Source organism: Saimiri boliviensis, chromosome 11 (genome assembly GCF_048565385.1).
Source record: "Saimiri boliviensis isolate mSaiBol1 chromosome 11, mSaiBol1.pri, whole genome shotgun sequence".
NCBI lineage: Eukaryota > Metazoa > Chordata > Mammalia > Primates > Cebidae > Saimiri > Saimiri boliviensis.
The window spans coordinates 111,282,129-111,570,486 of NC_133459.1; the positions used below are offsets into that span (position 1 = coordinate 111,282,129).

The window sequence follows — 288,358 nt, forward strand, 5'->3', positions numbered from 1 at the left end:
CAGATTGTACCCTTCAGCAGCTCTGACGATGGAGCTGTAAGAGATCTGTTTTAGGTTCAAGTAAGACAACTGGCTTGGAGTTAATCTGCTGCTGAGGACTAAAGAAAGGACATTTTTATAGATTACAGCAGCAACTAGGTTAATTTTTTTAAAAAAGCAGTGCCTCCATAAACAGTGTTATATTATTCAACTTTGCTCATTTTGAAAGCCCTAAAATTCTAGATAATAAGCATTTACGATCCTTCGTAAGTCTATGGTTCATGGTCCAGCCGAGTTCCTTTTCTGGTCTGAGCTGAAGTTTTCATGCAGCCATGATGAGTTTGGGAGGCTCTCGCTGATCTTCACTGTGCTGCCTCATATATGGGAGTCATCTGGCTGTATGTTGGTCAAGGATGGCTTCTCTTGGGACAACTTAATTTTTCTCTCTGTGGTCTCTCAAACTCCATCAGGCTCGGTAAACTCTTTGACACAATGGGCTGAGAGAATAGAAGCATGTGAGGCAGTAGTACATTGTCACTTGGCCATCTCATTCAATTGGCCAAGCAAAGTCCCAAGGCCAGCCAGATTCAAGAAGTGACTGAGGAGCTACAAAGTCACATTACAAAGAGGTGAACGCAGAGATGGGTGGAGGACAAGGGCCATTTTTACATTCAATGTATCATAAATTTTACTACTGCTAAACTTGTTCAAGCAGTACTCCCCAGTGTTGAGTTCTTAACTTGTTGAGTACCGATTCATTCTGATAAACCTGAGAAACCCACAAATGGCAATAGAAAGCTAAGTAGCTGAAAAAGAATGGCCATACCCCCAATCACCTAGTACGTTCCAAAATGCCATTGTGATGGCTGTCTAGATAACTGTCGGTCCAGCATCTCACAGCAACAGGGAGCTTCCTGAAGTTTTGTTTATAGACAAATTTCCTAGGTCTTCTCCAATAGGCATGAATGAAGGAAGAGAACATAATTTTACAAGCGGAAATAAAATAAAGGAGAAAAACCATCTAGGCAGAAAGAATAGGAAAGTAACTAAAATATAAGATCAGGTTATGACACATTCATTCTATATATGTACATGTGATGTGTATGTGTATGCATGTGTTTGCTTTGTATAATTCTGATTTTTAGAAATTTCAGTTACTATTTAGTTCAATAACACTACTCCCCCCCAAACAGCAAATTTTAGATACAATATAATAACTGAAAGTAACAATCAAATGTACAAACTTTGCTGCCAGTTCTTCCTTCCAGAAATCATTACAAAAATAACGCATGCACATATGATTAGTGACCAGTCATCTCACTTTCCTCAAAATCTTCCAGTGATCTGTCACTGAATATTTGCTATTCTGTTCATGCACAGACAGCAAAGCCTGTATGTGTTGACTCCTTGTCTACCAGTAATAAATCTGCTTGACATCTTACAAAAAATGCATAATTTACAGAGGATTTGGCCAAGAAAAATGGAACTACAGCAAAGACAAAAAGGTGGCAATACTGAAAGTGAAATTTGAATATTTAACATAAATAAACTTATAAAAGACATAGCAAAGTCAACCTTGGAATAGCTGAAACTACCACCACCATCCGAGAGACTCTAGAAATGCAACCAGAGAAACTTAGTGAAAGTGATCTTATTGATATAAATGGTGGAAAAGGTTGTGATGAAAAAGATGAAGATATCATAGAGAAAGTAATTCTGATTCAAAAAAACTCACATTAAAGGAATTCTTGGAGATAGCTAACAACACTCAAAGTACAAAGAATAAAATAGTAATCAGTATTGGATCAAAACTCAGAAAAGGATATGGCAATTAGCATAGACATTGAAAAGATGCTTGCCCTGTATCCTAAGTTACATGACAAGAAGGTGGTGGTAAACACTGTTCAAACTTGTCTTAACTTGGGATGCAGTGACGAACTATCATAGACTGAGTGGCTTAAATATAGTCATGCACCACTTAAGGACAGGACATGTACTGAGAAAAGCATCATTGGGCTATTTTGTCATGTGAACATCACAGAGTGTACTTCCACAAATCTAGATGCCATAGCCTATTATACAACTAGACTATAAGATATATAACCTATTGTTCCTAGGCTGCAAACCTGTACAGCATATTACTGGACTGGATACTCCAGGCAGTTGTAACACAATGGTAAGTATTTGTGTATCAAACATATCTAAACAGAAAAGTTACGGTAAAAATACGGTATTCTAATCTTATGAGACCAGCGTCATAGGTGTGGTCTCTGACTGAAACATCATTAGTATGTGGCACTTGACTGTAATAGACATTTATTTCTCACAGTTCTGGAGGCTAGGAAATCCAAGATCAGAGTGTCAGGTAGGTTCTGGGGAGGGCCCTCTTGCTGGCTGGCAGACAGATACCTTTTCCCCGTGTATTCCCATGGGGAGAGAGAGAGAATGAGCTCCGGTCTCTTCTTCCTTTTGTAATGATACTAATTCCATCATGAAGGACCCACACTAAGGACCTAATCTAAACTTAATGCCTCCCAAAGGCCCCTCCTCCAAATACGATCACATTGGAGATTAAAGCATCGACATTCGAATTTATGGGAAACCCAAACATTCAGTCTGTAACAGAATTACTCGGTAAAATTTTTACGAAGAAATAAGACATTTAATTATCAACATTTCTATTTTAAATAACAGAGTATGGAATAAATATCAACTATTTTTTCTTTATATTTAAAACTGTCAGAGAGTTTTAAATATTTTAACAAAATGTTTAAAGGTAACATTAATAATAATTTTTTTCATTGCTTATTAAAATCACTTTGTGTAATTTCAGCTTGGATGGTCATTTTTTTTTGGTCTCACACTGCTGTACAAAGTAAGAACTGCCTGTTTATATATAGGGATATATAGGTGCTTGTGTGTATATGACTGCCTGCCTATATTTATATACAGGGAGATATAGAAGTGTGTATATGACTGCCTGTCTATATTTATATAGAGGCACATACAGGTGTGTGTATGTGAACTATCTTTCTATATTTATATATAAGAATATATATACAAACACACACACCCACATATATATCCCTATACATAAATATAAATAGGCGGTCCTGTCTATACATATATATGGTGCTCTGTGTGTGTGTATATATGTGTATTTGAAACAGATATGGTTTAATACATATAGATATATACCTATTTTTAATACATACATACATAGACACCTATATACACATATATAAAACCCATATATATAAATAAAATTCCATATATATGCTTTCTTTTTAAAAGAAAGATTGTCTATACTTTATACTAATACACAGAAAAGAATTTTGTAGTCTCCTAACTGTTAATTATTAGATTTAATTCTCTTGGTCACTTATTTTCTTATGGGCAAATTTAAAAATACTGTTCTGATCAATGGACAGAAAAGTATTTGTATTAGAGTATCACTTCAGCTATTCAGAGGAAGGGGGATGAGGAAAAGTGATTTTTTTTTCAAAGCTATTTGTATTCGATTTTTTTTTTTTTTTTTTTTTTGAGAAAGTCTTGCTCTGTTGCTCAGGCTGGAGTATAGGGGCATGATCTCAGCCACTGCAACCTCCACCTCCCAGATTCAAGTGATTCTCCTGTCTCAGCCCCCAGAGTAGCTAGGATTACAGGTGTGTACCACTACACCTGGATAATTTTTTGTATTTTTAATAGAGACCAGTTTTGTCATGTGGGCCAGGCTGGTCTCAAACTCAGGTGATCCACCCACCTCAGACTCCCAAAGTGCTGGGTTTACAGGCATGAGCCACCATGCCTGGCCTGTATTTAATATTTTAACCATCTTTTAAAATTATATTGCTCACGTTCTGGCTTGGTATACATACACATATAATTTAATCCACCACACTTTTTAAACATGAATCATTTTTTGGTGCTCTAATAAATTTCTTGAAAGTTATAAAAAGCTATGTAGGGGAGTTGAGTCCCTTGATCTAAAGCATCTCAGAAACTATGATTTTTTTTCTTTTCCTATTCACTTTTTTTTAATGGCCTTATCTGCCCTCTGCTGTTAATTTTGTTATTTATTGTCCTGAAAACTGTCTTAGAAATTTGCTCACCTACTTTCAGTCTGCTACTGTATTTGTCAGCTCAGGCTGCTATAAAAGAATGTCACAGACTGGGTGACTTAAACAACAGAAATTTATTTTCTCACAGTTCTGGTGGAGACTGGAAGTCCAAGATCAAGGTGCCAGCAGGATTGGTGTCTTGTGAGAGCTCTCTCTGAGAGTTGCAGATGACTTGCCTTCTCTGTACACACATGGGGAGAGAGATCTATGGTGTGTCTTTTTATAAGGACACCAGTTATGTAGGATTTGGGCTCCATCCTTATGTTCTGATTGAACCTGAAAAATTGGCTCCCTAAAGGCCCAATTTCCAAACACAGTTACATTAGGGATTAGGACTTCAACATATGAATCTGGGCAGTAAAACACAATTCAATCCATAACAGCTATTCACTGTCTTGACATTTCGTCTCTAATAGCTGTGCCCTGCAGAAGAACTAAAGGATGCCAATGTAATACAGATAACCATGGTGTTACTGTATGTAAAATTAAGTCAATTTGGCAGAAATGGGCTCTACTTCTGCTGTATAAAATGAAATGGCTGGGCTTTGTGATGGATGTTTTCATGGCTGCTACTCTGACTTACTTGCTGTACTTCTGATTTTAGATGGCCCTTTATTTATGGCTCATATTAAAGTCATCTGATCATCAAAAGTGGTGCTATGATTATATATTTATTGTGGGTAAGTATATCTTTAAGTAGAGTATTTTTTTCTCACTACTAAAAAAAAGTGAAACATGAGGTTTTTGGATGTCATGATAAAGAGTAATCTTCAAGTGCCCAAATAAATTTCAAATAATAATATTTGCTCTCTTAGAGAATGATTCTAGCATATGGTTCAGTATTAAAACAGTTTTATTATAAATGAAATTTAAACCTCTGGGATCCTAAATTGCAGTGATTGAATGTGAAACTTCAATGCTATAAAAATTTCATGTAATCTTAGCTAGCTTGCTTTATTTATGATTCAGTGTTTTGTGTTACAGGAGAACAACTTGTATATTATACTAGATAAGTCAAATGATACAGACTTCATATTTTTAAATGAGAATTTCATAAGACATATGGTGACAGCATCTGGGATCAGATCCATACCATTTCAGATGCCTTTATGTTTATTCTGAGTACTTGGTTCTAATCTTGAAATACTGAAGACATAAAGATGTAACAGCTGGACCACCATCAATTGAAACTCTAACACTGTTCATTTTAACAACATATATTTTTAAAAACAACATTGCTATTTTTCAACTCTTCATTTTTTTCGTTATTGCTTTTTCTTTCTCATTCAACAAATTCTCAGGAACACTGTAAGGACAGCAAAAGCAATAGTAAGCTAAATTCTCTTCTACCCAGGTTAATCTAGATGTTATCAGAGAATTGTTTATATGGTTTACATCCTGAGGTAAACTCATGGCATTTATTTTTAAATTTTGGGGTGTGTGTGTGTGTGTGTGTGTGTGTGTGTATTCTAGCATCAGTAATCAAAGGCTCAAAATAAATTTTGTAACAATTCAGTTATACAACACAGAAAAGATTAAAATGCCTAATTCTGGCAAGAATGTAATGTTACCAATGCAAATATATATTTCCACTGGCAGTGTAAATCCCTTTGGAAAGCACTTTGGCATTACATTTCATGAACCACTAAAATGCGAATAACCTTGACTCAGTAATTTCATTCCTGTGAATCTGTCTCCAAAAGTAATATAATTTAATAATCGCAAAGATGATTGTAGCAGTGTTATTTGCAGTAGCAAAAACAACCTACATACACAGCAATAGGAGAACAGCTGAATTATGGTTTACAATTACATCGAATATTATGTAGGCATTAAAATGATAATTACACATATTCTGTAGCAACAGGAAAAATGTTTATGATAAAATTTTATGTTTGAAAAGGATGCAAATTATACCCTACAATTACTGTTGTGTAAAAATCATAAATGTTAATGTGTGAGATTAAAAGTGAGCATGGAAAAGTGAAATCTGGAATGTGCAAATTTGTTGTCATTTAAAAATATATACTTCTGTCATTTCTTTAGCTTTGTCAAATGCTTAACAAGTAATTCTACAGTACTGTTTATGTAATTACTTCAAAAATATAATTTAAAAGACCACAGAGAACAATGCCTTCCCATTCAACGAATTTGATCTTGTCTGAAATCCTAATGTCTGTGTCTGTAAACTGACTAAACTTTATTCTATACTAATTTATAATTCTAAAATCAGCACTTTTATGATTTTGACTTTAAATTACTGTTGCAAATAGTGCCCTATTTCTTAAATCTGCCATTTAGTGAATGATATAACAAGCTATCGCATATGTATTAGTCCATTTTCACACTGGTATAAAGATGCTACCCAAGACTGGGTAGTTAGTAAAGAAAATGGTTCAATTGACTCACAATACCACATGGCTGGGGAGGCCACAGGGGGTTTGCAATCCTGGCATAAGGCAAAGGGAAAGCAGGGTATGTGTGACATGGGAGCTGAAAAGAGCCGGGGAAACTGCCATTTGGAAACCATCAGATCTTCCGAGAACTCCCTCATTGTGAAGAGAGCAGCATGGGGGAAACAGTACTCATGATCCGATCACCTTCCATCAAAGCCCTCCCTCAACTTCTGGGAATTACAATTCAAAGTGAGATTTGGCGGGGTACTCAGAGACAAACCATATCAACGTACTTCTAAAACATTCTAAAATGTAGATTTAAAATGTTTAGATATTTGATATCTACATTACTGAAGTTTGAAGGCAAGGCATCAGTGCCTTCACTGCTTAAAAGTGGATTATTTATTAAAGCTAGTAGTTCTCTAAAGAGAGCAAGTCTGTTCCCCAGGGGACATCTGGCAATGTCTTGAGATATTTTTGCTGTCAAAACTTGGGGAGGGGAAGTTTGCTCCTGGCATCCAGTGGGTACAGGCCAGGAATGCTGCTAAACATCCTACAACATACAGTACAGCTTCAGGAAAACTCCCACAACAAAGAAAGATCTGGTCTAAAATGTCAGCAGTACCAAGGTTGACAAACCCTGAAGTAGGCAGTGAAAAAAAAAAAAAAAAAAAAAAAAAAAAAAAAAAAAAAAAACAAGCTAGAATAGAGAAACCTAGCTTTTTGCTTTATTTCCACTGCTAAAGGATAGGCTTGTGCTAGCCACTTACATTCTGTCACTGAATTTCCTTATTTGCAAAATGAAAGTATGTAAGATTTATCTTATCTCACAGGATGGTTCTGAGACTAAAATGGGAAACAAAGTGATAGTACTTTGAGAAGCTAAAATGTACCATATAAATATCACCCCTACACATTTGAAAAATCTCCTGAAGTTTCTTACCTGAAAAAGGTAAAGTGAGACAATTATCAGATAGCCTATGTATAATTGCTTTTGACATTTTTAATTTGTCATGTTTTCCCAAAGAATATTAATGAAAACCGTAAGAAAGCTGCTTTGCTTAGGTCTTCCAGATAAAATAATCTAGCTTTCTTAATTGTCTGCCCTGTTCTATGTCTTGAATTTCCCCATTGTTACTAATTTTTGCTTCAAACATGCCCATGATCATTTTGTGACCATCCAGGCTTGATCTCAAGCTCTCACTTCCTCTGTCCCATTTTCTACTTGTTACTGTGAATTTCTCACTTCCCATTAACTCCACTGTCAAGTGGCATATAACCCATCAGTTTCTCCTACAACTGCTGAGATTAACCTCAGTCTCACTCTTGGCTTCCCAGGGGTTAAAGGGAATGGCATAGAAGCACTTATATCTGAGAAGAAATGAGCACACCCAGTGCCTTTATCTTGGTTTTAATACCATTCTCCAATAAAAGTATGTACCTTTTAGGTGGGGCTCCTTGAAGAAATGCTGATTCTAGGACTGGGGCAGAAAGTATAGAAGATGAGCCTGGAGCAGTAAAGAAGTCACACACACACACACACACACACACACACACACACGCACACACACACACAAATACACTTGTCTTTGATAGTACCCAAGCCTTTGATAGTACCCCATATTAAAGCCAGAGGTAATTACAGATTCCCATTCTTCTTAGCGACTGAGACTATTTTAGAAGATACTTTATAAAGTCTATATGTATATACATACATCGTATACAAATATATGCACATTTTACAAAAGGCATTCATAAAGACCAGAGAATCTATGGTATAATTTAATGTTGAAGAGAAAGAAAGGGGCAAAGGAAAAGCTGCCTTTTTAGACCCTCAGTAAAATTTGGCCACTTGATAATTTTGCCTTAGCCTACTTAATTTAATGCAATTGGGATCCTCTTTTCTAAGTGCCAGGCTTCATGCTGATGATATTTCTCAAAACTTCTCATTATGTCTTTCAAAATAAGTAATTCCAACTTCTTTACTCATTCCTTAAGTGTCCTATTGTTTCTTCTCTGTTGGATCCAGTTATGAAATGCTCTGGCACTTGAGATTTTGCCTACACCTTAAATCAGAGACTGAAAGCAAATGCTTGCAAGACCAGGAAGATAACGATAATGAGTGATCCCTCAGTCTTTTTGTGAATATGTTTTTCATTGTATGAATGAGCGGTGTGTGCCCAGACAGAGGGCAGGGGGTTGTTATGTACAGCTCCTGCCAATTGTTGTGATACCAGAATTGAGACCATCAGCCACTGAATCATCTAGTATTTCAAGGGAATCTAGAAATCTGGATTTTATGAGAAAATGTATAATTTTTAGTTGGATTGATTTTCATAAACCACTTGAGGCTACATAAGTTAGGTCTGTGTATCCAATGCAACATGCTATCCGTCGTTTTCCAATTCTAAAATAATGATACTCTGGTTATTTTTCTCAAGACATATGCAGTCTTTGGCTCTTTTAAACCTTTGACTAGCTGTGTTAGGATACATTAGTCTAGCAGACTGTGTGGGGCATGCAACATATCATACGGCACCCTCGTTTAATAGAGATTACAGCAGTTTCACCCAGCTCATGCAAATGCCTAAGCAGTCCTGACTATTGGCAATACTGCAGAACGTTAGAATAGCCTTGCCTACCTTCTGGGTCATACGTTCATTACATATATAATGTGTGGGTTCCTTATTACAAACCTTGTTTCCTTTTCAGCTTGTTGGCATTTAGGCCAACGTTATAGCCCAGTTGTGTTGTAAGATAATAATGATTCCCAGTTACCTAGTATGTGGAGTGTTGAATACTTCTTCCCTTAAGGGTTTTTAGTAATCTAATACACTATGTTTAATTTGGCTCATTCTTTGTATTTGAAGAGGATGATACATATTTCATACCTGAACTATTGATTATTCATTAAAATTCAGCCCTCCCTCTGCCCCTGATCAATTCCTTTCAGTTTAATTTCTCTTCTTCTATTACAATAAGCTTTCAATTGTTTCCTGACCAAAGTCTCATGCTTATTTTTGCCAATCATTCCAACTGATGCCCAAATAACTGTTTTAAATGTATGGTTCTATTATAATAAGATAATACTCATAGTTACTTATCTGTAGGATAACGTCTATGCATCAAAGCATGTGATATTATCAGAAACAAATATATATTTAAAATGGCATCTTTTGCCATTTTCTCAAATAATCTAATATTAAGTCCCAATTCTGCAGAGACCACTTGCTTTCACACCTCTCTGGCTTTGCCATGTTTACACTATTCTTTTCAGCTGTCCAGACCCATCGTATCTTTTGAACACTGACCAAACAGCGGTTATACTTGACCATTTACTCAACAATCCCGGATAGTAAATATTTGCCTTACCTGTGCTATTTACCTTTATTATAGCATTCAACATACCTTTTTAGATTTTCTATTTTTCCTTTTGTTTGCCTGGGATCTTAAGGTAGGTAGGGACCAGGTGCTGTTCATTTATATAGATCTACTACTCAAGTGCTGAAATGACAAAATAGGAGGCATTTATTAAAATAGTTTAGTATAAATACATAATTTCACGATTCTTTAGCAATACAGCATAAGAACTAGGAGGTAGATTTGGAAAACAAAAAGAGTTGAGTTCACATTCCATATCTGATATTTTTAGCTGGGAAATTTTAAGCAAGTCAAATCACCTGTCTTGGCCTCAGTTTCTTCTTTGAAAGATACCATTAAGAACATGAAGATGAAATCCAGAACCTGAAAGAAAATATATGGAACACATAAGTGGAAACTCCTCAATTTATGATGGGGTTACATCCCAATAAACTCATAGTAACTTAAAAATACCGTAAGTCAAAAATGCACTTTAGTACACTCAACTCTTCTAACATGATAGCTTGGCCTAGCCTATCCAAAATGAGCTCAGAACATTAGGCTCTGGTTGGGCAAAATCATCTAACACAAAGCCTATTTTATAATAGTCACTATCTCAGGAAATCATTAAATACTATAAACTCATGGTTTGATATATGCAAATCAATTCATGTGATTCATGAAATAAAAAAATTAAGGAAAAAATTATATTATATGGTTTGGCTGAGTCCCCACTCAAATCTCATCTTGAATTGTAGCTCCCATACTTCTGACATGTTATGGGAGGAACCCAGTGGGAGATAATTAAATCATAGATCAGTTTCCCCCATACTGTTCTCAGAGTAATGAATAAATCTCACAAGATCCGATGATTTTATAAGGAGTTTCCCCTTTTTGCTTAGCTCTCATTCTCTCTTGTCTGCTTCCATGCAAGTCATGCCTTTTGCCCTTCTACAATGATCGTGAGGCCTCCCCAGCCATGTGGAACTGTAAGTCCATTAAACCTCTTTTTCTTTATAAATTACCCAGTCTTAGATATGTCTTTATCAGCAGCATGAAAACAGACTAAGACAGTAAATTGGTACCCGTAAGGTGGAGTACTGCTGTCAAGGTACCCAAAAATACAGAAGTGACTTTGGAACTGGCACACAGGCAGAGCCTGGAAGAGTTTGGAGGGCTCAGAAGTCAGGAAAATGTCGGAAAGTTTGGGACTTCCTAGAGACTTGTTGAATGGCTTTGACCAAAATGCTGATAATGATATGGACAATGAAATCCAAGCTGATATGATCTCAGATGGAGATGAGGAACTTGTTGGGAACTGGAGTACAGGTGACTTTTGCTATGGCAGCATTTTGTCCCTGCCCTAGAGATCTGTTGAACTTTGAACTTGAAGGAGCGGACTTAGGGTATCTCGCAGAAAAAATTTCTAAGCAGCAAAGCATTCGAGAGGTGACTTGCATGCTGTTAAAAGCACTCAGTTTTAAAAGAGTAGCAGCATAAAAGTTCAGAAAATTTGCAGGCTGCCAATATGATAGGGAAAAAGGAAAACATTTTCTGAGGAGAAATTAAGCAGGCTGCAGGAATTTGCGTAAGAGGAGCCAAATGTTAATCCCCAGGACAATGGGGAAAATGTCTCCAGGGCATGTCAGAGGTCCACACAACGCCCTTCCATCACAGGCCTGGATACCTAGGAGAAAAAAGTGGTTGCATGGGCTAGGCCCAGGACCCCTTGCTTTGTGCAGCCTAGGGACTTGGTACTCTACATCCCAGCCGCTCTAGCCTTGGCTAAAAGGTCCAAGGCACAGCTCAGGCCATGGCTTCAGAGAGTGCAAATCCCAAGCCTTGGCAGCTTACACATGGTGTTGAGCCTAGGAGTTCTTAGAAGAATTAGGTTTGGGAACCTCCGCCTAGATTTCAAAGGATGTATGGAAATGCCTGGATGTCCAGGAATATGTCCAGGAATAAGTTTGCTACAGCAGCGATGCCCTCATGGAGAACGTCTGCTAGGGCAGTGCAGAAGGGAAATGTGGGGTTGAAGCTTGCACCTAGATTCCCCACTGGGACACTGCCCAGTGGAGCTGTGAGAGGAGGGCCTCCATCCTCCACATCCTAGAATGGTAGATCTACCAACAGCTTACACTGTACACGTGGAAAAGCCACAGACACTCAATGCCAGGAAGGAGGCTGTACCCTGCAAAGCCACAGGGGCAGAGCAGCCCAAAACCATGGGAACCCACCTCTTCCATCAGCACAATCTGGGTGTGACACACTGAGTCAAATGAGATCATTTTGGAAGTTTAGGGTTTAATGACTCCCTATTGAATTTTGGATTTGCATGGGGCCTGTAGCCCTTTTGTTTTGGACAATTTTTCCCATTTGGAATGGATGTATTTAACCAATGCCTGTACCCCAATTGTATCTAGGAAGTAACTAACTTGCTTTTGATTTTACAGGCTCGTAGTCAGAAGGGACTTTCCTTATCTCAGATGAGACTTCGGACCATGAGCTTTTGAGTTAATGCTGGAATGAGTTAAGACTTTGGGACACGGGTGGGAAGGCATGAATGGTTTTGAAATGTGAGGGACATGAGATTTGGGAGGGGCCAGGGGTAGAATTATATGGTTTGGCTGTGTTCCTACCCAAATTTCATCTTGAATTGTTGGTCCCCTGATTCCAACATGTTGTGAGAGGGACCCGGTGGGAGAGAACTAAATCATGGGGCAGTTGTCCCCATCCTGTTCTCATAGTAATGAGTAAGTCTCATAAGATCTGATGATTTTATAAGGAGTTTCCCCGTTTGCTTAGCTCTCATTCTCTCTTGCCTGATGCCATGTAAGACGTGCCTTTTGCCCTTTCACCATGATTGTGAGGCCTCCCCAGCCACATGAAACTGTGAGTCCATTAAACCTCTTTCTCTTATAAATTACCCAGTCTCTGGTATGTCTTTATTAGCAGCAGACTAATACACTATATGATCATCTCAATAGATGCAGAGAAAGCTTCTGATAAAATTCTGCTTTCTTCATGATTACAAAAAAACACACACACTGAATAAACAGCAGAAAAACATTCCTCAAAATAATAAATGTTGTATACAGTGAACACATGGCTACTATTATATTGAATGGGGAAAAGTTGTAAGCAGTCCCTATAAGAAACGGAACAAGACAAGGAAGCCCACTTTTATCACTCCTATTCAACACAGTAGTGAAAGTTCTAGGCAGAGCAATCAAGCAAGGGAAAGAAATAAAAGGCATCCACATTGGAAAAGGGAAATTCAAGTTATCGCTCTTCTCGGATGATATGATATTACACCAAAAAACTCTTAAGATTCCTTCAAAACCTCTTAAGTTTGATAAATATATTCAGTAAAGTTTTGGGATACAAAATCCATTTGCAAAATCAGTAGCATTTCTACACACCAATAGCAATCAAGCTGAGAAGCAATTTAAGGAGGCAATCCTGTTTACAACAGCTATAAAATAGGTATATACCTAGGGATATATTTAACCAAGGAGGTGACAGATCTCTCTACAAGGGAAACTATAAAGCACTGATGAAAGAAACTGTAGAAAAGACAAACAAACAAAAATATTTTGTGATAAATGATCAGAAGAATTAATATCACTAAAATAACCATACGGCCCAAAGCAATCTACAGATTCAATCCAATCCCTTTCAAAATTGGCTGGGCCTAGTGGCTCACACCTGTAATCCCAGCACTTTGGGAAGCCAAGGTGGGTGGATCACGAGGTCAAGAGATGGAGACCATCCTGGCCAACATGGCGAAACGCTGTCAATAGAAAACTCAGAAATAAAGCCACATATCTATAACCAATTGTTCTTTGATAAAGGTGACAAAAACATATGCTGGGGAAAAACACCCTTTTTAATACACAATGCTGGAAAAGATGGATTGCCACATTCAAAAGAATGAAACTAGACTCCTATTTCTCACCAAACACAAAAATCAACTCAAGATGGGTAAAAAAAACTTAACTATAAAAACAGAAACTATAAAAATACAAGAAGAAATTCTAGAGAAAAGTACTTGATATGGTCTAGGCAAAGAATTCATGACAAAGACCTCAAAAGCACCAGCAGCAACAACAAAAATCGACAAATATAAATTAATTAAGCTAAAAAGTTTCTGCACGGCAAAATAAATAAGCGACGAAGTGAACAGATAATCTGCAGAATGGAAGAAAACACCTACAAACTATGCAACCAATAGAAAAGTGATAACCAGAAGCTACAAGGAACTCAAACAACTCAGCAATAGAAATAAACAAATAGCCCCATTAAAAGATGGGCAAAGGACATGAATAGATATTTTTCAAAAGAAGACATACAAATGGCCAATAAGCATATGAAAGAGTGCTCAATATCACTTACCATCGGAGAAATGCAAATGAAAACTACAGTAATCTATCATCTTATACTAGTCAGAATAGTTATTATTGAAAAGGCAAAACAGAGATTGGCAAGGATGTAGAGAAAAAGGGATCACTGAGACACTGTTGGCAGAAGGTGAACTAGTGCAACCTGTATGGACAACGGTATGAAGATTTCTCAAATAAGTAAAAATAGAACCACCATTTAATCAGGCAATCTCACTACTGGGTAACTATTGTGGTAAAAGTGGGCATCTTTGTCTTGTCTACCAAAGGAAAATAAATCATTTCATCAAAAATATACCTGCACTTGCATGTTTAGCACAGCACTGTTTACAATTACAAAGATATGGAATCAACCTACGTGCCCATTAATGGATGAATGCATAAAGATAATGTGGCAAATATACACAATGGAAGGTTATTCAGCCATAAAAAAGATAGACACATGTCTTTTGTGGTAACATGAATGGAACGAGAGACCATTATCTTAAGTGAAACAGTTCAGAAACAGAAAGCCAAATACCATGTCTCACTTATTAGTGGGAGCTAAATAATGTATGTATTAGTACATGAACATAGAGTGTGGAGTGATAGATACTGGAGACTCAGAAGGGTGGGAAAGTGGGAGGAAGGCAAGGGATGATACATTATTTATTGGGTACCATGCACACTATTCAGGTGATGGTTATACTAAAAGCCCAGACTTCACCACTACACAATGCATTAATGTAACAAAACTGTGATTCTTGAAGGAAGGGAAGCTCATGGTCAATTTCCCTTATTCCAGCTTTCTGTCTGGGAGAGATTTCCAAATCATTTTTCAGAAAATTGAATAAGCAAAAACCTGTACATAACTGGATAGAAAAATGGTAAGTGAGTTACAAAGATGTATGTTAGAGTTTGAGGATTTAATGTCATCTTGGAGTTGTTAGGGCAGGGCTCTGAAGAGAGAAAAACCACATCAAGAAAGTCTGAGAAATTTGCATAGAAGTTTCCTGCCAAGTCATTGACCAAATTCTGTGGTACACGTGTAAGGCATGATTCTGTGAGGATAAGCAAAAGCAGCTGCTGGGGAGGTAAAAGGTGAATAGAGATTTTAAAGGTCTCATGGTGCTGGGGAAACACTGGCATTCCCATCCATCCAGATGAAGGCACCTTTATGAACAAGCTGAGCATTCAGCTGAGAACCTAGGAAGCCCATGCCTTAGGGCTTAGGACCACAGCCTAAGAGTAAAGACCACATGCCAGGACTCAGAGCAAATTATATCAAAGTGATCTGCCACTAATTTGACTGTTGGGCAACATAATGCTCTCTTCAGCTGGAAATGACATAATCAGGAAGTTCCACCATACATAATTTGCGACATTCAGCATACAATAAAATTACTAAATATGTAAGAAGTGAGAAGCTGAAATCCATCAACAAAAAAATGGCTTATAAAAGATCTACACATAATCCAAATTTTAGAGTTAGCATTAAAGGATTTAAAAGGGCTACTGTAAGTATGTTTAAAAGTTTAGTGAACAATACAGATAGGTACAAACTGATGGAGAATTTCAGCAAAAAGCTGAAAGGCTAGAAAAGAACCAAAGGGAAATTTTAAAACTAAAAATAAAATCTCTCCATAACAAAGAATTTATTGAAGTGCTTAACAGCAGACTTGAAAAAGCAGAAAAAGTTTTAGTAATCTCAAAGTCAGGTCAGTAGAAATTATCTAATCTCACATACAGAGAATAAAAATAAAAGAATGAAAAATGCAGGGTAAAGTTTTCATGTCATGTGAGATAATGTCACTTTAACACACATGTAACTAGAATCCAGACAGACAGAGAGAAAACAGAAGACAAATAAAAAAGATTGGAAAAGATAATGGCCAAGACATTTTTAAATTTTATTAAAAATATCAACTCACACCTGTAAGAAGTGCAGTGAATTTCAGGAGACTTAGTAAACATGAAGGCCACAATGGGGCATATCAAACTGAAACAGAAGCATACAAAAAAAAAAAAAAAAAAGTGGGAGGGAAAATCTTAAAACCAGCAAAGGGCAGATAACATTATATGCAGGGATACAAGAATAAGAATGATAGCTGTCTTCTTAGAAGGAAATAGGAGCCAAAAGATAAGATAACATTCTTAATATTTTGAAAAGTCTACTAGCCTAGGATATATGTCTATCTCCAGGAAACATACCGATCCACAAGAAATGTCCATCCAAAAATGAAGGCAAAATAAAGATATTTTGGAAATAATGTTTTTCTCCATACATTTTCATCTGAGCAGGTACAGGTGCAAGAAGGCAGAGATTTCAATTTAACCAGGATTGAGCCCTTGCCTCAATCAAGCATATGAAAGGTAAATGCGTTATTTGAGCAAATGATGATGAAGATTAACGATGGAATTTAAGGAAGGAAGGGGGGGTGGACATAAAGATAAGTAAAAAGCTGGTAGAATCAATGGATTTTAATTCTCAAAGGGGGTTGGAACACTAAATCAAAACAGTAGTAGGAATGAGCAAAAAAGATAACAGATACTTTCAGAGATTAGGATGCTTACGTTTGAGATTATGGAGTGATTTTAGTCATGGTATTGTCAGTGGGAATGGAATGAATGCTAGCGATTGTTTAGAGGAAAATAAATCATTTGAGGAAAAACATTTAAGGAAATGGAAATGTTAGGGGTTTCGAAAAAGAACCTATATGAACCCTGAAATCACACATAGTTATGACAGGAATACTGTGGAAGGATGGAGAGTAAGCAAGGATTTAGCATCTTCAAGGGAAAATGTGACTTTAGTTAGCAGATAGATTGGATGGGCTGTATTTGGATGTAATTTGTTGACATGAGATTAACACACGAGGGGTAGGGCTTGGAAAGGAAACACATGGTGTGGAAGGGACGATAGGAGCAAGAGGGATTCCTGCATCACCTCTAGGCCCTGATGACAAGAGCAGGAGGGGGAAAAGCCACCCCAAAAGAGATTCACAGGAGAGTTTCAAAGACGTTCACAGACATTCAAAAGAGAGCCGGATTTCAAACCTCCTTTTGATCACAACAATCGTGGTCTCTATAAATAGCCCAGGAAAGAATGGCTGCAGTAAATCTGCTTTTCTGGCTGCTGAAGTGTCTGGTCTGTCTTGACACTTCCTATGGTGCCATAAGAAAGTGTTACTGTTACTGCCGCATCTCTGGCAGTCTCAACCAACCCCCGATCCACTAACAACTTTGAAGATTTCACACCTATTGATAACACAATCAGTTTCCATGTGATGAGACAGAGGTTTGTTCTTTCTCTTTCTTTTTCTCTTTGTCTCCCTCCCTTCCTCCTTCCTTCCCTCTCTCTCCTTGCCACAATTTCTGTTGTTTAGAGAGAGAAGACAAGTGAAGAGATGATGAGATATTCAAAACACTTTTGGCTCCTGTTAAAACCAGAACATAAGAAAAATCTATTATGAGAAAATACTACATGCGAAACTGAAGTATGCAATTTGTCAGTATTCTCTAGCACACTGAGTAGAATGTGATGAATTCTGAAAGCAGCCAGGGAGAATTCTGAAAACTGAGCCTTCCAGGCTGGGAAAATGTCGAATTACATTAATGAAGAAAAATTATTGATGACCAGACATCCATTTCCCTTTTGACTTTGCTATGTTTCTTCACCTTAATTCCTCAGCAGAGGGAAAATGTTCTTAGGGATTAATTCGCAGATTATTAGACTACAGTTAGAAATCAATTTCTAACATTTGTGTGATAAAATTATGTGAAATAACGTTCAGTGGGCCATTCGCCAAATTTTCTTTCCTAACATGTCTTGCATTAGAGATAACTAAATTTCAGATCTGGGTTTTGGGACGTCAACCCTGATTCTGCTAATTTACCAACATCTTATTTATCCTACTAATCTTACCTTCAACATCTCTTTCTCCCTGAAAAATTTCCCCCTACATATACTTCTTATTCTGGTCGTAGTCTGCTACTGCACCCTGAAATTCTCTTTTGCAGTCTACTGGAAACATATACACTTTTATTTATTTGCTTAATGTATGTCTTTCCTGTAGAACTCTTTAAACTCTATGAAGCCAGGGAGCTCATATCACCAGTGCCTACATAGAAGGTAATCAATAAATGCTTGTTGTCAGTCTGTCTGACTTGGACAAATAACATATTGAACTTTAGTTTCCTCAGATCCAGACAGTCGACTTCACAGAACCATGGAGTCCAATATACATAAGGGCACTTCAAAACCTTTAAAGTATTAATCAAATAGGAAGGATTTTTTTAATGCATCAAATAGTTTTCTGATACAATAGGATTATCAGCATATATAATTGGCAAAGAATACATTCCAAGATATCTAGTAGCTAACCAAAGTGTATGTATAGTATGTTTTTCCTGTTCATACGTATCTACAATAATCTAATTTATAAACAAGGCATATAAGAGATTAACAACAATAAATGATAATAAAATAGAACAATTACAACAATATGACAACACTACTATTCTTGTGCGGTAGGACCATTACTAAGTAAAATAAGGCTTGCTTGAACACAAGCCAGGCAATAGCACAACAATTGATCTGGTAATGGAAACAGCTACTAGGTGACTACCAGGAGGGTAACATTTACAGCCTAGATGCTCTAGAGAAAGAGATGATTCGCATCCAAGGTGGGATGAGCAGGTTGGCACAAGATTTCATCACACTATTGAAAATGGCATGCAATTTTAAGTCTATACATTGTTTACTTCTGGAATTTTTCATTTAATATTTTCAGAGCATTGTTGACCATGAGTAACTGTAACCTTGGACAGTGAAACCACGCGTAATTCATGATTAATTCACCATTGACTTTTACTACTACTCCTAGTAACAAGTGTTTGTTTTCCATAGGATCTGTTAATTACTTTTTAATAGTGAGCTTCAAGAAACGAAAAAAGCACCAGGAATTTGAGAACCTACTTTACAAGATTTATAAATGTCCCCTGAAAATTTTAAATTACAGAATTCTGAGACAAAACGTTTCTCATGGTTTTGAGGGATGCCTTACTGTCTTCTTTAAGTACTATAACAAATGGATTATCTTACTAGGTTATTTTGTTGTGAGTGACACTTATCATCATGACCTCACCTAATACAAGGTCAGATAAGGTGTATCCTCAATGTTAATCACAAGCTGACTGTTTTACAGGTTGATTCAGGCTTTCTAACAGGGGGACTTAGTACTTTAGCCATTCATTTACACACATAACTGACCATCTGCCCATTCAGTAGATATTTAGTGAGCAAATACCTTGTGTTTAGGATACAAAGAAATGCAGAAAGGGTATTACAAGCCATAGTTTCAGTCTTACAATATTATAATCATACAAAGCCACGGAAGTAAGAAAATTTTTTTAACTGGTGAATTTAAATTTATTTTTTAAGTTGGTGAGTTTTAAAAATTGCCCAGCATTTAATACTGTTAGAGAAAGTAACACGTACTCTGGGAGGGAGGGCTGGAGTGGGCTGGGAGATGAACCTGGGAGGACTGAAGACGCCCGGTCATGAAAGTCTGCATATGTTTAGACTTTATCTTAAATGTGAACGGAAACTAAAACCTGGATGTTGGTCTGTAGAAACCATTTATTCTATATCTCCAGATTAATAGTCCAAAAAAGATAAAACTAGAAACAGCAATTACGTGTAGATCCCACAATATATCATCTGAAGAGGATTTGCTAAGTGTCTTCTACCTGCTGGGCAATGTTGCAGAACCCATCATTTATTTAAAGAAACCTAGACAATCCATCAACGAAGACTAATGAGAATTTGTTACCTAAGAGCTCTCTCTTTAATGTGTAAAACCAGCCATTCCAAAGCCAACAGGAAGTAACATATAATGGGTGGCAGGTCATCTGACCATTCACCATTTTAGCTGTAAGTAGTACCTTAAACAACTGCTATTATCTGTATAATCAATATGTATTCTAATTTTTCTGGAATATTCATAATTTCATGAAATAGTTTTATTTTTGGTAAGTTTCACTTGTTCAATATATAGCTTAATAATTAAATAAATGTAATTTAAATTGGACTTATTCATGATTTAAGAAATAAACACATTTGGGAGTGGTGACTGACACCTGAAATTTCAGCACTTAGGGAGGCTGAGGCAGGTGGATCACGTTAGGTCAGGAGTTTGAGACTAGCCTGACAAATATGGAAAAAACCCATCTCTACTAAAAATACAATATTAGCCAGGCATGGTGGTGCATGCCTGTAATCCCAGCTACTTGGGAGGCTGAGGCAGGAGAATCGCTTGAACCTGAGAGGTGGAGGTCACAGTGAGCCAAGATTGAGCCATTGCACTCCAGCCTCGGCAACAAGAGCAAAACTCCATTTCAAAAAAATAAAATAAAAGAAAGAAATACAAAAATTTAAAACTTTTCTTCTGGAGTATGTAAAGAATTTTGGTTCCCCAAATTTACTTCCCATGCTTCTAAATCTACATTTATGAAAACTGTTAATTGTAATGTTCCCAACACAAAGAAAACATAAATGTTTGATGTGTTGAATACCTGTACACATTATATACAGGTATCAAAATATCACACGTACTCTTAAAATACGTTCTACTACTATATGTCATTTTTTTTTTAAAAAAGAACAATATAGAGGCTTCCTCAGTTAGAAAAGAGGAATATATCTGATATTTTTTTTAGATCAATTGCATAGCATGCTGAAGATAGCTAATAATTGAATTTGTAAATTTCAGTATCACTAGAAGAGTATATTTATAATGTTCTCATCATAAAAAATGTTTAAAAAATTAACAAAGATCAAAAGAGACAAACAAGGACACTACATAATGGTAAAGGGCTTAATTAAACAAGAAGACATAATTATCCTAAATATGATTCACCCAACCAGGAGCACCCGATTCATAAATTAAGTTCTTAGAGACCTACAAAGAGACTTAGAAAACTACACAGTAATAGTGGGAGACTTTAGCATGCCACTGACAGTATTATACATATCATCAAGGCAGAAAACTAAGAGAGATATTTAGAACCTGAACTCAACACTTGACCAATAAACCTAATAGACATCTACAGAACTCTCCACCCAGAAACAACAGAACATACATTTTCTCATCTGCACATGGAACATACTCTAAAATCAACCATATAATTGGATATAAAACCATCAGTAGTAAATTTTTTAAAAACGAAATCACACCAACCACACTCTTGGATCACAGTGAAGAAATCATTACTAAGAAAATCACTTAAAACATACAATTACACGGAAATTAAACAACCAGCTCCTGAATGATTTTTGGGTGAATAATGAAATGAATGCAAAAATCAAGAAGTTGCTTGCAGCTAATAAAAACTAAGATACAACACACCAGAATCTCTGCAACAGAGCTCAGGCAGTGTTAAGAGGAAGTTTATAACACTAAATGCCCACATCAGAAAGTTAAAAAGATCTCAAATTAACAATCTAACATCACAAGTAGAGGAAATGGGGAAATGAGAGCAAACCAACCTCAAAGCTAGCATAAGACAAGAAATAAGCAAAATCAGAGCTGAACTGAAGGAATCTGAGACGGGAACCCCACACAAAAGATCAATGAATCCAGGAGTTTGCTGCTTGAATGAATCAGTAAGATAGATAGATCACTAACTTGACTAATACAGAAAGAGAGAGAGAGAGCGAGCGAGCGAGCGAGCGAGAGAGAGAGAGAGAGAGATACTGAACACAATTTGAAATGACAAAGGGGACTTTACCAGTGACCCCACAGGGGGAGAAAAAAAAACCACCCTCAGAGACTACTATGAACACCTCTATGACACAAGCTAGAAGATCTAGAAGATATGGATAAATCCCTAGAAACATACCACATCTCAAGATTGAACCAGGAAGGAATTTAAGCCCTGAATAGAACAATAATGAGTCCCAAAATTAAATCAGTAATAAAAACACTGCCAATCAATAAAAGCCCAGGACCAGATAGATTTGCAGCCAAATTCTACCAGATGTATAAAGAAGAAGAACTGATACAATTTCTACCAAAACTATCACACAGAATTGAGAGGAAGGACTCCTCCCTAACTTATTCTATGAGGCCAAAACCTGACAGAGACAAAACAAAAAATAAAACTTCACCAGGCGCAGTGGCTCATGCCTGTAATCCCAGTACTTTGTGATACCGAGGCGGTGGATCACGAGGTCAGAAGTTTGAGACCAGCCTGGCCATCCTGGTGAACCCCCCTCTCTACTAAAAATACAAAAATTAGCCTGGGCGTGGTGGTATGTCCCTGCATCCAAGCTACTTAGGAGGCTGAGGCAAGAGAATTGCTTGAATCTGGGAGGTAGAGGTTACAGTGAGCTGAAATCATACCACTGTACTCTAGCCTGGGCAACAGAGCAAGACTCTGTCTCAGAAAATAAATAAATAATAAATAGATAAAATTGAGGTCAATGTTTTTGTTGACCATAGATGCAAAAATTCTCAACAAAACACTAGCAAACTGAGTCCAACAGCACATCAAAAAGCTAATCCACCACAATCAAGTACACTTTATCCCTGGGATGCAAGTTTGGTTCAACCTATGCAAATCAATGAATGCAACACCTCACATAAACAGAATTAAAAACAAAAACTACATGATCAGCTTAATAGATGAAGAAAAGACTTTCAATAAAATTCAACACCACTTCATATTAAAAACCTTCAACTAGGCCAGGCATGGTGGCTCATGCCTGTAATCCCAGCACTTTGGGAGGCCGAGGTGGGTGGATCACAAGGTCAAGAGATCGAGACCATCCTGGTCAACATGGTGAAACCCCGTCTCTACTAAAAATACAAAAAATTAGCTGGGCATGGTGGCACGTGTCTGTAATCCCAGCTACTCAGGAGGTTGAGGCAGGAGAATTGCCTGAACCCAGGAGGCGGAGGTTGCGATGAGCCGAGACTGCGCCATTGCACTCCAGCCTGGGTAACAAGAGCGAAACTCCGTCTCAAAAAAAAAAACAACCTTCAACAAAGTAGGCACTGAAAGACCATACTTCAAAATAATAAGAGCCATCTATGACAAGACCACAGCCAACATCATACTGAATGGGCAAATGCTGGAAGTATTCCTTTTGAAAAGCAGAGCAAGACAAAGATGGCCTTTCTCACCACACTTATTGAACATGATCCTGAAAGTCCTGGCTAGAGCAATCAGGCAAGAAAAAAATAAAAGACATCCAAATAGGAAGGGAGAAAGTCAAACTATCCCTGCGTGCAGATAAGAGGATTCTCTACCTAGAACACCCCACAGTCTCTGCCCAAAAGCTCCTCAAGCTAATAAACAACTTTAGCAACATTTCAGAATATGAAATTAATGTATAAAAATTACTAGCATTCCTATACACCAATGCCATCCAGCTAAGAGCCAAATCAAGAATGCAATGCCATTTGCAACAGCTCCCCAAAAAGAATAAAATACCTAGGAATATAGCTAACCAGGGAGGTGAAAGATATCTACAATGAGAATTACAAAACACTGCTCAAAGAAATCAGAGAAGACACCAGCAAATGGAAAAACATTCTACACTCATGGATAGGAAAAATCAATATCATTAAAATGGCCATACTGCCCAAAGCAACTTGTAGATTCAATCCTATTAGTATCAGACAACCAATGAACTAGAAAAAAAGTATAAAAATTTATATGGAACCAAAAAAGAGCCTGAATAGCCAAGGCTATCCTGAGCAAAAAGAACAAACTGAAGGCATCACTATATTATAAGGCTACAGTAACCAATACAGCACAGTACTGCTACAAAAGCAGACACACAGACAAATGGAACAGAATAGCGAGCCCAGAAATAATGCTGCACACCTACAACTAGCTAATATTCAACAAAGTTGAAGCAAACCAAAACAAGCAATGAGGAAAGGACTCCCTATTCAATAAATGGTGCTAGGTTAACTATCTAGTCACATGCAAAAGACTGAAACTGGAATCCTTCCTTGCACCATACACAAAAATCAACTCAAGGTGGATTAAATATTTAAATGTGAAACTTAACACTAAAAAAAATCCTGGAAGATAAACTAGGAAATACCTTTCTGAACACAGGCCCTGGCAAGGATTTCATGACAAAGACTTCAAAAGCAATTGCAACAAAAACAAAAATTAGCAAGAAGGACCTAATTAAACTAAAGAGCTTCTATACAGTAAAAGAAACTATTGTAAACAGTACTGTTTACAGTATCAGTACTGTTTACAATATCAGTACTGTTTATAGTATCAGTACTGTTTACAATATCAGTACTGTTTACAGTATCAGTACTGTTTATAATATCAGTACTGTTCACAGTACTGTTTACAATAGTTTTTTTTTTTTTTTTACTGTATAGAAGCTCTTTAGTTTAATCAGGTTCCTCTTGCTAATTTTTGTTTTTGTTGAAATTGCTTTTGAAGTCTTTGTGGCACCGTTTACAATAGCAAAGACTTGGAACCAACCCAAATCCCATCAAAGATAGACTGGATTAAAAAAAAATGTGGCACATATACACCATGGAATACTATGCAGCCATAAAAAAATGTAAGTTCATGTCCTTTGCAGGGACATGGATGAATCTGGAAACCATCATTCTCAGCAAACTGAGAATGTGCTACATATACACCATGGAATATGATGCCATAAAAAACAATGAGGTCACATCTTCTGCAGCAACATGGATAGACTGGATTTAAAAAAAATGTGGCACATATACACCATGGAATACTATGCAGCCATAAAAAAGGGTAAGTTCATGTCCTTTGCAGGGACATGGATGAATCTGGAAACCATCATTCTCAGCAAACTGACACAAGAACAGAAAACCAAACACTGCATGTTCTCACTCATAAGTGGGTGTCGAACATTGAGAACACATGGACACAGGGAGGGGAACATCACACACTGGGGTCTGTTGGGGTGGGGAGATTGGGGAAGAATGACACCTAATGTAGGTGACGGGAGAATGGAGGCAGCAAACCATCATGACATGTGTATACCTACATAACAAACCTGCACAATCTGCACATGTACCCCAGAACTTAAAGTAAATTTTTTAAAAAGGGGGGAAAAAGAATACCTTTTAATACAAAATGGAATAGTATGTAACAAAAAATTTTAAATATAAGAAAAGAAACTATTAACAAAGTAAACAGACAACCTTCAGGATGGGAGGAGATATGTGCAAACTATATATCTGACAAAGTCCTACCACCCAGAATCTATAAGGAACTTAAAAAAATTAACAAGCAAAAAAACAAACAACCCCATTAAAAAGTGGGCAAAGGAATGAACAGACACTTATTAAAAGAAGACATACATATGACCAACAAGCACAGGAAAAAATGATCAACATCACTGATCATTAGAGAAATGCAAATCAAAACCACAATGAGGCCAGGCATGGCGGCTCACTCTTGTAATCCCAGCACTTTGGGAGGCTGAGGCCGGTGGATCACTTGAAGTCAGGAATTTGAGATCAGCCTGGCCAACCTGGTGAAATGCTGTCTCTACTAAAAATATAAAAATTAGTGAGGTATGGTGCCAGGCACCTGTAATCCCAGCCACTCAGGAGGCTGAGGCAGGAGAATTGCTTGAACCTGGAAGGAGGAGGTTGCAGTGAGCCAAGCAGTACCGCTGTGCTCCCGCCTGGGCAATAGAGCGAGTCTTTGTCTCAAAAGCAAACAAACACAATGAGATATCCTCTCACACCGGTTAGAATGGCTATTAATAAAAAGTCAAAAAACAACAGAGGCTGGTGAGGTTGCAGAGAAAAAGAAATGCTTATACACTGATGCTAAGAATGTAAATTAGTTCAGCCACAGTGGAAAACACTCTGGCGATTTTTCAAAGAACTCAGCAGATTTACCATTTGGCCCAGCAACCCCATTACTGGCTATATTTCGAAGGAATATATATTATTCTATCTTAAAGACACATGCATGTGCATGTGCATTACAGCAGTATTCACAACAGAAGAAACACGGAATCAACCTAGATGCCCATCAGTGGTAGACTGGATAAAGGAAATGTGCTACATATACACCATGGAATACGATGCCATAAAAAACAATGCGGTCACATCTTCTGCAGCAACATGGATGGAGCTGGAGACCATTATCCTAAGCAAACTAATACGGGTACCAAACACCACAGGTTTCTCATTCATAAGTGGGAGCTAAACATTGAGTACAGATGGGCACAAAGAAGGGAACAAGAGACACCAGGGCCTACTTGGGAGTGCAGGGAAGGAGGAGTGTGAGGATCGAAAAACTTCCTGCAGATTACTGTGCTTATTGCCTGGATGGTGAAATACTCTGTACACCAAATCCCCATGATACGGCATTTACCTATATAACAAACCCACACATGCACTCCTAAACCTGAAATAAAAGATGTTTTTAAAAGTTAGAAATTTGAGGTGATAGATAGGTTAACTATTCAATCTTTACATATTGTATGTTGAAAGCATAACGCCACTTTGTAACCAATAAATATATTCAACTATAATTTGTCAACATAAAATAAAAGACTATACGTGTGACCAGATACATTAATAAAGTTCTGTCTGAGAAAAAGTTCATAATTTTCTTTTGTAATTTATTAAGACCAATTAAAGAGTTTTGTCTCCTTTAATCTCAAATGCGTTTAACACTCAAGCACACCAAAAGGCAAAAGGTACATTTATTTATTTATTTATTTATTGACTCGGACACTCTTGTTGCCCAGGCTGGAGTGCAATGGCGTGATCTCAGTTACCACAGCCTCTACCTCCCAGGCTCAAGCAATTCTCTGGCCTCAGCCTCCCCGAGAAGCTGGGATTACAGGCATGCACCACCATGCCCAGCTAATTTTGTAGTTTTAGTAGAGATGGGGGTTCTCCACTTTGGTCAGACTGGTCTAAAACACCCAATCTCAGGTGATTTATCTGCCTCGGCCTCCCAGAGTGCTGGGATTACAGGTGTGAGCCACCACACCTGGCCAGGCACACTAATTTGTATACATCCATGTATACAACCAAGCTAAAAAATGGCCCCCAAATACTTTTCCCTCTCAGTATTCATGCTGTTGAATAGTCCTCTGAACACTGACTCGTGGCTTGCCTGGGGGATCAACTGGATACTGTGGAACTGATAGTGATGACTTCTAAGGGTAGATCAAAAAACACTGTGGTTTTCACCTTGCCATTCCTTGGATTATTCTCTCAAGGGGAACTCAGCTGCCTTGTAACGAGGATTCTTAGGAAGGCTATGCGGAGGTCCATTCGGTGAAGAACTGAAGCCTCCAGTAATAGCCAGCATCAACTTGCTCTATGTGTGACTGTGTCATTTTGGAATCAGATCTTGCTGTCCAGTGAGACCTTCAGATGACTGCAGCCCTGATGACATCTTGATTGAAACTTCATGAGAACCTGAGCCAGAACCACCCATCTAAGCCATTACTGAATCCCTTACCCAAAGAGACTATGTGAGATAATCAATGTCTGCTGTCATGTCAAGCCACAAACTTTTAATTTGTTTCATAGCAACTAAAGCTATGTAATACAACCTAATTAAGATACCTGATGCAACCCATAAAGGATTACTTATAATCACAGGTAATAGTGAATCTGATGCTTTTAGAAGCATTAGTTCAAAAAGAAAAAAGGTTTTGAGCATTGAAGTAGACAGAATTATGGTCTCCTAAAGCTGTTCATTAGGATTCAAGGAGGTCTAAATCTCTACAACCTGTGAATATGTTACCTTATATTACAAAAGGGAGTGTAGGTGTGATTAAATTTAAAAATGTTGAGATGGGGAGATTCTTCTGGGTTAGACAGGTGGGTTCAAAGTAATCACATGTGTCCTCATGAGGAGAAGGCAAGGCGGTCACAAGATGTCAGGAGATGTGACAATGGAAGGAAGAGGTTGAAATTCTCCAAAACAGAGAGATGATGATCCAGGGAATGCAGGCAGCCTCTAGACATGAAAATAGGCAAGACAATTGATTCCCCAGTGGAGGCCCCAGAAATTACGCAGTGCTGCCAGCATTTTGATTTTAGGTGAACTCCAGATTTGTTATAGAAAAAAGTTCGTGTAGTTTCAAGCCATTAAATGTGTGGTAATTTGTAACAGTAGTAATAGGAAACTAAACAGTCAACAGATACTGTGCCACAAAGAAAAAATAATGATACAAAGAATCAAAAGGGTGGTAGGTTTCATTACTTTCTCTTGCATAAGTTTCTCTGAGCTTAGTGAAGAAAAAACAACAACACTAAGATTCTATTGTGAACAAAAGTCTTCAAAAGGCTGCAATCCAGAAAATGAAAAGAGTCAAATGACTCTCATTATTTAATCAAGAAATGCATTTGACAATGTCAAGCCTCCCGTGCTTTCACTCCAAATGCAATTTTTTTTTTTTGATGCGAGGAAAGAAATTCTATTTCCGTATGAGTTCAGTAAATATTTGTTGATGACAATATACAGGAACATTTACAAAAAGCGTTTTTAGCAAAAAATAATAATAATAAATTTGGGGATCTTTGAGTACTTGTTATTTTCAAAAGTGGATCTGAATCTGATGCAGTCTGACTTATGACATTGTGGTTTTTTTTTTTTAGTGATAAGAACAAAACTAATACTCACATAGCCTGTCACAAACATCTTCACATACATGTCTCAAGTAATTCTCACCCTCTGAAGTAAGACTATTATTGTTATTTATATCTTATTCATAAAGCGCCTAAGTCTCAGCAAGACTGACTTCTCAAGTCTCACCCAACTATGAATGATAGAACAGCAAGAGTAAATGAAAATCCCTATTCATTTCATTACAACTCCACTCTACACTGTGCTTTTCTAGTGTAAGTTAAATATAACAAGATTATTAGAAAAAAAATTGACACAGTGTTTATCATTCTAACTTTTTCTTTTGACAAGTTAACACTGAGCACTTCTATGTTCCAGCTACCAGGTCTGCAACAGTGAAACAGATGCAATCCCCACCTTGAAGTTCTTTGTGTAGTAGAAGAGACAAATGAGCGGGCTGGTGTTTACCCCAAAGGCTGGTGGAGACTGTGGCAGGGGATCAGATAGCAGGGACATTAATCTAGAATTGAGGACTTTAGAGAGAACTTCTCAAAGGTAGTAACAAATTTGTCAACTGAAGCTAAGATTAGCTAGGCAAATAGAAGATAAGGGTGGGTAAGGCAAGGTGTTCCAGAAAGAAGAAACAAACAAGTCTGGGAGTGGGCCAAGCACAGTGGCTCACACCTGTAATCTCAGCACTTTGGGAGGCAGAGGCAAGAGGATCACATGAGGTCAGGAGTTCTAGACCAGCCTGGCCAACATGGTGAAACCCCGTCTCTACTAAAAATACAAAAATTAGCTGCGGGTAGTGGCATGCACCTGTAGTTCCAGCTACTCAGGAAGCCAAGGCAAGAGAATTATTTGAACCCAGGAGGCGGAGGTTCCACTGAGCTGAGATTACACCATTGCACTCTAGTCTTGGTGACAAGAGTGAAACTCTGACTCAAAAAACAAAAGGTCTTGGAAGGGGTTTCCAAGAATCTTTCAACAGAACTGCCCTATATTCAAATGGAGGAACACTCTTATTTTCAACAGATGTCACCTTGATGCCAACAATAGTGAGTGCTGAGCCTTACTGGTCCAAGATAATACTTGAGGATAATTTATTTTTTAATTTTCTTTTCCCAAGAAATTGGCAGACTTTTGTGGCATCAAGTGGTAATTTTTTCACTTGATATTAAAGGCCTGTTTCTGGATTCCTTCTAGGAGAACCTGTAAAATACACATCTTTCCAGAATAACTCCTGCCCGTGTTCATGGGGATCTCCTTCTTTTGAACCCTGCTGAACCTTTTTCCAAGATTCCTTTCCTTTATCTTGTATTTACTTGGAGCTTATTCTTTCCTTCTTTCTTTCTTTCCTTTTTTTCTTTTCTTCTTTCTTTTTCTTTTTCTTTTTTTCTTTCTTTACCTCTCTCTCTCTCTCCTTCCCTCCTTCTTTCTTCTTTTTAAGCTGGAGTGCAATGGCTCGATCTTGGCTTACTGCAACCTCTACCTCTAGGGTTCAAGCAATTCTCCTGCCTCAGCCTCCCCAATAATTGGGATTACTGGCACCCACCACCATGCCCAGCTAATTTTGGTATTTTTCATAGAGATGGGGTTTTGTTATATTGGTCAGGTTGGTATCAAACTCCTGACCTCAGTTGATCTGCCTGCCTCAGCCTCCCAAAGTGCTGAGATTACAGGTGTGAGCCACTGTGCTGACCTCTTTTTTTCTTTTTGAGATGGAGTCTCGCTCTTGTCACCCAGGCTGGAGTGCAATGGCGTGGTCTCAGATCACTGCAACCTCCACCTCCCAGGTTCAATCAATTCTCCTGCCTCAGCCTCCTAAGTAGCTGGGATCACAGGTATGCACCACTACACTGGTTAATTTTGTATTTTTGGTAAAGACGGGGTTTCTCCATTTTGGTCAGGCTGGTCTCGAACTCCTGACCTCAGGTGATCCACCAACCTCGGCCTCCCAAAGTGCTGGGATTACAGGCATGAGCCACTGCACCCGGTCAATATTATTGTCTATATTTTAGGCTCTTGCACTTGGGCAAAGAGCAGATGTGGCAAGAACTTTCTGAAAGGTCATTAGCATATCCTTTTGCAAATTGCTTAACTCCAGAAGTATCAGGCCTGGAGTGTTTAAAGCATTTTAATAATTTAGAAATGCAAGTTTAATACAAAGCAAAAAATAAAAGTTAATTTGCTTACCTTGTTGTATGCTATGTCATTTGATGAACAACTGAAATTAATTCACTAAGTGCCATGCTGGGGCCCAAAAGAAAAAAAAAAAATTTACAAACTTAACTACTAGGTGGAATGAATTCATTTATTTAATATAGCTGAATTATTTATTTGTCTTCCAGGTTTTGAAAGGGCAAATGTGTATCATTTTTCAGCTATTTGAAATATGAGATTAAAATGTCAAAATAATGTAAAGAGAGAATTCATACGGAGTCCAGTGGGGTACAGTGGACAGCACTTTAGACTAGACAGGCACTAGTGAGAACATGTCACGAGGGCAGGAACCTTATCTGTTTTGCTCAATGACTTTCCCGGCATCTAAAACAGTGCCTTGCATATAGCAGGTATTTAGGTATGTAGTGGTTATGTGTTCAATAGCTAAATGAGTGACTGTTATGTTTAAATTGTGTCTCTCTCACACACACACACACACACACACACACACACACATACACACACACATCATATGATGAAGTCCCAACTTCAAGTACCTCAGAATGTGATCTTGTTTGGAGATGGGGTCTTAGAAAGCTCATCAAATTAAAATGAGGCTATTAGGATATGCTCTAATCAGGTAAGTCTTATGAAGTCCTTATGAAAAGAAGAAATTAGGAGACAGGCATGCATACAGGGAGAAGGCCATGTGACGATGAAGGCAGAGATCAGGGTGATGCTTCTACAAGCCAAGGAATGTCAAAGATTCCTGGTAAACCACCAGAAATTGGGCAAGAGGCATGAAACAACAGATTCTCTCTCATAGCCCTCAGAAAAACCAACCCTTCCAACAAATTGATCTTAGATTTCTAGTCGCCAGAACCACGAGACAATATATTTCTGTTGTTTGAGCCACGTCGTTTGTGGTACTTTGTTATGGAAACCCTAGCAAACTAACATAATATCTTTCTAGTCAAGCCTTGCACATCTAAGATACAGGCTATCTTGATTTTAATGTTCTATTATGACTGACTTAAATTCTTCAGTTGCAGTTAGTGTTTGATCACCTAACCACTCCCTAAAAGAGTCAATAAGTCTATTTTCTTTGAATTTCACATATCATTAAGCTGTGTGCAGTGCAAGTGCTCAAAAAATGCTTAATTGCATAAACTCTATAAAATAGTTTTGTCTGTTCTGTAATTGAGTACCTTCTGCTTCTGCTTGTTTGATGATTAAATGGGATGACTTGTGCAAAATAAAAGGTTAGCCTAGAGAAAACTCTTCATAAGTGAAATTTGCAAGGACACAGTTGAGCTTAGTGCAAAAGAAATATGTTTTAAAATTAGGTAACATGGGTTTAAACTCTTATTAGCTGTATGACCTTGAGCAATGTACACAATCTCTCTGTGTTCACAGAGAGATCATATTTCTTCATGTTTCCTTGTAATTATTTTGTAACATGTTTTAAAGATGACTGTGTAATATAAGAAAATCTATTAGCATAGTGATTACCTAATAGCTAGTATTCAATAAGGAACGGGTTTATCCATTTAGTGTGAAAATACTGTGCTAGATACTGAGTGGGAACTGAGCATGTAAGAAATTTCAAAAATGAATGAGTCACTTTTACTTCTTGGAAAACACATAAAAGCATATGAAACTATTATAGTTAGGAAATGCTAGCTGCTGTAACTATTAAACCACAAAATTTCCATGCTCAAACCTAATAGAAATGTATTTCTTGTGCAAAAACCCTAAGGTGATAATCCCTGTTGGACAGGCTTTCCTTGATAGAGTGATTCAGAGGACCAGGCTCCTGTCTTGTGACACTGGATTCCCTTAAAAGTTCTGTGTCCTCTGCTCCAACCAGCCGAAGAGAAAAGGAAGAGAGTGGGAGAGACATTGGAGAAGACATAAATAACTTTAGACACCCTGGTCCAAAAGTGACCAATCCACTCATGTTCTATTGATAAAAATTATTTAACTTAGATATATAAGGGTCAGGACATGTAGTTCCTAACTCAGTAGAACTTCCAGCAACAACTTATTCTATGAAAGGAGATGTAGCTTAGACGTATCTGTTACTGTCACGGTGCTAAACCTATATATAGCAACAAAATGGAGTAAGCTCCAAATGGGGAAGAAGTACCAGATATAGTCTGGGTACAAAACCAGCCATTCTCAAAGCTCCCAGTTGGTACACTGGGGTTCTGGGCTACTTTAAAATCCACTGTCTGCTGTGTAATCAAGAGTAGAAAATCCTTAGTGGTGGTAGAGGAAGGAGAGAAATAAGCAGGGGCAATGCTACTAAACCCCAGTTCAAGAACATGGTTACTACTATAGGATTCCAGAGTGATATTCTAAAGAAAGAATTCAGACATGGGTGAAGAGTTTTCACATGGTTCTACTTCCACTCATCCCTGATGGTTTAAGGCTACAAATCAGATTAGACATAATTACTTGGCACAGCCAGTCTTTAATAATACACGTAGACTCTGTGTGTGATGGGTCTGACCTTATGAAGTATGACTGAGTTTTCTGGTTTGTTTTTTGTTGTTGTTGTTATTTTGCTTGATAGAAGATCATTAGAACAAAGTTAGTATTCAGTGGCAACACTTGGCTTTTGAAAAGACCTTTTCCTCAAATTATCTAAGCCAGCAGCACTACTGTATGATTTGTTAATGCACAATAAGAAACTCTAAATTTCAGTGCTGAGAATGTCACTCATTGAGATGCAATACACGGTGTGCAGACATGCAAGAAATCTGCCAGGTTGTGAAAACATTTTCTAAGAATAATAAACGCAACCAAATAACTTATAGCTGGTTCCAGATGGGGCAGGGGTGGGTGGGTAAAGAGTGTAGACAACTACCTAATGGGAAATATGAGATAGCCAGCATTAATTCATCTATGAGCCAAATGTTCTGTATTAAAGGGAGTCAGTAGAAATTGGTTCGCTAGAGGACTTTTGACTTGGGTTCAATATGAAAATAACTCACCTGATTAATTTTTATTAAAAATTATCCCAACAGAAGAGCAGAGTTTATTATTATTTCCTATGTAATTTTAAATAATCTGTAGTCCCAACTACTCAGGAGGCTGAGGCAGGAGGATTGATTGCTTGAGCCCAGGAGATTGAGGCTTAGTGAGCTATGATCGTGCCACTGAATGATCTAGCCTGGATGTCTCAAATATGTGTGCGTGTGTGTGTGTGTGTGTGTGTGTGTGTGTGTGTGTATACATATATACATGTATCCTTTTGTTTTTAATATCCATTATAAGTTATGAAATCACAGAGTGGCATACACATTTTCTATGGCTGAATAGTTTAAATATGTTCTTTAAAAGGTTTTTTTTTAAGTAATGATAAAAAATTGTTATCTGTAATTTTATCTGCAAATATTATTAAGCCTGGGGGACAAATGATACTCAAGGAAAACATAAAGTTTCTATGTGCTATTTTTATTTATTTATTGTAGAGCCTCCGTAAAATGCAGTATTGATTTAAGTTCAAAATCTCTTTAAAATTTTCATTAAAGTTCATCAAAGAAATGCACTAGCACTACAATTTAGTACAAAAAGGTAGCTAGTAATAGATGAGAACTGGTATACCAGAAATAATTATAGTGTGAGACAATTGCTTATTGAAGATATTGTTTTAGAAGTTGCATCCAATGGCTAGCCATTCTATTTGCTAAGTCAGATGAAATGAGGCCAATTTGTCTAACCCTGTTTGTTATACAACCAAAGCCTTATTATTTATGAAGAAATATGTTCTGGCAGTAAAACAGGAGCCTATGTAAGTGGATCTAAGCATCTAGCGAAAGGCCACCATTTCCATGGCAGGGAAAGGAAGACGTTATACCAATGCAGAAAAATTACATAATAGTTTACAAAATCCAAGGAGGAAAATATATGGTTTATGAATGAATCTTCCAACAAATCATAAGAGGGGAAACAAAATAAGCTGTAGTCTTGTTCTTAAGAGCTATAAACAATAACTTCTCCCAAGAGCTCCAAATATTAGAATTAATAATTAAGGCCCAGAAACTAGAAGTAATACAGAGGTAAGTGTAACGATTTCATTGTTATCACATTTTATATCACTGGCTTTCCAGTTGCTTTAATTTTTAAACAAAAGAAAGGTTCGATGGAAAGGGGATTGGTTGCTGAGTCTGGAGACATACACTGTATGACTTTGGAAAAAACATTTACACACTGTGGACCTCAATTACCTGAGATATAAAACAAATGATTAGGTTGGGTGACTCTATTTTCTCTTTTGCTCTATTATTTTATGTCTCTGTTTCATTATTCCAGTGCTAGGGCTCCCAGTTCAGTTATATGAAGGGGAAAGTGGCACCTTCTTTATGCTAGAGTTAAACCAGCTGTCTGAGATTTCCCAAAGATCCTGCAGTTATTTTCCAGAAATAAAAGAGGAAACATCAGCTGGTGTCAATGCTGCCACTGAAACAAGACCTTTTAAAAATATGTTGTAGCCAAGCTCAACTTCAAAAGCAGTCAAAGTAGTAAGGTGACATTATTATAAGTGGCTGTTAATCCCATATATCATCTGTAGCTTGCATTCAAGAGACACTTTTTAAATCACAGCAAGAAAAATTAACCAAATGTTCAGAGGAAAGCATTCATTACTGAGGACAGACAATCCTTTAAACAGCTGATTGACTTCATGACATCTCATATACTTTTGCACACACTCAAAAAGTAACAGTTTTCCTACACATTGCTAATGTATAAGACATCAGTTTCCAACCAAACTAGGATATTTGTTTGAAAAATGTGTCAGAAAAGAATGATTTGAGGTTATATTAATTTTTCTTGTCCAATAAAGCAATATGACTTCACATGTACTAAATGTATTGTCATGTCAAAGCTGAGAAGATTAAGCAAATAAATAATTATTCCACTCTAAAATTCATTTTCAATGATGGAATCCACGTGGTCATAAATAAAGCATTTTCCAGGTCTCATTCCAAAATCAATAGTGGAGTTCAAGATAAAGACTATGCTTATAGATTTTCCCTTTCCTCTGCCCCTTCCACCATTCAACATGTTCCAAGAGGCCGAAGCAAACAGATTGAATGAAAACTACAGATCCATAGCATTCATTGTCTCTGCTGGCCTTCAGCCCATGCTCTGTTCTGAGATGAAAGAATTTGCAGATTCCAAAGAAAACAGGCAAAAGTGTCAGAAAGCTCAGCATTTTCCTCTTAGGCAAGACAGGTAGGCACTAAATTACTAGACTCTTTGTCCAGTCACCGGCATCATTCATGATAGCCAGCCAGCCTTCCAAGCTTCAAAGCTGGTTTTGTGTGTGTGTGTGTGTGTGTGTGTGTGTGTGTGTGTGTGTGTGTGTGTCTGTGTGTCTGTGTGTTTTGTTCAGTTTGTTTTCCTGCATAAGGGCTTTGATATAAACTGAAATACCCAGAACTAGAATCTGAGTATCTCAATGTAGGCAACTCCTATTGCTCCCTAGAGAAAGGAATGAAAAATGACTGATGAATGAACTCATCCCGAGTATATATATATATATATATAAATGAATTAAAAAGAAACTCCTTAAAGCCTCTGAACTTAAGAAACTTGGATTGGTTCTATGTTTTTACCTAACCCTGCTCCTATCTATATGAAAACTAACAGGCAATTTAGAGCACAATCCCTGAGAAGCAGCCAAGCCAAAAAGGACAGATAATCTCTGACTTAGAGTTTTTTGACTTTATGATGGTGTGAAAGCAATATATATTCAGGAGAAACCATACTTCAAGTGCCCATACAGCCACTCTGTTTTTCACTTTTCATATACTATTCTTTATGCCATCTTTTCTTTCTTGGATTTAATCTTCATATAACATTTAGAAAGCAGAATGAAAATATTTTATCACTGAATATCAAAAGAGTTATATGCTTACTAGCATGTATTTATTTTAACTTATTTTCAAAAATTTGTACATATTTAGTGGAAAAACAAATTTGTAAAAATACATTCTTTTAAGTTAAATTATGAACTTTATCAATATTTAAATTGAGGAAAAATTTACATAGTGATTTCAAGTACAAAATTTCATGAGATCTATCAGTTGGGATACCAATATCACAATGGGGCAATGAAGATATAGAATATTTCTATCACTCCTGAAATTTACCTGTGCCATCACCCATCAAAAGCAACCACTTTTAAAACATAATTTCTATCATCATAGAGATTAATTTTGCTCATTCTAGAATTTCTATACATGGCATTATACTGTCCTTATAACTGCAACTCTGCAGTACATGTTCTTAATAGGGTGATATTGACCTCAAGGGGATGAAAGTTGATTATTGATGATAAGCAAAAAAATCTTGGATATTATAATGATGTGTGGCACTCCAAAACTCAACCTTTTTTGACACTTACTATGTAAGACTTAATTTCTCTCATTAGGGAGACAGTTACTTAAGACTTAATTTCTCTTATCAGGAAGAATTTAAATTTAATTTTTCTCAGGGCAGGGGGTAACAATTTTTAAAATGTTGAGATGCATTAGAAAAAAGTTGGTATGATGCAATTGTCTGCCATAATACTTTATTAATAGTAAATGTGGTCAAGTTGGTTGATAGTGTAAGTCTTTCATATCCTTATTGAAGTTTTAGTCAATTTGTTCCATTAGTTATTTTTAGGAGATAGTTAAATCTCCATTTATCATTGTAAATTTGTTTATTTCTCCCTTCAGTTTGAGTTTTTGTTTCATCTATTTTGAAGCTCTATTATTAAGTTCTCTGAAATTCCAGTTCTTCAGATCAAAAACTTGGAGTCATTCTGGGATATCTTTATCTTACGCCTCACATCCAAATTGTTTTTATTTTGTTTGCTCTAAATTTTAAATATATCCAGGATCTAATTATTTTTCACCACCTTCACTGTTACCGCTATGTCTAAGTCACCAATATCTCTCACGTGCATTGCTGCAAAAACTCCTCTTAGGCCTTGATTTCTGTCCTGGAAAGGCAGAAATGATTAAGCTTACTGAGGAAGGAATATTGAAAGTTGAGAAGGGCTGAAAGCTAGGCCTCTTCTGTCAGTTAGCTAAATTATGAATACAAAAGAAACTGTATTGAATTAAATTAAAAGTGCTACTCCAGCAAGCACATGAATAATACAAAAACAAAACAGTTCTATGGTTAATATGGAGAAAGTCTGAGTCATCGGGAGAGAAAATCAAACCAGCCACACCACTTTCTTAAGGCAAAGCAAAAACCAGAGCAACAAAGCCCAAACTCTCTTCAATTCTGTGAATGTATTTTGCAGTTCTAAGAATTTCATCTGACTTCTTTTTGTAACTCTGGATAGCTCCTGAAATCTCTCAGGACTTTAATAATTATATTACTTTTCATGTACGTTTTAAGAGATATTTGTCATAGTTAAATTCCTTGCATATTTTATCCGTTTTTTTCCATGTTTACAATCTCTTTAAAATATTAGACTACAAACTTTAGGTAATACTCGTGGAGAGTGTGAATTCTGTTATATACTTCTGAGTAGTATTGATATTAGTCTATAAATTATTACCTGATTACCTTGAACTTGTGAAGGCAATTCACTTTACGCTTTGTTAGGAAGGAGATATTTTAGTTGTGCCCTTAATCCTATCATCAATCCTTTAGCTCTGGTCATGTTCTTTTTCTAATCTCCATAGCCCCTCTGGACTTTCAATAAAAACACTAAGGTGTTTAATAAGCTTGTCAGAAATCTGGGTACAGTTTAACAGTTGCATCTCACTCAAAATCTTTGATTAAGGTGGCTGTCAGTCAGGGCTGTGGTCTTATCTGAAGTTTCAGCTGGGTGGGTATATGGGAAGGTATATATAATCTATTTCATAACCATTACATGCTTACTGTCAGAGCTCTTGTTCCCTTGTCACACGGGCCTCTGCAAAGGGCTGACCTCATCACATGGCAGCTGGCTTTTTCTGGGGTGAGAAATAAAAGGGAGAGTGGTAGAAAGAGAACCCCAACCCATGATATAGCATCACTTCTGCTATTTTGTTTCTTCACAACTGAGTAAATAAATCCAGATTATAGAAGAGAGTGAATACAATAGGGAGACTTCTAGGGTCAAATATTAAAAGCTGCTTACCACACCATGTAAGCTTTTATAATTAATAAAACATATAGCAACGTATTGTCATTGTGTGTTAGTCCATCCTTGCATCACTATAAAACATACCTAAAGCTGGGTAATTTATAAGAAAAAAAGGTTTATTTTGGCACATGGTTGTACAGGCTGTGCAGGAAGCATGGTGCCAGCATCTGCATCTAGTGAAGGCCTCAGGAAGCTTTCAATCACAGTAGAAAGAGAAGAGGAACCAGCATGTCACATGACCAGAAAGGGAGCAAGAGAGAGAGGAGGATGAAGTCCTGGACTCTTTTAAATAACGAGATCTCACTTGAACTAACTGAGAAGTCATTTATCACCAAGTAGACAGTGCTAAACCATTCAAGAGAGATCTGTCCCATGATCCAGCCACCCACCACCAAGCCCCATCTCCAACATTGAAAATCACATTTCAACATAAGAGTTGGAGGGAACAAGCCCCCAAACAATATCATTCCACTCCTGGTCTCTGCATATCTCATGTCCTTCTCACATTTCAAAATATAATCATGAATTTGTAATAGTCCCCCAGAGTCTTAACTTGTTCCAGCCTTAACTGAACAATCCCAAGTCCCAAGTCCAACGTCTTATCTGGAGATGAATTCCTTCCACCTATGAGCCTGTGAGATCAAAGACTAAAATGTTATTTACTCCCAAGATTCAATAATAATAAATACTTTTCCATTCCAAAAGGGAGACATTTGCCAAAGGAACAGAGCAATAGGCCTCACACGAGTCTGAAACCTAGTAGGGCAGCCATTAAATCTTAAAGCTCCAAAAGAATGTTCTTTGGCTCCATGCCCCACAACCAAAGCACACTGGTGCAAGGGGTGGGATCCCAAGGCCTTGGGCAGCTCCACCCAAGCAGCTTTGTAGGGTGCCACTCCCCTGGCTGCTCTCATGGGTTGGAGCTGAGTGCCTATGGCTTTTCCATGCTGAGGTGGCAAGCTGCTGGGTAAATCTACTATTTTGGGGTCTAGAGGACAGTGGTCCCCTTCCCACAGCTCCATTAGACAGTGCCCTGGAGGGGATTCTGTGTGGGGGCGCATTTCCCCTAGGTACTGCCCTGGTACACTTTCTCTGTGGGGGTCTGCCCCTACGGCAGGCTACCTAGATGACAAAGTTTTCCTACATATCCTCTGAAATTTAGGTGGGAGATGCTGAGCCTCCTTCACTTTGCATTCTGGGCACCTACCTGTAGGCTTAACACCACATGGAAGCTGCCAAGGCTTATAGTATTTTGTGTTCCCGAAAGTGGAGCCCAAGCTGTATCTGGGGCCCTCTGAGCTACAGTGAGTGGCTGGGATGCAGGGATCAGTGTTCCATGGCTGTGTAGGGCAGCAGTACTTTGTGTCCAGTCCCTAAAATCACTTACTCCTCCTAGTCCTCTGGGCCTGTAATGGGAGGCACTGCCTCAAAGTTTCTGAAATGCTTTTGAGGCCTTTCTCTCATCGTCTTGGATATTAGCACCTGCCTCCTTCTTAGTCATGAAAATCTCTCTAGGAAGTGGTTGTGCCAAAGCCTGCGCAGATTCTTTCTCTAGCACAGGGACAGGCTGCAGATTTTCCAAATGTTTATGTTCTGCTGGTCTTAAAAATAAGAATCCCAACTGTAAGGTGTTTCTTTGCTTCTGTATCTAATGATAGGTTGTTGGAAGCAGCCATGCCACTTCTTGAATGTTTTACTGCCTAGAAATTTCTTCTACCCAGATACCACAGATCATCACTCTTAAGTTCAAACCTCCCTTAGAGCCCTAGGCCACGGGCACAGTGCAGCCCTGCTCTTTGATAGACATAACATGAGTGATCTTTATTCCAGTTTCCAATAACTTTCTCATTTCTCTCAGAGACACCAATAGCCTGGCCTTCACCGTCTATATATCTATCATCACTTTGGTCACAACTATTTAACCAGTGTCTAAAAAGCTGAAATCTTTCCCTCATCTTCCTACCTTCTCTGAGCCCTCCAAATTCTTCCTAACTCTGCCTGTTACCCAGTTCCAAAGCTGCTTTCACATCTTCTGGTATCGTTACAGCAGTACCCCAATTTTCTATGGTAATACATTCTTGAATTGCTATAAAGAAGATAGGTAATTTATAAGGAAAAAAAGTTTCTTTTAGCTCATCATTTCACAGGCTATACAGAAAGCATGGTGCCAGCATCTGCTTCTGGTGAGGGCCTCAGGAAAGTTGCAATCGTGGTCAAAGGTAAAGGAAAACTGGCATTTCACATGTTGAGTCAGGGCACGAGAGAGAGAGCAGGAGGAGGTCTCCGACTCTTTTAAACAATCAGATCTTGCATGAACTAACTGAGGGAGAAATCACTTAACACCAGGGGGATATTATTAAACAGCTCATGAGCAATCCACCACCATGAACCAATCACCTTCAAGGCCCCACCTCGAATATTGGGAGTCACATTATAATATGAGATTTAGAAGGGACAAACATCTAAATAATATCACACCATGTACGCATTTTTAGTTTCCTAATCTCAGATATCCTTATGCTTACAACCTTTGCCAACCTATAAAGTTGGCAAAATTAGTTTCAGAGTAGAGATGATCAAGACACAGAGCTTAAGTGACTTGCCAGCTGAAATCACAACCTTGAACTTCTAAGTTCTTTATTGTATAATCAAAGGGTGACACATCAAGAAGGCAACTCCTACTCCTTTAATTTTTTTTTTTTTTTAAAGAGACAGAATCTTCATCTGTCACCTTGGTTGAAGGTTGGAGTGCAGTGGTATTATCATGGCTCACTGCATCCGGAACTTTTGGGCTCAAGTAATTCTCCTGCGTCAGCCTCCCAAGTAGCTAGGTCTTACAGGCACACACCATCATGCCCAGATAACTTTTTTATTTTAATTTTTTTGTAGAGATGGGGTCTTGCTTTGCTGCCCAGGCTGGTCTCAAACCATGGCATCAAGTGATCCTCCTGCCTCAGCCTCCCGTATCTTACTCTCTTTATGGTCTCAGTTTAATCATCTTTTTTTTTCCAGAAAGATTCTTAAATTCTCTATGACTAAACTTGGTACACATTTATAGGACTACTTAGATCTCTATTGTTGCCTTACTATAGCACTTGGTCCCCTATATTTGCCTGTGTAATAACTATACTGAAAAGTTTTCAAGGGTAGATATGATGCCTTACTCACACTGCATTTCCATATAATGGCAATCAAGCAAGAGGCAGCCTTATCAGGGTCAGAAATACTGATTTCTAAATGCCCCAGAGGGCAGTCTGTCTTTTTTTCAAATATAAAGTTTAAAGGCAATATTGATATTTGATGAAAAGAAAAGAAAAACAATAACTAAAAAGAGATTTTGAAAAAGAAGAACAAAAAAGATGGAAAAAAGGAAACTCTCCTCTTTGTAATATTCTTGTTACCAAATTTCCTCACTCAGTGGCCTAGGGATTGAATTATTTTGTCTTAAAATCTATCTTCCATGCTCTCACTCATAGGTGGGTGTTGAACAATGAGAACACATGGACACAGGAAGGGGAGCATCACACACTGGGGTCTGTTGGGGGGAAATAGGGGAGGGACAGTGTGGGGTAGGGAGTTGGGGAGAGATAGCATGGGGAGAAATGCCAGATATAGGTGATGGGGGGAAGGCAGCATATCACACTGCCATGTGTGTACCTATGCAACAATCTTGCATGTTCTTCACATGTACCCCCAAACCTAAAGTGCAATAAATAAAAATCTATCTCCAAAATGAAACGCCAATAAGAAATTTAAGAACAGGTTGCACATTAGCAGGGCAGTGAGTGAAAGCACTGTGGCCTCTTCTTATTGAGCATTCCTGCTAGGTTAATTTGAGAAGCCACGACAGAATTGTTTGACGCTTCTTGAAGGTCATCTTTGACAGTCAGTAGTTAATTTTCTGACTTATAGCACCTTTTTCTTTTCTAAATTTGGAAATGATGATTCTTTTGTGTACTTTGGCTTTTCACTCATTACATTCTACAGGATTGCCAGGGAGGACTGTAGAAAGTCTTTTGAGTGACAACATTTCAGCAGGTTTTTTTGAGCATTGAGGAATATTGTCACTGGGACTTTTGGAGGATGGATTATTTTCTTGGCAGGTAGTGTGGCCTCCACAGGGCTCATTAGGCTTTCTGTTGGGAAGATCTAAAGTGCACAGTTGAATAGTGTCATAAAAAAAGGAAGTGGCTTGGGCCTAATTCCTAATGGAGCTGCAAAGACTACAGCTCCTTTTTGATCTCTGAATTCCAAATAGGCCTTTTATAGTTGTCATACTATTGACTGTTCATTCCAGAGCCATGATTCTCTTTCTTTCTAAATCTTTTATGCTCAGAATGTTATTCTGATGCTTAGTATTACATGAGCAGATTGGCACCCTAGTGTATTTAATAATATCAATATTTCCTTCTAACTGGCTGTGTAGTGAGAGAGTGTGTGTGTGTGTGTGTGTGTGTGTGTGTGTGTGTGTGCTTTGTAAGAGTTCTTCTTCTTTGCAGGACCTGGTTTCTCCAGGCTAAGCAGTCATACATCAAATTCCATTGGTTTTTCCTCTTTGTTTCTTGTGTAACCTCTTATAATATTCCTCAATTGATCACTGACAGAAGTTTTAATGCATGATGTTATTTGGTGGTGTGAGATAGAAGAAACAATTTCTTATATTTGATATAAAAGTGATTTGCAAATTTTCTTGAGAATGAAAGCTCAGGTTAGTCTCGGGCTGTGGATAATGACGGGACTACAGTATTGCCTAAAATTACAGCTCTCTGTCTGGATAAGAAAGCAGAAAAAAGTGACAAGGCAATTTTACATGTAACACTTGCATTTTTTCCCATGAATAACTATTGCATATTGTTTTAAAGAAATATAACTTTAAGAAAAAGAAGTTTTATTCTATGTGTGAAATAAATCACATATCACTTATTCATCTTTTTTCTGTTGCAAATGCAAAAGACATGAGTTCAAGGTTTATTAACACAATACATTATTATTTATATCTGTCACAAACTGGTAAATATTCCATGAGTAATAACCTTTTAATGTGTAAGATTTAAAAACAAAAATGGTTAAGAATTTTTAAAATAATTTCAAAACATATTTCGGTATTTACTCAGATTAATAGTTGATATGAGTATGACAATTTCTTTTTCTTTTTCATTAATAATTATTTTTATTTTAGTCCTTTCCAGTCTTCTAGTTTATCTGGATACTTATTATCCATAGTCTATTTTTTGCTTAGACTTATTATAAAGTAGACTTGCCAGGACTTAGTAGTTTAGTGACAACATGAATGAAGAAGATCTGGTTTTGAACGAGTGGGCAAAGGTAGCATGAACTAAAAGCCTGTATTAGAAATAACAGAATACTGCCAGGCGCGGTGGCTCAAGCCTGTAATCCCAGCACTTTGGGAGGCCGAGGTGGGTGGATCACGAGGTCGAGAGATCGAGACCATCCTGGTCAACATGGTGAAACCCCGTCTCTACTAAAAATACAAAAAATTAGCTGGGCATAGTGGCGCGTGTCTGTAATCCCAGCTACTCAGGAGGCTGAGGCAGGAGAATTGCCTGAACCCAGGAGGCGGAGGTTGCGGTGAGCCGAGATCGCGCCATTGCACTCCAGCCTGGGTAACAAGAGCGAAACTCCATCTCAAAAAAAAAAAAAAAAAAAAAAAAAAGAAAGAAATAACAGAATACTGTGACAATTCTAAAGACGTCATATCCTTTTTGACAAAGAAATCCCAGACTGTGTGTTGATGTTTATGGAATAATCTTTTTTACTATAATAGTACCAGCTTGTCCTGTTGTATCAATTTAAAAAATAAAAACAACAATGCTCCGACAGTCTTGAATATAATTTTGTGAAAGGAAAAATAATTATAACCCCAAACCTTAACTAGCTATTATAATTTTTGCATGTTAGCTTCCAATCCTTAAGTATTTACATCTACAGTTTTTAATAAAATGTATTCCACTTAATAATATTTACATCTCACAGACTTCATGTTTTTGGTAATCACTGTAGTTATTATTTTCACAGTAAGTACAGCTTTCAAAACAGACTAGCTTACTTTGAGAGCTAATAGATTTGAGTCTTCTATTGTTATACTTAAAGAAAGCTACAAAGTTACTGCCAATTTACTACTGTATTACTGGGGGATTGCTGAGAGCTGCTAGCATGATGAAGATTTAGGCAGACAGAATTTTCAATGCTCAGTTGGCAGTGCTGAATTGGGAACTTTCTTCGATCAGAACCTGTAACTACACATGCCACATTCCTGTCCTCTTAGGTCCCTGAAAGTAAACACTGCAATGCAAGCCCAGACCTTGTGAAAAGCAAAGAAGAATCTATTACCTAAAGTCTCTTTTTAATCTTAAGAAACCAATGTAAATGCTCGATTCATGGAAATAAATTATTATAATGATAATAGGGATTGTTATTTCATTAATAGTTGATGTACAAATCAGTAATAGAAAAAAAGGAGTAACATTTCCTTGAGGATTTTTCCTTAAAATATCAATTGAGCATGTATTTTGAATGATTTAGCATCATTAAACATTTATCGATTCAAAAAGTATAGATATTTTATAACTGACTTTATTAACATTTCAAAATTAAAACAATTATTTCTTGTACTTAATTATAAAACATAGTATTGGCTTTATAAACCTAATCCTAATTAGATTAAGAGCATCATAAAATTAACTATTTCATGTTAGAGTTATCTAGGAAACAAAATATTAAAATAAGATCAATGTAAATCATTAATTCACATATTCATTATATGAATATTTACTGAATACTTTCTTTGTATGTGGCAAGAATACGATAAACACTAATAGATCCTCCTCTTGAAGAAGCTTAAATATTTGAAGTTGAATACTTTGGAAACTGAAGTCTGTTAGGAATATTAGTGGCTACATTGTTCTTTTATTTACTATAGAATTTAGGTGGGAAAAATAAAAGAATGCAATAAATATTTAGTTTCCTTGTTTTCTTATATAAAGCACAGTTCTTATTAGTTAGACCTGTCTGGAAAATTAAGAGCTTAGGGTATAAATATGTAAATTATTTTTCTCCTCAGTGAGATTGGATAATCTTAATTTAACAAGAATCTCAACTCTGTGGTGGTGCTCAGCTCCCACTGAGATGTTCATTTCTTTGCCAAAACAGAGTGATCGGCTTCCACTATGCAAGCACATGTTGGTTCCTTTTTAGGCAAAGGGTGAATGTAACTCACTTGCAGATATGCGTGTAAAAAGGCTGCCTCCTATATGCCACACAAATTTAACAAATACTTTCTTGCATGTGTTTCACTATTGATAATTTATGACCGAGGAAGTTCCATATTTGTGGTAAAGGCGTGGTTAACAATATCTCTCTTCGATGTCGGCACTTTATTCCTTGAATTCTAGGGATCAAATAAATATGTGTCCTCTTTTCCTGTTCACATGAAAAAGACACCGTATTACTTGCAGTGTGTCCTATGACAAATGTGTTTCCTTTACTTTCAAAGATGTGCACTTTTAATCCATCTTCAAAGGATAAAGTAGCTTACTTATTTTGATTATTTTTTCCTCTCCAGATTAGTAAAGAGATAATCACATGCAAACCTTCCTCTAAGCTAAATCACTCCTGAGGGGGGCTCCTTCATCAGCTTAACCCATATTTTGTTTACTTTTATTCTTGCTGGTAAATAAAGACATTCAACTGTAAATATATTTCAGAGCAGCATTGCAAGACCAGGGAATTATTGAAGAAATAAATAATTATTAGATAAACTCTGATTACTTGACAGAGACATTATTTATTATTATAACCACATGTACATGTACACTATAATACTGTAGATTACATCATTGTACATGTGCTTTATAATAATATAATAATATTCACATGTACAAGTGCATTATAAAATAATTATTTCAAGTTGGTTTTATTTTATATATTACACTATATTTGGGTTTTTAATTAGCATTAAAGTATTTATAATAAACCTGGAACTGCAAATAGAAATAAAGTGAGGTATAAAATGTGATCCCCAAATAAACTCAAATTTTAATGAGAGAGGGATAAATACACATCTATCCAGGTGTCCTATTTAAACTCAAACTAAAAGTATGACTATTTACAGTGGGTAAGAAACACCTAATTAGATGTGGTTCCTTTGAGTCAGAAACCCAAATGGATTTTGGTTCTGGATGGAGCAGGTTGAAGATATCTTGAAAACCTGGTGTCTAAACTCATCAGTACCTTTTTTTTTCTTTAGCCTCTTACAGAATACGATATATTCCCATTGAGATTATTATGAGGGTCACCTAACTGGTCTTTCTACCTTTAAATTTAGCCCATTCTAGTCTGAATCTGATCATTGAAGCCAAAATAATCTTTCTAAAATATGTCTCTCTTCTCCCTGCTTAAAACCTTCAGTGAATCCCATTGCTCTTATAATAAAGTAAAAATCGTAAGTGTATTTTCCAGGCTTCTGAATGATTGGCTAGTACTTAAATCTGAGCTCATGCCTGCCCAATCCCCCTTCGCATTACATCCTCCAGTAGAAAAGAGTTTCTAGCCGTTCTCTGAATGTAGTATGTTCACTGTGCACTTGGGCCTTGAATTTCATGCATGCCCTTCCCTTTGCCTTGACGCATGCAGCCTCAGTTTTCCTCCCACCTGGCTGATTCCAATTAATTTCTTAGATTTCAGTTCAGATCTCTTCATTCAGGCAAGATTGAGATTAGGTATTTTTTTGTGTGTGTGGTTACAACATTGGTACTTGCATCATCGATATACTTTTTACACCCTACTTGAATCTCCTATTTACTTTTCCCAGTAGTCTTTAAGCTATGTGAGGCAAAGTGCTTGGATACAACGTTGAACAGTAAAAACTGTACTAAAGTACAGTTAATAAACTATATAGAAGATGTTAGATTTTAAAGTAACATTAAAGTATTTATAATAAACCTAGAACTACAAATAGAAATAAAGTGAGGTATAAAATGTGGTTTTGGGGAACGAAGGTACTTGAGATTCTGTCCTATAAGAAATAATTGAAAGAGAAAATAAAGTATTTGATCAAAGGTTCTGATAAATCTAAGAATTTTTCCAGTTGAAAAAATTAAAAAAGAAAAGAAAAGAAAAACTTCTGGGAGTATCACATAGCAGACAACACATTTAGTGTTGTTTAAATATCCAGGTGCTCTCCTAAGTTTCCCAGGGTCGCTTCCAGTTAAGTTATGGCCACATGACTAGTTCTGGCCAGTGGGCAGAAAGATACATCACTTCAAGGTCTGGCAATTAACAGTTACTCTTCTGCTTCCATCTCTCGTTTCCTCTGGAAAAGTAATGCTGAAGGCCACATGTTCCAGAAACCATAGTACAGGATTCAGAAAGGCATCCTAAACCACATGAGAAATAAATGTCTTTATTGTTCTAAGACCCTGAGATTTCAGGGTTTGTCTGATATGGTCATTAATTACCCAGACCAGTAAAGGGAATAATGACTGTCTTCAAGTATTTTAAGAAGCCAGTCATATATAAGAGTAAGAAGATATGATCTATCAGTTCCTAAGAATTAGAATTAAAACCAAAAGATAAAACGTAACAATCAGAACTATACAAAGATGGTTTGGGGTCTTAAGAAAAAAAAAAAAAAGAGCACTATTGGTCACTGTGAGAACAAGGCATTGGAGTGTTTCATAGGTGATTGGGCTAGGACGTCAACAGAGAGCCTAGAGAAAGTGGTAGTTTTTAGAAGAGGAATGACCCCTAGCAAGGCTGCTTGGGAAGGTCTGTGTTATTACCTCAAGTGGCAGCAAGAATATACCTATTAGCCACCTCTTGTGACCAAGCTGTTTGACCCTCACCTTGCCTCACCACCACCTTTGGGGAACTGGCAAATTTCCTTAGCTTCCCAAATAACCTTCCAATGATCCCTTCACCAGTGCCCATAGCTCTTGACCCTGGCTTTTCTAGCTAGCATTTTTTCTCTTTCAACAATTCTGCTTTCATGTCGACATCACTACCTTCTGGGGCTCTTTACCTATTATTTTGGATTTCACACTTGTGAACCTTGGGCCTTAAGCAATGTGATCATGTACCTCCCAGCCTCAAACTCAGATTAATGTGGGTACAATCTGCTAGAAGAACACATGTATTTTAGCTAGAAATGAGATAGTTTCTTATTTCTAATTTGTTAATTTTTAAAACTCTTTATATGCTACAGTGATTAAAAAAACTGTTCTGAGGCAAATTTGCAGTGACCCTTCCAAGTGATATATTTTTACAAAGGTACACATAGTTCTTGCTTATTTTAATAATTATTAGCACAACACACCTTAAGGTGGATGAGATCAACAGGCAGCAAGATGACATTCACTCAATTATTTAAGATATGCTTATTGAACACCTACTATATACCAGGTATGCTGGATGTGTATCTATATAGAAGAAATTCAGAGTCCCTGTCTTCTTAGAACTTGCTTTCTAATGGGACTATAAAAGATAAACAAGTGGGGAAAATACATAATAAGCAAGCATCGATTAGTAATGTGAAGGAGATGTGCACAGTGCTACAGCAGAATCTCATGGAAGTGTGCAACTTTTTTTCCAAGTGGGTTACTAATATCCAGGTTAGGCTATGTGATTTACACAGAGAAATTCAAAAATTAAACTCTTTTTTCCTCCCATAATCTAACTCACAAGCTTTCACATTTCATCAGATTATTACCACCAAATCCCAAAACATAACATTGCATAATTCTGGCTCATAACCAACAAATACAGCAGTCTAGAAGGAAAGTGAAGATACAGTTTTCTCTTGAAAGAGGAAAGCAGAACTTTTGCCAATTTAATAGCCAAGATACAAAATTCAAGAAATCATCGGAAAAAGACGGACAAAACAGAGCTGTTGAACCATAACATCTTATTCCAGTCAGAGAAAGGGCACAGATGGACGAGGGATTACTGCCATGTGTCGGCCAGTGCCACCACCAGGCTAGTGCCCAGCAGTGCTGTGAGCCTGTGTGCTGAAGAACACCCAAACACCACACGCCACAGGCAGCCCCGTGCAAGCCCCGCTGAAAGGCCGGCTGGTTGCTCCGCACTTTTTAAAGCTGGCATTTCAAATCACTCTGGCAGATGGAAGAAAAGTATGGAATAAAAGTTGACATTTAATTTTACTATGTACGTTTGTGAAGTTAATTCTAGTATCATTTACAGGGAGATCTTCACAGAATGATGATCAGACTGTGGCCGCTTTAAGCTAATGTAAAGACTATACAGTTTCTAAGGGTCAAATAAATACTAAAGGATAGGCAAAAATTAATCATAAGAATGTCATCCTCTTAAGAGGGCCTTTATAAATTAAAGGTAAAGTGATAGAAGGTTAAATCTACTTCAGATTGTAGACATTTTCAACAACATTCTCTTCGATTTGCGCATTCTCAGAAAGAAAGAAGAGAGGAAGAGAATGAATGTTTTTCATTTTGTGCTTTCATTTTATCAGTCATATCTCTCTGCAGTAAGTCAGCATTCTCTTTTTCTAATACCTTTCCTATTTCATTCAAAAAGACAGTTTTGAAGCAGATAACTCAGCTAAAGTCATTATTTTTGACCTAGTAATGTACCCATTTACACAGTCATGTCACATAATTAAATATAAAACTTTTTTGAAGATTTTTTATTTTATTTGACCCCCAGAGTTATAGTAAAAGTAGTTGATTTTACATAATTCTTAGAAGTCATAGGAGTTGATCTTTCCTCCGCAAATGAATTTCCTTCTCTCCTTACTTAATTTCTGTTATTTCATCTTTATAGATTTTCTTTACTTTTTCACTTTATCCAATATATCGCTGCAGTAAATGCTGCCAGAGCCCTGCCTATATACCTGTGTCTGCCAGAAGGCACCTGTGGCTTTATGAGCAGTTCCTGTCCATGCCCATGGCTTCTTATTTCAAGCACTTGCATTACGGAAGGGTAGACATGTCCATAGGTTAGTGATCCTAGGAGTAACACAACCAGTGAGGGGCTACATTGGATGGTCTGGTACTCCAGCTTTCTCATCACTTGATGCAATTATTCTGAGTTTGTTTTTTAAACAACTTTATCAAGAGCCCAAGTGGACTCAGTCCCTCTTGTCCACATGGGTGGCCCAATTTGACATCATCCTCTCTTCCCTGTCTCCTGTTCCCACTACTTCACTCTGCTTGCTGGAATACCTTCGCAAACAAACTCCTAATATCCACCTCCTTCTCCCAGTGCATGCTTTTGGGACATTAGTTTGGGGAGAACCCAAACTAAGATCAATGCTGATGAAAGAGAACTTGGAAGGAAGCTGGTCATTAAACAAGCCCTTACTAGGTTCCAGGCACTGTCTAATTTTTGCACATAAGAAGTATATTTTATTACTTACTCTTGGAAATACTTCCATTTAATATCCTCCCAGAAAGATATTATTCCCTACCCCAAAGCAAGTATAACGTTCTTATTTTAACTTATATGTTATTTATTTTCATATGTGTAATAAAAGCCCAATGGAATTGAATATTCCTATAAATCTTAGCCACAGCACAGTTCAAGCATGTGTTCTGGAGATGCCTATTCCAGTGTAGCCTTGTTAAGAAGCTGCTGGAATCCACATAAAAATAAGTGTTCTCAGAGAAAAATATATATATTGGTGACAGATATGATAGAAAACAGGTTAATATTCTCAATATACGAATCACATATACAAATCAATAAAAAGCCAGAAATGAAGATTTTACAGTAAGCAATGGGTACGAACAGGTAGTTCAGAAATGGCCCATACACAGGACCTTTTTCCATAGTATTCATTGTAGCAGGCTGTTTTTTTCCCAAACATGGTAGTTCCCAGTCTCTCCCATTCCACATATTCTTCAAACAACATGACCTTGAAACTTCTCAATCAATAGATTTCAGCTGAAATGATGTTATGCATCTTCTGAGTCAGGATGACAAAAATGCCACACACTTCCACTTTGCTTTCTTGGAATTCTCAGCCTTGGAACCCAGCTGGGAGGAAGTCCCAGTACCATATGGCGAGACCTACTTGAAGAGCAACTAAGGTTCCTGACCCACAACCCTGGTTGAGCTTGTAGGTGGTAGCCTCCAGTGAGTAAACTCTCGTGGAAATGGCTGTCTTGTTTGACACTGCTTGGAGTAAAAAAAAGTCTTATCTGCTCAAATTACAGAATTGTCAACTAAATAAATGATTATTGTTGTTTTAAGCTTTTATGATTTGGAATGATTTGTTATGTAACAATGAGTACCTAATATGTAACTTGAAACCTGTAAATGGATACTGTCATGACAAATACCTAAAGCACCTAGTGTTGGTTTGAGGGTGCAGTGGTGAATGAGAAACTGGAGGGAACTTGAGAAGACTGTTTTCATGTCTGAAATTGATTTGAGGAGAATTTTAACAGATACAATAAAAGGTCTCAAGCCCAAGGATTTGTTAGGTGAAGGCTTAAAAGAAAAAAAAGAAAACTATTGCAAATACACAAATACAAGAATGTGCCCCTTGTTATGTAGTGACAGAGAGTTTATCAACATCATTGCCCTCCATGTGAAAAACAAAAACAAAAACAAAACAAAACAAAACAAAACAGAAAATCTACCTCAATTGTTTCATGAACATAATGATATAGCTAAGGAGATTTCCAGCATAATATTGCAATTGTCACCTAGCTTCCTTTCCAAGCCTTTGATAAAATATGAAAGGAATAAGTTGAGGAAAAAGAAAAAAAAATCTGTTACATACCAAGGAGTAAGGACTTGCTGGACTTGAAAATAAGACTATTTTTCATTCCCCAGTGTTTCCAAGTTGGAGATGATTTTCAAATTAAGAAAGAACCACACCAAAGATCAAACTCTGAATGGGACCATAAACTCTTTTGTTAAGACTTTAGAAAGTTCTAATACAGTGCCTCATAAATGCTTTCAAACAAAAAGTACTTTCAGGTGCTTAAGAGAGTGTTTTGCAGATTTTCTGCCCAAAATATGAAGCTTGTAAGAATATTAAGTGTTGTGGCATGTAGCTGTCTTCAGTGACCCCAAGATAGACAAGGGCCAGTTTAAGATACTTCTGCTTGTGGCTTTTGTTTAATGGGATGAACTCTAATAAAATCCATAGAAAAGTCACAACATTTAATAAAAGTTGTTCTGGCACAAGTATTGGCCAAATGGAAAAGAGCAGAAATAGTACAAGATGAAAAGAAACCTTTGTACCCACAACATTCTACAGGCAGAAAGCAGGCTGAGAAGGCTCCTCAAGTGAAAGCAAAGATCTGTTCTTATGGAAAATGAGAAACTCAGAAGACACAAACAAGAAATATTAAGAACAACTCCCATGGGATAGGACTGATCAAAGTATTGGCAAAATATGTCCCAATACATATTAGAGCTTCTATGAACCAGTGAATACTATCTATCAGATCCCTCTGTTTTGAGTAGTTATCTTATTCCTGTCTCAGAATTATATGTTGGGGCAGTGAGGAGAAAGGTAGGAAAGAGATCATTTTTCTCTTTTAGTTCAAAAGCGCTTAGATTGAAAGGAACTGAATTCTTTCAAGTACTGAAGAAGCTGTACTTGAGGAACTGCATGGGAGGAATGTAGGCCTGAGCTAAAGAATGAAATACTGGCCTTCGGGCAGATGCTGTAATGCATTACATTTTGGAAGTCTTGGGGCAGGGATGAATGCATTTTACCTGTAAGAGCAATGGGAACTGCTGTGACCAGAGCCTGGATTGTGGCAAACTGTACTGGCAAAGATGCCTATCATCAGCATTTCTCATTCTGTCATCTTACAATGTGATCCTGAGTCTCCTGTGATTGAGCGGTGGTAGCTCTGTCCCCTTCTAGTGAACATAGGTAGGCCTTTGTAACTGCCTCCACTCATTGAGTACTGTGGAAGTGACAACATGTGACTCCCAAGACTGGGTGACAGAAATCTTCATAAAGAAGAAATGTGTTAAGAAAAGTGGAAATAATCTTTATGAGTCATAGAAAAATGGAAAGCAGAGAATGAGTTTGGCAGTAGTTCTTCAGCACTTGCTAAAGAAAACAGACATGAAATCTTACAAACACATTTCTTACTCACTAGAGAGGTGGAATCAGTTGTGAAGCAGGGAAGATTGGAAGAGCCTAACCAGGGGTCGGTAAAACCTACCTCATAACGTTCTCTTTCTCTTACTCTGATTCTGTGCCTATCAAGGAACATCCTAGCAGTCAATTCAACAACCCCAGACTCTATAACTGGGTAGGAGTTTACCTGGGTAGAAGAAGAATATCTTAATGGCAGGAAGTGAAAATCCCTTACTGTGAACCGATGAAATAAAAATCAGTTTACTTAAATTTGGTTAATACAAGTTAGTCTTTATGACCAATGAACTACGATCAAGTCATTGTGTTACTGGATCTACAAATGCGAGAAAGACACCACAATGAGAAAAAAAACAAAAACAAAAAACACTTGGGAAATCCAATCTAGAAGGCTCTTTGTTTTCTCATTTCATCATATCGTTTGAACACTGTTCCATTTCTAAATTCCAGGCAATGGATTTAGAAAATGTAATGTTAATATAACAGGCTAAGTTGAGATAACAGGCAGGTTTAGATACAGGTCAATTTAAAAGGTTTTTGTGATATTAGAGATCTTAAATAGTGGATCAAATCTTTTCTCCAGAGGCTTTTGTAATAAAAATAAGCATCTAAGCATGTAAATTTTACTTGTTATCCGAATAAACTTGTCACCAAAAACGTGTCACAGATTTATCACTGCAGCCTCCTTTTGGTTGGAAATTTCCCACAGCTTTTTGCAAGTAGAAATTTTCTTTGAACATCTGCTGGGGGAAAGGAAAAAAAACATATGATCTGAAACCCCATTTGAAATTTTATTATTTAGAGAATAGCACTTAGAGCTAATAAATATATTCCTATAATTTTTATTTTATCATTTTGTGATTGTATTCTCTCCTTTCTGCCATCCTTATATTTTATATGGACATACCTTAGAAAATGGCCATGAAATATGGTCAAGAACTTCCAGAATGCAAACCTCAGATAAGATAGGCAGTAAAGACATTTGAAAGAAGAAAGCCATGCATTTTCCATATTAACGAATGAGAGATACGTCTCTAGCATCACCTCTACCTCCATCCTGTGCTTCATAGTGGACAACTAGTGCTCACCAAGCACACCACGCTGATTGCCTCCTCTGTGCTTGGGAATAACCTCATACTTCACAGTCTACCTAATAAACATCTGCCAGATAGCTTAGCATGGCATGTACTATTCTTCTAAAAGGGGTAACTTAAAACATATTTTGTCTTCAATTTCTGTTTTCATATGTTGTTTTCATTTTCAAATTTTTCAATTTTTTGTTTTCATATTTTGTTATGTTTTTGAAAAGTTCTCATTTACAGGTTAACACCTGATTTTCTTTTATCTTTTAAGGTGACACAATCATAAACTTCAAGAAATATCTAAAAATATTCATATTTTAAGACTCTTTTAAAGTATTACAAAGATATTTACAAAGTATTTACAAAGATATAATGATGCCACTTTCCAAATTTCAAGATGAAAACAAACCTTTTTCTGTAAAAGCATTGTACCTACCATAACCTCTTAATCAGGGAATTTATAATATTTCAGTAAGCTGTCAATTCCCACTATAATTTGAATACTGAAAAATCCTGAAAAGTAGGTACCTACCTTTGTTTCCATGGCCCGAAACATAGTTGACATCATTAATATTTTGTAAAAGAATGGGAATGAAGAGGAGAGGGAATAAGAATATAGAAAGATAGTGGAAAATAAATTATTTTATTCTGTATCCTATATTCTGGCCACATTTAAGCAGACTTGCCCTAGAATAACATCAGTCTTGCGTGATGAAGAAAGATTTCATCTGCCAGAATATTCCAGAAAAAGAAATGGCATGGTGAATACTGGTTGATTTCTAGGGTCACTCAAAATTGCACTCATTCTGGGTTAATTTATGGTTTATTGTCACGTGGACTACAGAACCAATGATAGAAATTTCCAAATATCTTATTTCAGGTAAACTTAAGGAACACAGTTATTTTATTCATTTAATAAATAATAATTTGGTACCTACTATGTGTGAGGCATTGTGGTAGAGGCTAGACATAACAAAAGGAAATGAGTCCAAGTTCCCTCAGACTCTTAGGTGTGGCCTAAAGTTCTTCGTTTGATGAGCAGATTGAGAAAGTAAGGAGAGAGCCATCATTTCTTTCTTTTTTAAAATTTATTTATTACACTTTAAGTTCTGGGGTACATGTGCAAATCGTGCAGGTTTGTTACATAGGTATACATGTGCCATGGTGGTGGTTTGCTGTATCCATTGCCCCGTCATCTGCATTAGGTATTTCTCCTAATGCTATCCCTCCCCAATCCCCCATCTGCTATCCCTCCCCTATACCTCCACCCACCAGGCCCCAATGTGTGATGTTTCCTTCCCTGTGTCCCTGTGATTTCATTGTTCAACACCCATTTATGTGTGAGAACATGCAGTGTTTCGTTTTCTGTTCTTACGTCAATTTGCTGAGAATGATGGTTTCCAGATTCATCCATGCCCCTGCAAAGGACCTGAACACATTCTTTTTTATGGCTGCATAGTATTCCATAGTGTATATGTGCCATGTTTGCTTTATCCAGTCTATCAATGTTGGACATTCGGGCTGGTTCCAAGTCTTTGCTATTGCAAACAGTACTGCAATAAATACACATGTGCATATGTCTTTATAATAGAATGATTTATAATCCTTTTGGTGTATACCCAGTAATGGGGTTGCTGGGTCAAATGATATTTCTGTTTCTAGATCCTTAAGGAATCACCACACTGTTTTCCCCAATGGTTGAATTAATTTACACTCCCACGAACAGTGTAAAAGCATTCTTATTTCTCCACATCCACTCCAGCATCTGTTGTCTCCTGATTTTTAAATGATCACCATTCTAACTGGTGTGAGGTGGTATCTCAATGTGGTTTTGATTTGCATTTCTCTAATGACTAGTGATGACGGGTTTTTTTTTTTCATATGTTTGTTGGCTGCATAAGTGTCTTCTTTAGAAAAGTGTCTGTTCATATCCTTTGCCCACTTTTTCATGGGATTGTTTTTTTCTTGTAAATTTGTTTAAGTTCTCCACAGATTCTGGATATTAGCCCTTTGTCAGATGGGTAGATTGCAAAAATTTTTTCCCATTCTGTTGGTTGCCAACTCACTCTATTGATAGTTTCTTTTGCTGTGCAGAAGTTCTTAAGTTTGATTAGATCCCATTTGTTTATTTTGGCTTTTGTGGTCATTGCTTTTGGTGTTTTAGTCATGAACTCCTTGCCCATGCCTATGTACTGAATGGTACTGCCTAGGTTTTCTTCTAGAGATTTTATGGTGTTAAGCCTCATGTTTAAATCTTTAATCCATCTTGAGTTAATTTTTGTGTAAGGTGTAAGGAAGAGATCCAGTTTCAGCTTTCTGCATATGGCTAGCCAGTTTTCCCAACACCATTTATTAAATATGGAATCCTTTCCCCATTGCTTTTTTTTTGGTCTGGTTTGTCAAAGATCAGATGGTTGTAGATGTGTGGCATTACTTCTGAGGCCTCTGTTCTGTTCCATGGGTCTATATCTCCATTTTGGTACCAGTACTATGCTGTTTTGAGTATAACAGTCTTGTAATATAGTTTGAAGTCAGGTAGTGTGATGCCTGCAGCTTTTTTTTTTTTTTTTTTTTTTTTTTTTACTTAGGATTGTCTTGGCTATGTGGGCTCTTTCTTAGTTCCATATGAAGATGGTTTTTTCCAATTCTGTGAAGAAAGTCATTGGTAGCTTGATGGGGATAGCATTGAATCCATAAATTACTTTCGTCAGTATTGCCATTTTCACAATATGGTTCTTCCTAACCATGAGCATGGAATGTTTTCCATCTGTTTGTGTCCTCTCTTATTTCCTTGAGCAGTGGTTTGAAGTTCTCCTTGAAGAGGTCTTTTACATCCCTTGTTAGTTGTATATCTAGGAATTTTATTCTCTTTGTAGCAATTGTGAATGGGCATTCACTCATGATTTTGCTCTCTGTTTGTCTATTATTGGTGTATAGGAATGTTTGTGATTTTTGTGCATTGATTTTTTTATCCTGAAACTTTGCTGAAGTTGCTTATCAGCTTAAGGAGATTTTGGACTGAGATGATGAGGTTTTCTAAATATAAAATCATGTCATCTGCAAACAGGGACAATTTGACATCCTTTCTTTCTATTCAAATACTCTTTATTTCTTTCTCTTGCTTGATGGCCCTAGCCAGAACTTCTAATACTATGTTGAATAGAAGTTGTGAGTGTGGGCATCCTTGTCTTGCACCAGTTTTCAAATGGAATGCTTCCAGTTTTTGCCCATTCAGTATAATATTGACTGTGGGTTTGTCATAAATAGCTCTTATTACTTTGAGATACGATACATCAATACTTAGTTTATTGAGAGTTTTTAGCATAAAGTGCTGTTGAATTTTGTCAAAGGCCTTCTCTGCATCTATTGAGATAATCGTGTGGTTTTTGTCTTTGGTTCTGTTTATGTGATGGATTACGTTTATGGATTTGTGGATGTGGAACCAGCCTTGACATCTACAGAACTCTCCACCCCAAAACCACAGAATACACATTCTTCTCAGCACCATATCACACTTATTTTAAACTTGACCACATAATTGGAAGTAAAACACTCCTCAGCAAATGAGAAAGAATGGAAATAAAAACAAACAGTCTCTCAGTGCAATCAAATTAGAATTCAGAATTGAGAAACTCACTCAAAACCACACAACTATGTGGAAACTAAACAACCTGCTCCTGAATGACTACTGGATAAATAATTAAATGATGGCAGAAATAAAGAACTTCTTCAAAACCAATGAGAACGAAGACACAAAGTATCAGAATCTCTGGAACACATTTAAAGCAGTGTCCAGAGGGAAATTTATATCACTAAATGCCCACCAGAGGAGCAAGGAAAGATATAAAATAGACACCCTGATGTCACAATTGAGAAAACTAGAGGAGCAAGATCAAACAAATTCAAAAGCTAGCAGAAGGCAAGAAATAACTAAGATCAAAGCAGAACTGAAGGAGATAGAAACACAAAAAAAAACTTCAAAAATTAATAAACCCAGGAGTTAGTTTTGTGAAAAGATCAACAAAATAGATAGAATCCTAGCCAGACTAATAAAAAATAAAAGAGGGAAGATTCAAATAGACGCAAAGAAGAATGATAAAGGGGATATCACCACTGATCCTACAGCAATACAAACTACCATCAGAGATTACTACAAACCCCTCTATGCAAATAAACCAGTAAGTCTAGAAGAAATGGGTAAATTCCTGTACACTTACACCCTCCCAAGACTAAACCAGGAAGAAGTTGAATCCCTGAATAGACCAATAACAAGGTCTGAAGTTGAGGCAGCAATTAATAGCCTACCAAACAAAAAAGTCCAGGACCAGATGGGTTCACAGCCAAATTCTACCAGAGGTACAAAGAGGAGCTGGTACCATTCCTTCTGAAACTGTTCCAAACAATACAAAAAGAGGAAATCTTTTCTAACTCATTTTATGAGACCAACATAATCATGATACCAAAACCTGGCAGAGACACAACTAAAAAAGAAAATTTCAGGCCAATATCCATGATAAACATTGATGCAAAAATCTTCAATAAAATACTAACAAACCGAATCCAACAGCACATCAAAAGCTTATCCATTATGATCAATTTGACTTCATCCCAGAGACCCATCATTTCATAATCCCTCTCTACTTAGCCTCAAGAGCTCCTCTGTAGAAAACTGATGCACTTAGACAGACAACTGACTTACCAGCAAGCTTGGGGTATTTAGAAATGGTGTTCAGCATCAGTGATTTCTCAAAAAAAGACATACAATTATTTTGTATCTTGAAGCTTTACAGAAGTTATTTTTCAGTTCCAAGAGCCTTTTTGAGGAGTCCTTAGAGTTTCTATGTATAGAATCATATCATCTGCAAAGAGAGATAGTTTGACTTCTTTTCCTATTTGGATGCCTTTTATTTCTTTCTCTTGCCTGATTGTTCTGGCTAGGAATTCTAGTACTATGTTCAATAGAAGTGGGCATCCTTGTCTTCTTCCAATTCTCAAGGGAAATGCTTCCAGTTTTTTCCAACTCAGTGTGATACTGGCTGTGGATTTGTCATAGATGGTTCTTATTATCTTGAAGTATGTTCCTTTGATGCCTAGTTTTTTCAGGGTTTTTATCATGAAGAGATGTTGAATTTATCAAAAGCTTTTTACATGAATATTGAGATGATCACACAGTTTTCGCTTTTAATTCTGTTTATATGGTAAATAACATTTAATGATTTGTATATCTTAAACCAACCTTGTAATCTGGAGTGAAGCCTACTTGATCATAGTGAATGAACTGTTTGATATGTTGTTAGATTGTTTTGCTAGTATTTTGCTAAAGATTTTTTGCGTCTATGTTCATCAATGATATTGGACTGTAATTTTCTTTTTCTTTGTGTCTTTGCTAGGTTTTGGTATCACGGTGATGCTGGCTTCATAGAATGAGTTTGGGAGGAATCCTTCCTCCTCAATTTTTTGGAATAGTTTTAGTAGCATGTGGAAGAGTTTTAGTAGAATTTAGTACTCACTCATCTTTTTATGTCTGATAGAATTTATGAATTCATTCAGTCCAGGGCTTTTTTTGGTTAGTTGATTTTTAATTGCTGACTAAATTTCACAACTCAGTATTTGTCTGTTCAGGGTTTCAATTCCTTCCTGATTCAATCTTGGAAGATTCTGTTTCCAGGAATTTTCCATTTCCTGTAAATTTTCCAGTTTGTGTTTATAATAATCTCTGAGGATCTTTTATATTTCTGTGAGATTGGTTGTAATGTAATCAATAAGGTTTGGCCTTGTTCTCACCAAAATCTCATTGTGAACTGTAGTTTCCATAGCTCCATGTGTCATGGGAAAGACCCATTGGGAGGTAATTGAATCATGAGGGTGGTTACCTCCATGCTGTTCTTGTGATAGTGAGTGAGTTCTAACAAGATCTGATGGCCTTAGAAAAGGCTTTCCCCCTTCTCCTTGTTGCTACCATGTGAAGGGGCATGTTTACTTTCCCTTCCACCATGATTATAAGTTTCCTGAGGCCTCCCCAGCCTTGCAGAACTGTGAGTCAATTAAAACTTTTTCCTTTACAAATTACCCAGTCTTGGGTATGTCCTTATTAGCAGTGTGAAAATGGACTAATACAGTACATTGGCACCAGCAGAGTGCGGTGTTTCTATAAGGATACCCAAAAATGTGGGAGACTTTGGAATGGGGTAACAGGCAGAGGTTGAACAGTTTGGAGGGATCAGAGAAAGATAGGAAAATGTGAGAAAGTTTGGAACTTCCTAGAGACTTGTTCAATGGCTTTGACCAAAATGTTGATAGTAATATGGACAATAAAGTCCAGTCTGAGGTGGTCTCACATGGAGATGAGGAACTTGCTGAGAAGTGGAGTAAAGGTAACTCTTATTACGCTTTAGCAAAAAGATTGGCAGCATTTTGCCCTTGCCCTAGAGATCTCTGGAACTTCGAACTTGAGAGAGATTATTTAGGGTATCTGGCAGAAGAAACTTCTAAGTGACAAAGTATTCATGAGGAAGCAGAGCATAAAAATTTAGAAAATTTGCAGCCTGATGATGCAATAGAAAAGAAAAACCCTTTTCCTGGTGGAAGTTGAAGCTTGCTGCAGAAATTTGCAGGAGTAACAAGGAGCTGAATGTTAATCACCAAGACAATGGGGAAAATGTCTCCAGGGTATGGTCGAGAACTTTGTGGCATCCTCTCCCATCACTGCCCAGATGTCTAAGGAAAAAAATGGCTTCCTGGGCCAGGTCCAGGACCCCCTTCCCTGTGCAACCTAGGAAGTTTGGTGCCCTGCATCCCACCTGCTCTAGCCATGGCTAAAAGGGGCCAAGGTACAACTCAGGCCATGGCTTCAGAGGATACAAGCCCCAAATCTTGGCAAATTTCATGTGGTGTTGAGCCTGCAGGTACACAGAATTAAAGAATTGAGGTTTGGGAACTTCCATCTAGGTTTCAGAGGATGTATAGAAATGCCTGGATGTCTAGGTAGAAATTTGCTGGGTTCTCCTCATGGAGAACCTCTGCTAGGGCAGTGCAGAAGACACATGTGGAGTTGGAGCCCCCACACAGAGTCCCCACTGGGGCACCACTACATAGTGGAGTTTTGAGAAGAGGGCTATTGCTCTCCAGACCCAGAATGGTAGATCCACTGACAGCTTGAACTGTGACCCTGGAAAAGCCACAGACACTCAATGCCAACTCATGAAAGCAGCTAGAAGTTGGGGGCTGTACCTTGCAAAGACACAGTGACAGAGATGCCCAATGCCATGGGAGACCACCTCTTGCATCAGTGTGACCTGGATGTGAGACATGGAGTTAAAGATCATTTTAGTACTTTTAGGTTTAATGGCTGCCATATTGGATTTTGGATTTGCATAGAGCCTGTAACCCCTTTGCTTTGGCCAATTTCTCCCATTTGGAATGGGTGTATTTACCCAATGCCTGTATCCCCATTGTATCTAGGAAGTAACTAACTTGCTTTTTATTTTACAGGTTCATAGGTGGAAGGGACTTGCCTTGTCTCAGATGAGACTTTGAACTTGGACTTTTGGGTTAATGCTGTGATGAGTTAAGATTTTGGAGGGCTGTTGGAAGGGCATGGTTGTGTTTTAATTGTGAGAACATGAGATTTGGAATGGGTCAGGGGTGGAATTATATGATTTGGCTGTGTCTCTACCCAAATCTTATCTTGAACCATAGTTCTCATAATTCCCATGTGTCATGGGAGGGACCTTGTGGGAGGTAACTAAATCATGGAGCAGTTACCACCATGCTGCTCTCATGATAATGAGTGAGTTCCCACAAGATCTGATATTTTATAAGGGGATTTTCTCCTCCTTTGCTCTGCACTTCTCCTTTCTGCCTCCATGTGAAGAAGGAAGTGTTTGCTTCACCTTCCTCCATGATTGTAACTTTTCTGAGTCCTCCCTAGCCCTGCAGAACTGTGAGTCAATAAACTTCTTTCCTTTCAGAATTACCCAGTCTTAAGTATGTCTTTATTAGCAGCATGAGAACAGACAAATACAGTCACCTTTGTCATTTCTGACTGTGCGTATTTGGATCCTCTTTCTTTCTTTTTTTTTTTTTTCTTTTCTTTGTTAATCTAGCTAGCAGTCTATTGATCTTGTTGATCTTTTCAAAAGACCAACTTTTGGTTTCATTGATTCTTTGTATGGAATTTTGAATCTCAATTTTGTTCTGTTCTGCTCTGATTATTATTATTTCCTTTTGTCTGCTAGCTTTGGCATTCATTTGTTGTTCTTTTTCAAATTCCTCTAGGTAATATGCTAAATCATTAACTTAAGATCTTTCTAACTTTTTGAGATAGGTGTTTAGTGTTATAATCCTTTCTCTTCACACTTAGTTTGCTGTATTCCAGTGATTTTAGTATGTTATGTGTCTGTTTTCACTTATTTAATTTTTTTTTAATTTCTGCCTTAATTTCATTATTTACCCAAAAGTCATTCAATAGCAAGTTGTTTAATTTCTATGTAATTTCCAATATAATTGTGTGGATTTGAGAGATCATCTTGGTATTGATGTCTAGTTTTATCCCACTGTGGTCCAACAGTATGTTTGTATAATTTCAATTTTCTGAATTTATTGAGACTTGCTTTATGGCCAAATTTTTGAGCATGAGGTCAGTCTTGGAGTGTTTTCCAAGTGCAGATGATAATGCATATTCTGTGGTTGATGTTTGGAGTAATCTGTAAATGTCCAATAGGTTTGCTTAACGAAATGTCGAGTATAAGTCCAAAATTTTTCTGTTACTTTTCTCCCTTGGTGGTCAGTGGGATCTTAAAGTCCCCCACTATTACTCTGTGGCTAAGTCTAGTAGTATTTGTTTTATGAATCTGGGTGCTTCAATGTTGGGTGCATATATTTTTAGGATAGTTATGTCTTCTTGTTGAGTTGAACCCTTTATCATTATGTAATGCACTATTTGTCCTTTTTCATTATTTTTTATTTAAAGCCTGTTTTATCTGATATAAGAACAGCAATTCCTGCTCTTTTTTGTTTTCTAGTTGCATGGTAGATCTTTCTCCAACCCTTTACTTTGAGTCTATGGGTGTTTTTGTGTGTAATTTAGATCTCTTGAAGACAGTGGACAGATTGACCTTGTTTTCTTTTATTCAACTTGCCACTCTGTGCCTTGCAAGTGGAGAATTTAGACAATTTACAGTCAAGGATAATACTGATATATGAAAATTTGATCCTATAATGAAGTTATTAACTGGTTGCTCTGTAGTTTTATTGTGTGGTTGCTTTCGGGCCTGTAGGGTATGTACTTAAGTGTGTTTTTGTGGGAGGATTTCAGCACACCAACTATGTTCAAGCTGACAGCCAAATCAAGAATGCAATCTCATTTATGATAACCATAAATAAATCTAGGAATACATCTAGTTAAGGAGGTAAAAGAACTCTACAAGGTGAACTACAAAGCACTGATAAAAGAAATCACAGATGATACAAACAAATGGAGAAATAATCCATGCTTATGTATTGAAAGAATCAATATTATTAAAATGGCTATTCTGCCCAAAGCAATCCACAGATTCAACATACTTCCTATCAAACTACCAATGTCATCTTTTGTGGAACCAGAAAAGACTATTCAAAAATTCATATGTAACCAAAAAAAGAGCCTGAATAACTGAAGCAATGCTAAGACCAAAAAAAAAAAAAAAAAGCAAGAGACATCACATTACCCAAATTCAAACTATACTACAGGCTACAGTAACCAAAATAGCATTGTACTGGTACAAAAGCAGACACATTGACCATAGAACAAAATAGAGAACCCAAAGATAAATCTGCAAACCTAAAGCCATCTGATCTTGACAGAGCTGACAAAAACAAGCAATGGGGAAAGGAATCCCTATTCAGTAAATGGCATAGCTGAATGTCCACATGCAGAAGAATGAAACTGAATGCTTACTTTTAACCACATACAAAAATTATCTCAAGATGGATTAAAGGTTTAAGTGTAAGACATCAAACTTTAAGAATCCTAGAAAGAAATGTAGGAAATACCATTCTGGACATCAACTTTGGGAAAGAAATTATGACCAAGTCCCCAAAAACAGTTATACCAAAAATAAAAATTGACAAGTCAAACTTAATTAAACTAAAGAGCTTGTACACAGCAAAAGAAACTATCAACAGAATAAAAGACAATCTAGAGAATGGCAGAAGATATTCACAAGCTGTGCATCTGGCGAAGGTCTAGTACCCAGAATCTATGAGGAATTTAATTGAATAAGTAGAAAACAAATAAGCCCATTTAAAAAATGAGCAAAATACATCAACAGACACTTCTCAAAACGAGACATACAAGCAGCCAGCAAACATATGAAAATATGCTCAACACCACTAATCATCAGAGAAATGCAAATCAAAACCATAATGAGATACCATCTCACCTCAATCAGAACAGCTACTGTTAAAAAGTCAAACAATAACATGCTGGTAAGATTGCAGAGAAAAGGAAACACTTACACACTGCTGGTGAGAATGTAAATTAATTCAACCACTGTGAAAAGCAGTTTGGGGATTTCTCAATGACCGTAAGACAGAACTACCATTTGACCCAACAATCCCATTATTAGGTGTGAATAATATAAAAAAAAAAAAGTTTCATTCTACCAAAAAGACACATGCGCTGACATGTTAACCACAGTACTATTCACAATAGCAAAGACAGGGAATCAACCTAGATGCTCATCAGTGGCGGACTGGATAAAGAAAATGTAATACATGTATACCATGGAATACTATGCAGACATAAATGGATGATATCACATCTTTTGCAACAAAATGAATGGAGCTGGAGGCCATTATCCTAAATGAATTAATATAGGAACAGAAAATTCAATACTGCATGTTCTCGCTTGTAAGAAGAAACTCAATATTGGGTACTCATGGCCATAAAGACGGCAATGATAGAAACTGGGGACTCCTAGAGGTAGGAGGAAGGGAAGCAAGGGTTGGAAAAGTAACTGAGGTACTGTGCTCAGAACCTGGATGATGGGAACATTCGTAACACAAACCTCAGCATCTGTCAGTAATCCAGGTAGCAAACCTGCCCATGTACCCCTTGAATCTTGAATGTAAAATAAAATTTGAAAAAAAAAAAAGAGAGAGAGATGGTCAGCCAGTATTTGAAAAAAACAAAAGCTCAGCATCACTAATCATCAGGGAAATGCAATCACAACTAAAATGCAATGTTAACCTTGCCACAGTTAGAATGGCTACTATCAAAAAGACAAAAAATAAATTCTGATGAGGATGGGGAGGAAGGGGAATGCTTGCATGCTGCTGGTGAGACTGTAAATTCATACACCCATTATAGAAAACAGTATGGAGTTTCTTCAAAAATCTAAAAATAGAACTACCATATGATCCAGAAATCCCACTACTGAATATGTATCCAAAAGAAAGGAAGTTAGTGTATCAACAAGTTATCTGTACGCACATGACTGTTGCACCACTATTCACAATAGCTAAAATATGGAATCAACCTATGTGTACACCAACAGATGAATGAATACAGAAAATTTTTCTACAATGGAACATTATTCAGCCATACAAATAATAAAATCCTGTAATTTGCAACAACATGGATGTCACTAGAGGTCCTTCCATTAAGTGAAATAAGCCAGGCACAGAAAGAACTGAGAATACTGCATGCTCTTACTTCTATGTGGGGACTACAAAAATGGATATCATGGAAGGAGAGAGTAGAATGGTGCTCACTACAGGCTCGGAAGGGAAGGAGAAAGGGATAAAGAGAGGCTGGTTAAGGTTGCAAAAATTTAGTTAGATAGAAAAAATATATTCTAATATTTGACAGTACAATAGGGACATTGTAGTTAATAATAATCTATTGTGAGGGAGAGAGATCCAAGATGGCTGATCACTAGCAGCTCGGGATTGTAGCTCCCAGTGAAAGCGCAAAGAACGAGAGGACGCCATACCTTCACATGAATTCTTGTTGCTCACGCACCAGGAGATTCCCAGCGGAGGAGCCCCACGGGTCGCCAGCACGACTCTTGTGACCGGCGAGGCGGTTTTGCCGGTGCCTCGGAGCGTCGGTTCTTGGTGCAGAGTCAGAAAGGCACCATCCATCTTAACGCCGCTGATTTGTTCGGCACAGTGGGTTGCTCAGATTTCTGCACTGAGAATCAATAAGTTGGACGTCCACTCAGAAACTCAATTACAAAGACGGTAATTATAAAGACCACAGATGGATAAATCTACAATGAAGGGAAGAAAACAGCCAAAAAAGGCTGAGAATACCCAAGATCAGAACGCCTCTCCCTCACCAGGGGATCCCAGTTCCTCATCAGCAACGAAACAAGGCTTGATGGAGAACGAGTGTGTTCCAATTACAGAAGCAGGCTTCAAAACGTGGATAATAAGAAACTCCTGTGAATTAAAAGAACTTATGCTAACACAATCTAAAGAAACTAAGAACTTTGAAAAAAGGTTTGACGAAATGTCAACAAGAATACAAAATTTAGAGAGGAAAATAAGTGAATTGATGGAACTGAAAAACACAATACGAGAACTACGTGAAGTATGCACAAGTTTTAACAGCCGAATTGATCAAGCAGAAGAAAGGATATCAGAGGTCGAAGACCAACTCAATGAAATAAAACAAGAAGACAAGATTAGAGAAAAAAGGATAAAAAGGAATGAGCAAAGTCTCCAAGAAATATGGGACTATGTGAAAAGACCTAATCTACGCTTGATAGGTGTACCTGAATGTGACGAAGAGAATGAATCCAAGCTGGAAAATATGCTTCAGGATATTATTCAAGAAAATTTTCCCAACTTAGTAAGGAAGGATAATATTCAGCTCCAGGTAATACAGAGAACACCACAAAGATATTCCTCAAGAAGAGCAACTCCAAGGCACATAATCGTCAGATTCACCAGGGTTGAAATGAAGGAGAAAATACTAAGGGCAGCCAGAGAGAAAGGTCAGGTTACCCACAAAGGGAAGCCTATCAGACTCACAGCAGATCTCTCAGCAGAAACCCTACAAGCCAAAAGAGAGTGGGGACCAATATTCAACATCCTTAAAGAAAAGAACTTTCAACCAAGAATTTTACATCCAGCCAAACTAAGCTTCATAAGTGAAGGAAAAATAAAGTTTTTTGTGAACAAGCAAGCACTCAGAGAATTCATCACCACCAGGCCTGCTTTACAAGAGCTTCTGAAAGAACCACTACACATAGAAAGGAACAAACAGTATCAGCCTTTCTAAAAAATGCCAAAAAGTAAAAAACATCAATATAATGAAGAATTTACATCAACTAATGGGCAAAATAGCCAGCTAATATTAAATGACAGTATTAAACTCACATATATCATTATCAATTCTAAATTTAAATTGACTAAATTCCTCAATTCAAAGACAGGCAATTTGGACAAAAAACTAAAACTGTATGCTGCATCCAGACCCATCTCACATTCAAGGATACACAAAGACTCAAAACAAAGGATGGAGAGAGACTTACCAACCAACCAGAGAGCAAAAATAAATAAATAAAAAGCAGAAGTTACAATTTTTGCCTCTGATAAAATAGTATTTAAAGCAACAAAGATCAAAAGAAGCAAAGAAGGACATTATATAATGATAAAAGAATTAATGCAACAACAAGAAGAGTTAAAGGTCCTAAATAAACATGCACCCAATACAGGAATACCCAGACATACAAGACTTATAAAGAGACTTGGACTCCCACACAATAATAGTGGGAAACTTCAACATTAATATTAGACAGATCAATGAGACAGAAAATTAATAACGATATCCAGGACTTGAACTCAGATCTGGAACAAGTAAACGTAATTAACATTTATAGAACTCTCCACTTTACACAAAACATACACTCTTATCAGTACCACATCATATCAACTTAGAAGGTTAAACGAAATGTTGGTTGGCTCCTTGTTTGTTACTCTCTTCCCTCATTTTCTTTCATGTCTCCATTATTAAGGACAATTATAGGCATACCCATATTTAGACTGCATTCTAGCCTGGGCAGCAAAGCAATACCCCCATTCTCTCTCCCTCTTCCTCTTTCTCTTTCTTCCTCTTCTTTATTCTTTTTCTTATTATTCTTTTTCTCAAAAAATAATAATAATAATAATTTATTGTATGTTTCAAAATAGTTGGGAGAGAAGAATTGTAGTACTTCCCACATAAAGAAAAGATAAATGTTTGAAATAATGGATATCCCAATTATTCTGATTTGATGGCTATATGTTTTATACATGTATCAAAATATCACATGTACCACCAAAATATGTACAACTATGTTAAATCAATAAAAATACAAAAAAGGAAAGATTTATCATCACGAAAAAGGAAAAACAATTAACTTTGAATATGTTTTATTTATGTTCAATGTTATCTAGTTATCCCCGACTCCAAAGAAAAAGAGAGTCAGAGGCAAACAAGGGCAAGACTCATGTATTTGTAATTCAATACATCAGAAGCAGTTTACTTGAAAGATCTGCTTACTGTTAATCTAAGCAACAAAAGTTACCCTTCAACCTTCAATTAATGTAAAAAATAAATCTGTTTGAATGCCTTTGAATGGATTACAAATCATGCTACATTTTCTCATTAAATGTGGATTTGGGGCATTACATACCAGAAAGCAAAAAGCCCCATATTATCATATGCTACTAGGAAAAAAGTTCCCCAATTCACAAAACCCCTTCTAAGATCAAGTTTATGTTCAGGAAACCAGAAAGGACCTAAAAGTCAGTGCCTTCATTTTTCATCCTTCAGAGTAACAGGATTTTCTTTTGAGTGGGGAAGAACTTGACTACTCCCTAGCTGATATGCTTAAAGAACAATAAAACAGACACAAACAAAAATAAGAAAAACACTGTGTGAAAGAATTTAATATTTCAAAAAATATCACAGTACTGACACACTGATAGACTTTGCCACATAAATTTTAACGATGACTACTGTTCTCATTTTGAATTACCTTGAGTTACCTTTGAATTACCTGAAAGCTCAGAGCCTTCAGATCTCACTCGGATCCTAAATAGTGAAGAAAACAGAGACTTATTTCTTCTTTTGTAAAAGGAATGTATTTTTGACACACTTGGGGTTGAGCGCTCTGCCTACCACAACTTCTCAGCCCCCTGCCTCCCTGCTCATGAGTTACCTTTAAAGAACTTTCACTCATGGCCCCCATGCCTTGCTCAACCTGATCAACACAGGACATTTTACTTTCTCTGCTCTCCACTCCCATCCCATTTATTTCCAGAAACTTGTAATTGGAATACAGAGTTTCCAGTAATTAGTTGTAGATGCTATAAGTAAAAAACATGTGAGAACTGGGGCTGAGGGTGAAACTACGGGTAGCCATGACAAAGTATCTGCAAGTACAGAAGAGAAAGTCAGAGGAGAGGGGAGGGATAGTCAGGTGGGGAAGGGGAGGAAAGAGGGGTGGAGAGGAAGTAGAGAGTCATGCAAATCTTAGAAATCCAAGAATCCAGTGCAAACCAAGAGAGCAGCAGGGAGACACTTGGGTACCCAAAGGCTTTTTTGTGGCATTTCAGTACATTGTAAAACCTAGCTATACTTCTCTCCTTTCGGTGAAAAACTCCTTTCTCCTTGTAATAAATTTCCCTTTACTTAATCTCGCTTAAGTAGATCAGGTCTCTCACTACCAAATGATCCCAAATTAGGGCAGGATAAAAAAAAATCTGCTAAATACATAGTTGTGAAACCCAAATGAAATAATGCTTGGTAAAAGATAAAGTACTATTAAAAATGTTACTAAATATTTTTCTTCTTAATGTTATAGTATAGTTTCATTTTCCTTCTGTCACTTCATCTTAACTAGAGTGATGGATTTCTACTGCCATTATGCCTATTATAATTAGTTGATCTTACATATCAAAAAGAAGAGGATGTATATGCTCTAAATGATACTCCCTTTCTTTAAAAAATAAAGTGTGTGAATTGTAAATAAATACAAGCATGAACACATACACACACAAATATACACTTTTAACGCAGATTATGGCTGGAGTACCCAGATTGGGGCCTCTTACCTAAGTTAACATTGTAAAATCAGAATACTGAGATACTTAATAGGTCATTTATATGCTTTTCTCTTTTTGTTAAGCAAAGCTTCACATAACTTAGCCAGCAAAAAAAACTATACAGTTTCAAGAATATAAGAATTCCACAATTTCATTTGTAAAGGTCTCCAGGGAAGATGAGGTCATAATATATCTGAATATTCTTATATCTGATCAACATTTCTTATCTAGGCTTAAAATACTTTTCTTTTGGCTGGGTGTGGTGGCTCACGCCTGTAATTCCAGCCCTTTGGGAAGCCAAAGCAGGCAGATCGCCTGAGGTCAGGAGTTCAAGACCAGCCTGGCCACCATGGCAAAACCCCATCTCTATCAAAAAATACAAAAATTAACCTGGTGTGGTGGTGGACGCTTGTAATCCCAGCAACTCAGAAGGCTAAGGCAGGGAGAATTGCTTGAACTCAGGAGGTGGAGGTTGCAGTGAGCTGAGGTCGTGTCACTGCACTCCAGCCTGGGCAATAGGGAGAAACTCCATCTCAAAAATAAATAAATAAATAAAACAAAATACTTTTACTTTTATTGTAATAGATGCATCCAGATAATGCCTAAATTTTCAGTCATTTGTAATATGTTTTGAGGGTAAATCAGTAATAGTAACCAGGAAAGAGTTAAAATTCAGATCTTAATGTAGGATTTGTAAATCATGTTCCCTCTTCCTTCTCGTTCTTTCTTCTCCTCTCTACCTTTTTCTTGTCTTTTTTCTCTCTATTAGAGCACTTCACTCTTCATTCTGTCTGTTCAAATAACTCGAGCCCTTTATAATTCTCATTCACCAATTCTGTGTTCATTTTTATGGACTGCAGCACTGAACCAAATCATTAGCTTATCAAATCTGTCTGCCTGTCTTAGGCTCAAGGCCAGAGTATTCTTTCATGTTAGGTCATAAGCAGAGAATGAAAAACAGATGTGCTCAGGAAAGGTAAACTACAACACAATTCACCATACAAGGGGCCAAGAGGTAGAGTGCATACATCCCCCCCCAAAAAAGATTAACTTAACTTAAATGGAACCTAGAAGAAATATGTAGAAGAAGGAAGATACATAGGTGCTCCAGACCCATAGCTAAACCCTTGGGATGATGAATGAACTCAAATGGAGATCTTAGAAGGTGTCAGGATGTTTAAGACCTGTGCTGTTTAGGACCCTGTCCAGCATAGGAAAGGTGTCTCATACATCTGTGTTGGTTAAGAGAAATCTTAAATACTTTCTCTCATTTTCTAAATATAATAAACATGCTTATTTGAAATTCTATCTCTGATCATTCTAGCATTTACAGCTTTTGGGCCTTTCTTTCTGGACTATAATTTTTGCTGTCTTTCACTTGTGGTGGCTTGTTGCCTTTGTTTTTTAAGCGAGCTTTACTGTGACAATACTTTGAGGCTCTTCTCTACAGAGAAAATTTACATTTACCTCTGCTAGGTACCTTGGGCACCAACAAGCATGACCCTTTAAAATGGTGCTTTGCCTTAGTGTTTAAGGAGACATACCAGAAAGTCCCAGACTCTGAATACAGACTTGTGGTTAAGAATTCACAGAGGAAACTTCTCTGCTTCTTTTCCAGGGCACCCAGTTATCAAGCTCGCTGCTGCCTTCAAGTCTTGGTACTAGCCATTTCCTCCATGTCAGATCTTCTTATCCTTCATGGTTTAGCTCAAATGCCACTTCTTCAGAGCACTGATTCTTCACCACCTGATTGAACTTAGTTCTCCACTGCGCTCACTCTGTGAATCTATGGAGCTCAGTGAGTAGGCACTCAAAAAATATGTGTTTAATTGATTAATTCAACCAAATACATAAAATTTCTGTCTTTGATCACACCTCTTAAAAACAGATAAAAGAATTTTCACCAAATATAAAAAATATGTTAGAGATGACGAGTCAATGTTTACAGATTGTGACATAGCAAAATGAACCGTGTCGAGTCGTGTTGCTAACATTTTCACTTAATTTCCCCTTCGTTTGTTTTCCAGGATTAACTCTTAGCATCTCTGTCACTAGATGTATTAGTAGCCTATTTCTTATCAAAGTTAAGAATGAAAGCAGACACAGCTCATCTAACTCTGTAACAGAATGTCTCGTACTCCCTATCAGGGTCACATCTAGGCATATGGATAAATTGGACTAGCTAGCAATTTTATGCACATCTAAACCACTATCTCCAAAATATCCATCCAACAATTATTTATTAAAAAAGAGAGAAAGTACCTTTTTATATTTCTTTCACTGTATTTAAGATAACTAAGATAATCCCATGCACTGCATTTAATGTAATATTCTAACTTAATTTGGAATATTTTCTTTTGTAATTTTCCTAGTGTCAGTTTATATGCATGAATATAGAAGTAACTTATAAGAATACCTTACAAAGTTCTGTTCAAAGTACCATTAAAAGCTTTTTTTTTTTTTTTGTCTTTTATGTTAGCAAAATATTGTTATCTTCTCAGTAGTTTTTCTCTTTTTTTTAGTTTCTTTTACCATTTTCTAAATTAGAAAACACCTTGGCAGGTATATTAAAGCATTTGAAGTTTAGGGGGAAAATTTCCAGTTTTCACTAAATAGCACGATCACATGCATTTTCCAATTTCAGCTCTAACTGCTGACTTCAGGCAGCTGTCAACTGGCTGTTCTCAGAGTGATTGCCACCTGTTGGAAAAATTCTCAACAGAGACCCATCACAGGTGGCAAGGAATGCTTTGTTTTGTTTTAATTTTTACTCCAAAGTGCACTTCAATTTGGCAGAAGCCAAACTATAAAAGAAGCCAGCTACAAAGGGAGTCGTATGTAGCAACTTTAATTAAAGGGCACCATGTCTTCAATGGCTGTCATCGTTACATGGATGCACCACATGTCTTCCTACTTGTTCTGAACTGTCGGCTCCTTCTCCTTGCTCTTTTCCCACCATAATGGTCCATGGATTTCCATCCTAGCCTGACAGCCCCCTAATGTTTGACTTTCTCGAGAATCTAAACAATGCAATCAGTTATTGCTTACTGTTTCCCATCAGCAATGAAAATACCAAAGCTTCAGTGATCGGTACAACTGGTATCAACTTATATTTCCTTACTTAATGGCTGGTAGATTTTGAGGTTGGGTCTAGTGGCATGGAAAGTAATGGAAATAAAAATGGACAAAGGAGAAACATCTATTCCAAAGAAAGGAAGAGAAAGGGTTGTATTAAGAAGCCAAATGAAATGTATGTGAACCCCACTGTCCCTCAACCTGCACCTTCCTCCAGCTATGTGGCTCATTTATTGAGTGAATACCATGTGCCAGGCACTATGCTTTATCCAAATGAGAGTATTTTAAAATACAATGCTATAAATTAGATATTTTTAGTCCCATTTTAAGGATGAGAAAACCAATGTTAAGAGAGGTTCTTTCTCAAAATATCACATCTAACAGGTCTTCAAATCCTGGTATATTAGCTAAAAAGTAAGGCATCTAAGAATGGGAAAATGAACACTGTCTATTCTGATCCAACAGTCTGTGATATTAAAGTGACTGAGGTAGACACGATAAAAATCAAAGTTGTAATTAGTTCAGGGGAAATGGGAAGACCTACTTGTCTTATAAAAAAATTTCTATAATCAGTGGTGTCTGAAATTTTGAAATAAAGTATAATAGAAAGCACAGTTTTTTTTTTAAAGTAAATAAAGTATTGGGAGTGAGAAATAATAATAGTAACAAACATTTATTGAGTGCTACCATGCACCAGATACTATTGAAAACATAGCTCCAAGAGTCATTTCATTGTAATTCTAACAACAACTATGTAATTAAGGTATTATTATTTTATTTATGTAAAGATTATGAAAACTGAGATCTAACAAGATTAAATAACCTTCCCAAGGTCACAGAGTTACTAAGTGTCTGAACCAGGACTCAACTCAGAACTGTATGCCTCTAGACCCTGTGCTTCAAACAACTAGGCTAAACTACTTCTGGAAGGGAACTGATGATAGGTGATCAAGTCATCATCTACCTAGCTGGAATTGAAGCTCTGCAGAAGAGGATTCCCCAAGATAAAGTGAACACCTAAGCATCTGATAATAATAATAATAATAATAATAATAATAATAATAATATAAATTTTATAAGGAAGTACTAACACTGTAGGTAAGTGCTTTACCTGGATTATTTTATTTGTTACTCACAATAACCTAAGGGATAGGTATTAACATTATCTTTATTTCAAAGTTGATGAAACTGAGACTTAGGGAAATTTGGTATTTTGCAGGACTTAAAACCTAGACCCTAGTAACCATATGCTCTTAACCACTATATACTCCTTCAAGTCATATATCTTATGGGCTGAGAGCTCTAATTCCATCTTTTGTAGTACTGACTTTGTAGTACCCTACTACAGTAAAATCTTTTGCTCTTACATCTGGACCAGTGTGTTGCATGTTGAGTGGTGGATGGAGTATCCTCCAGCTCCTCCTAGTGGTTAGAATGGCCACTAACATTTACTACAGATGTCAATCATTGCAAACCAGGAATCACCAGCTTATGGGTTTGTCCAAAGGCCTGACAGGCATTAAACATCTGCAATCAAATTCATCCTAAGTCTCGGAGGCTTCATTAAATATCTGACATCTGGTATACACCAGGGTACTTTAGCAACTGGGGAAGAGCAACATGCAGTTTAAAATGATAAAATTACCTCCAAATTAGTTCAGCAGATGCAGAGTGGAGACACCAGGAGCTTTGTTTTTCAGTTTCTTCCTTGCATTCCACAACAATAAATATCAATGCTTGTTATCTCAGTCAATTACACAGTTCTTCAGCAGTAAGGAAACTCCATTTTCCTTTCATTTCTGACACACAGCATTTGATGCACCCCCTCTAATGGCCTGCTTCCTTGTCTCTTAAGAATGGAGTGCTGCTGCATCCAGCTAGTAATTCAAAACTGAAAGCTGTTCCATCCTCCAACACTTATTCTTTTTAGGGTTAATTTTTAAATCATCCCCTAATTACAGGAATTTACAGTCTTTAAAAAAGTAGCTATTTTCAGACCTGTTTACTAGACCACAATCTGAAACATCAGTCAAAAACAGCTTGAACTGATTGCATCCTTCTCTAGAACAGAACGTCTAGCAGTAGAACATCCAATTGTAGCTGGTCCATCTGCCCTATAATTAAGGTGGCAAGGCAGCCCTGCTCCAATCTTATTTCTGCAGAACAGCTAAGATCCTTAGATAAGATGTCACAATATGTGCTACTGGAATTGCATCCAATTTGTTGGTTAATATTATCAGAGCCAATTCTGTGTTGAATTTAAATCACCAAAAATGTTGGTGATATGGCAACATACATTCAAAAAGCTTTAGTAAAGTCAGTAATGACTGCCTTGCTCTCTGAGGCTCCACTTGAGAATCCTCTTCATAAGACCCAGTCAAAGCTCAGTGAGGGAAACATACTGCTATTAAATGAATAAAAGACTTATTATGTTCATCAACTCAATATTGCACACTTAAAAGCCATAAAAAGCAGCTTTTTGAATCAAATAAAATTTTTAAGCCTAAGTTCACTTTTTTGCAATTATTCATATGAACAGATGAGGTAATGTACATTTTAAAAACAAAATATCAACTTTAGGAGTCAAGTGGGTCAAGGATAAGAACAGTGTGACTCAAAGAACTCAATGCCTCCTTTCAGATTAAAGTGAGAAACTCTAAAAATGAGAAGAATATCAAGGGAAATCTTGATTTTTTTTTTCCTTTCTAAAGCAAATTTCATGTAAACAAAATCAGCAAGTGTTTTCAGAGACTGGTATGTTTATGTTATGCAACCATATCTTGGTAATATAGCTTTATGTGATTTTTCTTCAAAATTAAACTAATTAAACAGACCCAAAGAATTCCGTAAAGCCAAAACCAAAGAATACGATAGCAAACTAACAAAGAGCTGCAGAGAACCTACTATATGCAAAGGACTGTTTTGTTGTGAGTTGCATAGTGATATAGAAAACTTGGCACAGACTGCTTGTCCCTAATGCCTACTTTTTTTAAAAAAATTATTTCCTCTAAAACATGACCCCTTCTGCTGTTCCTTAGCTGACAGCCTCATGCCATCACAAAGCCTTCCAGCCTTAAGATCTAGAGTCCATTTTTGAAGCAGTACAGTGCTACCAAGGAGAGGCAGATAAAATGGATGGATCCCAACTCAGCATGCTAGGCACACAACTCCCCCCTCCCCAGATTTTATGAAATCACCTCAAAAACCCTCACATATAATACTTAGATCAATAAGTCTTTCCATTTAGCTCCCTCTCTTGAGAAATGTTTTAAGAATCTAGCCCCATCCAAATGTTCTTTGTTTTCTTTCAAACACAGAACCTGTGAATGAATGTGATTTTAAGTCAATAGAGACATACATAATTTATAAGGTGATTTTAAAAAAAATAATCATGCATTTCCAAACACAGTTGTTAAGGTTACAGCAAGTAATAAAAATGCAGAGAGCATCTTGCAGTAGAGACAGGCTTTGGGAACCCCCTACTGGCTTAGCCAGAGGAAAACGACCCCACTAGTTCACTTAGCAACAGCTGTGGGATCCAGATTACAAATTCCCCCCAAGGCAATATGAATATGAGCTTGAAATATTCATCTCTCTTCCCAATACAAACTTGCTGATGCATTGTGGCCTCAATATTTCTATAAACCAAAACACCCCACCCTCAGAGCAGAGCTGGCTGATTGCTAAATTCTTAAGACATAAAGTGTATGATGCTCAGAAGGCACATGTGAAAAGATTTTCCTTTGGAATCTCAAAATCAGTTGGCAGTTGGTAGCAAGACCAAACACAGAGATAAAATCAAAGATCTTATCACTATTTTTGGTTTTTGAATCTCAAAAAGTAAACACATTTGTGGTGGGATTAATAGTTTTCAGCGGGGCGCCATCTCCAGCAAAACGCAGGCACATTATCACACAATTTAGAGAATATCTTAAGTGGTTTTTTTTTTTTTTTTTTTTTTTAAAATAAACAGCACTATCGAATTGAATGAAAACACAGACTATATAAAAGCCAAATTCACAGTAACTGGAAAATGTCAAATATGGGTGAAGTTAAAACTCTGAACAGAAGCAGGAAATCTCCCTGACTCCTTTGTGGGCAGGAACTGGAGTGCATGGGCGCTGGACCTAGCTGGGTGCTTCAGTGCCAGCAAGGATGAACTCCACTGGCTGGAACTCACTCCACTCTACCCCTCACGAGATGGGGAGCACAGGTGAGCAGGTGCAGAATCCAGGGCAAGCACTTTTGGGTGCCAGCAGGAATGAATTCCATATTGGCACTATGGCAGCATCAGGGGGATGCCTGCAACCCTTGAAGGCCCAGAAGGAGTGTTACAATCATTGCTCTTTTAGCTTGCCATCTGCAGATGGCTTAAGTGTTAACAGCTCGGTGGAGGGTCAGTGTGACAGCCTTTTACACCTGCACTCAAGTTGGAGATGGTAAATGTGGGGAGTTTTGTTGCTGATGAAAGTGGCTCTCAGCAGGAAGGGGAGATGAAAAGGGGATGGAGTGGGGATGTAATCTTCTCCTGGAGTCCAGCCTTACCCAGAGGGATTACTCTCCAAAGCTCCACTGTCAAGCTGTCTTTCTGATGTCAAGCCGCTTCTCTCTGACATCCAACCATAGTCTCTGACATTCATTTGCTTCCCCTCTTCTCCTCTTTCTGCCAGCAGAGCCTGGGGTTTTCAATGGGCACAGGATGTGGGGCAGAGGTGGTTTTGGAAAAGGCATTATTGGAGTGGGAAAACAGGGATGTATGTTCTAATATTGAGCCACGGTTCCAGGCTTGACGGTAGGGCCCTCATTGGGGACCCACTCCCTTCTGCCCAGAATGTCCTTGCTTCCTGTCCCTATTAGAACTACTGGCCTCACCTGAGATTATGATGAAAGTGAAGTGTGAGTTTAATAATAGTCCAGATTTTTATTCTAATTTCAGTTCAAGTATTGGTTAGAATCTATTTCCCTGATATTACACTGAGTATCAGAAACACAAGGATGAAAGACAAATGTCCTGCCCTTAGGACATACTCTAATGGGAGACTCCCATAGTCTAACGGGACAGACATATTAGGTTGGTGCAAAAGTAAATGCGAAAAGTAAAACTGATTACTTTTGTGTCAACAATGTAAATATGCAACCACCCAAAGCATAATTTATGCCATAATGGTATCTAGGTATCTTGCATCATAAGTGCTCAGTAGATGATAATGAATTCTTATGTTAGAAAGAGACATTTTTTAGGTTACAGATATGCTTAAGTAAATAATTCCAACTCAGGAAACTTTCCCAAGAAAGCAGCTTTACTCAAAAGATGAATACTGCAACATTATTTATAATAGTAGACCATTTAAAACTATGCAAACATACAACAGGAGATTGGTAATAAATTATTGTATGTCTAAATTAATGAATTTATAATGGCTATTAAAATCAATATTTAGTACAAAACTCTCTTCTTTAATATCAAGTGAAAGAAGCAAGATACACAGTTTTACATAGTATTATTATAACATGTATTTGCATATAAAAATGTAGGTAAGTTATGCCAAATACTAATAATAGTTATAACTATATAATAGACCTATAAATATTCTCTCTTTTTGGTAATTTTTTAAAAATTTTACTTTAAGTTTTGGGATACATGTGCAAAATGTACAGGTTTGTTACATAGATATACATGTGCCATGGTGGTTTGCTGCACCCACTGACCCAACCTCTAAGTTCTCTCCCCTTGCCCCCAACCCACCAACAGGCCCTGCTGTGTGTTGTTCTGCTGTGTGTCCATGTGTTCTCATTGTTCAACTCCCACTTGTGAGTGAGACATGCAGTATTTGGTTTTCTGTTCCTGTGTTAGTTTGCTGAGGGTGATGGCTTCCAGCTTCATCCATGTCCCTGCAAAGGATATGATCTCATTCATTTTTGTGGCTTCACAGTATTCCATAGTATGTATATATATATGCCACATTTTCTTTATCCAGGCTATCATTGATGAGCATTTGGATTGGCTCTATGTATTTGCTATTGTAAATAGTGCTCCAATAAACATATGTGTTCATGTGTCTTCATAGTAGAATGATTTATATTCCTTTGAATATATACCCCGTAATGAGATTACTGGGTCAAATCATATTTTTGGTTCTAAATCCTTGAGGAATCACCATACCATTTTCCACAGTAGTTAAACTAATTTACACTCTCACCAACTGTGTAAAAGCATTTCTATTTCTCCACAACCTCACCAGCATCTATTGTTTCTTGGCTTTTTAATAATCACCATTCTGATTGACATGAGATGGTACCTCATGGTTTTGATTTGCATTTCTCTAATAATCAGTGATGTTGAGATTTTTTTCATGTTTGTTGGCCACATAAATGTCTTATTTTGAGAAGTATCTGTTTATAACCTTTTCCCGCTTTTTCATGGGTTTTTTTTTTTTTTTTTTTTCTTGTAAATTTGTTTAAGTTCCTTGTAAATTCTGGGTATTTGACCTTTGTCAGATGGGTAGATTGCAAAAATTTTCTTCCGTTCCATAGGTTGCCTGTTCACTCTGATGATATTTTCTTTTGCTGTGCAAAAGCTCTTTAGTTTAATTAGATCATCACGTCTTTGTCCATGTCTATGTCCTGAATGGTATTGCCTAGATTTTCTTCTAGGGTTTTTATAATTTTGGGTTTTACATTTCAGTCTTTAATTCATCTTGAGTTAATTTTTGTATAAGGTTTAAAAGGGGGTCCAGTTTCAGTTTTATTGCCTAGATTTTTTTCTAGGGTTTTTATAATTTTGGGTTTTACACGTAAGGGTTAATTTTCGTATAAGGTATAAAAGGGGGCCTAGTTTCAGTTTTCTGCATATGGCTAGCCAGTTTTCCCAGCACCATTTACTGAATAGGAGATCCTTTCCCCATCGCTTGTTTTTGTCAGGTTTGTTCAGGATCAGATGGCAGCAGATGTGTGGTATTATGTCTGAGGTCTCTGTTCTGTTCCCTTGGTCTATATGTCTGTTTGGTACCATTATTATGCCATTTTGGCTCTTATGCTTACAGTATGCTTATGCTTATAGTATAGTTTGAAGTCAGGTAGTGCGATGCCTCCAGCTTTCTCTTTTTGCTTAGGATTGTTGTGGCTATATGGGGTCTTCTTTGATTCTGTATGAAATTTAATGTAGTTTTTTCTAGTTCTGTGAAGAAAGTCAATGGTAGCTTAATGGAAATAACATTTAATCTGTAAATCACTTTGGGCAGTATGGCCATTTTTATGATATTGATTCTCCCTATCCATGAGAATGAAATATTTTTCCATTTGCTTGTGTCCTCTCTTATTTCCTTTAGCAGTCCTTTGTAGTTCCCCTTGAAGAGGTCCTTCACATCTCTAGTTAGCTGTATTCCTAGCTATTTTATTCTTTCTGTAGTGATTGTGAATGGCAGTTTATTCATGATTTGGCTCTCTGCTTTATATTGATTTTATATCCTGAGACTTTGCTGAAGTTGCTTATCAGTTTAAGGAATTTTGGGGCTGAGAAGATGGGCTTTTCTAAATATACAATCATGTTGTCTGCAAACAGAGATGATTTGACTTCCTCTTTCCCTTCTTGAATAGGTTTATTTATTTCTTTTGCCTGACAGCCCTGGCCGTAACTTCCAATACTATGCAGAATACGAGTGGTGAGAAAGGGCATTCTTGTCTTGTGCCAGTTTTCAAAGGCAATGCTTTCAGCTTTTGCCCATTCAGTATGATATTGGCTGTGGGTTTGTCATAAATAGCTCTTATTATTTTGAGATATGTTCCATCAATAGTTTATTGAGAGTTTTTAACATGAAGGGATGTTGGATTTTATCAAAGGCCTCTTCTGCATCTATTGAGATAATCATGTGGCTTTTGTCTTTGGTTCTGTTTATGTGATGGATTACATTTATTGATTTGCATATGTTGAACTAGCCTTACATACCAGGGATGGAGCCAACTTGGTTATGTTGGATAAGTTTTTGAAAGTTCTGCTGGATACAGTTTGCCAGTATTTTACTGATTTTTGCATTGCTGTTCATCAGGGATATCGGTCTGAAGTTTTCTCTTTTAGTTGTATCTCTTTCTGATTTTGGTATCAGGATGATGCTGCTCTCATAAAATGAGTTAGGGAGGAGTCCCTCCTTTTCAATTGTTTGGAATAGTTTAAGAAGGAATAATACCAGCTCTTCTTATATTTCTAGTAGAATTCAGCTGTGAATCTGTCTGGTCCTGGGTTTTTTTTGGTTGGTAAGCTATTACTGCCTCAATTTCAGAACTTGCTATTGGTCTACTCAGGGATTCAACTTCTTCCTGGTTTAGTTTTGGGAGGGTGTATGTGTCCACACTGGTTTAGTTTTGGGATGGTGTATATATCTTCTAGATTTTCTAGTTTATTTGCATAGAGGTGTCTATAGTATTCTCTGATGGTAGTTTGCATTTCTGTGGGGTCAGTGGTCATAATTCCTTCGTCATTTTTTTTATTGTGTTTATTTGATTCTTCCCTCTTTTCTTATGAGTCTAGCCCGTAGTCTATCTATTTTGTTATTTTTTTTCAAAAAACCAGCTCCAGATTCCTTGATTTTTTTAAAGGATTTTTCACATCTCCATCTCCTTCAGTTCTTCTCTGATCTTAGTTATTTCTTGTTCTCTTCTAGCTTTTGGATTAGTTTGTTCTTGCCTCTCTAGCTCTTTTAATTGTCATGTTAGGGTGTCAGTTTGAGGTCTTTCAAACTTTCTGATGTGGGCATTTAGTGCTCTAAGTTTCCCTCTTAACACTGCATTAACTGTGTCCTGGAGATTCTGGTTTGACTATATTTAATAAACAAATTGTTTTTCTTCTATTGAGTTTGAGGAGGATATAAATTAAGAATATATTTTTAAATTTTCTTTTTACCATTCGTTTTTACAATTGGATTATAGGCTAGGTTTGGTGGTTCACACCTGTAATCCCAGTGCTTTAGGAGGCTGAGGAGGCAGGATCACCTGAGGCAAGGAGTACAAGATCAGCCTAGTCAACATAGCGACACTGGGTTTATAAAAAAAATTCTTTTTAATTAGGCAGGTGTGATAGCATATGTCTGTAGTCCTAGCTACTTAGTAGGCTGAAGTGGGAGGATTGCTCGAGCCCAGGAGTTTGAGGCAGCAGTGAGCTATGACTGTACCACTGAACTTTTGCCTGGGTGACACAGCAAGATTCTGTCTTTAAATAAATATATTAATTATTTAAAACTTAAAAACCCAATTAGTTGGATTATGATGAACTATGTTGTAATTGTCTTAATGTTTCTTGTATTTGGGGTTCATTGTGCTTCTTGGATCAGTGAGTTTATTGTTTCCATCAAATTTGGAAAATTTCAAACTTACTTTCTTCCCTTTTTTTTCTGTCTGTCTCTCCCTGCTTTGACCACTTCACTTACAAGCATATTAGACCACTTGAAGTTCTCTTATAACTGATAGTCCATTCACTTAAAAAAAAATCCTTTATTTTTATCTTGATAGTTTCCATTTTTATGTCATCACGGTTACCAATGTTTACATCTGCAATGTTGCATTAATGTCATTAATCCCATCTAATATATTGTTCCCTCACACATTTTAGTTTTCATTTCTAGAAATTCGATTTTTGTCTTTCTTATAAACTCCACTTCTTTGCTTAATATTTGAACATATGTAATAGTTATATAACTGTTTTTATGTCTTTATTTGCTAATTGTAATATCTGTGTCAGTTCTGGCTTTCAGTTGACTTTTCCTCTCATTATAAATCATATTTTCATACTATCTTGCCAGTTTTGTAATACTTTATTGAATTCCTGACATTGCAAACTTTAGTTTGTTGGGTGCTAAATGTTTTTGGATTCCTATAAGTATTCTTGAGCTTTGTTCTCGATACTAAAGTAATGTATTTGGATACTGTTGGAGCTTGCTCTTAAGGTTTGTTAGGCATGACTAGAAAGGCATGTTTCAGCCTAATTATTTCCTACTATTGAAGATACATCAATGTGCTTTATCCAGTGTTCCATGAAACATGAGATTTTTCCAGTTTGGCTGGTGGGAATGGGTGCTATGTCCAGCCTTGTGTCACTTCCAGGCATTGTCACCTTTAGTCTGTTTAGGTACTTTTTTCCTTCATCTTTGGGTGGTTTCCTCACACACAGGCACTCAGCAGCACTCTGCTAAAGACATGTAGGGGTTTGCTGTTGATCTCCACAGTTCTCTCTCTGTGAGGCTCTCTCTTCTCCAGCACACTGTCCCATATACTCTCAGCTTTGTCGCTTCAACTCAGATAATTGACCTGGCTCTGCCTGAGTTCTGCCTCCATGTACTATGTCCTGGAAATGCTCTTGAAGGCAATAAGATAGGGAAATAACAGGGCTCATATCATTTCCCCCTGTCTGTCAGGGATCATTGTTCTACATTGCTTGATGCTAGTGTTTTAATAACTTTTATTTCACATATTTTGTCAATTTGTTTATTTTTCAGGTTGTGTGATAATTCTGTTCTCTGTCACTCCCTCATAGTTGCAAGTGGATGTCCCTAAGTGTATTCATTTTGCTTCTGAATGATAACTTTGTAAGCCTCAGAATTCTAAATAATGAATAAAATATTCCCACAGCAACTGTTACGTCTAACCAATCATGGAAATCCATATATTCCTTTGTAAGATACTTCAAATAAAAAACCTACAAACAAAAACAAAAAAAAACTGATGGCTGCAACCAGAATTGGTTTTTTGTTGTTGCTTAAGGAGGATTGCTTTGAGTAAATATTTCTCACTTTGTCTTTTTTAAAATTGCTTTTTAAAATATGTTGTAATACTATTCTTGAGTAGCTGTATTTATTAAAGCACTAGATGTTAACTTTGATTTTTCATTGCCAACTTAAAGCTCTTCTCAATAGACTATAGAGATTAAATTCAGAAACTATTGGTTTTATATTTTATTCTTTTTTAAAATTTAGGATCCTTCTCTATAAATTTAATTTTAGAAAAATATTTGAATATTTTTAAAGCACAATAAAGCAATGGCAATATTTTATAATAACACACAATTTTTGAGTGGAGAAAACACACTAACTTAAAAACTTCAAATCAATTGCTTAGACTATATCTGCAAGTAAAAATGAGCTACTTGGCCTGAATTGACTGCTCAGTTGTTTCAAAATTCCTGAAAACTCAGTTAAATTTGTTGGATCATTACGTAGTATGAAACTTGCAGATTGTTTAATCAAAAACGGTTGAATTGGCTGTACATGGAGCTATAACATGAATCTGGGAATAGCAGTCTCATGTTGGGTACTAAGGGTACTAGAAAGAACTAAGAAAACATTTTTGAATCTTTTTTATTTTATAACTATGCTGTTTTTCAGCAAAGGGCTTTGAAGTTACCATGGTATTAAACTCCTTAAATCTAAGCTATCTGTGTCATCAGAGGAATGATACTGGCTACTTGCAAATTGTCCATGGCATGCATTATACACATAATAGTAAATGAGAGGAAATCCCAACTAGAACTTAGAGTTATCCCACTTACACAATAAATAGAACACCTGTTACAACTGAATTAAACACACACCAGCAAGAAACTGGCCCAATCTTTACTCATGGACCACTGACAAGCTTAAATAGAGACTTCAAATGTCATTCAATAAATAGATTAATATAGCCATGCTAGATTTACAAAGTATACCTCAGCACGTTTTGTCACTGAAAAGTCAGTAAGCATTACAGTACCAATAGACCGGCTTAAAACTTCTTACAGTAAAAGTGGAGGTTTCTGCTTAGGATGTTATTTGGGGAATTAAAAGACTTAGGCAAAGCTCAGCTGGGAAGAATAGTATAGTTTCTTCGAAATCTTGCAGATGAAAGCTGAGTTGACAGTTGCACATTCACTGGCTTAGTTTCTTTCCTAACTCTGAATGGTTTTGCTAAGAAAGAAGAAAGCAGGCCAGACTGAGACTGAGAAAATAAATATCATGATATAAAATGAGGGCTGAGGTAAAGGTGAGAGTAAATGACTGTCCAAATGTGATATCTCATAGATCCAAATAATTTGAAAATTAGAAAATACTTTGGCAGCCAGCTCATACATTCCCTAATTTTACAGATATTCTAGGAAGTGAAGTGACTTCACACAAAGACGGGATAAAAGTCCACCCAAGTAGATCTATTGCTAGTAGTTCTCAAAGACATACCAAGTAGAGGCCGGGTGTGGTGGCTCAAGCCTGTAATCCCAGCACTTTGGGAGGCCAAGGCGGGTGGATCACGAGGTCAAGAGATCGAGACCATCCTGGTCAACATGGTGAAACCCCGTCTCTACTAAAAATACAAAAAATCAGCTGGGCATGGTGGCATGTGCCTGTAATCCAAGCTACTCAGGAGGCTGAGGCAGGAGAATTGCCTGAACCCAGGAGGCGGAGGTTGCGGTGAGCCGAGATCGCGCCATTGCACTCCAGCCTGGGTAACAAGAGTGAAACTCCGCCTCAAAAAAAAAAAATGACTTACCAAGTAGATCATCAAATTTGTGGACACTGATAGATCCTCCTCTCAGAGGCTCAACAGCATTTCTAAAGGTAAGGGAGAGGGGCTGTGGCTGGCAGCAAGCAGTGCTGCTTTCCGCCTCTACATAGGGTGGCTGGCACTCTTTCTCTCTTCCAAGAGACTTTGCTGGGAAAGCTCCCCTGCTTCCCACCACTGTAGACCTAACGTTTCAGAGAAGCACAAAGTGACTGTTGCTTCCAAAAGAACTTCTTGATTTCTTAGACTGGGGAAGGGAACTTAGGAGCATGGTTAAGAGCACTGACTTAGATGTGAATCACACTGATTGTTGTGTGAAATTGTATGAGCTATTTCACTTCTCCAAGGCTTGATTTTCTTATGCGAATAAACATAATAATTATTCCAGTTTCGTAATACTAAATAAGGAATAATCACATGTAAGGTGCACAACCCAGTATCTGTCAAAAAATATTATCCATTGTCACAAGAAAATAGGATTGCCCATCTCCTGTGTTTCGTTTCCTGGAAGAGCACTGTTGTCTGGTAGACCCTTATTTTACTCTAGATTCACAATGGGGGAAAATGATGTTTTTATAGATTACAAATTTATTGAGGCAGCCATGGAAAAAATTGTCATGCATCAAGTGTTAAGTCTTATAAACATATCATGATGGAATCAATACCATGTTATTATAAACTTCTTTCATATTTATCTGGGGTCACATGTTTCTCAAAGGACAGTGGGCTTGGAAATAGAGCGTCAATGGAGCTTCAGTACCAGTGCAGTGGTGATGGCAATGACCCATAAGAATCTGGGATTGGGGCCAGGCATGGTGTCTCCTACCTGTAATCCCAGCACTTTGGGAGGCCAGCGGGCAGTGGGTCAGGCGGGGGTGGATCACCTGAGGTCAGGAGTTCGAGACCAACCTGGCCAACATGGTGAAATCCCGTATCTACTAAAAATACAAAAATTAGCCAGGCATGGTGGCTCACACCTGTAATCCCAGCTACTTGGGAGGCTGAGGCAGAGGAATCACTTGAACCCAGGAGGCGGAGATTGCAGTGAGCCGAGATCAGGCCAGTGCACTCCAGCCTGGGCTACAGGAGTAAAACTCCATCTCAAAAAAAAAAAAAAAAAAAAAAAAAAAAGAATCTGGAATTTGGTAAATGTCTTTCTCCACTGTTTTACCCTCTGCCAGGTCTGTCCCGCAGACCCTGGCCAACCGACGGATGAAATGAGTGCTCAGAAGCAGTTACGCAGTATAAGCAGCTAGAGGATGACCTGGCTGTAGCGGCCAAAGTGCAGCAGCCTTGAGAAGCTGGATCTGCTTGCTTTGATGCAGTGCAGGCAGAATGCGGAAAGCCTGTAGCAAACACAACCTGTAGGTAAGTAATGTTTATTGTTCCCCTTTCAGGGAACAGTCAGGCACACTGATCAAAGGTCAATTCCTGGTCAACAGAAGTAAACAAGCCTCATAAGTAAACAAGCCTGTTTAAGACAAATCCCCCCCTACACTCCCTTGTACCTACTCCTTGCCCTCTGCCACAGTGTTAGAGAACAGCTGCCTTCAGCTATTCTCCTCTGAGGCTTTGCAGGCGCCTTCTGATCTGTCAGAAGGCCTGCTCCTTCCTCTATAGTTTCCCCCACCACTGTGACCAATCTCCTACAACCCTCTTTACATCCTCTTTTTCCTCAAAACAAGCTGGATTCAAAGAAGGACTGGGAGCCATGTGGCTGGTTGATAACAGCTCCTGAAAACTCAGTGTAGCAGTGTAATAGGAGAGAATGAAATGGTGAAAGAGATAAGTTTGAGAATCACTGAATTAATTCAGTCAAGTGTCTCTGATTCCTGTACTAGAACTAGAGTCAACGTATGTTGGAATAGTAATCATTTATATAAATTATGTGTCTCTTATTTATGTTTAAAGATCTTTGGGTGAATGAATAATAAATTTTTGAATGAAGGAAGATGATAGAAACAAATTTATTCTTCTCCATAAGATTTGCTTGGATGTGGTGCAAAGTGAATGGATCTCAGCCTTCAGACAGAGTGTTCCCTGCACCGTGTGCCTCCCTTTTTCTTCCGTGCCACATGTGACAAAAAAACACAATTAGTCTTTCAGTTGGGTTTTGCATTTTTCTGATCTTCTAACAACTGGGTGCCAGATATCTCAATGCATAACCACCCACTCACAACAAGATTATACCTTAGCCTCTTTGTTAGCTACTTTTATGAAGAATTTCTGATAAAAGGAAAAAATTAACTGTGCCAAATCTGTAATAAAGTTGCTCTATCTGATGGTTAATATATTTCCACAATTGTACAGTAATCCCCATCAAAGACAAGACTATTTACATTATCCTAAAAGAAGGGCACTAAAAGTTATATAAAATGCATTTGATTCTTGGAGCTATATATCCATATTTGCTCTAGCCTAAATATCATAATAGTATCTAACAGCCAGGTGTAAAATAAGTATTAGAATAAATCTTTCCAAGTATAATGAGAATACAAACCAGGAATGCAAAATCAAATATAACCATTGTATGTAAATTTCTCAGATTTTAATAATCTGACACCTAGATTTTCCTCTAAGTGCTATCACAGTGTTAACATGCCTGTGCCCACATTCGGTAGAAAAAGTATTTGCTGGTGACTGCTTGTGAACAGAGATGTTCATCTTTTTTAATATTAACTCTATCACCAATGAGTGACTGACTGGTACAAATTCTCAAAAGATACTTGTTTATTATTGAGTCAAATAGTACATAAATCATAAACTGTGAAATATGGAGATTAAATATATTTTAAATAAAAATAATAGCTACGATGTTTGCAATAGTCTCAACAGGTAGGCTGCTTCATGTATATTGTATCTTTTCAAAGTCATACACATACATAATGTTAGCATAGTCATTTTGAAGATAAGCAAATTTTCAAAATATCTTACTTTCAAATTTTCAATTTAAAAATGATTTAACATAATTTGTGCAGAAAGACAGAGGCTATATCACACCATCTGTCACCTCTGACCACTCTGATATAATCCCCAGCACTCTTCCCCTCCCTCATTCACATTGTTCCAATCATCCTGGCTTCCCTATTGTTCTTGAAGACACCAAGTTTAATGTTGGCTTACAGTATTTGGATTTACGGTTCCCTCTTTGCCCTTGATCTTAATCACTTTGGGGTCACCACCTGAGATGTAGGTCCTGCTGCTGCGGAAGTCTGACCTGCAGACTCTGACTCAACGACGGATGAATGAATGCACTCTTACACCATTACAGTGTTTCAAGTGGGCTAGGGCTGGCCATTGGCTGCTTTTAGAGGGTGAAATGCAACCAACTGACCCAGACCCTCTTGTTTGTCCACACTTTTACTTATAATAGAGGTTCTAAGTTAATACACTTGTGTATGATTAACCTGCTTAAGAAAATGGTCTTAAAACTAATAAAGCTTTAGGTTCAGAGGTCCAAAGTAAATGCTATTAGCAGGTAATTCCCCTTAGATCTTCCCTGGAGAGACCATCCAGTACAAAATCTACATTAGTAAATAAAAGTGGAGACAAATGGGTGTGGGGTAAGGCCTTTGATTATCTCTACCTTTCCCTAACTTAATGGACTGGCTGGCCGCCTTTGGCCTGCCCCAATAAAACCTTTTGGCCCTCCAAAAGGCTTGAGACTAATCTATAACTTTCTCTAAGATATCTTTAATATTTTCTGTAATTTTTGCCAACCACCCCAAGTGAATCTCAACATTCCTCTCCGGAGATGCTCCTTCCTCTGTACCCGGAAGACTGGCGTCATCACTACATCAGATCTCTACTTCATCTGCATCTTTGTCTTCTCAAAGAGGCAGTCACTGACTACGCTGTGTCAAATAGCTGCCCCACCCTCTAACCCCTTGCCTTGATATAGTCTTCTTCACTGTACTTGTTGCCATCATATTAAATATTTGTCCACTTGTTTACTCTAGATCTCTCTCCACTAAAATATAAGCTCCAAGAGAGCAGACTTTGTCATTTTCTTCACCACTGGATCCTCCTGTGTATAATAGTGCTTGGCACATAGTAGCAGTCAATAGGTAGAGAAGTATTTCTTAAATAAATGCTCCAATTGGTTACTCTTGTTTACTTAAAAATATATTATACATATGTCATGAATAAATTTGTTTGGACTTTCTTAGTTCATTATAGTTTAGAAACTAAAGTCAAAAAAAAAGGGTCTATTTTGACTTTCTTTAGACATATTTTGAGAATATTTTGCAAAAATAATCACCGGTATTCATTACTGCTATGGAGTTGCCTAAGAAGAAAAGGGATGTCTCAATTTTCTATGTTAACACAACCCAGGATATGTTGAGATACACAGAGCCCTACAGTTCCAACACTCATCAGCCATGCAAATTAAGTTTTTCATAAAAATTTTAGTGAACTAAAAACGTTATTAGTGAAAAAAATTCCAGTGATTATGTTTCTGTTGCTATGCGCCAGGCATTGTATTTAGTACTTGACATGTGCTAACGTATTTACTCCTCACTTTAAAACTCTCTGAGGCACTATTATCACACTATTTGTTATGGGCTGAATTATGTCCCCTTCAAAATTCATATGTTGAAGTCCCAACCCCAGTATCTCAGAATATGACTGTATTTGGAGATAGGGTGTTTAAAGAAATAGGTTAGGTAAAAGGAACTCATAAAGGTAATCTCTAATCCAATATGACCAACATGCTTAGAAGAGGAGATGGGGACCCAGACAATACACAGACTATGAGGCATTGTAGTAGTTAGAGTTCTCCAGAGAAACAGAATGAATAGTATTTACATACACATATGATGCCTGACTTACAGTGATTTGATTTAGGGTTTTTCAAGTTTATGATGGTGTAAAAGCAATAGGTATTCATTAGAAACCATACTTCAAGTAGCCATGCACTATTCTGTTTTTCACTTTCAGTACATAATTTTTAAAAAAGCTCATTCAATAATTTGTATGAGCTATTTAATATTGTATTATATAATAGGCTTTGTGTTAGATGATTTTGCCCAACTGTGGCCTGAGGTAAGTGTTCGCAGCACGTTTATGGTAGGCTACTATGATATCCTGTTCAGTAGGTTAGGTATACTAAAAACGTTTTGACATAGGATATTGCAATGTATGATGGGCTTATCAAGATATAACCCCATTGTAAATCAAGGAGATTTATTTTAAGGCTCTCAAGATTATGAAAGCTGCCAAAAAAACCTTCATGGTGGGCCAGGAGGCTGGAGACCTAGGAAAGAGGCAGTGTGGCAGATGGGTCTAAAGCAATCTGCTGGCAGAATTTCCTCTTACTCAGAGCAAGTCAGTCTTTTGTTCTATCCGGGCCTGCATTACCAAGAACAATATGTTTTATTCAAAGTTCATGGATTTAAATGTAAATGCCATCCAAAAACGTCTTGAAAGAAACATCTTGAATAACATTTGACCAACTATCTGGGCACCATAGCTCAGGCAAGTAGACACATAAAATGGATCATCACAAGCCTATTCCATGTGAACTTCGTGCACACACACATCTTTAACCATACAGTAATCCCTCACAGACCCATTGTTTTGATTTCTCTGGTTTCAGCTACTTGAAGTCAATCATGGTCCAAAAATATCAAATAAAAAATCCAGAAATAATCAATGCCTAAGTTTTACACTGTACACTGTTCCGAGTAGTGTGCTGAAATCTCACACCATCCCACTCTGTCTCCTAAGACGTAAACCTCCCTTTATTCAGCATATCCACTCTCTATTCTCTCTGCCCATTAGTTACTTAGTAGCTAACTTGGTTATCAAATCGACTCTCATGGTTTATGGTGCCTGTGTTCAAGTAGCCTTTATTTTACTTAATAACAGTCCCAAAGTGCAAGAATAGTGTTACTGGAAATTTGGGTATGCTAAAGAGATGTTATAAAGTTCTTCCTTTAAGTGAAAAGTTCTCGACTTAGGAAGGAAAAAAAAAATCATATGCTGAGGTTGTTAAGATCTACAGTGAAAATGAATGTTCTGTGAAATTGTGAAGCAGTAAAAAGAAATTCAGGCATACTATTTTTAGGTTTTGGATTATCCTTGGCTTCAGGCATTTATTGGGGGTGCTGGAACATATCTGCCAGAGATAAGGTGGCTAGTGTACTTCCATCTCCAATAAAGACAATAGCAAGATCATACTTCCACCTAGCATGACACAACTATCCTGTGTACAACTGAAAATGCACTCACTCTTTTTCCAGAAGAGGATATGAAGTCCTTACATGATGTTTACTCTTGATATCATGTAATTTCAATATTATGATATGAAGTCAACATTACTTAATTCTATGACGTGAAGTCAATACATCTTGTATCACATAAGGGGGAAAGATAGGGAAGAAAACAAAGATACTATATATTACATACACTAATGCATACATGCTTATGTATGTACATATATTCACAAAAACATACTGATAACAAAATAAGAAAGAAATACTCATGACAATTACAGTACATATTTCTGTAACTGGTCACGTGGCCATAGCTGGCATCTGTAATTAGCTTCTTTCACCGCCCATTCTGCATTCTCTTTGCCTTCAGCAAGCACCTCAGCTGGTCATAGTTCCTTCCCTGGTGGGGTGACCCAAACCATTCCTGAAGGGTCTGGGCCATTAGCAGTTCTACCTGGATTGGGCTGTTTTATTTTTCCATCAGTCTTAGTCACAGGGTCTGGCAATACTACAAGAAACCCTAAAGGATCTTTTGTATTAGACAAACTCTTCCTTAGCAGCAGTCCAATTTCTCCTTGGTATAATAGTATCAACCACCCCAGCTAACACAGTAACTCCTATATTTGCCTATTGATTCAGAGGCATGAGTAGCCTAAAGTGGTTGGGTGGCAGTCTTAACTCCTGGTTCAATGGGATCATTGCTATCTGTCCTGGTGGAAGAATTCCCCCATTTGAAACTGAGACCTCCAGGAAAGCAAAGCATAAGATCACAGGAACAGAAAGTAAGTATCTTGCTAGTTGGTTACAAATGGTGCGACTCTCATTTCTACCCCTTGATTCCTGGACATCTGAGTGTTTGCTATGGAAGAAAAAGCATGATATACTGCACACTAATTCAGAGTAGGTACAGCCTCTTGCAGAATATTGACCCAGCCCTGCAAGGTATCAGCCTCAGATGTTGCTGTAACTGAGTCTTCAAAAGGCCATTCCACTATTCTATCAAGCAAGCTGCTGCAGGGTGGTGGGGAACAGCTGATCACGTGTGGACACAGTGAAAAAGTGGCAATCCTTAAAAACAAAAACACGGAGGGAGGCCTCAGAAGAAACCAAATCTGCCGACATCTTGATCTTGGACTTCTAGCCTCCAGAATTATGGTCTGTTGTTACGGCAGCCCCAGCAAACTAATGCACTATTTTGATAGACAGACGAACAAAGAGACAGACAGATGACAGATAAAAACGCTGAGACTAAAAAAAAAATTGATAAAGTTGCCGAGAGTAACACAGATAATAAATGATTAATTCAAATCTGGATCTTAACCTCAGGGCCCTCATTCTTGACCATTAGTTAAGAGAGCACGTGGTTGCCTTATCTGCATAACAGTTAATGTCAAGTATTTTTGTGGTTTTGATCATGCTCAGCACATTAGGTGGCCAACAATTAATAACTGGTGATAAATTTGTTCACCAGTCTATTCAAGGATTGTCAAGCAAATTAATGTCTAGGAGGCATGAAGCCGTAAAGAGAAATACTTGTTCTAAGTGTAAACAGGAAGAGAATATAGGGCATTCATTTTTTGAGTGACATAAAATTTAAAGAACATTTTTGAGAACATTTCTACTTTATGAAGAAAATTTAGAAAACTTGCAATGACTTAGCAGCCCAAGCTGGCCTATGTGCTGAGGTTGAGATGTTTCCACCAGTCAACAGTGCAAAAAGCAAACACAAAATCTCTAGGTGCTTCTGAACCATTTCAGGAGTAAGGTGCTCAGATTCTTATCTGAGGTCAAGGCAGCTTCACACATTCGTTCCCTCTGAGAAAAGAGTTCTTTTTAGAAGAGTTGGCAAATGTTTCCTTGGAAAACTCTTCAGTTTAGTTAAAGTTGGGGCTGTAATTTACTCAAAATGGACAGAAAGCAACCAAAGAGGAAGAGAAGCATCTTCATTCAGAATGTAAAATGTAAAACACAATCAATATAAAGTATTAAGGAGGGATAATTTATATCTGAAAAAGTAATTATGTATTATCCCTCGCTAAACAATTATATAACATATATTTATAATGTATAATACATAAAGCTATAAATACGCTATATATATACATATATATCTCTCCCAGATATTGAATATCTTTCATGTATTATTGACTGTTTCCTTCCCATCTTGTAAATGTAGAGCAATGCAGTAAGTCAAAATTGCTTAAAAAATATAAAAAATATTAACTTTTATTTTAAAAAATAAAATTTCATATTTACTATCAGACTAGCAATACTTAATTTTTTTTTTAAGAGACAGTTTCACTCTGTCACCCAGGCTGGAGTACAGTGGCACAATCATAACTCACTGCAGCTGTGACCTCCTAAGCTCAAGCAATCCTCCAGCCACCTGAGTAGCTGGGACTACTGCTGCATACCACCACGCCCAGCTAATTTTTGTATGTTTTTGTACAGACAGGGTCTTGTTATGTGGTTCAGACTGATCTTCAACTGGTCTTAAGTGATCCTCTCACCCAGGCTTCACAAAGTACTGAGATAACGGGTGTGAGCCACCATGCCCAACCTGATCCTTAATTTTAAGAGCTTTTTTTTGGATATGCGCTTTGCACTGAACTTGTGATGATGATGAACAACAACCAAAGGGGCCTCCACAGAATGCCTCCTATAGAGAGCAAGGAAATGATAAAGAAAGCATCTCCCTTTCCACCTCTTTGCCATTTACTCGATGTAATTAAGAAAGATGGCATTAGATGCTTGTAGACTATCTGGAGTAAAGGCAGCCAGACACTGTATATTAGGAAGGAAGTTATTAGGAGAAGTAAGGAGATTCACTTGAAGCCATATTTGGCTACGGAAGTGAGGGTACGAAGAGGAGGGATGAACAGTTCTAATTCTGACTCTGTTTTCAAATACCTGCAACCAAGGCTCACCCTCTAATGTGAGGGGTGGGGCACAGTGCAAGATGAAAACATTAGGCCTTTTGTTCAAAAATGACTGAGACTTTCAAGATGGTGACAGCAGAGCGTTAAACCCAGTGTTGGGCCCTGGTAAGCCTAGGAACGTACGTAACGACACAGGTCATGTGTCCAAAGACCTGGGTTCACAATTTATTTGTAAATTCAGGAACTGATTTGTTAAGTTTTGTTTCCATGGTCCCATCCAGAATTTAGAATTTCCAATCATGATGATTTCTTATACAGAAAACATTATGACATTCACTTGTTATAGCAGAATTTGATGATGTTTTTCTCTAAAAGTGATTTGCTCACCAAAATATCTTCTTGTATTTGTATCATACTTGCCTTAAGGGAAAAATATAATAACATCATAAATGAAATTTTTGATGATTTATATCACATATTTCTAAAGAAATACAAAGTAATCTTGCCTGTTAGAAAGTATTTGCATAAGTCCTTCTAGAAGAAAAAAGAAAATGCAGCTATTATGTATTTTGAATCTTAAAATTTAAAGTTTAAAAGCAGACATTATATTTCTTTGGTTGTATTTAAGCCTTCATTAAAGGATACAAATTATGCCATCGAGCCATTTTGAGTTTTTTTATGTTTTTGTAGTATCATAATTAAATTAAGACGTTTTCTCTCCAGAAAAGTATTGATTTTAGCACAATTGTCCCTCTCTTGAAATATTAGAATCTGAGTTTGTTTCTTTAAAAGGGATGTGCTATATTATGACAGAAATATACAGGAGAATGAAATACGAAGAGAAAGAATGATTATAAAGAAAGGAGAAAATAAAGAGGAAAGAGGAATGAAGAAAGGAAGGGGAAAAGGTTAAGTTATTGTGATGCTATTCTAAGGAAGATTTCTATTTTGTATTAAAGAATATTCAAAAGTAAAATTACATGACTGCAAAGATGATTCAAAAGAAATAAACAGTGGGGAAAGAATCTATCTACAAGACCTTCAAGAGGAGCTCTGGGCAATTGTGACATCTTGGGTCAGGCTGGAAGACATTTCCTAAGACTCAGTCTTCAGGTCTGCAATTCACTGCAGGAGACTGACAGCTGTGAGAAACGGAATTTCTGGACTGTCCACTGCAGGTTGGGAGGTAATACAGACACTGTTAGTTATCCACCTTTTATCTCGACTTCCATTTCACCCTAGCAGTGGAGCTCTAATTTTATTCTGTGGAAGCTGTGTGTAAAAATAAATATTACATTCCCTAGTATCCCTTAAAGGTAGGTGTGCTATGTGACCGGCCATTGACTTTGTGGCGAAATCTGGCCACTGAATTATAAACAAAACTATTCATTATATTTAGCATGGACTTCCTAATTGCTTAGTTCAGTAGGTCCATTTCCTGTAAGTTCTCTTGGAAGCAATTCACTTTACTTTTTTTATGTATCCTAAAACTCTGTCCTTCTTTCACTTTCAAAATAAACTTATGATTTTTCCTCTAATATTTTAGCCACTCCTTTCAAATATCTACTACCACAACTTTAATTAAGATCTCAGTAATCTGTAATGTGGACTAGAGCAATAAATTCCTAATTACTATCTCAGCCTTTGGTTGAAATGTAGCTCTTCGGTTTGTTATGCACTGAACATTTTCATATTTTTCTCTAATGGCATAGAACTAGCACAGTGTGAGGCTGAGAATATGACACAGAATTAGAGAATGATTATTCCTGTGACTGTATTATTCCCAGAATGATCTAAGCAAGTAGAATTCAGCAACAGTGGTACATGTTTCAATAAATAAACGTAGCTATAAAGTGCCGCAGGAGGATGGAGGGAAGAGTGATTCTTGGAGATAATAGGAAAATGCATCAAAGACTGGATGACATTAAGGCGAGTCTTAAATGAGTAGGAGCTTGAAAGGCAGGAAGGAAGAACTCATCAATTGAAGGGAAAACATGAGCAAAATTATAGAAGAATGAAAGACCAACAGTGTTTGGAGAATGCAAAGTCAGTCTATGTTTGGACTTTAGAGAAGATGAAAAGTATGGAAGGTCATTCAGACCAGTAGTCTTCAAACTAGCCTGGGACTACAGAATAAAATTTCCAGAAAGTACTCTGGTATGGGCAGTGTTTTTGGTTATCAGTTTCTAGATATTAAATTCCTAAATATATTCTTTTCTAAAACTGTCTGCTTCAGAGTATTTTTGCTTCATACCTAATTTTCTTTCTTCCTTTCCATTTTATGGTAGATGTTCTCTCACTTTAAAAAAGAGAGGCATAGCTCTTACACGTCTGGAATTTTACTATGGCTAATTGCCTAAGGGTACAAATTCACTAGTCACTAAACAAAGAGAAAATTAAAATATTTCTCATATATATGGTTGTGTGTGTGTGTGTGTGTGTGTGTGTGTGTGTGTGTGCTGTGTCATAAAAAATGCTGTATTCTTGTCAATGTTGCAATGTTCAGAATAATTTTGGGTGAGGCAGGGTTTATTTAATTTTCATTTAGTGACCTCACTTTCATCTGCCTCTGGAGTATCATCAAAGAATGCTTTGCTCCAGTGACTGTGTCTCATGAGAGCAAAGCAACGAGTCTATTAAGAAATGCTGAAAGTTGTGATGCTTTATTTTATGCAAATGACAAGCTAGTAGCAAGGCTGATCTATCTATTTACCTATCTGTGCACCCATCCTTCTATCTATCACCTGTCTGTCCATGTAACAATCTTAAAGTTCAGAAGGGAGACGGCTCTCATGAAAATATGAATTTGTATGTTTGTTTAAATTGAAATATAATGATTGATTTCACAATAAGGGCTGGCTTGATCCATTAGGTTATATGGCAGACATTTTCTATAAATTTAATGGGCTAAGTCTATAAGGCCAAAGTTTTCACAAAAAAATTTACAATACATAAGAATAAAGCACTTTATCAAAAATCGTCATAGCAAAGGTTTATTACAATTAGCAATATTTAAATTTCCCTAACCTTTTCTGTTTAAGAAGGTGTCTCTAAGTGAAAGAGTAAAAGATTAGTCATTGTCATTGAATAAGTTTTGGTAAAATCTATGCTATTTTCCAGAAACTAAAAAGGAAAGGAAGACTCTGTGACAGTCACTTAGCCGCTAAGTCTGTAGCTTAGCTCTTCTTCCAAGAGAAACCCTGCTGTGAGAAGTGTAGTTAGCAGGCAGCCCCCTACCGCTACATCTTCAGATCCACTGCGATTTCCACGCAAACATCCTACTTTCCCTCAGACTCCTCTCAGCCAGTGACAGCCTGGCAGAGCTAACAGAGCTGGGGGCACTTCTTCCAAGCCAGGACTCATAACAGTAAAGTTTTGTTCTGGGAATTGCTTATGGCCTAAGACTTTTTGAGAATTGTGCTGTATTCTGAGGCCCTTCAAACCCACTTTCTTCCTCCACCTCTCCCCTTGTGGATCCAGTGTGCATGACAGTCTGAAGCCTTTCTTTGGCCCTCTCTTCTTTATCTCTTCTATTTATAGTTTCTATCGATCGTTGACATTGCTAATTTTGTCTTGGAGGCTGCCTCCCAAACTGAGACACTCTAATACCAGGGCATCGAATCCTTTTCTGATTCTTTACTTTCAATAAAATCGAGATAATCTAAGCAAAAGATCCTGCTCTAAATAATTTTAAAAACTGGTAATACATCCAGGAATGGGTTAAATAAAGTTATCTCATTGCCCTAATTTGGGATTAGTTTAGCAACTCAGGCCTAGGCCAACTGTTGTGTGACAAAATAGTCACAGGGATTGGTTCAGCATAGGCATAAATTTCAATTTGGAGAAATGAGACCCGAGGAGGATGTTGGGTATTCCGGAAAAGAGTTTTCCTATTCTTAAAAAAATAACGATTGGAAAAGATAACTTCCTGCTTCCTTTCTATACCATGTATATGGATAAAAAATTAAAAGCCACCAAGTCATTTTCATACTGTAAGGAAAGGAAGCCTATAAGCAAAATGCTCACAGACCTGGGCACTGCAGAGAAACCGGGGTGGAGCAATCAGATGAAGCTGATCCTAAGGCACCTCTGCTCAGTGACTTCCTCGTTAAATGAGGATACGTTTTTCTGTTCATTTAAACCTGCTAGAGTCAGTTCCCTATCATGGCCAAACGCATCCCACTTACTTTGAGAGGGTTAGCCTTTGTGCCTCCACTTCCCTTGGAACCTGCTTGGAATTCACCTTGCCCCAGCTCCCTCCCACACAGAGTGAATTCTGTCCTCTCTGTCTCAGCTGCTTTCCTGGAACGGACATGCAGTTGTTTATCTGGACTTTGGCCTTGGCCTCTGCCTTAGCCTCCCACTTCTTATTCTTTCTCTGTGGAATGGGACCAATTTGGATGTGAATACCAGCCTGCATCAAAGTCTACCGGATCATGTATTGGATTTTCTGCTTCTTTGTTTACCCAGCTGTATTCTCCATCTCTAGCCCCTACAACTACCCTGTCAGTTAACGCTTTTGCATCTCTGTGAATGGTTAAGATTTTGGAGACTATGGGCATATAAAGATGGACATATAAAATAATTAACTTTTAAGTTTATTTTGCTAATTTTCACTAATATATGCACATGTACAAATACATTTGCATATATATTTTTGGACACATGTACATGTATATAGACATACAGATATGTCTATATAAAGAGACAAAATGCCTTTCTCTATATTTATGCCTGAATATCACATTTGAAAGTTCTTACTATGACATATGCAGTGTATCACGGGTGAACTAATCTGAATAAAGAATAGCAAGTGATAGAGCTGATGCAGGCGTCTCCCAGGCCCCTGCTGTCTTGTGAGATGTTTTCATTTCTGAAACTTGGCGACAATCTGGGGACAGTTCTAGAATACGAGTCAGTGGGTGATTCGAGGCCTACAGCAGCAGCTATTTAGCAATTATTATCAAAGTATTTAAATGATTTGTTTTTCCTTCTGGCATATGTCTCTAGATAGTATTAAATAATTTAACAAGTATGGCTGTACTAGTTCAAACCACCCTGAATATCAACACTGCTTATGACAATTTGAAGCCTAGTATCTTGAATTTCTGTTAGTTCTACTGATGTTTTTATTTATGCTGTAGGTTTCTAATGCTTCCGATGTTCCTAGCTTTGTATGTGCTCCAATATCCCCACCTTTGTCCTTATAGAGGAGGTCATAAAAACCATATTGATTTGGTCCCTTAGCAGTTCACACTAACCCCAACCAAGTTCTGGTAATTTCTCACAATTTAAAAAAAAAAAAAATTCAGTAAGTTTAAACAATTCATCTTGGAACCTCTTCTCGCTTACTATAGTCCAGACACCCTGGTTTTCTTTCACTTTCCTCAATGCATTAAGCTTTTCCCCACCTTGGGGCCCTTGCCTGTGTTGTTTCACTCAGCCACAATCTACTCCCCTTTGCCTAGTTTGTTCTTATTTTCTGTGTCTTAAGTTGTGCTTCCCTGTCTACTCAATTTACAATAGATGCTCCATATTATTCCCTGTCTCAGTGGTCTGACTACATCACAGCACTTTACACATTGGGAATTATGCATTGTTATGGGTTGAATTGTGTCTCTTTCCCCTCCCCAAAAAACCATATGTTGAAGACCTAACCCTCAATACCTCAGAATGTGATCTTATTTCACTAGGGGGTCCTTACAGAGGCAATCAAATTAAAATGATGTTATTAAGGTGGGCCCTACCAATAAGACATGTGTCCTTGTAAAAAAAAGGAAATCTGGGTACAGAGACAAGACAATGTGAGGACACACAGGGAGATGTCCATGCGATTGAAGTAATGTACCTACAAGCCAAGGAATGCCAAGGATTGCTGGCAAACACAAGAAGCTGGAAGAGGCAAAGGAAGATTCACCCCTAGAATCATCAGGGAGAGCACAGTCCTACAGACACCTTTCCCATTTCTAGCCTCGAGAACTGTGAGACAAGTGTCTATTGTTTGAAGCCACCCAGTTCATGGTACTTTTATAAGGCATTCCTAGGGAATAAGACATGCATTAATTGAGATTTATCATTTATTGTATGACGTCTGTTTCATTAGACTTTCAGCTTTATGAGAGTACGGTATGTTTACCTACCATAATTGTTTACAGCAACACAGAGGATGGTGTCTGGCACCTATTAGTAGTGAAATATTTGTGAAATTAGTGAATTACTGAATAAGAGGATGCATGAATGATATTTTAATGCAAAATCCTTCAAAAGAATTTAGAATTTCAGGTTATTCAAATAAACCACCTAAAAGCAACAATAATTTAATCTTAAAATTGGTAATCATAATGCTTCGCATAGGAAAAGAAAATTTCTGATGCATAATTATCAAACACTTCATTTAACCAGCTCTGATTAGTTATAAAATTGCATGTTGTGGGATGATTCCCCTTAAAATGAGAAAGCATTGTTCTTCTGATCTTACCGAAAGATTACCCTGTCATGTTTTAAGATAAAAAGCACAAACAGTCTCTTCAATCATCATGATTTACATTAAGATAAATATAAACAGGAACTGTGGAAGTACAAATTTTCCCTTTTGAACGTATGTAATTATAGCCTTAAAGAATCACACAAGCAAAAGTGATGGCAAACAAATTTGAATAGCTGTCCCATTTTAAGGGATCTCACTGCACAATAACCTTACAAACAGGCACATAAATACTTTCAAACCTGGGCAAACTGTAATACATGAAGACAGGGAGTTAAGTAACAGCATGCCTGCAGTTGGCTTCCTGCTCCATTTTTATTCCCATCTTTCCACCGATCACTATACGCATTCACACAGCACACATGCATACAAACACACCACATAACACGTCTATCCATCTATATAAATATGAGCTTAAATATGTATCTATATTTATTTCTATTCACACATATGCAAGACATTCTGAACATATCCTACTGTGACATGCCTTGGTAAGTGTGACTATTGTTTATCTCAGGATTCACCTAAAAAGGGATTCAGAGTTTCAAAGATTTAGTAGATAACAAGGGGAAGCTGAGGCAGAACTTAACTTTTTTTTATTCCAAGTAAGTAGTCAAAGTCAGCTGTTTGTAATTTATTCTTATACTTCCCAGCAATGTAGATCTGGCAGATTAATTCCCTTTTTCCACAGATGGGAAATTGGGGCCTAGAATAGTTAACTCACAAGCTCAGAATTTTAAATGCTAAAATGACATTTTTTTTTTTTTTTTACAGTATGTTCAGAATTTAATTCTAGTTCTAACAACTCACGTGTTTCAATGGAATCTTCAGTATTTCTGCATAAGAATATTTCTTACACATTGAACTTCTTATTTAATCAATTCTAATGTAAAGGTTGTTTTTCTTAACTATATGAGTGCACTAACAACTCTAATTTCACAGTCTTGTGCTATTTTTTACCTAATACAATTATGATTGACTTCCTGTGTAATTATATGCGTGGGACTAATGGTTTATTCACACTTGTAATTAGTAATATTCTTTGAAGAGCCATTTTTACATGAGTCCTTGTTTGTTGAAGAATTTTAGGCATGACAGTGTTAATTATATAAATATATAGAATACAATTCTAGATAAAAATATATGTTCATTCAAAATTATAGTGTGGACATGTACTACTCTATCTTCCCCAGTACTCTTCTTTCTTCTGGATAAAGCAGCTCCTTCTTTTAGATAGTGCTTGAGTGTAACATACAACATGGTTGAATTAAAAGTGCCATCTCCTCTTGGTCATAACTACTTTGCCTACCGTAATACGTGTAAAAGTAGGAAATGACCTTGGCTGTGTTAATAATAGCACACTGGCTCCTAGCCGCAAAGACTGACCTAAGACAGGGATTGGGGATGGGGATAAGAGGGAGCTTGGCTATATCCCAAGTCAGTTAGTTCTTCTCTCAAGAGTTTTAACTGAATTGAAGGTGAAAGGGTAGAGCCCTCTCCTTCCTAGTAGCAAAGCTGGGCACTTGTGTTGCCAGGAGCTACTAATAAACATTAAGGTAGTCCAGGACTTCTCAACCTCAGCAGTATTGACATTTGGGGTTAGAACATTCTTTGTAGTTGGAAGCTGTACTGTGCATCGTATTTAGCAACATCTCTTACCTCTACCCACCAGAGACCATTAGCACCCTCCTCCACAAATGTGACAACCAGAATCTTTAGGCTCTGCTAATTGTCACCTGGGGATCACATTGCCCCAGCTGAGAACCACAGAATTGGCTTCATGTAAAGGCAGCAATAGGAGAAAGTGAGGCCAACCATTCAAGAGAAGTGGGGATTAAAGACAGAAAGAAAAAGGTACCTGTTCAGGACCAGTTATGCCCAAATATATCCTTTTCTTTTTGATTATATAAATTTGTCAATTCCTTCTATTTTTTTAAAGTGTTTGATTTGTTCTTTTGCCCAGTTCAATAATAAGAATCCTGAAACAAAGCACAGTCTCTCAACAAACAATGCTGGAACAACCAGATACCTACATGCAAAAGAATAAAATTGGGCCTTTTCCTCGCACCACATACAAACTTTAAATCAAAATTGACTAAAGCCCTAAAATTCTTAGAAGAAAATATAGGAATAAGTCTTCATAACCTCATACTTGGCAACGAATTCTCAGATATGATACCAAAAGCATGAGTAACAAAAGAAAAAAATAGATACTTTGGACTTCATCAAAATGAAAAACTTCTGTGCTTTAAATGGCATGACCAAGAAAGTGAAAAATCATAATTCCATAAGAGATTTATATATTACATATATAAAGAACTCTTACAACTCAATAATAAAAACACACACAACCCAATTTTAAAAGCAGGAAAAATGTGTAAATAGACATTTGTATATAAATGGCCAATAAGCACATGAAAAGATGCATCAGGGAAATAAAATTCAAAAACAATGAGATGCCACTTCATACCCACTAGGGCAGTTATAATAAAAAATCAAATAGTAACAAATATTGGTGAGGATGTGGAGAAATTAGGACCCTTATCCAACTGCTGGAGGGAATGTAAAATGGTGCAGCCACTTTGGAAAACAATCCAGCAGCTCCTCAAATGGCTAAACAGCGTTATAATATAACCCAGCAATCCCACTTTCAGGGCCAAAGAGAAATGAAAACATACATCCACCCAAACTCCTGTATATCAATTTTCATAGCAGCATTATTCATAATAGCCAAAGTCTGAAGCAACCTAAATGCCCATCAGTGAAAGGATAAACAAATATAATAGATGAACAAAATGTGGTCTAACCACACAATGGAGTATTTTTAGCCATAAAAATACTGCAGTATTGACAAATACTACAACACTGATGAACCTGAGTGGAGAAAACCAGTCACAAAAGATCACATATGATTCTATTAATATGAACTATCCAGAATAGGCAAATATATACAGACAGAAAGAAGATTCCTTAGGCCGTGAGAGATGGGGGTTGAAGGCTAACGGAGTGACAGTTAAAAGGGATGGGGATTCTTTTTGATGTGATGAAAAAATGAAAGGAAAGTAAATATAAAGAAAATGGCTGCATCAATTACTGTAGATTCATTTCATGATATACTTTGGAGTCATTTAAAAAGCAGAGCTATTTTTGACTTTAAAGGCTTTCCAGAAGATATTAAGTGAGGAAATAAGAAGCAAAATAACATGTATGGTACGATGTCATTTTTAGATTGAGAAAAACCACTTGTGTAAGTATGTACAGTACATTATGAGCATGGAAAGGTGTAAGGAAGGGTACATGCTCGTTAACATGGGTTACCTGTGTGGCTATGCATGGTGCATATTTGGGATAGTAGTCGCGTGGATGGAAGAGGAGGAGAGGAATGAGGAAAGGCATACAGTGTATTAAAGAGGGGAAAAGGCATTACACTCAAAAACAAAGCACATTTCGTATTATCCCACTGAATCATTAAATAATCTGATTGACTATCATTTCTCTGCCAGGTTTTCTAAGTTTACTGTATCATCTAACAATCTGTGAGTTCAAGATTACTATCTCCATTACCTCCCTATGGAGAAACTGAAGTCCAAAAAGCTTAAAGAGCTTGTGAAACAATACTGTTGGGGCAATTTTGATAAAACAGGAAGGACTCCCACCTAAAATTTGTTTGGGATGTCAAGACTCATGATGACACAAACACACCAAGAGGCTATGAAAAGGGTTATCACTTACACTATGAGGCTTTCGGGGGAGAGCAAGGCTGGCCTCTCAGACTGATTCAAAAATGGTTTGAGACATTTGGAAAACGAGACCAGCTTAAGGATTTTATGATGGTTAGGGGATAGATTCCATATGTAGGGAGGGGCTTGCACGGTTAGAACGTTGTTCCCATCAGTGCCAAAGGAGGGAGCACTTGGGCTTTCAAAGCAGCTTGTCCATAAGATGTGGGGCAGAAGAGGAAGAAGAGAGAGGAGTGAGACTTATAAGCTGTTAGCAGCCACAAGTAAAAAAAAAAATGGAGCCAGCTTTTCATTACAAATGGTTTAAAAATTATATATATATATATATTTTAATTTCATTTTAGGTTTTGGGGTACATGTGAAGAACATGCAAGATTGTTGCATAGGTACACACAAGGAAGTGTGGTTTGCTGCCTTCCTTCCCATCACCTGTATCTGTCATTTCTCCCCATGCTATCTCTTCCCACCTCCCCAACCCCCCGTCCCTCCCCCATTTCCCCCCCAACGGCCACCAGTGTGTAGTGCTCCCCTCCCTGTGTCCATGTGTTCTCATTGTTCAACACCCGCCTATGAGTGAGAACGTGCGGTGTTTGATTTTCTGCTCGTGTCAGTTGCTGATATTTACCAATATTTAAGAAAAATGTTTAGCTTTATATTTACAGCTGTGTGTATATAAGTGAATCCCTTGTTTTAGTTAAAACAATTTAAATGTCTAGTTTTGTGACACTTAATACCCAAAATATAGTCGTATGTGTAAGACAGCATGCATGACCAATTACCTCAAATTTTACTTAGTCCTGAGAAGTATCCATTTCCAAAAAATCAGCAAAAACTAAATAATCAACACATTTAGCTTTTTTATAGTTATAAAATTAATAGAAAAAATCTGTATGATCAATATTACTAGAACGTAAGCTCTGAAATTATATTTTTCATCACCACAGAACATAAGCTCCCATAACTGTGCTTTGCATGAGGTAGACAATAAATGAATGGGAAAATAAACTTGATAAACACTATATCTTAAAAAATAAAAGCTAGATATGTGTTGTAAATAATATGCAAAAATTTTAAAAAGCCCAAATATATCTACTAGTAGGAATATAATTATAGAAGGATTTCTAATAACTCAAATAATAATTTAAATCTTGGAAACTTTTTAACTGTGGAAATAACTTTTAACAAATCAATTTTTGAACAGATATCAATTTTAATAATGTCAAATAATTTTGGGATATTACGTTGAATTCCTAATATTAAACTGAGTAGTTCAGAGGAAACAATGATGAAATAAAAGTAAATGCACAGTATACTTGTTAACACATGCTGAACTCATTTTAGAATATGTTTGAGAGGCTTGAGCGACTAGGGGAAGAAAAGAACACACTGCAGCCAGCCACTTCATATTAAACTTTTTATTAAAACAAGTCCTTACAACATATTTAAAATGTCATGTTCCACAGTCAAATATCTAAGAAAAAAATCTATATGCAATGATTGGCACACAAATTTAAGAACATAATTAAAACCAAGCAAAATCTCTCTCTGTATTTATATATCTATATACATATAGATATATACCCATGCAGATAGATATGTCTTCAAATTCATTTCAGTGACCTGGAATATCTGAGGTTTCAAGTTGTTGGTTTTCCAGATAGTACAAAACATTTCTCATCCACTTTTTAAGGGACACGGCAGATCCAGAAAAGAGTAACTTTGGTTAATAAGTGCTGTCTCCCAAAGATCAAACGGAAGTCCTGAATGGGATTAAGGTTTCTCTTCAGAGGCTTCTTCCAAGTGGAGGTTGGTCTGTGATGTAAGGAATGATTCCCACGTAGCAAGGCACTGAATGATGGAAACACACCACGAGGCAGTCAGCAATAGTTCACCTTCAGTGTTAAAGGATCAAGACACTCGAACACATCTGTTCCTATTGCAATCTGTCCTATTCCTCTCTCCCATCAGCTTGTCAGAATCCTTGTTATTTTCGACAAATTTTAATTCTTTATGGGGGATGCTATTGCTAAGGGGAAAACATATTAAAGCTTAAAAAGATTAGCAAGAATTAGTTTGCTGAAATAATCTATTACCCCATATTGAGAGAAAAATAAGAGATCCAAGTTCTAGAGAAAAAGACGGACCCAGCTGGAGCTGAGGAGCAGGCATTAGGCACCTAGACAGAGGAGGGATGATACAAACATTCTTCAGTCAGATTTGAATCCCATTACATCAAGTGTGAGTTTGAGAAAGTTGATTAACCTTTACTATAGTTTCTACAGCTATAAATTAGGTTAATGATAATAATTACCACTACCACAACTGTGAGAATGAAATTTATGTAATCTGTATAAATCTCTAAGCAGAATACCTAGCATAAAGTGAATACTCAGAAACTTAGCAACGGTTATGACGGTCTGTTGGGACGGCATGGAGAGACCTGGTTATTAATGTGCCACAGGAAATGAAACGGGATTGTAAGGGTGTGAAGGCAGTGAGTACACACAAAAATAAATGTGGCCCATTTGGTTGTGCCAGGGGATGATCCTCAAGTATCTATATGAAGTTTATCTACAGATAACAGTCTGTACACATTTAGGATTTTTCTAAAACATACCTACTCTAATGTATAATCAGCCTAAGCTATAATGAATTAGGAAAGAAATTACATATTTTTAAAGACATGGATAGACTGCCATAGACATGCATGTTTCTATATAACACACTCCAAAGCTGGGCTGATTAACACCAGACTACCTGGCTAAACTACTTCCAGGTCATTGCTTTTACTTCTAATCCTTTCACAGCTTTAATGTGTCTGCATCTGACAACGAATGCTAATAACAGACTAGAGATTTCTCAAACACTCTAAAAAGTCAAATGCTCCAAAAAGTATGAAAGTATGTGTGTGTGTGTGTGTGCGCGCGCACGCGTGCACGCGTGTGTGTATACACATACAATTTTTTCAAACTGAAGATTTAGAATATGGGAAGTACTATGTCAAACCAGATTTTTGTAAAGATTACATACTGTGATTTAATTCTGAGAATGGCTCCAAGAACCTAAGAAGCTAATAATAAAGCTAAAAGATGTATAATCACATGAGAACAGTAAAACACTGAAAGACCGAATTGTCAAATAAAAAAGATACTTGGTAAAATTGACCCAATAAATTACTGGGAAATAGTGGATATTTATTTTGTAGTATATTTTAAAAGGCGGGGCTTAGAGTAATGTAGGTTTCATTAGAATAATCAAGTTTATCAAGACTTTAAGGGATATTTTTTGTTTTAAAAAGCTTTAGAAGGTACTGAAAGCCAAGTACAATCCAAGCAGCACAGTCACTGTAATGAATCGATTCTGGGATTTGCTTTTATCCTCCAGTAAGTTACTAACTTTATGATGTTCTAGTTCCTCAGATATATAATTATAACCTCTCTAGTTCCTCAGATGTATAAATAATAATAACAAAATAAAATAAAATAGGAGAGGGAGGGGAGATGGGAGAGTGGAGAGGAGTCAGGGTCAGGGAGCTGCTACCAGAACCACCAAATAAGACTGGCTTTGTCTTAGACAGCACAGGAGAAGAATTTAAGTATCTTTAAGTATATCTAAATGTTTATACTCATGAAAAGGCATAAAAGATCCATACTTCACATTTAGTATATTTTTCAAATTTTGGACCCTAGGTAATTTGTAATTGTCCAAACTATACATGATTTGGGGGCATGGAAGGTAGACATACAACATCTCTTCACTCAACAAATATTTTGGGTACTTACTACATGTCAGGCCCTCTGACAGTTTCTGGGCTGTGCCCTAGCACTAACAGAAATTATGACTTCGCATGAAACCCAAGTAAGCAAATATAATCAACTATAGGGTCTGTGATATTACAGGACATGATGGAAGCAATAGTAATAGGATCTAAGTCAGAGTGTCCTAATGTTTCCTAGCGGAAGTGATCACTGAATTCAGACTAAAAGATAAGCAGAAGGCAGATCCCTAAATTTCTGCATGTTTGTGAAAAGTAAATGTGAAAAAGTATAGTGAAGTGATCAGGAACTCAGGCTCAGGACTTCTGTTGCTGACCGAGAGGGTATAACAGGGACTGGAAAGGCACTTTTGCCTAAATCAATCAATCAATCAATCAATCAGGTAGACACTATACATATAAAGCAGTGGTTTTCAACATTCTGGAATCAGGCAACAAACGACAGTGGTCCCTGGGAAAAAAATCAGAATAAGCTCCATGATTTCCCCAGTGTTATGAACTGAAGCCCTAATTCTAGTACCTTAGAAAGTGACTGAATTTGGAGATAAGCCCTTTAAAGAGGTGATTAAGGTAAAATAAGATCATACGGGCGAGCCCTGATCTAATCTGACTGGTGTCCTTATAAGAAGAGGAAATCTGGACAGAAAGAGGAAACCAGAAATGTGAGCACGGGGGAAAAACCATCTGAGGACACAGCAGGAAGGTGGGCCTCTGCAAGCCAAGAGAAGGGCCTTAGAAGAAAGCAGCCTGCTGACCCCTTGATCTTAGATTTCCAGGCTCCAGAATTGTGAGGAAACACATTTCTGTTGCCTAAGCCACCTAGTCTTTGGAACTGTGTTATGGCATCTGTATTGGGCTGTTCCTGCATTGCTATAAAGAAATACCTGAGACTGGGTAACTTATAAAGAAAAGAGGTTTAATTGCCTCACGGTTCTGCAGACTGTACAGGAAGCCGGTGCCAGCATCTGCTCAGATTCTGAGGAGGCTTCAGGAAGTGTACCATTATGGCAGAAGGTGCAGTGGGAGCAGGCATGCCACATGGCGAACACAGGAGTGGTGGGGGTGGTGCTACACACCTTTAAACAACCAGATCTCCTGTGAACTCAGAGCAAGGGCTCATTTATTACCAAGGGAATGGCCCAAGCCATACATAAGGGATCCACCACTATGATCCAAACACCTCCCACCAGCCCCAGCTCCAACACTGGGGTTGACATTTCAACATGAGATTTGGGCAGGGACGAATATCTAAACTATATTAGCATCCCTCTACTACACCAGCTTACTGCCTTAACAGAAATTCCAAGTCACAGTGAAGGAAGACATGACCTGGCTGACTCATAGAGTTTAAAGGATAGAGCTAATCTAGAGTTCACAAATCAGAGTATCAGAGAAGAGAGTGGCGCATGGAGAGAAAGCTCTGGAGATGTGTGGAGGGTCTTCCACATCGAGCAGAGTACTGACTGGTGCATGCATGTGAGAAGACTACCAGAGACAGGGAAAAAAAGTCATCAGGAAGAATTAAACAGTATCCAGCATTCTCACAGGGTCTACAATAGTACAGGATCCCATGTGCTTGACTGGAAAATCACTTAATTCATTATCTACAAAATTTATCACCAGCAGAACACACTACAAGAAATGTTAAAAAAAAAAAAAATCTGGCAGAAAAAAAAAAAAAAACCAGACCAGATAGAAATATGGATCTATAAACAAATAACATAGTAATGACATGAATACACATGATATATACTTTTCTTATTATTTAAATGTATTTAAAATATAACAAAAAATAGCAAACTCTTACAGGGCTTATAACACATGTATAGGTAAAACATATGACAAAAACCACATAAAAGCCAGGTGAAAGGGAATGAAAAAATACATTTGTAGATTCTTTTAGAAGCAGTATAACACTACTTGAAGGTAGACTATGACGACTTTAAGATATATACAGTAACCTAAAAATAACCACTAAAATAATAAAACAGTTATATCTAATACATTAAAGTTGTATCTAATACACCACAAAGGGATGTAAAATGAAATCATATAAAATTGCCTATCAATTCAAAAGAAGGCAAAAAGATGAAAACGGGAACAATGCACAGATAAAACAAATTTAAAAAAACAGCAAAGGATTCAAACTTATATATACCAATAATCTATTTAAACGTCTATATGCTAAATACAACAGTAAAACATGCAGATTGCTGACTGAGTTTAAAAAAAAAAAAGACCTGTCTATATTTTGTTTAAATTTCTTATAAGTGTTTTAAATATAAGGCCAAATATAGTTAAAATTAAAAGGACTAAAATATATATATATATATATATATGGCCAGACACCGCAGCTCATGCCTGTAATCCTAGCACTTTGGGAGGCTGAGGTGGGAGGATCAATTGAGCCCAGGAGTTTGAGATAAGCTTGGGCAACACAGTGAAATCCTGACATTATTTGTTTTTAATTAAAAAGAAATGAAATAAAATACATGTTTTACTGGAACATATGTCAAAAGAAAAGCTAGCATGGCTAGATTAGTATCAGAAATGTAGATTTTAAAGCAAAGATCATTATCAGAAAGAAAGATGATCATTTCATAATGATAAAAGGGCCAATTCATCTAGAGGACATAATTTAAAATGTTTATACACATAAATGAGTTTCATGAAAACTGACAGAAATACAAAGAGAAAGACAAATCTACAATTATAATTGATTTTTATACCCCTCTCAGGAATTGATAGAATGTGTGGACTGAAAATCCGCGATATTTAGAACATCTGAACCACACTATCCATCAAGGTGACCTACCTGAGATCTACAGGATAAAAGCAGAATACATATTTTTTTTCACGTGCCCATAAAACATTTACCAATATATATCACATTCTGGGCCATACAAGAAGTCTCAGTAAATTTTAAAAGACTCAAGTCATGTAAAGTATGTTCTCTGAACATAACAGACTTAAAATAGAAATCAAAAGGTATCTTTAAAATCACCAAGTATTTGAAATCTAAACAGGACAATTATAAAAAGCCTCCAGCATCAAAGAACGAATCAAAGGAGAAATTAGGAAGGGTTTTGAACTGAATGAACATGAAAACACAACATATTAAAAACTTTGGTATGCTACAAAGTAGAACATAGAGACTTTTTAGCACTAACTGCCTACATATGAAAAGAGGAAATATTTTAAATCAATGACTTTGGTCTCTATCTTGAAAACCAAAAAAGGAACAATTAAATGCAGAAGAAAAAAACAAAAACAACACAGAAAAGAGCAAAGGGGGACTCAATGAAAGAAAAAAAATAGAGAAAAATCAATGAAGCTGATGTTAGATCTATGACAAAACTAATAAAATCATTAAACTTTTAGCCATGTTGATCATGAAAAAATGAGATAAATTGTCAAGGGTCAGGAATGAGAGGGTAAATGTTAGTTCAGACTCTACTAAAGGAAAAAAAGAAAATATTACAAAGATATTTATGCCTATACATTTGACAATGTAAACGAAATGAACCAATTCCTTGAAAGACATAAACTACAAAAATTCACCCCAGAAGAAACCAATAACCCAAATGAATTTGAATTTGTAGTTAAATGTCTTCATACACACAAATTTCCAGGCCTTAAATGTTCTATCAAACATTTAAAGAAGAAATCATACTAATTCTATATAATCTCTTTCAGAAAACTGAATTCATGGGGATGCTTTCCAAAATACCAAAACAAAGATATTCCAAGAATAGAAAACTACAGACCATTATTCCTCCTAAATATAGATACAAAAATTCTAAATAAAATTTTTGTAAATGAAACTCAGTAATCTATATAAAGAATTATGCATCATAACCAAATGGAGTTTATCCCAGAAATGCAAGATTGGATTAACATTCAAGTATTTATCAAATGACAATATTAAATGCACTATCACCTCAATAGAGAAAAAACATTTATCAAATTCCAATGTCCATTCCTGATTAAAAAAAAAAAATTCTCAGCAAATTAATAAAATAGAAGCTCCACAACCTGAGGAATAACATCTACAAAAAGCTATAATTAACATCACTTGCAGATATGCAATCAATATTAGCTGTTATTAGTGTTTTGTTGCTTTTCAATACCAAGAAAAAAAAGAAATTAAAACTCAGTTTCATAAACCACTCACAAATCTCCTTCACCAAATGTCAAGTATAAACAAGAAGGAAATACAAAAACACCAAAGTATAGCTTTAAAAAATCTATCCACAATGTTTACAAACATAAAACTATTAACTGGGTTGAGAGAGCTGATAGGAACAGAACCGCACTTTCCATTTGGAGAAAAGCCCTTGGTTTCCTTTGCAGACCATCTTTCCACGAGAGCTCTCTGGTTTGCTCTCTGCAAATCCATACAGGATCTTGTATCTGTTACCCCTGCAGGGTAGCCCCAAGCAATTACTACTTTCAGAAGATATTATATATTTTTGGTAACTGCAAAACTATCATTTAAATAAACTTCTGAATACTCTCAAGGTAAAATTCAAAATGAAATTCTAAGCAGTCTGCTCTGTTTAGAATTCCTACCAAATAAGTGATCCAAATTGCACCAAAGATGGCATTAGCCCTCAAGTGAACAAACGCCTATCATTTTCATGTTCTGCATTAACTATGCTAGCTTAATAAAGATCTAAGATATTCAGTGTCATCCTTGCTAATTAGTGATGTGAATTAACATTTTCATTTCTAAAGTAAGTACTAAAAGGGACAGTAAAACATGATAGAACAGACAAATTAACTATTTCACAATTCCTTATCTTCCATACCAGAAGCAGAAAAAGTATGTGTTTAGAAATACAGAACATTATAGAACAATTAACATAGAATAACAACAGAAATAACATTAACAACTGCCATATATTGATATAAATACTTGGTCAGGCATTATAATGACTGCTTTATATGTCACCTTCTTTGAGCTTCACAATGACTACTGTGAATCCTGTTTTACAGATGAGAAGGCTGAGGTTCAAATGGTCTAAGTGTGTTTACGGTATTATAAATCTCTTAAGTTGTATGCAAGTATTTATCCATCAACAAGTGGATATCCAATCTCCTGAACATCAGCAGGGTACATTTAATAAGTAATTGGGCCATGAAAATGAGATACGTTTCCTTTACATAGAAGAATGATTCTGGAAGGGTAAGTAGGCAAGAAACCCTGACTGCAGGAGCATCAGGCTGATCACATTTTAGGAAAGAGTATTTACAAAAGGTGAGTATATGGAGATTAATTCTCTTCAAAAACTTAGAAATACTATATATTTTTATAGGAACAGATCTATACTTTAAAGATGACTGAATTAATACATGCCAGGAATATTGTAAGTGCTCAGTAAATGCAGATGACTATATAGAGAAGGAATATACTGAACAACTGATGCTAAGATGCTGGCCATCAGAAAACTTCATTTTTCTATTTGAACACGAATCAACTAATATCTTGGTTTCTATTGCTTTCTAAATGTGTAAATATTAAGTTTTGCCCTAAAAACCTGGTCCCCACTTATGGTGATGACCAATATGGTTTTTTTCGAGGTCTGCAAAGCTGAGCATCTGACCTTGAACTACGCAGCCCCTGACACTACCAGATTGCTTTGGGATTCTTGAGAGCAGATTTTTAATTACATAAATGTAATTGCCTATTTCCACCAATGTTTAATATTCACCTGTGTTACCTGATATCCTGCACATACATCAAGTTAATGTACACAAACCTTTTTAAACAACAAAAAGATGATCTCTAAGGCTCCTTAAATCCCTTTGCTCTTTCTTGAGTATGAAACCTAAGAAAAACCTCAAGAAATAGATTGTTTATGCCACGTAGTTAAGTAATTTAGTTCAGTGACTATCTACTGTGCTTAGGATTACAATGGGAGGATATAAAGCATCGTTAAAACCACCAAAAAAAAATCTCAAAACCCAGTGTGAGCCTTGCTTATAATTACAAGTTAATATTTTTTTAAAAGTTTCTATTTGTTATTTGGCTTCGCGTTGTTATCAAACAACTTTTTCCGCTTTTAAATCATTACAATGAGTGAAGAAAGTTAGTATCTGTCAAAATCAGAGTAGTAATAGAAAATATCCAGCATCACTACTGGCCTGATATTTAACAGTTCTGATTAGCTCATTCTAGCTTTGGATTCTCAAACTGTCATAAGAGAACCACCAACAACAAAAACTCCATTTCCATTTGAATAAGGTGTCATCATTTTCCATAAACACTGTTTTATTTCATGCAGTAATCTTCTGATGAAATCAGGTATTTACATTTTATAGTTAAGAAAACTGATTCTCATAGTGCAGTACTGTTTTTTCCAGTGCTCTATATGAAACCATGGTGAACAGCTCCTTCTCACTGCAGAAACAATAAGCTGATAAATACGCTATACATGCAATTAGCCAGGGTATGGGTTGACCAGAAAAAAAGTTTATCACAAATTCTCATTGAGAATCCAGTACACGTTTTCCCTAGGTGGCTGCAGTTGTAGCCAAAGGCAAGTGCAATTTCTCTTTGAGGAGAGAACTCAGAGAAAGACAGCCACCAGAGGAAGGTGACCCACAGGTGGGGAAAACAGACTCAACAGGTAAACAAAGCCTTTATGTTTCTACACACAGGCTGAAAACCATCTCAAGTGCAGTACATACAGATGGAATACACAGAAAATTAAGTTTTAATTCCAAAACTAACTTTCAGTTTTGAAACTAAACCTCTTGCTACTTCAGCAAAGGTGGTGACATTTTGCATTAGAAGAGGTAAATGTCTCTTCGGTTCTCATAAGTGGGTAAGTAATCCCACAAGCAGATGTGACCAAGTTTTCTAAAGAGTCAATGGTGACAATAATGGTATTTCTGCAGATATAATACGGCTTTCAATGGAAGCTTCCACATTTGAGAATTACTATTTTCTCAAGCTTGTGGGATAGGAAGATGTTCTGTTCTACAGTGTGATTTCAGGCAAATTTCTTTACTGCCCTGGGCCCATTTACCTATTCATAGTAAGGGGCTTGAACCATGTGCATCAATTAAGTTTCATCCCAGAACTAAAACTGAGGATTTCCAGAGGCTACATTTGGCTGACAAGAAGTTGGCAAATGAAATCACATATAATTTGTAAATATGCCTGGCTCTGCTTCACTTGACCCAGTGTGGAATATTCCAAACACAAAATTTTACTTCTCCTTCCAGCATTTGGTATTTATAATTTTCATTATAATTTCAAAAACTGAGACACACAAATATATGAGAAATATTTTAAATCACCACTACAGCTGCTATTACTACTAGTAGCCAACATTTGCTGAATGCTTATTAGACGCTGAGTTAACTGCTTTTCTTTCATTCATTCAACCATTTAGCAGCTTTAAAATTCATTTAGCAGCTTTAAAATCTATTTTCTATGGTGGCAATATTGGGCTCAAGTAAAACTAGTGGCTTAAGGCATATGCTGGTTGAGACTCCTGGAAAGACCTGATGAGAATAAAATCTTATAAACTTTTTAGTGACTCACTGGGAATGTTAAACTTTGCTTCTGAGACTTTTCTTTCATCTTTACATATTTCTTTCCACACACACACACACACACACATATGTATATGCATGTACATTTATATTTTAATCCCCAAATAAATCTATAGCATTTTCAGCACATTATAGATGATGATACTGAGGCTCACTAAAATAAAAAAAAAAAGTCCTCAAGGTCACTCAGCTAAAAGTTAGAAGTCATGCTTGTCCAAAGCCCATGTCCTTAGCCACCATGTGATGCCTACATGACATTTGATATCTCCATAGGTAATGACACCACCCTGTTGATAGAAACAGCTAATAAAAAATCTACTTTCACCCAAATTATTACATAAGTCAAAATAAAATATAATTATGTATTTCTATGTTAATAAAGTAACTGGACATTTACCTAATAACAATGATACTTATTATTATAGAATACATAAAAGCCACCTTCCCATATATTTCTTTTAAAACTGGAAATTCCCGTATTAAGCCATATAAAGCTGCTGTGCTTCTTTTCACCTCTAATCAAAAAGCACCTTTTAGACAGTACTATGATAACTACATCTTTCTCAAAAAGCTACCAATTGGAAATATGACTGAGTTTCTTCTAAGTATTTTAATGTTGTCTCAAATAATCCTGGACAGAGATAATATCACCTACATTTGAGAAAACATTGAAGCTCAAATTCATAATCATTTCTATACTAGGCCAATAGCATCACAAAATTATTTAGCATCTAAAAAGTTGTAGGTTATGCCTAAAATGAGGGCAATAGGGTGGGTAACATTATAGTAACTATTTTTTAATCTCTTAAACCTAAAGTCTGAAACACTAATGAAAACTTTCAGAAGCTACATATTTTCAAATTCTGAAATGTAATCAATCTGGAAATCAGAGTTTCTATTGCCAGAGAAAAGCTACCTCTATTATTTTTCAATAGCTCAAAATTATTCATTAAGTTTCATGTTTGGAAAAGTCTAAATTCAGCTTCTGAGAATCAATCATCTGCCAATTTATAATTTTAGAAATACCAGTAACTTAAAAATAACAGGATTTGCATATTACTTTTCTAAAAATTATTTTTACCTATCTCTCAATTACGTAAGTGATAAGTGTATACTTGTGATTATTGCAAATATTTAAATGGCTGCAACACAGATAGTTAATGCAAAAGGACTCATTAGCTACAAACGCCATCTTGTGGTCCATTTTTTAAAAAATTATTCTGTAGATCTAATAAAGACAGATGGAGCTTTAGAGAAAATTTATTCATTTACCTCATTTTTATACATGGGAAAATTGAGGCTCTGAAAGGTCTAATATATTGAAAATCTTTATAGAAGAAATTAATATAAGAGCCAAAATTGGAATTCATATCCTTACACATACTTTTTCTATACCACATCACTGTTGTTTACTTATAACGGAGCCAATTACATGAAGTTTATCCAGTTTAATGTTAGACGCTTCAGACATCAAGCTAATCCGTTTTTGTGTAAGCACACGTTGAAAGTACAACAAACTATATGGATGAGCACCTTTATCTTTGGATTATTAGAAGATTATTAAGATGCAACTATGATGTTTAAACACATTTTATAGCATGTTATATATATGTTCCAGTTTTATTCTCCTAAAGACCTGTGAGGGGGGTATGTGAATGGGGTGTGGTGTGGGGGAAGGGAGGAGCACCTCTATTTGGGAGATTAGCAAACTGGGCATATACAGAGGACATGATTAGACTATTATAATTAGCAATGCGGACATCGTGATATCCAACTTTAATTTTTTCCATTAGAAGGCCCACCTTTCTTAGTTAAGATGTGATATAATACTGTGCGTGTGTGTGTGTGTGTGTGTGTGTGTGTATGTGTGTGTGTGTGTATAAATCATTTCTTCCTTTTCCATATAGAAACTATTACATTGGCCCATAATATGTAGTCTGTCATTTACAAAGCACAATAAGCAGAATGTCCTTGATTCACAAACTAGACATTTTTAGAAATTATTTCATTATAATGTGTAATGCCCATCTAATCAAATCCCTGATTAACTACATAAAAACTTATGTAGCCCAAAGGATGGGAAGAAGCACAGACTATGGCATGATACAACTGTCTATTTCACACCTAAGCTCATTTTATTTGCACAGATATCTAAGAACAAATTACATTACAGAATATAGGGAACTGATGAGAATATTTTCAATAGAAGTTTTTAAGACTGCAGAAACCTGGTTGGGTGCGGTGGCTCACACCTATAATCCTAGCACTCTGGGAGGCCAAGGCAGGCAGATCACTTGAGGTCAGAAGTTTGAGACCAGCCTGGCCAACATGGTGAAACCTCGTCTCTACTAAAAATACAAAAAATTATCTAGGTATGGTGGCAGGTGTCTGTAATCCCACCTACTTGGGAGGCTGAGGCAGAAGAATCACCTGAACCTGGGAGGCAGAGGTTGCGCTGAGCTGAGATTGCAGTACTGCGCTCCAGCCTGGGTGACAGAGCAAGACTCCATCTCAAAAAAAAAAAAAAAAAAAAAGAAAGAAAAAGAACGCAAAAATCTGTAAAACAACAAAAATATTTAAGACTTATATAACACATAATAAAAGAGATTCACAATTAGATGGAAATATGTAACATGAGCTATATCCATAGCTTTTGAAAATTTAATTCAGAGCAGAAATCACACTTAAACAACAAAATAGTTAAGTACATAATACTTAAGGATTCTAAAAATGACAACTAGTTGATTCTAAGGTTTCCTGAAATAAAAACCAAATCCTGCTGCATTTAAACTTAATTCTACCATTGACTGTGTTTTACATGCTTTATGTGATGCTTCAATATTAAATCAATCGTAAACTTTTAAATGAGAAACGACACTATCTAGATTAAGTATAAGAGATCAACAGACTTGTAAACCAGAAGGAACTTCAGAGCAATGCTTCTCAAACTGCCTGTGGTAAAATAAAGAACAATTGTGTTTTTTTTGTTTGTTTTTTCTTTCAGTCTAAAGGACCATTAAATGGTCTTACTGGCCATGACTAGTCTATAGTTCATGCCACATACAAATCACCACAAAAGCTGGACAACACTTGAATTGTTCCATAGAATTCAACAAGTCAAACACAATCACCTACTTAGATGTCTTGGCAATGTCTAATTGCTATCAAAGATTCCAACTGATTACTTTCAACTTCTAAATTAAATCTGTAATAACTTATGGAATGAGTATCAGTCCACACTTAAAGTAGCATTAGAAATAAATACTATTACCCAACATTTCCTAAACTATGTTCTCTGAAAAACTCATCCTGCAAAAAGAAACACTGTTCTAGTCAAGAAAATTATTATGTCTTCAGATTCACAACCATACAAACACATAAAATACTCTGAGAACTTCTTTAGTAAATAAACTTACTTAACTACTTAATTACTTTGCTCTTTTAGAACTCTGAAGTGTCTTCTAATATAACAGGGTTTTAATATGACTCTCATAAAACTTAAATTGAAAAAAAATTCTCTCAAAATTAATTAAGAGATCACCAAATAAATACCTAGGAAATTAAATAAATTGACCTCTAAAAAGTATATATAATCATTCTCCATACTAAAAATCATCTTATGCAAAATAACTTTGGCTTCAATATACAGATTCCTGCAGAAAGAAACTAGTTAGATTTACCTCTAGGAATATGAGAGCAGGACTTTATCAACAACATAGAAGATAATATTTACCTTCTTATTTGCTATGGTAGGGCAATATTCATCTAAATATCAGTAAAAAGTTGCATCAAATTATGCAGACATAAGTTCAAAGTAAGCAGTGTTTTAAGTCATGTGGAATTAAAATCTACTCTGTCAAAACCTCGTGGTTACCTAAGCTCATTCAAGTGGTGTTAAAATGAACACCCTAATGAGCATTAAAAATCTTCTTTCTGTATCATGCGTTTTCCCTCTGTTTTCCAGAGAACATTTCAGAGCATTTACTCCATAAATGGCTTCTGTGGAGCAAATAAATTTGAGATATGAGAGGATAAAGAAAGGTGAATAGGTTTCTTTCCTAAGAATTGCTTAGAAACTTAAACATACTAAGATGTACTGCCAACCTTCTCCAACAAAACGAAACAGTATAACCTAAATGGAAGGAATCTGGCTATCATGTTGCCATACTCAATCAGTGGAAGTAAATGATTGTGGGATCATCTATATCACAAATATACAATAATTAGAGACCCAAAGAACTGTGCCAAGGGACTTCCTCTGACATCTATTATAGTCAATTTTTAAAAAGTTATTTGTGAAATATCTTAAATGTAGATTTCCCTGAGTTCACCTTACAATTCTTGCTTCTTCACTTACCCAAATTTCCTGGTAATAATGTGTCAATCTTGAGAAGGCAGTTTCTTGGAGTCTACAGTAGCTTGTCTTCAAAGGTGTTCTAGAATTACAGGAGGCTATCCTATCTCTGTATCTATTGCTCTGATGTTTTCTATGTGCCTTTAGATTCTATTTGAAATAAGAACTGATTGCTCAACCAAAAAGTGATATATTTGGTAAAAAGGGCAAGATTAACCATTAAATAATAATAATGTTGGTCTCTTGAAACAAAAGGAAAACACTGTATTCAATGTATTGCTGTTTAATAGCATTAAGAAGATGAAGAGTTGTTTTCTGTTTGAGGATCATCCCTAGATATGTTAGATAATCTACAGAAATGTAGCATGATGTAACCTGAATTTCTTAATGCATTCAGGCTTTCAGTGAGAACTTCCCAATGAATAAGACAGTAGATAACGTAGGTACAAGGATGTAATGAATTGGAAAAGTTAACTGGTATAAAAATGGCTAGACTGAGTAAACTTCTAAGCTTTTTATCCTCTCAAGCTGGTGTGTTTGCTTTGCCAGAAATATAGACACGTAACTGGAATCTATTCAATTTTAGGGTGTATAATGTAGTTCTGAGATATTCTTCACATAGCTCCAAAGATACAGACTGCTCTTTTCTGAAGGCCCCTATTAGCACCATCAGGGCATCTGCCTTCTGGGGTCTAGGGTTTAGGTCAGGTTTAGGTCAGGCTTTAGTAACTATTAGGAGACATGATTGTAAAAGGAAACACACCTTGATACGGATTCAAAATTCCCTGTCCTGGATGACTCTGGATTATTCCAGCTCTAGTCAACTTCTTTGTTTTCATAATAAGGAAAGAGAATTTAACTTGAAAGAAGGTGACTCTTGACAGAGATTCAGCCTAGGAACCTTTTTTATGGCCAACATAAAAAAAAAGTGATTCAATACAGACCATCTATTACATCTCTGTTTCAACGATTTAAGCAAACACTCAAATACTACCTGTCATTTCTTAGACTGATAACTATGCTAAACAACTCTATCTAGGTAACTCCTCTATCACATCCATCCTGCTCTAAGACAGGCTGCTGACAAAGGGCTGAGCCGTATTAGGTGACTGTGTATGGTGTGTATCAGAAATTACAGAGGAGGTTAACTACTTTGGAAACGTTGTTCCAGTATTGCTGAAAATCTTCTCTGGGGGAGTAATTTTAGTATTCATCGAGGAAAGTAACATGGCCTGGGCTTCCCCTGGGTAAGTGAAGGTCTGTCAATCTTCCTTCTATGAGTAAACTAAGAATTAAGGGTTTCAACTGGGGCTTTGTAAGCACGGCTTTCAGGTTGGTAGAGGGCGGGCTTTTGCACCACTCCCTGAAAAAAAGAATACACCCAGCCATCTCATTTTGTGGCAATGGATAGTTTTTGTTTTCTCACCTCCTCAAATGTACTGGATTTTATTTGTATTTGCCTAACCCTTTCATCTTTTAATTTCATTCTCCACGGAGAAAACAGCAGTGAAATAGAAATGAGACAGCTCTGTTCTCCTAGTTTCCATTACACAGTTTCCACTAGGAATTCATTTTTATTAATTTTGTGATAACATATTAATTTCTAATTTTGTTGCTTCCAAAGAGGCTCCTCACACCTATATCATTTGACTATGGGGCTGTTTGGAAGCCCTTCACATTTTTTCCCCCAAAACTCTCTTCTTCCTGACATATGCACTCCCTGACACTGACTGTTTTTTTTCTGTATTCATCCTTGACTGTATCCCCCTATCATCTTTGTTTCCATGCTCCACAGGTATAATTGTGTTAGATTTTACCTGCTTTATTCTTTCCACTTTTTAGAATTGTCCATTCCTCTCAAGTCATAGTCTCATTTAGAGTCTATGATTTTGAAAGTATAACTAACTTTTCTCTAATTTTTCAGTTACTTGACTAAATTCTAGGAAATATGACTGAGAATGGCCAAGTTTTCCTTCCTCTGCTTTCACCTCCCAGATTTTAAAAAGTCCTGTCTCCTAATGGAACTGTCATGTTAAGATAACAGTTATTTGTTAGTTAGAATTAAGTCTAGGGAAACTATTCCCCTCATTGCTCCATTCAACTCACAGATGAGCACAAGTCAATAATTTTTCTGATTTTCAGATTTGAACAGAATAACATTTCTGATAGGAATTTAAATGGCATCTATCCAAATCTTGCCTAGGTAGCAGTTTTATCATCATTATCAATACAGATTAACCTCTTAAGGTCAGAATACTTAGGAATTGTCCTAACTTGGACAAGGATATTTTCTAGTAAATATTTACAAAATGTACACAGTGTTCCTAAGCATGCAATATACTCTTAAGTTTAAAACAACTCTTTCACTAGAATTTATTTCACCATTTTCCCAACACAACAAGCAATAAATCCCTAAATAAGTAAAACTACACTTGAAGAACCTTCTGGACACTCAGTGCTTATTCATACTTAGTTTGTAGAAGACTGCTATGAGATCTACTTTTATAAAATTTCTGCAATTTTTAAATGAGCCATAAATAACTAGACTTGGATTTTAAGAAAACATTAGTAGTACTGTTCATCTGGCTAGATGGTACACCCTTGTAATTGTTTTATTTTCCTCATTTATCTTCCAGAAAATTTCCTTTGCTATAATTGTTTTTCTGCTTTCCAGATGTCCATACAAATACATAAATTGTGTTACCTGCTCAGAAGAGAACCTTCTATTAAGTCTGTCCATTACAAACAAGCAAATAAAAATAATTTAAATATTTAGTTATTAGGAAAAAAAAAAAACTTTAGGAATGTAATTATCAAATAAATGAATAAATATTTTTATATATTATTCTTCCCTAATGAACTTTAGCCTCTTAACAGCAAGATTTCAGTGTGAATATGGATCCCCTCTCCCTTCGCCACCACCCCAGTGCTTAGCACAGGACTTCTGATAACAGAATCTCAAATGAATGATTTTACATGAGGCAACTGACATTCCTAAATAAGACTGATGGCACAAGAAATACAGTAATCATAAACCTGCTTATTTCTTGAAATTCTTACCAAGCAAGTTTTTAAAAAGCTAATATTTATCATTATTTTTAATCATATAGCTATGAAAAAAACCACAAATGTTCAACTATTAATTATCTAAGCTAATAAATACATATCACCATGAGGTATAATTAGAAAATTATGACACTATTATATAAAAGAAATGAAAAATATGGAACTCAAAATCACATATATTCATTTAATCATTATGACACGAAATAAATTAGTAAATATATGTGTTTTATGACACATTCTAAAGAGCCATGCAGAAAATCTAACAATAATTTAATCTTAAAACAGCAAATTATTTTCTATAATTTTATTTAGTTATAACCCTGCTCACCTGGATTGTTAATTTTATCCATTTGTTAAAGACTCAACACATTTATCCTTAATTATTGGTCATATAGAACAAAATGGGAATAACATCATTTTACCTAGTCAAACTTTAGGTAAAATGTCCAAATAAAGCACTCCCTAGGAGAAAGGATTAGATGGGTATTCTTTATCTTCATCACACATTTCTTTATGGACCTTTTCTTGCTGTAATTGTTTGTTTTCAGTAAGCCTGTATTAATTTTATAACCAGAAAAATATGACAATAAAACAAGCACTTCCATATATCTACTAATAATTTTAAAATAAACTATTCAAAGGAATGAACTATAATGTAAACTATGCAAAGGAATAAACTATATTCCTTTATCATATTCACTTAACTAAAAACAGCTTAATTTAGCAAAAAATTAACATAAGTAGAAATGGACCACCAAGACTGCAGAGAGAGAAGAGTTACAAAGAAGGTCATGTGAGATGCCACATGTGAGACACAGAGCAGGGCCAGATCATAGCAGGTACTCAGAGATGTTAATTTAGCAGGCACATAGAAGAATCTGCTAGGTGCTATAGACACACTTGAACATAGCTCCCTTTACTAACCCTACCTTTATCATAACTCTCTTGTGAATTCCCTACCCTTTCCAAATTATCAACCTTGTCCTTGATGTGTTAGAGACAAAGAAAACAAAGACATTAAGTGACCAAAAGGACATAGAGCTGTCACCTCCTTAATAACAAAGGTGATTTCACTAGACTGGGTAAGTGGTTCCCCATTTTTTGTGCTCATCCCGCCAAAAGGTAATTGTTCTCTTTTATATTAATAGTTCTTGCCAAGTCCAGAGCTATTCTAAAGCAATTCCTAAATAGCTGCACTTTCCTGCCAGAATGTCCAAATAAACTCTCAAAGTCTAACTGTAAGAGGACACGGGATAGCCAAGTGAATTCAATGATATTAAAATGAGCTTTGAGAAGAATGCATGCTTCCAGTTTATATGATCAGCCAGGAATCACTTGCTCTCAAGCCTCCACCATTAGCACTGACGGCAACAAAGCAGATTTTCTCTTGCACCTTCAAGAAAGCAGTTAGGAAACATCCATGCCCTGTATCCAACATGTCCTATTTTATTTTTTTTAGAATCCCTTCACATTAGCAGGAAGTCATTTTCCTTGGTTACTTGGGTATCAATGTACTTTGACAATATTCACCCTGCTCACCTGGATTGTTAATTTTATCCATTTGTTTTTCATTTGTTAAAGACTCAACACATTTATTCTTAATTACTGGTCATATAGAACAAAATGGGAATAACCTCATTTTACGTAGTAAAAGTTTAGTTTGAGACACCTGTTATGGATTTAGAATCAACTATCTCCCAATAAATTCATACATCTAAATACAACATGACAATGATTATTACACATACTTAGATGTAATTGATGCCTCTAGGTATAACATGAAACAATTATTGTACAATATTGTAATAACTGGAGTTGGATACAGAGCCATACCTCATATTTATAATCTGATTTCCTTCTGCCACTTTGATATTTAAGTTTTAATTTCTAACAAAGTGTGACCAGAACTTCACACATGTAAGTCCAAATGCAAATGTATATCCACCCTGTTTCATCCGTTACACTAAGAACAGGCCCTTTTGGGAATACTGATGAAAAAAGTATTTCCATTAGAATGATTAAATTAAACAGGGAATGAATGGCCTCTGGAACATTTCACTTCCCTGTATATCTGAGATATTCTGAAGTTAATAGTTAATGGTAGATTATTGCTGTTTAGGACTTAATCTTTCTGCTAAGAATCCTTGATCATTTAAGGACTCCAACTTCCTGATTTTGTTTTACCGGACTAATGTGCGAAATCTGTCAAAAAGGTTTTCACTCAGGAAAAAATTCAGCAAATAACTGGAGCTATAAGGATCTTTAGAAGTTATACAAAAGAGAAACAAGAATCCCTCCAAATTTATACATCTAAGATGTACTACACTTTTATTTTTGTAACATTTAGAAATGTAATACACTGAGGGAAAGAGTTAAAAACATCATACACTGATAGAAATCGCTGTGAAAAACAATTTGCAATATGGCACAGCAATGCTCATTTAACTGTTTCTGAGAAAGGAATGTTTGTATAAACTGAGTTCAATCAATGAGACTGAAAAAATATATTTATGTGAGAAGTACAGTCAAAACCCAAACATTTTAGTTGGAATTCTGTGGAATAGTTATGAACACTTTAAAAAAAATCCAAATTTAGAAAAATTGGCAGATCTGTTCATTTCAAGGAAAATATATTAAGTGCATTTGTCATGTGATTTTTATACCCTAATATACTTAGGTTTTATAATCATTTATAGAAAACTGCATGTTTTAATTTAAGACATTTTCTTATAAATTATCTCAATTGAATTTTTGGTTTTATTGTTTTGTTATTCATAACAAGTTGACTTTCATAACAATTCTGTAACGTAAGTGTAGACAGGTTCTACTATACAGGAGAGGTAAGGTTAATTCTATGGACTTAAACAGTTCAGTGGCAATAAGTCCTTATGTTGATAAATGTGCTTTATTAAAAAGAAATATTTTATATCATTCAAAATCTGAGGTTTATGAGAAATTCACTTGAGATATTAGAATTCACTTACGGTTGTTACCAGAATAAAAAATCAAGGAGAGAGAGAAAACGATCTTTTCATTCTACCCAGCTAAAAAAACAAAACCAAACCACGGATCTGTTCGTTAATCTCCAGCCTACTAACATGAAACTCCTAGGTCAGTTCACACATCTCTGCCTTTGCTGCCTTCTAACTCGTCTCACCGTGTCCAGTGTTGCTCCACTCTGACCCACGTATGGCCTTTCCAGAAGGCAAGTATGATGCTGTCGCTTCCCTGCTGAAAACTACTCAGTGGTTCCCGTTTCCCATGAAAGATAAAAGACTGAATTTATAAAGCACTCTTCAGCCTAATCTTTCAATTCAACACTACCTTCACTCCTCTTCCTCCAAAACAGAACCTCAGTCATCTGAACATGTTCTCTCTCCCTTCGAGGCTTTTGCGCATGTGTTTTCTCTGCCTCCAACTCAGGTTCTTGCATCCTTATTTGGCAACTCCTTATTCATCATTCAGGTCTCTGCATAAACACATCCTTCTTTCTAGATTGCGTTATATGCCCCTGCAATGTCTTTCTATGGTGAACCTTATACCACTTTATCATGATCTCTTTCTAAGGGACTGTTTCCTTCATTGACTGTAACTTCATGAGAAAGGGACTGGGTTTGTCTTGCACTGTGGTCTCTCCAGGGCCAGGCACAATGTCTGGCGATAGCAGGAGCTTAATTAACTCATGTTGAATAAAAATATCAGTATCAGTTAACCTTTCAAGATATACAATATTTCAGTTTAAAGTTCTTTTAAACTGATAAGCACTATATAACTATATATTACAGGGCCACAGACTGGTACTAGTCTTTGGCCTGTTAGAAACCCAGTCGCACAGCAGGAGGTGAGCGGCAGGTGAGCATTACTGCCCGAGCCCTACTTCCTGTCAGATCAGAGGCAGCATCAGGTTCTCACAACAGCGTGAATGCTATTGTGAACTGCCCATGGAAGGGACCTAAGTTCTGAGTGCTCCTTATAACAATTTAACTAAGGCCTGATGACCTGAGGTACAACAGTTTCATCCTGAAACTAACCCTGCCCTGACCCAGGTCCATAAAAAAAATTGTCTTCTATGAAACCTGTCCCTGGTGCCAAAAACGTCTGGGACCACGGCTAGAAAACATAATTTTGTTGATGTAATAATTTCATATATTCATTAATTCAGCCAGAGATAAGGTTAAAGATGTTATTTTAAAAATATACTTTCAGGAAAAATTAATGTTTACAATAGAGAAAAAAAACTTCTTTGAGGAAAAGTTAGCTGTAAATATATAAAATACAATCATCTGAAACACAAAATGAACTTAAAAAATGATGTTACTCTTTTGCTGATGGAATAGTGTGCTTCTTTGTTGATGGTTTTAGAATAGCTATAGAAGGCAGGGCCAGCAAGGATATAGGGAACAGGCCCCGAACTGATTTTCTGTTCATTCAAACCTCTGCTCCTTTCCTTCCTTTGCAAACTATTTACAAATGGAAAAGAGAGAGGAAAGAGGAGAAGTTAGGAGAATCATTAGAAAGCATCATCAAATGCTTCTGAGGAATTCAAATCCAAAACAACAAGCTGAAGATAAACAAAACTAAATGATAACTGAGAACTTCATCAAAACTCAGAAGGCATCAGAATGTGACACTGGTTCTTTAACATACTGTGTCAACACTGGACAGATCCAAAGTAAACGAGAATATAACTTGAAAATGAAGCAGTACCAAATAACACTAATTACCTGTTCATAATAGTGGATATTCCCCTCAGCCATATCTGTAAATGCTAACTTGATATCATTTTGCATATTTTGTTTCCATCTTTCCCAATCTGCTTTCAGGGCATTATTAGCGCATTCCACTTTATCTTCAAGTTTTCCAATCTCCTCTGGAAGCTGAATTAAGTCACAAAGAGAGAGAAATTGTTCTACGCATTCTTTCCATTACGTGAATTCATCAAATTTAAGTTGAACAAAATACCAAAACAGCGTAAGCATAACTCTTTTTTGTTTTTCATCACCAGTATTTACCATGCGTACTAATTAAAGTAGAGAGAACATTAGGTTCAGTCAGGGTTGCTGAGTACAGTTCTGTGGTTGGCCATCAATTAGCACTTGGCCTTGGCTAAGTCTCTCAAATCCTGGGCTTCAGTTTCACTATTTATAAAACGAACACAACTGAACAAAAAATTAACTCGAAAGTCTTTTGTATTAAGACTCTTGTTACAACCACCATTTCTGGTGATATTTATGTTAAAAGACAGGGCTTCATTCACTTCAGCTTTCCAGTTCTGGTCCTCATTTTTCAACTGTTTTTACCAGAAGGCTCAATTAACTGAGAGGCTGGTTATAATATCCATGCTCTGTGGTCCCACCTGGAGGCCCAGGAGATTAACTTGCAAACTTTACTCAGATAGCTAGTAACAGAGGTTAAGTTTATAGCTCAAGATGTCCAAATCCTAGATCCTGAGCCACTAGACAGGCTTAGTGTAATATTTACCTTCTTTCCTACCTTGTCAGTCTTTGAGCATGTATTCCATTGATTTATTCTTTTATATTTGGCATATTCCTATGTAAGTATTTATATATTTATATTATAGCTATTCATATATTCAGCATATATTTATTAAGTGTCTTGTCTATAGCAGGCATTCGTCTAAGACCTAGAGATTCAGTAGTGAAGAAAATACACAAAAATTCCTATTTTTCCCACAGCTTATACTCTACCAGGGAGAGAGAAACCACAAGCAAGATAAATAAAATACGAACTGTCAGCTGGTAATAAATGCTAAAGAGAAAAATGAAGCAGAAAGGTAGACAGGGAATGTTAGGATGCTGCAATTTTAGAGAAGGTGGCTAGGCAAAGCCTAATTAAGTGTGACTTGAATAAATATGTGAAGTAGATGTGGGAGTGAACCATGGATTCTCAGTGGAAATACATTCCCAGCAGAGGAAACACCAAAGGCAATGACCTGGAGGTGGAAGTATGCCTAGGTGATTTAAGAACAGAAAGACCAGCACGGTTGCAACAAAGAGAGAAAAAAAGGAAGAGAAAGTCCTGAGAAATGCGGTTAGAGAAGCAATGAGTGGCCAGGGGAGACTGAGCCATGTAGTCCATGGCAAAGTTCTTGGATTTTATGGAGATCCAAAGCCAGGGAGATCTGAGCAAAAATGACATTATCTCTTCTCAATTTTTAAAAGGAGTTTTATATGTTACCATCATTTCACGACAAAGTATTTGTAAGACGCCATCTTTTAAAAGAATTCCAAGATGCTAAAATGTCAAAATGTATGTCTTAGAACCAATAAAATGTGTTACTTCTGATGCTTGTTTGAATTAGCTCCTTTTTTGATATGAAATTTCACTTCTGTTCTTATTGTACAGCAGCCATGTGTGCTGTCATTTCTCAAATAACAGGTATTTGGTATTATATAAATCTTGCATAACCAATGTGAGATCTACTTCAGTTGAAAGGCTGACTTTCATGTTTGTGTCTGTGTTTTTTTCACTCTCTTGTTCTGTTTGTAGGGTCAAACTATCTCAGTAAGAATATGGGAATTTATAATCTGGGTAATTATTTTGCTGAACCTTAAAGAACATATCTAATGGAATGCTACTGAATAACTAATAATGACAGGCTGTGGGTACCTATCATACACACAAAGTTATTAACGCTAAAAGCTCAAACAAAGTAGTATGTTTCTACAATAGTAACTAGATAGCTATAGTAACAGTAACAGCAATAATCACAACTATTTTTTGCATTCTGGAAATAGGCACCCACAGGTACAATAAATTGTTGAAAGGCGAAACTCAAAATAGCATCTAGGTAGGCTAGGAGACTTCAGGGACATTAGAGAGCCTCACTCCTCTGAAGTCTTGTCATTTGCACAGCCCGTGGGTGGCGGGGTGGAATTTATTAACACAATGTCTCCATCTAGGATCAAGGGGTACACTCACCAATTGTAAACATACCATTACTCTCCTCTGCTTAGGCTCTGCAGTTTAAGCTCCTATGGCATGGAATGGAATACTGACAGAGTGTTTTTACTGAAATTGGCTTTCAGGAAACATAGTATCTAAATCACACAGTCTATCTTCCTCTTCTTCCTAAAGGATTTACTACAAAGAGCTTTTCCATGTCAACCTGTAAATCCCCCTCATTAAAGCCTTTGAAATGGTTGTCCCCTTAGTTGGCAGCTCTGCTCTAACCAACAGGTACCGTGCTCCTAGAGAAAAACTTAAGACCTCACTCTCAGAACTTTGACCTCACCGTCACCTAAGGAAAAAAGGAAGGATTGCAGCCTTATCAGTACAGTATTGGGATGAAGAGTACTGTAAGTCTCACTTCTGTCTATTACCACTTACGTGGCATTGGGTAAGATTATCTGTTGAAGCCCTAGTTTCTTTATCTGTAAAATAAAGGTCAAAGGAAAAACATGCGTTTCATAGAGATTCATATAAAACTTGCACGAAATAATGACCATTAATAGACTTACGTGGGGCCTGAAAATTTGCCTACTAAATGTTCTCACCACCACCATCACCAGTTGGTGAAACTGACATGACTTCCCTCTCTTCTTTTGGTATTTTAGACTCTGGCAATATGTCATTCTTCCACCAGTGTCTAAATCTTAAGTCAATTTCTAGTGCTATTTCCTCAAACTATTTTCACCAGTGTAGAAAATGATACATATGCTTTAAATATGTAAGATCAATTCTTAGCTTTTTTGGTGATTGTATCAGAGTTTTTTTTTCTTTCTTTGATGAGTTCTTCATAATTTTAGTTAGAAAAAAGGAAGGTAAAAAAATTAGATATTTCCTCATAGTGAATTATCTTCCATAATTTCAATTCTAAGAAACACTAACATAATAAGCACAAAACACCTAATTCAAATTAAGAATGATCTGCACTATATCTTTCCTAACAATTTACAAAAGCATAATTAGATGTCCTTCTCCTTAATTGACTTGTATTTTACTAAGTTCTTTGGCACAAAGACAATGCATTCTGACTGTGCCATCCATCCAGGTTCTAACAGAACATATTACTCAACAAAAGTTAACCTGAGGGTGAGAACAGCCCACTGACAGGCTAAAGAAGTCCTTCTGGTGTTTTATTGTTCCCTCCAACACCACATGGCAAGTTTCAGTAACTCTAACCATAGGAAATTCAACTCATATACTGCAAAATGTCATGGAAAAGACTGGGCTAGATAGGATTTAAGGCTTGCAATAATTCTTCTTTTCACAAATACTGACAGCAGTTTAGTCCTCTGCTATTGGAAAAACTGAAGAAGCAAGCAACCCTTGTTGCCAAAAAAATGTTGTAATGCTAAAATATGTAATGGTAAAAGACTGTAAGAGAGTGAAAAAAAATGCTTTACATTTAATAGTCAGGCTAATGGGTAATTTCTAGCTTCAGTTATATTCACCTAGAAATTGGCCACATAAAGTCATTAATGCTAAAAGCTCAAACAAAATAGTATGTTTCTAAAATAGTAACTACATAGCTATAGTAACAGTAACAGCAATAATCACAACTATTTTTGTCATTGTAATGGGCCATTGTTTTAAGCTATATGCTTTCCATACATTATTTCACTTAATCTGCATAAGCAAGTTAGAAATTTGGTATTATCTTCCTATTAAAACCTGGGAAACTAGAAGAAAGAAAAGGCAGAGATTATATAGCCATTTGTGGCATATTAGGGATTCAAACCAATGTCTGTCAGTCAAGGCAAATGCTCTATTTATACTGATTGAATAGCATCAACCATTGATTGGACTAGCTTGCTGCGGCTTTCAAGGTTAAACTGATAGAGCTGTTATCTCCAGGCATTTGTAATCTATTAGGTACAGACACACACAAGTAAAGCAAAAACCAAAGGCTATAATAAAAAGTGGAGTGGGATTCATATCACAATGGAAGGAAAAACTTACAGTGGTATTTACAGATGCAAAATGGAGGATTAATTCTGATTGTGGGGTAGAGGACATTTGACTTTTAATTCACTAGGCAGTGACCAGGACAAGGAAACCCCTGTCTGAGGGTATGATATGAACACAACTACAGAAACAGTATGCTACAGAGTATGACAAAAGAATGGACAAGAGGCTCATCTGGAGTTGGCAAGAAGCAGCATGGGAAATGCAGCTGCAAATGCAGATTCGAAACTGACCACTAAAGGCTGGAAATTATACTGGGCATGAAAAGGATTTTGCAAGATATAATAATCCACTGAAGGTTTTGATCAAGGGAGAGCTGTACTGCAGAAGACTGAGTTAGAGATATGTAGAAATCATTAAGAGAGAATCAAAAGAAGAGGAGAAGAAAAGAAACCAGTTCATCTGAAATGGGACTAAGGAAACAACCATGAAAGGCAATAGGGAGGATTTGGTTGGTTCTCACTCATTCACCCAGCAGCTTCCATTCAGCATCCATCTAGTCTGTGTTAGGAATGAAAATGGAGGGGGAAGAAATGGACCTTGCCCTCACAGACTCATACCAATGGGGAGAAAGAAGGAAGTAATCAGGAAAAGAAAACGTGAAAGGCATTCATGCAAAGCAAACTGCAGACGTTAGTTCACAAAAACATGTTTGCCTTGGAGTTTATCAAGAACTACAGATGGTTCTTTAAGGTTGACACTTAGAGAAGAAGTAGATGAAGAGACAAAGAAAAGGACAGAGAGGCAGGCAGTGCCAGGTCCTAAAGGGATTTCTCCTGCAGGTTGTTTGGATTTTCATAGAAGACAAGCGGAGGCGCTGAAGGAGTTTAAGAGAGGACTAAAGAACAGTGGTAAAGATCAGATTTCTGATGCCACAGAAACTGAAGAGAAGCAAGTGAAATGCTGGGACACAGAATCAGGCAGGTCTAGCCCTGACTAGGTGGTGGGCACTGGGAGAAAAATCTGCATTGCTGATAAGGTTAAGGGGAAGAACAGGTAGAGTGTGATAGGAGATGAGGGCCTGAGGGCTAACTGGTAATACATTTCACAGTCCCAAACAGTGTTGCAAGGTGAGGGACAGTTATATAAACATTCAAAACCATTCAGGTGCACACAGAGTAAACAATTTTTGGAGGCTAGAAGGAATTAAGATTAAAGTTAAGCTCTGAAGCTTCCAAAAAGACTTTGCTACACTAATTTGGGTGGTTTGGGCAGGCTGAGAGATGATATGAATAAACCGATGACATACCGTTTGCACCAAAGCAGAGCTGATATTTTTAATTTAAAAAAATTACAGATATATGTCTAAGGAAAGAAGTAAAACTGTAAGAAACAAGCTGGAGAAGTACTGTGCATCTCACGGCAGCTGATGTGCAGCTCTGCTCTTTTGGGAGAGATCTCTCTCCATTATCAAGGTTTTTTATATTGATGTTTTAATGATGCTTAAACTGCTTTAGAATTCTTGTTTGAACTAAAAACAATAATGTGGTTCATTTGGAAACTGTTAAAACATTTGGTCCTAAAAAATGAATGACCAATTCTCCTCATTCAAACACATAAATATATAAATTTGTTTTTATTTGTTGACCCTGACCTCTTTAATACCTCTTTGGATATAATCGATTATGGATGTTCCTGACTTAACCTATGTGAAAGAAAACAAAAACTCCAATCTGGACCCCAATTCGCTATGCCAAAAGAAAAAAAGTAAGCTGAAAGCTGAGTCATGCAAGAGGCTGCCTTTCCCTTTGTTCCTAAGCAAATACCTACAGATAAAAAGATTAAATATCCACACAGGTAGCTACTCCAGGTTCACCTTATCTTAAGTAAAGTGCCCATTCACTGAGGCTGAGAGGAATGTGCCTCTTCTCTTTCAACATGTGAATAACAGTACCCTGCCTCTTTCCCCTTCAGCCCACTGTTCCCCTTTAAATACTGAAGCCCTCAAAATTATCTTTGGAGAAAGTTACAGACCATAGACTGTTTCTGTGGTTACATGTTTATTTCCTCCATGCATGTCCCTAACCTTGGCAAAATAAACTAAACTGATTAAGACCTGTCTCAGATACTTTTGTGGGCTATTCTTACATCCCAATAAACCCACTGTTAGTTGTAAATATTTTAAGTCAAAAATGTGTTTAATGCTGGCAGCAGAGCAGATGGTCTCCAAATCACAATCATTCAACTTAGGATTTTTCAACTTTATGAAAGTGAGAAAGCCAAACACATTCAATAGAAACTGTAACCCCAACTTAAAGTTGAGTAATCCTAAATTGAACCATCAGAATTCAGGGGCCATTTGCATCTTGAAGTACTAAGCTTTCGGGGTTATCTGAAAACTGTAAATCATTTTACTGGTTATAAGTAATTGAAATGTCATTCACATTTAATTAAACAAAAAACTTTAAGTTTGGTGTACCAATAGCAGAATCAAGTTAGTTAGAAATGCAAACAAATTCAGAAGACTTTGTAGAATCATGTGCCACATAACAACCTTTCAGTCAATGACAATCTGCATATATGATAGTGATTCCATAAGACGACCATATGGTAGTTTTACTGTATTTTTTCTATGTCTAGATACACAAATATTTACCATTGTCTTTCAATGGACCAAAATAACATGCTGTATAGGCTTGTAGCCCAGGAACAACAGGCTATCCTACAGAGCCTGGGTGTGTAGTACAGTATGACATCACAAGGTAATGTCAGTATACTCTGCAATATTCGCACAATGATGAAAATGCCTAAAAACAGGTTTTTCAGAACATATCCCTATCATTTAGTAAGACATGACTGCATCATAACTGAGGTATGAAAAATTTGATGTGAAAAATAACTGAAAATTTTTCTATTGAAGGCCAAAGACAAAGAGGGCAACATTAGGGAATTTTGAAGCAGTTCATGCTCACCAAGATAACTTTGTGGGAATTATGAACTAAAAAGATGAGGTTTATTCATTTAGTTAATAAATATTCTTGGTCTACCATGGGCCATGTACATTGTAGCTATTATGAGAGAGACAATTCTAATGAGTGTCAGGTCTCCATATGCAAGCCTGGAGCCTGAAAGTCTAAAGTCCTGCCTGCCTCAGGTGATTGTCTCCCACCACACACCTGCATTCGCCATTGTCCCTGATTGCCCAGTGGAGCTTCCCTGGACAAGCCCCTCAACCGACCCTGCCATCTTAACTGTTCTTATGATCATGTGAATACCTCTCACCCATCCTGCCATCTTAACTGTTCTTATGATCATGCGAATACCTCTCACCCATCCTGCCATCTTAACTGCTCTTATGATCATGCGAATACCTCTCACCCATCCTGCCATCTTAACTGCTCTTATGATCATGCGAATACCTCTCACCCATCCTGCCATCTTTACTGCTCTTATGATCATGCGAATACCTCTCACCCATCCTGCCATCTTAACTGCTCTTATGATCATGCGAATACCTCTCACCCATCCTGCCATCTTAACTGCTCTTATGATCATGCGAATACCTCTCACCCATCCTGCCATCTTAACTGCTCTTCTGCCTCACCCCCACCCACCACTGTAACTGAACTTTAGGTCATGTATACATACCCCTTGCCCCTACCCGCAACCACTGTAACTAATCTTACTCTGCAACACTCCCGTCCCTCCAATAAACTACCCCAACCTATAAAGCCAGGTCCCACCTTACCCGCTTTGCCTGTCCTTTCTCAAACTTGGCCCACTTGCACCCAAGCAAGAAATAAAACAGCCTTGTTGCCCACACAAGGCCTGTCTGGAAAATCTCTTTATTAAATACATTTAATATACAAATGAGCACATAGTTACTTGAGGCACTTGAGGCTAAATAAAAAAGTTTTCTTGTACCTTTTAAAAAATTTTTATTCTTATAAAAAACAGTATTCCTATACTTGGGAGTTTTGTTGTTGTTGTTGTTGTTGTTCTAAAAAAAGGAATAATCCAAATTGTTTTTTAGTTAAAACTATTTTTCTTGAGAGGGGAATATGACTGAACTTTGTTAAGGCTGATATGTTTCTCTAAATTATTATTAGTCTTAAAAAGTGAAAACAGAATTTGCTGATTCCCTGAGAACAAAAGGAGGAAAAAAAGGAAATAATGAAAACACACACACACACCCAATAAGTCCACCCTAAACAAATGTTATTTTATTATTCTCATCCATGGGAAGTACAGTATAGGAGGCGGCATGGAGTGTGTGAATAAAAGATGCATGAGATTCATGTCATACTTCATCTATTTGAGGTATCCTAATCCAGCTGAAGGGCATTTCCTCCCTTTCTTGTTAGATCAGGCTTGCTTTTTCTTCCAAGTTATCTAGCGAATGGTCTGATGATGAAAAGGGCCCAAACAGACGCACTGGGTTCCATAAGCACTGGCTCCATTGTGAACCCTGGTCATCATGTTGTGCATGTTGGTAGGTCACATGGGCAGGTGGGGAAAGTAAAGTGATAAATCCAAGCATTATTGCTAGAAAATAAAACCTCGAGTCTGTTGTCATGGACTCATGGGACCATTTCTAGAATTGCATACTGCACACTGTTTTTAATATTATTTCATTTTTGAAGAACATATGACTGCTAACATCACCACCGGGGCACTAATTTCACAAGCCCATTTAATCATGTTGGAGGTTTTTCTCCTTATACACTCAACACTGACTTGGTAAAACGAATCCAGAAACACAGTAGTCTAATAATTTTCATTAGAAAGTGGCTTTATAAATTTTACTTTTATATTACCTTCATAAATTTAAACTTTCAAGAACATATCTTTACATAAGCACAACCATCAGGTACAGACCTAATATTAAAGTATAAATCTCTGAAAATATGAGTTATTAGGTTTTTCAACCAAATGATTAACTGAAATGTGAAAAGTAAAAAATTCACAAAAAATACCTTAAAAAATCTTTATGAAAAAGATTAAAGTGATAGAACATTTTGGAATCTTCTTAAGAGAATAAAAATAGTATTTTCTTTCTGATAAAATACGGTATTGGGAATTATATCACAAATATCTATATATAACCATTACAGATGAGAATTGTATTCTCACAAGGTTAGAGTAGCAAATAAAATATAGAATTTTTTTAATTGTTAAAAAGAACATACCCCACAAATTTAAGTTTCTAAAAATACTTTATAACAAATTAAATTTGGAGAAAAATTTTATAAAATGGGATTATTTATAAACTAAACAATATAAAAAAATAATGTATACAGAGTGCATACATTTGATCTAACACTAAACATTTTTAAATGACTGGGCTTTTCTTTTTAGAGATTAAAGTGTGTTTAAAGATGACTGGGTAGATCTTTTACTCTTAAGATTTAAGTTTGATCCTCCGATGCTATTTCTCTTGATATATGTCCATTACAGAGGCAAGAACTTTACTTTCAAATTTACTAATAGAAATGACAATGAAGTCACTGAATTCACTTGGCTATCCTAGGACCTCTTAACAATGGCCTTTGAGAGCTTATTTGGACTTTTGAGCCGGAGAGTGCAGCTAAATACTTAGGAATTGGTTTAAAATAGTTCTGGACTTGGCAAGAACTACAAAAGAGAACAATTACCTTTTGGAGGGATGGGCATAAAAAATGGGGAACTATTTACTCAGTCTGGTGCAACCACCTTTGTTATTAAGGAGATGACAAACAGCCCTGATCTTTACATTCTTGGTTGAAGGCCTTTTGATCATCTTAATTTAGGTTTTCTTTTTCTCTAATATATCAAGGATAACTTGACAGTAAGAAAGAGTAGGGACTTCATGAGAGTCATAAGAGTGGGGTTAGTAAGGGGAGTATGCTTCAGCAAATCTGCTGCATATTGCAGATTCTTAAAATGTGCCTGCTAGATTAACTTTTCCTTGCTCTCTGTGGGTCATGCCAACTGCCTAGTCAGTCAAGAGATCCTGGATACCTTAGTTGCTGGTGCAGGAATCATTTGGCATTTTTCTTCCTCCCAGTGGGAGTCTCTGACTGTTGCTGTTTCTAGTAGGCCATCTTGGCCCCTCTACATTGTTGTTGTTTTTTTTAAAAAAAAAAATAATAGTAAAACATTTAATTTTATTTATGTGTGCTCTTTGACACCCAATTCTCCACTAAAACACAATTTCTTATTAACTTCCACAAGAAAAAAGAAAAACAAATTGGGTAGAAAATTAAACAATCATTTAACAAATCTTTATTTTTAAGTGCCTATTATGCGCCAGGCATTGGCCTAGACACATGACCAAGAGCACAGGATGAATATGAGAGGGAAGGCCCCTGCCTCTGGAAGCTTACAGTATAGCAGGGACTTAAGATTCACATCACACTGGGCATTCCCTAGCATTCTACCTTAATAGTTAACTTAGAGTTTCTCAATACCCTCTCCAAACTAACTCTTAAGAAATCCAGAAGATCCAGATCCAAAGATTCCACGTAAAAAGGAAATATATCTTCATAATCAATAGATATTCCTTATTGGACTATTCACTTGATGAAATTAAGGTACATACTAAAATAGATAAGTAAACAACCAGACATAATCAAGCTCAGTTGGCTGACATCTTTATTTCTAGGACATTTTTACATGTCCAGTGCTCTGCGGCACGTTGGGAGAAGGATACGTACCTGTTACAAGGAGGATGCAACACCTGCCTCAACGCTAAGTTCCCTGTCTCCTAATAACACATGCTGCTGGCTCTAGGTCAAGACTCAGATTATACTGGCCACTCAGGCAGCTCCACTTTGAAGAAATAACATTTCATCTTTCTCAGTTGCCTTAGGATATTAACAATTTGTTGTTACCTGCTCCTCTTGCTCCTTTCTTACTGAACACGAAAAGTTTACAATCACACACATTTATCAGTCAGTGATCTAACGCCTGGGCTCTGAAGTCCTGTGGGTTCAAATCCTAACTGTGAATGCAGACAAAGTCATTTCCTTAGAAGGGTGCAGTTTCCTCCTCTGTAAAATGCAGCACCCTGGTGCGAGTAAGAGAAGATTTTTATTAAGGCACCAGAACTGTCCTAAATGAATCTGCTCTCTCACTTATCCTATGTTAAGGAATCCCAATGCAGGACCTGTAAGAAAAGAAAACCACCAGAAGAACAAAGTGCTATGTTCTTAATAGTTCGGTAAGCTCCTCAATAGCTCTGCAAAGCCTGAGAGTGTTAGTGGGTGAACTGAACAATGAAATGCTTCAGGTCAAAAAGTCTTCTATTACTCTAAGACCCTTCTCCCAATCAGGTGAAGCCAAAAAACCCAGAAATTACCTCTATTTTAAAAAATTAGGTTGCTATGCCATCTCAGTAAGTTATTCCTCTCCAATCCAAGAAATTTCAGTGTCTTGAAAATTATGGAATGTAAATACCCTAACACAAAATATGCAAATGGATATTTTCCCCCGACTCTGAAAGTATTTTAGAATATACTTCCTGGTAACTAAAAAAAGCTGTCTAGCAATCTAAGAAGAATAAAAGCCAAAACCATTCCTTTCGACTTCCAAACATCTTTTTAGGCCTTTAGATTTTATCAGAGATCAGCATTTTAAAAGTATATTAACTCAGCCAACAACTATTTATTGAGCACTTACTTCATGCCAAGTACAGTACAAGGCACAGTGCCCCTATGTGAAATGTTTTCTTCCCTTCTCATTCATTTTTGGATAACTTCTTTCATAGAGGCACATCTTTGCCTAATATCACAGAGTCCTTCCAATTCAGATACAGTCTCACGATGAGGCCACTAAGGAATGCTTTAATATGTTTTTCTAAAATAGGAATTCCTGTAACTGTATCGACACTCAGTGATGGTCTAAGGATCGCCGAAGTTATGAATAAACATATTTTCATAGATATTTTACAGAGAATAAACTTTTTATTAACAAATATAAATGTATTGTGGAGTAGGGATAGTCACATGAGACTTTAAAACACGAGATCTTAAAGAAATTTTGAGTTTGCATTGGCCATGAAGGGGTATCTCTCAGATTTACTGGGGCATATATTCCAGCTTTCTTATGCTATAGAAAGTAAATTCTTTTGGTAAAAATGTTTGGACAGTACACCACACTGAAATATGTGTTAAAAGAAACTCTGCTTAACTGCTATATATTTAACAAATAACATACTTCAGCATAATTCTAGAGGAGTTGTCATTGCTACCAACAGTTTTATCAAAGTATCAATTATAAAAATTATGGATTGAGAAATCAGCTTCCCTACAGTCTGTTTCTCTAAGAAAGGCTGCCAGAAAATATCGTCAAAACTTTTTTTCAATCACTGCAATTTATCATTGCTAAAAAGCAATCTAGGGAGAAATTTCACTTATCTAAGAAACAGATACCTATATTGACTATTGAATCAATAATCTTCCATCACTTATCTCTGATTTTGTAATCTAGAATAGAGGCAAATAAGCATCCTTTATCCTTATCCCATGATTGTCTCTATACATACAATAGTAAGGTCATATGAGTAGCACAATTAAAATTTAGAGTCTTTCTAATATTATTACTTAGCCTCTGATACCTAAATATCTTATGAGGTCTGCTCCTAATACATTATGAAAAGAGTTCATTTCTTCATTAACAAATAATAGAATTCTCATACAAACTAATCTAGTATGTAAAAATGTATGAGGCTAGCACAACCTTGATCCAAACGGTGACATTTCTGGCTGAAACAACTGTAATGATAAATCATTCTTATTCAGAAATGTGGATACAAAAGTCCTAAAAAAGAAAGTGAGCAAGCCAAATCCAGCAATGGCCAGAGTAGTTTTACCTCAGGGACCCAAGCATGGTTAACATGAGAAAATCTTTTAGTGTTAAGTTGCTGAAAGAAAATAATAAAAAGTGTACAATTATCTGAAAAGACACAGAAAATCATTCTGAAAGTTCGCTACTAACTTTTGAATCAACCACTCATCATATAGGAATAGATAAGAACTGCCCCAGCCTGATTAAAAATATTTAAGATGCAAAACTAGCAAACATTATTACTTATGATAAAAATCTTGGAAACATTTGCTTTAGAAACAGGAAAAATACAAGAATGTTCTATCACTAACAACAGTGTAATGTTTTTATTTTGCCAACTTACAATAAAATAGAAATATGAAGTATAATTATTGAATAAATATGACAAAATTACCAATATTCACCCATGATAGAATTTCCTTTTTTTTTTGGAAAGTTTCACTCTGTCGTCTAGGCTGGAGTGCAGTGGCATGATGTCGGCTCACTGCAACCTCCACCTCCTGGGTTAAAGTGATTCTCCTGCCCCAGCCTCCCGAGTAGCTGGAACTACAGGTGTGCACCACTGTGTCTGGCTAATTTTTTAGTAGAGACGGGGTTTCATCGTGTTGGCCAGGCTGGTCTTGAATTCCTGACCTCAGGTGATCTGCCCACCTCAGCTTCCTAAAGTGCTGGGCTTACAGTCACGGTACCCAGCCTAGAATTTTCTACACAAAAAACTAGTTTATAAACTGTTAAAATTAAAAATAACTTAAATCATTAAATATAGAATAGATACGCAAAAGTGAATTACTCTTCTGTAATTCCGGCTTTAAAAAAAAGGCCATAAAATGTTTTAAAATACAAAATTTATGATAAATACAAGCCAACAAAATAAGGTACTTAGTATGTACACATGGCCTTTTTGAGGGAAAAAAGTTTAAAACTTTATTGAGAGATATTGAAGGAGCTTCAAATAGTAAAGCATCTTAAAAAATCATCTATTTTAAATCTTTTGCTAGTTTTCTTTCCTTTCATCTTAGCTTAAATAATAGTTTCCAAATAATGCTTCCCAGAACATTCATGTACAAAGTAGGGTTGTTGTTCTCTGTTTCTTTTTTTTTTTTTTCTTTCCATTTCCTACCTCAGTCCATTCTTCATTTCCTTAACATTCTTTAGATCTAGCAATTACTTTATTTCTCTCGTACTTTTCTGTTGGGATATTAGGACTGTCATAAGGGTCTATCTTTTCATTGTTATGCTCAGTGTTTACACTGGGTGGGAATTTAGCAAATATCTGTAGATTGAATGAATGATTTCAGGAAAGTGTAAGGTTAGTAATTAATCTAGACTTAGATTTCTCTACTGGCTTTATCAGGATTATTTCTTTCCACTTTTAAATACCACAGATGTGCCTAAAGCCAACATTTTTGAGCAAAATAATAAAATTTTGGAAGCATTTACTTTAGAACCAGGAAAAATACAAAAATGTTCTATCATTAAGAACATTATAATGTTTTTTATTTTGCCAGCTTACTAACAATAAAAAAGAAATATGAAGTGTAAGTATTGAATAAATATGACAAAATTGCCAATATTCACCATAATAAAATTTTCTTTTTTTTGCATCAAAGTTTTGCTCTGTCGTCCAGGCTGAAGTGCAGTGGCACGATGTCAGCTCACTGCAACCTCTGCCTTCTGGGTTCAAGCAATTCTCCTGCCCCAGCAAAATGATAAAATTTCGCTTAAAATTTTATTATTTGATAGTTATTCTTAAAAATACATCATTTTCCTTTTTTAATGGCTTATCTATTATTTCCTTTTATGGGGAAAAAAAATCAACCATTCAATCTATTTATTCAAATGCTAAAAATTTCTCTTCATAATCAGAAAAGCTGGGAAATTATCATTTTGAAAAGTTCTTAAAAATAATATATCTAAATAAAAGGATTTAGATTGCTACTCCATCAGAAGACAATAGAAAATTCTGAAATTCATTTCTAATCTGACAGCTACCTCTTCTTAACAAGTATTAATTAAATTGCAGGGGAAAGATAAGAGGGTTCTTAACAATAAAATTGTATTATTTTCTGACTCGTGAGAGAGGTGAGACGTGTCTGAAGAAATTAGATGCTTGATTATACAACGCTGCTTAAGCATACATGTGATTACGAAGTAGTACCTTTTTTACATACTTTACAATACACACTTTTCTTAAAAAGTGGAAGCCTCTCTCCCTGAAACCCATTGCAGATTGTGTTATCCAAATGTAACTTGTTCAGTAAAACACAATGCATTTTCTAAAAATGACAAATTGAGTCATAAAACACCCACAAAAGTAGTTAACGCATCACCTTTCAAGCCAGCACCTTCAACACCATTAACATCCCTCAAATAATGATTATAATTTCTTGTGACATTGCAGGAAACAGAAAGCCCATTATTTAAAGGGCCACATTTTAGGAAAGGTAGAGCTCTCCTCTGAATCTTCTATACAACAAAAGCCACTAAATATACATTAGAATGCAAAGGATTCACTTCTTTCTAGGTGCTTCTATCAGTCATTCATATATTCCTATCTTAAAAAAATGATGTGGTTCCCTAAAAATAAAACAAAAAAATTCACAGTCTTTTAACTCTTTAGATATAATTTCCTGTGCTTTTCTGCAAAATATAACCTAAGCCTAGAAAAGCAATATGTTCTATTGCCATTAGGTTTTCCAAAGTTAAAAATTATTTCAAAGCCGAAAATCAAAATTTATGGATTTCACAGACCTTCACAGGCCAATTTTCTGTTATTAAGTATTTGTATTTCACTCACTACTTAACTAAACAATGCCTCATATATTTTCTCATTTAGTTCTCAATGTACCCTGTAAGGTAAATATTATTGTTCCCAGTTTATTTACAAGAAAAAATAAGGCTTACTGAAGTTAAGAGTGACTTATTTTGAAACTTCGATCTAGAACCTAGGTTCTCTAAAGCTTTTGATACGAACCCCAACAAACTCTGAAACTCCAAAATTGGATAGATGAGGTTCAAGGCATATACAAGACAGCTCACAGTACTACATAAAGGAACTTCTATTTATATTTAACCGTTATTCATTGTTTTCAATGTCTACTTATATGCACAGTTTATAACACAAGTAAAATGTGAGTATAGTACAGGTTAAGCATCCCTTAACCAAAATGCTTAGGACCAAAAGCGTTTCAGATTTTGGAATTTCTGTACTATACTTACCTGTTCAGCATTCCTAATCTGAAAATCCAAAATCCAAAATGCTCCAAAGAGCATTTTTTTGTGGGCATCAAGTCAGTACTCAAAAAGTATCAGATTTTGGAGCATTTTGGGTTTCAGACAAATGCATTGAAAATATTCAACCTGAGGTGGAAGTAAATAATCTGTAAAGAAAAAATGAACATGTACTGGGAGGTGTGCTTAAAAAAATATTTATTTGATGGAGTATGTGATCAAAAGAGTTTGGCGACTACCATATTATTTTTGCTATAGTACTGTGTACACTATAGTTTTAATCAGGTGAATGCCCCTGAAGTTTCTTTCAGACATTCATCTCTTCTCTATCTGAATCCCTACCAAAGCTAAAACTTCCATGATAAATGACCTCTCTTCTTTGATTCAATCAACCAAACTACTGTATATAAAAAGCAGCACCTAAAGCTGCAACATACTGTAAAACAAATCCAGCCAAATGTAACATTCTGTGATGACAGTAATACTCTATTCTGGACCATCCAACATGGTATCAAAAGCTACATGTGACTACTGAAATTCAGCTAGTGTGACTGAGAAACAGAATTTTTAATTATACTTAATTTTAATTAATGGAAACGTAAGAGTAAATAGCACATGTGGCTAGTGGGTACCATAATGTACAGTATAGCTCTAGAAATTTGTGATCATGTAAACATCATATGTATAGCTCAAGCATAAACATTAGGGGTTCACTCAAAAAACTGTCCTTTAATAGGGATAAAATTGCTTTCATGTGTTTTCCTAGAAATACTCTAATATTACTGAGTATTTTCACAATCATTTCATTTTGAAAAAATGAGATAATATTTTGTAAGATATATTAGCCTGAGGCAAACTCAATTAACGGTACTTTTGAACATACACAATAGTCTGCTAATGGAGTCAGTTTTTAAAGGAAAGAGACAAAGATTAACAACAGAGTTATTTCTAGAAAATCTTTTATGATTCAGGCATTTGGTTATCATTATAAATACTTTACTCTTAAAAGCTCTGTAAATAGAAAAACAAGAGGAACATAGAGTGGAGGTAGACAAGTCCTGTCATTTATCAAACATATTACAAAACCTTCATTATTGACACAGTACGGTTTTCAAGTATTAACAGACCAAGGGAACACATAGAAAGTCTTAACATTGTTGCATATGAAAACAAATTAAGCATATTTCAAAGGTAGGATCAAATCACTAGGGAAAACATGATTATTCAATAGACAACTTGGGCACAACTGGGACAGTTATTAAAATATAAATAGTTTAGTATATATAATATATATAGCTGAAACATATATAATAGATACTTGATAGATATCATTTATATATATATAGTATATAGTTTACTCAAAAACCTCACATTTATAACCAATTTCAAATGGCTCAAAGATTCTAATGTAAAAAAGGAAGCTCAAAGATTAATGGAAGAAACCATGAGACATTTTTTTCTGTCACCTAAAGTAGAACACTTTCTAATTTGTCCTTAAAGGTGAAGGAAGGCAGCAAATCACACTGCCATGTGTGTACCTATGCAACAATCTTGCATGTTCTTCACATGTACCCCAAAACCTAAAATGCAATAAAAAAAAGAAAAACAGAGATAAACCTGACTTTATAAAAATTAGAAATTTCTGCTAGTAAAAATCAGTACAAAAAATTATAATATAAATGGAAAATAAAGACTAATTTCCCAAATAGTTCCTATAAATCAGAGAGACAGAGATCAAGAATAGAGAAAATATAACAAAAACCAGACAATCACAGAAAAAAAAAAATTACTTAAATACATAAAGCTATGCTTAGCCCCACTCATTAGAAGGGAAATGCAAAATTAAACCTACAAGGAGATACCATTTTTCACCTTTCAGATGGAGTTTGATATCTCCCCTTAACAAGACTGTGGGTGGAGGGTACAGGGTAAGCTAGCTGGTGAGAAGGTAAATAGCTCTCCTGTGGACAGCAACTGGGTAATAACAAGAACAACAGCAGCAGAGGTAATTCTTTTACCCCTTCCTATGGGCCAGGCAATACTCTTAAGCACCCTACATGGTTAACACATTTAGCATTATGAGCTAGGTACTATTATCATCTCTAATCCACAAAATAAGAAACTAAGGCACAGAGAAGTTAGCTGATTTGCTCAAGATCACTCATTTAGTAAAGAGCTATCAAAATTACCCTTCGATTTAGCAATTTTACTTCTAAGCATTTATTCTAAAGATCTACTGGTATACTTGCAAATAACATGTACAAAATTCTTCAGCAAAGTATTGTTTATAGTCACAAAATATTAGAAATAAATATCTACCAGCAGGGGTCAGGTTAAATAAATTGTGCACAGCCATACAACAGAGTATCATGTAGTTGTAAAACACCAAAAAGTGGAATGATCTCCAAGATATTATTACTTAAAAAAAGCGAAGTACAGAAATCTTCAGAGTGTATTACCATTGCATTAAAAAGTCAAAAAGTATATTGGTATCTACTGCATATCCATAAAGAAACTGGAAGGCTGCAGAAGGAATTAACAATAGGATGTACTCATATTAATAATATGGGTAGTGGGACTTGGAAGAATAGGATATTGGAATGGGCACACTTTTAACCGTGTGTCTTTTTCTAAATTTACAAATTTTGAGCGATGTGAATATATTATCTATTCAAATAAATCATAATTTGGGGTTATTTGTAAAAGCAATGTGCTAATTAGTTATGAGATCAAGACTATATATCTTATGGGATGAATGACATGTTGAAGTACCTAATGTTATATAAATGAGTAGTCGTGGTTAGGAAGTAATATTTGTAGGGACACATTACATCCGGATTCAGAACACAGGGCATAAAAACAGAACTCAGTTCCTTTTCCCTGATGGTTAAATTGTGTGTAAATATTTCCTCTTCCAATAAAAGTGTTGGATGATAAAAGAAGTAATGAAAATGCAAGTGAAAGTAGAAAAAGGTGTTATTTCTATATTGATGTATTATGTAATATACATTAAAAATCACACATTCATGTGTGATCTTGACTATGTAGAACAAAGTTAATCTAAATATTGTAACTAAAAATTTGACACTGGACAAAAACTATATTTTCTGGTGAGGAACCTTCTTCAGGAAACATGTTAGGGAGGCCTTACATTTGCGCTTCTACATGGGATAAGTAATTGCCACCATCTGCCACTTCTCTCACCACCTGATCTATGTGCATGCCCTTTTCATTTCCTCATGTATGGAGTCCCCATTGCATGTCTTGCATTTTCCTGGTACAAGGGTCTGCAACAGCTCTTCAAATGCATTAAGGTTTATTTTGAACGTATTTCACGAATATCTCTTTTTTCCTACTAAGTTTAGATGAAAAGCTTCTAAATAAGAAGGTCTTAGAAGCAACAGAATCTGCCTCCTGGGGAAGGGCAGTTTCATTGTAATTTTGTGTATTTTGAAATGCCTCTTAGGCTCTCCCTAGCCACACTGCTTATGAGAACCACTGACATACATTAAGGGAAGAAACTACCTCCTTAACTCATTTCATACCCGCTTTGTGACTGAGAGATAAACAAGGTAGGTCAATTTAACCTAAAATAAACACTATCAAGACTGCCAGTTCACTGTAATGAAATATTTCAAGTCACCAAGGATGTTCTGGCCAAGAGAATTTATCACATGCAAACTCTGATTGGTATTAATCATTTGAAGCATGTTGATAAGTATTTTCTGAGGATTGTTCTGGGATTAGATACAGTGGTTTCTGCTATAGGTAAAGGAGCAGTAGGCTATTTACAGGTTTTGTCCTGGAATATAGTTTTCAAGTCCTGGAAAATAGTTAATAGCACAATTTCTGAAGTTCTGCCTCAAAAATTCCTACATGTGCATGTTGTTCAAGTAATTCTATTCCTCTGTTTCTCAACTGTCATATTAACAACAAATATAAAAGCTTATAAGGCGAGGAAAATAATAGTACCTACACCCCACCGTATTATGTGAGACTTAAATGAAACAATACACATAGAACATTTAGAACTCTGCCTGGCACATCGTGTGTGCTTAAGAAATGTTAGCTATTATTATTGTCATCAATTAGTTTTAGTATGACTTGTTGATCTAGTTAATGCATAATTCTATAAAATAATTCCTTGAGAGAAAAAAAGACTTTCAACTCTCTGAGATAATTATAACTCTACATATTTCAAAGCATTTCAAAGTAGCAATTTACAATTTATTATGAAATCTAAGTATATTTTTTAAAGACGATAAAAGCAGAAAACACCAAACTTTTATTCCTTTTTGCTTTGATTTTAGTAGCAGATAATTGTTACTTGCCTTAAAATTTTCTCATCTCCCTATGTATTTCAAAGCATTTCCAAGTTGCAATTTACAATTTATTATGAAAACTAAGTATATTTTTTAAAGAAGATAAAAGAAGAAAACATCAAACTTTCATTCCTTTTTGCTTTGATTTTAGTAGCAGATAATTGTTACTTGCCTTAAAATTTTCTCATCTCCCTAGACTTCAGACCCACCCATCAGGGAAAAAAAATGTATTTTATGATACATCAGGGAGTGTAGAGCGTTAGGTTACAGCTCTGGCTCTGCTATTACTAGCTGTATAACTATGAGCAAATCACTTAACTCTTATCAAAATCTCCACTACTACCTTCTTTGTTTATGCCATCATCACCTCTTATCCATGGTACTGGATACAACATAACTTTCTGTTTTCCTACGCAGGAAACACAGTGAGCATTTGGAAGCAACTGTCAACTCTTCCTTTCTCCTTTTTCTTCCTGAACAGCTCTGCTCTAAAGGTTCATCGCTCCAGATACAAGACTAATGTCCACATTGGTGGAGAAAAGGAGGCAAAGTCATGGTGGCCTGGCACAGAATGTCAAAATTAGATGAGGAAGTAGTTCCTGCAGACAGTGGCCTAGAGCAGGGAGTAACAACCCAAGCAGGATGAAGAGGGTACCATATGGGGATGGGAGGCAAACCTGGCATGGGGAAACAGAAGTGTGGTAAAGTAGAGGTGTGGCCCCTGCAGTGTGTGAAAACCCAAGTGGAGTGGGGAATGCCGCCACTTAGGAAAGACGACTTGGGCTATGCAGGATTGGTTACACACAGGGGATCAATCAAATAAGTAGACTTAGAAAAGATAATGAGAGCCTGTCTCTCACTGTCAGAAAAGGAACTACCTCTATGGAGAAAAAAATATCAAGGATGAATCCATATAACTAGGTTAAAATTGGAGTCTCAGTGTAAATTCATTGTTTTATTATATATGTAAATACACAAATAAATAATAGATATAAAAACATGTGTGTGTGTGTGTGTGTGTGTGGGTGTGTGTGCATGTGTATGATTAAACAGACATACTCCCTAGCTCTGCTCATAAAGAAGGTCTTAGATAGTGATACCTGAATAGCAATGAACATATCTAATGCCAAGATACTGTATTCTAAATATAACTTTTTCTACTAAAAGGGACCAGGGCTCATTAGATAAATGACTGATTCCAGGGCTAAGACAGGTATAGTACAAGAGAGTCAGAATGTTTTGTTATACCAGAAGCAAAGAGGTGATCAAAATGACGTGAACATGTCAAAAGGGCACAGAAGTCAGCTTGAAGATGGTCCCAATCATCTAATTTGGGTAACTCATGTATCAAAACAAGTAATGACAATAGTGGGCTAAAACCCACTTCCTAAAATGAAAAACAAATCCGCACATGAATAAATTTAAAGTTAAGGTACAACAAGTGATGGGATCATCAGTCTCAAAGATGCTCCCCACAAAATACTGATTAATTACACTGGAAAAAGAGTAATTTTATAGTGGAGAAGCTAGAAAGACATTGCCTTAATCAGTGATCAAGTGATTGTTAATCAGTGATCATTAACGGGACAAATAAATATCACGTACAATCTAAAAGGAATCAATGAGAGGATCACAGTAACACGTGATATTACTGTCAAAGATTGATGATATAAATCCAAGCATAAGGAAATATGAAACAAGTTAAAATAGGAAGCATTCTACAAAATAATCTTCAAATGGAGAATGGTCATGAAAGTCAAGGGAAGATGAAAGAACTGATCCAGACCAAAGGAGACATCTAACTAATTACTGTCAAAAAACATTAGAGAACACTGGTGAAACTTGAATGGGTCTGAGCATTTGATAATATAAATATATAAATAATGTATTGATATTGATGGTTGTATTATAGTTATATAGGAAAATATTCTTGTTTATAAGAAACACATTCAAGCGTTATTAGATTTACAACTTTTTCTCCAATGGTTCAAAGGAAATGAATGTATTTGAAGTGTACACGCAACTTTTCTGTAAGTTCGTCACTTAGAAAGAAATTTAAAAACATGTAACATGTCAAATCACAACTCTTCCCTACTCGAAACCCTTCATGGGCTCTCTACTGCAACCAGAAGAAAACCCAAGGCCTGCACATTCTTCACCCTCTTGCTTTCAGTCCTCAGGCCACAGTGCTGTCCCTCTGTCCTTCATAATCTAGCTACTTGCAACTTTAATGAGGCTCCTGGAACATGTGAATTCATTCTCATTTCAGAGGATCATGGTTCTTCCTCCTTCTTCCAAAACTGGTGCTCCGGAATTTGGATCGACGCCCCCTTATCATGATTTGGCTCTGTTCTCAGGGTCATCTCCTCAGAAAGACCTCCTCTGATCACTCTAGATACTTCTTCTCCTAGTATTCTTTATCATAGTACCCTGTTTTATTTTCTTTATAGCACTAATCATGGTCTAAAATTATCATACACTTTTTTTTTCTTTTTCTTTTTTTTTTTTTTTTACTTATTTTCACTGTCCTTACACTAGAGAACAAGCTTCTTAGGGAGAGGATCTTTGTCAGTCTTCTTCACCACAGTATCTCCTCCACCCAGGACCTGGACATCAAAGGAGTTAAGAACTATTTGCTGATTTATTTTCTAGGACTCAATTTTCTCATCTACAAAAATGGGAACAAACTACTACCTATCTCATAGGATTAGACATAGGCTGATATATGCAAATGATAAGTACAGTGCCTGGCATACAAAATGTACTAAATATATGTCAAATATGCTTATAAAATGAAAACAGTAGTTTGAGTCTAGAAATTCTCTAAAAGTTGAATGGGCATGTGATTGGGGCATTGCCATCCCCCTAAATTGACTATTAAGATTCAGCAGGAAAAAAAGGCTTACTCCACAAAGTCTACTAATTATACTGTATTTCATTTTATTGTACTGTGCTTACTGTACTTTGCAGATACTCCATTTTTTTTTTTTTTTTTTTTTTTTTTTTTTTTTTTTAGAAATTGAAGCTTTGTGACAACCTTGTACTAAGTAAGCCTATCAGCATCATTTTTCCAACAACATGTGCTTCCTTCATATGTGTCACATTTTGGCAATTCTTACAATATCAAAAGTTTTCATTATTATCATATCTGTCATGGTGATCTGTGTAGTGTTTCACGTTGCCACTATAATTTGAAGGGGGTGAACTATGTTCATATAAAGCAGTGAATCTAATCCATAAATGTGTTATGTTCTGACTACCACCGACCATTGTCTCTGTTCCTCTTCTTCCTATTCCTGGAGACCTAATAATATTGAAATATGGCCAATTAATAACCCTACAATGGCTTTTATGTGTTCAAGTGAAAGGAAGAATTGCGCATCCCTCACTTTAAATCAAAAGCTAGAAATGATTAAATTTAGTGAGGAAGGCATTTTGAAAGCTGAGACTGGCTGCAAGCTGGGCCTCTTGCACAGAACAGTTAGACAAGTTCTGAATGCAAAGAAAAAGTCCTTGGAAGAAATTAAAACTGCTATTCCAGTAAACACATCAATTATAAGAAAGCAAAAAACGCCTTATTGCTGATATGGAGAAAGTTTCAGTGGTCTGAATAAAAGATCAAACCAGCCATAACATTCCCTTAAGCCAAAGCCTAATCCCTAAGCCAATGCCCTAACTCTTCGACTTTATGAAGGCTGAGAGAGGTGAGGAAGCTGGAGAGGAAATGTTTGAAGATAGCAGAGGGTGGTTCACCAGGTTTAAGGAAAGAACCTATTTCCATAATATAAAAATGCAAGGTGAAGCAACAACTCCTGTTGTAGAAGTTGTAATAAGTTATCCAGAAGATCATTGATATGGATGGCTATACTAAACAACAGATTTTCAATGTACACAAAAGTTTTATATTGGAAGAAGATGTTATCTAAGACTTTCATAGCTAGAGAGGAAAAGTCAATGCCTAGCTTCAAAGGACAGCCTGACTCTCTTGTTAGGAGCTAATGTAGTTGGTGATTTTAAGTTGAAGCCAATGCCCATTTACCATTCTGAAATTCTAGGTCTCTTAAGAATTATGCTAAATCTACTCTGCCTGTGCTCTATTCCTGGAATAACAAAGCCTGGATGACAGTGTTATCTGTTTACAGCATGGTTTACTGAATATTTTAAGCCCGCTCTTGAGATCTACTGCTCAGGAAAAAAGATTCCTTTCAAAGTATTAGTTTATTGACAATGTACTTGGTCACTGAAGAAGTCTGATGGAAATGCACAAGGGGATTAATATGACTTTCATGCCAGCTAACATAACTTCCACAGTCCATGGGTCAAGGAGTCATTTAGACTCTCCAGTCTTATTATTTAAGAAATACATTTGTAAGGCTGTAGCTGCCATAGATAATAATTCCCTTGATGGAACTGAATGAATTAAAAATCTTCTGGAAAGAATACACCATTCTAGATTCCATTAATAATATTTGTGATTCATGGGAGCAGATCAAAATATTAACATTTAGAGAAATTTGGAAAAAGTTGTTTCCAACTCTTACAGATGACTTTGAGGGATTCAAGACTTCAGTGGAGGAAGTAACTGCAGGTGTGACAGAAATTGTACAGAACTATAATTAGAAGTAGAGCCTGAAGAGGCTGAGGCAGGAGAATTGCCTGAACCCAGGAGGCGGAGGTTGCAGTGAGCCGAGATCGCGCCATTGCACTCCAGCCTGGGTAACAAGAGCGAAACTCCGTCTCAAAAAAAAAAAAAAAAAAAAAAAGAAGTAGAGCCTGAAGAGGTGGCTGAATTGCTATAATCTCACGACAGAATTTGAAGAGATGAAGAGTTACCTCTTATGGATGAGTAAAGAAACTGATTTCTTTAAGTAGAATCTGCTCCTGGTAAAGATGCTATAAAGACGACCACAAAGAATTCAGAATATTATGTACACTTAGTTACACAGAATACAGAATATTATGTAAACTTAGTTAACACTGCATCCAGAGAATTCATCAGTGAAAGGAAGAAGCAATTTATGCAGCAAACCTCCTTGTTCTCATACTTTAAGAAATTGCCAGAGCCACACAATCTTCATCAACCACCACCGTGATCAGTCAGTAGTCATAAACAGGGAGGCAAGACACTCCACCAGCAAGAAGATTACAGTCCTCTGAAGGCTCATATGATCATTAGCATTTTTAACAATGATGTACTGTTTAAATAAGGTGTACATTTTTAAGACATAATGCTATTGCATGCTTAATAGACTACAGTATAGTGCAAACATGACTTTTATATGCACTGGGAAACCAAAAATTTCTTGTGACTAGCTTTATTGTGGCAGTCTGAAACTGAACATAGTATCTCCAAAGTATGCCTGCAATAAATCAAAATGCATTCTCAATTTAGTGATATCCAAATGTGCTAGAAGGATAACTACTGGTTCTCTATTTTGTGGGAACACAACTTTTGATATTTAATAGCAAACTATTTATACTTTAGGCCACATGTGGTGGCTCGTGCCTATAATCTCAGCACTTTGGGAAGCCAAGGCAGGTGGATCACTTGAGATCAGGAATTCAAGATCCAGCCTCGCCAACATGGTGAGACCCTGTCTCTACAAAAAATACAAAAATTAGCTGGGCATGGTAGCACATGCTTAATCCCAGTTACTTGGGAGGCTGAGGCAGGAGAATCACTTGAACCCAGGAGACGGAGGTTACAGTGAGCTGAGATTGTGCCACTGCCCTCCTGCCTGGGTGACAGAGCTGGACTCTGTCTCAAAACAACAAAAACAACAACAAACGATTTATACTTTAAATGTTTTAGAGTATCATGAGGTATTCTCTAACCCAGGCGTCCCCAAACTGCGGCCCCCTGAGGCCATTTATCTGGCTCCCCACCGTGCTTCAGGAAGGGGCACCTCTTTCATTGGTGGTCAGCGAGAGGAGCACAGTATGTGGCGGCCCTCCAACGGTCTGAGGGACAGTGAACTGGCCCCCTGTGTAAAAAGTTCGGGGACGCCTGCTAACCCTTTACACATTCATACTATAACTTACCAAAATTTTTACTAACACAAGTCCCAGATTTATAAACGTTAATTCGTCTTCAAAAAAATTTCTTTAAGCAGAATTTCGGCATGTACATGGATAAAGAATAATTAATGTCTGATTAAGGTCACAAGTTAAATAAAAGTGAATCAAACCGCTCTCCCAGCTTCTGATTCCCACTGTGTTACTGCTCTAAGCATAATGAAATATTTATTAAGTGCCCAGGCAGGGCCAGGAGTGAAAAAGATATGTAGGACAGATCCTCAGGACATATTTCTTATTAACAAAAAGTCTAAATTAAAAAGAAATTGAATCTATTTTGAGTTTCTATATAGGAAGGCTATTTAAACTTTCTATCTATGGCAGGCAAACCCCATAAAACACACCACAAATCCAAAGGACACGTAAGTAGCATTTCTTAAAATCCTGAGAAGAAATGACTTGAATTTTAAACTACCCCTTTTACTTGTCCATCTGTTACTTTTTCTGTTACAGTTAAGGCAACAGAAAAAAAAAAAAAAAAATCTTCCTAGAGAAAGACTCAGAGCTTAGTCTTTCTTTAGAAATTATCTGCAACACTGTCACAATGCCTCTCTTTTTTCCACAGCCTTTGTCTTTTTCTTTCTTCTCCCCTTTCACCCTCATCCGCCACAAACATACACAGGCCTTATTCATCAAGACTGTACATTTATACGTTCTATTTTCAAATTAGTGAACCTTAATATGCAGTTACTTTCCTAAGCAAATTTCATGGGTAAAATCTGAGAAGAGTACAGCATTTTTTGCCTCACCCTCAAATATCTCTTGACAAGTTTTCTGGGTAATGGTTGCATGAGTCATTCTGTGTTCAGGTTTGTGTTCATAACAGACATGCTGGTGTTTATGAATTTCAAAAGAAATAACTAAAAACACGTTTGGGCAGGGTGGGTCACAATATGTTGTAAGAAATGTGTGGTCTTTAAAATGATTTGGAATACTTTGCCTCTAGTTCTTATTAATTTGTTTCTAATTTATTCCTTATTAGAGTCCATATTCCATGTAAGAGAGCTTCCAAAATTGTACTCTACAAGTTTAAAGACAGAAAGGAAAGACATTATTGCAATGTGAACATGAGAGTAAGGAAAAAAACAAGATAAAGCCAATGGTGAATTTGACACACAAAAGACACACTTGCCAGAAAGAAGTGGATTGGAATGGGGGCTCTCAATTGTCTAGTAACTAATGTAAAAAGTGAGATAAATGGGATAGGATCAGGTATAAAACCCAAAATGTGTATAAGCTGAAAATACACTAGCTACTCAGGAGAAACGAAACCGTATTGCTGGTGCTGAAATGTAAATAAAAGCTTTCTCCTGAGGTCTCATGAAGGAAAAATACAAAATAGTCAGTGCTGTTGATATTTATCCTAAATGGATTTATGGTTCTCCCTAAAATGTCCTTATAAATCAATGGTACAACATTGAGTGAGTTTAGTAAATAATTCCATAAGAGTCCAAAGCACAACTTCTGAATAGTCTGCATAAATTCAGACACAATTTCAAGTATATATGCAACTGCCTAGAGCTACCAGGTAGAGCACTACACAGCTCAAGCTAATTGCTGCCTCGCTTTTTCTTTTTTCTTATTTTAACACTGTGGAGGTCTCACAAGCAGGACTGCAGTTAGCACTTTCCAAACTTTGAAATACCCAATACATACTTCAAAGAAAGTTCCTTTAACGTTGTTTCTAGAAATATTTGCAATCTAATCCTGGTTAGGCACTGGGCTAAGAGTTTCAATGTGCTCATTTAACAACACTCTAAGTAAGGTATTACCCACATCTCTCAGAGTTGAGAAAACTAAAGTATGGAGAACGCTAAGTAACTTGACCAGGACTACAAAGGCAGTAAGTGGCCTCTGCCACAAAATGTCGTGCTTTAAATTACACACAAATCTGCAGCTGGAATTAAGACCTTATATTAAATACTTCTCAGAGACAGCTCTGTTTGGAAATGCCAGGGGCACAAAAGTAAACGACAGAGAGAAAAATCCAACATGGTAAAATTCCAACCAGAGATCTCAGGCTCAACAGACTCTTATTCATAAGGCAGATATAGTAATTTTTTCAACTTAATCAAATATTCATTATTATTCTTTACAAGTTTATATAAATAGGAGCATACAGTTTTGCTTTCATAACAACATCTCAAGCCAATAAAGCCTTGGATGAAGGAGGGCTGCCAGAGAAGGCAGAGAGGGAAAGGAATTCTAGGCACTCCCTGGTACTTTCTTCTGGGAGGAGCTGGCTGCTGAGGGCCTTTTTGATTACGGCATCACTCATGGACCATTCCAAATTCCTAGCCAGCTATGTGTATGCAAACCCACTACCCTGATGTACGGTCTGTGGCCAGCATTTATTATTGTTTTATCCAGAATCCATCCTCCATTCTCTACATTATATTTTGGAAAGGCCTCAATTTTCTCAGGTATCTGTAACAGGGGGTGTATTGTAGCTGGTAAGTAAATTCTGATGGCCACATTCCCACTCCATATGACTGATTTCATCCTGACTTTTCATAATTCTGACCAGTAAGTTTTGAGGAAATGTCAGTCAGGTCCCTTTTAGGATAAACTAATGAAATACGCAAGAAAAACAACAACAACAAAAGCCTCTTCTCATCCCATTGGACACTGCCGTGTTCTTTTTTTTTTTTTTTTTTGAGATGGAGTTTCGCTCTTGTTACCCAGGCTGGAGTGCAATGGCGTGATCTCGGCTCACCGCAGCCTCCGCCTCCTGGGTTCAGGCAATTCTCCTGCCTCAGCCTCCTGAGTAGCTGGAATTACAGGAACACGCCACCATGCCCAGCTGATTTTTTGTATTTTTAATAGAGACGGGGTTGCCATGTTCTTTACTGCTATGTATGTGTGTGTACATGTGTGGACGCATGTTTATCTGTGTATGACAGACAAATACATGCAAACAGACAAAAAAAGGCACAGTAGAAAATAGATTATATTAAGAAATGAGGCATATAGAAAGGAATAATTTGTAAAAAGTTCAGGAGAGAAGTGAGCCAGAAAATACTTAAGGAAAGGAAGAAGGGATCTTCACCTCTGATCACAAGAAAGCTTCACCATGTCAATATTATTTCTTTAAAGCTTCCTAGAATTAGAGAGAAGGCAATCTTGCTCTGTACAGCATTTAGTACATTGCCAAGATCATTTGAAAATTAATAGCCTCTATTTAAGGATGAGAGTAAAACACCAGCCAAAAATAGCACGCCATACTGAATAAGGACCAGCTTGAATAATCTGGTATCTGTTTGTATCTACTGAATGTGGCTGTGTAAAAATCCAGACTATGATGATCTTATGAAAATGCATTTCTTTGCTCACATAAATATGCTGCTAAACAGCTATGGCATTATATCTAGATCCAACTTTCCAATTCTATGCACATATTGCTAAATGTCAAATGTATTCATATTCATTTATATTTGAATGCTTTGAGTGGAAAACTATAAATCATCCATTCAAAAATAAAAATAAAATAGATATGCAGTATTATTTAGCACCACAGATGAATCTTATTTATTTTACAGTTAAGCAGTGAAATGAATAAGCATTTTCAAACAGAAGCTCTGACTCTGAAAACCTATAACAAAATGGCAAAACCCACAAGTTTCTCCAAATATCTGAGTTTCCTCATAATCTCAGTTATTATTATACCTTTATCATCCCAGTCAAAAATTATGACTTTCATAGAACAGTATCTATTTCATTGAATATCTTCTTTATTGAACACATAATCCAACTCAATTACTCTGGAAATATCTTAGTTACCATATATCAAATTGTTTTCAGAAATGCCTCACATGGAGAATTGGTTTAAAAAGTTGGATGACCCTAATCAGATCTGTTTAGTTCATCTTACTGGTGCAATGATTTATCACCAGTCAAAGCTGAACCAAATTCTTTTCCTTCTCCTCATCAGCCAGAAATTCTGATTCTTCCATTATCATTAATCTCTCAATATTGAAATATGCCAAGGCTCTTACTGGCCTTCTTTCTTCTCTCTTTTCTCATACTTGAATGACCTTGACAAATCTCATAGCTTTAAATATCATCTATTTGCTAATAACTTCCAAATATATATCTTCAGCTGAACCTATGAATTTTTACACGTAACTCCCTACTCAATGGCTCCGCCTAGGTGACTTAATAGGCAAATCAACTTTACCTGACCAACTATGAGAAACTTATCTTCCCCATTAAACCTGTTGTTTCCAAAGTCTCCTCATTTCAGCTATCACCTTCCAGTTGCTCAGTCTAAAACTGCCGAATCATCCTTGCCTCTCCTTATTGTCCCATGATCCACAGCCCACCAAATAACAAACAGCCATTCCTGTGAAATACACTCAACTTCTGACCCCTTCACATCACTTCTGCTCTGGTCCAAGCTATCACATCTCACCGGGAATATTGTAAGAGCGACTTTCCAGCTCCAGCTTTCCTCCATCCCATGCACATAGCAGATGTACATCATCTTGTGCTTTTGCCAAGCACAATAATCATCTTATAACTTAAGTTTGATTATGTTACTCCTCTATTCAACTATTTTCCTTTCTCACTGAGATCAAAACCTTATTAAGACCCTATATGATCTAATCCCTGGTTACTTCTGACTTCATTTTCCACAACTCTTCTACTTGCTCACTTCATTTCTGCAACACTGACCTTCTTGTATTATCTGGAATGTACAAGCATATTTTCATTTTGCATATACTGTCCCCTCTGCCTGAAAGCCTCTTCCCCCAGGTACACAAATTACTTACACATTATCTCCTTAGTGAATATTTTACTGACCCCTAATTCTAAGTTGCACTGCTCCTCAACATTCTCTCTCCTTCACACTTATCACTATATCACAACATACTATAAATTTTAATTATTAACTTTTTTTTTAACCCACTAGAACATAAGCCTCATGAGAAACTGGTTTCTTTCCCCAGTGCTGGGAATAGTGACGTTCATATGGTAAATACCTAATTAACTTTGCTGAAAAGTTTTTGTTGAATACCTCAACCTTAAATATCATCTTATCAATATGTAAAGTTGCACACCTCCAAATTTCTTCACTTTTTAATCTGTAGCTCAGCATAGAGAGCCACTATCTGCCCTCCTGCAAGTCAGAAATGCTAGAGTCATTAGCAACTTGAAACATTGGCTGCCCCTCATTCTTTAAGTGACATGGATCCTAACCTCTGCTTACCTCTTTCTCAAATTAACACTTCTCTGCAACTCCTCAGCCTCCCTCTTCAGTTCAGGTTCTCACTAGATCCATACTGACCAAAGGATAAAGTATATATTTCTCAACCTGACAGATAAGGCCTCCTTTCCACCTGACTGTAGTCCACCTTTAAGTCACATCTCCTTTTCCTCAGTGTACCCTCCCCTCCATGAGCCAATCTCATTTAATCAATTCAGCATGCTTTATGAGCTTCTAATACTTTTCATAATATCCATTCTACCTGAAACATTCCTTGTGCTTTGCAATAAATACTTCCATAGCCATTTCACAGGCCCAATCTCAAATATTACCTCTATACCATCATCAAAATAACAGCAGCTAAATACTACTGAGTGCTTATTATGATCCAAGCAATTTATTTGCATCATGTAATTTAATCCTTAAGCCTATTAGAAAGGTACTAATAATTTCCTCAAACTATACATGGTAAAATGAGGTTAGAAGAAGTTGAAAAACTTGTCCTGGGTCACAAAATAAATAAACAGGTGAACTAGGATTTGATATTTGATCTATCAAATTCCAAAGCTTTGATGACAAAACTCTACTTAAACAGTTGAACTGACCTTCAAATGAATATTCAGAATGTCTTTACTGACTTGAGTCACTTTGAAACCATTAATTTTATTGCTGTGAGGTAAGAACTACAAACCACAAACTCTAAGAAGGAGCCACTTTAAAACTACCCAGGTAATATAAGAAGGACCTCATTATCAGCTATTATTTTAGTTTGCAGAAAGACAAATACCTTTTGTGGATATATCTGTGTGATAAGAAAAAATAAATGTGATGCCATTAGTGTTCATTTACAACACATGCGGGGTTATCGGCAAGGTAAAAAGACCAGAGCTCTTGTATTTTCATGCCACAAAACCCACAGGAAGGTCACCTGATATAGTCAAATGTCCTCTGGAATGCCACATCACTGCAATCTTTCTATACAATAATTATAACTCCTCTAATCTTCGCCTTTCTTACTACGGCTTCATTCACTGACCTTTTCATTATCAGTCACTTTGCTGGGTTTGCACACAGCGTCCCACCCAAAGGTGAATTTGATGGAGCCTCTGAAGGCTTCCCCAATGTCTCCATAGAAATGGCCCCACGGTTGTCTCCAAAATGGCCCTGTTTGAGTTGCCATGGTAAACAACCAGGCAGATTGCTATATTCAGTTCTCTGCCAGGGTCGTCATGGCGACTGCAAAGGACTGCTCCTTAGAAGGACCTCACAAGGGCACGTTGCCATGGTGACCCTATCCTGCATATTTCTAAGCAACTTCCTTCCAGTCTCTCTGTGGCCAATCATGGCAGGTTCGTTTTTAGAGTAACTCAGGTAGGCTTCTCCCAAAGATACCATCCTAAGACACAGGGATTTTGGAAGTGAGAAGGCCTATAAACAAATTAATTGTTTGAAAATATAAACAGTGCCATTCACAAATCATTAAATCAGTCCCCATAAATTTTAGGAAAGATTTGTTTTGATGAGTAACAAAAAAACACCTGCAATGCCTCTGTTAAATGTGTCTGTTTTGAAATGTAATCAACCAAAAGTATCTTACAGGATATAATGCAGATAATTTAAAGTTTTAAATTTTTGCAATCTTACAATGTAGCAACTTCATGGGTATTAAACACTTTATAGTAGACATGCATCACATGCATCACACACATACACACACAAATGAAATCATAAATATATACTGATGATTAAAATATAATGCAGTATCAAGGAAGTTCTGATTAAGCAGAAGACAAAATATTTGCAAGCCCAATGGAAAAATAAATGTGTGTTTTTTTTAAACTAAGTTGGGAAATCCTAGCCATATTTGAACCCAAGCTATTTTTTTTCCCTTGTGCTTTTGTGGTTGGAACAATCCCAACTAAACTTCCTTTCATTTTAAAACATGCATATAAGCCATTCTGAACATATGCTTGGTTTTTTTCTGCCATGCTATTATTCTCCTGAAACTTTAAAATATTCTACTGTTCCTAGTATTTTGTCAAGAGCAAAATTCTGTCTAACCATTAACTTTAATATCCTTAGTTATTTAACGATTAAAAACAAATTGTAAAATTCAAAAGATGCAATTACAATTTCTATACACATATCCATCCTTTCATTGTTCCTTCTAATTGACTCAACTCTATGTATATATAGTTAAGAAACATATGTATATGTTTCATATACATATTCTTACATATATATAATATATATACTTATATATGTATATATACATACAAGTGTGTGTATATATATAAGAAACATATATACATACATATGTTTCTTAACTATATATATATTGAGAGAGTTAGGAGTTGGTTGTTTCCTATTAAATGGAAAAGGTTAATGTTGGGTTCTCTCTAAATCATAAAGATGATTTTTCCCTTGAGCACTAGTTCCTCTAGTTCTGTACTTTCCGTTATTCTGTCTCACAGATTCCTTTCTCCTACTCTGTCCACAGCAGCCCACCACACTCCCCACTCACATTCCCCTGGGGAGAACAGCATTTCAGTTAATATACATAGTCAAGAAACATGAGAATAATTCATAGCATAAGAATTCTAAGTTGCATAGAGACATGCAAGTTAGACTTTGTAGACATAAGGACTCTTTGTATTTGTAGTCATCTTTTACTGGTTTTCACAATATTGATTAAATAATGAAATAATTGCACAGTCTGATTTTGCAGAGACTTCACGCTTCAGGTCTTTAATATGCTTTCACAAATCAGCGTAGTCACTGCAGCTTCCACTCGTTCCTTCACTATGTATTTATTGAGTGACTACCACGTGCCAGGCCGTGCACAAGGTCTGGGAATACCCAGTGAACAACAACAACAAAAATCTGCCCTTAAGGTGTTTCAATATGTAGAGGGCAAGAGAGGTAAAATACACACAAAGGAAACTAATTAGGAAGTTATATATTGTGTTATAAAGTGATTAAAGTTTGGGAGAAAATTAATGTGCTGGCGGGGACGGGATGCAGAGTCCTTGGCCAGGTCAGGGCCGAGGAGGCTGCAATACTACACATTTACAAGAAGTTTCAAGGACTCCCCCACTCACCTGATGTAAACGCACTCAATATTGTATTCAATAACAACCTAAATCCTTAATAAAAAGGAAAATTTGAAAAATCTTTCATAATGCACTCAGTAGAAGTTCATTTGAGTAATAATCCATTTCTCTCTCTTCTATACCTGCTTTCCAACAGGGGGCACTGTCTGAGGCAGGCAAGAGACGCCATCACCTCCAATCCTACTCCGCATTTCAAGACCTACATATAAACTTAGGCAAGTTACTCTCTTTCAAGTGTCTTTTCTCTTCTAAAATGAGAATAATTCTTTCTACCCGATAATATTACTCTGAAAATGCAAAGATACTAAAATATAAATACAAAAATACCATGGGTAAAATAATCTATATCTAGAATTTGCTTTACAATACTTTGGTATAAATTTAAAATGAGGAGAGACAATAAAAGTTGAGCAAAATGTTGAGAATTAAGGAAGCCCAGTAATGAATATATGAGAACTCATAATATGTTATTAGATCTCATTTTCTTTGAAAATTTCCTTAAGAATATATCTTAAAGGAAAGATTAAACTTGCAAAGATACTCCCTTTCATAAAGATTTTAACAATACCTAGAAAACAGTATATAGAAAAATTAATGTATTTTATATAAATATCTCCAAAAGCGAGGAAAAAAGTAGATTTATTTACTGAGTAGTTAACCAGGCTAGAATAATGCTAGCATTACCTTTTATACTTTTTTCCAACATGTTATCTCCTTTTTAAAAAATATCACATCCCTGCAATCTTTCTAAACAATAACTATAACTCTCATCTTTGCCTTTCTTACTAGAGCTAATAGTATGAGACATAAGTCAGAAAAGCAGAAAAGCATCATTGCTAAGCTTGTAAACTCACATGGTATTCAATGCATAATGAATTTTAAAAATTAGTTTTACCATAATTTGCTGAATGCTTAGAAACAATCACGTAAGGAAGCTCTACATTGCTAATAAACATTTTAGACAATAAATTCTACATAGTTTTATCAAGAAACTTAAAAACTTACCGGATCAGCGTCTGTCTTTTTGTAGGTCAAAGCTTCAACTTTGGAATCCAGTTCTGCTTGTATTTGGTCTCTTCTTTTCATAACACCCTTTACATTAAAACACACAGATAAAATAGGCTGTACATGGTTTTAATAATCTCCTATAATAAATATATATTTAAGAATATAAATTGTGGGGAACATTCCCGCGTGAGACCCCCAAAAGGCGTGAGTCTCACTATACGGTGAGTTTGATCCCAAACACAGTTTCCTACTGGAGGCAGTCGAGCTATCCGGAAAGAGGATCTGAAAGATGAATGATCAGTTTCTAGTATCAACCACAATATCGTTTGGGCCTAAATGATAGACCTAGTGACCCCCTGCCAGCAACCGGTTCCTGCTTTTAACCTTTTTATGACTCTTTAAGAATAAGTCTTAAACCTTACCTGACTGCCTTGTACCCTAGATAATGGTTTAACTGTCACTATAAGGGATGGCTTTGATTTCTGACTCAGAGACTCCTGAATGGGGAAGTCGAGATAAGTTGAGTCAGGAGTAGACAAAGGAGAATCCGGTTAAAAGATATTCTGATGAGCAAAACCAAAAAACCTTTTCACATCTCAGTTCTAAAACAAGATCAAACCAGAGATACCTGCAGCCAGGAGGAATAATGTTTGGATGTAAACAAGCTTTGTGATTACAGGAAATTCTGTTACTTTTTACAACCACTGATTGCATATCTGACTTCTCTATTGTATAGGCCATGTGAGGTATACATTTGCATTTCCTCTTGCTATGACATAAACCAGAGCCAAGAAAGTGTATTTATTCCTGGCCTTTGAAAAATAAAATTTGCTGTTTAGGCACAGCCTATCAGCCCTCCGGACGCCTCGCTTTCTCTCTCTCTGTCTTTATTATTTTTCCAGGTGCACTCCCTCTTCCAGGTGTTGGGACCCTCTTGCAGGTCGAGAGACCCCTGGCAGACGTGCCTACCCGTCCCGGATGGTCCACGACAATAAATAGCATCTCTTCCCCAAGGCATCAGTCATTTGGGGATGTAACATATTTAAAAAGTTGTTTCTTTTTTTTATCTCTAGAAGGTAAATTGAAATAAAGTATTTAAGAGGTGGTTTTTTCCTATAAATGTTTTATTAGTTTTCCTAATGCACATTTTACCCATTTAAGCATTCATTGTACATATGTACTACATTTGATGGAATACTCTAAATTCTTCAAAAATAGTAAAGAGCAAAACAAACCAGAAAAAAATCAGAAGCACTAGAATTATATACTATGGCATAAACTAGTTGCAGATAGGAGGTCACATGGACCACTCAACTGGAAATATCTAGACTCTGTGGCAGCCTTCTTATCTGACTCCAAAGGGACAGATAATCAAACAGGAAATCATGGTGGGACATCAGAAAACTAAAGGATGCATTCATATCCTAAGCATTTTATTTTAGCTCAAAATATAAAATATTAATCAGTTAGCCAAGCTTTCGATGAGAAATCATAGCTTCCTCTCTGATAGGAGTTTCATCTTGTTTGCTTGATTTCATGTTTCAGAGTTTGCAAACTTAAAGCACCCGTGTGAAGAAATCTGAGTGCAGAATCCACCTACATTTTACAATGCATTTAAGTAATTCGCATTTCTTCCGAGACACCTAACTTAGACTTTATGGACACAAGGACTCTTTTTATTTGTACTCATCTTTTGCTGGTTTTTACAACATTAAATAATGATATTCTAATAGGCGCAAATGGCCTAAACAGGTCAAGGAAAAAATAAAACTTTGGATAAGCAAACAATTCAACCAGCTAGAAAAGAAGTACAGGACATAAAAGAGAAGGGCCTTCTGGTGTTTTAAAGAAGGAAAGAAAGTAGAAACAAATCAGTTCCATCAAACAAGATGGATCTACGCTATTTAAATAATAATCAAAAAGCATTAAGAATAGAGAGTATCCTGAGAATTATCTAGCACAGTTTTGCACCTGGAGTTTTGCACTCTTAGGACATTTAAAGCAGGCCAGGTGCAGTACTTCACACCTATATCACATCTCAGCACTTTGGAAGAAAGACATGGGAAGATCACAGGAGTTCGAGGACGTAGGGAGCTATGATCATGCCTCTGCACTCCAGCCTGTGCAACAGAGTGAGACCACGTCTCTTAAAAAATAAAAAAGAAAAATAAAAAATTCAAAGGAAATGAACACTTTTCCTAGTTGTGAAGAAGTCCACAGAAAATTCAACTAATTATCAAAAATTCCTTCATATTTACCTCAATGCTTAATTGTCCTTAATGTCAGGAAAGACCTTCCTTTCTTTGACCCAAATAACTGACTCTCTAATTCAGTCCTATTTATTTAAGGTCTATTTCAATAAAGATGAAATATGCACAAATGTGTTTTAAGTAAAAGGTTGCTTCAGGGGACAACTGGTAAAAATTACATGAAATTAATCATTTTAATCAAAGAATTATTTTTCATTATTTTAGCTCAAATAGAAAAGAACATTCCAATATCAAAAAGAACAAGAACAGCTACATAAATACTACTTATTATACCCTAGGAGTCTAAAAATTATTTCAATCAAATGAGAACCTATAAAATAATTATATTTACTATAATTTTCCATGCCCTTAATAATGTAAGACTTCAATTATATAATTTCCATCTTGATATAATATAGGAGAAAACATGAATTAAGGAAACAGAATATACAAATCAGATCTTCTTGAAGATTTACATAAGAAAGTGATCAATAATGAAGTGAAACCAAAGGAGGTAGCCAAGGAAATGGATAGAGAGAGGCAAAAGAATCATCAACAGTGAAACACTGAAGGCTTTTGGGAAACAAGAAGCTTTGTTTACAGGAGGACCCCAATAAAGTGAAGAACAGAAGCCTGAAATGTCTGTGCAATATTGAATGGTTCTGTCAAAGGAAACCTACACATGATAAACAAAAGAGAGGCAGGTCTCAAGCTGAAAGACAAAGTGAGCTTTTCTTACCAAAACAAGGAAAAGTTTTAAAGAAAGAAAAAAATGGAAAGAAATCCCTAGAAATCAAGGGTACACGTCAAAAGAAACTATGGTTCCCATTATAAAGAACAGATAAAAGGAGCTATATATTTGAATGCAAGCTGACTCCTTCCCCACCACCACCCTAAAAACACCAGAGACCTGAGGGTGCCAATTTGCCTGTGCAAAGTATTGCGGGCACAGAAAAACACTGGATGAAAAACATTAGCTTTGCAGATAGCATTGCTAAATTCCAAATATCCAGAAACCTTAACTTGAACTGAGAAAGTAAATGTAAAACTTTGATAAAGGAGGAATAAAAGCCTTTTCAAACAGTGAAAGAAAAACATTTTAACTTGAAAGATTTATTTTAAAAGAAACCAGAAGGCAGAACATCAAGATCTGACTCAAGTACTTTCCACATAATGGTACTAAATATATTGCTAAATCAAATGTACCTAGAAGCAGGAGAGCAGTTCTTTCATGAAAAGAAATCCCCAACACACTAAAAAAAATTTTAAAGTAAAATTTCAAAAGGTTTGGAAAAACTAATCATATTCCCTACATAAATTTCGACTGAGGATGCTTCAAGTCTATGTGTAATCTGATAAATTGTTTGTGTTGCTATTGAGTACTGAAGATTCTTGCTTATTATCAATAGGTTGCTTCATTTATTTAGGCACACAGTGAACAAATATTTATTGAACACCTACATGCAAAACAACCCAGCTAGGACAAAAAGATACTGGTTTTAAAGAAAAGAAGTATAGTTGTCTTTATAGAGCTTATAATCAGGTAAGGGAGTGAGGTACAATTAGAATTAGGCGTTCTTACCATTAACATTTCACTATAAAGCACGTACTCATGTACAACAGGAAGCAGAGCCTCTCCAAGTCCAGACATCCGCTTTTCAGTGGCCTTACAGCATCTGTCAATGCAGCTGGCAACATCTTTTAGAATATCAACCAGATCCTCTTCTGATGCTGACCACAGAATATGAATTGGGCCATATTCTTTCATTTCATCAAAATATTCTAAAACAAATGACTTAATAAGTTCTTCAACATACAAAAGTTTTCAAAACACCTGTATCATAGACAGCAAGAAAGGGCCTTATTTCCCTCATTGTGCACATGTTGTTACAAAAGAACATAAGAAAACAGATACCATCCTACATTAAATCAACTGGCCATCATGGTTTGCCCAGGTCAGTCTTTGACTCACTACTGTCCAAGTGTAATCAATAACAACAATCATTTGCATTGTCAAAATTGTCCTGGCTTGAAAAATAAATTACATGACCATCATATCTATAATAGACTTCTGCCTACCACACTACTATATCTGAGTGCCTCATAGGCAACATGCCCTAAAAAAAACTTACCTTTTATCTCTTTTTTTTCTGACTATATATTCCACTTAATGGTAATTACTATCCCCAGATTTAAGCAAAAAATCAGGAGGTTATCCTAGAATCCTACTTAACACAGAGCCAGTCAATCACCAATTCCAATACTTCTATATCTTAAGCTATCCATCTACCTACCCCATGTACTTATCTTCACTTCCACCACCATCAGCATCTCTAACTGGTACTGCCTCAAGAGTATCCTAACTATCCTCCCTCTATTTTTGTCACAGTATAAAAACATTGTCTCAGCTGGGTGTGATGACTCAAGCCTGTAATCCCCACACTTTGGGAGTCTGAGGCGGGGAGATCACGAGGTCAAGAGATCGAGACCATCCTGGCCAACACTGTGAAACCCCGTCTCTACAAAAATTAACTGGGCATGGTGGCACGCACCCATAGTCCTAGCTACTTGGGAAGCAGAGACAAGAGAATTGTTTGAACCTAGGAGGAAGAGGATGCAGTGAGCTGAGATCGTACCCCTGCTCTCCAGCCTGGGAGACAGAGCGGGAATCCATCTCAAAAAAAAATTAAAAAAAATTGATTCTTCATAGCTAAATTAGAATTAGTTACATTAAACCATTACCATTAGTCCTCACTGTCTGCTTCTCTAGGTACAATGTGAAATTCTCTGATTAAGATTTTAACTCAAGCCAAATTGCTTGCTCATTCATGAATAGCCCATGATTTCTCTCAACAAAAACATTTGCACATGTCTCTCTGCTTTGTTCTCCATTTCTATCACCTGACAACCTACTTCTAACCCTTTAAATTCGAGTTCAAATAAATCTCCTCTGATTCTGTTTCAAAGGACTCATAATTGCTTTGGTTCTCATTGAGCCTATCATAATTTTATACTTCTATTAAAGCATTATCCCACTGTATTATAGATGCCTGATGACTCAAATGCAAGCAGGCCACATACGTCTTAAAATAGGGACTGGCCTGGCGCAGTGGCTCATATCTGTAATCCCAGCACTTTGGGAAGCTGAGATGGGTGGATTATGAGGTCAGGAGATGGAGACCATCCTGGCTAACATGCAGAAACCCTTTCTCTATTAAAGCTACATAAAATTGACCAGGGGTGGTGGTGGATGCCTGTAACCCCAGCTATTCTGGAGGCTGAAGCAGAAAAATCGCTTGAACTCAGGAGGCGGATGTTGCAGTGAGCTGAGATGGCACCACTGTACTCCAGCCTGGGTGACAGAGTGAGACTCCAGCTCAGAAACAACAACAACAACAACAACAACAAAAGAAAAGAAAAACTGGGACTGAGTTATTAATGTGTTCAATAAATATTTTCATATCAATGGAAGAATGCATACATGAGTAACCAAAGGCCATTCGGTGTTTGATATGCTATGTATTCAAAAATGTGGATTTCATTTTAAAATGTGAATATTTTTAAGATTTTACATTTTTACTTTCACACTTAATTTTCAATGACATATAGCTTTTTGCAGTAGAAAATTTACAAGCAGTGAGCATTTTTTGTTCACTATCCATATAAATACAATTAAATTCTCTATATTTAACCATCTTATAAATCATTAGAATTTGCTGACATCTGTTGTATTTCTCTAAATTAAACTATTAAAACTTTAAAAGTTTGTATTAAATAAAAAGTTTAAAATATAAAATTTAAAAACAATGAGATATTAGTTGCTACCTAATAAACATTTAATCACCTCTGAAATCCTTCCAAACTCTATCCTCCTGAGCTTAAGCCTGTCTTTATGTAAAATAGTGACCAGACTGAACTAATTTCCAGAAAAGAAAATTTTCCACTTTCTTTTCTCAATTTGGGTATATATCAATGCCTGTCATTAAATCTAAATAATATTTATGTTTATAGGCAAAGCTTTGCTAAAATTCTAAACTGTGCTTACATACCACTCAAATCACATTTGTATGCAAGCATTTAATTAGCTGCACTGTAATTTGTCTGTTAATATATATATATTTCCCAACTAGACTGTGAGCTTAACAGATACCATCTTAATTACTCTTTGATACTCATTGATAGCTTATATGGCTCCTAATTGCCAATAGCTTCCAGAGATCTCTTTGAATTGCTATATCAGCTAACTATGCATCCAGAATCTACTTAATAGATCTAGAATCACAGAACCTAGTTACAATAATTCGCTTCTTCAGATTTTTTTTTTAAAGGGACAAATAATAAATATGAGGGCAAACCAAGGAGGTTTAAAACAAATTATTATACTACATTCAGTCGCTACAATAATCTCATCAGGTGTCATCAGGTGCATGAAAAAGAAGGCAGAAAAAGGGCAAAGAATATTCAGTTATAATATTTTTTCTAGATCTCTTTTTAGAACCAATCAATTCTTAATAAAGTACATTTTCCTACACCATTCCAAATGCTACACTCATTCATTTGTGTTTTTTTTCAATCATTAAACAAATTTTAATTGAGTACTTATTATGTTTAAACACTGTCTGGATACTAGAAAAAAAAACTTTGCCAGCTTATACTGACGGGCAGTACAGTTTAGTAGAGCATGATTAACGAGTAAGTCATCAACTTAGGGACTTTGGGTTTGTCTTTAAGTAGTTCCTCATCTCTAATAACAACTTACATTTGGAAATTATTTGCTGACTCAGTTATCTATTTTTATTGCAATTAGAAAATTACGGAAAAATCATCACATGATTAGAATTAGAAAAAAAATCATAAATTCTTATTTATAAACCAAAAAAAAAAAAAAAGAGAGAGAGAGAGAGAGAATAGGAAAAGAGGCAGATTTTTCAATTCGTAAATCTCTCTCCCATACTTTGACAGGCTTAATACAGCGTATCTCGTCCCTCCAGAAAAAAATAATTACTAGAAAATGTGAAAACCCTCTTTCCTGAAACATCACTTCTTTGATTCTAAGCTCTGTTCCATGTTGAATATAAACCTCACACAACTGCATCCACAATCTTAAACTCGGGCTTACTTTACCACTATCTTCTATGAATGGGAAATAGAGCAGCTAGTGATTGGTGAAAGCGAAAATGCAGATTGCCTTCAAAATCATTTAGGAATCAGAAATGTCCACCACATGGCTGGGAAGAAGCCACACTTTGAAGCTGACATTCTAACTGAATGCTGTAGGTATGATGGTGTAGTTGCTCTCCTGTACCAACGTGAAGAGTCATCAGAAACTCAACAACTTTGAAATCACATTTCAGTAACTCTACTTACCCCTTTCTTCCTTATAAATTCTCTGAGATATTTTATCTATCAAATTTATTTTCTGGCTAAATAGTTCAATAAAGTTATTCATTTCCATGAACTCCTCTGGGCGGTTTTTAACTCCTCTCATTGAGGATGCAACAGCTCTGACCGTTTGTCCCATCCTGCTCAGCAATCCAGGACCTTGCTTCTTGTGAGAAGAGAGTTCCTAGAAACCAAAAAATGGAAGTATCTCCGGTGAAACACGTCGCAATATTCCAAGATTCAATACAAAAGGACACCCAATTAAGGGAATAAAATTAAGATACAATTGTTTCGTAGGCATCAATCTTTTTAATGTTAGCTTGAAGCAGATTAGTTTTATTCAGGTACAGTGTCTCCTTTAAGTGGCAGCCTCCTTGATAATATTCCCTTTCATAGTACTTATGGTAAAAGCAGGTACACAGTCTTTCCTCAGACCATAAATCTTTAAAAGAACAGGGTTTAACAGACAGAATAGTGCTCAGTGAGATGCTAGAGAAGACAAGGAAAATATGACATGCCACTTATAATAGGAATTTAATAGGAAATGATTGAGAAAGATTTCTCAGGGCCTAAGTCATACTCAGAAAAAGAGAACTGGGAAACTTCATTAATTCTTTGGGGGTAATAGTAGCTAACATTTACTGACAGCTTAATAACGTTCTGGGCACTATACTGACATTTTTATATAGGTAATTCACCATAAACCTATGAGGTAGGTTTTATTATTTTCCTCATTTACGGAAGAAAATAGAGGCACCAGGAAGTTAAGTAACTTGCTCAAGATACCAGAGCAATTAAGTGACAGAGCAAGAACTGGCATCCTGGAAGTCTCATTCCAGAGGCTTCACTATTAAGTACTAACTTGCTTTGCCCCCTTAAAGTCATTAGGATAGTTTGTAAGCAGACACTACCTGACCATAGCGCTTCAACCAAATGAAGTGGGTAAACTGTGACACCACCTTCACTGGTTGGCTGGCTATAGAGAAAATGTTTAATAAAATATGTAACTAGTTATTTCACACTTAACCTAGGAGGGATAACTATAGACTTGCAAAATCAATAGAAGAAATGCTATAAAAGAATACACCACACACAAACATATCCCTTCAGAAGCATGGCATAAAAGAACAAATAAAAAGAAAAAAGGACAAGGGATCCTGATTGGGGGCCACAACGGTTGTGGCCCTTGTTGAAACACAAGCTTGGGATCAAATAAAATACTACTGACTACCTAACCTACAGATAAAAATATGATATATTATTTACCCAAATATTAAATAGCACATTCTATCTTCCTCCAGCTTTCCTTTCTTGAATATCTTACAGACATACAAAGTAAACTTGTTTATTTCCAATTCAGTGTGTTTTTTTTGTGTGTGTGTGCAAATAATAACAGATGCCCTCCTTGACCAGGCAACACATCCATCCAAGAGTGCTATGGCCTCATTTGATAGAGTAAACATTATCAGAGACAGCACACATCACAACCGGCAAGCTGTTACTGAACCTGTTGACTGTGGAGAATATTTCTAACACTTCTAAGGTTCTTAAGTCAGGCCACATATTCATTTCACATAAGTCACAAAGGTTTTCCTTAGAGCAGGACTGTCAAGATTGAAATAAACAACTTTTTAGTTTCTACCACTGGCAATAACTGAGAGATACAAAACTCAACATTTTTCACTACTGTTTAATATTGACCCTTTGTCCTCTCTGGTATCTTTCTTGTTGAGTTATAGCTTTACAGAATAAAAGAAAAAACAAGTAGAATGGATAAGGTTTCTGTATTAGAAATTAGACACTCTCCCACTTAATTAAAGGAAAAGGAGATCATATTATCTATCTATCCAACCCTCCATCCATCCATCTATCTCCATTCATCCATCTATCCATTCAATAAATACTTTCATCCTAACTTTAAAAGCCCTGATCCATTATTACTCAAAATACAGTACACCCTTGAACAGTACAGGTGTGACCTGAGCAGGTCCACACATGTGGTTTTTTTTTTTTTTTTTTGAGACAGAGTCTTGCTCTGTCGCCAGGCTTGAGTGCCATGGTGCCATCTCGGCTCACTGCAACCTCTGCCTCTTGAGTTCAAGTGATTCTCCTGCCTCAGCCTCCCGAGCAGCTGGGATTACAGGCACGCGCCACCATACCCAGCTAATTTTTGTGTTTTAGTAGAGATGGGGTTTCACCATGTTGGCCAGGATGGTCTCGATCTCTTGTCCTTGTGATCTGTCCACCTTTGCCTCCCAAAGTGCTGGGATTACAGGCGTGAGCCACAAAGCCTGGCCACATGTGGACTTTTTTCAATAAATATATTGGAAAATCTTTTTGAGATTTGTGACAGTTTAAAAAACTCACAAATCACATAGCCTAGAAATACAGAAAAAACTGAGGGAAAGGTATGTCATGAATGCACAAAATATTTGTAGATACTAGTCTATCATTTACTACCCTAATGTATAAATCTTTTATAAAAAGTTAAAATTTATCAAAATGTATGCACATATTTTGACTCACATGCCACCATTTGCAGTTCAGAGAAATGTAAACAAACATAAAGATGCAGTATTAAATCATAACTGCTTAAAATTAACTATAGTGCACTGTATTATTGTACTATTTTTGTAGCCCTCCTGTTGCTATTTGTGGAGAGTGCAAGTATTGTGAATATTCACTTAAAACACCATGTGATGCTAATCATCTCCGTATGAGCAGTTCATCTCTCCAGTAAATTGGGTATAGCAGTAAAAAGTGATCTCTTGTGGTTCCCATGTACTTTTTTTATTGTGTTTAGTGCAATACTCTAAACCTGGAATAATACCATGGGACCCATATGAAATGCCACAAGTGATGCTGGAAGTGTTCCCAAGAAGCAGAGAAAAATCATGGCTTACAAAAAAACGTTGCATTGCTTGATAAGTACCATAGATTGAGGTCTGCTGCCATCATTGCCCTCCATTTCAGACCAACAATTCATCTTGTAAACAGACAATATAAACTTATAGTATCAATGAATACAGTAAAATACTGTAAGTGTATTTTCTCTTCCTTGTGATTTTCTTAAATAATATTTTCTTTAGGTTACTTTATTGCAAAAATACAGCATATAATACACAAAAGATATAAATTGTGTTAACCAACTGCTTATATTATAGTTAAGGCTTCCAACCAATAGCAGGCTACTAGTAGTTCAGTTTCTGGGGATTTAAAAGTTATATTTGGATTTTCAACTTCATAAAGTCCCCAACTCCCATGTTGTTCAAGAGTCAACAATAGTGTCAATGAAAGAAATATATTTATATCTGTTCAGCATTTGCTATTTATGCAAGAAGCATGCTGACATTAAAACAAACTTTATCAACAAAATAAATGTGTGTGTGTGTGCACGCGTGTGTGCGTGCACATATATAGGAAAAAGATAGAAGACTTCTGTAATACTTATATGTAGACTTGATATTGGGTTATATCTGAAGGATAACTCTCCGGTGTTTCTGAAAAATTCCATCTCAATGCAAGTACACCACTGCCTGATTTGTAAAGGCAGACGAGGAAAAATACAAAGATACAGACACCCAAAGACTGTATAAATAAAAATTAGTTACCCAAGCTTGTGCAGTGAGAAAAATTTTGAAGTCTTCATTAAATGTTAAAGTTGGATGATCAGCAATTCGGTTCAAAAATTTATGTAAAGCTTTCCTGCGTGTCTCAATGAAGTCATCATTAAAGCGTTCCACCATTCCTTTTACCATAAACTTTTCTGGCAATGGCTAAGGCAAAAAGAAAATAAAAAAGGTATCTGAGTATTAAGTGCCACAGGTTTATAAGGAATTCTATATTTTCCCCTTTTGGAAGACTAGTTGAACATCTAACCATTTCTTATAAAAATAATTTTTAAAAATTCACAATGTTAGAACCAAAAATGAGAAATCATAACACATTATGAAGAATTTTTTTAAAATGTATACATAGATTAAAACATTTAGAAATAATGTTCCTAAGATAAATGAATTACAGTGAACTTAGGTCTGAAATTAGCTTTTAGGCATTCTAAAAGACTCACTAGAAAATTGGTAGCTATTCTATGAAAAAAAATTTTGTAAACTTACTGGAATAATCAGAGTGGGGTGTGCTTCTTCCAGTTTTCCCTTCAACCAAAGGAAATCTTGATACCGTCTCCTAACTTCAAATTCACTGGAGTCAAATTCCCCACGAGATGTCTGAAGAAAGCAGGAGAAAATAACAGCACATGCAATAGAAGATAGAAGATATTTGCCTAATGTTATTTTAGAGATTGTGAAATAAATGGGTCTCTAAGAAAAATTAACAAATCCTAATTATTCAGTGTTTGTCAGCCTGTAAGTTTTTTTTGTCATCTATTCATGTAGCAGATGAAACAAAGCAAACTTTCCAGTATTTCCAGAAAGAAAGCAAATATCATACTTAAATTTAAAATCCAAACTGAAAAATCTGTCTTACAACAACCATCTGCCTTCCACAAGATTTTAACTACTATTATCTTTGGCATGACTTTCTTGCTAACAAGAAAGTGTGTTCTGAATTTAGGTTTCAAATATATTTCTTTTCTCAAGATGATTAGAATTCAGAATTTGAGGAAAGTCCTATTTTTGCAATTTGGAAAATAACCTGAATGTAACTGAGAAAAATGTTTTCTTGGAATTCGCTCAAATGAATTGCTGTGCTAGGATTTGCTTTTGGTATATGAAAGTTCTAACATTTTACCAAGTGATTTTATCACTGTTTTAAAAGATGTAATTAATAGACATTTGATGTGAAAAGAAAATCTTCCTGTCATTTCTCAAGGAATTTTATTTTGGGTTATATGCCTAAACTTCTAAAACTTAAGCAAATACATTAAAATATCAGTTCTCAACAAACCAAAAATCCATGCCAACACATATGACAAGAAGAACACAGGTACAGTATCAACCTCATTTCTATTGCCTGAGTCCCAAGTCAAAGACAAAAATATCAATTCATCTAATGCATACTCACTTCTCATAAGAAAAAAGTCACTCACACCAATACCTTATTTAACTGAATTTTTGCATGTTAAAAATTACACGCAGAATGTTTAGGTTGAGATTTTCCTGCGGAAGTAAAGATGGAATAACACACTGCAAATATATTTCACACTCACCAAATATCAATCACCCACACAGATGGACGCAATTGTAAAATTAAACAGTCCAAGTCATAAAATGCAATCTTCATTGTCAGAAAATAAGGTCCATGAAAGCTATACTTTCCAAAGTTCATTCTCTTAAAATGAATGTTCAGAATATCATATAATGTCTCTTTGTACAACATTCCATTTATAAATGGGAAAAAGTGGGGCAAATGAAATGCAGAAGTCTAAGAAACGAAATGGTCACAAAACACTACAAAATCTCAGCTATTATGCAAAATGGTACAAGATACAGAAATGGTAAGAATAGGAAAACTAAATCTAGTACCAGCATAGTTTAACAATATAGACTGGTTGGTGTATGTCCATATGCAAATAGACACACGCATGTACACATACATATGCACCCAAAACATGGTTTACAGCAACTCATTAAAAAGTATTACTGAGCACCTCCTTATGCCGGGTACATATGTACAGGTTCACTACCAATTTCTCAGAATATAAATTGGTATAATGAACAATAAAGCACTCAAAAAGAAAAAACCCAGCAGTTAAAATAAGATTGAGCTATACATGTCCTCAAGAATATCCAACATTTTAAGTAAACACAAAACAATCTGGTATAAATTCCAAGAAGATATAAAAGCAAGTCAAATAATTGGTTCAGTCTATCCTTACTACTCTGTCATTGACTCAAAAGAATTCCCTAATGTACTGCAACAGAAGAAGACGACAGAGGATATATGCAAGTATGGAGGAGAATATGTTACTTCTTCCCACTCTTAAGATTTCATTCTTCTCCTGAAGGGTTATAAGGATACATATGTAAGAATATGATGAGGAAAACAGTCATTATAAGCTGGGTTTGGAACAAGACTAATTTCCCTATGGCAAGGATTAGAATCATTGTCTACTCTAAAGTGAACGAATTTGGTCATTATAAGATGCCAGTATACAGTGGCTCACTCCTGTAATCCCAGCACTTTGGGAGGTCGAGGCAGGCAGATCATGAGGTCAGGAGCTTGAAACCAGTCTGATCAACATGGTGAAACTCCTGTCTCTACAAAAATACAAAAAATTAGCCGGGTGTGGTGGTGTGCGCCTGTAATCCAGGAGGCTGAAGCAAGAGAATTTCTTGAACCGGGGAGGTGGAGGTTGCTGTGAACTGAGATAGCACCACTGCACTCCAGCCTGGGCAACAGTGCAAGACTCCATCTCAGAAAAAAGAAAAAAAAAGATGCACAAAAGCTTCCTAATTGTAGGAATAACTGAGTTTGATGACGTATCTCCAACTTAGAAATATATTTTATAAAGTGCATTTGGAGTACAAATAATGCTTCTAACATAGAATACAGTTTTCCATAGAAGCAATATTGTAAATGGTGGCCAATTTTTCATGTCTGACCATAAAAGCTTGGGGACTTAAAGTTTAGTAATAATGAACTCGAGTGAACTATACACCAAAATGCATTCATTGCAAAAATAACAATCTTCAGTCAAGTATGAACAGTTATTCTATACTCTGAGAATTTAGAAAACTTTTTTTGAGGGAAAATGAATTTTAATAGTCAGTTCAGCCAATCAAGAACACAGCTTAACCCCTAACTACATAATGACAGGCATTAATAGGTTTGTTTTCACAAAGAGGAAGTAGAAGGAAAGTCCCTTGTTCAATCTCTTAGTTCTTACTCCTATATGTACTAAGAGAATATGCATCTCTAGATCTCCAAAAGAGAAAATACATCTTTAGAACAGTCACTTCAAATATGCTAACCTAGACAATAAAGGGTAATTTCCCATAAAATGAACAGACACCAGGAATGTGGTCTTCCTGATACAATCATTTACAGTTGGATCATTCTTAAGTATTCCTAAATAGGTGATTGTCAGTGTACGTATGTGTATATTCATTTACCCTTATAATCCTTAGTGTCAATGAACATAAATATTTACAAAACTAAGACGTTCCCAGGGAAGCCATATTTCAACCTCCAAATTAGATGGTGTAACTCATGCTCATAGTATGCAATATTTTTCCTTTAAAACATTTATAACTATAAAGAAATAACTTAGTGTATGATACGGTTTGGCTGTGTCCCCACCCCAATCTCACCTTGAATTGTAATAATCCCCATGTGTCAAGGGTGGGGCCAGGTGAAGATAACTGAATCCTAGGGGCAGTTCCCCCATACTGTTCAAATGGTAGTGAAGAAGTCTCCTGAGATCTGATGGTTTTACAAGTGTGAGTTCCCCTGCATAAGTGTTTTCTTGCCTGCTGCCATGTAAGATGTGTCTTGCTTACCCTTTGCTTTCCACCATGACTCTGAGCCCCCAACTCCAGCCATGTGAAACTGTGAGTCAATTAAACATTTTTCCTTTATAAATGACCCAGTGTTGGGTATGTCTTTATTAGCAGCATGAGAACAAACTAACACAGTATATAATTGTTTAATATCATCATACATACACACATCCCTTCCTCAGAATGAAAACACCAGGAAGACAGAAAGTTCATTTTGTCAGACCTATCCTTATTACTGACGTATTCTTAATAGATAAGCACAATACCTGGAATATAAGGGGCACTTAATAAAAGCTTGTGGGATAAATAAATGATAAGTGAATAAGAAAAGACTACTTGATAACATAATATACCTCTACTATTTATATATTTGTATCAGTAATATGTATTTCTGTAACATATATTCTGTGTGTGTACATATATATATACACATATATATAGTCTATATACTATGATATAGTAAAAGTAATGAGAAGTAGAATGAAGGAAGCTAGTTTGTAATAGTTAAATTGAAAGTTTATAATATCCATAACTAAATGCACAAAAATACAACAAAAAAATGTATAGTATGAAAGTAAACTGTGTGGATTTAAATCTCAGCTCAGCTAATTACTATGTTGTGTAGCCTTTAACAAGCAACCAAGTTTCAGCATCCTCATGCGTGAAATGGGGGTAAATCATAATATCTATGTTTACGGACTATGGATTACTATGAACCTAAATGAGTTAACAGAAACTGGTTAGAATATTACTTGGCACAAAGGAGTCACACGGCAAATATTCTCTAGTTTATACACTTTAATATTATTATTACCAACACTATTCCTACTTCTATAAGACCAGTCCATTTAAAGTACGTTGTAACAAGAACAGAAAAATCGAAACACCACATGTTCTCACTCATAGGTGGGTGTTGAACAGTGAGAATACATGGACACAGGGAGGGGAGCATCACACAGTGAGGTCTGTTGCGGAGGGACAGTATGGGGTAGGGAGTTGGGGAGGTATAACATGGGAAGAAATGCCAGATATAGGTGACGGGGATGGAAGCAGCAAACCATATTGCCATGTATGTACCTAAGCAACAATCCTGCATATTCTTTACATGTATCCCAGAACCTAAAATGCAATTTTATATATACATATATATATGCATAATAAATAAAAATAAAATAGGTTGTAAATATGAAAAACTCAGAAGAACTGTATGTCTGTGATCAGAATGAAATTCATAAGGTTTTAGAAAGAGTACCTTTCTAAGAGACCCAAGTGATGAGAAAATAATTCAGTTTGACAACTTATTTGCTATGATGGATAATGACAATAGATAATTATAACATTAGTAATAGGAGAAATCTGGCTGTATTCCTGGCAGTATGCCTGCATTAACATATTCAATTTTCATAAAGACTTTATGAGGTTAGCACTGTTATCCTATTTACAAATGAGGAAACCAACAGAGAGTTTAATTAAATTGTCCAAGATACATAGCAAGGAAGGGGAGAAACCAAGATTCAACTCCATGTTGTCTTGCTCTACCACATCTTGATAAAGCTAAGGTAATTCCTTTACTCATTTCATCAGCAAAATAAATTGTTTACTTATTATGTCCTAAGTATTGTGTTTGGAAGTATGGATAACTTAAAATATAGTTATCTTCCTTGAGAAACTCACAAACTCACTGAGCATAAATATAAATAAACATAGTTACCTATCCAAATACAGGGAGATGGCAATTACTGAACACTTATCATGTGTCAGGCACCTTACTAAGTGGGGTTGGCATTGATTATTGATTCGACTGCAACCCTACAGAATTGGGTTCTATTATCTCAGTTTTACAGATTAAAAAAAAAAATAGCTTAGTTGGATTAAATATATGCTTTTGATGTTATGCTATATTGACTCTAATGTTTTACATTCCTTAAGACTTCAATAGAACAATATGAGAAAACAGAGGAAAAATGACTATTTCAGCTAACGGACAGTAACAACTAGAGAAGGCTTCACAGGCATCTAACATTTCGAGTTGCACATTGAAAACTACACATGATTTCTTTTGTCTAAGAAGGGGATGGACACAGCAAACAGAAGGAAAAGTATATGCAAAGTTATGAGAGCAAGAGATCCCCTAAATATTCAGAAAACAGAAGCAGCTCTACATGATTAGATAGCAAGGGTACTAAATGTGAGGTGTGAGAAATAAGTCTTCAGGATAAGTTGGCACCGGACTGAGAAGCCTCTTTACATGTCATACAAGAAAGTCTGCACTTCATTCTGCCTGAAATCAGGGGCCAAGAAAGGATTTAAAGAATTCGAGTGAAGAAATCAGGTACATATATTTTCAGGAAATATAACCAATAGTAGTGTGGCAGTTTCGTTGTAAGAAGCAATTATAGGAACATAGTTCAGAACTTTTTTAACTAAAAAAAAGAGACATACTTTTATATTTATGAACTGTAAATGTCTAAGGTGAGGCTTTATAAACAAAATATTATACAGAGAATTCTTTAAAAATGCTATTAAATAAAGGACTTAAAATACAGATTATCCTAAATGGTTGCTTAATTGTGTCTGAGGTAAACTGTCTTTGCAGCACTCTGCCCTAAGATTAAAGAGATCTGTGTTCTAACATCTACTTTGCTCTTGAATTATTGCATACATAACAGCATCTCATATATAAGACAAAGTGGCCACCTGCCCCACTTTGGAAAACAAATGGTATTATATTTTATAATCTTCCAAAGAAATCCTAAAACAAACTACTGTGTCCTATTTATTTTCTTTTTTTATTAACAACTTGAAGCCCATCTTTTCCAATGGTATTTCTTAATAATTTTTTTAAACTGAAAACCTAGATGTTCTTATTCTAAGAAGTTATCACTGCTGTAAAATGAGTGACTATTTCTCAAGTCAATTTGAACTTCACAGAACAAATAAAGGGCAGATGAGATGCAATGTCCTAGGCAAAAGGTTTGAAAAACTAAAAGTCAATTTAGCTAAGATCCTAGAATGTTGAGAATTACAATGAACAAGAGGTACTTACTTCCAAAACTTCAAAAAACGCAGCTATATTCAAGAAAATATTAATCCAACATTTACCTTAGTAATAATCCTATATGTAATAAAAGTTTCTATTGTAGTGACGTGACTTTCAGGTTCATCAACTGTGATGAAGAGATCCTTTAAATCTGGTTCATCCTCAAACTTGATTTGGTTTATCATTGATAAAGGGGATGTTGGCATCATAGGGCTGAAGGAGTTCATATCCATCAATGAGGCATCCTAAGAAACAAAATATTCAAAAATGAATATTGACAGAAAAATTAAACTTCTAATTACAGATGTTATCAATAGTAATGAAATATATCAAGAACAAAAAGGATTATTGGGCTTTTAGTTAAATGTGATATATTGAACATGTATATTTACCTGTTTCCTCTTGAAAATCCCACCCAAAAGATGATACTAAAGAAACAAACAAATGAAAAGTATAAACCCTTAAGAATTGCTATGGTTTGATTGTTTCTGTTCTTGCCAAATGTCATGCTGAAACTTAATCCCCAATGCAATAGTATTAAGAGGTGAATCCTTTAAAGGTGATTAAGTCATAAGGGTAGAGCCCTCATGAATGGTACTAGCTGCCTTATAAGAGGGCTGGAGGGAACTAGCTAGTGCCTCTTCTGCCCTTTCACCTTCTGCCATGTAGGGACAGAGCAAAAAGACACCATCTTGGAAGCTGAGAGCATCCCTCACCAGATGCCAAAACTGCCAGCACCTGATCTTGTACTTCCTAGCCTCCAGAACTGTGAGAAATCAATTTCCATTATTTATAAATTACCCAGTCTCAGATATTTTGTCATAGTAGCACAAATGGTCTCAGGCAAGGGTAAGAAAAGCTATAGTAAGCAAAATGTGTCAACTACTTTTTGGAAACTGGAGATCTTGATCGTCAAGCGGTAACTAAAACAGCAGTGCAGAGAAAACTGAAAATTAGTCTAGAAGAGAATAGTAAATTAGGAAGAAGCAAGTATATTTATGATGCAGAATGTCAGATAGCCTCAAGTATTGGAGCCACCAAGAACCTGTGGACACACAGGTTGTGACAGAGCAAAAAACCAAACAATTGGTTATTAAGATCTAATACAATAAAAAAGAGTTAGAACCTCAGATTCCCTCATCTACCCTATGCAATGAGGAAACTTTCCCACCCCAATTTGACAGAACACTGGAAGTTTACTTTCTGAAAGGTCTGGACTCAAGAGCATCCAGTAGGACAGAGGAGAGGTCCTATGAAAATACAGATATCAAGTGAAAGTCCTGCATACCAAACCAAAAGACATGTAACCCTCCTCACCTGGTCCCAAGAACACTGGCAGGAAGGTACAACTCCCACCCCATCACTTGTCCATTTAGGATGCTATTAAAGAAAAATATGATCAACTAGCTAGCTTACAAATAACAGAAATTTATTTCTCACAATTCTAAACTAGGAAGTCCAAGATCAAGATGCCAGCAGATTCAGTATCTGGTGAGGGCCCGCTTTCTAGTTTACAGAACAGCTTCCTCTCACTATAATCTCACATGGTAAAAAGGGTGAGGGTCTGTGTTGGGTCTTTTATAAGGGCATCAGCCCTAATCATGAGAGCTTCACCCTCGTAATCTAATTACCTCCCAAAGTCTCCATCTCCTATTATCATCACCTTGGCAATGAGCATTTCTATATATGAATTCTGGGTGGATACAAATATTCATACCACAGCACCCACCACAGTTTCAAGTTTCAGCTTGGATTTCATTGTCCATATTAATTATCAGCATTTTAGTCAAAGTAATTGAACAAATCTCTAGGAAGTTCCTAATTTTCCCAAATTTTCCTGTCTTCATCTGAGCCCTCCAAACTGTTCCAGCCACTACCTGTTGTCCAATTCCAAAGTTGCTTCCACAGATATCTTTTCAGCAGCTCCCCACTCTAAGTACCAATGAACTGTATTAGTCTGTTTTCATCCTGCTGATAAAGACATAGCTGAAACTGGGCAATTTGTATGGGAAAAAGAGTTTAATGGACTTACAATTCCACATGGCTGGGGAAGCATCACAGTCATGGTGGAAGGCAAGGAGGAGTAAGTCACGGTGTAATGGACAGCAGCAGGCCAAATAACTTGTGCAGGGAAACTCCCGTTTTTAAAACCATCAGATCTCATGAGACTTATTCACTACCAGGAGGACAGCACGGGAAAGATCTACCCCCATGATTCAGTTGTCTCCCAGCTGTTTCTTCCCATGACACTTGGGAATCGTGGGAGTTAGAATTCAAGATAACATTTAGGTCGGGACACAGCCAAACTCTGTCACAGGCCAAGGCAGGAGCATCGTTTGAAGCAAGGCGTTTGAGACCAGCCAGGGCAACATAGCAAGACCTTATTACTACAAAATATTTTTTAAAACAGCAGGAGAATGAAAATGTAATCATAATTCACTATATGGCTCTGCTGTGAATAAAAGTAATTATTTTCTTAAACCTGGATCTACCTTAAAATGGTGATAAATTAAGACGATGGGAGAGAGAAAAACCTATGTCTGTATTTGAGAAAAGGAAACATAGCCTATGAAATAGTTTCAAAGAGGTCTATACCACATTAAAAAATGAAAGATGAGAAATGGTTCCAGATGGAAAGAGACCAGTGGTATAACGGTGATATAAGAGGAATAATGGGGCAACATGTTTCCAGCTTACTCTCAATAAGTAAAAGTTTTCTCATCCCTTCTTTTCTCTCTTTTGCTTTCTCTATCCTTAACCTTCTTGTATCAATCATAGTTTATCTACAGATGTAACACAGGCACGCTTCCTCTCACATTTATGTCATCATTCTATCAGTTTTCTTTCCTTCCTTTTTTCCTTTGTCCTCCTCTGACTTTTTTTATTCCTTCTTCCTTGTTTTTCTCTTCTTCTGTTTTTCCTTCCCTCCTTCGCTTACTCCCCTTTCTTGTTCTGTTTCCCACCATCTCTTTTTCCTTCCTCCCTTGCTTCCTTTATTCTTTGTCCCTGTCATGTCCTTGACTCCTTGGATGTGTATTTTCCTGGTCCGGTCTATATGGGCTGTTCTCTCGGTTTGCTGCAAAGCTGTCAACCTGGAACATTATCTTCCAGGGAATTCCCTTCACTTTAATCTTCTGTTGTATCTCTTGTTTTGGGATTCTATGTCTTCTTTCTTGGCATATACCCTTATTTTGGAGAAGTAAAGAAGCTTCCAAAGAATAGGTACATGGGAGTTTAGTTTTTGAAGTCTTCTATGTCTGAAATGGCTTTATTCTGCCTGTATATTTGAATGACAATTGCCTGGCTATGTATAATTCTAGGTGGAAAATACTTTTCTCTCAGAATTTTGAAGACATTAGTTTATTATTTAGTTTTCAGCATTGCCATTTAAGAACTCTGATGGCATTCTGATTCTCCAGATTCCTCCTTTATTTTACTTACATTTCTTTCTTAAATCATTCAGGAATTTAAAAATCTTTAGTATTATGAAATGTCATGGTGATGGATGCTTGTAGGAGTACTAACTATCCAACCAGTGTCCTGTTCATTTTGGGGAGACCTGACAAGTCCTATCAACCTGAAAACATTTTATGTCAATCATATTTTTCTTTCTCATTTTCTGGAATTCCTTTTATTTGGGCACTGCCTGCCTGGATCCTTTCATTAAAAAAAATTCTTGGAGATGAGGTGGAGATGAGGAACTTGTTGGGAACTAGAACAAAGGTGACTCTGGTTATGTTTTAGCAAAGAGACTGGAGGCATTTTGTTCCTGCCCTAGAGATTTTTGAAACTTTAAACTTGAGAGACATGATTTAGGGTATCTGGTCGGAGAAGTTTCCAAGCAGCAAAGCATTCAAGACGTGACTTGGGTGCTGTTAAAGGCATGCAGTTTTACAAGGGAACCAGAGCATGACAGTTGAGAAAATTTGCAGGCTGACAATGTGATAGAAAAGAAAATTTCCTTTTCTGACGAAAAATTCAAGCTGGCTGCAGAAATTTCCATAAGTAACAAGGAACCAAATGTTAATCTCTAAGACAATGGGGAAAATCTCTCCAGGGAATGTTACAGGTCTTCATGGCCTTCCTTCCCAGAGGCCTAGGAGGAAAAAGTGGTTTCATGGGCCAGGCCTAGTGTCCCCATACCGCATGCTGCATCCCAGCCATTGCAGCTGTTTTGGCTATGGCTGAAGGGGGCCAACATATAGCTCAGGTCATGGCTTCAGAGGGTGCAAGCCTCAAGCCTTGGCAGCTTCCACGTGGTGTTGAGCCTGTCAATGCACAGAAGTCAAGAACTGGGGTTTGGGAACCTCCACCTACATTTAAGAGGATGTATGGAAATGTGTGTATATCCAGGCAGAAGTTTGCTGCAGGGACAGAGCTGTCATGGAGAACCTCTGCTAGGGTGGTGCAGAAGGGAACTGTGGGGTTGGAGCCTCCACAGAGAGTCTCTACTGGACCACCACCTAGTGTAGCTGTGAGAAGGCGGCTACTGCCCTCCAGACCCCAGAATGGTAGATCCACTGACAGCCTGCACTGGGCACCTCAAAAAGCAACAGACGCTCAATACCAGCCTGTGACAGCAAACAGGTGGGAGGCTATACCCTGCAAAGTCACAGGGGAAGAGCTACCCCAGAACATGGGAACCCATCTCTTGCATCAGTGTGACCTGTCTGTGAGATATGGAGTCAAAGGAAATCATTTTGGAGCTTTAAGATTTGACTGCCCCGCTGGACTTCAGACTTGCATGGGGCCTATAACCCCTTTGTTTTGGCCAGTTTCTCCCATTTGGAATGGCTGTGTTTATCTAATGCCTGTACCCTCATTGTATCTAGGAAGTAACTAACCTTTTGATTTTAGAGGCACATAAGTGGGAGGAACTTGCCTTGTCTCAGATGAGACTTCAGACTGTGGACTCCTGAGTTAATAGTGAAATGAGTTGAGACTTTGGGAGACTGTTCGGAGGGCATGATTGTTTTTGAAGTGTGAGGACATGAGATTTGGGAGGGGCCGGGGTAGAATGATATGGGTCGGCTGTGTCCCCTCCCAAATCTCATCTTGAATTGTAACCCCCACAATTCCCACATGTTGTAGCCTACCACAACACCTGGTGGGAGGTAACTGAATCATGGGGGCAAGTCTTCTGGTGCTGTTTTCATGATAGTGAATAAGTTTCACGAGATCTGAAAGTTTTCAAAATGGGAGTTTCTCTGCACTCTTTTGGCCTGCTACCATCCATGTAAGATGTGACTTGCTCCTCCTTGCCTTCCACCATGATTGTGAGGCTTCCTCAGCCACATGGAACTGTAGGTCCATTAAACCCTTTTTCCTGCCTAAATTGCCCAGTCTCAGATATGTCTTTATCAGCACCACAAAAATGGATTAATATATCCTGCCAGAGTGCTGGGATTGCAGGTGTGAGCCACTCTGCCAGCCAGATTTTGTTTTCCTGAGTGTTCATTATTCATATATTCATTCCCTCTCACTCACTCCAAACTGTATCAGTGTATATATGTATATTGCCATTTTTGTCAAGTTTGATATCAATAGGTTTTCCACTAAAAACACTAAAAGGCATACTATTTTGTTTAATTATATGACTATAATTAACTAATTATATGACTATAGACTCAAATTAATTATATTACTGTAGACTCACAGATTCCTATTTAATCAGTGGGTATAATTCATTAACATCATAATTTATTTTGATGTTTAAACAGTCCCAAGTTTGACAAGTGAGAGCCCCTTAAAGCTGCACCTGTATGCTTTTGATACGTCTTCATTATTCTTTGAGCACTTTACTTTTTAGAACAAGATTTTTCAAGTTTATAATATTTTGTTTTTTCCCTGCCCAAGCTCTGGAATCAAGCACTTATCCAAGGAGCTCTGATTACTCTTAGAGAAGACTGGTATTTACAAACCAAGATATTAGTGCTAGGAAATAAATGTATGAGATATACACATACATATATTCACTGATATGGTTTGGATGTTTGTCGTCCCCAAATCTCATGTTGAAATATGACCCCCAAGAGTTGGCAGTGGGGCCTAGTGGGAGGTGTTTGTATCACTGGGGTGAATCCCTCATAAATGGCTTGGAGCCATCCTCACAGTAATGAGTAATTTCTCAGTCTATGAGTTCACACAGTATGTGGTATATAAAAGAGCCTCGATCTTTCTCTTTCTCTTGCTCTCTCTCTGGCTACATGATATGCTGGCTCTCCTTCACCTTTCACTACAACTGTAAGCTGCCTAAAGCCCTCACCAGACGTAGACGTCAGCACCATGCTTCCTGTACCACATGCAGAACCGTAAGCCAACATAAACCTCTTTTCTACATAAATGAATTATATAAACCTCTTTTCTATATAAATTCCCAGCCTCAGGTATTTCTTTATAGCAATGCAAGAACAGACTAACACACACACATGCACAAACAGACTCCTACAGCTCTAGATCTATGGCTAGATATAGGTATAAAATACCAAGGGTTCACAAATTTGAATTATATATGTCTATTTCTAATTTGACATGACATGGCTTGTCTATCATTTCCCTTTTCCGTATTTATAACTCTTTTCACCAGCAGTGAGGAGCCTGGTTCCCATTATCCCAAATATGTTTACTTATTGGCTCAATTCCCCTATATGTAACCAATCTCCCAACCACATTGCTGGCTCCTCTGCTCTGACCACACAGGCCAAGGCAGCCTCATTCTCAACCCCAACCATGCAGGATACCTCCTCAGCTTCAAATTCATTTGGCAACACTGGTAATTTGTTCAGTCACCTTCAATAGTTTTGTCTAAATAAAAGAAGGAAAAAGATGGGAAACGAAGGAAAAGGAAGGGCTACAAGTTATTCTTTATAAACAAAATGTGAAACATAAGGATAATTACAGTAAACTTTAAATTCAAATAATGGTTTCTTCACATGCAAAGATAAAAAAAACACTATCAATAGAATATTTGAGTTATTTCTGCAGCGGTAGTAAGAACTTCTTTTCCAACTCTATACTTTTTCTTTTAGATACATTTGTTCCCCAAAAGTAGTAACAGAAATGTTGGAATCAAAAGTTTCATTTGTTATTATGTAAAAGACTATAAAGTTAACCAACGTATTTGAATATTACATCCGCAATAAAGCCCATTTTGGCTTAGCAACAAAGTTGGCCAGTACTGAGTAAAAAATAAATAAATTAATTAATTCAATAAAAATCATTATAAAGGTGGCCAAAAACGGCTTCCTAGTCCTATCTCTGCCATTGACTAAACAGGCACTAAACCACTAATTCAGCTTTTCAATGTTAAATTACAAAGTTGGACCTGATGATTTCCAAAATATCTCAGATCCAAATGCATTAATGTACTACAATGTAATAAATTCTGATGTTTTAAGAAAATATACTTTTTTTGTAAAACTATGAATGGGAAAAAAAGATAAAATCATAATATGGACTTGTTTTCCTCTCAAACCAAATCAATAAAAATGTTTTCGAAGCATCAATAATACTCAGCACACTGCTCTAAAGGCTCTTCTCACAAAAAGTTTAGCTCTGTGAACTATAATGTAACATTTAGGTCATACTTCAATGTAATAATAGAAGAGATATTATCATAGGACGTGTTAACTGAAGAATAGTCATTAAGATTATGAAAGTTCAGCCTATTATCACAAAAAGATTTGTGATCAGTTAGGCATAATTTAGACCAAGGAGTAGAAGACAAATTTCAGTTGGATTAATCAGACACACAAAAATAAAGAAGCAATAAATGCCTTGCAAAAAAAATTAGTGAAATAGTTCAGGTGCAGTGACTCACACCTATAATCCCAGCACTTTGGGAGGCCAAGGTGGGCAGATCACCTGAGGTTGGGAGTTCAAGACCAGCTGGGCCAACATGGTGAAATCCCGTCCCTGATTTAAAAAAATACAAATATTAGCTGGTTGTAGTGGCAGGCACCAGTAATCCCAGCTATTCAGGAGGCTGAGGCAGGAGAATTGCTTGAACCCAGGAGGCGGAGGTTGCAGTGAGCCGAGATCACACCACTGCACTCCAGCCTGGATGACAGTAATACTTCTGTCTCAAATTAAAAAATAAAATAAATAAAAATTTAGTGAAATAAATCATTTTATATTTTTACAATAGGATACGATTCTATTCATATTATCGAATACAACATAGTGATTTAAAGATGTTTTAGAAGAACATACAATAACTTGGAAAACGTTTTACAGTGTGTTATCCAGAAAAAAATGGCAAATTATCCAATTTGTGTAAAACCAAATACCAATGTGTGTGTGTATGTATATGATGGGGGGATGAGCAGGGAGGGAAACAGAGAATTTAGCAGCTATTAAAAAAAAAATTAACAGGAATTATTCCAGATGTTGTGATTGCTGTTTAGTTTAATATTTTTCTATGTGATTTTCTATATTTTACAAATATTCTGAAACATGTTATATTTTATAACGAGAAAAAATGCTAAAATAGTTAGAGTCAACATTGCACACATGTGCTCATAGACAGTAAGAGCCATAGGGATAAAAGAGTTGTCTAGGGCCATGCTGGCAGAATACCTTGGATTATATTTGATTTTCTTAACAAGGTTGCATAGTAAATAATAAATTATGGACGTGAACACAATGAAATACTAAGCAGCCATTAAAACCAGAATTTAGAGCTTCCAAATAAATGTGTAATCAGCATGTACAAAAATCTCTCTCAAAAACCATTTCATATAAATAGCAACTCTGTGAGCTGACAAATTTTAATGTGGTGGGAAAATGCACTTTGTATTTTACTGACATTACGTACAAACGTGCTTTGACATTCTTTTTGCTCGCCCTCTCAACTCACCACAGCCTACTTCTTTTACCTACTACATAATTTAACATTCTATTTCTTGTGCTTGAAATGCATCCTTTTGTAGAGTGGGAAAGATCTGCATGAATTTACAAAGGCTCACAATTCCAATGAGTATAGTGTGGTGTCATAAAAATATGCTTCAATATCTAGCAAAGGAAGAAAATTACAGGCTGAAATTTAGCAACATCCAAGATTTCAGTGGATTTAAATTACTATGAATCACTCAAAAGCATTCTTAAAACCTCAATAAAACTGACTATCTAAAATGTTTTATATTCACTTCAAAAAAAGGAAAGAAAATATACTGACAATACTTAAAAGAGTTAACATTTGGACATGAATAACTGAAGAAAATAAGTGTTTGGGAAGATCCAAAGAAGCAATTAACCAAAAAGAACTCCATTTAACTTTTTGTGGTTGATGTTTTTCAGGAGAAATGGATCATTAAAATCTGTCCTTTCCAAACAAAGGTCTCACCTCCACAATAATGGATGTGTGTCTCTCAGAATTTGGATATAAGACCATTATCTTAAGGTCATTTAAACAATGAAAATATATCTTTTAATTTTTTCCTTCAAGAGATTACAGCAGAATAAAAATCATCTGTATGACCAATCTCTATTTCTTAAATAACATGTAATACCCAATCTCCTATAGCTAGTACACTGAAAATGCATATACACACAAAACCATGAAAATCCTGGTATGGTTTCAGGCTGAGATTTGAGTGTGTTCAACGGAGAAGAAAGCCTGTGTTTCCAGAATTCGTGGTCTTTTATCCTTACTCCAAAACAACACATCCACTATCAGAAAAACCACTTCAGTAACTTAACTGAAATAAATGGATCAGAATGGTGTGAGCATGGTAATAGAATGTATTGCAAAACTCTCAAATTAAGTGTAAGTTTTTCTGTTGTTACTTGGGCCTTATTATAAGCATTTGTTATGGGTTGAATTGTATCCCCCACCCAAATTCCTATGTTGAAGCCCAAATCCGCAGAGTGAGAAATTATTTGGACATAGGGTCCTCACAGATCTGATGAAGTTAAAAGGAGGTCATTAGGATAGGCCCTAATCCAATTATGGCTGGTATCTTTATACAAAGATGGGAAATTCAGACACAGAAACATGGACAGAGGGAAGAGGGTATGCAGAGAGACACTGGGAGAAGACGGATCTATAAGCCACATTGAGAAGCCTAGAACAGATCTCTCCCTCACAGCCCTCAGAAGGGACGAACTCTGCTGACCTCCTGATTTCAGACTTCTGGCCTCCAGAACTGTGAGTCAATATGGTTGTGTTATTTAAGACACCCAGTCTGCGGTACTTTGTTATAGCAACCCTGGCAAACTCACACAACATTTCTGCACTTAAAATGGTACACAATAAAAATTTGACTATGGAAGCAAAGCTAAAAATGGAAGAAATCATAATTAAAACATTTCATCCTTGCTCCATTTTTCTTTCTTTTTTTTTTTTTTTAACAGGTTAGTAGTTAACTCCAGGAACGTCTGAGAATTTTTCCATCCTCCTTTAAGGCAATTAGGTGGTCTCAACACTCTATCACTGAAATAAATAAAATAGCTGAAATGTATGATTGTATTTTATTAAAATAAAATAAATGATGGTCTGTCAACATTTGAGTGCTCAGGTGATAAACACCAATAGAAACAGGTTAAAAGGTGAGACGTGACCTCTCTAAGACGTGTCCTTCCCTAAGGTTCCTCACTGAAATGCTACTCAGGAATGTATCATAAATATAACATGAATTACTCTGATAATAATAAATCACATCCACCATCTGTGCACAAACAGCTATTTTCTTTTTACAAGTCAGAGGGAAAAACATGCAATGTGAAAAGTGTGATAAATCAGAATACTGGCATGAAAAGGCCATGCAAATAAAATTGCTGATGCACAAGAAACACGCACACCCGAGACATCTGGTAAAAAAGCAACTTAAGGTGGAAGGAGTTTGAGAAACCATGTTGTTGAGAAGGACACTCAACTTGATAGGCCTAAATTTAGACTTACCAGCTGTGTTTTGGTTTACAAATCCCTCCAATCTGCCTGCTTATAATAATAATAATAAAAATGAGAAAGGCTTTCTGTAGAACACTGTTGAAAATGTGACTGGGGGAAAAGCCAGCCGCTGTCTTATTCTATAAAGGGGCATACAACGCTCTAATCTTGTTTGACATGATTTTCATCACTACACAGTATATACACCCTTGCATGTAGGTCCCACAATTTATTTACCCATTCTTCTATCTCTAATTTTTCTACTTTCTAATGGGGCTGTCTTGAATGTGCTTGTACTTCTCAAGTTTTATATACTACAGAGCTATAAACCACAGAAATTGTTCACATAATTTTATTTAACATAATTTTCCCTTCTGACAGAAAAAACAAAGAGTGGTATAAGAAAAGAAAAAGTCTCTGTACTTAGGCAGTGATAAAGTTAACCCAAGCTTACACATGTACCAGCTGAGTTAACTTGGTCAAGTCACTTTTCTGAGGTTTAGTTTTCTTACTTGCAACTTCTTAAAGAGGTCATAGCTCACCTTAGATCACAGAGGACTAAGAAGATAAATAGAGATAATAAATGTGTGGTACACAATGTCTGCTTGAAGGATTTATATGAATTATCTTATCTAAACCTTACAACAATCCTGCAGACTATATTTTCCCCCTTCTTAGCCAGATAGAAATACTATTGGTAGGTGCTCTTTCCCCTGTTATTTTCAGATTAAATTATTTGTTCAAACTGTAACTGCTATTAAGTGAAAGAACCAGGATTTAAGCTAATGGCCAATAAGCTCAAATATGACAGGGGTCATAATCTTACATCAAAATATGACAGGGGATCCCCGGGACTCATCACTGAATTCACTTTTTTCAGTTTCCCATGAAGTTAAATAGAAATCTAAAGCAAGAATAAATAAATGTATGTGGTCAGTATGTAGCTCTGTAGCATACAAAACCTGAGGAAGTAAAGCGTATTCAAGGCAGCATTGCTGTAAATTAGAAAAATACTAGAAACAGAAAAATGAATAAACAGTGAAAAATGCATATGAGTGTGCATACTATATAGCAACGAAAATAACCTAAAACCTCATACAGCAATATGGCCAACATTCATAAACTAAGTATTAGGAGAAAAAAAGCAAATTATAGGAGAATTTGCACAGGCTGGTATCATTTTTTGAAGTCCTAAAACATTCAAGGTCCCCAAATCAGTAAATCTTTAAAATATATTACTTCAAGATACATACATAAACTTCCATTAAAAAAATGATAAACACAAAATTCAGATTGTTAGTGTATTTTTTATAAGAGAAAGATAATCTATGGAGGGGAATACAGGGATGTCAAAATTTTTGAATGTTTTATTTCTTAAGCTGAAGGGTGGAACATGGATCCAAATTTTACCATTCAATTACCAAGAGTCTGCAACAATATTCTGTAAAGGGTCCGATGGTAAATATTTGGGTCTTTATAGGCCATCTGGTTTCTGTCACAACTTCTCACTTGGCCACTGTATTGTAAAAGCTGTCATAGACATTACATAAACAAATAGGTGTGACTGTGTTCCAATAAAACTTTATTTATAAAAGGTCAACCAGATTTGGCCTACAAGCTGTATGTTCCTGCTTTACACTATAGATATTATACAGACAACTATATATTATAGACAGATATTTTATAAATACATATTGTTTCATATGCATGAAAATATTCCATAATAAAAATCATCTAAAAAGTTTTAAAAAGGTATGTTTAAGATAAGTATATAGTGTCCATTAATTTTCTTCTCAGTTTTGTTTTGATTTTTGATTTTTGTTTTAGAGACAGGGTCTCACTCTTTTGACCAAGCTAGAGTGCAGTGGCGCAATCACAGTTTACTGTAACCTCAAATTCCTGGGCTTAAGACGTCCTCCTTCTTCAGACTCCCAATTATCTAGAACTATAGGTACAAGCCACCATACCGGACTGTTTATTCAAATTATTTGCAGAGACAGGATCTCACCATGTTGCCCAGGCTTGTCTCAAACTCCTGGTGTCAAGCAGTCCTCCTACCTCAGCCTCCCAAAGTGGTGGGATTATAGGAGTGAGCCACCATATGCAGCCTCTTTTCAGTTTTCTAATGAAACTTAGAAATAAAAATCAAGTCCTCTTGACAAGTGGCAGATAGGCAGAATTAAGTTCCATATTTATAGCATTTCCCTTTCTACTAGGGACTCTTTTTACACTCAGACACATACACTCACAAATCAATGTTTTAATCACCACAATAAAGACTACTCCATGTATAACCAAGAACAAGTAAACGACAACTAAAACGCTAAGACTGAAAGGTAGGCAAGGCTTCCCCACTAAGTGCATCCTCCAGCACGCTGGTGCAGTTCGTATGTGTGCCTCAGTGATACGTCATATTACTGCATATCATATTTTAAAGCCATGAATACTAAATCTACAAATAATAAAAGGTCAATTGAAATTGCCTAAAACAAGTTTGGAGTACTGGATACACACATAAAACACAGTATCTGCCAACTACCCAATTGTGTTTCAATCATGACTAACTAGAAGCAAAACAAGCCAGGAAAAATAATTACTCTAACTAGAACTTTTGAAGAGGTTTAATGTATGTCCTACAGACAGGTGACACTACAGACCCAACTCAGGAATGCAGTCAGAAATGTTTTGAGGAGCACAGCCAGCTGATTGGGCCCTTAATAGGCATGGGCAAAATGGATCCTGTCTTATTGTAATCTACAGTTATTCTTCTAAACCAAAGTGTTGTCTTTATATTCTCCAGAGAAAGAGCCTAGATATCTAACTCCACCAATAAATTGACAGAGCATTTCTCAAAAGACAATATGCGCTTATACAATATATGCTTATGCAGGTACACGAGCAAGAACGAAAATTTAATTGTAAGCAAGCCACTGAGATCTCGAGGTTGTACTGCAGCCTAACCTAGTGAAACCTAATGAAGATACCATTCAATGTTCAATTAGATTACAAAATACACATGCACATTTTTCTCAGAGTCAGTATAAGAGAACAAATTAGGGATTTATTTTTTTCAAATTTCAAGATTCATATACCAAAAAAATCAGTCGATGATTAAAATAGATTCACCAAACGTTCTAATTTTCCAAGGATTCTAAATTGCCTGGCAGATACTACATGTAATGACTCACTAAAAAAGGGAATTATGCATATACTATTGCACTTAAGAAACACTACTGTTGAAGGTGACAGCAAAATACTGGTAATTTAAAAACATGTGCTCTAATTATTTCAAATTAGAAGTACCCTATCCTCCTAAGGTTTGTCTCTATGGAGACTTTATATCCACAGAAATTTTTTCTATACTTTCCATACTTAACTAAGTAGATGTATATATAGCCCCATCTAGATTATCAATTTATTGCCACACTATTTTCCCTTAAATAAGTATAAGTTCCTTAAAGATAGAAACAAGTATATTGTTGTGATCCTCTGAAGACCTCACTACAAATTTGAAGTGGCTGCTTATACAAGTCAAAAACATTAATCTTATATACCACGATATACCATAATAGCAAATACTGAGAGTTTTCTAAGTGCCGGAGACTATGTGCTTTAGCAATATATACATGCATTATTTAATTTAATTCTCTCAACAACCTGATGGAAGTATAATTATCATTGTCCATATTTTACAGTTGAATAAACTTGTGGTAAAGGAATGATAATCATTCTCCCCAAATCACTCATCTCTTAATTTATAGCAACACTCAACCACTCTCACTAGCCATGGGCATACAAAAAACACTCAGTATGGTAATTTGATTTCATTTAACAAATGCTCACTGGATGGCACCCATGTGTCAGGCACTGAGCTGGGGATACAACAGTGGCCAAGACTGGTAGAGTTCCTGCTCTCATGAGGCTTATACTTTAGTTGAGAGGAAAGGGGAGGGTACATAGAATGAACAAACAAATATATAGGTAAGTAAGACAATTTAAGATGAGAAGAATAAGTGTTAGAAAATGAAGCAGGCTGCCAGATAAAGGGGCTGCAGGAAGCAGGAAGAATGATTTTAGTAGAGCTGTCAGGGAAAGCTTCTTTGAGGAGGTAATGTGAGAAGGAGTCAACTATAGAAAACACCTGGAGAGCAGGATTCCAGTCAGACTGACCAATGAGGTCCAAGGCAGGAAGAATGTTTGAGGACAAGAAAGAAAACAAATGGCTGGAACACAGACTATGATGAAGGAATAACCAGCGAAGCTCATTATGACACTTGCTGTGTCAAAATTCAAGTATTTATATCTTTTATCTAACAGTCTTTTAAAAAGGGAGGAGTGCTCTGTGATAAATGAACGTTACACCTGAAAACCCCAACGTAAAACATTTGTTGCACAACTAGAGATTGTTAAGCATCTGTATGGATTCAGACTATTTATGAGCATTAGCCAATTGGAGCTGATTAATCATATGTAATGCAGCTCCATTTATCTCAATTACACTCGAATAATGTCATACTTAGTAGAAATCTTTATTTCTTGCGTTTAGTACTCTATTTAAGAAATGTGGTTATATTTATTCAGAAAGGTCCAAGACGCCATTTGCCTGCAACTTTGCCACAGAACCATTGTCAGAGGTGGTGCGATTGCTTCTAAGGATCCCTCTTCTTCCTGTGAGAGGATTACATTTCCTGGCCAGTTGCCAGGTGACTTTCAGTGCCTCCCAATTGGTTTGACCGGTTATTTGCTTTGGACAATGGCAGCATCTCGGTAGAAGATCTGGGAGCCATTGCCTATTTCCACCAGTGCTCATATTCTTTTCCCTCTGTCACAGGAGAGAAATGTCCCAGTTAGGGGTTACTCCTTCAGCCTTTATCCCAAAATGACGAAGACATGGAACAGAGTCAAAGCCTAGAACAGGATCACAGTTTAGCCCCAGCTGACAGGTACACGAGCAAGAACGAAATGAGATCTCGAGGTTGTACTGCAGCCTAACCTAGTGAAACCTAATGAAGATACCATTCAATGTTCAATTAGATTACAAAATACATATGCACATTTGTCTCAGAGTCAGTATAGGAGAACAAATTAGGGATTTATTTTTTTCTAATTTCAAGATTCATATACCAAGAATTTGCCATTTGTTTTCGGTTACACATAAGGCTTTCATTTTAATTCTAAACAGACATTTTTCTTAATATTTCATTTTAAATGATTAAGCTTCTGTTTATTAAAACAAAAATTTACCTAAAAATAAAACTATGATATAAAATCATTTTTGTAATAGAAACGAACTTAAAAATATGACAAATGAAAGAACCTCAAAAATATGATAATGCATATATGAAATGATTCTATTCATTTGAAATTACCTAAAGAGGCATATTTACATAAATAGAAAATTTAGATTAGTGGTTGTCTATGACTGAGAGAAAACAGAGATTAACTGTAAGCAGGCACAATGGACCATACTGGGGAGATGAAAATGTTCTAAAACTGGTTTATAGTGAGAGTTGTACAATTTGGTTAGTTTTCTTTAAAATAATCATTCACTCAAAATGGGTGAATTTTATGGTATGCAAAATATACCCAATAAGGTTGAATTTAAAAAGAAAAAAAAGAACATGCCATATAAAAGCATTTCTCAAAATCAAAAAATAATAAAATTTTTCTATTTCAATGTTAAAACTGTTGGTTTAAACCCGCATTTTACCATAAGCAGATTTTTTATGTCAGTATTTGCTAAAAATTTTAATTGTCTTTTTTATTAATACTACAGGTAACACTATATTATCCAGCTTGATTGATATATGCAATCCAAAGTTAATCAAAAATTCTGTTTAAAACAGGTGAAATCTTCTAGTATATAACTCTTTACCAATTTATTGAGAAAACTGTAAGGTATATACTTAAGGTGATTCAACTGTAAATGTTTAACTTATAGTCTCGTGTCTTCTTTGGTAAGTGTGGGACACAAATAAACAGGAATATAATAAATTTTGAACACTGTAACCGCATAGCTATTGAATCTGTGTTTCCTTTTGATCACACTAGCTATTTGTAAAACTATAGCAGGCTATCAGTTCAGAGTGTGCTAGAGCATATTATCAGAACCCTCAAGGATACACACATAACACTTTATCTTTAAAACTCATGGAAATAACATATTCTTTTTAGAATACACTGATTTTAAATCTGGAGTCTTTTAACATCATTTTCTCAATATAGTTGTGGTAACTTTCCCCATTGCTCCTGACCAATAAATAAGTAAATAAAACACCACTGTCTACATAAAAGAACTGTAGCTCTCTTTCCTATAGGTTCTCATAAATTTTTTTCTTTGTGTATACAACATCCAATCCCCTTTCCAAACACAGGCGTGTGTCATTTAATGATAGAGACAGGTTCTGAGAAATGCATCCTTCACAAATTTTGACATTGTGTGAATGTTACAGAGTTCACTTACAAATCTGGATGGTATACCCTACTTCAAATATAAGCTATATGGTACAGCCTATTGATCCTAGGCTACCAACCTGTACCTGTTACTGTACTGATAACTGCAGGCAACTGTAACACATGATTAGAAACGCTACAGTGAAGACATGGTATTACAATCTTAGGCAGTCCATCACTGAGCAAAATGTTCTTACACAGTGCATGACTATATACCACTGGCTATAGTTCATGCTAGTACTTGTCCCTTTCTGCAGCCGTGTTTCCAGCCTTCACGTCTACTCTGTGAGCAACCTAATATTCAAGACCACACTTCTTTCCTGACAAAGTTGGTTTCCACTACTTGTAACCAAGCTCCCTGAGACAGGAGCCATTATAATATTCATAGCGTAATTTTTTTTTTTTTCAAGAAAAGAATGTTTCTATTCTCTTTGGATTGTTTATGCTTTGGGTTTATTCCAATATAACCTAAATCGGAGATTCTGTTCAGGATTGAGGCTCAATATAACTCTCTGTGTCATCTAACAATAACATTACTCACCATTAATTAAGACTAATTTAATTATATTTAGTTTAGTATCCTGACAGGAAAGACCAATATGATACAAACTGAATTCACTAAAAACAGATCACCAGCAAATTATAATAACTGGCTCTATAAATATAAAAATAGTCAGCGGCTACGCCACTCATTAATGTATTTATTCTGTAAATAGAGTTCCTACTCTTCTACCTTTGAGGACCTTAATCTGTTTAAAATAAACAAGCAATCAAGATTTTGGAAAGGAGAAATGATATCTAGGCAGAATGTATTAAGCATTAGATGATTCAAAACACTAGTATGAAGAATACAGACTGGAAAAAATTAATTTCAGCTGAGGATTGAAGAAGGTTCTTAGGGGTGATGAGTAACAGAAAAGATTTTGTTTTGTTGCCCTAACAATAACTACACAAAAGTAGAAAAATACAGAATAAGTTCATATGGTAGCAAGTGGACCAACTTAGATCACTGCTTCTCTAATGTACGGTGGATCACCAGGAATCCTGCTTAAATCAGATTCCAATTCACTGGGCCTGAGACTGCATTTGTAACCAGCTCCCAGGTGATGTAACAGTCACGGAACTGAACGGTGAGGCTCTCCAGGAGAGAGAGTGGATGTGAAGGAGACGGCCAATAGCCTGATCATCAACAGCTGTGAATGGCAAAAGGCGACAATATGATCAGAGTTATGTGCTCTGGAAACACTGATTTGCTGGGAACACATAGAATGGAGACAGAATATTAGGAGAACAAAGACTCTATGAGGCTACTTTAATAGTTCCCAGAGATAACCACATAACCACTCCAAACATAGGAGAGGAAACTGAAAGAAGGAACTAATTTCAAAGAAACTAATAAAAATGATGGGGACATTCAGATATAAGAGCAGACATGGAGAGTGCATGAGAGAGATGATTAGAAGGTAAACACTGAGGATTTTATTCTGGACACCTAAAGAATTGTTACATCACTAGGAGAAGATTAAATGGAAAACACAGTGGGTTTGGGAAGAGAAATGAAGAACTGGAGAATGAACAGAACACATCCCACTTTGGAATTAAAGTGAAGGGATGAAAAGGCCCATCTAATTAAGACTTTCCACTGTTCCTACACTTAAATTTAGTAAGTTAAAATTCCATTGGCATAGCCTCTTAAAAGTAAAATAAAGGACAGTTCAACTGTCACACCCTTCGCTCCCCTCCTCCTCCCCATCAACCAGCGTGTACTAGAACATTTTTAGTAACAGAATTTATGATCCTCTTGGGTAATTCTTTTCATTTTGGAAATTTTAATTAGAAATCTGTTTTCTGAATTAGTCTGAACTTTCTCCATATTTTTTGACCTACAGGTCCTAGTTTTGCCCTTCAAAACTGTAAACACTTAATCCACCTCGATCATGTCTTCATAAGGAGTTATTAAAGGAATTAATCCATCTCTTCCAAGCTAAATCACTTTTTGTTCTTCCCCAGAGTTTCTTCACAGGCCATGGTTACCGGAATGTATCATCAGTGAAATTCCTTAGTTGATTCTCTTTCCTGGATAGCAAATACGTGACGAGACTGTTGCTACTTCCTGTGCCAATTGAAGACAATGTTAATGGATCTAAGCTCTCTTTCTGCTAAGCCCAGACCGGATCTCAGCTCCACCTCAATTCAGTATTCCAAAGAATCCATAACAAGGCACTGACATCTGAAGATGAGATCATATTCCTCTGCCATGTTTTGACATCGACTGTTAACTCTCCTTTTAAAATGCTGAGAGTGGAATAGATCTTCGGAAGTGGCACAGACGGTCCCATTTACATTACAATTAATACCCTATATGACCTTGAAAATACGGCGTTTAAATTCAATATTGTGTCGTTTGTATATACTGGTTTTTCAGTCACTAAAAACCACTAGGAATGCTTGCACATAAAATGGTTCTATACAAGGTCTCCACAAACTTATTCTGAAGTTTCCTTTTTTGTTTTGGTTTTATTGGTGATCACATATGCTATCTCAAAAAGAGGAACTGAGAGCTTTTCACCTCCTTTATACTTCATCTACCTAGACTTCCTCCCCAACGATAAATATAAAAGAATACTTAACCTGTAAGAGAGCTATATGGCACGGAGTGAAATTTTTTGCAAGATAAATATAAATAGTCCTGGATCAGTCCTATTTTATTGTTTTTTGCCGAATCATCAAAATAATAAGTCCCACTAAGACAAGGTCAGGATGTAGGCCTTAGGGAGAAGAACATATATATTAGATCATGCAATTGTCATACTTATTATTTATCCTCATTTTACAGATGAAAAATCTGAGGCATTGACATTAATTTCCTTTAGGGAATAATGCTAGTAAGCAGTACAGCCAGGATTTCAAACTCAGGCAAGGTAGTTAAGAGTTCCTATTCCTGGGCCAGGTGCAATGGCTCACACCTGCAATCCCAGCATTCTGGGAGGCCTAGGTGGGCAGATCACCAGAGGTCAGGAATTTGGGACCAGCCCGGACAACATGGCGAAATCCTGACTCTGCTAAACGTACAAAAATCAAAATAAAAAAATTAGCTGGGTGTGGCAGAGTGTGCCTGTAGTCCCAGCTACTGGGGAGGCTGAGGTAGGAGGATGGCCTGAGCCTTGGGAGACAGAGGATGCAGTGAGCCAAAATCATGCCACTGCACTCCAGCATGGGTGACAGAGTGAGACCCTGTCTCAAATGAAAAGAGAGTTTCTACTCCTAACCACTAAGCTTACATCTTAATGGTATTTTTATTCACAATGACTAATGGAGCTTTCATCATAACTTCATATTTATCCTAATTAAATTTCATAGTCTACCCCTGAACACAACATTCTAACTTATCAAATGATTTGGAAGGCGGATTATGATATACAGACTATTAGCTATTGTTATAGTTACTGATGTGTAACAAACCATCTGAAAACTTAGTCATATAAAACTATTTTATTATTTTACATTTTACATTTTATTATTTTACATTTTACATTTTACATTACTATTTTATTTAAGCAGGAATTCAGGCAGCACACAGCAGAAATGGCTTGTCTCTCCTCCATTTTACATGAGGCCTCAACTGAAAAGACCTGATGGCTAAGGGCACCTGAATGCTGGAGGGTGAAATCATACAGACATCTTCACATGAAAGCCTGCCACTAAATGCTGGATAGTGCTCAGACTTCAGCTGGGGCTGCTGACCAAGCATTTACATGTATTTTCAATGTAACATGGGTTTCCTAACATGGAGGTTTTAGGTTGTATTTCTTACATGGTGCTCTGACATGCACAGTGTCCTACTGGGCAACATGAAACCTACATTCCATTTCATAATCTACCCTGGGAAGTTGCACAGCATCACTTCCACTATATGTCCTTCCACTGCGTCCTATGACCCCACCCATTTATTTTACATGCCCTAGGAGGCTCGCACCTAGATGAAATCACCTTAGCAAGATCACTCAATGAGGAGCACAAGCAGATCTAAGGGCAGGAGGAGAGGAATTCAGGGAACATATCCCTTATTCCCTCCTGCTTTGGCACATTTCCAGCAGTAGCTACCTCTCTGTAAATAGAGTTCCTGAAGAAGTGTCCCCCTCTCCACAGCTCCAGGTATGAGTGGTTTCCAGCAATGCTATTTCTATTTCTTGTCCCTTTAAAGCTAGGAACACTAACAGTTTTTTCCTACTATAACTCTCTAAATACCTCAGTATTCCTTGTTTGTTCACTAACTCAGCCAATCATTCCATAAATAGTCCCCTCATTCAACTCTCATTTAAACCACTGGCGAGAATTCTGATTTTTATCAGGGTGATGACTGATACAGGCACACAATGGAAACCAAATGGACTGTTCAGAGAATATATGTGAAAAATTAGTTAGTAGGACTTCCTAATCTTTTTCTAAGTATTTGATAGGATAGTTGAATAGTGCAATTATGTTGCTCCATCACTATACTGAATTTCCAAACTGAGAGGAAAAAATATATAAAAAGATATGTACAGTGTGCATTATATGTCTCAACTTTATTCTTTCAAAAATAACCTTTTCTGAAAAGATGAGTGATTTTTTTCCAAAAGCCTTGCTCAAATAATGTTCATTATATTTCTGATTTACCATAAACTCAATCTTAAGTCTTTCATTATTCTTATAAAACATGCTAGTTTCATCATGTTTTTTTTTTTTCCCCAAAGGGTTTATAAACAACATACAAATAATTCACTTCATGGCTTTCCTGAAGACTGAAATTAAGCCTACTATTCAGTACCTGCCTAAACTTCCTTTTGCCCATCATTTTTTAAAAACAATCTTTACCTATCTCTAGTTTGGGAGAACCATGCCTGCATTTCACATTTCATGACTTCTCAAAGATGACTAGTGGTGATGAGGATGATTTCATCTGTGAGTTCCCTGATTATCCTAGGTAATCTATATATCTCATTTTATGATCCCAAATATCTTTAAAGAGGCCAATAAGAGCTATCATTTACTGAGTACCAGATAAGCATCTCAGTGCTTCATTGTAACCTATTGATGTACACTGTATCCACTGCTGTTTCTTCTGTACATTACAGTATTCAAAAATATAGGAGAGTTATTTTAATTATTGTTTTCCCCAAAAAGGAGATTTTTTTTTTCCTTTAAACGTGAAGAAATTGGCCCTTTTTCTCCAGCTCAATTTTTTTAGAAGCCTCATCTCATTTTGACCTAGTTCTAAAATAATTGTTAGGCTCTTGTTACCATTTGTCTCTTTCTTTTTTTATTTTACGGTTTTTGAATGACTGGTTCTGTTCTCCTCCTTCTAATATCTACACTCATTATTTTAAGTCAATAACCTCTGCATTCTCTTGAGATCTGGCATCATTTTCTTCTCACTAGACTATATGAAAATTCAGAACAACTTTGTTTTACTTTCCACCCCTCTTGATTTGTACTGCTATTTTAGAGTTTCTGTCACATCTTCCCACCTGGACTATAAGATTGTGATAGCAAGAACTAAATCTTGCATTTTTAAAGCACACATAAAACAAAATATACATTTGCCATTTATTTGTAATATGTTGTAGAAAAAAATAATAAGTTTTTGTTTTTTTTTTTTTCCTTTCGGAGACAGAGTCTCACTTCGTCATTTAGTTGGAATCCAGTGGTGCGATCTCAGCTCACTGTAACCTCTGCCTCCCAGATTCAAGCGATTCTCCTGCCTGAGCTTCCTGAGTAGCTGAGATTAAAGGCTCCTGCCACCACACCTGGCTCATTTTTATATTTTTTAGTAGAGATGGGGTTTCACCACGTTGGCCAGGCTGGTCTCAAACTCCTGACCTCAAGTGATCTGCCCGCCTTAGCCTTCCAAAGTGGTGGGGAAATTCATACTCTTTAAAAACCTTCTGGAAGAGGGCACCAGACATATATTCACAAATAATCTAAGGGAATAAGAGGACTACAAAGGTGAATGTAAACTGAATATACGATTTGCCAACTTCAAAGTACTAAAGGGGAAGGGCAATCTGCTTCATAAGTAATTGTGAGATTCTCTCCCAGGGTAGGCTGAACAGCAGTGGTGTTTGTTCTACAGAGGAGCAGGTAAGAAAGGCAGTAGTAGTGCAAACGGAAGGTCACATGGATCAGACTTTCTTAAATCTGCTTGCTTAACTATAGATAGTGGTTCAGAAATTCAACTTACTGAAATGGATGAAAATGGCTAACTTTAAACTTTTCCAACTATTCTTTTTGGATTTTAACTAATATCTTTGCCTTAATCTATGTGGGTAGTTTCTACAGATGTTATTAACTTTTTCTAAGCATCCAACACGCACAGTTAACACTAACAAGCAGGGTGGACCCAGGTGTACATTCTTACAGAGTTTGGAAGGTCCCCTTTTAAAAGAATACAAAATTAGTTGGAAAAACAAATGATTCAGAATGAGAAACGAAATCCCATTAAATGAATGGAGCCATGGAGATCTAGATTCCTTAGTCTGAGAGAGTTTTATGCAATTCACCAGAAATGCTTATTTAGAAATGCTTCTGGTTGCAACCTGTCATTTCCTTCCCACCTAGAACATCTGCAACTCCAGCAACCCTCAACATGCCCAAAGGTCTAAGCAAATGAATAGCGCTGAAGCTTCAATTTCATTAGCTTCACCATAGATCTGCCCGAGAGGACCTCATTTAAACAATCTGGGGAAAGAGAAACCACCTGACAAGTTTAAAACAATCTCAGGGCCAGGCACTGTGGCTCAAGCCTGTAATCCCAGGTCTTTGGGAGCTTGAGGTGGTAGAATCTCTTGAGGCCAGAAGTTTGAGTCCAGCCGGGGCAAACAAACAAACAAACAAACAAACAAAAAAAAACAGAAGGACACCCCGATGATTCTGATATGCTATTCTCACTTCCAACATCCCATCCCATTTTGAAACTTTCACAATGCATAACAATAGGCTAATATTCCTGATCTAAACAGCAATGTAAAGAAGAAAGGAAATTTATAACCAACTGGCCAATTGTCGTTGATCTGAACATAAAGTACGTGTGTTATATAAAAAGGCGTTTACCTTTTACAACTAAACATAATTCCATTTCTTTACTATTTAATAGAAAAGCCAAGAGCACAAAACTGTGATAGTCTGTTTAAATGTCCACAATACAAGCCTGGGCCTATCATTCCATTTAAGCCGAAATAGAAATAAGTTTTGCATACTCCTCTTTGGAGTCAGAGTATCAGAGTATGTTTGTTCACTTTCTAACTTGGGTTTGCTTTCCCAGAATAAATGCGGTGGTTAAGTAGGTAGTTTGCTTTACCTAACATTTCCAGGTAACATTAAATTGAACAGGCTTGTTGGTAATTAGCACAGCGTTGTGATCTGAACTCAGGTCTTCTCTTTAGCAGCAACTTGAGAAACTGGAGTGACATTCAACCTCCCTGCAAGAAAGGTATTTTTCTTTTCTAAAACCCTTTTATAAGAAATTACAACCAGCTGGGTACACATACCAAAAGCCTACCCCCACCAGTCAATTTGCCTCCAACAGTAAAATAACCCCAGAGCCTTTGGTCCTAAATTTCCCGGGGGCAAGGAAAAACGAAAGCGCTGGCTATGGGCTGGGTGGCAGTAGCTGACCATCTGAAAAATCCTTAGCTCCTCAGCGGAGGAGCTTCCTGTTAGAAACAACCGTTTTCTCCTGTTCAGGGAGATTTCCTCGAACCTATTCCCACAGGACCTGTGACTCGCCTCGGGTGTCACCCAAGTCTGGAATCCACAACCAACAACACTAAATCAAGAATAATTTCTCTGAACTTGGCTGAGATCTCTCCCAGAGTTCAGGGCTGGCCTCGCCCGAAAAGCAGCTAGCAGGGGCGGGGGCGGTTTCGAGCCACCCGCCTCCCAGGTTCGGGAGCTGCAGCGAGGAGAGCTCCGCGGCAGAGAAGCAGAAAGAGAAATCACAACTTCGCAGACTCCAAGAAGCCACAGCCCCGCCAAACAATAGGTCAAAGTGCGGCGGAGGGAGCGGCTGCGGTTCGAGGCCCCGCGGCGACGCGGCCCCGGGTGCGGCCAGAGCTGGCAGGCGGGTCCCGCAGCCCGGGGGCCCTCACCCGTCCCCAGCTCACAGCCGCCGCCCCGAGAAGGCGAGCGCGCCAGAGACAGCCGTCAGCGCAACGCCGCCAACTCGCAGAGTTGCGCTGGAAGTTTCCCGGCACTCGGAGCCGCCGCCGCCCTCACCTTGCTGAACACCTCCAGGTCGTCCTCGTCCTCGTCCAGATCCAGCACCTCCGCCTGCAGCAGGGCGGAGGAGCCGCCGCCGCCCGGGAAGGGGGTGCCGCCCCCGGGGCTGTCCGCGTCGGCGCCCCCGGCCGGGAGGCCAGAGGAGCGCGCCTGAGATGCCCGGCGCTCGCCCTCCATCCCGAGAGTGCGCGCCCGGCCGGCCGCCGCCGCCGCCAGCCCGGCTCCTCCGAGCGCGCCCATTGGCTCCCGCGCCTCCCGCGCCTCCCCGGCCGGCCCCGCTCCAGCCCCTCGCCCGCTGCGCAGACGCGGAACTGCCGGGACCGGCGCCGGCCGGGGCCGGGCGCATCCCCACCTCGCCCGGGGCGGGCTGGAGGCGCGGGCCTGGGGCTGTCGGACTCCGGCTAGGTGGAGAAAGGGACGCCTGTCCTCTGCAGAAGAGAGAGACTGGAAGGTAGGAGTGGGCGGCCTCGCATTGACCCGGTCGGGGACCACAGAGTGAGGGTTTCCGCGTTGGCGGGGTCTGGGAAGAAGCCAGGGAGCGAACCGTCCGCTTCGCGGTTTTCACAACGAGGCTGGGAGGCAGCCGACCCAGCCTGCCAAGTGTGTGTGTGGGGGGGGGGGAGGCAACAATACTCTATTTCCTGTATTTAATGGTTGCCTTTCTTCTTGGTTCTGATTTTCGAGCTAATGTAAAAATAAAGATATGAAAACTTCCCCTGTTTTGTAATTGATTTTTGACCCAGTGACTGCCCTGTGCGGTCATTTCACTGTCAAGCCAGCAAAGCCGAGCTTTACAAACCATTTTCAGCCACTTTCAAATGCATCTTTACTCCTGGACTCCTTCCTGAAGTTAATGAGCAGAATGTTACCAAGACCCAAGGACAACTAGCAAGTCTGGAAAATTGCCACCGAGAAATCATCTTCAGTCTTTGCACTGCCAAGACAAAGCTTTAATTATTTAACTGCTTATTATTCAAAAACAAAACTGAGTTCCAAAAAAATGGAAAATTGAGCCCACGTTGATATATACTTTTTAAATTTATCTTCAGGTTTTATTATTTACTTCCCTTGGCCCCACCTCTTTTCTGTAGGCACATTTAAAAATAAAAATTTTTAAATACGTTAAGCTATATGTAAGAATTCCTTATTTGGGGAAATACAGAATATCTTTATTTCTGATGACAGGCAGGGCCATAATGATATATTGTCTCTTAATCATTCAAATATACCTCCCATTGATTTCAGACATGCACCCACCCTTCAGTCAGATTGGTCACTGGCCCATGAATATCCAGACTTGTTCCTGTGCTTGATGATTTCTGTACCTTAAATGCCATCTCCTGCCCATCCTTCAGAAATTAAACATAGTCCCATCTCTTTCAAAAAGACTATTTCTAAATGACAGTCTGTTCTCAATTTAGCATTTAATTTTATTCCATCCTGCAAATTGTATTTGTCTCATGTACTTGTTTTACATTCCTTAGTAAATGATAACATTTACAGGTTGGGGATCCTGATACGTATTAACCACAGTATCAGATGTACTCTGAAAATGCTCTCTGCTAAGGTCTGTAAAGAATATGAGTTAACAGACTTTATTTTTTCCTCATTAAGCTCATTTCTGCTGGTAAGAAAGATTCAAGGTTTTCTAATTGCAATCTGAACCAGGAAATTCTTAATAATGCTGTAACTCACAGAATCACTAGAAAGCATAGTGAATGGGTTCAGAAAATGGGAAGAACAAAGCAAGGCTGCACAGCTGGGATTGTAGCCAAAAACCAGGCCACAGAGCCAATGGTACAGATATTGCCTAATACTGGATGCTACACCATCTTCACCACTGTCAATATTGTCATTAACACTGATGTTACTGGACTCCACTGGCTGTCCCTGACAGCAGTCCCACAGCTGCCTCTGAGAACTTCCCTGCTGTTTCTGCCACAAAAATGTCTCCATCACCCCCTTTCTCTGTGTTGATTTTTCTAGGATTAAAACCTTGGAGAGTATGTCTGCTGGCCAGATTGGCCAGGTTTCATGGAGATTCCGAAGGCAGAGAATATTCTAAACATAGAAAGGTCATATTGATGCTTGTCAACCAAAAAAGAAGACCAACAGGAAGAAGAGGAAGAGGAGGAGGGAAAAACCTGACTATAATTCACCCTTTGGCTGTCCAACAATAATATTGCCTTTCTTCACATACGCCCCCTACCTCCGTGCTTTAATACCTGAGCATGCAGTTCACAGCCCACCAAAGGAAGAAGATCCCAAACCTACTCATTATTAGTACAACTCCAAAGCAATATGCCTATTCCTTCTGTAGTCTCAGCTTCCCATTAAATGAGACTATCACTAGGTTTTTTAATGGAAGAATTCTTATTCAGGTACTAAAAGTCTTTAAACTAGCATAGTTCAAAACTTTGAGTATAGGTGTAATATTAAGAGGAGCTCTACCCACTTCTGTCCTGTTTAGGACAAATATTATTATATGTTAATTTCTGGTTTCATGCATATACATCTTGTTAAAAAGCTTTTTCTTCCTTGTACTTTCCAGATAGGATATCCTCAGACCATAACTGAGTCTCTACTATTCCATTCCACCATCTATGAAGTCTGCTGTTTCTAGTAGTGGGTTTTGCAATAAGATAAATTACCCCATGGGCATTGCCCAAAAGCTTTACTCCTTTTGCTAGAACATGGTTTAACGAGTTAGAAAAAATATATGAAGTGCAAAATCTGATGAGGAATAGACCAGTCAATAAGTTCATGAACGAGCATGTCGAGGGAAATTTGGTGAGCAGAGAAGGCAAAGCCAATCTGACTTTTTTACTAAAGACAATCATAGGATCCTGCAGTGTGGCAGAATAAGGGCCCTGCACAGCTGCTACTGTGGCAAGTTGAGTGCTGAGCAGTAGCCAGTTATTCTTTAGTGAGGGGAAATCTTTATTTTTGAGCCAATGCATAGCATAATTCCCTGCCACTATGGCCACTGGCTATGTGAAGCCGTAGAACAAGCACTGGAGTTTCTAGAAAAGCAATAGGATTAACATCCATGGGAGAATAAGCATTATTTTCAAACTTACTTTGATGATATAAATTTATCAAATGAAATGCTTTTTTGGAAAACATTATAAGCTACATATAAATATGCTTTTATTCTGGGGCCATTTGAAGAAACTCACCCACATTTTCCCAAACCTTCTTGACCCCAAGATTCTACCTTGTTTCTTCTAAGTCCCGTCAAGTCAAACCTCTAGCCCTTGTCCTGCAAACAGCATAGAATCCTCATTCTAACTCCCCTTTGAAGCAGATTTGGCACTGTTGTATCCTAAGGGGAGGATTTCTTTTGTCCACTGCCCTTTTGCCCTGCAACAACTACTAACTGATTCTGCAAATTATAAAGATCCATCTGTAAGCCAGATCTGGCGTTTTTACCCCTTAGTTAACTGTTCGAAGAGAACTCCCTATGAGATAATAGGGGTAGACCTGCTGGGAGCAAGAGCTAAATGCTCACGCAGTGTATGCTTAAATAACATTTCCACATGAGTATGGTTTGCTGAAGGAAGGCTCATTCAATTTTAAGAGTTTTTTCATTGTTATAGCACCCATTTCATGAGGAACTGCTTGGATCACATGGTCAACTGATGTCACATACTCATGTATCTAGTTGATATCGTTTGACTATTTGACCCCTTCTAAAGTTATGTCAAAATGTGATTCAAAAAAAAAAGAAAGAAAGAAAGAAATGTGATCCTAAATGTTGGAGGTGGGGCTTAGTGGAGATGTTTGGGTCATGGGGGAGGATCCTTCATGAATGGCTTGCTGCCTTCCCTGTGCTAGTGAGTGAGTTCTTGCTCTATTAATTTACACAAGAACTGATTGTTTAAAAAAGAGCATAGCACCTCTCTTTCTTTCTCTCTCTCTCTCTCTCACTTTCTCTCTCTCTCTGCCTTTTTCTGTTTCTGTCTCACTCACTTGCTCCCTCTCTTGTCTCATGACACACCTGTGCCCCCTTTGCCTTCTGCCATGACTATGAGCTTCCTGAGGCCTCACTAGAAGCCAAGAAGATGCCGATGCCATGCTTGTACAGGCTGCAGAATTGTGAGCTAAATTAATCTCTCTTCTTTATAAATCTCTCAGCCTCGGGCATTCCTTCATAGCAACACAAAACAGACTAATGCATTCGTCTTTGCCAGAAGCTGATAACTAGCCAAGGGCTGGTGTCTTAAATCTATCAAAGAGAGCATGCTTTGCTCTAAAATGTTAGTCTTTTTTAACTTTCTTCCAGAACTTATCACAGGCCCCAGAGAATATTCATATTATCTACAGGCTCATCAGTAGTATCAACAGTGAAAGATAATTAGTGTCTACTTTTAGTCAGACACTCTTATAACTATATATGATTACTCATTTAATCTTCACCAACACCTTATGATGTAGATGCTATTATTACCATCCCTGTTTTACAGATGATGGGACTGATGAACAGAGTTTAGTAATTTACCTAAGGTAAGTGGTCGGTGGGAAATAATTTACTCCTCATTGAAAAGAACGTTGCATGTGTTGTCTTAAAAAATTGAAAAGAGGGCCAAATGTGGTGGCTCATGCCTGTAATCCTAACACTTTGGGAGGATGAAGCAGGAGGATCACTTGAGGCCAGGAATTCAAGACCAGCCTGGGCAACATAAGGAGACTCCATTGGTATAAAAAAATTAATTAGCTGTTGTTGGTAGTGTATGCCTGTAGTCTCAGCTCCTAGGAATGCTGGGTGTGAAAATCATTTGAGCTTGGGAGTTCGAGGCTACTCTGAACTATGACTGTGTTACTACACTTCAGACCCATGACACAATAAGACCCCATATCTAAAGAAAAATAAAATAAAATAAGGATTTACAAGGATATTCAGGGGCTCTCAGCTCTTGGAATTTAGCAGAACAGATAATTCTAAAATTCTTCCACTACCAATCCTGAAGAACTGTAATAAGAATCTTTAAATTCGTGGTTGAAGTTGCAAAAAAGTAATTAACTTCCGGGAGACAAAAAGTAACTTTATGTGAGAGAATGAGATTGGTAAACATTTGGGCTGCTACTCTGCCTGTCCCCAAGATGGAATGTATAGGACCAGTCTCAATAATCTAAAGGTTTGCCTTTGAATTATCATAGGAATAATGGAAATGTAAACTTATAAGGTATTCGGTCAATAACAGGATCAGCCTGGGCTCCATGTAGGAAAGATAACTCTCCCAAATCCTACCCATGGTTTGGGAAGTCACAATTCAAAATATTAAAAGTGTTCTTGGGTTAGTGATGTAACTGGGATCTCTGGCATAAGCAAATAAAAATATCTCTTTCTCAACCCACTCGACAATTTCAACAGATAAAACTGTACTACAGATGAGATCACAAGACATAATTTAAAGCATTCAAGGAAGCTATCATGGATCAGAGTCATCGTATAAAACGTTTATGAGTAAAGCCTCAAATAACTTTAAATAATAAAACAATACAGTGTACAAAAAATAAATTATAAAATAAATAAAAGAATAACAACAGACAGACTACAAAGAAGAACCAAAAAGTCATAGAAATGAAAAATACAGTCAGTGTGCTGATTGTTAATTCTTTGCTTCTCTGCTCGAAATGGACTCTCATTGGCTGCTCTGTGATAATGGAGATGAACCTTATAGATATTTCTCCTTTGCCACCTGTCAAGATGTTAAATGTTGTCACTAGAGGATCTGGAGGGATACTGCAGAAGGAAGGATATTTTCTCTTCCTATTTCTGATATGCTCTCTTACCAGTGTCCTGTAGAGAGCGCTTTTTCTCCACTGTTCAATATGAGATTCCTGTAGGGCAAAACTTTTTATGGTATTTGACTCACTATCAAAATCATACAACTGTGTTGGCATGGTCCCAGATATTGTGGGCCTGTCCCTTGCCCAGGTTGCTGCACCCCTTTCCCTCTTCTTAGTCCCAGGCATTGACACGCACGGGCATCACTGGAGTCCAGCCATTCCCTGACGTCTGTCAAGCACAGCAGCCCAAAGCTGATCTAGTGCACTAGACTCCTGAAGAGGAGGACTTGTGAAGCTCCTGAGTCTGATAGTTTAAAATAGGCAGCAGCTTCTCCTGGCACCTAACAAGTTCTGAGGCTCAACACCAACAAGAGGGTATATTTCCATTGAGTCCTACCATGAGGTACTTCACTGATTTCTCCAACATTCAGAAAGCTAAGGTGGAGCTAAGGCAGTGACATCTAGATCTCACTCCTAGCAAGAGAGGGCTTGTCCTTGGGTACTTATCTCAGCACTATGGGTAGTGGTCACATTTTATATTATATTAATGTACTTATAGAATTATTTTGACTCTCATTAGCCAATTCTTTATTATTCCAATTCTCTGTTAATAATAGTTTATATTAAATTTTGCCTCCTTAAATGACTGTGTGATTTTTTATCTCCTGAGTAAACATGGAACAATACAGAATTGCTACCAGGAATGGTCGCAGAATAACCTGCAACAATGGTATTTTGGGAATCTCCTTATAACCAAGTGACTGAGGAAGAAATATCCTGAGCTTGACATAGAGATAGGTCTTCACAATATGCTAGCACCATCTGGAAAGAGCAGCTACAGCACTGCAACCCCACAAAAGGGTAAACCTGAAGAACAGTGGTGAAGGAACATTCTCCAAGTAACCAGAACTTCAAGTGTGACATTTGGTCATCTATATGTCTGGAGAGAGAGATGGCTAGAAATACAAGTTCATGGCTGGGCCCGGTGGCTCACACCTGTAATCCCAGCACTTTTGGAGGCTGAGGTGGGTGGATCACCTGAGGTCAGGAGTTCAAGTCCAGCCTGACCAACATGGAGAAACCCCACCTCTACTAAAAATACAAAATTAGCCAGGCATGGTAGCATATGCCAATAATTGTAGCTCCTTGGGAGGCTAAGGCAGGAAAATCTCTTGAACCTAGGAGGCGGAGGTTGCAGTGAGCCGAGACCGCACCATTACACTCCAGCCTGGGTGACAGAAGGAAAAAAAGAAATACAAGTTCATATAATTCATGGGTAGTTGCAAATAGTTTAGTTGAATGGTCAAGGACTTGGAAGCAACCGTTTTAGGTGATTACTCAAAAGGGAGCTTACAGAAGAAGCATGTGGGTTGACTTTTCAGAATGGCCACAGGTTAAGTTATTTGTGAATGTGAAGTGCCCACCAGAGGGCCACTATTGCAGAGGAGGCTTTAAGTGGGTAGAATTATGCACTCCGGGATGTCAGTCAACATTTTCCCCTAGACATTATATTCCTTGTTTAATGAGTCCACGAACTAAGTGGCTATGGTGGCAAAGATGGAGCTATGCATGGACTCAATAACATGAACATCCTTTACCAAAGCTGATCTGGCTAATGCTACCATTGAGTACCTAATCTGCCAACAGCACAAACCAACACTGAGCCCTCAATATGGCACCGATCCTGGGATATAGGGACCAAGCCAGCCATCTGGCAGCAGGTTGATTATGTTGGATCTCTGCCCTCATGGAGTAGGTAGAGATTCATCCTCACTGAAATGAACTCAATCTGGATATAAATCTACCATTCCTGCCATTAATACTTCTTCCAAAACCACTGTTTATGGATTCAGAGAATGTCTTATTCACCACCATGGCATCCCATGGAGCATCACATCTGATGAAGGAACTCACTTCAGAGTAAAAGAAGTCATCATGGGCTCATGCACATAAAACCAACTATTCTTACTGTGTATTTTATAGCTTGGAAGTAGCTGGCTTGACTGAAAGGTGGATTGGCTTACTGTAGACTCAGTTTTGGTGCCATTTTGGAGACAACATCCTGAAATAATGGGCTTCTGTCTTGGAGGATGCAATGTACACTTGGCATCAGAGTCCATTATATGGTACAGTCTCTCCCATAGGTAGAACACATGGGCCCAGGAATCAAGGAGTGGAAGTAGGAGTGACTTCTCTTGCAGTTACACCTCATAACCCACTTGCAGAATTTTTCTTTCCATCCTACCCCTTCTGGCCCAGAAGTAACTCATGTTTCTTTTGCTCATGACTCATTGGCCAGAAATGATTGTGCGCTCCACTCAACCTGAAGGGGGTCATGAAGTACAATAATACTCTGTGCTCAGTAGTCAGGGGGTCAAAAATACTTGAATAGCACCAATGACAGTTACAACCTAAAAGCACTTAATTCTAGGTGATTAAAATGAGGCACAGCTAATCTGATGAAGGGGCCATACCCCTAACCCTGTGATTAACACTCAGTTATTCTGCAAATGGACAGATCATTACATGAAATTCCTTACTGGCTTAAAGAACACAGACATGTATTTTAACTTATTAGCTTCAATTTTCCCATCAACAAAGTAGAGATAATTGATAACATATACTTCAAAAGTTATAAGAATCAAAGAAACTAATATATGTGAAATCATTTATGAACTAAAGACCTATATCAATTTTAATTGTGTTATTACTATTGCTATTAATTATTAATTAAAGTAGTAGCATATGGTTGCCAAATTTGACCCATATTTCATTTGGACTCTCTAGCAATAATATTTGGGTCAGTTCTTATAATGTAACATAATGCTTTGTAGTTTTGACTAGAATATGTGTTTTGTAAAAAGAGTTTCCTTACTATTATGGGAAACTGGCAATTTCAAGCCCTCTGTCATTTACTGTAACAAGTAAATAAGTAAATGTGTTAGACTAATAAGGTATTTTTAAACATCTCTGTAGTAGCAAAACTCAAAGGATATGGAATATGCATGTAATTCCATGACCTATTATGGCCTGCTTTTCTGTTAACTGAATACAATAATCCTACTACCAAAGGAAGGAACCTAGGAATTTTCTTTAAAAACAAAAAGCAAATTTATTATCTAATGAAACTAAAAATACAGAGTAGGGCAAACTGTAAACACAGTAAGAAAGTTGTTCAGTAAATATTACCTAATTAATTCTATAAATGAACTAATTTAAACACAGCTTAATATTGCCAAGCTTTTTTCTAAAGTGTTGATGTTTTTAACTTAAAACAAACATTTAACTGTTTTTGAAAGCTTCAGCTTCATGGACAGACTCACAGGACAGATCATTGCTGTCATAGAATTTCATTTAAATGGTACCAGTATAGTAAAAATTTATTTGCAGTTCATTTCATTACTGTAACATAAGTTCCTTTGAAGTTACTTCCTTTAAGAAAACTTTAGAAAAAAATTATTTTAATAAATCATACACATTTATTGGTGGCCTTAAGTGAAGATGTTTTAGAATCTAGAGGAACCATATCTTAAAAGCAAGACTCTAACATTTATTTACTTTCTCTTTTTTTAAAAATAAGAGACTTATTGACACATAATTCACGTAGCATACAATTCACTTATTTAAAGCATACAAGTCAATGGTTTTGAGTATGTCCACAGAGTTGTACAGTCATCACTGAAATCAATTATAAAACATTTCATCACCCCCCAAAAGAAGCTCTATACTTACTAGCAGTCACTATTATTTGTCCTCAGTCCTGGCTCCTAGAACTACAAACCTACTTTTTATCTCTATTTATTTGCCTATTCTTCACATTTCGTATAAATGGAATCATATAATTGTCTTTTGTGACTGGTTTCTTTTACTTAGTTTAATGTTTTCAAGGTTCATCCATGCTGCAGTACATATTAGTACTTCATCCTTTTCATCACAAAATAATATCTTATTGTATGAATGTGCCACATTTTATTTATAATTTCATCAGTTAATAGACATTAGGTTGTTTCTACTTTTTGGCTATTATTAGTAATGTTGCTATGAATAATTACATGCAAGTATTTGTTTGGACATCTATTTTCATTTCCCATGGGTACATTAGGAGTGGAATTGCTAGGTCATACTGATGACAGCAGCCCAAATGGAGCAGTTGCTGCAAAGACACTGGCTGCAGCAGGAAGGGACTGCTGGGGATATGCACTCCACAGGCCAGCCTGAGCCAAGAACAGGCAGAAGCCTCATTCCTTCCAAGTTGGAGGGGTGGGAGCCCCACCCTCCTGGGCACAGCTGGAAGTTGCCCTGATCCCATAGACTCAGAAATGCCTGCTCCCACTGCCAAGCCTCTCCCTGCTCCCAGTGCTGCTCTAATTTCAGAGCAAAGTTGAGGCGAGCCTGGGTGCCATCCTGGCCTAGCTGGGTGTGTGTACGCACCAGGCAGCACTGACATGCCATCCCCTGCTGCCTTGTCCTCCTCTCCGGACTTGGAACATGCTGGAGGGAGGCAGGGGTGGGGGGTGTGAGGGTGGCTTGATGTGGCCCTGTGGGTGCCCCTCAGCACAGCCTGGGTGCCAGGGACATCAGGTAATGTCCCTGGCCCCCAGGATCCCTGGTAATACCCCACCTTAAGGCCTGGGACAGCCTGAAGCCTGAGGGGCAGGCTGCCAGTTCCATGGACCAACATTAGAACTTACAGTGCTTTTTCCCAGCCACACATGGCTGCCCACAGAGCAATCAGCACATACTTCCTCCCACCTGAAGCCCATGAAAACCCCTGACTCAGCCAGACTTGGGCAGACATCAGGATGACCTGCCTGTGGAAAGAAGCTACCCACTTCGAGGTCTCCTAAGAGCTGTACTGTTGCTCAATAAAGCACCTCTTCACCTAACTGACCCTCCAGTTGTTCATGTACCTCATTCTTCCTGGATGTGGGACAGGGACTTAGGACCCACCAAATGGTGGGACTGAAAGAGCTGTAACACAAGCAGGGCTGAAACATGCCCCTTGTTTGCCACATTGCAGGTGATAAGAAGAGCTGTAGCTCTTTGGGGGTCGAGAACTAGAAGCTCCCCGATCCAGGGCTCTGACACCCTCTTTGGGGCTCTGCAGTTTCTGGCATCTCCAAGCTTCCATGAACCACCATGTTCCCTGGGGCCAGCAGTGGAACCCACTTGCAGTACGCCTGATCCAGTCCAGGCTCACAGGGAACTGGTTCCTGTGCTAGTGACTGGAACTGTTTGCCCCACCATAACCAGTAAGCCTGGCTGTACCCAGTGGCTGGACCACTGGCTCACTCATGCACCCCTCACCACTCCACAACCTTTTTATCCTTTGCAGGTATGGGATTCGGGCCAGTAGTGTAAGCCGAGTGCAGCCTGCCAGGCCAAATAGGAAGAAGGAGCCCAGCAAGTCCAAGCAAAACTCTGGCAAAGGCACCACCAGACACAAACGTTTCCAGCTGGTAAAGCAAGCCCCTAAGAATCCTGTGAAAATGTCATAACTCTGTGTTTAACCTTTTTTTTTTTTTTTAAGATAGAGTTTTGCTCTTGTTACCCAGGCTGGAATGCAATGGCACGATCTTGGCTCACCGCAACCTCCGCCTCCCGGGTTCAGGCAATTCTCCTGCCTCAGCCTCCTGAGTAGCTGGGATTATAGGCACATGCCATGATGCCCAGCCAATTTTTTGTATTTTTAGTAGAGACGGGGTTTCACCATTTGATCAGGATGGTCTCGATCTCTTGACCTCGTGATCCACCCGCCTCGGCCTCCCAAAGTGCTGGGATTACAGGCTTGAGCCATTGCGCCCTGCCCATGTTTAACCTTAAACTACCTGATTGGTTTTTAAAGCAGCCATACCATTTCATGTTCCCACCAACAGTGTATGAGGATTCCAGTTTCCTCACACTTTTGATATTATTTGGTATTTTTCTTTTGGTTATAGCCATTCTAGTGGATGTGAAGTGATATGTCATTGACTATTGGCCATTTGTTTATCTTCTCAGTAGTGTATCTATTCCTATTTGGCCATTTGTCTCTTTATTATAGTGTCATAAGAGTTCCTTAGATTATATATACAAGTATCTTATGAGACGTGGAGTTTCAAAATATTTTCTCACATTCTATGAGTTGTCTTTTCACTTTCTTGTTGGTATCTTTTAAAGTAAAAGAAGGTTTTTAATTTTGATGTTCAATTTATTTATTTTGTTCTCTTACCTTTAGTGTCATGTGTAAGAAGGTTTTGCCTTAATTCTAGATCATTGCTATGGTCTGAATGTTAGTGCCTCCCAAAGTTGATATGTTGAAATCCTGAGTCCAAGGGTGATGATATTAGAAAGTTGGGTTGGGGGGCAGGATCTTCGGGAGGTTATGAAAGCAGAGTCCTCAAGAATGGCATTAGTGTGTTTGTAAAAGAGAAAAGAGACCCCAGAAATCTAGCTTGTCTCTTCTGACGTGATGTTATAGTAAAAGGATAACTGTCCATGAGCCAGTAAGACCCTCACCAGAGACTGAGTTTGCCAACACCTTAATCTTGGATTTTCCAGGCTCCAAAAGGAAATCATTAAAATTTCTGGAAATTTTAAAATAACTTCCCGTTTATTTGAAACTACCCTGTTACGATATTTTGGTATAGCAGCCCAAATGTACTAAAACAGAGATTGGTACTAAGATGTAGGGGTGCCCTTATAAGAAATACCTAAAAATATGGAAGCAACTTTGGAACTGGGTAAAGGGTAGAGGCTTAAAGCATTTTGAGGTACATTCTAGAAAAAGACTACATTGCAGTGAACAGAACATTAAAGAAAATTTTGGTGAAGAAATAGAAGAAGAGAGATGTAGAGAGAACCTCAATCTTCTTAGAGAACATCTAAGTGATTATGAACATAATGTTGATAGAAATATGGACAGCAAAGGCCATTCTGTTGAGGTCTCAGGCAGAAATGGGGAATATGATATTGGACAATTGGGAAAAGGCCATCCCTATTATAAAGTAACAAAGAAATTGGCTTAATTATGTTCATGTCCTAATCATTTGTGAAAGATAGGAGTTTGAGCAATAAAATGGGATGTTTGGCTGGGACAATTTCTAGGCAAAGCATTTAAGGAGCAGCATGGTTGGTTTTTGTAATTGAGTGCTTATAGTAAAATGCAGGAAGGGAGATGACTTAATGATAAAATAGTTAATCAAAACAGAAGTGGAATGTAAAAATTTGGAAAAGTATCAGCCTATCCATACTGGAAAACATGAGAAAGCTTTTTGGGAGAGAACACAAATGCTGTGACCAAACTTAATGAGTTTAGTATGGATCAACCTTTCCAACAAAAGCTAGATGATATTCATGCAGATAATGGGGAGATTAGTCAATCATCTAAACAGAAGCCAGGGCGTATTATCCAAGACAATGGACCTTAAAGCCATTTTGGAGGTAATCATGGCTGTCTCTCTTATTACAGTACCAGAGTGTAAGGACCTGGGAGGCAAAACAATTTCAAAGAAGGGGCCACCACTGCTGGGGCCACTTCACATGGCAGACTTTGTTCCCCACATTCTGTCACAGCACTCTGCAGCCACCCCAGGTGCAACTGCAGCAAGCCAGATGCAGTATGCACTGTGCTTAGCAAAGCTGTGAGAGTATAGCTACTTCTATCTAGATTTCAAAGGATGCCCCAGAGAGGCAGGAGGCTCAGGCAAAGAACTGCTATTGGGGAGAGCCATCACAGAGATTCCCCACTAGGACAACGTAGATCCATGGGAGTAGTGCCCACTCCACAATCCCATACAGACAGAGCCACGAGTTTGTGATTACAGCTTGGGAGTGTTGCAGGCATCTAACTTCAACCAGTGAGAGCTGCATATTGGTGGCACCCAACCAAGCCATGGAGTCAAGGCTCCCCATATCTGCAGGATGAGACTTCTACACCAGTGCACCTAGAGGTGCATATACATTTAGTATTTACTTTGCTAATTTTTTTCCTAGATATTTTATTCTTTATAATGCTACCGAAATGGAATTGTATTATTAATTTTATTTTCAGATTGTTCATTGTTATTGTATGGCATATAATTGAATTTTTAATATTGATATTTTAAAAAATCTTTATTTTTAATTTTTGTGGCTACATTGTCAGTGTATATATTTATGGGGTACATGAGATATTTTGATGGCATATAATGTGTAATAAGCACGTCAGGGTAAATGTGGTATCTATCACCTGAAGAGTTTATTCTTCATGTTATAAACAATCCAACTATTTTAGTTATTTTTAAATGCACAATTAAATTGTTATTGCCTTTAGTTACCCTGTTGTGCTATCAAATTCTAGATCTTATTTATCCTAACTAATTTTGTTCCCGTTAACCATCCTCACTTCTGTAACTCCCTTCCCCACTACACTTCTAGCCTCTAATAACCATCATTCTACTCTCTGTCTCCATTAGTTCAATTGTTTTAACTTTTAATTCCCAAAAATAAGTGAAGAACATGGGAAATTTTTCTTTCTGTGCCTATTTTATTTCACTGAACATAATAATCTCCAGTTCTATCCGTGTTGTGGCAAATGACAGGATGTCATTCTCTTTTATGTCTGAATAGTACTCCACTGTGTTTAAATGCATTTTATTTACCCACTCATCTGTTGATGGACACTTACGTTGTTTCCAGATGTTGGCTAATATGAATAGTGCTGCAATAAACATGGGAGTACAGATATCTCTTTGATATCTTGATGTCCTTTGTTCTTGGTATATACCTAGAAATGGGATAGCTGGATTATATCACAGCTTTTAGTTTTTCTTCGAGGACCTTCAAACTGTTCTCCATAGCGGTTGTACTAATTTAAATTCCCACCAACAGTGTCCTAGAGTTCCTTTTCCTCCACATCCTTGCCAGCGTTTGTTATTGCCTGTTTTTTGGATAAAAGCCATTTTCACTGGGGCGATATATCTCATTGTAGTTTTGATTTGTATTTCTTTGATGATCAATGATGTTGAGCACTTTTGCCTATATCCGTTTGACACTTATATATCTTCTTTTGAGAAATGTCCATTCAGAATTTTTACCCATTTCTAAATTGGGTTATTAGTTATTTTCTTATAGAGTTGTTTGAGCTCTGTATATATTCTGGTTATTAATCCCTTCTCAGATGGGTATTTTGCGAATGTTTTTTCCTATTTTATGGGCTGTCTCTTCATTATGTTAATTGTTTCCTTTGCTGGGCAGAAACTTTTTAACTCTATGTGATCCCATTTGTCATTTTTGCTTTGGTCCCCTGTGCTTGTGGGATAATATTCATCATTTATTCTATAACCTATTAACTATTCTATTCTATTAATTTCATTATTACTTCCCATAGTATTTAAATAGATTCTTTAGAATTTCAATAAACAAAAGCAAGTAATCTATAAATAGAGATAGTTTCACATCTTCTTTTCCAATATAGATTACTTTTGTTTTATTTTCTAGTTGTATTTGTCAGAGTTTTCTAGAGAACCACAAATAATAGAGAATATCTGTCTGTCTGTCTATCTATCTATCTATCTATCTATCTATCTATAAATAAAGAGGTCTATTATAAGGCATTGGCTATGTGGTTATGGAGACAGACAGGTCCTAAGATCTACAATTGGCAAGATGGAAACACAGGGCAGTCACTTGCAAAATTGCAGTCTGAGTTTGAAGGCCTGAGAACCAAGATTGCTAATAATGTAGTCCATTCCAAAGACCAGCAGCCTTCACACCCAGAAAGAGGCTGATGTTTCAGTCTGGAGTCCAAAGGCAGTGAAAAATCAAAATTCCATCTTGTAGGCAGTTAGGCAAGAAGAGTTCCTTCTTACTCAGACTTTTCATTCGATTTAGGCAATCCACATTAATGGGGGAAGTCTAGGCCTACCAATTTAAATGTTAATCTGTTTGGTCTATTCATCTCCTCAGTCTACTTTATTCAGTAGACTGATTTAAAAGTTAATCTTTTTAAACAGTCTTACAGACACACCCAGAATAATGCTTGATCAAATATCTGCACACCCCATGGCCCAGTCAAGTGGATACATACAACTAACCATCATAAACTACCCTTTGTCAACTTGGTACCTCTGATATTGTAATATAAAAAGAAGTTAATGTTTGCTTTGTATCTCTGATTCAGTGCTCCTAACCCCCTTGTAATTTATGAAGTGATTTTCCTGGTTTGCAGGAGAATCAACCATGTGATAAGAAGGCTGAAATGTTCAGCCCCACCCTCTAACCTCTAAGGAGAGGGAAGAAGCTGCAAATTGACTTAATCATAAATGGCCAGTGATTTAATAAATCATGCCTATGTAATGAATTTCTCATAAAATCCCAAAGTCTGGGGTTCAAAGAGCTTCCAGGTTGGTGAACACGTGGGGGTACTTGAAGAATGGTGTTCCTACAAACAGTGTGGAAGTTCCACACCCTGCCCCCATACCTCACCCTAATTGTTTCTTCTATCTGGCTGTTTCTGAATTTTATCTTTTTATAAAAAACTAGTAACCTAGTAAGTAAACTTTTCCCCCAAATACTGTATTTCTAGCAAATTGTTAAAACTGAGGATGGGTCATGGGAACCCCTTGTTCTATAGCCAAGTTGTACAGATGTTGTGGGTAACTTGAGAAGACACTACTTGCAATTGGCATGTGAGATGACAGGAAGTAGTATAGTGGAGCTGAGCCCTTCACCTAGGGAAGTGATGCTAACTCCAAGTAGATAGTGGAAGAATTGAATTTAATCAGATGACATCCAGTTGATGTTTGTTGGATAATTAAATTGATTTGTTGTGGAAACACACACACACACACACCATGTCAGGAGTCAAGTATTGAGAGTGTTGGGAATGTACAGAAGAAAACAAGAGTTTTTTTCTTTTCAGTGCTCTTATGCATCACCTCACTTTAAACCATGCTTAATCTCCAAATAAAGACAATAGCAAAGTCATAATTCCATCTAACATGATACCACTGTCTTGCATACAACTGTACATTCACTAACCCCTTTTTCAGAAGAGAAGGTAAAGTCATTGAGTGATTGTTATTCTTCTTTATATCCTGTAATTTTACAGTGATGTAAAATTAACAGCCGGGCGCGGTGGCTCATGCCTGTAATCCCAGCTACTCAGGAGGCTGAGGCAGGAGAATTGCCTGAACCTGGGAGGCGGAGGTTGCGGTGAGCCGAGATCGCGCCATTGCACTCCAGGCTGGGTAACAAGAGCGAAACTCCGTCTCAAAAAAAAAAAAAAAAAAAAATTAACAATATCTGAATACTATGATATAAACTCTGCGTATCTTATGTTACATGATAAAGGAATAAGAAAGGAAAGAAAGCAAATACATTTGTTTTATACTTAGGACAATTATGTCCTCATTTTCATAATTTTCTCCCATTCTGTGGGCTGTCTCTTCATTTTGTTTATTGTTTCCTTTGCTGGGCAGAAACTTTTTAACTCTATGTGATCCCATTTATCATTTTTGCTTTGGTTGTGTGGTTGTAGCTGAAATTTATAACTACCTTCTTCCATATCCATTTTGCATTCCCTTTACCTTTCAGCAAGCACACAACTGGTCATGCATGGTTCCTTCCCTGGTGGAATGACCCAAATCTTCATTCCTGAAGGGTCTGAGCCATTTGTAATATCATCTCATTTGGATTGTTGTAGTTTTCCATTGGCTTTAATCACATGGCATATTTATAATAAGATATTCCCTAATGAATCTCCTGTATTCTGGACACACTCTTTCTTACCTCCATTGTGGAGTAGTACTTCAGTTTCTTCTTGGTAGTTAGGATGAGTCATCCCAACCAGCAAGCCAACTCCCTTGTTTGCCTGTTGGTTCAGAGGCATGAGAAGCCCAAAGTGGCTGGGCAGAAGTGTTAACATCCAGTTTTATTGGTCTGTTTCTGTTTTTCAGCCAGTACCATGCTGTTTTGGTGACTATAGCTTTATAGTATAATTTGAATGCAAACAGTGTGATTCCTCCAGTTTTGTCCTTTTTGCTTTGGATGGCTTTGGCTATTCTGGGTCTTTTGTGGTTCCCCATACATTTTAGGATTGTTCTTTCTATTTATGTGAAGAATGTCATTTGTATTTTGATAGGGATTACATTGAATCTGTAGAGGGCTTTGGGTAATATGGGTATTTTAACAACATTGAGTCTTACAATCCATGAACATGGGATATATATGTATATATATGCCCTCTTTAATTTTCTTAATCCATGTTTTATTGTTTTCATTTTGGAACTCTTTCATTTCTTCAGTTTAGTGAATTTCTAGAAATTTTTTGTGTGGCTATTAGACATGGATTTACTTTTTTATTTCTTTTTCACATCGTTCAGCATTGGCAGATAGAACTGCTACTGACTTTTTGTATGTTGATTTTGTATCCTGCAACTTTACTGAATTTGTTTATCAGTTATAAAAGTTTTCTTGTGGAGTCTAGTTTTTCCCATATATGATTATAACATCGAACAAGGATAATTTGATTTCTTTCTTTCCAATTTGGATGCTCTTCATATATTTTTCTTGTCTGATTGTTCTAGCTAGGACTTTTAGTACTATGTTAAATAACAGTGGTGATAGTGAGCATCTTGTGTTCCAGGTCTTAGTAAAAAGGCTTTCAGTTTTTCCTCACTCAGTTTGATACTAGCTGTCGTGTGTCATATATGGCTTTTATTATGTTATATTCCTTTTATACCCAATTTTTTGAGTTTGTTTTTTATCATGAAAGGTTGTGTTGAATTTTATCAAATGCTTGTTCAACATCAATTGAAATGAGATATGGTTTTGTGTCATGCATTCTGTTGATATAATGTGTCATGTTGATTGATGTGCATATGTTGAACCATTCTTACATCCAAGGGATAAATCCCACTTGGTCGTGATGAATGATCTTTCTAACGTATTGTTGAAGTTTGTTTGTTAGTATATTGTGTCTGGGATTATTTATAGCCGTCATTCTTGATACGGCTTTTCAGATATTTGAAGAAACTTTGGTGTAATAATCTAAGCTGTTTCTTCTTTGGGGGACACTCCAGTAGTACTGTGGTTCTTACAGACTCATAGGGGTACTGCCTTGATCGTCTTAGACAGAATTCATGAGAATTCATTAGTTCACCAGATACTCTTGTTCCCTTCCCTGATTTTCTCTAAGACATACAGAATCTATTTCTGTGTTCTCAGCCACCTAAAGCTGGGGGTGGAGTGACACAAGCACCCCTGTGACCACCACCATTGTGACTGCATTGGAACAGACTTGAAGCCAGCACAGTGCTGGGCCTCGCCCAGGGCCTGCTGTAACTACTCCCTGGCTACTGCCTATGTTGATTCAAGGCCCTGGAGCTCCAAAATCAGCAGGTGACAAAGCTAGCCAGACCTGTGTCTTACCATTCAGGGCGCAAGTTCCCCCAAGACCCAGGTGTGTCCACAAGTGTTGTCCGGGAGTCAGGGACTAGAATCAAAGCCTAGTATTCGATTGTACTGTGGCTTAGGTGCCACTCAAACCATACAACAGAGTCCTTCTCTCTCTTCCTTCCGCTTTCCAAAAGCAAAGGAGCCTCACCCTGTAGGCCTCGCCACCTCAGGCCATAAAGAGTATTGCCAGAGTACTACTGATTTTCCCTTAAGCCCCAAGGTCTCTTAAGTCACCTTGTCATGAATGCTGCCTGGCCTAAGACTCACCTTTCAGAACAGTCAGCTCCCCTCTGGCCCAGGGCAGGTCCAGAAATGCCATCCAAGAGTCAAGTTCTGGAATCAGAGATCCTAAAAGCCCACTTGGTACTCTATCCCACTGTGGCCAAGCTGGTACCTGAAGCCAGCAAGTCTCAGAGCTTCAGCCGAGACCATTGATGTAGTACCTGGCTATTGCTGCTGTTTTTTCAGGGCCTGAGAGTTCTTCAGTTAGCAAGTGATAAATGCTGCCAGCACTGGTTCCTTTCCTTCAAAGCAGCAGGCTCTCTTCTGGTCCAGGGTGTCTCTAGGAGCTAACCCCTGAAACAGGGGCCTCTTGACTCTGTTCAGTGTCCTATCCTGCCGCAGCTGGGCTAGTATCCAAGAAGCAGGACAAGGTTCTCTATACTCTTCCCTCTCCTCTCTTCAAGTAGAAGGAAGTAGTCTATTTTGAAGCTTCAAGCTGTAAAGATTGGGTCTAGAGAAGGGGTAATGCCAGCACTCCCTTGGCTTCCCCAGCTGGTGTCTCAGTATATTGTGTGCCACACCCCACCCACCCCTACAATACACTGTCTCTGGGTCTAACTCAGCATGAGGACTCACCTGCACGTGAGTCTTTATGGCCTGGACTGCCTTTCAGGTTTATTTGAGACACAGAGTGCTATAGCCCATCATGATGGGATTTAAGGGAACTCAGTTTCAGACCACTAGGATTATCAATTCCCCTTTGGCTAGGGCTGGTTTAAATGCTCCCTTCATGGGCAAGCATCAGCTGAGTTTGATCCAGTTTTCCTTCCTGCTCTAGCAGAATAGCACTGAGTTCAATGCCTCACAATTGCTGTGTTTTCCCTCCCCAGCACCCAGAGATGCTCACCATACCCTACACGGCTGCTGCCAGGGGTGAGGGAGGATTGGTATCAGCAATTCAGGACTGTTTTTTTTCTCTCTCTTCAGCGCCTCTTTCAGCAATGTGAAGTTGAAACCATGTATTGAGTGTTCTCACCTGATTTTTGGTTCGTATAATGGTGTTTTTTTTCTGAGTAGATAGTTAATTTGGTGTTCTTGTGGTGGAGGCTGATCAGTGGAGCTTTCTATTCTGCCATCTTGCTCCGCTTTCCAAGCTCTTTTTTAAAATCATGGTTTCCCTTTGCAGAGAGAGAGGGGGATTTGTGTGGCCAAAGACAACCTTAGCTTTTATTGATAAGATGCATCAAAAAAAAATCTCTAAAATTATTACAAAAGGAGAATACATTCATCTTTTCCTGGTTTATAAAGGATTTAAAATTTTTAAAGGTTCTTCTGTCAAATACACTAATTCAAGCATTGTGTTTCTTAAGCGTAATATTTAGTTGTTCTAGCTTATTCTTTCAACTATTGCCTCTGTGTCTCTCAAGGCACTTTACCTTTCCCTAATACTTCTCTCTGCAGCTTAGATTTCCTAGTTCTTCATTTTAGTCATTCTAATATTCAGACCCCTTCTTCCCCTTTTCTTCTTTTGCCTGTGCCTTTAATGCCTCCAACTCTACAACTGTTCATTTTCCCAGCATTCACACCTGAGTAGCTGAGTGCTCATGGAAGAGAGAATCACTGAACATGACAAGTCATTACCAGTGTAACTTTATAGTCACCCACCTCGACTGGGTCCTCACTAATGCTCAATTATTCTACTGTGTTTCTTTGTTCAACTCTTGTTATTACTCCCTGAAATGACTATTTCAAATGTCTTCTGAAACTTGCTTGCCCAGCCTCCCTTCTTACTCTCAGCAGGTGACTTTATCTTCTACTTTGTAAAGAAAATAGAAGCTCTAGTTCTCAAACATAAAGACCCACTAACTTCTGCCTACATGCAACCCTCCTTTCTTCTTTTTTCTAATGCAATCCTTGTTCCACTTTTGAAAACCTGGACTTTGTCAATTCTGCATGTGATATCTGGAAATCTTGAGCCTATTTTGGGACTGCAGGAAGATTTATCCTGAAAACAAAACCAGCACCATGAATGCAGCAGACTAGAAATGGGAAAATATATACATCTTCAATGACAGTATTAAATATTTTGACAAGGATATTTAGAGGTGTCCTTATCAGACACTTCACAGGTTTGTATGAAGAATGAACTGATGAATATCTTTCTTTGTTTTCTTTTCTTTTGTCGTTATTTTTGAAATGGGGTCTCACTCTGTAGCCCAGGCTGGAGTTGAGTGGAGCGATCTCAGCTCACTGCAATCTCTGCCTCTTGGGTCCTAGTTCAAGCAATTCTTCTGCCTCAGCCTCTTGATTAGCTGGGATTACAGGCACGCACCACCATGCCCAGCTAATTTTTGTGTTTTTAGTAGAGAATGGGGTTTCACCACGTTGGCCAGGATAGTCTTGAGCTCCTGACCTCGTGATCCACCCACCTCGGCTTCCCAAAGTGCTGGGATTATACTCATGAGCCACCATGTCTGTCCTGATGAATATCTTTATTATTTAAGTTACTTGAATTATCCCTTTTTGTTGGCATTTACATGCCAAAGAACTGTACATTCTGAAAAAACCTAAATACTAAATTCAAAGAGATTTGAAAGTGGCTACATGAGAGTATACTCCTACTCGGATGTGTAGCCGTTTGGGAACCCAGTTTATTGTAAAAGGTGGCAGGAGGTGCTCCTATTAGACCCTCATATTATACAGAACATGGACTCTTTCATCTACTCCGATGAGGCTGAAAACTCTAAAATTCTATATTTCTGGGTTGCCAAATACCTTCAAGACAAAAGCACATTTTGTATGATTTGAATACTTAGTCCAACTTTTTCTGATAGAAAGGTTGATCTGAAATACCTAATCTATTACTGGAAATAGATGGTATCTATTTAAAAATTTGAATAAGCTTTACGAGCTGTAGTTTACAGTCAATATATTTCACCAACACTATTATTATTTGCGATGGAGTCTTGCTCTGTCACCCAGGCTGGAGTGCAGTGTCATGATCTCGGCTCACTGTGACCTCTGCCTCCCATGTAAAAGTGATCCTCCCACCTCAGCCTCCAGAGGAACTAAGATTACAGGCATGTATCACCATGCCTGGCTAATTTTTTGTATCTTTAGTAGAGATGGGGTTTCACCATGTTGGCCAGGCTGGTCTTGAACTCCTGACCACAAGTAATCGCCCACCTCAGCCTCTCAAAATGCTGGGATTACAGGCATGAGCCACTGCACCCAGCCATATTCCACCAGATTTAAATGTATAATTTGATGAATTTCGACAATTTTATATAATTATGTAACCATGACCAAAATTATACATAGAATATGTCTATCAGTCAACAGTTTTATTGGTAGTGTTTGTCATATAAAAAACCTGAATTCACTAAGTTTAAATTAAAACCGTAATAACTTTTTCATATGTTCATATTCTTTATATTTATTATATTTATATATAATTTCTAAATAAATATTTCCTTTTACCTTCTTAAAAATTAGAGTTTTTTTTTTAATTATATAAGCAAGGAAATGAGAAGGACTTGTGTAAAGCAGAGCATTTTGAGACAAGTGATAGAGTTAAGTCCTTTAAATGAATGCATGGGCAGATGGTTGTGTTAACTTAAAAAGAAGGTGCATTTTGAGAGAGGAAGAGGACCGGCATTCCAACATTACTGAAGGCTGACTATGGTAGGCACTTACGTGTATCATCCCATTTTGTACTCACAAATAACTTATAATATAGCTTTGTTTTTAAAGTCACTATACCAATTAGTATATAGGAGTCCAAAAGGACTAGGTAAATTATCCCAACTCACAAGGTTAGTAAGCTGTAAAACTGAGGTGTGAATACAGGTTTACTTACAAAGTGTTTTCGTTCTAGTATTTCACATGATCATTCTGTGTATTGGAAGTAAAACAGACAATAAGTTCTTTGAAGATAAAAACTTTCCCCAAGGCACCATTGAGTTTTTGTGTGTGCGTGTATGTGTGTGTGTGTGTGTGTGTGTGTGTGTGTGTGTGTGTGTAAGTGGGGGAATCCATGTGAGGTTTGATAAGGTTTTTTTCGGGGGGGGTCACATCTAAGCTGAAACTTATGGGGACAATTGGGACAATCTCTGTGAGGTAAGTGAGAGGTAAAATTGAGAAGTGAGTTCTGGGAAGAAGGAATTGGATGTGTAAAGGCATAGAAATAAAGAGAAGCATTCTTCAGGAATTTAGCAGGAAGGAAATGGTGGGAGAAGTGTTTAGAAAGACAGATAACACATTGGTCATTTAACAACATATACCCTTCCCATGAATATGTCTTGTAGGATGGATCTGTTGGGTGCATAATGTCTGGAGTAGCTTTAACAAGTAAGGAGTTATTATTATGCTTGTAGTTATTTTAGACAAGAAGTTCAGGCATTCCAAATATTAGGTAGCTGGTCAAGGTTAGATGATTCTTCTAGCTACCCGCTTGGCCATTCTTACTTAGCATGTGGCTTCTGTTCTCCGTGTTTCATGATAACTGCTTTGCCTATATATATTGAATCTGCATTTTAGTTAAGAAGAAGTAGGAAAGGCAAAGAGCAAAAGGTAGATACCATCAATCTGTCCTTTCTTTTCAAAATCAGAAAAAGACATAGTGTTTTTGGAAGCATGAATGAGTAGCCACCCACTTATGTCTTATTAACTATATCTATGTCATAAGGTCATCCCTAGCTGCAGAGGAGTCTGAAAAATTCAGCTGTTTTTTGGATTTATTTTCTTTCCTTCTTTTTTTAATTAGACAGTCTGGATTTGTTAGTAAGATCTTGAATAAACATCCAATAATGTTCACAGTACCCAACAAATGAACTCTTTATTTAATAAATAATTGTTAAAAAGTTCTTTGGAGAATCCTGCCTAAATGTTACTTTCAGGAAAATATGGGAAAGGTGAAATCCATAATAGGAAAGTAGATCATCTTTCAAGGTCACTTTTGGTTGTTTGGGGTGCCCTCAGCATAAACCATGAGGTATCATAGCAAATTTACCCAAGATACTTTGTAGCACTGGATAGTAAGAAATAATACTCCATGACAAGCAATTCAACCAGAAAGATGGATTTTATACTTTAATCGAGTTTCAAATTCCTGATAGGAAGTGTCTGATACATTATGTACCAAAACTTGCAGGTAGTATAGGGGATCTATACTGGCAACTAGGGTGACAGGCAATGGGGATAGGCACAGCTCATTCATTAATTCATTAAGTATTTTCTAAGTGGATACCTTTTGGTATGTTGCATCATGGCTGAGGCAATCAAGTACTATTTACTACAATTACTCTCCCCTCTCCCCTGTGGTCATATTTTTTGAATACTCCTTTTGATTTTTCTTACAAAAAAATGTGGTCCATTTCATTAGTATGCGTGACCTGTACTGCAATGTTATTCAACCTTATTTCACAGATTCCTATCTCTGTTTCCTTCATGACAGATTCTATTTGATTGGATTTTGTGGACTCTGTGCTCCTGATTATTCTCTTACGTCTCTGGGTGGTCCTCTTTACTCTTTGTAAGGTTTTTCTTCCTCAACCTGTCCTTAAATGTTGATGCTACTCAGAATTTTGTCTTTTACCTTCTCTCTGTACAAACTCACCCTCAGTTACATCAAAGGGTTTCAATTGTTTCCGTAAGTCAACAATTGTTAAATGTATATTTTGATTTTTTTTTTTTCTTTTAGGCTTCAGATTAATACATCTAACTCTCTGCAGAATCATTGATCTTAACATTTTTCAAGTTAAAATCAGAGAGACTTGCAGCTCTATGGTCATATGGATCCAAGAGTTCCTGTGCAGTAATCCCTTCCCCTAATTGCTATAGTCTCTTCTTCCCTCTCTTTCTGTAGTGATCGTCTTGAATAACGTTTCTCTTTAGTAAATCAGGATTTATGTTTTATTTGCTAGTTAATTGTTCTGTGCCTTCAAAGAAATGCCTATCACCCCTTGGATCTCGCTGTCTTCATCCAGGTATCCATGCTGGCTCTGGAAGCCCTTGTGTCCTTTCCTGGTGGGAGAAATCAGGATCCATGGTGAGGCATCACAACTCCTCACCTAATCTGGTGCTCAGGACACTTGTCTGTGGTAGCATGAAAGTAAAAAGTCACTTTTCTTCTTTGTGGCAGTGAGATTTTCCTTCACTCCTTCTGTGAAGCCTCTTCTGTGTCTTGAGGGAGTTCTAATCTGGAGATTACAGGTAAGAATTTCCTTAGCTTCCAGAACCTCAGAGATTGTGTGTGGGGGTTTCCTTTTCCCTGGACTCTGACTTTGTCTTAACTCTATGATAATCCAATGAGTAAGCCTCATTATGGCTCCTTCTTTCCTCTTCTTCTCTGTTGACTACATGTGACAACATGTTTCACCCTATGGCCCTGACCCAGTTTAATATCCTCAGAAATAGTCACATTTTACCAAAAGCAATTAGGACATAATGGCCTCTTTGTGAAACTTAGAAACCCCAAACTGGCTCATCTGACATCTTGAGATCTCTCCCTTTCCATCATTCCTGTTACTCTTTCTTCCTTTTCACCACATTAGACCTTAATTATTTCTAATATTCCTAGAAATTAATGAAAGTAAGCTTATTCTGCCAAAACTTTATTTATTTCAACACTAATTATGTTTGTATGTAATACATCACCTCAAAGTTTCTAAGGTCTTTCATTACTTAAAAACCTTGGCTTATGTAAATTAATGATGAGAGGTATGCAGGTTGTATTTCTGTTAAGAAACAAGAACAGTAATTTTGATCTAAAGTAAAATGCCTAGTCATAGGACAAAATGTGAATGGATATGAAAAGTTGTAGGAGGTTTGCCAAAAGAATTTTATTTATTGTTCAGAACTAAAATTTGATGAGTTTAATTATAGGATTTATTAATGAAGATTTAGTGTTAAATTTAATACTGATACAAAACTACAGTTTGGTTTTCTCTTCATTAAAAAATGACAATTTTTCTTCAATTAGTATTCTGCTCTTTATAAAAGATTGTAAATAGCTTTTCTTTACTTTCTAAGAAAAGATTCTGCATCCTATCAGAATAATTTCCTGAGCTTATGTTGACTTTAATTCATTATTTCCCTCCCCAATCATGACTTCCCTCCTGCTTCCCTACTACAGCGAATGGCCTATCAAACTAATCAGCCAAGTCAGGAATCTAGATGTAAATACTCCCTCTCCCTTCTCATGCCCACCATTAAAGATTCAATTGATTCTCTCCTTAAATGTATTTTGAGACTGTCCAAAAATACGTATTTCAGCATCATCAGCATATTCTCTTTTTACGTTGGAATTGAATAAAAGAAATTAGAGGAATAATTTGTTCAGCAGTATTAGGCTAAGTAAGAAACTCTGACATATACAGCTGTGATAAAGTGGGAGTGGTCTTTTGATGCAAATGGAAAGATTTGAAGTAATTGACTGTAATTTCACACATTTATCTCAACAACAGGGATGGGGTGCCAATGAAATTTAAAATATTTGGGGTCCAGAGACCTATACTTTCCATTCCCTAGAAGTTACTTAGATGGTCATAGATAATGCTTGCTTCCCTGACTCCGATTTTTTTAAAAATGTATCTGACCCATCTTCTCTGACCAACATGTAAGACTCCTGACATGGAGAACATTTCTGATGTTTTCTTTGACCGTAAATTGTGAAAACTTACAGTTCAATTCTGTTTGTCTCATTTCTGAATAATTAACATTTTTAATAAAAAAATTTAAGTTCAAAAAATAACATTTATTTCAATTCTCACATTATATTTACCTAGGTACCAACACATAATAAATTTGTACTACTCACGAGAAATTAATTTTTTCCCGTTTTTTAAATTTAAAACTCAAGAAGTCCCATATATATATATAAAGTGAGACATTTTTATTTTCCAAAGATAAGTATTTATATTACATAAATTTCCTATTTTTTTTAAATTTAAAACTGAGAAAGTCCTATATTATATAAAGTGAGACATTTTTATTTTCCAGAGATAAGTATTAAGGCAAAATTGCATTTCAAGTGATGATCCTTCTTGCTTTCCCACTCACCAGTGCTACTATTTCATGCCTTTATTTTCTTCTTAAATTTCTAATGCTGCCAGCCTATCTTTCTCCTTGCCTAAAAACGAAATTGCTATCACATTTTAAGAAAAAAAATTTAAACTACCTGATGAGAACTTAATCATCTTCCACCAGCAGATGTCTTGATATGAACCTTCTTCCCTGGTTAAAAGGAAATAAATTTCCTTCCTCTTATGAAAGAGGTTGAAACAGGGTTTCGCCATGTTACCAAGGCTGATCTCGAATTCCTGAGCTCAAACAATCCACCCGCTGCAACATCTCAAAGTGCTGGGATTACAGGTGTTAGCCACCACTCCTGGCCGGTATTAATTACTTTTAAATTAATTCATTTTTTAAAATAAATATTTATTAAACATCTAATACTCGATAGATTACTATTTTAATGACAGAGTTACTGCAACAAAGCAAAGTCATGAAGTCCCTACCTTCATGCTTAGTGGCTGGTGTTAGATGATTTAAAAGAATAAGTGTAGAGTATATCAGGTGCTGATATGGGTATAAGAAGAAAAATAAAACTGAGTAAGGGAGTTAGAGAATGCCAGGAGTGGGGCAAGTTCCTATTTTTTTATAGTAGGTCAGAAGTCCTTCTATTTTATACGGTATGGTCTGATAAGGTGATATTTAAACAAAGACCCAAAAAGAAGGGAAGCAATAAAATAGCTGACGAAGAGCATTCCAGGTAGAAGAAACAGTAAATGCAAAGGCCCTGAGACATCACAATTCTTGGCGTGTTTGTGGTGGTGAGCAAGGGCGAGAGTGATAAAGATACAGTCCGAGGGGTGGCTAGGAGTCACATCACCAAGGCCTTTGCAAGTGTTTGTAAGAATTTTGTTGTTAATCTGAGGAGGATAGAAAATCATTGGGAAATCCATTCAGCCAAAAAGTCTCCTTTACATTTTGCAAGAATTACTCTGGTTGCTGTCTGGAAAGTAGACTTTAGGAGGGCAAAATAGAAGTGGGGATACTAGAAAAGAGGCTATTACAATAATCCAGGCAACAGACAAGGGTGGTTTGGACCAAGCTGGAAGCAGTGGTACTGCTGGATAAATCCTGCGGATTTAACTAAGTGGATTTTCCATCCAGTTAAACGTTAGGCCTTGGGTCACGCTACAAGTAATTGAGCCAGGGATTTATATCCAAGGCAGAGGTGGGTATAAGAAAGAATAAAATTGTCATAAGAGAGGCCAATCTCTTTTAATTTAGTTATCAACAGACCAACGAGAAACCAGGGAATGACTCCAAAATTTTTGGCATAAGCATTTAAAAGAATTTCACTTACTGAGATGATAAAATTTTCGTTATTGGTACATATTGGAAAGGGTGAAAATTAGGAGTACAAATATATATGTTAAATTTGAGAAGCCTGTAAGATATCCAAATGGGGATGTTGAATACATGATTAGGTATTGTGACTTGAGTTTCAAATAAAGTCTAGGCAGCTGATAAAAGACTGAAAGTCATTGTTATATGAATAGTATTTAAAGCTAAGAGATTTGACAAGCTCACCTAATGTGTAAAAGATAAAGAAGAAATTTAAAGATTGAGCCTTGGTGTTCCAGTGTTCAGAGTTTGGGGAGATGAAGAAGAACCAGCAAAAGTGGTTCAGAAAGAGCAACCAGTGAGTTAAAAGATAATAATTTTTAAAATTTACAAAATTTAAACACAGAATGTACACATGAGAATAACTAATCACTGTGCTGAAATTATGGAATGTTAATATTGAAATCAAGCATTTAAAACAAGTATTTTAGTTTCATAAAAAGAAGAAATTTATTCTATCTGTATCTTCTATAAAAGTAGAAACATGTTGATCATTTTGAAAAAGTTAAAAGTGTGCTAAGTATTTTTAAGGCAAATAAAATGAGTCCTTCAGGTAAACTAATACTAAAAGTCTAAAATAAATTCTAAAATTAAATAAATAAATAAATCTTTCAAATAAACTAATAATAACATAAAAAATAAGAAGGCCTTCCAAATTTCCCTCTCTTGAAAGACACTTGAGGCTTTCAAACTTTTCTCTTCAGTATGTCCACTGGGAAGAAAAATACCAGCAGTTTTAGGTTTGTAGGTTTTTACATTCTGGTTTTACCTGGAAGTATTATCAAAATGATAATGGAAACAACAAAGAAAGCGTAATTCCAATCTCATAGAAAACCCATTTGCTTTGGATTGCCACTTACAAAGGTAGCTATATGTCTTTTATTTAAAGATAAAACATTAGAAATATCTTATCTCAGAAAATAAAAGTAAAATTGGGATACATATTGATGTCAGAGCTAGATTTTTAGGAGTGCAGGGCAGCATTTTAATCTTCTTTTAAGTTTTAGAGCTAATATAACATATACTCAGATGTGAATACACTATCATTCACTGTATTCATGCTCTTTTGGTGTGTCATTCTCTTTTTTTTACAATTTTACCCAAATATATGCATACCAGATTGGAATATTCTCAATGTTTTGAGATTCTGAGATGCTTCTTAAAAGGAAATGCCCTGTAGTTGCCTTTGAAGGAAATGCATTTCCTTATCTAATGTATGTGTGCTATCATAGACATAAAATTGTTAAGTCTTAGAACGTCTAAGAAATCACTATTTATGTGGATTTACAGTATAATTTAAAATGTGATACTAGTAATAAAATCCCAGCAATTTTAAGTTTTATGGGAGCAGGAACTTTGATGATACATTCATCTCCTAGCACAATGCCTGGCACTCAATACAATTTTTGAATAATTTCACAAGTAGTTCTGCCTGGCAGCATTGGAGAAAGTGGAGGTGTCAGCTGGTTTCTGAAACATGGGGGCATTTTCAAAAAATGGAGAAGGGAGGATGGTAGAATCCAGGCATGGAAAAAATTATGCACAAGGACACTGAAGTTTGAAAGTGCAGAGCCTCTTTGGAGAGCTTTGAATATAGCATAGGTTTGTGCACAATGGAGAGAGACAAGGAAGTGGCTGTTGACAGACTATAGTTTTGACTGTATACTCAAAGTGTCAAAGGATTTCTTAAGTTTTGCTTATACGAACCATCCTGACCAAAATATTCAAAAATTTACCATAATTTTTGGTTCAAGATGATTGGCTTAATGCACACATTTGCATGCAAAGGGGTACTAGCAGGGGGATAGAATTAAAATTTTGTCTGATGGATAGTCGTATGGACAGAATTTCAGTTCTGTTCCACTGCTAGTTGGATAGACTGTCCATCAGACAAAATTTCGATACTATGATCCTATGATCCTGCTAGTTGGCACCTATCAATAGGAGCCAGATTAGCTGTCTCCTAATATAGACTGATTGTCTGTGTCCCGCCAAATTCATATATTGAACCCAAACTCTTAACAGGATGGTATTAAGAGGTAGGGAGTTTGGGAGGTAATTGGGCTTAGATGAGGTCACTAGGATGAAGCCCCTAGTGACCTATAATGGGATTTGTGCCTATATAAAAACAGCTAGAATTTTCTCTCTCTCTCTGCCATGTGAGAGTATGAAAGAAGACAGTGATTGGCAATCCAGGAGGAGTGCCCTCACCAGACACTGGATCTTCTGGCAACTTGATCTTGGACTTTCTGGACCTCAGGACCATGAAAAATAGATGCTTACTGTTTATGACACCCAGTCTATGGTGTCTAAGCCCAAGCTAACAGTTTCCCATCATTCCCTTTTCTTCCTCTTTTTCACATCTTTGCTGAATAAGTCTGGAAGACCAGCAATTAACCATAAGCAAAATATTATGATCTCTTCTCCAAAGAAGTAAGGAATTGTTGTGGAGATATATAGATGCCTGGGTGAATGCCAATGCCCTAGGATATTGTACTTCTTCCCTTTTCTGGCATATGTATCCACTTTTTGAACTTAAGGCTATCATTCTACTCATCATAATGTGAAAGTTAACAACTCCAGTTCACAAATACAGAGCTCTAAGATAGATATCTTATTCATGAGAAGAAGTGTGATGTATAGAGTTAATTATGATAGCTTGAGATGACTATCACTAGATAGTCCTGATTGCAAATTTGGTCCTTGCCAGGGTTTGGGATCTTGGCTCTCTGAATGTTTCAAGTCAACTGTTAACTGATATGGGTGGTTCATTGTGCCTAGACTTTAGGAACAAGATGATTTATCCTAAACACTTGCTTTTCTTTTATCTGAGTCTCAAATTTTGGAACATGCTAGCCATAGTGTGGTTATCTAACCAGCCTTCAATAAAAACCTTAGGTATTAATTCTCTGTTGTTTCCCTAGCACATAAAACTTAGCATCTGTGGTCCTAAGTCATTTCTGGAGAAATTAAGTGTGTCCCATGTGATTGCTGAGGACTCTTGGAAATCTATCCCTGATATCTACCAGACTTTTCCTTATGGACCTTTCCTTTTGCTGATTTTGCTTTGTATGTTTTCACATTTTACAATCAACCATAATTGAGAGTATATTGTATGTTGAATCCTGTGTAACCTTGTAGTGAATCACTGAACCTGGGCATGAAACTCTCAAAACAGGGTCCTAGCAGAAAAGAATATGCCTACAAATAGAAGCCATATCAGCTAATTAGGAAAACCAACTAAGTCCTCCATCTTAAAAAAAGAAACTCACCAAATATGAAGTAAGAAGTGCAATAGTATAACAGAGAAGTAGAATGCATGCTAGCAGATCAGTTGATAAAAACATCTAGATAATCCAGAGAAAAATAAGAAAGAATATGAAACTAAAAACAAAACAAATCAACAATTACTACAATTTACTTGAGAAATATTTCAGAAGAGATATTACCAAAAATTATTCAAAACAGGTAAACTAGAAGAAATAAAAAAAGCTCTTAAAAATTAAACATATAGGCCGGGCGCAGTGGCTCAAGACTGTAATCCCAGCACTTTGGGAGGCCGAGGCGGGCAGATCACGAGGTCAAGAGATCGAGACCATCCTGGTCAACATGGTGAAACCCCGTCTCTACTAAAAATACAAAAAAATCAACTGGCCATGGTGGTGCGTGCCTGTAATCCCAGCTACTCAGGAGGCTGAGGCAGGAGAATTGCCTGAACCCAGGAGGCGGAGGTTGCAGTGAGCTGAGATCACGCCATTGCACTCCAGCCTGGGTAACAAGAGTGAAACTCCGTCTCAAAAATAAATAAATAAATAAAATGAACATATAATTGAATAATTTCTAAGGCATTACTTCTTAACATAGAGAAAAAAAACTAAGAGATGGAAAGTGTGAGATAAATAATAACATATAGATAATGAATCCAAGTAGTTTACAATCCTGTAAGTAACGGTTCTAGAATAAGAGAGTAAAATAAGAGGGCAGAAATTATCAAAGAGAAAATAGAAGAAAAGTTCCTTGTGTCAAAAAGAAACACCAGCCTTCAAATTGAAATGTTCATGGTGAACAGAATAAATGTAGACATACCTTAAAATAGATATAGCATTATGAAATTCCAAAATACCAAGGGTGAAGAAAAAGTCCGAGAAGTTTAAATGGTAAGGAAAAAATGTCATTTAGAAACTAATGTTATTTAGGCTGGGAACTGATACCTCATCAGAAAAATTGAATTCTAGAAGACTCTCCTAACTTCTAATTTAAATTATTTTCATGACAATATCCCAAAAATCTAGTTAAAACAATCCCTGAGATGGCAGTTTGGCAAGGGTGCCTGGTTCCAATTAGATCAGAAAATCAAGGGACTTCAGGAAAAAGAATGAAATATACAGTAAGAAACATAGAGCATAATTAAAACATTGGATACCGGTGAGAGAGGAGGAAAGCATGTTTCTTCTTACAATAAAGGGAAAGGAAATGAAATACAAGATAACATAAACATAAGAAAAAAGGTAAAACTGTGTAAGTTATCGCTGGTAGATAGAAGGGAAACTAAAATGTGATGAAGCACTTAACAATTATTGTATCAGAATTTAAAAAGCTCATTTGGTCTGGAGGATTGTTCTTTTATAGTAACAGTGATTGCAGTTTTAGTATACTACACCTTGCCTTGAGGTGAAACACATTTATATAGCCATAGTACTGTAAGTGTTTTTTTATTGTTCTTCAACTTTCAGAATCAACCTAGAAATAAAGCATGGGAGATTTCAAGATGATCACAAGATAAACAATAAATGAAACTGCATAGTGAATTTATTCACAGTGAATCTCTGGCATCGTGAATCATTCTGAGCATATAGTAGGCTATATAAATAAATATAATTATTTATTGACAGAGTGAGTAAAACCAGATTTAAATCTCCAAAAGTATAACTGCTTGGAAGTTAAAAATATATACATGTCATAACATTTTTACTAAAAAATACTGTTTTAAATAGCAAACTGTCTAGAAAACAATGAGAGAAGAATACATCACAGCAAAATCTATGAACCCAGTGAAGTCTGAGCCAGAAGAAAATGTGTGGCTTTCTTTACCCTGAGCACAGAGGAAGTGAACAGCAAATCAAGACAACTAAACACATGTCAAGAAGTTGGAAAAATAACAAAAACGGTAAAACATAAAATAGGAGGTGGAAATTACTCAATAAAATCTGAAATAATTAAGAGAAAAAGTAGGATAAAGCCAAAACAAATATGAAAGCAAAGCTACTTTTGTAAATTACCAAGGGAGATAAATTCCTCATGAGAATCATAAAGGAGAAAAGGTGAAACCAAAATATAGAAGGTTAGAAATAAAGAGGTGTTGTAGCCAGAAATGCAAAGTCTAAAATAATTATAAAAGAATGTTATATAAACTCTATGGCCACAGATTTGACAATGGTAGGATGTGGATAGTTCCTGGCAAAGTAAAATGATTTAAAGTGACAAGAGAATACCAACAAAAACCAAAGAGAAATAAAAAACCTGGCTGGGTGTGGTGGCTCAGGCCTATAATCCCAGCACTTTGGGAGGCCAAGGTAGGTGGATCACCTGAGGTCAGGAGTTTGAGACCAGCCCAGCCAACCTGATGAAACCCTGTCTTTCCTAAAAATACAAAAATTAGCTAGGCATGGTGACAGGCGCCTGTAATCCCAGCTACTTGGAAGGCTGAGACAGAAGAATCACTTGAACCTGGGAGGTGGAGGTTGCAGTGAGCCGAGTTCGCAAAACTGCACTCCAGCCTGGGCAGCAGAGAGTGAGACTCCATCTCAAAAAAAAAAAAAAAAAAAAAAAAGGAAAGGAAAATAAATAAAAAACTATAATAGATCACATGCTATCCGAAAGCTGAATAAGCAACTGCCATTAAAAAAAGTCCACAGGAGCAACATACTATTTTTCTTTGCTCCCTCCTTAAACCCCAAGAAAATAAGATGAAAAGAAAAAAGGGCATAACCACTTAGGGGCAAAGAGAATAAGCAAGAAGGTAACAAAAGACCAGAGAGGAAGCTGAGTGAATGCAACTGTGTGAGGTGGTTGAGGAGAACCTCACAGCATACCAAAGCAAGCCTAGTGGAGCTGGAGGAAAAGTGAAAAAACTGACCTTTCAGAAGCAGCGGTCCCCAAACTTTTGGCATTAAGAATGGTTTCATAGAAGACAGTTTTTTCCATGAACAAGGGTGGCAGGGCTCGGGGGAGTAGGGGAAGGTTTTGGAATGAAGCTCTTCCACTTCAGATCATCAGACATTAGATTCTTGTAAGTGGGCAACCTAGATCCCTGGCATGCACAGTTCACAAGGCTTTGAGAACTGAATGCATCTGCTGATCCCAGAAGACGCAGAGCTCAGGTGGTCATGCCGACTAGCCTACTGCTCACTTCCTGCTATGTGGCCTGCTTTCCAACAGGCCATGGACCTGTAGCAGTTCGCAGCGTGGACACTGGGGACTCCCAAAGGCAAAAACTGAGGAACAATTAGTTACTCTGTATCAGCTACCTTTCCTCGTCCCCTGCATCTGGTGACATTCCTCCTTCCCCTCACCAAGAGAAGCACTGGAAATTAATCATTTCTACTACCACTATGGATGCAAGAAGAAACTACCCTTCTCAACAACAGGGGATTGGTAAACTATTGCAGCATATTTTAAAGAAATTTCGTGATATATGTTAAAGCATAAAACTTAATCTATTAAAATTTTTAAATTAACTTTTATTCCTTAAAAGCAAAACAGTCAATATATCTCAATTTTTAATTACAGCAGCATATATAGTGGTTAAAACTGGAAAGCATTTCAACATATTTCTATATGAAGAAATTGTGAACTCTGTCCTGGAATATTACACAGCCAGTGCCATTCATGAATTCCAGCCATAAATGTTGACTTGGAGCGGTTTAATGAAGTATTGTCATGCCTATAAGTGAAATATGCCTATGAACAAAAATATATTTTCTGAAACAATGAGTTTGAAAACCTATATGCATGTGTATTTATATTTAATCTTATAAATGCTTGGATATGATCATGAAGTGTTTGAAGCTGAATTTGAGAAAATAAAAGGCCAAAGTGAGCTGCAGAGAAGTGGTTGGGAGGTGGAGGAAACAGCTTTGTAAGTACCGAGTAGAAATTGTAAGTGTGTCAGATGCAGGGCTAAGGGTGTCATTCCTGACATTCTGTCCAGATAGAAGACCAAGGAGAAAAGAAACAAGGCTTAGTATGCAGGAGATGGCTGGAGGCTGAGCTAAGGCTTCTCCAGTAGGCATCAATGTCCAGGGAGAGATAGCAAAATGAGGCATTTAAAAGCCTTCTGCAAAGGATTCCAGCAAGACAGCTTAGTTGTCCTGTGGGGGTTTTGTGGTTTTATGGGGACATGAATGATTCAGTTGCATAAAGCTTAGACTCTAGATGAGGAACAGTGATGGCAATTTCCAACCTTGCTGGTTTGTGGGGCAAACACTATTAGTAGGCTGAACAGCTGTTTGCCACTAGCTCTGGAAGAAAAAAAGGTAGTCAAAAAACACTTGGCACAGTTTGATCTAAAAGTCAGCACACTGGACAAATAAAATGAACAAATTTTATTCTCAAGCTAGCATTTGATTACTCTTATCAGACCAATTTTTAAAGTTTTTTTACATTATCTTCCAAATATGACAATTTCCTTTGTGATTATTTTAAAAAACCTTTATGAAAAATGTTTTTGTGACATGTTGTTATTTCATGCAATTAGTAGGCATTCATTTGTATTTTAAAAAGAAATATTCTGTAAATGTTTTCTTTATTAGTGTTCTAAAGAATCAATTTAGTGTACAAAAGCAGTGACTCATAATTTATGCCTGATTTTATTTGTCAGTACAGTTGACAACCAAATAGCTTTTAAAAAGTAATTGATGTTAGTACTTTAGAAATTGAAATACTGCAGACAGATCACGTGAGAGAAACTGATGTGACTTTTGCCTTTCATTAGTATCCATAAATGGAAGAAAGCAGAGTATAAGGATGGTACATACTTTGGCATATAATACCTTTAATAATATCAAGGTCTTTTGAAAAATAATAGCAGTCTTTTAAACAGAATTAACTTTTGAATGTAGTATCACATTCTAAAATCACAAAAGAAAAGTTTCCATTCAGAATAATTGTGAAAGTTTATCTATCCACTTCAGTAATTACTATATAGGTATTTTCAATTTTCCAGTGTTAGTAAGTTTTGGTGTAAAACAATACAAACAAAACCAGCTCCTGGATTTATTGATTTTTTGAAGGGATTTTGTGTCTCTATGTCCTTCAGTTCTGCCCTGATCTTAGTTATTTCTTGTCTTCTGCTAGGTTTTGAGGTTTTTTTGATCTTGCTCCTCTAGCTCTTTCAATTTTGACGATAGGGTGTCGATTTTAGATCTTTCCTTGCTTCTCATGTGGGCATTTATTGCTATATCCTTGTTCATTTTCTGTCTGATTGATCTGTCTAATATTGACAATGGGGTGTTAAAGTCTCCCACTATTATTGTGTGGGAGTCTAAGTCTCTTTGTAAGTCATTAAGAACTTGCCTTATGTATCTGGGTGCTCCTGTATTGGGTGCGTATATATTTAGGATCGTTAGCTCTTCTTGTTGCATTGATCCTTTTACCATTATGTAACGTCCTTCTTTGTCTCTTTTGATCTTTGTTAGTTTAAACTCTGTTTTATCAGAGATGAGAATTGCAACTCCTGCTTTTTTTTGCTCTCCATTTGCTTAGTAAATCTTCCTCCATCCCTTTATTTTAAGCCTTTGTGTATCCTTGCATGTGAGATGAGTTTCCTGGATACAACACACTGATGGGTTTTGGCTTTTTATTCAATTTGCCAGTCTGTGTCTTTTGATTGAGGCCTTTAGCCCATTTACATTTAGGGTTAATATTGTTATGTGTGAACAAACAAGCCCATTCAAAAGTGGGCGAAGGATATGAACAGACACTTTACAAAAGAAGACATACATGAGGCCAACAAACATGAAAAAAATGCTCATCATCACTGGTCATTAGAGAGATGCAGATCAAAACTGCATTGAGATACCATCTCATGCCAGTTAGAATGGCGATCATTAAAAAATCTGGAAACAACAGATGCTAGAGAGGATGTGGAGAAATAGGAACACTTTTACACTGTTGGTGGGAGTGAAAATTAGTTCAACCGTTGTGGAAGACAGTGTGGCGATTCCTCAAGGACCTAGACATAGAAATTCCATTTGACCCAGCAATCCCATTACTGGGTATATATCCAAAGGATTATAAATCATTCTACTATAAGGACACATGCACACGAATATTCATTGCAGCACAGTTTACAATAGCAAAGACCTGGAACCAACCCAAATGCCCATTGATGACTAGACAGGGAAAATGTGGCACATATACACCATGGAATATTATGCAGCCATCAAAAATGATGAGTTCATGTCCTTTGTAGGGACATGGATGAACCTGGAATCCATCATTCTCAGCAAACTGACAGAAGAACAGAAAATCAGACACCTCATGTTCTCACTCATATAGGTGGTTGTTGAACAATGAGAACACGTGGGCACAGGGAGAGGAGCATCACACACTGGGGTCTGTCGGGGGGAAATCGGGGAGGGACAGTGGGGGGGTAGGGAGTTGGGGAGAGATAGCATGGGGAGAAATGCCAGATATAGGTGATGGGGAGGAAGACAGCAAATCACACTGCCATGTGTGTACCTATGCAACAATCTTACATGGTCTTCACATGTACCCCAAAGCCTAAAATGCAATAAAAAAAATACAAAAGTATTGTTTTAAGTTTTGTTACTTCACTAAAATTAAGGCAATTTCAGATCGGTGTTAGAATTTTGTTGTTCCTACCAGTTTTATTTCATTTTTCTAAGCTTTATGGAGGTATAATTGATATAAAAATCTGTACATATTTAATGTATACAATTTGATGAGTTTGAACATACATATGTACTCAGGAAACTACTCCTGAAATCAAGGTGATACACATATCCATCACCTCCAAAATTTTCTCAATGTCCCTCTCACCTTTTTGGGGGGTTGGTTTGGGTTTGTTTCTTTTTCTTTTTGTATTTTGTTGTAAGAACACAGCATTTCTACCAACTTGAAAAAATTTTAACATAATAAATCTATTTTTATTTCAAACTTGCAGAGATATGCAAGTAAACTATATTAATTCAAGTTTATAATATAAAACATTTATTTATTCAGATGTTTAGAATAAAAATACGTTTTCCTACAATACTATTTTAAAAATATCTCCATATGGGACATATTAGAGTGCAGTGATTAAGATGTGGATTCTGGATTCAAAATGCCTAGTATAAATTCTGACTTTGTCCCTTACTTAGCAGCTCTGTGATAATGACTTAACATCTCCAAGCCTTAGTTTTCTCATCAGCAAGGTAGAGATAACAGTTGTGAGAATTTGACAGAATTCCTGAGACAAAGTTAGCAAAATGCCCTGCAAATAGGAAATACAAAATGAATGTTATTTATTACTGGAAAAAGAGTGCCATGCCCATGTTTAGAGGGCCCCTTATGAGCTCACTATGATCTGGCATAGCTTTAAACCCTGTCTGCTTCCAAACAGCTCATATCTTCAGTGAAAGACAACATGGTGTAGTGAACAATGGATTGACTTTTATATTATAAAATCCAGATTCTGATGGAATCTTTTACAGTCTGGGCATGTGACTCAAGCCTGCAATTCTAGCACTTTGAGATGCTGAGATGGGAGGATTGCTTGATGCCAAGTGTTCAAGACCAACCTGGTCAACAAAGCAAGACCCTGTCTCAAATTAAAAAAAACAAATCTGTCTCTACAAATTATATGATTTTGAAAAATCTATTTAAAACCTTATTTTTCAACAGTAAAATTATAAAAATAATGTCTACATAGACTATTTTAATATGTTCTTTTTCCTTTCTCTTCTCCATTTTTACAATGTTATCGAAAAGATCAAAGAAAATTATATATGTGAACCACGAGGAATTTTGCCATTAATAAGATTTAATATAGTGGTCACTGACATGGCTCCCAATTAGATTCATATCTTTATATTGGGGCGTTACTTCTCAAATTCTATTTTTTAAGCAAGCTGAAGAACTCCCTTTTCAAATAAAATCTTAAAAAACTCTGTTCAGAATTAGAGTTATTCTAAGTCATTGATCACTTGATTAAAATGGATTAGTTTAGCTAATTTTTACTTTTTCAGTTAATAAAGCTTTCTCTAGCTTTCCTACATATCCTTCCAAAATTAGCTCCAGTAACACTTCTGCAAGGTCTTTCTGTATCATCTCGAGGCGGAATATATTAGTCAGGATCCTGTCAATTAAGAAATACATCCATTCTAAACCACCCAAGGAATTTCACAAAGGAAATTTAATAGAAAACTTCATTACAGAGCTAGGGGGCTGACAAATCAAACCACAGGACATGGGTAACCAAAAATAATAACTACAGGAAGCAGCTCAGAAGTTTCCCTAATTCAAAGGATAGAGAAACAAAGGAAAGAAGTTGGGGCTTGAAGGATGAGTGAAAATACAGAGATGAATAGTCTGAGAAATAGTAAAGCTTCCAGCAGGAAGGGATATTTAAAAAAAAAGCGAGCTCTGAATGAGGCTTGGGTGTTGCCCCAATAGGTGCAGTTGGTTCCAGCGTCAAGTTTGTTCCAGAACCATTCTCATCTTGGTTGGTCATGAGAGCCATTGAAGCGAGGCATGATGCCTTCTCTAGAGGACACAAGTTCAGCTTCACTGGGCTCCTTCTTTGAGCTTCCAAGTTTTGATAGTCCCAACTATCAAAGATTATTATTTTGACATTGACTCCATGTTTGTTTGAAGCTGATGGTGAAGCCCAGGGAACATTACCATTGGACTGGCAACTCACTACAAGGTACTTATTTCTAGGGAGATGAGCGAATAAGAGAAAGTAAATCGACCTATTGCCACTTGAAGCCTCCATAGGCTTCAAGTACTTGTCTATTTCACACATAGTTCCCATGAAAATGAGAATAAAAACCATTTCAGGAATGTCTTCTTGCAAATGTAAGTACATTTAATTCTACCCATTTGTAGCATCTAAACAAACAAAGTGGACAAAAGCAAACAAAAAAAAAAAAGAGAGAAGGACAAAATGTAGTAAATACCGCACACCTCATATATGCCGGGCCAATATTTTGTATGAATGAATAAAAATGGATGACATTTGGAATTCAACTTGTTTTAGCAACTGTTTTCTTTTAATCCCAAAGCACATCCTTCTTAATTAAAATTTTATCTCCTAATCAAGTTGTTTAACCTTGTTAGCTGATCAAAGGGAATTAAAATTTCTTCAGTGACTAACAACACCAATCTCCTGAAATATGCAGTTATTAACACATTCAGTCTGAGAATAAACTAAATACATGAAAGTGAGAATATTTAATTTTGTGTTTTGAAGAGTCAAAAAAATACAAATGTGATAGTATCTTACTATGAAACCCATGAATTTTTTTTTCTTTTTTTTTATTGCATTTTAGGTTTTGGGGTACATGTGATGAACTTGCAAGATTGTTGCATAGGTACACACATGGCAGTGTAGTTTGCTGCCTTCCTTCCCCTCACCTGTATCTGTCATTTCTTCCCATGCTATCTCTTCCCACCTCCCCACCCCTCCGTCCCTCCCCCATTTCCCACCAATGGACCCCTGTGTGTAGTGCTCCCCTCCCTGTGTCCATGTGTTTTCATTGTTCAACACCCGCCTATGAGTGAGAACATGCGGTGTTTGATTTTCTGCTCTTGTGTCGGTTTGCTGAGAATGATGAAACCCTTGAGTATTTTAAAAGTAGTTTTAAATTAGGGTGGATTGAATAATCAAAGATAATGCATTTAAGTTAAATACAGAATAACTTTTATCTAGAATTTCTTTAATGCTTATTTTTTCTCCCTCTCCAGAAAAGGTAAAAAGCCTGGGGAAGAGGGAATCTCAGATTGTTACTAGGAAGAAAAATTATTTTCGATGTTTATAACATCCAAAGTAAGATTTGTGTTGATGGTTTTTTTTTAAGAAATAAATAAAAAATACCACTTCCTGATTTTATATTAATGATAATAACCTATTCTCTGTCAGATAAGTTGTGTGAGTTTTTTCCAGGTGCAGTTGATCTTTTGTTTTTGCTTTCATTGTTCTCTGGTGTGAGATTTTTATTGTTTATGAACCAAATCCCTTTTATGCCCCCAATGAATGAGAATATCTCTACTAGTTCATTACAATGGTTAAGTCTTCCTATTCCAGCTCCTCCATTTACAATCTGTGTAAAGATTTATTTAAAATCATGACAATAAGTTATTTTATAGTGTTGCTGAAATGATTAAGTGCCTAATAGATGGTAGACAATATTAAAATTACTCCTAAATATGATTTGATCATTAATGTAAGCTTTCCTTTATGTTAAGAATATATTCTTTAATACATACTTCTCCAAAAGCATTTTAAAAATAAGAAGTAGCTGTTGAATGGTATTGAATACCTGTTTAAGCAAAACCTATTGATTTTGAAAAATTAAAAAATAAGTTGCTGAATTTTATTTAATGTTTTTAAGATGTATGAATCTTTATGCAAATCAAATTTTCTTTATTTTTTCTGTTTCCTTTATTGATTTTAGTTTAGAGTTATCCTAGATATATCAAATTAATTGAGTAGCTCTTTATCATTTTTTCTTGCCAGGAATAAATTATGCTAGTATCAGAAATAACTATTCTTAAAAGTACTGAAAGCCCATGTTCACAAAACTGTATGGGTCAGAACCATTTGGGCAATGATAATTATATAATACTTTCCCTCCAGATTGTCTTAAACAGTCTGTTTAATTACTAGATATATTTCTGCTTCTATTATGGTAATATTGAAAATTTCTACAAAAACATCTATTTCATAGAGGTGTATTAGCTTAGGTTTGTACATAGTGTTATTTTAAATTACAGCAACCAATTATTATTTGTTGTATTTTCATATTTTTTTATTTTCTCACTTTTTTTTTTTTTTTAAAGATAAAGTCTGGCTCTATTGCCCAGGCTGGAGTGTCATGGCATGATCTTGGGTCGCTGCAACCTTCACCTTCAGGGCTCAAGAGATCCTCCCACCTCAGCCTCCCAAGTAGCTGGGACTACAGACACATGCTAACACAACCGGCTAATATTTGTGGTGGTTGTTTGTTTGCAGAAATGAGATTTCACCATGTTGACCAGGCTGGCCTCAAACTCCTGAGCTCCAGCCATCCACCCGCCTCAGCCTTCCAAAATGCAGGAATTACAGGCATAAGCCACTGTTCCTGGCTTATTTTCTTACTTTTTATAATTAGAATTATCTACTTTAGTTTTTCTAGTATATTTTTTTCGTATGCTCAGTAGTTTCAATATTTTCCTGAATTCTAGTTTTATTTTATTATAATCTTAATTTGTTTCAAATTATTTTCTTTTTAAAGTTTTAACAATAATGAATATTTATGAAATTAATTTATTGCTTTGTTAAATACTAAAATCATTCAGGCTTATTTTTCTGTATCTCCATATGGTATTTCATTTGGTTTCCGTCTTTGATCTTTTTGGAATTTGTTTTGATATCAAGTGTGAAGTAAGGATCTAACTTTTTTTTTCAGTAAGTGTACTTAGAGGTTGCAATGCTATTTAATCAATCATTTTTTTCTTTACTGACTTGAAATGCCACCTTTATGGTAAAATAGTAACAGTTATAGTTGTATAGATTTTTGTGTTTGTTTACAGGTTTTGAGTGTATTCGATTGATATATCTGACACCTGTACCACATTTGTAGTATTTGTGACTCTGGTTAATTCCAACATCTGGAATTAAACTTGACATTGTTACATATTTCCATTTTTTTATACTACTTATCCTAGTATTAGTCAGCAAATTGTCTCCTCTATAGTCTTCATTTACTTTCTTCTCTTGACTTTTGTTTTCCACATTCTCTTGGTTTTACCTCTGTTCCTTTATTCAATACTTTTTAGTCATCTGCAAATGTATTTCTCCCATATCTAATCTCTAAATGCAATTTATAAAAGACATATATAAAAGAAATTGAATTTATTACTTTTTCTGATTACAATAGTAATAAAAGTTATTCACAATTTCAACACCTCAGAGATTACTAATTCAGACTTCCAATTTTGGGTGTAAAGAGCTAACTTTATCAGACCAATATTTCTACAATGAACAACCGAAAAAAATTATAAATTAAAAAAATAATAGAAGCTGTTCATAAATGTTAGGTAACTACCAGGCACCAGACCTTGAGAGATCAGGATCTCTGAGGAAAAAAATGCACTGAGGTTAGCCTAACATTCAATGTCACCATTTTCCTTGAAGTTAAGTCAAGCAGAAAGCACTGGCCAAAAATCTTAACCTCGCAGAATTTTCAGCATTCTTATGATAGGATGGAGACAAAATTCAGTTCAGGACTTTCCAAAGATAAGGGCCCTAGACATTCAGTTGGAATTCCTGAAGTGTTATATGCTAGGAATAAGGACAAAGAGAAAATAGGTTATCCCTCACAAAAATGGAAACCCAGTTTTCCAACAACTGTCTACAATGGAGTAAAGTAATCTACTCCCAAGCCAGAAACAAATGGAAGTCTTCTCTGGAGGAAAATGACATTACCAAAGACCTCATATTAGTCTAAATGTGTGGTCCTAAAAACAAAGTGAATGTTTTCGTGGCACTAAAAACAAAATGAAATCCCCATAGAACAAGATACACTTACGTAATTGAAGGCTCTAACTTAGGCAGTATAAATAGAACTACAGATGATTCATATAATGTACTTAGACCTTCAAATAATGCCAATTCATGTATGTTTTAAAATGTATGTTTTAAAATAGATAACAAAATGGATCATTTTAGTAGAAAACTGAAATCCATAAAAAGAGCATAATGAAAATTCTAGAATGGACAAATAAAATAATTAAAATTCAGAAATCAATAGACTGGTTTAATAGCAAACTAAAGACAGCTGAAGAGAACATTTGTGAACTGAAAGAAAAGTCAGTTGAAATTATCTGGACTGAAGCAGGGAAATGACACAAGATATTCAGAAAAAAAGCTTAAACTTATGTAAAAGGTGAGAGATTCTAAGATGTTTGTGAGTCTCAGGGAGAGAGGAGAGTAAGAAAGAGGCAATATTAGAAGAGATAATGGCTGAGTGTTTTACAAATTAAAGATTAAAGTAATAAGTAAGAGATCCAAGAGTTGCTGCAAACCCTAAGCAAGATAAATAAAAGAGAAAACCTTAAGGCACCTAAGACAGAGAGTATCATAAATTGTCGAAACGAAGCAGACACACTGCTTTAAAACAGAAAAGTAAGAGGTTCACCTTCTTTAAAAGAAAAGCATTGTAAGGAAAACTAAAACCAGACTGTTAAAGTGTTAAAGAGGCTTTTTGCTAATCAATAACACTATGCTTCAAAAGTGAAGAGAAGGTGAAGACATTTTTGAACAAGCAAAAACTGAGAAAATTCTTTTCTAGTAGAGTCACACAGAAGTGTTATTAAAGTGAGTTCTGTAAGTCTAGGAATATCCTGCCAGATAAAACAATAGAAGTATAGAATGAAACCAAAAAGGTATAAAAAGAATGTGAATGTGGATAAATGTAAGTGAGTAATAACTGAGTAACACTATAATATTTATGGGCTTAAAAATAAATGCAGAACTAAAATACATGACAACAGCACAAGAGATGAAAGAGATTTCAAGAGACATAACATGATGGCAGACCTTTAACTTGTTTGAAAAATGGTAAAGGTAACATTAGCTTCTAATAAGCCAACAATGAATGTTGCAATCACTGTGGTAACTATAAATGTATAATTACCAACCCAGTAGGAGATGGAAAAAAATATTTGATTAATTCAGGAAAAGCCAAGATAGTAAAGAAAAAGGAACATAGAATAGATAGAATAAGTAGAAGACAAATTAGATAATTTTTTATTTTCAAATATATAAAAATTTACCTAAAGCAAAAAATTAAAATCAAGTACTTTATAACTATAAAATTAAAATAAAAAAACTTTTCACACTTTCAGGCTAAGTGAAAACAAAGAATTCAAGGTTACACTTTTTACAAGAGACAAACTATAAACAGGATGCAGAAATGTTTTCAAGGAATAAAAAAATGCTATGCAATTATTAACCAAATAAAGTGTACTTTATAATTATATCCCCAAAATTAGACTTTAAGATCTTTTACTAGAAATAATGGAAGATATGTCATAATGATAAAAATAGGTTAACACACTAGAGAGATATGTGTTCTAATTTGTAGCACCAAATAACATGGTCTCAAATTACATGAAGCAAGGGTCAATTGAACTAAAAAAGACAAAACTACAAGTACAATGTTTTTAAAACCATTTACTTTAGTATAATTATCATATTTATTTTCTACTTTCAGCAATTACCAACTCATAGACAATAATTTTTTGTATATATTTTCTATCCCCTGTAATTTTTTTTCTGAAGCAAATCCTAGATAGGATGTCATTTAATCTCAAAACATTTCTTTATATAGTCCTGAAAGAAAAAAGCCTCTTAAAAATATGGCCGTACTATATTCCACACAGTTTGCAAATATGTTTTTTTTTGACTGATTTGTAAACTCCAAGTGATATTTAAAATATAAGCTTTTAGGCGGAGGTGCGGTGGCCCAAGCCTATAATTCTAGCACTTTGGGAGGCTGAGACAAGGATCACGAGGTCAGGAGATTGAGGCTGTCCTGGCCGACATGGTAAAACCCCGTCTCTACTAAAAATAGAAAATTTGGCTGGGTGTGGTGCTGCTGGCCTGTAGTCTCAGCTACTCGAGAGAGGCTGAGGCAGGAGAATTGCTTGAACTTGGGAGGTGGAGGTTACGCTGAGCCAAGATTATGCCACTGCATTCCAGCCTGGCGACAGTGTGAGACTCTGCCTCAAATAAAATAAAATATAAGATTTTAATATTCATATCGAGTGTTAATAAAATATAAATATTTTTAATATTTATAATAAATGAAATATTAGAAATTAATGAAATATTAGAAATAAAATATTAGAAATATTATAAATAAAATAAGAAATATTTTATTAACACTTGATATGAATACTAAAGATGAGTTTGTGACATTAATTTTTTTTCAGGTAGAATATCAAGTGTGCCATGTTACGGTAGGTCAAGAATGCTTCATTTCTAAACTAGAGACATTTGGGATATGAAGAATCACTACAAAGAAAGTGAAGAACCATAGGATAAATAGTTCGTAAATAAATTGGAGGATATATATGGTGACAACAAGCATAGTTTACAGTGAAATGGTCCACTAGATTCCTGCTTTCTGGTATCCTTTCAGGCTAGAAAGATAGTTAAAAATGTTAAAAGGACTACATTATTCCAATGCATATCAAAGCATGCATTATGGATATGATAAAGAAAAGAGCTCAGTGCAGTCTTCAGGAAAGGGGTTTGCAGAACTGAACAATAACTTGTGCACCCCTTGAGAAATTCCACACCCTTGCATTGTAAAGCCAAGTGGTAAATAAAACTGATTTGATACCCTTAAGATATTTTCACCTCTATGTTATTCCATGGACCTCAAGGAAGCCTACATTTGGTTAGGGTATTCTCTACTGCAGGTAGTCAGAGAAAAAAATTTTACTTCTTGGAAATTCTTTCAGTCTACAATACACTATTTTTTTTTTTTAAATAGCTCTATGGAATCTCAACAAAAAGGGCATGTCCTATGTTCCTATTATGCGAACTTATTTCTGTTTATTGTGTTTTTTTTTCATGTGCATAGGTTCTATGCTATATTTATTGGGTTTTATTCAGCAATTTTATTTATGAGTCCTCCCTCTCCATATTCTTTCCTACTCAAATAGTCAGACACCAGTATTAGTGTATTCAATATCCCAATATCATTGTGTTTCTCTAAATTCCTGCTTGCATTTTCAAATTTTTATAATCTAGACAGCTTGATGATAAACTATTTGCCAATAAAAAATAACAATGATATATTTTTATCAGCAGATTGTGAATTTTGTTAGCATAAAATTACATTGTTTCATTGTGAACAAAGATTTTGATAATATTTTCACTTTTTTCTTTTTCCTTATGATTATTTGATGATCATTGTATGATCACACACACATGCGTACACACAAATGCTATCTTTAAAACATTTTAATGTTAATTTTTAAAAAGTATTTGTTCGGTTTGGTTTTTTGTTTTGAGATGTGGTTCCTATATTGCCCAAACTGGTGTCCAACTCCAGGGCTCAAGTGACCCTTCTGCCTCAACCTCCCAAGTAGCTGAGACTACAGGCATGTGCCACTGAGCTGAGCTAAACATTTTTATTTAAAATAAATAGGATTGGCAAGTATTAGAACAATCCCTCAGATCACTAATGCAGTGACAATAATCATTGGCAGCTTCTTATAGCATCTATTTTCCCAAAAATATTCCACATTAATAGATACATATATAAATTTGTTTAGTCACAAATTCACTACCTCCAAACATGAATTATCCACTTTGTCCTGCATCTTGTTTTCAACTTTATAAATTTATTTTTAATGTATTTCATATCAACATATGGATGGAGATATAACTATGCCTCATTCTTTTTCATTACTACAAATTATGTCATTGTGTGGGTAAACCATAATTTATTTAATCATTGGTGGACATATATAAAACCAAGTCTTCTGTTACTAGACAAGGCTTCAATAAATAGCTTGTATATATATCGTTTGGAAATTTTGGTAGTATAACCTATGGACATTTCTTGATGTTGAGCTGCTACATAAAAGAGTGTGTATAGTTCTAATTTTCATACACACTGTCAAATTGTTCTTCTAAAAGTTTATGTTAATTTATACTCCAGCTGGCAGTGAGTGAGGATTCCTTTTATCACATACCCTCTCCAATGGTGGGAATTTTCAAATTTTCTTCATTTCCTAAGATAAAAATTCGTATTTTTATTTTGCATGTCCTTATAAGTAGGGTAAGGCAATTTTTAAAATATTTAAACATCTCATATATTTTTATTATCTGAAAACTGTTCTTTGTGCTTCTTTATTGCTGGGTTTTCTTTTTCTAATTGATTCAACATGCCTCTGTAGATGAAAGAAATTAGCTGTTTATAACATGTATTGCTTTTTTCCTACTTTTTGTCCTTGGACTTTCTGTTTTTATGCAGTTATTTTAATTTTCATGCAGTTAAATTTATCAATCTTTCCTTTTTTCCCCTTTTTTCTGGGTTTTATTTCATTTAGCAAAATTCCTAGTTCAAATATTAGTGGAGAAAAAAAATCTTGCCATACTTCATTTTAAAAGTTTTATGATTTTATTAAATCATTGATGTTTCAAACTTAATTAGATAAAAGAAATTTGATAAAAGGGCATCTGGTAGTGGCTACTTTAATTGCTTATATTGAAGACTTCATATAAGCATTTGTCACATATACATTTTATAAGTATAGTTTTAATTGCTGTGAATTTATAATGCCTGATAGGATTAATGTTTTCTTGTTTCCTTTTTTAAAATTGGCTGGATTTTCTCACTGACCTGTTTTTCTCTAAATAAATTTTAGAATTATCTTGTCTAGCTTCAAAATTTAGAGAACTGTAATATTTATAGTTTTGATTCCTCTTATCCCAGAGTATGATAAATCTTGGCATTCAGGTATTTTTAACGTCTCTCAATAGCAGTAAAAATTTTTTATTATACAAATAGTGAATATTTTTCTAAGGTTTTTCTTTGGTGTCTCATTGAAGTTTCTTTTGTAAATTTACCTTTTACTTCCATTTTATTTTCTAATTGGCTAGAAAGGCAATAATTTTTTTTTTTTTTTTTTTTTTTTTTTTTTTGAGATGGAGTCTTGCTCTGTCACCAGGTTGGAGTGCAGTGTTGTGATCTTGGCTCACTGCAACCTCCACCTCCTGGGTTCAGGTGATTCTCCTGCCTTAGCCTCCTGAGGAGCTGGTATTACAGGTGCCTGCCACCACCTCCAGCTAATTTTTATATTTTTAGTAGAGATAAGGTTTCACTGTGTTTACCCAAATGGTCTTGATTACCTCATCTGATCTGCCCTGCCTTGGCCTCCCATAGTGCTTGGATTACAGGTGTGAGCCACCGAGCCTGGCCAATATTCTTTTTTATATCTAGCAAACTAAGTAAATTATCTTTTGTCTAATAGCTAAACAACTCTGATTAATCTAAGAACAACTTAGAATAATCTCTTGAATATTCTAAGTATATAATAATAGAATCTGCAATTAATGATAATATTACATTATCCTTTTAAAGTTTATGCCACTTCGTTCGATTGCTATTTACCTTGAATAGAGCTGCCTAATTAATAAGAGAACCAATCATAAGCATTTTTCTTATTTCTGATTTTGATATTAATATTTATATTGGAGCAAAAATCAGCCTGATGTTAACTTTTAGGCTGATATATGAACACACGCACACACACACACATACACACACACACACACAAATACTTTGCATGTATGCTAGAAAATAAAGATTAGAAATTAACCTTACTTGGAAATGTTTTACTAGTATCATTTTCATAGGCAATTTTAATTTTTAAAAAAACTATTTTCCTACTCAGTAGACTACCAGGGACATAAGCAATTTTTAAAAGGAAGAAACTCATAGCATATATGCTCTACATCCTGAATAAGAAAAGCATTACTGGCCAAAAGAAGATATTAAAGACTTTGAATTGCCTCTATAAATGGCCCCTAATTTGGTTCAGAGGTCATTCTCATCAGAACATTAGGTGAAACTTTGCACAGCAATGTCAGTGCCCTTCCCTAACCCTTACTTTTTTTTTTTTTAAACCACATCATCATCTCATCTCTTCCCTTTTTCTCTTACTGCACCAGGGGCTACTCAATTGATTAGGAGATTTCAATTTCCAGAAAGCGAATGTTGGAAACAGTACATGATTGGTTATACATTATATTCTGCAGTATGTTTTGGAACATGCAGTCATATTAGGAAAAGTACTACAACAGGGCAATAAGAAGAATTCTTGATGGATACTGTGATCTGAATAAGATTTTTCCCCCTCTAAATCTCATGTTGAAATCTGATTGCCATTGTGGTAGTGTTAGAAGGTAGGGCCTTTAAGAAGTGATTAGGTTGTTAAGAGGGATTAATACCTTTCTCATGGGAATGATTAGGCATTGTGAGAGTTTGGCTCCCTTTTCTCTTACACAGGCATGATCTGTTTCCCTTTCTGCTCTTCTGCATTGCTATGAAGTAGCACGAGGTCCTCACCAGATGTAGCTGCCCAGTCTGGTACTTCCTAGCCTCCAAAACCATGAGCCGAATAAACCTATTTTCTTTATTAGATTGTGGTATTCTGTTATAGCAACAGAAAATAGACTAAAACAGGAAGTGGGTGGTTAATGGACACACGCAGAAGTCCATGCCTAGATACAAAAAAAATGAGAAGCATAATTTAGTCTTTATTTATTAATATATCCTCATTAAAATAAGTTTTCTTTCTGTTTGAAAACATTCTGTCCTGATGTTAGAAACACCCAGAGTTGATTAAAAAGAGTACATTAAACTTCAATAAATTATAATTCAGTGAAGTAAGTTCAAAGTTTAGTCTTAAAAATCTAAAAATAATAACCCTATCACATATCCTAATTTTGTGTGAGAAGCTAAAGTACTTCAGTAATCTCTAACTTCACATTTCCTTTCAATTAAATGAAGATGAAAATTGAGCCGGATCATTGGCAAGTGATAAGCTAAAATGTAGAAACAATTGCATAGTACCTTAAATATGTAACTTTATATAAAAGCTGTGAGAAGCAGAAAATAATGAATAATCTACAAAGAGTTTTGAGTTTATGCTTCCATTAAAAGCAATCTTCCCTCAAGTCTTTAATATTCCATGAACAATTCCATTAATTTTTTATTTATAGTACACACAATATAAATCACTGATATGTTGTATATAAACACCTAATAAAATGAGGTTAAAAATAACCTAAATTATATTTTAATTCATCTTTTTACTTTTAAAAAGCTAATAATGATAAAATGCAAAAGATCAATTATTTTTGTCATATTGTAACCTAGTTTTAGTTTAATGTACTTTTAAGGCTTAGTGACAGATGAATTCACACCAGTCTTTATATATCATACCTTCCTGTCTTTTATATTGTCATATAACAATAAGTATGTAAGCATGAACTTTTAATAAGTAGGTTCTACAAAGTACAATAGTCATGTTAGCATTTTTTACTGTCTTTCTTCCTCTTCATTCCAAGCTCCTAATGATCTTCAGTAACAACTTACGAATAAACTTACTTACTTGTTTTCTTTGTTGGAATTATATTAGCCATATGGAAAAAACATTTTTCTGAGGTCTAGTTTATATATGAATTTGAGGATGGAGATTACTTGGTAGCTTTCAGATAGTAAACCAAAAAATGTTCCTGCATTAAGTGTAAATGCTTTTTTTTTTTTTTTTGATTTTTAAACTTTTAACACTCATTTACTTGCCTACATGCATACCTACCAGAACAATGGTGCCATGAAGAATCAGGAGTGGACAGTTCCCAATGGGCTCTGATTTAAATGATAAATGATTGTCCTGAAATAAACATTCGAACACCAGAAGGAAAATTATTTTAATCCTACAGAAATGTGTTGGATTGCCTTCCATATAAAATGTATGTACCAGGTACTGAGGAAGTTTTAATCAGTATTTTATGTTAAAAAATAATTTTACTTCACTTCAAAAACAGGTTTACAAAAACAAAAAGCTTTTTACAAAAAAATGTACAAAAACAAATTTTTCTTAGATGGACGAAAGGTATGAAATTGAAAGACAAAACTTTAGAACTTTTTAGAATAAAATATAGAATGATATTTTTGTGACATTTTATAAAACTAAGGTGTCTTACTCAGTTACGACTGCTACAATAACATACCATAGATTGAATGCCTTATAGACATCAAAACTTTTTTTTTTTTTTTTTTTTTCAGAATTCTAGAGGCTGGAATCCAAGATTAAGAGGCTGGCAGAATTAGTGTCTGGTGAGAGCCTTCTGCATGGTTCATAGATAGCCATCTTCATACTGTGTCTTCACATGGCAGAAAGGAAAAGGAAGTCTCTTTGTTAAGAGTACTAATGTCATTCCTTAGAGTTCTGCTCTCATGACTTAATTACTTCCCAGAGGCTCTATCTCCTAGTACTGTCACATCAGAGATTAGGTTTCAACATACGGGTTTTAGAGGGGCACAAATATTCAGTCTATAGCAGAAGGCATTATTTTTAGTATCATGTGGTCAAAGAACAGTATCTGAAGCTAAAGTATTTTAAAATCTCCTCTGTTGCTATAAACTTAAGTAATTAAGTTATTTTGCCTTGAATTTCCCCACCTGCAAATAGAGGGAATAATTTTACCTAACTGAAAGAATTGTTCTGAAGATAGAATTGCTTAACTCATGCAAAGCCATTAGGAAAATGCCTGCCACATAGTAGGTCTGTGGGTCAGCTGGGGCCCAGACTGACGGGCAGCAGTTATAGCAGTTACGCTCTTATTAAGCTCAAGCATAGAAGTACTCAGAAGGACAAGTAGAAACATGGTGATGCCTCTATAAGCCTAGACACAAGCAAATCACTTGGAAACACAACTTCAATGCATTAGGGAAATATATAACTCCCATGTCATTGTTGGGGTACTATTTCCAAAAATTCCATTTGACAAGGGATTAATAACCAGAATATGTAAGGAGCTCAAACAACTCAATAGGAAAAAATATATAATAATCTAATTTAAAATGGGCAACAGATTTGAATAGGCATTTCTCAAAAGAAGACATAGAAATGGCAAACAGGCATATTAAAAGGTGCTCATCATCACTGATCATTAGAGAAATGCAAATCAAATCTACAATGAGATATCATCTCAACCCAGATAAAATGGCTTTATCCAAAAAAATAGGCAATAGTAAATGCTAGCAAGAATGCGGAGAAAAGGCAATCCTTGTACCTAGTTGGTGGGAATATAAACTAGAACAACCACTATGGAGAGTTTGGAAGTTCCTCAAAAAGCTAAAAATGGGCCAACTGTGGTGGCTTACACCTGTAATCCTAGCACTTTGGGTGGCCAAGGTGGGCAGATTGTCTGGGCTCAGGACAACATGTCAAACACCATCCATACTAAAAATAGAAAAAATTAGCCAGACATGGTGATGCACACCTGTAGTCCCAGCTACTTAGGAGGCTGAGGCATGAGAATCACTTGCACCCAGGAGGTGGAGGTTGCAGTAAGCTGAGATTGTCTTACTCCAGCCTGAGTGACAATATGACCCAGCAATCCCATTGCTAGGTATCTACTCCAAATAAAGAAAGTCAGTATATCAAAGAGATATCTGGACTCACATGTTTATTGTAGCACTATTCACAATAGCCAAGATTTGGAAACAACCTGTGTCCATCAACAGATGAATGGATAAATAAAATGTGATACTTATACAAAATGAAGTACTATTCAGACATTAAAAAAAATGAGATCCTGTCATTTGCAAACATAAATGGAACTCGGGGTTATTATGTTAAGTGAAATGAGCCAGGAACAGAAAGACAAACTTTCTGTCTTCTCACTTATTTATGGGAAATAAAAATTAAGACAATTGAACTCACAGAGACAGAGTAGAAGGATGGTTACCAGAAATTGGAAAGGGGGAGTGGAGGGGAGTTGGGAATGCCTAATGGGTACAAAAAAATATGTAGAAAGAATGAATAAGACCTAGTATTTGTTAGCACAACAGGATAACTATAGTAAAAAATAATTTACTTGTACATTTTTAAATAACTAAAAGAGTATTACTGGGTTGTTTGTAATACAAAGGATAGACGCTTGAGGTATGGCTTCCCCATTTACCCTGATGTGATTGTTAAGCATTGCATGCCTGTATCAAAAAATTTTATGTGACCCATAAATATGTATACCTACTATGTACCCACAAAAATTAAAAATTAAAAGAAAAAGAGAAAAAAGCCTATATGGGACATAACATTCTTAAACATTATGAACCTATTAACAGTTAAAAATAGTGAGCAAAAACTAAGTACAGGAAAAATAGACAAATCCACAAGTATAATGGTACATATCAATGTTCCTTTTGCACAAGTGGATAAAGCAAATATTCTATATAATAAAATACTAAATAAGTAAGGGTACAGAAACTTAAAAAACAATTCCAAACAAGGTTACCTAAAAGGCATTTTTGGAACATTCTACCCAGCAATAACAGAAAACACATTATTTTTAAGTATACATGTAACATTTACCAAGATAGTCCATATTGTGGGTAATGAAATAATTCTCCCTAAACTTGAAAGTATTCAAATTTTACAAAGTATGTTGTCTGATCACAATGGAAAAATTAGAAATTTAAAAAAAGAAAGGCCTTTGGAATAGTCCCAAGTATTTGAAAATCATTTTATTCAAGATTCTTCAGAGACACACAACCAATAGGATATATACAGTTGACCCTTGAACAACAAGGGGGTTAAGGGTGCAGGCACTCTGAGCTGGTAAAAATCTACATGTAACTTTTGACTCTCCAAAAACTTAACCACTAATAGCTTTCTGTTTACCAGAAGCCTCACTGATAACAGTTGATTAGCACATATTTTGTGCGTTACGTGCTTCATATACCCTATTTTTACAATAAAGTAAGCTAGAAAAAAAGAAAATGTTATTAAGAAAATCATGAGGAAGAGAAAATATACATAATATTCATTAACTGGAAGCGGATCTTCATAAAGGTCTTCATCCTCATGATTTTCTCATTGAGTAGTTTGAGGAGGAGGAAGAGGAGCCATTGGTCTTGTGGTCTCAGGGGTGGCAGCAGTGAAAGAGGTGGATGAGGTTGAACAGGAGGTGTGGGAGGCAAACAAACTTAGTGTAACTGTACAGAAAGATGCTAATTTCTGTCTGATTGTTTGCTTTTTCATTTCTGTTAAAATGTTTCTATATGATACCAATCTTTCTTCCAGTGTTGGCTTTAGTTTAAGTGCCTGTATCGTAGAAGGGTTCATTTTGCAAAAGAAGTCACAAGCAGCCTCCGATAATTAGAGCCCTTCTGTCAGATTGTCTAATGCCAATTTTTCTGGCACTGCTCTTTTTCTCTCTTCTTCATTGTCTGGCACTGGTTTGTAAATGCTTATTTCCATGAAGTTATCTTCTGTTAATTCCTTTGCTGTTGTAGAAGAAGCTATGAAAGCCATCAAGCCCCAAACCATAAATTCCTGCTGGGGAAAACTGTGTTCAGATTATTGTCTGTGACTTCACAAAATTTATGACAGAGCCAATCAAGGAGACCATCAGAGAGGTTGTGGTTATGGCAAAAATGATGAGGGGTAAAAAGTTTCAAGATATTGATCTTGCAGAAATTCAAGAGCTAGCAGACACCCAACCTGGGATTACAGGTGTGAGCCACCATACCCAGCTTCTTGACAGTTTTTAGGTCAAATGTCCTTCTAAAATCATCAAACTGTCCTTTGCTGACATAGAATTTTCCAGTTTTATATCCTTCATCTTCCTTTTGTTTTAAGGGGTCATATTCTAGCTTCACTTTTCCTCGAACCATATTAAGAGTCTATAGATATGCCTTTCTTAGGAAAATCCTGCACTCACATAAACGCTGCGTTTTCTACATGAGATAAAAAGGTATTTTGCGAAAAAAAATTTAAAAATACAAGGATTTCATACTTGGTGATGTAGATGCAGCAACAGCTTTATGATTTTTTTTTCTTTTTTAAAAAAGTCTTCTGGTTTTATTTACATTGAAATAGTAGGCAACTGTAGCAGCAGACCTTAATGTATGGTACTTATCAAACAATTCAGCTTTTTCTTGTAATGTCGTGACTTTTCTCTGCTTCTTGGGAGCACGTCCAGTTCTACCAGTGGCACTTCATTTGAGTTCTTTGGTATTATTCAAGGCTTATGGTATTGCACTAACACAATGAAAAATAAGTAAGATCTGTGAGCGATCACTTTTTACTGTGATACATAATTTACTGGAGAGACAAACTGCTCACATGGAGAAGAATAGAGTCATATGTCATTTTAAAGTGGATACTTGCAACAGTTGAGCTCACTGCCATAGCAACAGAAGGTGGCTACAAAATTATTAGAGTAGTTAATTTTATGCAGTTATATTTAATACTGCATCATTATATATTTTTTCATCAACTTTTATTTTAAGTTTCAGGGTACATATGCAGGACGTGTAGGTTTGTTGCATAGATAAACATGTGCCATGGTGGTTTGCTGCATTGAACAACCCATCACCTAGGAATCAAGCCCAGCATCCATTAGCTGTTATTCCTGTTGCTCTCCTTCACCTCACCCTAGCAACAGGTCCCAGTGTGTGTAATTTCCCACAATTTGTCCGTGTGTTTTCTTCAGTGAGCTCCTACTTAGAAGTGAGAACATGTGGTGTTTAGTTTTCCATTCCTGCGTTAGGTTGGGGGATAACAGCTTCCAGCTCCATCCATGTCCTTGGAAAAAACATGATCTCATTCATTTTAATGGCTGCACAGTATTTCATGATATGTATGTACCATATTTTACTTATTCAGTCTATTATTGATAGACATTTAGCTTAATTCCATGTCTTTGCTATTGTTAATAGTGCTAATTGAACATATGTGTGTAAGTGTCTTTATAACAGAATGATTTGCATTCCTGTGGGTATAAACCCAGTAATAGACTTGCTGAGTCAAAATGGTATTTCTGCTTCTATATATTTGAAGAATCAATGCACTGTTTTCCACAATAGTTGGACTAATTTACATTCTTACCAACAGTGTAAAAATGTTCCTTTTTTCTTCACAACCTCGCCAGCATCGTTTCTTGACTTTTTAATAATCACCATTCTTTTTAAAAATCATCATTCTTTTTATTTATTATTTATTTGCTTTCCTTTTTTGAATACTTCTTTCCTTTCTGACATCACAATATTTCCAGGCTCACTTTGTTTTCCCCAGCTCAAGGCCTATATTCAATCACTTCGTTGTGTGGATATAACAGTTCCGTTAGCCACTCACCATTGGAGGACAATTCGATTGTTTCTAGTTCTTGGTGATTATGAATAAAGCTGCTATAAACATTCTCATAAAGATTTGTATATAAACAAAATATTTCAATTCACTTGAGTAAATACCTCGAAATGGGATTCCTAGATTTGTGTGGCAAATGTATGTTTTAGAATAAATTTTCAAAGTTTTTACTTTTTGTGAACTCTAATTTATTATTTTTAAATATTATTTTAATATCATATCTTAGAACTCTTTGCAAAATCTAGGATGCATTTTGTAGGAGTTTTATAGTTTTATATTTTTTATTGTTATGTCTATAATTCTATTTTGAGTTAATTTTTGTTTTAGGATTGATATTTAGGTCAGGTTCACTTTTTTAAATATGTACACCCAATTGTTCCAACACTTTTTGTCAAAAAGACCATAGCATTTTTCTCTATTGAATTACTTTTGCATCTGTCCCCAAAAGTGGTTGACTAGGTTTTGTAGATCTATTTCTAGGCTCTCCAATCTATTCCAATAATCCGTGTATCTAGCCCTTCAACAAATACTCCATGTTTTTCATTTCTTCATTACTGTAACCTTTTTAAGGAGTCTAGATATTAGATCATCTATATACCAGTTTGAATCTTCTAACTTTAATCTTTTTTATAATTGTTTTAATTTTTCTATTTTTTTGCCTTGACTTAGCCATTCCACAATGTATGAAAACATCATGTTTTCTACCATAAGTATATATAATTTTTACTTGTCAATTTTTAAAATTATGTTCATATTGAAAAAAAATAAGGTGAATAGGTTCTCAAATTTCTCATCAGACACAATTGTAGCCTAACCAATGTCATCAAATGTATCTAAAGAAAATGTTAATGGGTATGGAATTTAGAAAGAATAAGCAAAAAGGCCAAAGTACTGGCATTTATGGATTAGTGATTTAACAACCAGCATAGTTCAGGAAAGATGAACAGTAAATCTCAAGGAAAATGAATAAGGTTTCTGTTGTAGACAGGAGTGATTCATCACATCTGAACATGGCCTGAATTAAATTACCTCCATTTGTCTGATTTCATTTCCTCCAAGAATCCTATTGATTATCATTTGGCTCCAGGTTTTAAGGTCAGACTGCTTCAGTTCTGCTCAGCCCCAGCACTCACATGCAACTTTCTTAATTTCTTAGAACACCACTTTCCTCATTTGTAAAATGATGTTAGAAATAGGGCTTACAGGATTGTTGTAATAATTATTATAACAAAGGCCAATAAGCTAAAGGGAAATCTCGTAAGTAAAACAGAGATGGCAGATATCTGAGTTTCCAGATATCAGTGCTCCAAGTTGGCACCTTTCTTGAGAACACTGCTGGCAGAAGGGACAACAGCAGCCAGATGCTAGGAGTACCAAAGGTAGTGGGAGCATAAGAGGCTAGAGAGACAATGCATCCTGCACACAAGGGAATTGAGCACTGGTGACTAGACTCCTCTCGTGGGGCTTCCCAGATGACTCAGAGAGTAGTAGAAGGTACCCACTTGGGCAGAGGACATCAGCCAAGAGTGGACTATAATAGCCACAGTTAGCAAGACTTTCACCCCTTCCCTGTGTTGCCTTTCTCCTTTTCCAACTCTGGAGATGCTGTAAGGAAAAGGAGAGGGATTGTGGGGACAAGAAGAACAGAAATGTGCACTCCACAGCATGTCCTTCTCACTTGGTATCTAGCAGGCACTGTCTGTGGGGAAAAGGTGAGCATTTAATTATCTGTGAGACAGAACCAACTAGATTTTTAATATATTATATTGAATATTAATGAATGTATAGCTATACATTCTGCCCAAGAAATCTTGAGAAACAGAAAAGGAAAAGGAAAGAAAGCAATTATTGAAGAAATATCAAACATTTTCTTACTTGTACTCTGTAGAAAACAGAGCTGCAATTAACAGTTTTTTGTTTTGTTTTGTAACTGGGAACAATTCTTTCCTAATCGGACCTTTCTTTCTTTTTTTCTGTCTTTCTTTCTTTCTTTCTGTCTGTCTGTCTTTCTTTCTTTGCTTGCTTTTTCTTTGCAAGAAAAATGTTTTATTTTTATTTTTATCATTCTTAGGAAGTATTGAAAGAATATGTTATAAAACATTATTAATAAGATTAATAATACAAACTTACCCTTCCCAGCTGAAATTTACTAACTAGCAGATCACAAATATTATTTCCTCTACTAAATACTCTCCCCTATTGTATACACCTGCTGCAACCCCACAAGTAATCATTAGCTTGAATTTTGTGTTTCTGTTTCTTTGCATGGCAGGCATTGTCAGTGTTCCCTCTGTATCTTCTGGACATTCACCATTCCTGTAAATGCAAAAGGATTTTTACTGTATGCATCTCTAACTCTCTGCCTAGGAGATCTCGCTAGAGTATACAAGGTAAGCCAGAAGTTCCAAAGAATGATTTTTTATTTTTAAACAGTGTTTAAAATAATTTAATTTCCATGTATGCACACATACAAACACACATATACATGCCTCTTAACAACATGCAGTTGTCTCCTGTGCCTTCAGCTTTGTGGTATAATAAATATGATATCATACATTGTGTGGTTTTCTGGAACTTGCTTTTTCATTGCACATTGTTGCCAAAACTCATCTGTATTTTTTAGTATACCTGTAGTTCTTTCATTTTATTGCTGTGTATACAGTTTTATACTACATATCGATCATTTAAGTTTCCCATCTATTCTCTACATGTTGGCAATTCAGATTGTTTCCTTGTTCTTTCTATTATAAACAGTGCTGCTATGAACATACTTATACAGGACTCTTAGGGCACCTGTGCAAGACTTGATCTGTTACAGTGTATAAGAATGCTCATTTCAAATTGCATCCCGTAGTGGCTGTAATAATTTACCCTCCCCCTGGTATGAGAATTCCCTTTGAACCAAATTTTCGGCAACCTTTGGTCTTGAAGGTTTCCTCATTGATTTGTAGTGCTGCCTTTATGATATACGTTATCCTACACATGGGGATCTGTCTCTGGATTCTTTGGAATAGTCATGGGTTCATTCATCTGTTACTGCACCAATAGCACATTATATTTATTACTGACTTTTGTAGAATATCTTATATCTGGTAGAACAAGTTTCCTTCTTTTCTTGTGGTTTCCTTGAATATTTATATTAACTTAAGGAATAATGACTTTTGGTAATAGAGAAAACAAGAACATGAAATGCTTCCTCCTTAATGAGATCATATTCCATGTTATTTCCAGTTTTAAAGTTTTGTCCATTGAGGTCTTGTATATTTTTTAAAAGTTATTCCTAAACAATTCATTGTTTTCGCTGCTATTGAGAATGTTATTCTTTTTAAATTACTGTCTGGTTATTCTTGCTGTAGAGAACCAAATATCTCATAAGAAGATATTCACATTATCTGCAAATTATGGCAGCTTTGTGTCTTATCTCCTAAAGCTTATATTATTTCTTGTTTTTTTCTTTGTAGACTTTACCAAAACTTCTAATAGTGTGTTTTAACAGTAGCAGTGCTGGTACACCTTTTCATCTTGTTCCTGGTTTCAAAGGGAATGCATTAATAGTTTTTCCGTTAGGTACAAGGTTTGCTATAGGTTTTGGTGTACATTATATCTTTTACCAAGTTAAAGATAGGCCCCTCGTATTTTTAATTTGCTACCACCTTTTATGAGAAAAAGGCTTGCCTTTTATCAAATGCCTTTCTAGCCCCTAGTGTGAAAATTACATATTTTATCTTTTCATTTTATTAATGCAGTGAATTACAATTGACATATGAAATTCAATTTGCTTTATAAATATGGAAGTACTAACAGTATGTAAGGAGAGAAAACATGTGCAATCTAGAGCTGCAAAGTCTCAGGGAAAGACTTTGAGAATAAGGACAATGCACAGAAAAAAAAAAGAGCATAACTAAGAGAAAGAGATCTTTGAAATATTATATGCACTGTCATCAAGCCACATATGAGCCTAGTACTCCCCTAAACATGCATTGCATAAGCCAAGAAATTCCTTCTTTGCTGAAACCAATTTGAATTTGCTTTTCTAATACTTGATATAAAAATATTGCTTATTAATTCAGATCTAATTATTTTCAGTTGTCTAATGCCATTTATGAAATAGCCAATTCTATCTTTATGATTTGAAGTGCTTCCTTTATTCTGACCTCAAATTGAAAAAAAAAATCAGTCTGTTTCTCCATGTGAATCCATTTCTTTATCTATTATACCAATAATATTTTTATTTCAAAAAATTCATATTGCTTTTCATTCTTTTTTGAATGGTTTGAAGTAAGAAAATTTAAAACAATGTATTTTAAAAATTCTCAACTCCTGACACCCATTAATAGGGGTTCCCGTTCAGAACACCCAGTGTGATAGGTTTTCTGTATATCCTCCCTCAGAACTTCAAGAACATAAAAGTAAACAAATTTTAAGTCACAAACTTAGTATATTATAAAATTGATCTGCTCTTTACTTTTTGTTTAATAATGTATCTTATATATGATTCCACTTCAGAATATAAAGCACATTCTCATTCTTTTTTATAGCAGTGTGGTACTCCATTGAATGAATATTGCCTTGTTTGTTTAACCAATGAATCTTTTATCCATTGCCATTTAAATTATTTCATTCTTGTTTTACTATTACAAAGAATTATGGAATGAACACCATTGTGTGTGTGTGTGTGTGTGTGTGTGTGTGTGTGTGTATATATATATATATATATATGTGGTTGAATTTGGAAATGTTTAACTCTAGTATACATTATTTGCTATAGAAGGTACATATACACATTTCAGCTTTTGAAAATATTGTGAAATTACCTTTGTTTAAAGTTAGGAATTTCAGATAGTATATTTTAACACAGCCTATTTCCAAAATTTTAATTTTTTCTTTACTGTTGAATGAAAATCTGTAATATTTTCACATCAGCTATAATATTTTCACATCAGCTTCTATAATATTTCAACATCAGCCTTATTGAGTTATAAATTACATCTGAGAAAAAGGACTCATTTTTAGTGTACACTTTAATGTGCTTTGAGAAATTAATACACATGTGTAACTGTCCCACAACAAATATGAAAACATTTTTCATCACTCTCATGTTCCCTTGAACCTCTGCCGGGTGATTCCCCTACCTACCCTTGGCAGCTGGTGACTGTTGATTTGCTTTCTATTACTTTCTATTACTATATACACATGGTCCTTAACTTAACAGTTTTTTGACTTTACGATTGTGTAAAAGGAATATGCACTTAGTAGAAACCGTACTTCAGTATTGTATTCAATAAGTTATATGTGATATTCAACCCTTTATTGTAAAGTAGACTTTGTGTTAGATGATTTTACCCAATCGTGGGCTGATGTAAGCATTCTGAGCATATTTCAGGCAGGCTAGGCTAAGCTGTGATGTTTGGCAAATTAGGTCTATTAAATGCATTTTCAACCTGCAGTGTTTTAAACGTGAGATGAGTTATTTTATGACATAAATGTAATCCTATTATAAGTCCAGAAGAATCTGTCTTAGATTTGTTGTTTGTAGAGTTTCACCCAAACGGAATTGAATAGTAGGTGCGCATTTATGCCCGGACTCTCTGGCTTCACATAGTGATTTTGATATTCAATCTTGTTTTTGTGTGTATAAGTAGGGCTTTTAATGCTGAGTAGTATTCTATCATAAAAATAAAATTGTTTATTAATATATCTATTGAATGGATATTTGAGTTATTGTTAGTTTTTGACTCTTCATATAAAGTTACTACAAACATATGTGTCCAAATTTTTATGTGCATGTATTTTTTTTTAATTTGGGGAAAATTCTTAAATACTTGTAATTTGGGGAATCTCTAGGCCAAATTTCAGTAGAGATTGCCAAATGGAACTAAGTAGTTGTATAATTTTTCATTTCTATTATTAATGTATGAGGGTTTCAGTGGTCCCACATCAATGCTTCTATTTAGTGTTATCAGTCTTTTACATTTTTGCCTTTCTGGCAAGTCTGTAATGCTATCTTATTACAGTTTTAATTTGCTTTTCTCTCTTGGCAAAGGATATTGGGTATCTTTACATATATACATTGGACATTCTTCTTTTATGAATTTTCATTTAATCTTTTGTTCATTTAAACAAATATAGTTGTTTGTTTCTTACCAAGCTGTAGGAGTTCATATGTCTGTCTACCATCTTCTACCCATTATCTATCTATACAGTTTGGATATAAGTATTTAGTCAGATTTAAGTTAAAATTGTTAGTTTGTCTATTTATCCCTTGGGTTCTGTCAGTTTTTGCTTCAGTTTTTTGAAGCTCTATAATTAGGTATTTAAACATTTTAGACTGAATGTATTGTTGGTAAATTGATCTTTTTATCTTAATGAAATGACTGTCTATTTCTCTGGTCATATTTCTTGTTCTGAAATTTACTTTGGTATTAATACAGCAAGTCCAGATTTTTAATGCTTGATACTTAAATTGTGTGTTTATTCCTACTCTTTTATATACATGTGTCTTCATATTTACAACGGTTGTTTTAAGCCAGCATGGAATTTGGGCTGATAATTTCTTTTCCTTTTAAATTTAGTCTGATAATTTCTGTTTTTAATCTTAAGTGCTTAGGTCATTTTTATTATACATAATACTGCTAAGTTGGATTTATATCTATCACTTTGCTGTGAGTTTTTTGATTTTCTCATCTACATAAGGAAATTTCTTCTCTTTTCTAGAGATTTTAAAATATGCATATTTAACTTTTCATAATCTATCTTCAAATAATATGATGTCGTTTCACATATAAGACTCTTATAAGTGTTTACTTTCCAATCCCTAGTGCTAACTTTGTCATACTAAATCCCAAAATATGTTATTACTATTATTGATTTAAACTATCACTTATCTATTAAATTAAACTAAACAAAAATCCTATTTCTAACACATATTTCATAATGAAAGATGTAATGGTTTCTCTCTAATATTGAAAACAAGTCAGAGTGGTTTCTCTCACCCCTGCTATTTAGTATTTAACTGAGTTGTTATTCAGTGCAATTTGCAACAAAACAAAAAAGAGGCATATGGTCCAGAAAGAAAGATGTAGAAATGCCTTTATTCACAGATGACGTAAGAATGTACACAACATTGCCCATTATTTTCTGATGGAAAATTAAACCTATTGATCCTTTATCATAATTTTTTATTTAAAGAGAAAGTGGTTCAATCTCTAAGCTCTAGTCTTTAAAAATTAAAAATATAGAAAAGTTTAAATAAATTTGAGGTTTGCCCTTGATGAGCTGTGCACAAAGTAGTATAAAGAGCAGTGTGGTTCCACGGTGTAAACAAAGTGCCTGGGAGCAAGAGAAGGCCCTTGATTCGCCTCACGCTTTCAGTAAATGACAAAACCATCATCGTGAAGGCCTTGCAGGAAGACCCAGCACCATGGGACCTGTAACTAACTGCCCAGCAGACAGTGGCAGGCCAGGAAAACCCCAGTCAGTGTACTGGGGCACTGCTGTGTCATTACAGGGCACAGGCCATGGATGAAAAACGCTCTCTGCTCTGCCTTTTTTCTACTGTTTTAATTTATACTGGCATGCTAAAGCCTTCCTATCTTGCGTAATAAATGCTTCAGTGAAAATGCCAAAAAAAAAAAAAAATTTTTTTGAAAAAAAATTCTTTCTTTTCTTTTACTTTACATTCTCGCTTTCCATTCTTCTAAGAGAGAATGCAAATTCCTCTTCTACATTCAAGTGACTTGTTTCAGAGATAGTATTTTATCTGACACACAATAAAGGGTGGCCACTAGATAGATTCAAAACACTAAACATGATATTTTTTCATCCAACTTGTATGAAAAAGATCATTAGAATATTTGTTGAAGCTTTTAGACTCATCGTATTTGTGCACATCTAAAGATTTATTACCAGACTAGGCGTGGTGGCTCACGCCTGTAATCCCAGCACTTTGGGAGGCAGAGGTGGGTGGATCACAAGGTCAAGAGATCGAGACCATCCTGGTCAACATGGTGAAACCCTGTCTCTACTAAAAATACAAAAATTTGATGGTACATGCCTGTAGTCCCAGCTACTCACGAGGCTGAGGCAAGAGAATTGCTTGAACCCAGGAGGTGGAGGTTGTGGTGAGCCGAGATCGTGCCATTGCACTCCAGCCTGGGTAGCAAGAGCGAAACTCTGTCTCAAAAAAAAAAAAAAAAAAAAAAAGATTTATTACCTTTGCTCATTATTTTCTAATAGAAAATTAAACTTTTGTTTCCATTTTATACTGAGAATGGTTTAATTCTCTTGTGAAACATTTTATTGCTATAAATTATTGGTAAATAATTGCAGCTTTTTTATATTTTAATTATTCATTCTAAAAAGTTGATAAATAGTATAATCATTCTTTACATGCAAATAGACTTATCTATACTCTAAAAATAGTAATAATAATAACAAAGGCTATGAAAAATAAACCTAGAATGAGAATTTTAACTAAAACACTAACAGTGAATTTACTTAATAAACTGAAAGTGTCTTGAGATAGATCCCCAGTGACTGAGATCATATTATAGAATTTCAATTTGTCTGTATTTGAAGACCTTATTTATGCCAAATTTCATTAATGTCCAAGCAAATTATTTCAATGTACTTGAATTTTTCCCTGCTATATTTCAATTATTATTTATTAATTTTTATATGACATTTGAAGTTTTTTGATAAAATTTTTTGTATTTTATATAAGATGTGAGGAATGTTCTGGGGGGCTGCCAGAATCATATTTTCAAAGAGTTGCATTTGTCATATATTCTTGTTACTCACTTTTAATTTTAACCATAATAAATAATCTAGCTTTCAAGGTACATTGTATGTTAGAGAAGTAATATGCTTTTTGAATGTTTGCCAGCATTTGCCCGGGAAAAGTGACAGCCACAATAGATTAATTAAGATTTGAGCACTGGGCACAGTGGCTCATGCCTGTAATTCCAGAGCTTTGTGAGGCCTAGGCAGGTGGATCACCTGAGGTCAGGAGCTCAGGACCAGCCTGACCAACATGGAAAAACCCCATCTCTACTAAAAATACAAAATTAGCCAGGCTTGGTGGCAGGTGCCTGTAATCCCAGCTACTTGGGAGGCTGAGGCAGAAGAATCACCTGAACCTGGAAGGCGGAGGTTGTAGTGAGCTGAGATCACACTATTGCATTCCAGCCTGGGCAACAAGAGCAAAACTCCACTTAAAAAAAAAAGGATTTGAGCATACATACACTGTGATTCAGCAAATACTCTTGTATATTTTTCCCGGAAGGATTGTCCAGAATGAGTTAGCCTATATTTTAATTTTTTATTTTGAATGTATTTTAAAGTACATTAGTTTAAGACAATGCTTATTAAAACAAAAACCTTACCTTTTTGCATCTCTCTCTTAATTTTCACTATAAGATAGCATTCTAACAGTAATTAAGTGAGGGCTCTGAGTCAAACTATCTGGCTTTATTACTTCCTAATTCTGATACCTTACTCAAGTTACTTAGGTTCTTTGTACTTCTGGTTGCATATATATGAAAAGGGAATGATAATTGATTTTACTTACTCAGGTGTTCTTTATAACATATATTATGGGTTATATAATGAACTGGCACATAGGTAGCACCTAATTAAAATGAGAAGCTCCTATTATTATGGATTCTTACAAAATGTTTAGTTATAAATTATTTCTATGTTTGATAAGAATTTTTGAAAAACACCTTTGTGAAGATAGTTCTTTCATTAATTCAGTAAAGATGCATTGAGAGCTTATAATCTGTTCGGCAATGTGCTAAGTGTTGGGGCAACCATAAAACATGGTCTTTGAATTAAAGGAGGTCACTTGTTGTGGGGAGACAAGTAAAGAGACAGGAAATTTTAAGGTGTTTTTTTCCAATTCTGTGAAGAAAGTCAGTGGTAGATTGATGGGGATAGCATTGTATCATAAATTACTTAGGGCAGTATGGCCATTTTCACGATATTGATTCTTCCTAACCATGAGCATGGAACATTTTTCCATCTGTTTGTGTCCTCTCTTATTTCATTGAGCAGTGGTTTGTAGTTCTTCTTAAAGAGGTCCTTCACATCCCTTGTAAGTTGTATTCCTAGGTATTTTATTCTCTTTGTAGCAATTGTGAACGGGAGTTCACTCATGATTTGGCTCTCTGTTTGTCTTTTATTGGTGTATAGGAATGCTTGTGATTTTTGCACATTGATTTTGTATCCTGAGACTTTGCTGAAGTTGCTTATCAGCTTAAGGAGATTTGGGGCTGAGATGATGGGGTCTTCTAAATATACAATCATGTCATCTGCAAATAGAGACAATTTGACTTCCTCCTTTCCTAATTGAATATACTTTATGTCTTTTTCTTGCCTGATTGCCCTGGCCAGAGCTTCCAATACTATGTTGAATAGGAGTGGTGAGAGAGGGCATCCTTGTCTAGTGCCAGTTTTCAAAGGGAATGCTCCCAGTTTTTGCCCTTTTAGTATGATATTGTCTGTGGGTTTGTCATAAGTAGCTTTCATTATTTTGAAATAGGTTCCATTGATACCGACTTTATTGAGACTTGTTAGCATAAAGGGCTGTTGGATTTTGTCGAAGGCCTTCTCTGCATCTGTTGAGATAATCATGAGGTTTTTGTCTTTGGTTCTGTTTATGTGATGGATTACATTTATAGATTTGCAGATGTTGAACCAGCCTTACATCCCCAGGATGAAGCTTACTTGATCATGGTGGATGAACTTTTTGATATGCTGTTGAATTTGGTTTGCCAGTATTTTATTGAAGATTTTCACATCAATGTTCATCATGGATACTGGCCTGAGATTTTCTTTTTTAGTTGTGTTTCTGCCAGGTTTTGGTAACAGGATGATGTTGGTCTCATAAAAGGAGTTAGGGTGGATTCCCTCTTTTTCTATTGTTTAGAATAGTTTCAGAAGGAATGGTACCAGTTCCTCTTTGTAACTCTGGTAGAGTTCGGCTGTGAACCCGTCTGGTCCTGGACTTTTTCTGTTGATAGGCTCTTAATTGCTGCCTCAGCTTCAGACCTTGTTATTGGTCTATTCAGGAATTCAGTTTCTTCCTGGTTTAGTCTTGGGAGGGTGTAAGTGTCCAGGAATTTATCCATTTCTTCTAGATTTACTGATTCATGTGCATAGACTTGTTTATTTTTGTGGAATTGGTAGTGATATCCCCTTTATCATTTTTTATTGCATCTATTCGATTCTTCTCTCTCTTCTTTTTTATTAATCTGGCTAGCAGTATATCTATTTTGTTGATCTTGTCAAAAAACCAGCTCCTGGATTTGTTGATTTTTTTTGAAGGATTTTTTTTTTTTTGTGGTAGGGGAGGGATAACGAGGGATCGGAGGATTGGGGAGGGATATCATTGGAAGAAACGCCTAATATAGATGACAGTGGGATGAATGCAGCAAACCCTCATGACACATGTATACCTATGTAACAAACCTGCACGATCCGCACATGTACCCCAACTTAAAGTATAATCATAAAAAAAGAGAAACAGGAAAATGGATAACTGGCACAATAACATAGAAAAAGAGTCCAAAATTCTTTACTTTTCTTTTTTTTATATATATATTTAGAGAGAACGTCTTGCTCTGTGTCCCCGGCCAGAGTACAAGATCAAGATCACATAGCTCACTGTAACCTCAAACTACCTGCTTCTAGTGATTTTCCCACTTCAGCCTCCTGAGTAACTAGCACTACAGGTGCCTACCACTGTGCCCTGCTAATTTATTGTTTTAAAAAAATTTTTTTTAGAGATATTGTCTCATTATGTTGCTCAGGCTTGTCTCAAACTTCTGGCCTCAAGCACTCCTTCCACCTAGGCCTTTTGTGTGCTTGGTGTACAGGTCACCACACTGGACTAATTTTTTTTTTTTTTTTTTTTTTTTTTCTGAAAAAGGCCAGATAGTAAATATTTTAGGCTTTGTTGGCCATACAGTTTCTGTCACAACTCCGCAATTCTACTGTGTATTAAAGCAGTCTTATACAATATGTAAACAAATGGGAGGCATGACTCTGTTCCATGACAATTTTATTTCTGGACACTGAGATTTAAATTTCATGTAATTTCCACATATAGCCTTTCGTTTTCTTTTACAACCTATTTTAAAATGTAAAAATTTTTCTTTGCTTACAGACTGTGTGAAGTTAGGTGGTAATCAGATTTGGTCCATAGGCCATCATTGGGTGATCCGTAAAACGGAAGTAAGATGAGGATTCCTGTAAGGAGTGGTTGGCAAGGGAAGTTTTCCTGAGAAGCGGGTGACTAGGTGAGCTTTAAATAGTACACATAATCCAGGCAAAAACGTGAAGGAATAGCATCCTAGGCAGAATACAACATGTGCAAATAAGAATGTCAATCAATAACAGTCACCAACACTGAGTCTTTGCTTTGTGTTACTCACGTTACCTAGATTAATTTATTCATGCCAGTATCCTTGTGAGGTAGTCGTTATTGTATCTATTTTGCAGAGAAGAAAATTGGAGCTTAAAAAATTAAGCCACTTGCTATGAATACAAAGTACTAGAGTGGTGTTTTGAAACCAAATCTAAAAGATTCCCTAAGTGAGCTCTTAAGCTGTGTAATATATAATCCCATCAGATTTGTAAATATTTAGGAAATAGAAAATACTATGGCTAAGGATTTTAGTTGGTGGAAGAGATGAGGCAAACGCGGTGCTCCCTTAATGACTTAGCAGTTTGTCCTGAGAGTGAAGAAAGAGCTATTTTTTATCCTGTAACTGTTACAGAATTTCAAGCACCAGAATATCAAGATAAGACAATAGAAAAGTGTTTCTAGAAACGTGGTGGAGAAAAACTCAATGCCAGGCCTATGAGAACATATTATTAAAGGTGCTGAGACAGGATGGTGGAAATATAGTTGGAAACTACTGCAAGAATCTCAACAAGAGATGGCAATGATCTAAATGTAAGCAGTGATTGGAGGAAAGGGAGAAGAGATGATAGAAATATAATGGTTATCAAACTTAATTCCCTAGCACAGTTACTGCAGCACTATTAACATTTTCACATGCTAAACCTCATTCTCCCTCATACATGAGGGAGCATATGATGAGTTTCATACTGAACAAGCTGTAGTTGGATCATCTTGGATGCATTCAAATGGAGATGTCTAACAGATGCTGGATAGAGTGGCCCAGAGCTCAAGAGGCAGGATTGGACAGAAGATAGAGAGAGGGTAGTCAGCATTCATTCATAGAAAGAGGACTAAAACGTAGTTTTTGTAAGCTTTGTTACAGATTGAATTCAAGATCAGAATGCTTCAGAGAATAATCAGGCATTTGAATGGGGGGCCAATTGACTTCTTTGTACCTTTAAGGCACATCACTTTTCAGTGTTGGGTTTAGTTCTTAATTAGGGTCAGTGAGGTTCTACACACCAGCATGGTGCCATAAAATTTCCAGAAATGAGCCTTTCCTAAAACTCCAGCCAAAAGCAGTGTATAAAGTTGTTTTGATGAGAGCAGAGTTGGTCAGGAGACAATCAGCAGCAGCAGTAACACAGTGTTTACCAGCTAATCAGCAGCACTCCAGGGGAGGCAGTTGCCACAGCTAGCTTAACTTCTTGCAAAGCTAAAGCAGAAGGTAGATTCAAGAGAGAATGAGCTGCACAGTCAACGAGTACGGCAATTTCTGAAAATCTTTTATTTCATAGAAATAGTTCATGTCATCAGTGTGAAGGAGAATGCCTGTCTTTTGTTTGTTCACAAGGGAACATATATCCAACTCTCATAAGAATAATGAAAACAGTTTTGATTAAGAAATGGGAAGCTATAGGAGAGCCATGTTTGTAAACTTTTACAGTTCGGATTGCATCTGTCATGAAATTCTTGATGCTGAGCCAGATTAACAATAAGCTTTTGATAACTGCTCTGAAAAAGCATTAGAGAAGCTTGTTTTCACATGTTTTGGCACAAGGGCTGTTCTTATCTAGTAAATCAATGACTGATGGTGGAAAAATGAATGCCCAAAGAGTCTTAAAATAATCTCATTTAATTCTCAAAAGGATTTGAGGTGGATTACAATGAAAACATTTATATCAATATTTTAAAGTATTTTTTTCTTTGTATCAAAGAAAATAACAAATCAGCTAGTATTAACAGTCCTATAATGAAACACAGTGGCCTTCAAATCCTTCAAGTCCTTATCCCTAGAAACATTCTTTCAACTCTTTCACTGCCTTTCCTGTTATTGTACGTAATATGCTTACATTGCTATTATTCAACTTAATCTTTTACCTATATTATTAACTTCATTTTACATAAGTTCTGCTACATAAAATTGATTCCCCCTCCCTTATCCTTCAAAAAATGGTCATATCACAGCATTTGGTCAAGCTCCTGCTGCATTTTGTCAATATGGATATTATTCATTGTGGAGCCAAGTACCATATCATGATTGTTTCCTTTCTAGCACAACCTTTTCTATCTTCCACATGCCCAGAATTAGTTATTCCTTTGCTATTTTACTTACTTATCCTTATGTATGTTTTGCTAATTGTTTTGAAGAGTGCTAATAAGTTCATATAGTTTTCCAAAAACTTAGACAACTAATCTATACTTCTTTTTTTCTTTTCTTGGTCTTTCTAGAAAATGTACTATGGAGACTTTCATTTATCTTCTATTCTGGGCAGATTTCTCTCCAGGTCTACTGCACAGCTGTCTCCTCAGGGACTTCCCTTTCTGCTCATCTGTGTTATATCCCTATTTCCAGGATTCTGTGTCTTCCTCCTTCTTAGTTTATTGCCTTGCTTTTCTGGATGACATCTTTTAATAGCTCTCAAGGAAATGGGGCATGAAAAGCATACTTTTCAGTCTTGTTTATTTGAAAGTGTCCTTTACCATTCCACTGAATTTCTAAAATTTTGGTTGTGATATTCTAAATTTCCGAGTGCTTTTTATTGTCCCTTTATCATAGCATTGTTTTATCTTAGAAAAAACTTTAAAAGTTAGAAAAAACTGCGGTAAAATTTATCTTTTTGGTATCATCAATTATAGTGGTGTCTTCAACTTTTCTTTTGTTTCCCTATGGAATTATTACAGTCAGCATACTAACAGTGTAAGCCTGAAAGATAGAAGATGGTTCTTCTAGAGTGGAAATTTTAAATTGTGATTAGAGAGGGAATGCAGTTATGGTAATGACAAGAATTGGCTGAGATTGGATGCGGGCAAGGTAGTTGGAGAGAGATGTCAAAAACCTGAGAGTCCATGGTATAGAAAGAATTACTTAGATAACTTTGAAATTTCTGAGAACTAAGGCACAAATAGTGTTAGAGAAAATGACAGTGAACTGGGAGCTAAAATTTCAAAGAATGAGGGTGAATCTCTCATTCTGGCATTATTTATAGATTATTACAGTAAGGAGTGGATAGTGAATAGAAAAGTTTAATATTATGAAATTTAAAATTGTGCAGTATTAGTCTATTCTCATGGTGCTGATAAAGACGTACCCAAGACTGGGCAATTTACAAAAGAAAGAGATTTAATTGGATTTACAGTTCCATATGGCTGGAGAGGCCTCATAATCATGGCAGAAAGCAAGGAGGAGCAAGTCACATCTTCCATAGATGGCAGCAGTCAAAGAAAGAGAGCTTGTGCAGGAAAACTTCGTTTTTAAAACTATGAGATCTCTTGAGACTCAATCACTAGCATGAGAACAGTGCAGGAAATACCCCCAAAATTCAGTCACCTCCCACTAGGTTTCTCCCATGACACCTGGGAACTTTGGAAGTTACAAATCAAGATGAGATTTGGGTGGGGACACAGCCAAACCATATCATTCTACCCCTGGACTCTTCCAAATCTCATGTCTTCACATTTCAAAACCATTCAAGCCTTATGAACAGCCTCCCAAAGTCTTAACTTATTTCAGCATTAACTCAAAAGTCTACATCTTATATGAGACAAGGCAAAACTCTACTGCCTATGACCCTATAAAACCAAAAGCAAGTTAGTTACTTCCTAGATACAATGGAGGTACAGGCATTGGGTAAATACAGCCATTCCAAATGGGAGAAATTGGCCAAAACAAAGGGGTTACAGGCTCCATGCAAGTCTGAAATCCAGCAGGGCAGTCAAATATTAAAGTTTCAGATTTATCCTTTTTGACTCCATGCCTCGCATCTGGGTTATGCTGATGGACGAGGTAGGTTCCCATGGTCTTGGGCAGCTCCACTCCCGTGGCTTTTGCAGGGTAGAGCTGCCCAAGACTGCTTTCATAGACTAGCATTGAGTGTCTGCAGCTTTTTCTAGGTGCATGGTGCAGGTATCAGTGGATCTACCATTCTGGCATCTGGAGGATAGTGGCCCTCTTCTTAAAGCTCCAGTAGGCAATGCCCTAGTAGGGACTCAGTGTGGGGGTTCCAACCCCACATTTCTTTTTTGTATTCCCCTAGCAGAGGTTCTTCATGAGGGCTCTGCCCCTGCAGCAGACTTCTGCCTGGACATACAGGCATTTCCATACATGTTCTGAAATCTAGACAGAGGTTCCCCAAACCCAATTCTTGATTTATGTGTACTGACAGGCTTAACATCAAGTGAAAGCTGCCAAGACTTGAGGCTTGAACTCTCTGAAGCCACAGCCTGAGCTCAATATTGGCCTCTTTCAGACACAGCTGGAGCAGCTGAGATGCAGGGCACCAAGTCCCTAGACTGCACACAGCATGGGGACCCTGAGTCTGGACCATGAAACCACTTTCTTCTCTTAGGCCTCTTAGGCCTGTGATGGGGGAAGCTGCCTTGAAGACCTCTGACATGTCCTGGAGACATTTTTCTCCATTGTCTTGGAAATTAATATTTAGCTCCTCATTACTTATGCAAATTTCTGCAGCCAGCTTGAATTTCTCATAAAATGGGATTTTCTTTTCTATCACATTGCCAGGTTGCAAATTTTCCAAATTTTTATGTTCTGCTTCCCTTATAAAACTGAAAATCTTTAACAGCACCCAAGTGCCCTTTGAATGCTTTGCTGCTTAGAAATTTCTTCCACCAGATATCCTAAGTCATCTCTCTCAAGTTCAAAGTTCCACAGATCTCTAGAGCAAGGGCAAAATGCCCCTAGTCTCTTTGCTGAAGCATAACAAGGGTCACCTTGGCTCCAGTTCCCAACAAGTTCCTCATCTGCTGAGTCTGATCTGCAGACTGGCCAAGTGACACATGAAAGGAGATCACAGACACAGATATTTTTCCTGTGAGCATGCGACAAGGGGAACCCATGGCTTATAGATCCCGAAGAGGGAGTCTGACTGTGAAGCCCTCGTATGCCAGAGATGCTCTCATTTATTTTAGAACAGATTTAATGACAAAGATCTTGAGCAAGCACCATTTGTGGGTAATTAACATTGCTGACCCTCCGAGTTGACAGCAGTCCTGTGCACAGATGATCAAAGGTTGGTTTACTGGGAAATATGTAAACAAACTTATCTAGATAATTTTTTTTGCACTCCCTTGTTACCTGCTCCTTGCCCTAGCCCCAAGATAAGAGGAGTTAGCTGCCTTCAGCCACAATTCTCTCTGGAGGCTTTTGCAAAACCTCCTGGCCTTCTAAGAAGGTTTGCATCTTTCCTTATAATTTTTCCCACCATCCTGACCTATCTCTACATTCATCTCCATCTGGGACCACCTCATCCTGGACCTTATTGTTCATATCACTATCAGCACTTTTGTCAAAAGCCATTCAACAAGTCTCTAGGAAGTTCCAAACTTTCCCACATTTTCTTGTCTTTTATTAAGCCTTCTAAACTGTTCCATCCTCTATCTGTTTGCTAGTTGCAAAGTCACTTCTACATTTTTGGGTATGTTTTTCAGCAGTGCCCCTGTCTACTGGTACCAGTTTGCTATATTAGTCTGTTTTCATGCTGCCAATAAAGATACACCTAAGACTGGGCAATTTACAAAAGAAAGAAGTTTAATTAGACTTACAGTTCCACATGACTGGGGAGGCCTCACAATCATGGGAGGAGGCAAGGAGGAGCAAGTCATGTCTTACATGTATGGCAGCAGGCAAAGAAAGAGAGATTTTGCAGAAGAACTCCCATTTTTAAAACCATCAGATCTCTTGAGACTTACTCACTAACATGAGAACTGCATGGGAAAGCCCCGCCTCCCATAATTTAAGTACCTCCCACTGTGTTCTTCCCATGACACATAGGGATTGTGGGAGTTACAGTTAAAGATAAGATTTGGGTGGGGACACAGCCAAACCATATCATGTGCATTTCTCAGAAGGCAGAAAAAGTAATCTGAAAATGGCAGTGAAGAACAGGGAAGATGCAAAATTTACCTCCTCTACCAGTGGTAACGAATGTGTGAGAGAAAACAGCTATAATCTGGGGGCACCATAGGTGAATTCACATCTTAAGGAGTCAGACTTTCATTAGAAAAAGAAATGTAAGGAAAGTTTAGAGAAGAGCTTAAGGACTAAGCACATGAATATGCTATCTTCTCAATTACTTATATTTGATTCTAAAATAAGAATTCTAGATCCTACCTGATTCTAAAAGTAGTTTAGAATCATACACTCTTAAATGTTGAGTTTCTAGATTTACCTAACAATCTTATTCTAAGATATTCATTTTTTTAAATTCTCCTGTAAATCGATGGCTTTTTATTTAAATGTTTTTATGTCAATTAATTTTTTTCCAATCAGTTTAATATTTTAAATTTGGTTTCTTTTTCTTACTCTTAACATTTTTGCTATCTTTATTCCTGTGCTTCCATAGTCTCTTATGAACACATCTATCATCCCACTGAGTCTACACTAATATATTCTACATTTCTTTCTGCTACAATGGCTGAAATATCCTTTTTTAAGGTCATTTCTTTGATGACTGCACTGAATCACAAACCCTTTTGCCCGACAAATAAGTTGGTTTCTCTAGTTGAAACTTCTCAGTCTAGCATTAGCGCTCTCTCTCTCTCTCTCTCTCTCTCTCTCTCTCTCTCTCTCTTTCTCTCTCTCTCTCTTTTTGGCCTTGGAAATCATTTCCATAATTATGTAAACATGCTGTAATATCTCCCATTTTAAAAGAAAATAATTCTTCCCATTACTTCTTAACCCCCTCCACTATTAAAATATTTTTCTATTGCTCTTTAGAGTAAATCACTTCTATAATTTTTCAAACTAGACTGCCTCCTTATCTTCTCTTATGACTTTCCATACTCTCTCTCACCTGTTTTTAAAAAATGATTTATTGTGACATATAGTATGAATATTAAAGCACATAAAGCACACATGTACAGGTCATGGGAAAAACACATATTTGCAGATAAAAGGAAAATAATAAAGTCAACGTGCACAAACTCACCACTGAGATTAACAATGAAACATTACCAGGACCTTTAAAGCCTCTTCCTAATCCTATGCTCTTTTCTTATATCTAGATGTAGCAATTATCTGTGCTTTTTTATTGGGGATATTCAAACAGTTTTCCTAGAAAACTATTATTGATATATTTACATTTAAATCTATCATCTTGCTATTTGTTTTCTATTGATCTGTTCTTTGTTCCCTTTTCTCTCTCTGCTGCTTTCTTTTGGATTGCTTTTGGTGACATTTTATCTTCTCATTGACTCATTAGCTATAACACTTTGTTTTGTTACTTTAGTAGATGATTCAAGATTTATAATATACAGTTTTAACCTATCATAGTTGTTTTTCAAGTGATTGTATGTCCTTCACATATGGTGTAACAACCTTGCAATAGTATGGATGCACTTATCCCTTCCTGGCTATATTTTTATATGCTTTACTTGCATATAAGCTGTAGACTCAACAAGACATTACTATTTTATTTGTTTAAAGAGTAAATTATCCTAGTGATATTTAAATAATACAAAAATATCTTGTATATTTACCTTGTACTTACCAGTTTTGCTGTTCATTCTTGTTTTCGTGTAGATCCATGATTCCATAGGATATCATTTTCCTTTTCCTGAGGGGCATTTTATAAATATTTTTTGTCATGTAGGTCTTCTGCTGTTGAGTTCTTTCAACTTTTATATGTCTGAGAACACGCATATTTTGCCTTTGTTTTGAAAGGCATTTTATGTGGGTATAAAATTCTAGGTCAGCAGTTTTTTATCTTTCTTTTAGTAGTTTAAAGGTGTTAATGCTAATGGTTCCTTGTTTCCACTGAAAAATTTGCTTTTGTCCTCATCTTTGGTACTCTGAATGACAAGTGTCTTATTTCTTTGGCTACTTTTAAGATTTTCTATTATTGCTGGTTTTGAGCAAATTGATCATGAGATGAATTGGTATAATTTTCTTCATATTTCTTCTACTTGGGGTTTATTGAACTTTCTAGAAAAATGGCTTATAGTTTTAATCAAATGTGGCAAATTTTGAGCCATTATTTCTTCACCAAGTTTTGCCCTGCTTTCTCACTCCTGTCCTTTGAGTATTAGAATTTCACGTATAGTAAACAGCTTGAAGTTCTCCTTCAGTTCACTGCTGCTCTTTTCCTTTTCCTCTTTTCTTTGCTCCGTTATGAACAGTTTCTTTTGTCTTGTCTTCAAGTTTGTTAGTATTTTCTTGTGCAGTGTTGTGTCTGCTGTTAGTCCCATCCAGTATACAGTAGGTTCTCCTCACTGCAGTTTTGCTTTCAAGCTATTTCAGTTATATGTGGTTAATTATTATCTGAAAATATTAAATGAAAATTTCTAGAAATAAACAATTCATAAGTTTTAAATTATGTACTGTTTTGATTAGCATGATAGAATCTCACTCCATCCTTTCTGGGACATAAATCATCATTTTGTTCAATGTATCCACACTGCATGTGC

At 36.5% G+C, this 288,358-nt stretch overlaps 1 protein-coding gene across 7 annotated transcripts; it reads right to left on the minus strand.

Annotated features, from left to right (window-relative positions):
- Window positions 1-9,890: 9,890 nt before the first annotated feature.
- On the minus strand, window positions 9,891-209,719 carry SNX7 (sorting nexin 7). Of its 7 annotated transcripts, XM_074381383.1 has the most exons (10): window positions 209,503-209,715; window positions 183,968-184,150; window positions 177,521-177,631; window positions 177,017-177,181; window positions 173,391-173,589; window positions 169,606-169,805; window positions 165,772-165,858; window positions 129,847-129,999; window positions 10,177-10,240; window positions 9,891-10,000 (listed from the first exon to the last, which is right to left on the minus strand). In XM_074381383.1, exons 1-10 carry the CDS (start codon window positions 209,680-209,682, stop codon window positions 9,990-9,992), a joined length of 1,353 nt encoding a protein of 450 aa, XP_074237484.1. In that variant the 5' UTR covers window positions 209,683-209,715; the 3' UTR covers window positions 9,891-9,989. The 7 variants fall into 7 exon arrangements, with proteins under 7 accessions (XP_074237484.1, XP_003933324.3, XP_074237485.1 ...); XM_003933275.3 differs by lacking the exons at window positions 9,891-10,000; window positions 10,177-10,240 and adding an exon at window positions 107,762-108,209 and having other exon boundaries at window positions 209,503-209,713; XM_074381384.1 differs by lacking the exons at window positions 9,891-10,000; window positions 10,177-10,240; window positions 209,503-209,715 and adding exons at window positions 107,762-108,209; window positions 199,397-199,592.
- Window positions 209,720-288,358: the final 78,639 nt, after the last annotated feature.

Bases quoted from the DNA above. Each gene is read 5' to 3' on its own strand.
- SNX7 (XM_003933275.3), bottom strand. From the start codon at position 209,682: ATGGAGGGCGAGCGCCGGGCATCTCAGGCGCGCTCCTCTGGCCTCCCG. The intron at 173,590-177,016 runs GTAACTAATTTT...TTTGGTTTCTAG, and splicing joins TTCTCACTGCACAAGCTTGG to GAACTCTCTTCTCACAAGAA. The intron at 108,210-129,846 runs GTAATTAGTGTT...TCCATCATTCAG, and splicing joins ATATCCACTATTATGAACAG to TGCCTTGCTACGTGGGAATC.